Here is a 258,946-nt window from a genome sequence, read left to right as displayed (position 1 = left end):
AATGGTCACATGGCTGGTGGTCCCTCCCCCTGATCTCCAGACAGAGGGGAGTTTAGATTGCCCTCCGCGCTGTGGCTCTATTACCCCAGGCAATTTGGTAAACTGAATCAGATAATCCACACACCATCTACTGGCTTAAAGAACAGAAGGGCTGAAGATATTAGACAACTACAGAAAACTTTTCCAACTTTAGTTTTTAACCACCACAATCCCCGAAAGGGGAAGCATATATTTGCTTGGTCATTTGGCTGAAAAGACCAAAACTTTGAAACCGGGGGGGGGGGGGGGAGAGAAGAGATAAAATAGAATATTGCAGCCGCAGCTTCTTACAATGCAATCCTAAATAGATTTACATCCTTCTAAACCCATTGATTTAAGGGAACTTGGAAGAATGTAATCTTGTTTAGAACTGTGCTGTTAGTTTAAAAAAATATAGAGAACTCACAGAAATAAAAAGAGCAGAATTATTCTAGTTTGGTCTATTTGCTCTTTTAAAGATAAAGGTATGCACTGCTGAAAGCAGCTCACAGTGCCGTGTGCATGCTTTGCACTCTCATTTTAACATGTGTGTGTGCATGCGCAATGAAGCAGCTGCACCTCCTCCTCCTGAGGGTCAACCCACCTGGAAACAGCTGGAAGAAGCAGTAAGGCAAGGGAAATGAGGGTTTCTGAGTGTATCTATAGCTGGTAGGCCAAACATATGCATATGTCTCACGCTGTTTGTCTGAAAGGCAGGTGTGCGGCAGAACTGGCTTTCCCAGGAGTTAGCAGTCTAGCAACCTTGGGTAAAAGTGATTTTTATTTCCTTAAAACAGATATGTTAATAATTTTGTCCAAGCCAAAATTTTAAAGATGGACAGGATGAGTTGTGGGAAATAGATAACAGCAGGTTACTATAGAGAAGCTTAAGAAATTGTGAACCCCTTTCTAAACACAGTTAGGTCCTCATCTTCCATACTCCCAGCTTAGAAATCCCCCCCCAAGGACCACCCCCCTCGAGGACCACCATGCTAGTCAGCTCATGAGTGGGATGGAGTGGTCAGAATGCTGAACCCGGAACCTGGGGACCAGGTTAGAATGCCATAGAAGCTCACGGGAGACCTTGGGCCAGTCATGCTGTCTTAGGGCCAAGCTAGAAGTGATGAATTACACTTGAATGTTCACTTGCCATTCAAGTGTAATTCGTCACTTCTACTTGGCCCTTAGTCTTACACGCTGCACAAGGGTGATCGTCTGAGGAGAAAATGGAGGCGAGAACAATGTTGTAAGTCTTTTGGGCTCTACATCTGGGAGAAAAGCAGATTCTAAATAAAACTTTTAACCCCCAGGCATGATGTACTCAAGGGAGGAATGGCCCCTTTGCTGCCTACTTTATCTTTAGCAAAGAAATAAAAGTCCTTTCTTGTACTTACTCCACTTAAAATAGGAAAGAGAAGAGATAGCATTCTGAGCTATCTAAACTAAGATCGATAGATAGAGATGCAGGAAGCATGTCCTGCCCTCCGGGCTGCAAGATGGAGAAGACAGACAGAGGAGAGGGAAGGTGAAGCCAGAAGGAAGAAACCCCTAAGAATCGCAATAGCATCAGGATAGTAGAAAGGAAGGATGCCCAGGTCCTTGACCTCTCAATCTTGCTGACTCTCTTGCAGCCTTCCTCTGAAATCTGAGATTAGTCGACAGTGCAAAATCCTTCCCTTCCAACAGTTTTAACATCCCAATCCCCCCCTGTGTACCTCCCTGCCCTGTGCATCTCCTTTTAGCATCTACAAAACCTCTTTCCCTCCTCATCTCCAACATGGGGTAACTGTTAGAAATACCTCCTTTTCGGTAGGTCACACACTCATTGACCTTTTTACAGCTCTATTGCCATTAAGGCATGCAATGTTCTCCCTTCCTCCACTTGGTTTCTGGAAGTTTTCCCCATCCCCAATTGACATGTATGGTACCCCATTGTAAGGACCTGTGGGTGGAAGGGTATATTTGAAAGAATATTCCTCATCAGCAACATTCATGTGAAGTCTTCTGTGGTTCCCAGGCTAGTTCAATCTCAGAGCCAAGCTACAAGTGACGCCTTACACAGGTTGGACACTTGTCAGCTTCCCTCAAGTTTTGATGGGAAATGTAGGCATCCTGGTTTTACAGCTTGGCTCTCCATTACAGCCGCAAGACCAGGATGCCTACATTTCCCATCAAAACTTGAGGGAAGCTGACAAGTGTCCAACCTGTGTCAGCCATGACTTGTAGCTTGGCTCTTAAGAAGCAAAACAGGGTCAGCCCTGGTTAGTAATTGGATGGGAGACCACCAAGAAAGGCCAGGGTTGCTATGCACAGGCAATGGCAAACCACTTCTGTTCGTCTCCTGCTTTGAAAACCCTACAGGGTCACCGTAAATTGGCTGCGATTTGACAGCAATTTCCAACACCACCTCTTTGGTTTATTGGGCAATATCTCCATGTCATCCTAAAGCAACTGTAGCCACTGTGCCACCTTAAACAGATTTACACCTTTCTAAGCCCACTGACGCCAACAGATTTATAAGGGGCTACCTCTGCTTAGGTAATGAGGCAGTGTGAGGATCGGCTTGTGGGTTTAACTCAGGACAAAATGTTCATGGCGCAGCTTTGACATCAGATAGAATTTTTGTCTAAAAATCTGAACTGTTGAGTAACAAGCATGGAAGGATGTGGGCTGTAGCAGAGATGTTTCCTCACTCTGGGCACATGCGTGGTTGATGCAACCAAGCCCAGAATGATGCAATCCAGGATGGGCTGATCTAGTTTGAATTAAAAAAAAAAAGAAACAAGTTCAATTAGGAATTTTTGCGAATTCGGTCAAAACTCTCATCTGTGACCTCTAACCTCAACTCCAGTTCCTTTCCCCCTTCCCTTCACCTATTTTCTAGCCTTGCACAAGACGCACAATGCAGTGCAGCGGAGATACAATGGAACAATGCACAAACAGAGGCTCCGAGGGCAGAACGCACCCTTCTCTCCAGCTTATGAGTGCATGTAAACAGGCTCCCAAGTTGAGCTTATTCTCCTCAGACATTCACAGGAAGTGTCCAATTACCCACGATTCCTTGCAGCAGGTAGAGTTTTACCCTATCTACTACTTTCCAAAGGACGAGCTTTCCAGCCAGTCATTATTGTTGTCAACCTGCCAGAAAGATGTATGCTTTTCACAGGAGGGTCTTTCTCTTTTAAGAGGCTATAGAGCTGCCGCCATGTTCAGTCTTCCGGCTGCTGTGTCCATGCCATGTTGACATGGCTGGCAAGAACAACAGGAACCGAAGTAAGCTGTTTTGGCCTCATCTGATTTTACATCTGGCATCAGTCAAAGTGGGATTTTGGGTGTTTTTCTATTTTGGAAGTTTCTTGCTCTTTTTCATGTAAACGGTGACTTTGTTTTTTTATAATAAATCCTTTATGATGCTTAATGCTGTGCCTTCCGTGAATTTCACGCTGTGCTACTCATTGTCTCCTTTTGATCATGCAATCTAGGTTGTTTCTGGTGTAGCGTAGTTGGGCTGTGAGGTATGACTTTGCTGATTCAAATCCCACTCCTGCCATGAGCTCTGCAGGTGGCCTTGGGTAAGCCAGTCCTCTCAGCCAAACTGTTGTTATTATTCTCCATTAATATGGGTTTCCTTTGCTCTTCCTTGTCCAAGAAGATTATAATAGGTATTTTGGTCAAGAGAAGAACTGGATATTCAGCTCTTCACGTTTGGGTTCCTGGGAATGTCTTTGAGAAGTAAGACTCTAGGCTACAAAGAACTATGCATATTCACAAAAGGACATTCTCCATAGTGCTAACGACCAGGGCTTTTTTTCTGGGAAAAGAGGTGGTGGAACTCAGGACCGCACAATGACATCACTTTGGGTCAGCTGGAACAAGGGGGGAATTTTTTAAAGTTTAAATTGCCCTCAGCAAAAATGGTCACATGGCTGGTGGCCCCACCCCCGATCTCCAGACAGAGGGCAATCTAAACTCCTCTCTGTCTGGAGATCAGGGGGCAGGGTCACCGGCCATGTGACCATTTTCAAGAGGTGCTGGAACTCCGTTCCACCGTGTTCCAGCTGAAAAAAAGCTGGTAACAACAACAAAATTTTGTATTTTCAAATGTCGAACTGGGGGAGGGGAAGCACCCATTTTGATGGAATGAGGCTGGGGACAGAAATGATTTCTAGCTCTGTTGCAGTGTGGGGTAAATTGAAATGAAGTGTTCGGGTTTCCCCCCAAAGCAATCGACAGTACCCTAGTATAGAAAATGCTCAACAAGGAGTTGCACAATTTCCAGCGTCATTAAAATGTTTCCTCTTTTGACATTTCCTCCTCTCAGAAGAAGAAGAAAAAAAAGAATATGACAATGCTAGAATTGCACTCAGGATGGACTTATCAGATTCATTTAGGACGCTGGTCCTGTAGGAAAGGATTGGACTTCACCAGGTCCTTCTTTGTGGCCTGTGCAGCAATGGGCCATGTTTGTGTGTTTATGCGTGCGTGCGTGTGACCTACGATTCTTCTGGGTATCTCAAGCATCTCACAGTTACATCCATTCGTTTTGGTGTTCATGGCAGACCATTAAAGCATTTAAAAAAAAATTCTTGTATTCCTTCTGCAATTCAGAAGACAAGTATTTTTATTTTAATTCATCTACTTCATTCATAGCCCACCTTTCTCACAGAGACTCAAGATGAATAGCAGAACTAGAAAACAATGCAATCAAAGCAAGTATAATACATCCAAATACATATATTGGGGGGGGGATGTGTGTGTAATATATATATGTAATAGGTCCAGTGATACAGGCAGAGGCCGAAAGCTTCCAGTATTTGCCTAATTTCTACTAACATCTTTCCGTGATGGTTGTTATGTATTCGAAAGGTGGAAAAGAGAAAATTATCTGGGAGATTTATTTGTTGCTGTGGGATTAGACACAGATTCGAAAGCAGAGGTGTTTTTCTTGGAAAGAAGGCAAAAATGAGAAAGGGATAAATAATAGAGAATTTCACTCACACATAGACATAACAGGAGTGCATGCTAGCTCCCTTTCACGTCAAGATTCCAGTATCACTTTAAAGACCAAAGAGATTTTCAGGGTATATGATTTTCCTTTGTCACATACAAGTAGGAACGGAGATTCCTGAGCTTTTATATCCCAGTCAGAAGAATCTGGCTGTTCTACTGCAGACTTATACGGCTACCCACCTGAAACCCCTTTCAGTTCATTTAACAAAAGTGTGACTGTGGCATCAAAGCATGATTTCAACACTTAAACGTTCAAAAGTTCTGGAAGACTGTTGGTTGTAGCAGCGGTGTTTCCCCACAGGGGACACAGAAATGTTAAGGTCAGCAGAGCTGAGGAAGGCATCTGAAATAAGAAGCCCTAGTTTGCGAAAGACAAAGAGAAGACCACGGAAAAGAGGAATTTAAGGCTTTTACAAAATGTTCCTGAAGCTCAACCACTCAATCCATGTATGAGCTGTGCCTCCGCCCCAGTCATTTCCTCTGGGTTCCAGAGGTCTATTTATGCTGAGGATCCGTTGTTTACTTGCAAAAGCTGAGCCCCGCGTGAGAAGAGACATGGCCCTCTACAATACCACAGAACTGTATGGGAACAGTACATTGACTGGAGAGCCACAAGAGTCAATCTCTGTGTTCCCAAGTCTGTTCCTCTTTGCTTGTTTCCTGATTGGCATCCCTGGAAATGGCTTTGTGGTCTGGACTATCCTCACCAAGTTTTCCCAGCGCTCTTTGACCCTGCTCCTCATTCTGAACTTGGCCTTCACGGACTTAATCGTCATGAGCACCGTACCATTCTGGATGTACTCTTTTCTCTACGGCTGGGTCTTTGGAGATATCTTCTGCAGGCTTCTCAAGTACCTCGTTTACTTGACTGTTTATGCCAGCATCTTCTTAATCACGCTGATGAGCCTCCACCGATTTGCCGTCGTGATCTTTCCGTTTGCTTCTCAAAAGTTGTGGAGGCCACGCGTGGTGCACTGTACATTGCTGGTGTTGTGGTTAGCTGCCTGTTCCTTTGGAAGTCCGATTCTGATTGTATCATCAAAACCCAAGAAGGAAGGTGTGTGCACAGATGAAATGTATTACACCGACCTGCAGCGAGTTACTGTTAACTTCGTGGAGACCTTGTTTGGCTTTGTGATCCCTTTTACTGTGATGGCTGTCTGTTACTCCTGTGTACTGAGGCGGCTTCGGATGCTGAAAAGCCATAAGAAAATGAAGACCGGGAAGCTGATTGCAGCTGTGGTCGTGGCTTTCTTTGTGTGTTGGCTTCCTTATCATTTCTTCAACATCCTCATAAACGTAGCACTGCTGCTGAAAGAGGGAAACCCGGAAACAGCAGACACCTTGCTAGCAGTGACTCAAGTTGCGACAAACATTCACGGGGCGATAGCATTTATCAGCAGCTGCCTGAACCCCATCCTGTATGCCTTTGCTGCACGGAGCTTCCGTGGCGGGCTACGGGAGACCAATTTCGCCAAGTTATTTGCCAAAATTCATGAAGACTCAATAGACAAATCTGCCGGAGAGAAATCTACAGGGGACAGTGGTCTTTCAATGGAGAACGTCTAGAATAAAAGTTTTCTTCTTTCTTGAGCGCAAGCCATCTATATGTAATATATACATATTACACCCAAGAGGGAACAAAAAGTATATTGCCTTATGGATGAAGTTCACACGATGCATAGAAAGAGATTTGTGTGGTGTCCCCTGGAAATGGACCGCACAAGTTCTTGTTGTAGTTCTGTTGAAGTGGGAAAGATTATCATTTTCAGATGTATTTTCAAAAGTGGGACCGGGGGGCGGGGTGAGTTTTGTTTCCTTTGGGAGGGAGTATTAGAAGCAGACGTGGTTTCTGTCAGTGTTAGTACTTGGGAGTTAATACATTGAAAAGAAACATTTTCCTTGGTGTTACCTAGAAAATTCTGAACCAAGCCACTGTGCCATGTCTAGTGCCATCAGAATATTTGGTTTATTAACATTTCCTCCCCTTAGGGAGGAAACTATGAATGGGCCACGTGGAATGTGATGGAAATTCTTCACCTGCCCCTTCAGGACAGCTGGTCTAGGGAAAAGGCTGTACTTTACAAGACTCCAAAAGAGCAACCAAGGGTGTTATGTGTGTGTTTTAATTCACATGAACTGATTCACTGCTTTAATTGGTATGATATGTTTTTATTTTTATTTTCTGCATATTTTTATGTTTTTGTTATGAGCTGACTCGAGCAGGTCTGGAGGGGCATACAAGTTTTCTAAATAAATTAATACTGGTGAGGGGGGGCACTGTGAGGAAAAAGCTGTGGGTTGTTCTTGTTAAAATGGCTGCTGGATTTGTAACAGTCCGGGCATCTAAGCCCAAGTTGTATCATATGTAAATAAACCTGCTGAGTTCCTTCACAAGTGACTGAGATCCATTTTTAGGAGACCCTGGGCAATCTTTCTAATCCTTATTATAACACCTCCAACACTATTTCATGATCACAAGTACCCATCTTGTGTTGTTGTAAAAGCCAGAGGGGGGCAGGGGAAAGACAAAAATTCTCTTTTCCTTATTGGAGTTTAAAGAAACCTGGTTTGGGGGTGATGAAGTTGTTTTCGATTGGGAAAACTTTCCCAGAGGAAATGTTCCCTACTGCCAAGAATCCCCATAGTTGATCTTTGCAGCTTATTTATTTACTTCCTTTATAGTCTGCCTTTCTCACTAGGGTTGCCAGCCCTTAGCTGGCAATCCCCAGGGACTTGTGGGGGGGCGGGAATCGTGGGTGTTTGGCAATGTGATGATGTCATTTCCATCTACATAACTGAAAATGATGTCATTGCATCCTCAGACAGTCTAGCATTCCAATATTTACTCAGGTGAATGCTAGAGTGTTTGGCGATGCGGTGACGTCATTTCAGGTTATGCAACCAGAACTCTCCCTCATTTGCTGGAAACAGGGTGGGCAACGGGAGAGGAAAATGGCGATCCTATTCTCACCCATGGCAGATTGTTTTAGGTGGCAAGCCATGTCGATCTGCAGTAGAACAGCAGGATTTGATTCCAGTAGCACCTTAGAGACCAACAAGATTTTCAGGGTGTAAGCTTTTGAAAGTCAAAAGTCCTTTTTTCAGATACAAGTACCATAAAAAGGTGCTACCAATCCAGTAACAGAGACTAACAATATTTTAAGAGTATGAGCTTTCGAGAGTGCGAGCTCCCTTCTTCTGTGTCTGAAGAAGGGAACTCTGACTCTTAAAAACTTACACCCTGAAAAACTTATGGTCTCTAAGGTGCTACTATTCTCAAATCCTGTTTCAAGGCAGATGGCGGTTTCTGTTTTGTAATAGGACATTGTGAAATATCCAATAAACAATGCAATAGATTACAGAAATAGGAAACAATGCAACCAAAACAACATAATGCAGAAAGTATATTACAAAGGGAGAAGAAAACACAGTAAAAGCAAGATGATATATACTCAGCCCACACTGCGACAGACTAAAATCCTGTTCCCTTTATGAAAGCAACCTCCTCAACCATTCCATTATTCTACAACCCTATTCCCTTTATAAAAATGCCTTCCTGAAGGAAGGGGGCTTTCCTGATCTCTTCTTCAGTCTGCTTCTCTAGCAGTGATACTGGGCTCAGTAAGAGTGATCACATTGTTTTTGCACTCCAAAATGTTGATTGTAACTTTTAAAGCTCTAAACAGTGTATACCCAATAGCTAAAGGTGTACCTCTGTGGTGTAAGAGTACCCCCTGGGTTTTAAGATCCACCAAAGAGGGCATGTTCCAAGTTCCATCTTATGTTCTATGCAGTTGCTACCCCTTTGCCACTACAGCCCTGCACGATGGAACGCCCTCCTTTAAAAAGCAGGTTTTCTTCTTTCTTAGCCTCTCTTCCAAAAGAGGTTTGAGGAATAACTTATTCCACTGGACATTTGGAATTAAAGGTAGTTTTGTCACGAGCATGTATGCAAATGTTACTTATTTTTATTAGCTTTATGCTTGTGGCATTACTGAAATTGACTTTATTTTGTCTTTTTAAAAAATCACTATTTTGCATTGGGAACTTGTATAGAAAAGTGTTTTCTAAATCCTGTAAGTAAATAAGTGCAACCCAAGCACACTTTCCTGGGAGTAAGCTCCACTGAATAGTTCTGAGCAGGACAGCCTGCTTACGAGTCCTCTCTAGCGGTGGCCATGTCTGCTGGAGTCTGCAGCGCTTCCCTCTTAGGCTGCTTCTTTTCAGTCCGGCACCCATGTGTGTGCCACAGACAATGGCCTGATATTACATACATGCAAGGACCGAGGCATTTATTCTATAGCTTGGTCCAGAGCTACTGAAATATCCGGTGTTTAATGCATCCAGATCCAGGGTCACAGGGAAGAGGTGGGTCCCGAGAAGCTCATCTGTTTATTTATATCCCACATTTCACTGCAGTAGGGACCGAAAGTAGTTTACAACATCATTCTCTCCTCTCCACTGACTTTTCACAAAAGCTCTGTATGGTAGGGTAGGCTGAGAGTGAGTGGGCCAAGGGCACCTGGTGAGCTTCCATGGCAGAATGGAGATTCGAACTCAGATCTTCCCCAGATCCTAGTTTGATACTCTAACCACTTATCCATACTGCCTCTCCTTCAAAGAGGGACAACAACTGAGTAACACATAAAGGTTCTAGTCCCATTATTTAGCTTATTTTAGAAGATTTATATCCTACTTCTATGTTCAACGAGTGCTCGAGGAAGTTTACAGGTAGCAAACTAAAATACAGTTTTGTTACAGCGGTATCCAAACTTCAGAACTCACACAGCAGTCTTAGAGCCAAGCTACAAGTGACGAATTACACTTGCTTGGCAAGTGAACAGATCAAGTGGAGGGCAAGTGAATGGCAAGTGAACAGAGAGGAATACACGTGAGTCTCTTCACTTGCCAGGCACGTGTAATTCATCACTTGTAGCTTGGCTCTTAGAATCAAGTCAGCTGTCACCCTATCCTGTTGAAAGCAACATTGTACTTACATTTGGTGGCAGTGGGAGTTAAGTCAGAACTGACCGCTAGGAATGTGGAACTTTGGTCAAGTACTACATTTATTAACGGCACATCTACATCACAGACAAACTGGTTCAGCATTCCTTCCTTCCTTTCAGGGAACCCTGGGAACTTGTAGTTTGGCAAGAGGAAAGACTAGAGGATTCAATCACTTCTCAGTACCCTCACCCAAGTAAAATTCCCAGGATACTTTGAGGGAGGGTGGGTTTGTATGTTTGTAGTGTAGATATCCCTAAATTCAAGCTGTTGAGCTATAACTATGTTACATGAGCAACTAAACATGACCGTGACTCTTCCGCTACAACTGCCGTTCTGTTATCCGATATAAACGATAACAATGAGTGATTCCGCACACGTTGGATAATGCACTTCCAATCCTCTTTATAGATCATTTGGAATGGATTTTTTTGTGGGCGGAACAAAAAATCCACCTCAAACGATTGATAAAGTGCATTGAAAGTGCATTATCCAACGTGTGCGGAAATTGTTAGTGCAAAAAGAGTCATAACAACTTGGCATTCAAAATAACATGACCATCAAAGCATATCCAACTGATGCCAGGACAACATACAACTGAGACTTGCAAAGCAAGCTTGGCTGGGGAAGATGGGAGTATGCATCTTCAAAACAACCAAACCATTCTTCTCCCACGCACAAATGCCAGTTTTTTTTAAAAAAAGTATTAAGCATTCTGCCCCTCATCCCTCCACCATGCATGAAACAGTACAGTGTGTTTGAATCCCTGAATACGGTTAAGCCAAGGAAGGAAGGAAGAGTTTTGCCTTCAGTGCTTTCCAGACAACCACTGGCAGGCCCAGCCCTGCTCAATCTTCATCCCCCTTCCACATCCAGTTTGGCTGGAGATATGCATCTACAGCCATGACCAGGTCGGCATTTTGCAAGCAGTGTCAGAGCCATCAGGCACATTTGGGCTTGCCAAGGCAGAAGGGCAGCTCTGGAGCAGGAACCAGAATGTTACTAAAGATAGGCTGGAAGTTCTCTGGCAGGACTTGAGGATTCTGTGCCATTATCTCCAACACCAGGTTGCGAATTTCTTTGGAGACATCGCCGCGCACTTCCAGGAGCATGGAAACATGGTCATCGCTGCAGTGGGGAATAAGACAGAAGACATGTTACCTCTCCTTAGCTCTCCTGCTAACAATCTCTCCCTAAGAATCTGCAAAATATCTGCTTCTCCTTGCTTCATTGGCCGCCCTTCAGTTACACAAACGTTCAGAGCCACTGCAGGCTAGTTCTGCTTCCAGATCGAGAAACTTCCTTCCAGATGTGGGCATGAAAACACTCCCCTGCCATAGTGGTGGCAGCAGCAAACAGTGTGGGAACTGATCCATGAGCCTTGTTCCCATGCTGTTGTGCTGTCCCCTCTGTCGTCCCTCCTCGCCACACCTGTGCAACCCCCCTGCCCACAAATAAAAGGCTTTTTTGTTCTTTTCCCCAAACACCCTGTTGTGCTATAGTATGGCTGGGTAAAGTAATGGGGGCGGGGGGAAGCCCATTTACAGTGAAATCCTAAGCAGAGTAACTCTGCTTAGGATTTCTCTGTTAAACACTTAAAGAGGGAGGAAGAACGCAGAGCTTAGCTCTGCCCTTTCGAAGGTGAAACTTAGTTCCTTCCTGCATCTCCATGGTGGCTACAACAAGAGCGTTTAGACGGTTGTTCCTGCCACAACCACCCCACAGATTTCCTTAACTCAGAAAGAAATTAACTTTATATTTTGATAATAACTGTGCTTACGGGAGAAAAGGGAAGCAGGCAAGTCATGCCCCCATTAGGCACAGCATGATCTGGATGTTTCCCTTTACTGCAGGGGCTTCCTGCTGTCTATGAAGGGAAGCATCCGTATGTGGAAGTAGAAGTCCAGACCAAGTACATTTCCAGGGTGCCCTGACCTGGATAGCCCAGGAGATCCTGATCTCATCAGATCTCAGTAGCTAAGCAGGGTCAGCCTTGGTTAGTAATTGGATGGGAGACCTCCAGCGAAGACCAGGGTTGCAGAGGCAGGCAATGGCAAACCACTTCTGTTAGTCTCTTGCTATGAAGTCCCCACCAGGGGTTGCCATAAGTCAGCTATGACTTGAGGGCACTCTCCACCACCAAATGTCCAGGGAATGAGCTTTCAAGAGTCATAAGCTCATACTCTGGAAATCTAGTTGGTCTTTAAGGTGAATCTTGCTCTTCTACTGCAAACCAACACTGGCTACTCACACTGAAACTATCTCCATGTGGACATAGGTAGATGATAATCAGAGTGGTATTCCCTTTGGCAGACACTAGGTGGTGCTACAGATAACTTCCTAACATTTGGAATTTAGGTGTTCTACCTGATGTCGGGGTATTTTGTCACAAATCGCGGCACTATCAGGCTAAGCATGGTGGGATCTTTGAGGATGATCAGCTCCTGGAGATCAGCTATCACTTTGAGGGTTTGATCACTCTCCTCCAAGCCCTAGGAAAAGAAGCAAACTCCATGGAAATCAGTGGCATGGATCCTACCCCTATCCTCCCACTAAGCAAATGTTATTTATTTATTAAACTATTTATACCCTACCTTTTCTTCTGGCTCAAGATTGAAGCCTTAATCCAATCTAAGGAGCCTTCCTCCAACTTCTGTGGCTCTTCCATTGGCGGAAGAGCCACTGAAGTTGGAAGAAGCCTCCTTGGAGGATGATCCAATGCCCCCCAATGCAGCCAATGTTCATTCATGTGGCTCCCTCTTTGTAACTTTGCACAGGTCTGGCTAGCCAGGTCAGCCCACCTTTCAAGAGCAATTCCTGGTCCCTGCCAACCCCTTCCCTGGTAAAACAAGGCAGCTGGTCCCCTATCTCACCAGGGTGCAGAACAGCTCTGTCAGCTGAGAGGCATCTTGCAGCATCCGCCTGCCCATCTGGTTCCTCTCCTCTGCATTCCGGCACACCATCTTCTTCTGCAGCAGCGCCTTCACGTACTGGCTCATGACCAAGTGCTCAGAATCCGACAGGAGATGCTAGACGCCAGGGGGGAAAAACCTTGACTCAGACATTCTGTCTACTCTTAGTGGGACCTGCATTAAAGTGAGGGCAGAAGTGCTATGTGTGTCCCACCACAAACAGAGCCACGCTGCCTGGACCTAAAGGCCGGAGCCCTCCCAGTAAAATATACAATGCACGAATGCATAGGAACGATATAACCAGTTCCTTCCTGACACTGCGTCTGGCCATAGACTACTTTGCTCATTTGGACACATTGAAATTTTTTTAGCACACACCTAAAAATAGCACATATGAATGTACAAATACGTGTGTCATTCATGTATACATCGGAGAGCCAGGACAGACTACTGGTTGAGTATATATTGCCTATGGGGCTGCATAAATACGGCAATAATGTGTCCTGTACCTTATATCTGCTGCTAATGCATTTGCAGTGCCAACAGATCCCCCACATTTTAGAAATCATTAGACTTTCCTTGCCCCAGCCCACCCACGGCCTCCCTTTCCTCCCCTCATGCAACACGAGAGAGTTGGGGGGGGGCTTTAAAAATCTCTACTTGATAAATCATAAGTTAATTAATATAGGTGACTGAATATAACTATAGCTCAATGCAGTAACAACATGGTGATTTATTTTTTAAAAGCCTGGGGGGGAAAAGTCAATGGTGGAGTGGGGGGGGAATAGTAGCCATGGAACGCTGGGTCAAGGCAATTGGTGCTAATGTGCATGGGATCTGGAAAAATGCACACCTTTCCATCCACACACCACACAAAGACGCTTTGATTGCAATCCTCCAAAAGATCTTACCAAGCTAGGTTTGGGAAGGATGGCAGCAAAGTGAGGGGAAACAAAGAAATAGGACAATTAGGGGATGACGTCATACGGATGCTCCAAAAAGACCCACTCCGGTTTAGACATGAAACTGGAGCAAAATGTCTATGCGGAAGCAGCCTGTGCACATGCTATCCATGCTTAAGAATCCAGGTCTTCCTTTCTCTATGAGTATAAATCATCTTTCTGTTGCAGCTCTCCAGCTCTGAAAATAGCCAGAGAATGGAAGCTCATGATACAGCAACCTTGTTGAAGCTAAGGAAGTTAGAGCCTGGAGAGAAGCTCTCCAGCACAGACCGTGCCTTTTGCCTTGATCTTGGGGAAGTATTAGCTGAGCAGCTTCAGTCTGCATGCATCGTCCCAAGTTCAGTTCCTGGTATCTCTAGGTTATAAGGTTTCAGTTTGCAAGGCTGAGAATGTCTGAGACTTGGAAAGCTTCTGCTAGTTTGTCCTGGGTTGATTTGGTATAAATCATCTTAATGTGTTCAACTTATTTGGACCATAATTTACAGACTGCAAGCAATAAGAGTCCAAATTCAATCCCTAGCAGTTCTAGTTTAGAAGGATGTCAGGGTTTGTGAAAGATTTTCTCCCGAGATCTTGGAGGACTAATGCCAGACTAAGTGCTAGGCTACCTGTTCTGGTCTGATGTTGTTCAAGGTAGTTCCATATGTTCCACAGAATGTAGAATGGGTTTGGACATACAGTTGGAGTTAAGGACATGTTGCAGAGGGAAGCCGTCTTCAAAGACCAGAAGCTGGCCAGCTGGCAGCTGGAATTCTTCCCACCACCACTATCACACACACACACCCCAGGATGAAAGATCTTACTGTGCTGAAAGGTTTGCGAGCCCTGAAGAAGCCTTTCACGTGGGTGTCAATCACTTCACATACGTTATGCATCATTTGAGAGTCAGACAGCCATTGGCGGGAGAGCAGCGGTGCAAACAGAGGCTGTAGCAGAAAGGTATATTGACATGGTCAGGGCTTTTTTCTGGGAAAAGAGGGGGTGGAACTCAGTGATGGAACTCAGGACCACACCATGATGCCACTTTGGGTCAGCTGGAACAAGGGGGGAGTTTTTAAAAGTTTAAATTGCCCTTGGCGAAAATGGTCACATGGCCAATGGCCCTGCCCCCTGATCTCCAGACAGAGGGGAGTTTAGATTGCCCTCCGTGCCACTGCATGGAAGGCAATCTAAACTCCCCTCTGTCTGGAGATCAGGGGGCGTGGCACTGGCCATGTGACCATTTTCAAGCGGTGCTGGAACTCCATTCCACCGTGTTCCTGCTGAAAAAAAGCCCTGGACATGGTGGTTATAGAGCGTGCCGTTAAGTCATAGCTGACTTATGGAGACCCCAGTGGAGTTTTCAATGCAAGAGACTAACAGAAATGGTTTGCTATTGCTTGCCTCTGCAACCCTGGTCTTCATTGGAAGACTCCCATCCAATTGCTAACCAAGGCTGACCTTGCTTAGCTTCCCAGATCTGACAAGATCAGGCTTGCCTTGGCTATCCAGGTCAGCGCATATTGGCATACATTTTAATTTGCTTCTTTGGAGACTTTGAATTCTAATGGCCCCCCTTCATGGTAATTCCAGAGGGATAGCTGCTGTGTTTGTTAATTGTAGTGAAACAAAGCAGCTTCAAGATTAACATTTATTCCAGTATGAGCTTTCGTGAGGCAGAACTCAGTTCTTTTTCAGGGTATGAAGATGTGATCTCTGTCTCATGAAAGCTCAATAAATGTTAGAGTCTCTCCACATGAGGGATCTTACACGGGAACGCTCAAGTGTAGGGAGATGCAATATTAGCAGAGGAGCATAGTTTAAAAAGATAGAGCCAAAGGCTCTGTCAATTTCACCTCTCTACACAAAGGTAGTTTTAAAAGACAGAGCTGGTGGAGACTGCTTCTCTGAGGGTTTGTTAATTTCATGTTTGCCTCCAGGAGGCAAATATGAAACTAACAGACCCTCTGAGGAGCAATCTCCTCCGGCTTTGTCTTTTTAAACTACACTTCCCAGCTAACATTGAGTCTCCCTACACTTGAACATCCCTGTGTAAGATGTCTCATGCAGAGTGACTCTTAGTCTTTAAAACTGGGTTAGGAAATTCCTGGAGATTTGGAGATGGAGCTTGGGGAGGGCAAGGTTTGGAGAGGGGAGAGACCTCAGCAGGGTATAATGCCATAGAGTCCACCCTCCAAAGCAGTCATTTTCTCCAGGGGAACTAATTTCTATAGCCTGGAGATCAATTGCAATTCTAGGAGCTCTCCAGCCACCACCAGGCGGTTGGCAACTCTGCTTTAAGGTGCCCGTGGCCCTCTGTTTTGTTTTCCTCCCCTGGTCTGAAGGCACACGACACTAAGTAGGTCTGGTTCTGCCTGGAGGGAGACCACCCATGAACCGCATGTATTCTGCCTTCGATCAGAAAGGTGTACCTGAAGATCTTCTAGCATGTCATCCAGTAACAGCCGGCATGCCTTCTTTTGAGCCTTCTCCAAGGCCACATTCAGTGAGGACGGCGTCTTGCTGGGCTCTGAGAGGGATACCCCTTCTGTACAGAGGTTTGAGATAGAAGTGCTGCCCGTGGAGAGAAGAGGAAGAGTTGGAAAGTGGGCTTGTGGCAGACTGCCGGCTAGAGGGTTCTAGGGACAGGATGGCAGCCATGGAGGGAAGAAATGCCAATCACCTGAGAGCCAGACAGTTGTTGATGGTTGACAGCAGGTAAGGGGCATAGCACTTGGATGCAGTGGGCTCTTGTTGATGTTCTCTGTCAAATTCTGTCAGGGCCTCCGTCAAGCTGCAGAGAAGCACAGAAGTTAGAGCCTGGACATCTTGTTCCCCTAGTGAGACCTCTGGCTTTCTCCAAGCCCACCAAAGGAGAAAGGCCTTTTTTCCTAAGGTATGGCAGCATCCAGGGGAGGACAAGAAAGAAACGAACCTCTGCGACTCACGGGAAGAGGGAAAAGGATCCTCAGCAAAAGCAGTAGCCAATTCGAGTAGGAACCAGCCAGCTGGTTGTGGTGTGTCCTTTAAGAGCTGCACTTGGAGGGCCCTTTCCCTGTACGACTAATGCTGTGGCCAACCACCCTCTTCTGGTTTTGGTCCCTCACTAAAGAGGCAGTGCGGGGGGGGGGGGGGGGTGACTGACCTGCCCAGAAAGGACTCCAGCTCCGCCAGAGCCATGCTGTGCACCTTCTTCAGAAGCTCGTCAGAGACGAGGGATGCCACTCGGATGTTCTCATCCAGCATCTGACGTGCGAGGGGAGGGGGGGAAGATAATGTGATGAATGGGGATCGAGACCCCTAGCCTTCCTTCTGCAGCAGAAGATGCAGCCAGGCCTTCTCCTCCTCGCCCCCTAATGGGGCCCTCTCCTGTTCCACTCCTTCTCACCTTCATAGCAATGATGGGCAGAGTGGTCTGGAAGCAGCCTTCGTAGTCTGATTCTGGCTCCATTTCGCTGAACCATTCTTTAAACTCCATCTCCAGCGTCTTCTGCATCCATTCACCAAGGTTGGCCTAGAGGAGCCAATGGGAGACCTGCTGAAGCCAAGTCTAGCAATCTGCCGCAATGCACCTAGCAGGGGTTGCTCGACGCATCCCAGCTGTGGCCTACTTCCTTTTGCCTGTAAATTTATACAGTCTCCTTAGAGCCCATGGCTGCAAGACATATTCTCCTGCTCTAGCCATAGTTCTTTCCTGTAATTGCCATTGCCCATCCCTGATCATATCCCTCCCTACTGCGTGAAGAATCAGTCAGAGCCAGGGCTTTTTTTCAGCAGGAACGCGGTGGAACGGAGTTCCGGCACCTCTTGAAAATGGTCACATGGCCGGTGGCCCCGCCCCCTGATCTCCAGACAGAGGGGAGTTTAGATCGCCCTCCGTGCCGCTGAGCGGCACGGAGGGCAATCTCAACTCCCCTCTGTCTGGAGATCAGGGGGCGGGGCCACCGGCCATGTGACCATTTTCTCCGAGGGCAACCCACTGAGTTCCACCACCTCTTTCCCCAGAAAAAAAGCCCTGGTAAGAACAGCAAAATGGAATGCTGTGAAATGCCCAGACTGGAAAGAATGGAAGAATAAACTAAATAAATATGCGACAATGGCAAAGTTAACAACATTTTATACATTACAGACTGATTTCAGAATTTCAAAAAGGTTTTTTAAAAAAATGATGTGGCTGAAAATCAAGAACAAAATGAAATGAACACAGAGAATGATAAAAGGAATGAGTTAGGTAATGCATGTTTATAATAAAATGTTATTTGTTAATAAAATGTTATTGGGCATGAAGATCGGTGGAAAAGATAGAATCAAGGTATTTAAATAGAAGTGAAATATTAAAATTTAAGTATGTTCTATATATATGTCTGATACTGAATATGAATGATTATAGTTTATATTTTATGTTTGTAAATTGAAATAAAATACATATTAAAAAAATAAGAGCAGCAACACGCTACTGTTCCAGAGGCATTAAGACAGGGTTCTCAATCTCAGTTAACTGTGAGCGCACTTTTAGATGTGGAGAACAGGTAGTGGGTGCCACCACAGAATGGTGGCTATGGGGCCAGTCACAGAGGCCATTTCCACATGGGCCGTCGTCACACGGGCTTTTATTTAGCGCTAAAATGGCGCTATTTCCCAGCAAACACCCACCTTATTCCAACACTGTAGCGATTTTCTCTCTTCTGCTTTGTGCTTGATAGTCGCGCTATTTTGTGCCTCAGTGTGAATGCCTCACATCGATGTATTTCGCCTCACAACGCCCTATGCCCTCTCTTCAATCCCAGAATCCATTTCTTCCTGCGACTCCCCTTTTTTAATTTTATTATGTCCTTATAACGCCATAACGACATAACACAATGCAAACTTTCTGCTGAAGTAAAAATGACTCAATCGCCATGGCAGAGTCTTCAGCGATGGGGATCACGTCAGACAGGGAGTTTTCTGCGGGCAAAGGGCTATTTATATAATTTCAAAGTTGGAAAAACAAAAGGGTGGTAATGTTTTGCTCTAACGGAATGTTTATATGCTGCTATTCCGTTATAGCAGAATTAAACGCCAGAATAATTAAAAAAAGGGGGGGAAGAGCTGCTTCTGCGCGGTTAGAGGAGAGAACAGAACAGAGTGCTTCGGTGTGGACAGCTGGTGGCGCGAAGAGCCATTAGGTGACCCAAAGAAACGTTACTGTGCCGATAACAGGTAGGACGCTATATGCTGTAAATTTAACAGAAGAGATGCCCGTGTGACGACGGCCATGGTTTACCTTCCCTCAGAACAACCCGGAACATCGCGCAAAAAACACGGAAGATCGTGTTTTCTTGCGCAATGTTCCGGGTCGTTCCGAGGGAAGGGAAGCCATGTGGAAACGGCCCAAATGTTGGAAGGTGCCAAGCCTCCTCCTGTGATGGAGGCAGCTGTTTCCAAATGGGTGGTCTCTGAAAAAATAAAGGGGATGCCACCTGAGCTCTTCTCAACACCCTTTTTTTTGGCAAGGGGGAGGAAGGCAAAGATTGGCTCTTTGCTTTGCAGAGGAAGGAAGCAGGTTCCAGCAAGCACATTGGTAGACACCATGGCGCCCATGGGCATTGCCTTGTGGGGGGGTCACTGTATTAAGTGGTAAAACTCCTCATGTGTGAACAGATATCGCTGTTTTGTCTGAGGAAAATCAGTTTTTTGAGCAGAGAAATAGTGGCTTACAGAGGGTGTGTGTTTAACCTCTTTCTCACCAGACGTTATTCCACTCCAAATCCTCCCCAACTGAATTTCCCCCATGGGGCTCCCAATTATGTACGTAATGTTTGGAACTCCTTGTAGGTAGCGTAGTTGGAATGGGAGTAACATGGAGTGAAAAAGATGGACAACAGGGAAAAACATTAAATGCTCCCTCCAATCCCACCTGCCCTCTTTCACTCAAGATGGATCCCTCCTGAAATGGATTTTCTTCAGAATAAGTAGCCACTGGGATGCTGTGCATACATTTTCATGCAATGTCTATGGTGGTTCTAATCCCAATGATGCTTTAGAAGAATTTGTACTAATTTAGCAGTCTTTTATTTTTGTCAGAAAGGGAAGGCTTTAATGAAAAGAGGCCCTCGTGTTTCAAGCCAACCAATGAGTTTGACAAGAGAGCATTTACAGGCTCCCAGAGACAAGATTTCCAGTGTATAAGATTTCAAGAGTCAGAGCTCCCTTCTTCAGATACAAGTATAAAAGGAGATTCCTGAGCCCTTATATCCCAGTCAGAAGGTGGGAGGAGTGTTGCAAAGAGGGGAGTCAGAATGCAAAGCTACAATGCAAAATCCCCCAAGCATTTCTTCCCTGCTCAAATCAAATTGCATCGTACCTTTGTATCCTGGCTCCCTTCTTTGTAACACCTCTTCCACCTTCTGAATGTGAGCTCAGAGATCTCCATTCCTACTTGTATCTGATGAAGGGAGCTTGATTCTCGAAAGCTTATACCCTGGAAATCTTGCTGATCTTTAAGGTGCTACTGGACTTGAATCTTTCTCATCTACTGTAGATCAACATGGCTACCCCCCTGAATCCCCATGATGTGTGCAGAGCTGGAACTGAAGAATGTTCCTCTGGTTAGGCTTGTGCTGTGAGAGAAAATCCCTTGGATCTGAGTGCCCAACTTGCTTGGCCAGGCAAGTAGTGGCCACCAGGATGGTTTTGATCTCCAAGGTCCTGCCGTTGGCTTTTCCTCACCTGCACTTTGGTGACGTATGTCTCTTCCAGGTAATCTACCGTCTCAGCAGCAAGCAACGGGCCCAAGACTGAGACATCTACTTCAGGGAGAAGGCTTGGGTGTGCCATCATTTCTGCACTGCAGAACAACAAGAGAGGTCAGGAGCAGCCATTTTTCAGTGCCGCTTTTACAGCATGTTCTTCCGTGCAGAGGTATATGGCCGTGTGCTCACGCTTCTTGCATTCCAGCATAAACAGCATAAGCAGCCCAGGGCGACTAAAGTGTGGGGCCTTAGCCAGGCTCTCATCTTTGTGCTCAGCTGCTGTTCCTCATATACATACACAATGGCTAAACTCAGCTTTAGAGACAAGTTCTTGGAGCTCCTTGACTTGGGAATTCCTTGCCTAAAAAGATCTGCCTGGTGTCTTCATTGTCAAAAGTGCCAAGCAAAACCTTTTCTGCATTAGTTAAACAGAGACTGATATTGAACAACAGGAAGATTTTACTAGAGCCCCAAATTTCTTGATTCTAGAGAATTTCAGATTTATTGTAGCTCCAGCCCCTTATCTCGTTGGAGATTCCAGACCAGCGGCAGGCTTTTTCTCTGGCAAGATGGAGGGCTCTCCCATCCGCAGTGCTAGAGGGGAGATACAACAAAATTCCCACGCGGGAGAGATTCTGCCCCTGTGGAGCTGGCAAGGCGGAATCAACTCAACATGTCTTGCTTTACTGTTGTTTTTACCACAAAATAAGAGGCTCCCTGGCCGTTTGGATCATGATATTTTTAGATTGTTTCTGGAAGGTGCTAATCCCCAGCTTACTGTTTTCTGTGCAAAATGCGGCAGCCTGTAAAATTTACAATGAAATTATGCACTTGGAACCTGAATTTTAGAATTGTAGCCAATTTCTTTTTCAAAGTTATATATTTGTACAATGGAATTCTGCTTGACATTTTCTGGCCATTTCCACACACATTGAATAATGCACTTTCAATGCACTTTCGCAATCCTTTTGAAGTGGATTTTTTGTTCCACACATGGAAAATCAGTTTCAAATGTTCACTAAAGAGTATTGAAAGTGGATTATCTAACGGGTGTGGAAGCAGCCTCTGTATTCTGTATTGCTCAGATTTGTGCTGGTCTTTGACTGAATTGATTGATTGATTGATTGATTGATTGATTGATTGATTGATTGATTGATTGACTGCTTTCACATGCTTTTGATTAATCATTCAAGTTGGTTATTTGTTCTGGGTTTTTTTTCAGTAGGGGGGAGGCTGATTAGTTTGTGTCTCAGCTGTATTTTGAAAAATTATTTATTGATCATTGAGACATTGAAAGGCAACTAATCCCATAACATTTCCTACAGTTTACAATTGACAACATATTAAAAAACATGTGGAGGCATCCCATCTGGAAATTTAGAATTCCAATATGTTATTCTACAAATTTATCTGCAACATTGTTTGGTTTAGCCGCAGTTTGAACATAACAGGTTCATTTACGGTGCCATCTGAAAGAGAGTTACACCCTCCAAAAAGTCTACTGGAGTCAATGGGTTTAGAAGAGTACAACTCTGCTTATGATGGCACTGCTAGGAAACAATCCTAAGTACGTCTATTCAGAAATAAATCCTAGTTTATGCAATGGAGCTTTCTCTCAGGAAAGGGTTTTTTTTTTTAAGGATCGCAGGCATAATAATCAAAATTATTTTCTAAATTTTATTAACTCACTCTCCCATTGCTCATGATTCCTTATTTTTCCAGTTTGCTGCTGTACATAAATGTGCAGCTGTCAATAAATTTAAGATTGTCTCAAGGTCTTCACAGGCTTGACCCCCCCAAATCTCCAGGAATTTCCCAACTTAGAGTTGGAAACCCTACCAGCCAGCTTGAGCTCCCTCTTCTACATTTAAAAATGAACAACCACTGCTGGCTTTTCCTGCTACGACCACAGCATCCCTGATAGGGTTGCCAGCTCCATCTTGGGAGATTTTGGGGGTGGAGCCTGGAGAGGATGAGGTTTGGGGGAGGGGAGAGGCCTCAACGGGTTATACAGCCATAGAGTTCACCCTCCAAAGCAGCCATTTTCTCCTGAGGAATTGATCTCTGTGGTCTGGAAGTCAGTGGTAATTCTGGGAGATCTCTAGCCATCACCTGGAGGTCAGCAGCCCTAATCCCTGAACGTTGGTACTGACCTAGGGTAGACGTGGAGCGCCCAGTGGAGGACGGCGAAGATCTCCTGCTTATCGAGGTCCTGTGAGAGGATTTGATGGAGGTGTCTGGTGAGGCCCTGGTGATACAGGGCGACGAAGGTGTTGATGATGTTGTAGTGGGGCGGACAGCATTGGACCATGAGGTCTTTCACAATACACAGTTCGGCCAGAATTCGGCTCTGCAAGGAAGCCAGGTACTTGGGCAGGGGCTGGCCCTGGGCCTCACTAGGCACAGTCTGGAAATGGGCTACCACTACTGTGTCCTGGAGGACCTGGAAGAACTTCTGCCTCCAGCCCTTTGGGCGTCCCGGTGGGAGGAAACCAGGCGCCTGGGGTCTCTGCAGCAGGGCAGAATCGACGCCCTCCTCTCGCTCAATGATGCGCAGAGCAGAAACAAAAAGGGACGGGTCCTCAAACATCAGCCTCATGCCATTGGCCACGGTGCGCCACAGCTGCTGGGCTAGGGCCTCGCTCAGTTCCTGGAGGCCCCCGAAGTAGGACTCTACGCTGGCCTGGTACGAAGGGCTGAGCAGGTTGTGCTTGTGCAGCCGGGACAGGATGTCGTCCCGCAAGCTCTCCAGGTCCATGAGCCCTGCGTGGGCTTCTAGAAGTTGTTGACGTTGCAAGAGATCAAAGCTCTCGGAGAGGAGTTCATGAACTGGGCGAGGAAGAAGAGAAGGAAAAAGGAGGAAAAAGTTCAAAGTCTCAAGACTGTACACTGGGGAATGAAGGAAATTTCGATGTGGGCCAGCCACCCTGAACTACTTGTGGGAATAAAAATGTCAGAGAGAGAGAGAGAGAGAGAGAGACAGACAGACAGAAATGGCCCACATCTAGAAAATAAGAACAGTTCCATCAGTTTTGCTCTCTATAAGAATGTTTATTTATTTACTTCATTTATACCTTGCCTTTCTTCCCAACAGCGACCCCAAATGGCTCACATCGTTCTCTCCACCATTCTATCCTCACAGCCACCCCGTGAGGTACATTAAGGCTGAGAATGTGTGACTAGTCTGTAGACACCCAAATACGGCGGAGTAGGGAATTGAACCTGGGCCTCCTACGTCCTCATCCAACCACTAATCCACACAATTAATCAATTAGATGAATCCAGCAGCCGTTTTCTCCTTGGGAGGTCACTTTTATTGCAGTAGAAAAGAGCAAGAGTCCAGTAGCACCTATAAAACTAACAACATTTGTGGCAGAGTATGATCTTTTGTGAGTCACACAGCTCACTTCATGACTCACGCAAGCTCATACTCTACCACAAATGTTGTTAGTCTTATAGGTGCTACTGGACTCTTGCTCTTTTCTACTGCTACAGACAGACTAAGGGCCAAGCTAGAAGTGACGAATTATACTTGAATGGAAAGTGAACAGAGTGGAGTGCAAGTGGAGCACAAGTGAACAGGGAGGAATACACAGAAACGAGTCTGTTCACTTGCCATTCAAGTGTAATTTGTCACTTCTAGCTTGGCCCTAACACAGCTACCTATCTTGAGCTACTTTTATTGCAGTCACTCCATGGCCGTTTCCACAGCGTGATCTCATGTGAAATCGCGTGATAACAGTGTCTTCCTGGCGCAATTTTGCATGCGAAGATGCTGTATCCCGACAAAAAGTAAGCCGTGTGGAAACGGCCCTGGCTGGATAACTGCTCACTAAAAAAAACTAGTATTATAAACATGTTAAAGATATGTTTACAAGAATTTCCATCATTGTTCACATCTTTGTAGAATACTGAATCAATCATTCAAATAATACTAAGATTCCTGCCTATTTTTGGTAGCCCATGAGTGGGGGATGTATTTTGCTCCCTTTTATTTGTATTTTTCTTGATGTGCAATTGTGTTTGTTTTTTTAATTTGATACAAGCTGCTTTGAATCCTGTTGATCAGGGGGAAAAAGTGGGATACAAATATTTCAATGAATAAATAAATGAAATGCATGTCTATTAGAGAAATTATTACTGTTCATTTCAGCCACTTATTTTACAGCCTTCCAGCTGCCCTCAATCTGAAGCTGTGCTAAAGTTTTGCAAGGTGAGGGATACAAAATGGGTGTCTGCTATTCAGTGACTGCAAAGTTGTTTTGCAGTCGTGAAAAAAAAAGCTGAATCCAACCTTGGAACAGCAAGCCTGAGAGATCTTGCCAAGAACGCCTCACCTGAGAAAAGCCGTGGCAGCGCACGGACAACCGAACCGAGCTGAGCATGTTCCAGTGCAACTTCCCGTAGTGGCTGCAGTCTCTGGAAGGCGTCTGTGCTGGACACTAGCTCCTGCTGCACACTTTCCAGGGCTTGCCTTACGTGATGGACGTCTGCCATGGCTGAATGGAGCTGCTCCAAGCCCATGCTCATTCCCTCCAGATAGGACTGTACTGTAGACTAGAGACGGAGCAGTGTGTTACAGTGGCAAAGCAGTCATTCACATGCAGTATTAGAAGGGTTATTAAATATTAGGGGAGGGGTTGTGGCTCAGTGGTAGCGCCTCTGCTGTGCATGCAGACGGTCCCAAGTTCAGTCCCTGGGCACCTCCAGGGAAAAGTAGATCAGGGAGCAGGTGACATGCAATTCCTCCACCTAAGACTCTGAAGAGCTGCTGCCAGCCAAAGCTGGCAAAAATGACTTTGATAGACAAAAGGTCTGGCAGCTTTGGGTGTTTGGGAAAGGGCCCATAACCAGAAACGCTTCTTATCTTAGATTTAAGACTTGGGAGACGCCTGTCCCGTGCCCTCAGATCGGGGATATTCCAAACGCTTGTGATATTTTCAGTTTGCATTTGTGGGAAAGTCCCTGACGCAGTTCTAGTCACAGGCCTCTTGTTGCATGTAAAAACTAGCGTGACCACAGATGCATGAAAAGCTGCACCCATCCTCTTTCATGGGGCCTACCTGGGCCGTTTCCACACGGCTCCCCGCTGCTCGTAACAACACAGAATATCATGAAAAAAAACGCGGAAGATCGCGCAAATCTCGTGCGGGAAAACGCAATCTTCCGCGATTTTTTCGCAATATTCTGTGTTGTTATGAACAGCGGGAAGCCGTGTGGAAATGGCCCTGGATAAACACTGCAATGCAGAGATAGAAAAGTGCCTTCAAATTGATGTGTATTGGTTACAGATGGAGAAGGCTGCCTCTGTGCATGGATTTCCTAGGAGAATGGGCCCTTTTCCTCATGCTTTTTTATCCTAAAAAAATCTTGCTCCAGAATAACCCCTGTCGAAATCTATGAGGCTTATGTCAAAGTCCATATGTTTAAGACGAGAGCATATGGATAAGTGGAGATAAAACAAACGAATGTTTGGATTTTTAAAACCAGGCTGACCCAGAGGCTTAGAGAGATGTTTCTCTGACTTGTGGCCACCCACCTTTATGCGGGACTGGATGGAACTGTTGCGCTGTAGCTCGCGGATCCGATAAAGCCCCAGGCCTTCCAGCTGGTCTGGTCGGTAAAACACCCCAGATGCCCATTTTAAAGCGGCGCCTCTTGCTAACTTTTCAGCTTTTTCCACTTCTGGCCATTCCTCCTCTGAGACAGAAAAACAGACCCAAGGAGTGAGCCCTAAACAGGAAAGTCTCTTCCACCCGATCTGCTTCCCTGCATGCGGAAAGGAAACAGGATGCGACTGTCTGGGAATGAATAGACCTGGGGCAGAAAGGGGTAGAAGGGGAGGAGAAGATTCTGCTGCTTCTCCGTTGTGAATTGCCCTTCCCTCAAGCAGCTTGTTCTGCTCATGGGATCCACAAACCGTCTCTCCTCTGGGATGAGTAAAACGATCAAGAGATTCAAGGCATTATTCTCTCAGGATGGCAGATGAAGTAAAGAGCCTGATGCTCATCTGTCCCCCAGGACCACGTTAGATATGACAGGAGAGACTCATTTGTCCTGTTAACCGATCAAATGAGAGTGTCTCTACACGAGACATCTGACACCTGAAGAACATGTGTCGGGAGATGCGATGTTAGTTGGGAAAGGTAGTTTTAAAAGACAGAGCTGGCAGCAGGGCTTTGCTAGACACTGGAGCTGAGTGAAGGGGCTGTGAAATGCCAGAAGGGAAAGTTCTCCCCATTATAACCTCTCCAGGTCCAAGCCTGGCTCTAGAAGGCAGCTCCTGCCCATTTCCATTCCTCGCTGCCCTCTGGTTGTGATCCCACACAGTGTTAGACTGGAGAGGTGAAACTGACAGAGTCTTCCGGGAGGCAAAGATGAAATTAACAAACTCTCGGAGGCACAATCTCCACCAGTTCTATCTTTTAAAACTATGCTTCCCAGCTAGCATTGCATATCCCTACACTTCACGAACACATACTGAGGTGAGTCATGTGGAGAGAGACTCTGTGTGTGGGGAGAGGGGAGAGGGGAGAGGGGAGACGGAAGGGCCATGGCTCCTGCTTTGCATGCAAAAGGTCCCAGGTTCAGTCCCCAGCTTCTCCAGTTAAAAGGATCAAGTTGTGATGGCGGGAGGGGTGGTGTCTGTGGATGCTCCAAAAAAAATATCCAGCCCACTGGAGCAAAACCTTAGCATAGAAGGAACTTTGATTTTTTTTTATTTGCAAGGATTTGAAATAGACAAACATGGGGGAGGGTCCCAAAATAAGACTTTCCATCCACCGTCGGAAACAGAGTCCATTTTCCCACCTCATTGCCACTTCATTCTCCAGCATTACGAACCGGGCCTAAGTTTTTAAGCAGTTCCTGCTGGGCAACCAGTAAATCTTCCAAGTTCAGTTACACAAAAACCAACCCTCTATTACTCAGCAGAAATCTCCATCCATTCTGTTGTGTGCTCCCCACCAGAAGGCACCGATAATAAACAGCCAGAGGAATTTTAAAAGAGACTTTTTCCATAAATGCTGTAGGGGCCTACTGGCTCTGTGACCCTGAATATTCACTCAGGCTAGAGTGGACAATTTCACTATTTCCGAATCACACACACAAAATTGGCTCCTTGTTTTCTTAAATAGTGCCCATCTCATGTGTTGGCTTGCCACACCCTCACCCCAAAGCTTTCTGACATGGGGAATTGCAGCCGTGAGGGGAGGCTGAGGCAAGGAAAGTGCCGGACAAACCACATTGTGGGTGCTTTTTTGCCGCTGTGACTCTCTCTGCTGTGTGGAAGCAGCTCAGGTCTTACATTACAGTTTGTTTATCTCTAGAAATCGCTGTCCTTACTGCGACAGGCAGGCCCCCGCTGGGGTTCTCCCCTCCATTCCACTCCAGAGAGTGGAATTATATCTCGAACACTCTCAGTATTGTGAACTCAGCTCTTTCATCGACCAGGGAAGTGCCAGAGAAGGGCAGGGAGCAAACTCTCTCTCCTAAGAGACCAGAGATGGAGAGAGCCACAGAGCCAGGAGACAAGGTTCACCCGCTGCCCACCCCACCCAAAGACTGCGTATTCCTGACATCCCACCAGACACCACGGCCTCTGTCTGCGCCTCCCGTTACCTTTGGGGCTGGTGGCATCTTCCTCCTCTGCAGACATGCCCATATCTTTAGCTGCAGTGTACAGCTTTGGAGTCTAGGGCTGGGCTCAGCAAAGGAAGCCGAGCCAGTAATAGCCGTTTCCTTCAGTGATACCACTCACAGCTCCTCGGGGACTTGTTCTGTAACACTGCAGATATACTCAGGATGTAGGAACAGGAGGGCGGGGGAAACTGCAAATGCACTGGGACACTTTCATTCTCGGGGAAGGCAGCGTCTGCAGCCCGCAGCAACCTTGGGGCCTGGATCCAAGCTGTGCACACCGGTGTGAATTGTGGTTGCCGGACTCTGTGCTGTGCTGTGCTGTCTCTCTGTCTTCTACTGTGCACATTGTGTACTTGAAGGTGGATGCTGGGTAGATGTGTCACCGGAGAATGACAGTGCCTTTTATTACGTTCTCTTTTTTTACAAAGGTTTCTGTGGCAAATAAATTAAGGAGAATCACAGCGGATGCTCTGGGTGTACCAAATTACTTCTGCTTTTCAGAGCTGAACACAACCAGTTCCCAAACTCACCTTCTCTTCTCTGTGCATAATTAAGGGGGAAAAAATCCTATGCATTCCATGTGGCCGAATAAAGTGATGTGCTCCTTCCTTTAGAGGAAATGGCCACTTACTTAACCAATGCAAATTGTTCCCATTCATCACTGTGCCCTACCCTGCATTCTTGGAGCTCCAAGGGGAAAAGAAAACCGCTCCCTGTTTGAACAATTTTAGCCTGGCCAGTGAATATTTGGCCGTGACCTGAATGGCCCAGGTATCCTGTATCTTATCAGATCTTGGGAGCTAAGCAGGGTCAGTCCTGGTCAATATTTGGATGGGAGACAGACCACCAAGGAAGACAAAGGCTGCATTACAGAGGCAGGCAATGGCAAACCACCTCTGAATGTGGTCTCTTGTCTTGAAAACCTATCGGGTCGCCGTAAGTCAGTTGCGATTTGAGGGCACGCACACACACAACACCCCCTCACCTGAAATATACCACTTCGTTACCATTGTCTATGACGTGAAGTGTGCATGATACGCTGGCATAGCTACTGTGAGGACGAGCATGGCTTTGTGGCCGAGAGTCTGAGACACCCAGGTTTGGGATCCCACTGTGCCATGGAAGCTTGCTGGGTGATCTTGAGCCAATCACACATTCTCAGCCTAACCTATTTTAAGGAGTTGTTTGTGGTAAGGATAACATGGAGGGGGGAGAATGGAGGTGGAGAGTTTTCTTCCACTGGGGAAAAAAGTATAGTATAGATGTCTAAAATAAATACATATGTACATACATGGTTTAATCACATTGTAGAAATCCACTTTCCCACCTGTCATTGCAACATGCAAAAATGGGCCTAGTGGCTTCCTACAAGGAGTTCATCTGAGACCTTCAGGGTAGGGAGCTGCTACTGTTTAGTAAGATAACTAGTTTCCAACCAGTGACAATTCTATAGGTGCTTTTATCGGCAGGAAGAGGTTTATGCCTGGGGGGATAGAGATAACTGGATCTCAAGGTGAAGAGAGAAAGCGGAAAACATAAAGACATAAAGTGAGCCAGGGATACATATGCAAGTAGGCAGTGTAATTTGTGACGGCTTCCAAAGCACCATTAACTAGGTTGCCTTCTGGATATGGGAGAAAGGTCATTGTTAGAAATCTCTTTGACAAAATGATTTATTTATATAGAAAATGTGTATGCTGCCTAAGGTGGCCAATTTCAAGTTGGGAAATTACTGGAGATTTTGGAGAGGAATCTGGAGAGGGTGGGGGTTGGGGAAGGGAGGGATCTCTGTTGGGTGTAATGGCAGAGTCCACCCTCCAATGCAGCCATTTTCTCCAGGGGAAATGGTCTCCATCACCTGGAGATTAGTTGTAATTCCGCCAGGACGGCAACCCTAATGCTGCCTCTTCAGAATTTGCTCATGGCAGTGCACAACTCAGACTATATCAACAAGTCAAGAAAAGCAAGTCCATCCAACAAATGAACTCTCAGAAATACTCGAGGTTTGGGTTGCCTGCATCGAGCATTGCTTATTTATTTGTTTAACGTATACCCCGCTGTTCTTCGCCCAAGTGGCACACAACATTCTTCCCTTTTACTATTCTATACTCTCGACAACACTGTGCGGCAGGTTACACACTTAGCTTTCTTTTACTGAAGCTCACGCAACCCTATTGACATTCCAAGGTTGCCAACCTCCAGGTGATGGCTGGAGATGTTTCACAGTTACAACTGATCTCCAGGTGGCAGAGATCAGTCCCCCTGAAGAAAATGGCTGCTTTGGAGGATGGACTCTGCCATTATACCCAGCAGAGATCCCTTCCCTCCCCAACCCCCACCCTCTCCAGATTCCACTCCAAAATCTCCAAGGCATTATTCCCCACCGATGTTCCTCCGTTTCCCAAACCTTGGGTTGCCAGCTCCAGGTTGGGATATTCCTCGAGATTTTGAGGCTGGAGCCTGGTAAGAATGAGGTTTGGGGAGGGGAGGGACCTCAGCAGGTTATAGTGCCATAGAGTCCCCCCTCCAAAGCAGCCATTTTCCCCCGGGAAACTGGTCTCGTGGTAATTGTAGGAGAGGTCCAGTCGCCACCTGAAGGTTGGCAACGGCACGAATCAACCTGATTGGCATTGACTGCTCCCACGAAGGGACCTCCCACTGCCTCCTATTGACCTTCTCGGTGTATTCCCCCCATTGGCCAGCAGAGGCCGCTGCCGAGCTGGACTGCCTGTCGAAGGAGAAGCCGGCGCAGGGGGCGTGGCCTTATTTAAAAAGCGGGGCTGGGCGACAAGGCAAGCGTGGCCGAGCCCCGCCCCCTTTCCCCCCAAGATGGCTCCCTCCTTCCTCCTCCCGTCGTGCCCCGCGGCGGCCGGAAGCGGCGGAGGGGTCAGCGCGCGGGGGCCGCACCGGAGAGCCGGGCGCGGAGGCTGAGGCGAGCGGGCGGATGGCGGAGGCCGGGCCGCAGCCGCCGGGGGGCGGCCCCAGCCGGCACGAGAAGAGCCTGGGGCTGCTCACCACCAAGTTCGTCTCGCTGCTGCAGGAGGCCAAGGACGGCGTGCTCGACCTCAAGCTGGTGAGGAGGAGGAAGGAGCGCGCCGGTGGATCGGGTCCCGGGCCGGTGGGGAGGGCAGGAGGTCGAGGCAGTGACAGGACGGAGCTCTGCTCTCTCCCCTCCCCATTGGCGCCTATGGAGGAGCCAACATGTGGCTGGCCTTGGAGGAACACCGTCACCCCACCCCGGGGTTGCCAACCTCCAGGGGGGCTTGAGATCTCCCGGAATTACAGCTTATCTCCAGCCCGCAGAGATTGGCTCCCCTGGAGGAACGGGTGGACTTTATGGCTCCCGCTCTCCCCCCCCCCCAAGCCAGCCCTCCCCAGGCACTGCCCTCAAATCTCCAGGAATTTTACAACCTGGAGTTGGCAACCTCTTCCTAGGCATATGCATGGGCGGGGGGAACATCCAGCTGGATCGTGGGTTCAGTGTAGGGCCAGGGTGATTTCTCTGCCCCTTCCCCAGCATGGAGGAGGAGGAGGAAGATGAAGCTTAGCATGCAGAATGTGTCTCGTGAGGGTTTAAGGAGCAGGGTCCAGTGCAATGCTGTTCCACCCCAACCTTCCTTGGTAGTTCAGGGTATATGGAGCCTTAGTGCACTTGGCCGGATCAAGTTCATTCCTTTCTGCCCTCCAATTTGTGCGTGTGCCTGGATTAGGTTTACTAGGCAGAGCCTGCCTCGCCTCACCGAGGTTTAAGGGATCAGTCTTAGAACCCTCCGTCTTTTATGGAGTGAAAGGGTCTGGTTGAATCGTGCTTTCGGAACAGGATGAGACTCGCAGCTCTCCCCCTCCCCCAGCTGTGCCCACTGGTGTAAATGGAGCTGTCATGCTTGTGTCAGGCAGGCTCAGACCCCCAATAAGCCACCCCGAGCTCCTCGTTTTGCATTCACCAGGAAAACAGCGCTTGGTGACCTAGGTATCGGTCTTCTGTTTTTTCCCCTGACATACGTGCAGGTTTATAACTGGGGGGGCAGCCCCATTTTATAGGCCCCACCTTTGCCCTGGGGTGCTGCCCTCACCCCTGCAAAACACTCCCCTTGCCGTTTATCAACGAAGCATTCTGGTGAGGAAAGCATGCTTGCTATGGCATAGCACCTGCTGAACAGGGAGAGAGGCTGATTTGCATGGCTGGTGTGCAGGAGTGCATGAAGGGGTCACTGAGTGTGCAGTGCAGGTTGGCTGGCTGTTGGTGATTGTAAGCCCAGGTGTGACAGATGAATGGCCCAGAAACAGAACTTAAGCAGTGCCAGGGGCTTCTAGTTTACCGCAGCAGCAAGAGGCTGCAGGTGTACTCTGCTCTTCCTGGAGAGCTTAACTTGAGTTGAAATCTTCATTGGCTCTGCTGCTGTGTGAATGTGTGTGTGTGTATGTGTTGCGGGGGGAACCCCATCAACAGTCTTGCAGTTAAAACTGTTCAGAGCAGTACAGCGCGCTGCATTTTTCTCAGGACCACATGCGGCTGATGAAGAGAAGGAAGGAGCTTCTGATGCTGTCAACCACAGGCTTGTTTCAGCAAAGTGATGTTCTAATTTGCGCTTGATGACTTGTGTGTTACCCTTGGAGGGCTGTGTCCCGTTGTGATGGGGAGGCTGCCTTGAAAATTCTTGCTGGATCCCTCTTCAAAGGTGCCTGTTGTTGGACTGCTAGTTTCAACTGGCAGCTCTTTCAGTGGAGCCACTTCCAGAGGGGCATTTATTTATTTTATTTACTTTATACCCTGCCTTTCTTCCCAGCAGGGACCCAGGGTGGCATATATAATTCTCCATTTTATCCCCACAACAACCCAGTATATTATGCTGACAGTGTGTGATTGGTCCAAGGTTACCAAGCAGGCTTCCATGACAGAGTGGGGTTCGAACTTGGTTTCTCCCAGATCCTAGTTCAACACTAGAGTCACCGCCCCATGCTGGCTGTCATGGTGCAGAGATGATTATCATTTGCTCTGAGATAGGACAGTCCTATGGTCCCTTTAAAGGCTAACAAAATGCAATCCTATGCTTAGTGACTCCAGTCTAACCTACCTCACAGGGTGGTTGTGGAAATAAAATGGAGGAGAGGAAAATGACATAAGCCACTTTGGGCCCCTGTTGTGGAGAAAGGCAGAGCATACATTCATGTAAGTAAATGAACAGATAATTTGTGTGCTTATAAAGTGCATCTAAAAGGCAGATCAAGAGATTAGCCATGAGTGTCTTGGTACCAAGCAGAACACAAATGAATACAGGAGTTGATGAATACAGGGGCCAAAAAGTAGGGTTATGAGCTGGGGTGTAAGTAAGCTGGTACAGGCCAGTACCGAGTATCTGTAAAGAAGCAGTTCCTCACATCTGCTACCAGAGTCCCCCAAGAAAGAACGTATCAGTAAGAAACTTAAGATACTTTCACCCTTGGTTATTACCCCCCTTGACCACTGCAGGTCAAGAGGGACAATTTGTGAGCTGGCTATTCCTGGGTTTGCAGGGCCAAATCAGTTCCCAGTCAGAAGCTTCTGGCTGGAACTTCCCCCTTGAAACGTGGTTTTTAAGGGAATGTAATTACTTTAAACTCTGCTACATGACGTCTTGGGAGACAGAGCCAGACATGTCTTGCCAAGCTAGTTGCCTCCCGTACGTGGGGAATAATTTGCAAGCGGAGCCTAGTAATTATACCTGCCACTGGTTTGAACCCCAGCTGTTGCTACTTGAGCCATCTTTGAAAATGGAGGCGTCATGCTTGGGGTTACTGAGGCTAGTAAACTCTGGCACAGCCCTTGTGCAGTTGTCCATGTAGGCCCTCTGTGCTTTGTGCCCTTGCAGCATCTTGTGGCTGTGAGTTCCACTGGATGCTTTGCAGGCTAGGCGAAGTAGGCCTCTTTTAAAACAGCTCCTTATCAGTTTCAGTTAATGGTCTCAGCCTTTTGCATTTTGAGACAGAGTGAATCATTTTTTCCAATGAATGCCCCGTATCACTCATAACTTAACAGCTTCTATCTTGCTTGTCGTGCAAAGAGGTCGCTTTTGGAAGGCTTCAGAAACATTTTGAGAGTTAGAAAATGGACTTGAGTGCATGTGGCAGTGTAGGCCTAGGTGCTCCTGTCCATTGCTGCCCTATAAAATCTTTTCATAATTGATTTGCTGACCTACAAATAGAGAAAATGGCAGTATTCAGTTGGATTCCCAGTAATTTTATGGTCATCTAAATCAGGAGCCATCCGGGAGCAATGTAAGTTCCCACATAGTACGCATTAATTTTCGCTCCTCATTCCTCACAACTGCCCTATCAGGTTAGGCCAGGCCCAGGGAAGGCCACTCAATAAGCTTCCAGGGCAGGGTGGAGATTTGAACCAAGGTCTCCCAGATCCTTGTCTGGTACCTGAACTGCTACCCCATGCATTCAAGACAGGAGTCTTGTGGCACTGAAAAATTAACCATTTTAAATTGCAACATAAGCTTTTGTAGACAACATCAGCAGGTGTGACATTGATTGCCACCAGATTTCCACACCCTCTTTCTTGTCCTTTTCAATCCACTTTCTGGTTATGGATACTGTAGCTTCGGCTGCAGATCCTTGGAAGTCTACATCTGCAAAAGATGCAATTCATTGTTCGCCTGTCCAGTAGCAATACTCTTCAGATAGATAACTGTGGGAGATTGGTTCTTGCATCCCCGATCTGACCAATGATACCCCATGGCACTGAGCATCTCATGAATACACGAAGCTGCCTTATGCATCAAGGTCAGCATTATCTGTTCAGACTGGCAGCGTCTCTCCAGGGTCTCAGGCAGAGGTCTTTGACATCACCTGCCGCCTGGTCTTTTTAATTGGAGATGCTGGGATTGAACTTGGGACCTTCTGCGTGCAAAGCAGGTGCTCTACCACTGGGCCATGGCTCCTCCTCAAATAGTACGTCAATACAGTAACTCTGACAGAGTAGATTGAAAGCTTTCTACTAACTCGCAGGGGCTATCTTGTTTATTAGAGCAGGAAAAGCAACATATCTATTTTCCTCTTATCACCTGCAAAGCGGGACCGCTCCAGCTCACCAGCTGTGATTTCAAGTCGTCCTGGGGATCCTCTGGAACCCCAGGGGTAATGTATGTATTGTCATTTTTCATGGTAATCTTGTCATGTACAAACCACTGCACAGAATAGAGCATTTAGAGGCGAACAGGTCTGACTTAATCCTTATCCTGAGCTGGTGGGGGAGAAAAGAGACCATTCTTGGATGCAATTGACAAAGCGGTACTTGGCTGGAGGTGGCTTTTCAATATTATATTTGGATATTTTGATATCCGAATACCCTCGGGCATAACGATGCATTTGCAGCAAAGTGATTGGTTTTCTGCTTCCTCCGCAGGCGGCAGATACCCTGGCAGTGCGGCAGAAGAGGCGCATCTATGACATCACAAACGTCCTGGAGGGCATTGGGCTGATTGAGAAGAAGTCCAAGAACAGTATTCAGTGGAAGTGAGTGATGGATAGATCTGCTGTGATGGGAGATCCTGAAAGCAGGCTTCTGTTCACAGGAGCACACTGGTGGTGATTGCTCCATTGCTGCCGGTAGGGCTTGCCTTCATGGGCAGCATAGACAGCACTTGGCGGAGCACTGCGTGTAAGCCAGCTTCACCGCGGCCTTGCTGTGCTGTTCATTAGCCTGGTGTTTTATTTGCAGGATTCCATGGGAATCTTGAAACAAATAAAGCATGATCTGTCTGAGTCTGTAGCAGGCGGGTTAAAAAGATGTTTCCTTTAAATCCACTGTACGGTTTCAGAGCAATATGTTCGGAGGCCTCTCAGTAAACAGGGAAAGAAAAGAGCTGCCTCTTTAGTGCCCTCTTCCTATTTCTCCGTCTCCAGAGGCGTAGGCCCCGGCTGCAACACCCGCGAGATCGCCCACAAGTTGATTGAGCTGAAGGCGGAGATCGAGGACCTGGAGCAGCGGGAGCGAGAGTTGGAGCAACAGAAAATGTGGGTGCAGCAGAGCATCCGAAACGTTTCCGACGACGTCCAAAACAACCGATATCCTTTGCCTGTCTGCTTTCCCTCCCTGCTTTTGCCCTCTGACACTCCTGCTAGGATGGGCTTGAGGAAAACGATGGGTCCCAGCTTCTGAAGGAATTCTGAAATCAAAAGCTGGGACAGCAGCGTCCCCCCCCAATCAACACAGCATCATCTGCGAACGTCAAGAATTGTCTTTTTGAATCAGGTCTCCGACAGTAGCCAGCTAGAAGTCTGGGGTGGAGATAGTGATAGCTGCTGCCTGTGGGTTGGGCTCTGCAGCTGGTAATCAGAAGAGCTGCGTTACGTCGCAGAGAATGACATGGGTTCATTATGCGGTGTGAGCGATAGTCTTCTTTTGTAGCCTTTTAACATCTAGGTGGTCAATTTTATGGTCCTGTAGGCTAAGTATTTTTTGAGAGAGAGAATAATAATCTATCTATTTATAATGGATCTATCCCTCCTATATATGCACGTACTTAACCAAAAAGTGGGGATATTTTGACCCATAATTAGGAAAGTTTGTTTATAATAATCTACAATTCCATACGTGTTGAATTCCCCACCTTTAATGAGGACAGTTGTCCACTGTTGTCCATGCCATCCGACTTACACATTTTTGTAAATTGTAGTAAGGTCTGACCACTTTTATCCCAGTTGCATTGAAAGTAAAGCTGAAATTAGCATTTTGGGTGAAACTGACAATGTTATTTTCTCCCTGGTGTCTTTTGCTGCTGTTCTGTTCCTTTACTGCTAAAGAATATCACTTAATTTTTTTCTTAGCAGGCTCAGGGCAATCCTCAAAGTTTATTTTATTTTTGTGAATGATTTTAGGGGGTCTGTTTGATTCCCCCAGTGGATTAGAAAAGAATGTCTTTTAATTAAGCAAGAGTCGATTTCTTTGATGTCCCTTCTCCTTAAATTGTCATCTCCCTTCCTTGGCTTTCTTGTTTCACTACTACTAAATTAAAAACAAAAAAACCATCTGTATCGGAAGACGTGTCAGTTCTAAAACTTCACACCGTTACTTTTATTTGACACAGGTGTGCTGTGTCAGAGGAGATGGGGTGGGTATGGATATCCGTACGAATATTCTGCATATTCTGCAGAGAAGGTTGATGCAGAGAATGGGTTTCATGCAGCTTCCACAGCTCTGTAGATCTTTTGTAGATCTTGGGATGATCTCTTTGCTTCTGGATGCAGCGGACTTTTTCCTTAACTCCAGGAACATTAGCGTATGTGACTGATGAGGACCTTTGCAAATGTTTTGCAGGTGAGGCTGTGGTCCCATTTCTTAGCTAGGCTTCCTCTCCCCCTCCTCCTCACTTCTCTAGCACAACTGATTTCTCCATGGTGGTCAGGAAAAGAAACAGATCGGGTTCTTTTCTATGAGTTCATATGTTCCGTGCAATCCGTGCTGTTCTCAGGCTAGCTCAGCCTCGTCATGGCTGTCTTCACTCTCTTGTTTCAGGCGACACGCTGCTAGCCATTCGAGCCCCATCGGGTACTCAGCTAGAAGTTCCTGTTCCTGAGGTGAGTTGTGCATGTGGGTAGAACAGATAGGTACTTGGTTGAAAAGATGCAATGCTGGGAGTCTTTTGCTGAAGCTTCTTACTGAGGCCAGGCTTGGCCTTCTTTTACGATCTTGATACCATTACTTCAAAATCTTGATGATGATGATATTAATAATTATTATTTAGAAAGTTATTCATATCTTGTCCTTCTCTCCAGGGGAGGTTGGTCACAGCGGTATCACAAGAAAAAAATATACATTGGCCAGTAAGGGAGCCCCCCCCACCAGTCCCAGTTTCTCCTTTTATTGCTCTAATGCTAAAGCTTTATCAAGAACACAGGGTAGTATCCATAACTAATTAAAGCATAGCCAACCAAAGCTGTGTTAAAAAGGTTTGTCTGGAGCATACATACCTACAAAGGCAGAGCGCCATGGGCTGCTTTGAAGAAATAGTGCTGATTTGGGGTTAGCGGAAGAATTGGGCCAGTTGTCCTTGAGCCGAGCATGCTTAAAATGGTATTTTATTGTTGGCCGCTCCAAGAACGTCTGTATGCGAGCTCCAGTATTGTGTATGTTGCCTTGGGGGATGTCTTGGATCTTCTTGGCAGCTTTGTGTCAATGGCAGGGAGTGATCTGAGTGCGATGCAGGCCTTGATGTCATTCCAAAGGTGACACCCATTCCTTTTTCCCTAGGGCTTGAACGGGCAGAAGAAATACCAAATCCACCTGAAAAGTACGAGTGGCCCAATTGAAGTCCTGCTAGTAAATAAGGATGTCTGGAGCTCCCCTCCGGTTGTACTCCCAGTCCCTCCCCCGGAAGACCTTATTCAGTGTCAGCCAGTCACTCCTTCCAAGCCCCATTCCCAAGAGGGTTCCATTCCCAGTGTTGCCCACCCTTCCACCCCCGGGCCCAACAGCATTACGGATCAGAACCCTGCTGCCCAGAAAACAGCCAGCACCACAGGTGAGCCGAACATGGGTCGTAGAATGGTTTTGTGGGAGCAGGAAGGGACATTCAAGCTTTGCAATAGCCTGTTGCCCTGCAGTTGTATGCAAGCCTTCATAGGAGGGGGTAGTAAGAACCTTGGTTGAACTATGTGGGTCCAGAAATCTTAGCCATTAAGTGCTAAGCTCATGCCTGATCTAGAACAGTTCAGACTGCTGAAGGAGGCGTGGAGGGGTTTCCTCACATTGTGCAGTATTCCTCATATATGCCAGGGAGCCTCTTTCTGATGTGCTCGTCTTCTATGAACTGGGAGGTTTTTTGTATTTTTTTTCTTTTTGCATGGAAGAAACTTCTGTCACTGTAGCCTTGTCTCTGTAGTTGGGAGTTCTGCAGCAGTGCATGGGTTTACCACTCTGAGAATAATAATAACAATAATAACATTTTATTTGTATACCGACCTTCAGGACAAATGCCCACTCCAAGTGGTTTACAAAGTGTGTTGTTGTTATCCTCACAACAATCGCCCTGTGAGGTGGGTGGGGCTGAGAGATCTTGGAGAAGCTGTGACAGACCCAAGGTCACCCAGCTGGCTTCAAGCGGAGGCGTGGGGAATCAAACCCAGTTCTCCAGATTAGAGTCCTGCCGCTCTTAACCACTACACCAAACTGACCTGGGCAGTGAGGAATTCACTGCTTGAGCTTCCATTATCTTTTGGTTAGGAAAAAAAATCAAGTCCTGCTCTCATGTTTCTCTCCACTGCCTTTCTTGTGTTCTGCTTCACTGCACCTCTTTTCTCCTCTTACTTGCTAGCGCCCTATTTCAGTGGTATCTATGGTGCTGAGCAGTGGGGCCCATCGCCCCACACTCAGCTCTGGAGGCCAGAGTTGGCAAATCGGATTCCGGGAACCTGTTGCAGGCCTCTTCCGGTCTTGTGCCGCAGCGTCCTAGTGGATGTAGCCAGTTATCTCAGTGAATGTGAACAAAGGGCAGCATTCGATATCTGCAGACCAAGTCAACTGTCTGTCCGCCTTGACTTTCTGAATGGTTGCTTTTACCTGCTCTTTGAGGAAGTCTTTGCTTTCCCAACCCAGCAGGAAAGTGGCAGGCTTGCCCAGGGCAAATATTTGTTTTTGCATCGTATACCTTCTGCGTTCTCTTGAGGATTAAAATGCAGTCTCCCACTCCTTGCTCTTGGAATGTGTTAAGCAATTCCACTGCCCGCCTTTGTCTTAAATCCTAACATCAAATCCGATATTGAGCCTCTCTGATAACTGACTTTTGTCCTGGTATTCTGCACCTTCGGAAACACTGTAATTTAAGAAAATCACTAATAATTATATGCAAACATACAACTTGTGGAGTGTGTGTGTTTGTGTGTGTGTGTGCTGAGAGGAGTCACAGCAGGAGTGGGAATAAACTGTGTGGAAATTCCCTCCTCACACACATGGATCCCCCCCCTCTAATATTCTACAAGAGGGCTTGAGCGGGCCAGTTCCCCCCCCCCTCCACTGCTGTCTATATTCTGTGCCGGATGGAGCATACTTGATCCTCATTGAGACTTTTAACAAATTTCTTTGGTTAATTTATAAATCTGTATTTTTCTGCGTATCTGGGGAGTCCTGAATATGTAGAAACTTCTATTTTAGCTGGGGATCACCTAGTTTTTCTGTTTTCACAATCGTAACAGGAGTATGGCCGCTTTCCCTTAGATCCGTGAATAATTATGTGATATACACAGGTCCTTAATTCTGGTTTGGGTGGTAAACCTGCGTTTGGGCTGCACTCCTTCCAAAGACTGCAGTTTGGAGGCTCCCATGATGCAGCACTTCAGGGAGGTGGGTCGGCTTTTTCACCCAGCCTTCTCCGTAATGCAGGCGTTTTCAGTCAGGGTGCCTATAGTTGATGCAGTGCGGAAGCTATGACATACGGCAGAACTCTCTCTGTCTGACCACTTGCAGATAGTGGCATCTCGACAGCAGAATCCAGAAGCAGTGCGGAGCTGGATTCACTCACCCCATCGACCGCACCGGGCAGCCCTCCTGCTGGGCTTGATACGCAGCCCCTCCAGTCCTCCGCCTTGTTGGACAGCAGCTCCGTCCTGCCCAGTCCGTCGCCCTCCTTTGAGCCAATCAAACCAGACCCCACAGAAAGTGAGTTGTCTCTTGTTGGGGTTTTCCTTTTTGTGGTAGAGGCAGAGTTGCCATCCTCTAGACCTGGAGTTGTCCAGAAATTGTAAGACTACAGAGATCCGTTCCCCTTTGGGGACTGGTCTTTATGGTATTGTGTCACCACTGAGCTCTCCAAACTGTGGCCTCCCAGGTCCTGTCCCCAGATTTCCTGGAATTTGCCAAGCCAGACTTGGCAGCTCTAGATGGGGGTGGGGTGGGGGCATGCACAATAGCTCGGGTGTCCCAAGAGTGTCACCAGACAGGGCTGAGCCCCTCTTGCAGCTGCCTCCTTGCTCTGACCCCTTTGATGGAGCATTTCCGGGAGAAGCTTGGCTGCGTCACTTCCTGCTGAAAACTGCAGGTTTACTGGGGCAGAAAAGATCTGGATTTCGGTTTGGGAGCTGCAGGTAGCAAATTCTACCTCTCTCTTATTTCTTCACTTTCCAAAAGCAGCAGCAGGAGTTTGGGACTCTCTTCAGAATACTAATCTGTACTTAATATGATATATCTGTACTACAAACTTAAAGTTGGTTAAAAAGAAATAAACTCCCCAATTATCCTAGGAATTTGGCTTAGAGAGGGTGTGGACAGTTCTCTGTTGGGAATCTCTGATCCTCCTAAAAACGACAGTCCTTGGGTTACCAGGGGGGAAGGAACAGCTGTTGTTTGTTTCTTTGAAAGATTCGTATACTGTTTTCCTGGCAGCAGTCAACGCGGAACAGAAAGTACTCGACAGTCTGTAGTGTAGACGTGCCCTTAATGTCATAAACATCTGGGGCCAAATTGGTCTAGTCTGCCATTGGAGCAAAGTGTTCTTGGGTCAGAAATGTGGAGTTGTCCAGTCAGGGTTGAACAAACCATTGCATCGCTGTGGTGGTTTTCTTGGGACTGCGTGAAAGCCCAAGCCATCTCTTCTGTCTTTCAGTCCTGGAGTTTCCCAAAGAGCTTTCAGAGATGTTCGACCCGACGAGAGGTACGTTGCCTGAGATCTTGTTAGCAGAACCATATTTTGCGTTGCTTTTCCTGGACAGCATGAAAGGCCCTGTGCCTGCTTGTACGCTCTGTGCTCTCCATCCAGGGAGGAAAATGTCACGTGCGTAGAGGCCAGCCTAGAGGGCTTGCTGTTCAAACAGAAGCTGTTAACAAGGTGGCGCGTTGGGGAAAACCTTGCAGCAGGGCGGCCCCTGCTGGATACTTGTGGATGAACAGCCAAGTCAGTCGTTGCCAATGCCTGTAGGTTCACATGGGTAGCCATGTTGGTGTGCAGTAAAGGCGCAAAGAGTCAGGTCCAGTAGCACCTTAAAAGGCCAGCAAGATTTCCAGGGTATGAGCTTCATGTCTAACAAAGGGGGCTTTGACCCTTGGAAGCTCATATTCTGGAAATCTAGTTGGTCTTTACTAATGGTTTTACATACAGTGTAAAACGAAGTCAACGATCCCTATTCAATATTGCAACAACTATGGTTTAATAAACCATAGTTATTGCTATATGTTTAATATTGAAGTAACTATTAATTGATAAAAGAACTGCTGGAAGGGGATTGTTTGCATTTTTGAATGGCTCACCTGGAATGAACTTGCCATCACTGAAAATAAAACTTTGGCAGGGCCGGAGGCCCATTTGAACAATTTTGTTCACCTTTTACGCACTTGCACCTATTGGAGCTTAGCAGTGTCAGGGAAGGAAGTAGCTACTGAAGGTGAGTCTGCAGCTGTCTGGGGTGGCTGTGCCTGATGCCACCTGCACATGGCCCTTGCCTTGCAAAGCCTCTCCAAATGCTTGGTGGCAGATAGCGCATGCTTAGGTGAAGATGGGAAAAGCCTTAGGACATGGGGCAGGATCAAGGGGAACTAAAAACACAAGCACCCAGGCTTGTAAGCCGGTGGCAGAGAACGTAAGTGTAACATGTCTCATTCTTCCAAACAGAATGCATGAATTCTGAGCTGCTTGAAGAGCTGATGTCCTCCGAAGGTAAGGCTGAAATCAGGGATCCCCAACCATGTTGAACCTGTGGACGCTTTCAGAATTTTGAGAGTAGGCACCACTGCAACAGGACTGGGTCCAGTGGCTGAATCTGGGGAGGTTCCTAGTCAAGATGCCTCTAATGATGGAGGTAGCCATTTCTGAATGGGTACTTCCTGCAGAACCAAAGCAGGCTTCCTGGGCTCACATTTCAATGAAGTGGAGGAGAGCCAGGACTGAAGAAGTGAGTGGGCACCACGAAATACACTGGCAGGCCCTATGAGTGCCACATTGGGGAATCACAGCTTTAGGGATGCAATAGCTTTATATGTTCTGGCTTCCCTGGCGCTCGTCATCCTAACTCTGCTTTCTGTTTGGCCAGTGTTTGCCCCCTTGCTGCGTCTTTCCCCGCCTCCTGGAGACCATGATTATATCTACAACCTGGATGAGAGCGAAGGGGTGTGCGACCTTTTCGACGTGCCTATCCTCAACCTCTGACTCAAGCTACCTGGACAGACTTTGGGATGCGCTGATACATATATATTTTTTATATATATAAAAAAACTTGTCTGTAGGGGGGAAAACCCTCCGTTGTTTTGGGATTCCTTTTCTGCTAGTGCTTGAGTGACTGACTTGAGCTGCTGTGGTCTGGACTCGAGACCAAGAGGGTGGACTTCCAGACTTGGCAGTCTCCTCGTTCAGGGCTTCTTCCTTTCCCATGTTGCACAGGCAGAGTCTCCGATTTTATCTTGCTCTATTTTTGCTGACATTTCCTCGGATCCCGAGCCTCCATCCCAGGTGGACTTGTGATTGAGCCTTCCTGACCAGCTGAAGAGCTTCCTCAGTTCCGCACACCTGCATTTGGCTTTCCTGCACCATGGCGACACTTTGTATTGGGGACCTGAGGGCTGACTCACAGCCGGGTTCATTTGGGAGAGCAAAGGATTAGCCTGTCTTGTACCCTTGTAACTAAGATGATTGTGCTTTCTTTGACGACTGTACTTTTTGTCGCAGAGGTAAGGGGTGGGAGGTTAAAGCCGCAAGGATGACAACCTGACTTTGCACGAGTCTTACCGTAGGACAAGTGCTTAAAAGCAGCGTTACGGGGTTTCAACCCCTCCTTTTGAGGCACAGAGATCTTGCTCAGAAGGCTGTGACCCGCAGGAGTCTCCTTTAGCTGGATAGGTAGACAAGAAACGGTGCCAGCTTTGCACAGTCACTTTCCTCCAAAGAAATGTAACAGAAACGGATTGCTACAAGCTGCAGCTGTGGCATATTTGGCATGGAAAAGCCTCTTGGTAACTTAGCGCAAAAAACTGCAAGCTGCGCCCTAAAGCAGAGGCTGCTGGTGCTGGTATTCTATAACAGCCCTGGTCAACCCCAGGAACTGTTTAAATGTGGGAGGCGGGGTGCCGTGGGATTTAGGCCTGCAAAACGGCTGTATAGATGTGCTGCATATTCCCTCGCCATGCTCCAGGCTGCAACGGACTGTAATGCTAGCATACCTGTAAATTTCTTAGGTTTGTCCTCCACCTTCTAACAGATGTTAGTTGGGTTTTTCTTTTTTTTTCTGGTGGATCATCTGAAGAGAGGGTGAGAAATCTCCTTTTTGCACTTCTGGCAGTTTCGTCCCTTGCCTCTGCTCTGCACTTTTAACCTGAAACCAATACTTAACTCTCACGCCCTAGCCCTTAGAGGTTTACACGCTTCCCGGCAGCAGCAGGAGGAGTTGCAAGAGCTAAACGTCTCCTCCGAACCTTGCTGCATGGAATGGAGTTTTATTTCAGTGGGACTTGGATGATCCATAAGTATGGCAGATGAGTTCCAGTCTAAGCCATCCTCATAACCAGGGAGTGCTTTTCTGTCAGATGGAAGTGCTGGTCCTTTGTTGCAGAACTACCGAGCAATCCTTTGCAGAGTTTCTCTGGTCTTAAATGCATTGCACCCAGTCGGCTTAGACTGGAGCAACTCTGCAGAGGATTGCACTGCTAATGTTACTTGTAGAGAGTTGTGAAACTGGCCTACATGCCTCTGTCTTTCATAGTGGAGGCATACTGCTTGCTGCTCGCACCCCTCCAGAATAGAAGCTCACGACTGTTTCCAGAGGCGTAGACTCCCCCTGTGAAACACCAGTTTAGGAACCTGCAGGAATAATTTTTCTGGTTTGAGTGTCCCAGATTTCTGAGTGTGTGTCTCTTTCCCCCTCCCCCCTCCTATGCCTCTAGGAAGCTAGCTAGCCTTGCCCGTTTGCTTGTCTGCACGGGTTCCTTGACCTTTGTCGGGGCTGGAGTGCTCTGATAGCAGCCCCCCCCCCATCTGTGCTGTCCATCTCTGTTAGATGAAGTCTGGAAAAAGAACATACCTTAGAGAAGATGTACAATGGAAAAAAGAAGAATTTTGATTCATATATAAAGATTATTTTTATACTTTTTTGCAGCAAAAAAGAAACTTGCCTGTAATATTTGTACAGTGGGTTTTTTTTGGAATGAATAAACAGATACCTTCCAAGGGTGCCTTGTTTCAGGATGACCCATTACCCAGCTTTGCCCTGATGCTTACGCACAGTCAGCTACCAGTGCTGATTGGAGAGAGACAACCGCAAACAAGCTCCCTGCATAGGGGGTGCCTGTAAAAGGAGCTTGGTTTGGGACCTGAACCCCCAGCGGGTTGGCTCTAGCAGTGGATTTCTGATAATGAATTTTGCCAATTCCCCTTCTGTGCTGCAGACCCCCAGTTCATCCTTCTGTTGCTCCTTGGGATCTGTCACCCTGGGCGGCACTTTGGGGAACATTTCTAGTTGCATCGGTAAGAGTCCAGTTCCTTCGACAAAAATCCCACCACAAGGAATTACTGCAGGACCCAACCTATCAGTTATCAACGGACTCTTCTTCCTCTAGGCTAAATGTTTGCAGAGATCAGCCCTCTTACATTTTAAAAACCGATCACTGAAATTTCTGAAAGAATCTGTAACAAAGGTAGCCGATTGGAGGGGGAGGGAAATGAGCAAAGGTGCACCTAAGCATGTTGTTTCAATACGAGTAGGTTTTACTCCAGTGGTCAAGGCAGGAAAGGGGAAAAGTCTGCCCTGTCTTTGCCTGTGCTAGAACTCTATCCCAACCATGTGACAGCTTTACCCTGCCTGCAGTAGGAATGGTCTGGGAAGTGAAAATGGCCCTCCATAGTGCTGCCGCTCAGTGCCAACAGCGGGCATTAGACCACCCATTGCTTCCTCCTTGTCCTCGGGTTTGTACCTAGTTGCTCCAAGGGTGGTGTCAGAGTTGCTGGGCCTTAGTTGTTTGGTGCTGAGCACCAGTGGTCCTTCAGGGCAGTAGCTGTTAAAGGGCCAACCTCCCCTGCCCTGATCTGTACTTCTCTCTTCCTGTATGCAGCAGCACACAGGACAACAGATTTACGCTCCTCTTGTGCAGTGAGAGGCAGCCTTCCTTTCTGCCCTCCAAAGCAGGGAGACGTATTCAAATAGCTGCTTCTATTTAATTATATTTTACTTCATTTAAAATAAGAAGACTCTTGCTGGTCTTGTGATCTATCTAGTACAGTATCCTGTCTTATAGAAGCCAACCATTTATGCTGGAGGGCCAACGAAGAGGGCGTAGAGGTTGAGGTCTGCCATTGCTGTTGCCTCTTAGCATTGGTGTTCAGAGGTTTTCTGTCTCCAAACTTGGAAGCTCCCTTTAGTCACCATGGCTAGTAGCTACTGATGCAACTATCCGTGGATTTATCTATTCCCTTTTAGCACCATCATGCTCATTTCTATCTGATTTTTCTCCCCAGTAGGAACTCGCAGATTGCAACATTTTCACCTTCTCCATTTTATCCTCGGCCACCACCACCTTGTGAGGTAGGTTAGACTGAGAGCAGGTGACTGGCCCAAGGTCACCCAGAGAGCCTCCATGGCAGAGTTGGTATTCGAACCTGGGTCTCAAAGATCCTTGCTAACACTTTAATCCCTGTACCGTGCTGGCTTTTGCAAGCTGATAACTTGCCTGGACTTTGCTTGGATTTGGAACTCTCAGATGGAGGAACTAAACGGGAGTTCTGCAGAGGTTTGGCGAAGTGGCAGGGTTTATTTACCCCGATCTGCTATTTCCCCCTTCGAAGTAGAGTTGCTTAACACCCCCAGGGTCAATCTGCAGTTTCTGTTTACCAAGATGTGATGTCCAGCAGGCTGGTAGTGACCGTAAAGGAAGAACTGTAACCTACCCCCGTTCTTCATAGGCTGGGTGTTTACATCTACCAATTCCTACCCCAGCTTCATCTGAATGAGTATGACAACATCTTTCCTATGAGGCTTTGCTGTTTCCTATACTGGTTAATCTGGGATAAAGTAATAAACTGGCTTGGTTTACACACTGGCAATAGGTTCAGAACTGGCGACTAACTGCTTCATAAAACAAAAAAGTCATTTCTAGAACTTGTAGGAAAGAGAAGGGCTAGTAGCACAGGTGACTGTGAAAAACTAATCTGACCCACTGGCTGCTATTTGTGACAAGTTGGGTGGGATCATGATGCAGAGAAGAGCTTGCCTTTGAGTGGCAGCTGACTCAGGGCGATCCCATCCACGGGGCATTCCCGGCAAGAGATGAGCAGAGTTGGTTTGCCATTGCCTTCTTCTGCATGGGGAAGGAGATAATCTCTCTTGTAGAATGTGGTCTGAAGCTAGAGGACTGCTGTTCTGGTTGGTTTCTCCTTTCCTCTGTAGCTAGGGGAAGGAAGAGATCACCCGTATAGATTACGGTGGCTGTAATGTAGTTTCTTGACAGAGCTGGCTTTTGTTGTTGCAGGCTTAAGTGCAAACACTGGTCTCCTCCCTCCACAATCCCAACCGATGCTCAGCTTCTGTAAGCATTTTGTGGTGTCTGGAGGTCAGCAAGGATTTTGTTCTCCTTGGCCTGTTTTGAGCTTTCTTTGTACATTTCATTTTTCTGTACAGCTGGGGGAATCCTTTAAGTATAAAGGAAAAATAAAAAATCACCTCAGATGGGGCAGAGGGGAGGCTGTTTTGCCAGGCATGGGCCCATTTGTATGTTTTGGAGCAACTTGGCCCAGCAACTGTTCCTAGCTTCATATGTAGAAATATACCAAGCTAGCACATTTTAACCCCCTCCTGTTCAGCCAAGGAGCTCCGGGAGATTTTTTTTCCTTCTGCATTTTATCCTTACAAACAAGCAGGAGGTGGAGAGTGACTGGCCCAAAATCATCCAGTGAGGGTGGGGATTTGTTCCCCTGTCTGTGAGACCCTAGCTCTACCCTTTAACCATTGTCCCACGCTGCACCTCTGAAGCATCGGTGGGAAACCCCAAAAATTGTTCACAGCTTCCCCCCTCCCGAATTTCTGAGTGGCTGGGCTGCAAGCAGGGTTGCCAACCTCCAGGTGGGGTCTGGTGCTCTCTCGAAATTACAATTGATCTCCAGATGATAAAGATGAGTTTCCCCTACGGAAAATGGCTGCTTTGGAAGGTGGAGTATACGGCATTATAGTCTGCTGAGGTCCTTCCCCAGGTTCCACCTCCAAATCTCCAGGAATTTCCCAACCTGGTGTTGGAAAGCGAGGCCAGACTCCCAAGGGCGCCTCTCTTCCCAGCGGCGTGTGAACACTGTGCGAGCTCAAGGCTCGTCTGATCCTTTTCTCTGAGAATTCCTAGCCGGGTTTATTTATTTATTTATTTATTTATTTATTCAATTTATATACCGCCCATCCCAGGGGCTCTGGGCGGTGAACAGTTAAAATTGATAAAAACAAAACTAAAATCAATATACAAATAATAAAACAAATTAACAAGGTGCAGTGGTGGGTTCCGGGAAGGATCCCCGTCTCGCTAGGCCGGACGCTGCAAGCCAAATTCCTCGGGAGTAAGGATTAAGCTGGGACTGCGGGTCCCCCCCCCGCCTGTTCCTGGGCTCGTCCCAGAAGCGAAGCTTTGGCTGGCACGAGGAGGGGGGGGAGGAATGGGTGGGAAAGCACAATTAGGCTTGCCAACCTCCAGGTGGTGGCTGGCGATCTCCCAGAATTACAACTGCTCTCCAAGCCACAGAAATCAGCTCCCCCGGAGAAAACGTCCGCGTTGGAGGGGGAACTCTGTACCTCACCGAGCGCCCTGCTCTCCCCAAACCGCTCCCTCCCCAAGCTCCAAGCCCCAAATCTCCAGGAATTTCCCAGCCTGGAGCTGGCAACAGGAGGCCCAGCCCCACCGGTTGGATTGTTTTTTGGCTGCCGGGCGAGGGTCGCAGCCTGCGGGAGGCGGAGCGTCCTCCGGCCCTCCACCCCGTAGCTCCGAGGATAGGCTGCGCGCCCGGAAGCCTGGCCGGCCCGGGCCCCGGACCTCGTCCTCCGCAGCCCGCCGAGCCCTCCCCGGGGCGGGGACGGACGGCCTCCCGCGCGCCCTTCTGGGCAGCCCAGCCACCGCCCCGGAACTCCCGCGCGCCCGGCAGCAGCGCCCGCGATCGGAAGACGGCCCGGCCCGGTCAGCCCGTCTCGGCGCGCCCTCTGCGCCCGGCCAGCGCTCAAGCGGCGCGGTCCTGGCTGCTGCGCGGCGCTCCGGGCCCCGCTTGGGCTCTCCGGCGCGGCAGCGGTGGGTATGCCCCTTCCCCGCTCTCCCCTCGAAGCTGCCGGGCGCAGCAGGGCTCCTCCTTGGAGTGGCTCCGGGGAACGGAGGGAGAGGAGCGGGGTGGAGTTTGCAGCAGCCCGGGCGACTTTCCTGCCCCGTTTCCGGGCGGGCGGCTTTGGAAGTGCGTCTCGTTTGGGGCCGTGGCGCTTGCTCCTCGGGAAGCGTTTGGCGGATCGGGACCTCAGCGGCAGGCTCTTGCCAGAAGAGAACCCAGGATTGTCCCAGAGTTGGAGAAAGAAGAGTTTCTTTCCCTCCTGAAAGGGGCTCCTTGTGTGCTGTGGGTCTGCGTGCTAGCCTGTTGTCTGGGATAATGGAGACAGCGGAGAGCTGCTTCCACTCTCAAACATTTCCCTTGTTTAAAACAAAACCCTCTTGCCAGTTTCAGCGCTGTCGTTCTCTCCACTCCGTTTTTCTCCGTAGAAGGGTGCCAAGTGGAGAAAAATGCATTAAAAATGAGATTTCGAAATCCAACTCCTCCAGGATTTTGCATGCTGGTGGAAGGGAGTGCTTTACTTCTCAAATTCCGCCCTGTGTGAGAACCGCTCCTAGGATCAGAATTAATCGCATGCTTAGGAGAACTGAGGGTCTTGGGAGAGATGGCTTGAGTTGGAGGGAGGATGCCCTAAAATTTGGCAGGATCTTAGGCCTGGAATCAAGCCCGGATGCTTTATTTCAGCCCTTAGAACGTCTGCAGTAAGGCTAAGAGGAGTGCCTTGAGCATGCACCGAGAATGCCTTTGCAAGGGTGTGTGTAGCTGCGGCAGAGTCTGGAATTCGGGACCAAGCTTACTTGGGAGGGGATCAAATACCTGGCAAGATTTAGCATAATTTTTCTGAGCCTTTTATGCTAGACGTGAATTAATTTACTTTATTAATAGCCCACCTTTCTTGCTGAGACTCAGTAATAACAGCAGTGCATTTAGATGCTGCTCTTCTAGGTAGATTAGTGTCCCATGCAGAGCAGTGAACAAAATCAGTGTTGTTATTATCCCCACAGAAAAGCTGGGGAGTTGGGGCTGAGAGGACTGGCTTACTGCCGCCTGCTGATCTCATGGCAGTGGAGGGATTCAAACCAGTAGACTGCTGATTCACAATCACAGCCCAACCACTTGACCACTATACCAAAGCGGGCCTTGTCAAGGCATTTGCTTGGTTCTGTTTTCTGTCCCGATATAATGATCACAGTGCTGTCAAAACGCACAATGCTATAGAGCAGTGGTCCTCAGTGAGTGGTGTGTATATACCACACGGGGGAAAGGATGCGGAAGTACACTAGGTGGTTTTGCAGGGTTTTCATAACGACTATTACGATATCACTCTCCCTCAATCCCTGTTTCCAGGCAAACATGATTTGCTGTCTTCTGTTGACCCTTCCTGCCATGCTTTATTCTGCTGTAACTTTTGGCATGCTTGTAGTAATCTTGGGCGCTGGATGTTTCTCCTAATCCTTTCTCTCCTGGTCACAAGCGTCTTTGATGTGCTGCTTCCTGCCGATCCTACCTCCCAAGGATTGTCCATTTTTGTTTCTGTAATTTTTATAGTAAAGAGTCCAGTAGCCTTTTTAAGACTAACCAACCTTATTTTAGCATAAGCTTTCAAGAACTACAGCTCTTTTTGTCAGGTGCAAGAGAGCTGTGGTTCTTGAAAGCTTATGCTACAATAAAGTTGGTTAGTCTTAAAGGTGCTACTGAACTCTTTACTATTTTGCAACTACAGGCTAACATGTTTAATTCCTCTGTAATTTTTATGTCCTTAAAACTTAATGTAGTTGATAAATATAATTACAGAATGCCTTTAAACATAGAAATGTCCTTGGAAAAACAAAACTTATCGTAGTTGATAAATATAATTACAGAATGCCTGTAAACGTAGAAATGTCCTTGGAAAAACTGGGTTTTAATTTCTGTCTGTATATAAATACAGTAAAAGAATGTAAAATACAACTTAAAACCATATAAAACTGTATGAAATAGTTCAACATGGACCTCCAGGATGTGGCGAAACCAGTAAATTCCAACACACATCACTGTGTGTGTGTGTTATGTGCTGTGAAGTTGCCGCTGACCTATGGTGATCCTATGAATGAAAGTCCTCCAAAACGTCCTATCATTAACAGACTTGCTCAGATCCTGCAAACTGGAGGACGTGGCTTCTTTTATTGAGTCAAGCCATCTCCTTTTAGGTCTTTCTCTTTTCCTACTGCCTTCTACTTTTCCTAGCATTATTGACTTTTCCAGAGGATCTTGTCTTCTCATGTCACTGTGGGTAGGCACGGCAGATCTAATTAACTGTTGAAAGTGGAGCAGATCAGGCAAGTGACCAGCAGGTTGTTGGGACACGGATGGGCAGACTGGATGTGCTTTGCCATCAAGCTGTTATGACCAAGTGGTAAACAAACCTCAATTCTGTTGTCTGCAGGGGATTCCTCTCTCTGGTTCTTCTCGGTGGTGTGTGGATCCCTCAGTGCCAAATCTGACGGCACGGCGTCCATGCATCGGACCCGTGGATTCCGTCATGTCTAGTTTGGCCCTCGGCTGCTCCCTGGGGAGTTTTCTTGACACCTTGTTCTCTTTCAGGAGCTGCTTTGAGGAGGAAACAAGACCGGCGGGACCATGCCGCCCTCCAAAGATGTTGTGAAAATTGCAGTTCAGATGATGGGAGCAATCCCTCAACTCATAGAACTCAACCAGGTAGTTACTTTCCTTCCTTGCCGTTTTATACCTTGTGTGCTCAGCCAAGCTTTTTACGCAGATAGGAGGGCTGTATTGTAGGGAGAAGGTTTCAGATGCTTCGCTAATGAGTTAGAGCCCATATACTTCACCACTGTGTTGCCTTACATACTATCTGTTGCCTTAAGTATGTGCTCCTATGTGCTACCTGTGCTTCAAGTATGACCGTACTGGGTAGTTACATGTTGTCTAATGTCAGTCCTAGAATTGATTATGTTCTGTTTCAGCATTTCTTCAGCTCTGTGTTGGATTCTTGCTAATGCTGTTTCTTTGTAAACTTGTATTTATTTACCCTATGGCATTGTTTATGGAAATGTCCTTGATATTGACTGTATTAACTTGTACTGTGTAATCCGCCTTGAGTCTCAGTGAGAAAGGTGGACTACAAACAAACAAACAAACAAACAAACAAACAAACAAACAAACAAACAAACAAACAAACAAACAAACAAACAAACAAACAAACAAACAAACAAACAAAACCTGTTCTGTAGAGTACCATCCCAGCTTGCAATCCTTTCAGTGGTTCAATATATCTGGAGTGTAAATGAGCAGTTTTGTTGCCTATGCTAGATCTGGGGGTCAATTGATGCTGAAGTCTCTCTGCGTCATTTGTTAATTTCAGACCAAGCCCTTGTCGGCGGTTGTGAAAGAGGTTTGCGATGCGTGAGTAATTTTTGATTATCTGTTTCACCTTACGGTACAGCAACTCAACCCGAAAGCAACACAAAACGTTGGCTGCTTGTATACATTTTCCAAATAAAAAACAATGCCCTGTAAATATCGGCCAATTTGTGGAAGACTATGGAAAACCGGGGTGAGTGCTCCATGTAAAGGGCTAAATCATACAAGTTTTGGTCGGTTAATCAATGTATTTAACTACCTAGGAGTATTTAGTTGCCTAGGAGTACAATTGCATATTTCTGAAGCAAATTTTTTTTGCTTCTGTTGCACGATTGGCAAAACTGGGACAAATGATACAGAATGGTATAAAATCATGTGTGGCTTGAATTCTTTATGCAAGCTATATAATTCAGCTTTCTTGGCAAAGATTTTAAACAGGATTAGCCAAGAGCATCAGAGTTCTGGATAGTTCTTTTTAAAAAATTCAAATAGAGATAGCTTTCTAAAAGCACGTTAAGTCAGTTGCTCCCTTGCAGAACAGTATGGGAATTATACTAAACGCTGCAAGCAAGGGACTCCTTGAGCATATTATCACCTCTCCTGGGATGAGGGAATGGCTTCTGTTGGCACAGGGTACCCAGGGAGTTGTAGAGTTGACATAACCTTGCCATGGCAATGATACTTGGAAATCTGCAGTGAAATCCTAAGCAGAGTTACTCCAGTCCAAGTCCATTGATTTAAATGGTCTTAGACTGGAGTAACTCGGTTTAAGATTTCACTATTGGTTTGCTAAATGCAGCAAAATGAACTGCATTCTCCAAAATGCTGATACTTAGTCCAGTTTTTTTTAATGTTTCCCTTGGGTTTTAAAAAAATGCAAACAGTGCAATCTCTCTGCAAGTAGAAAACCAACATATATGGAAACAGTTTGCGATTGAACCTTATTCCCTGAAGTGCCCATTTTTCAACCCTGGAGGGTTTAAATGTCGGAGAGGAATCAAAAATGGTGTCCTCACCTGTCTCTGTTTTTCTGTGTGCGTAGCCCAAGCCCTTTTGGTGGTCTCTGTTATAGGTGGAACTTGAATAATTCAGAGCGGTACGCCCTGCAGTATGTGGATGGCCTGCAGGCCTACATCACGGAGTCGGTGAGTGCATTTGGGGTAACGTCTTAGACCCTCAACCAGTCATTGGCTGTTGTAGGCTGCTCTGCCAAATGCAGGACTTCAGTTCTCTAACCATTTCCCTTTCTTTTCTTGCTAGAACCGTGGAGAGATTAAGAACGGGAGCATCTTGCAGCTGAACACCGCGCCGGTGGGTTCTTTCATAAAACCGTAACTGCATCTCGTTGTTGAGACCATCTCAGCTAAGGAACAAGATTCTTTACGTTTTCCCCATACAGTTCCAATCTGGATCGTTCCCAAATTGAGGGATAGTGATATGTAGTGGTTAGACTAGGAATCTAAAAGAACTGGCTTCAAATCCCATCTCTTTATCTGGACTTTCCTTCTCTTATTACAGCCAAATTTTACATCTACTGTCCTTCCTGTCCATGATCTAGAGGGCTTTGAGAGCAGGGTGTTGTAATAATACAGATTAAAGCACATTATACAAATCAATACTAAGATAATACATAGTAATGGCTTGTATTCTGGGTGAACTTTTAAACTTTTCATGAACTGTCTATGCATTTTTGTAGAGTGTTAGGAAACTAAAACAGGTGCACTTTGATCTTTTGCCAGCTAATTAAAAATAGTGGACTCCATCTAGATTGATATTTCTTTATCAGAGACTGGACCAATAGTGATCTAGCATCTTAACTCTTCCTGTCATTTCTCACGGATTTATGGCTTTGTTTTGCAAGTTAGCTATAACGTCATTTTTGGCTAATTAGAAGGTCATACAATAGAAATTACGAATATTCAACGAAGCATTAAACCAGTCATAGTTTGTTTATGCTATTATGTGAAAAGATCTTAGATATTTGCATATGATAACCTATAAAACATGCTAATCTAGAGAATCTAGATAATCTAGAGTTCTGATTGGAAGAGATCTCATGAAGATTAGGTGAGATTCTTATCTTTGCAATGTAGGCTATGAAAATCTTAATGCATTTCATAAGAACTTTGATTATTTTTAAACTTAAGAGTTAGGAAATGTTAGCAAATTTAATTCTGATTGCCTTTCTGTGTTCTATTTTTGTAGGACTTATATTAATAATCATATATTTTTTAACTGCTTGCTTCATTAAAAAAAATAGTGTGTTTTCAATAAAAGAAATAAGCTCTAACAGGTGCCTGAGTACTTTGATTAGAAGCGGCAAAGCAATAAAGAACCATTTTACAAATAAATATAAAGATAAGCAAACGGTTCAAATAACAATTTTGCTTGACAGGTCTTGAACTAATTGCTGAACACTATCCAAAAGAAAAGATAAATCTTTCCTTTGGAGTAGTGGAAGCTTAGTTAAGACACAGGAGAGCCTGTTACAAAGGAAAGCAGTTGCATTGTTTTTTTGTACGCTGTTGTGTGTTTTCCATAGGAAGTGTTTACAAACATGTCGTGCTGCTAGCAGGAGGAGAAGAATTGGCCCATTTGGCTTGCCATACTTAACTGTTGCATATATTACATCATTGGGCTGCTGGCCTCTTCAGCAGGACATTCATGCATGTCTGATTATCTCCCTGGCAGGATCATGAGGCAGCGAAGCTACATAGCGGGATCCAGAGCAACCACATGAATGTAAAGACTGACTCTCTAAAGAAGCTGGCCAGCCTTTCCCGAGATGTCGCTTTTGCTCAGGAATTCATTAGCAGGAATGGCCTGAACCAGCTCTTCGTCATTGTAGAAGAGGAGAGCAAGTGAGTGCTGGACTGGAACTGGTGGTTGTAGATGCTTCCAGCCTGTCTGTATCCTTTGTCGAGCCTGCTTCTTCTTTCTTATCCTGCAGTGTGCCTTCCTAACGCACAAGCTGGCATATCTCAGGAGGACCTTTCCAGTGGTAAAGCAGAGGGGAACTATTGTTCAGACCCATCGTTCTCTCACTGATAAGCACCTTAGAGCACCCAGAGCATGTCCTTCAAGACCAACAAAAGTCCGACCACCTAGTCCAGTGACCCCCAGCGTGGTGCCTATGGGCACCCGGGCACCCACCAATGTGTCTCTTAGTCCCACTTCCTTCTTTGCCAAAGCGAAGTGCCAGTCTTGGCTTTCCTCATTGGAGCTGGAATTGCTGGAGAAGAAACACAAGGGGTATCAACTTTACTCCACAAGGAAAACCCACCCAGAAACAGATGCCTCAGTCATAGTTGGATGCTCGGCTTGGAACGTCCCAACATCTGGAGAATGCCCCTAGTCTCCATTTTGTGGCTAGCTACACTCTTCCTCCTCTTAACTTCAGCAGCCATTTTACTACCTTTTCTCAAAATCCATAAGCGCCCCACAGGCTCAAAGAGGTTGTGGACCTCTGATCTCATTGACCATTCTCTTTCCGGCAGAGGCCAACCAGCTATCCCAGAAAGTTCTCCAGCAGAGCATGATTTCAACTGCTTTCTGCCAATGTTGTCCTCTAAGCAGTCACAAGCCATGGTTTGCAAAGGGTTGGCAAAGTTTGGTTTGTGCTAACTCTGGTTTGGTATGACCTCTGTCAATGCCGATCGTAGACAGAGTTGTCACTCTGCTTCTGCTGGCTGCAGCAGCAAAAAACAGGTGTAGTGGACCAAAGAAAGCTGTTGAGCTGCTCTAAACCACAGGTTTTTTAAAAAAATGGTTTGGCAGCTCAAGCCATGGTTTGGGTTCTAAACTACGGTGTGTCCAAACCATGTTTTGATGGGTTGGCAGTGATTGTGACTTTATCATCATCTCTGAGGATATGGAGATACGGATATGGGGAGAAAGTTCTTCAATGTAACCAGTAATTAAAGTGTAGAACTCATTACCAGTAGATGTAGTGATAGGCTATGAGTGTACATAGATGGCATTATAAGGGGTTTAGACATGTTCATGGAGGAGAGGTCCACCAATGGCTACTAGCTATAGTGAATAAAGGGAATATCCACATCCGGGAGCAGTAAACCAGTGCCAGGAGGCAACATGAGGGAAGGTCTTGGCTTGTGTTCCCTATCTGGCCCTCCAGGGTAACTCGTTGGCCTCTGTGTGAAAGCAATATGGACCATGATCCAGCTGGGCTCTTCTGTTGTTAAATAACCACAATAAGAGACTGAAAAGCAACATGCTGCCAGTGCTAATCAGGATAATGTACGTGCATTTTTGTCTGTCAAGTGGCAGAAGTTGAGGTGTTCGGAAGAGAAGTCTACGTTTTCTGTCTTTGCTTCCTGCTTTCTGGAACCTTCCTTTTTCTGGGTATGTTTACACAGAAACTTGCTCCTCTTCATTGTTTTCCTTCCTTCCTTCTTTCCTTCCTTCCTTCTCTTTTTCTAGGTCTCTCTAATGCACCACCCCTGTGGTCTCTGGGTGTGTCTCTCCCTACTGCCCTGGCCCCTCACGGGTGGCGCTTCTGGGGCCCTCTCACCCTATTTGCTGTCTGTTGCTCCAGTGCAGGGGAAGCTTTACAGTACACGCTGATTGCCTTTGTGGAGCTGATGGAACATGATTTTGTTTCTTGGGAGACCCTCAGTCCGACCTTCATTAAAAAGGTAAGTCTTACCTCAGAAACGGTCTCTAAAAACCTAGTTGGGAGGCACTCTAGCTGGGAAACCTTTGTGTATTCTAGAAGGGGAGCAGCTGGCCATTCAAACTTGAGCTTGTTTGTACATTCTAGGCACGCAGAAAGTCCCTGATTGAATCCTCGGTATCTCCAATTGAAAGCATCAGGTTGTAGGTGATGTTAAAGACATTGACCTGAGCCCCTGGAGAGGTGCTGTCAGTTGGAGTACACAATACTGACCTTGATGGACCAAGGGTCTGCTTCAGTATAAAGCAGCCTCGTGCGACCCACTTTTTGTTGGTGCAAGAGGAGGGTGCAAGAGATTTACTCAGCAACCTTCCATGGTCATAGATCCAGAGGAGTTAGCTGTGATAGTCTGTAGTTGCAAAATAGTAAAGATTCCAGTAGCACCTTTAAGACTAACCAACTTTATTGTAGCATAAGCTTTTGAGAACCACAGCTCTTTGTCAGATGCATGCATCTGTTGAAGAGAGCTGTGGTTCTCAAAAGCTTATGTTACTCAGCAACCTGTGTTCTGTCATATAGCCAGAGCATGTCTGTGCAAACAACCACACAGAATTTATATTCCCAAGAATTTAAATGCTTTATCTTTTAAAGCAAGTAAGCTTCTAGTCCCTATGAGTTGCTGAGAAATTCTGAAAAGTCCTGATTTATTGGTGCGCGGATGGAGATGGCTGTAGTCACAAAGTAGAATATTTCTACTATTCTGTAGCTCTGGTTCTTTGGATGTCTTATCTTCAAATGTAAACTCTGTAACATAAATGTATCAGGTTCAAATTGAGATACATAATTTTGTAAGGCAGCTGAGGATTTCTTGCCAAAGACTTGATTTTCTGAGTTCTTATTCTGTTCCTTGGTTGCAGATTGTGAGCTATGTCAATGTCTCCTTGATGGATCCCTGCATTCGACAGATTTCGCTGGCCATCTTGGAGAACATGGTGCCCACCAGCCGCGCGCTTTTTGATCTGGTCAAGCAAGAAGTGACCCTGGACCGCCTCATTGCTCTTTTGCAAGAGTAAGCCTAGAACAAGCCCATGGCTGCCTCCTTGTGGGGGAGGGGGCTGCCTTGTCCCTTTTTATTTCTAACCACCTTGAGTTTTCTTGCTGGTGTGGAGGAGTAAACATCAAAGTCCCTACTCTCTGCTATCCGAGCTTGTCTCATTTAGTTAAGTCCACCGTTTGCCACATGACAGAGGCAGTCATGGTAGCTGCCGTCCACCCCCCCCCCCCCGCCCCACTGGAAGGCAGTGATCAGTAACTGACATATTGTTAAGCTACAGCGATGCAGAGAGAATCTCTGTTTTCTATCTCGCCTTCTCCCCACTGGCTGCTTTTTGGCTGCTCAGCTTTACATCTGAGATTCAAAACTCCAGTGCCCCTCACGTTGCTTGAGGTTTGGCCAGAGCCCTTGGGAGCTGCGGGGCAAACCTGGCCCTTCTGGCACCTGCACAATGCTCAGGTTTTTTTTCTTTGCTCCCCTTTTCCTTTCAGGATGATTCAGCCACTGCAGCTGAAAGCTATGGCCCTGCTAATTGCTCTGCTCCTCAATGCCAGCGAGTCGGAGAGGAGGGTAAGGTGGAATTGCTTGTCCCTGTACTGCTGGCTGCACCTGGGGATGGCAGCAGGGGCTGGAACCTTTAGCCAGGAGTGTTGGTGCTGGGTAGAGGGGTTGACTGTCAAGCCTCTGTCCTTTGCAGTGGCAAAATATTTTTATTTTATGTGGTGGGGGAGAGAACTTTGTTATCCCTGCTAACCCCATGCTCTCCCAAACCAACCTGTTGTTAGCATGCTTTCTTTGACTTCTTACACTTCTATCTTACCTTCCTCCAAGGGAGCCCACAACAGCATAAATGGGTGCGGATGATTCCTTGTTTTCTAAAAAACCCGATGGGGAAGGTTTAAGCTAAAAGGGCATGACAGGACCCGAGGTCACCCAGTGAGTTTTGTGGTTCTCATGGGGAGTTGGATCCCCGTTTCCCTAGTTACATCCAGCCCTCTTAACCATTACACCACAATGGCTGATTGTACGCTAGCTTAGCCCTGCTGCAAGTAATAGAGCATATATCAAATCCTGGCTGGGAGGAAGTGGGCAAACCGTGTGAGACCCGGGCAGCTTTTTTAGGGACTGTGGCCAGCTGTACAGCATGTGGTCAGCCCTTCAATGGAACACCTGCATTTGGCAAGTGCCAAAAGTTGCATTGTCTCTGCCCGCTATGATTATTCGTGGATTCTTGGTCCCCATTTACAGAGGGGGAATTGAGTGACTTGACCCTTTGAATTCACAACTGAGCAAGGACTTGAAGTCTTTCTCAATTGCAGTGCCAACATTGGACTCCCAGGTCCTTGGAATTGTTAATTAACAGACCCTGTTCAGAAGAAAGGTCTTTTTGTCAAGAGAGTGGATAGCAATGGGAACCCGGCTCTCTCCGTTTAGAAACTGACCAGCTGGGGGTTGTTGTTTCTGCTTGTGAATTCCACAATTAATTTTAAGACTGTGATGGGTTTCTTTTTTGATGAGGTGGGGAATCTTGTGTTAAAATGACTCTTGTGTTGGAAAAATGTTGCATGGTCTATAGATTTCAAGGACAAAATGAGTAAGTAATTTCTGCTCGATATCACAATCTACAAATGGAATGCTTACACAGGGGGTCACGCAGGTCCGTTTCATGTAGTTCTCTGTTTCTCCTCTGCCTTTCCACTTAAAAACCTTAGGAGTGTGAAGGTGGACCAATGTGCTCAGTATTATCTACTAGGACTGGCAGCAACTATCCAGGGCCTGAGGCAGATATAAAGTCTTTCCTAACACCTGCTATGTGGAGAGTCTTTAACTGGAAGATGGCAGGAATCGAACACGGCACCTTCTGCACATAAATCTTGTGCTCTACCACTAAGCCAAGGCCCTCCTTTTTTTAAAAAAAATTCATTTTATACCTTGCTTCTTTCCCCAACGGGGACTTAAAGCAAATTTAAAGCATCACTCTCTTGTCCTCTGTTTTTTCCTCACAACAAACCCCGTGAGGTAGATTAGGCTAAGAGTTTGTGACTGGCCGAAGGACACCCAGTGGGCTTCCCTGGCAGAGCAGGGAATGGACTCTTTTCTTTTCCACTTAGGGAATCCTCTCTCCAGAGATACTCAAACGGTGCTGCAGAGATTGCAACTTTCTAAGGCAGTAGCAACAAAATCAATAACATAACGAAATTTAAAAAGAGAGCAATAAACAGCGTTAAAAAGTATCAAAAGCTTGAGAGAAATCTATGCAGCCGCAAAAAGAAAGCTCTCTTGGCACCACTTGAATCTCTCTGGGGAGGGGATTCTGGAAGTGGAGTGTGACCCCAGAAAAGGCTGTGGCCTCGGTCAACACCTGCTTCATTTCAGAAGGTGAAGTTACCTTTGGTAAGAACTTGCTTGCTGTTCTTCCTCAAGGGCAGGTGGCCCTGTAAGGCTGGGATCATCTGCTTTGCCCTTTTTCTGTTTCTAGGACATGATGGACTATCTGGGGGAGAAGAACCTTCGGCAATTTATTCACAAGGTGAGCATCCTGTTGGGAATTTGGGACTCTCTGGCGTCCATGTTCTTCTCATGAACTTCTTGCCTCTGGGTTCCTGCTTTTAGCATTGGAGGGACCCACCCAGCTTTTCCTGTCTCTCCAGCCAGCTCTGGATGTTCATTGCCAGGCTGCTTCCTTCTGTGCAAAATTGCCTGCCCCTCTCTGACCTTGGCGGGTCAGGTACCCTGTCCCCTGGATGGGGAAGTTGGGAAATCTCCATCGTGGGGGCAAAGGGCAGGACAGTGTGGCGGCTGGCTGTGGAGACCAGCTCTGTGGTACCTTTCCTCTAGAACATCGTCCATGCCTCGGAGCCCATTGCTGACGAGATGGCCCACTACCTCTACGTGCTGCAGTCTCTCACGCTGAACCTGCTGGAGCGCCGGATGAGGACTCCCATGGATCCTTATTCGCAGGTCTGCCTCTTTCGCTCCTCCTTCCTGTTCTGTCACAGTTTGCCCACCCTGCTCTTCACCTGTCCTGTGTGTGTCACCATTGGGATCCATTCCCTTTGTCTACTCTCTCTTCTGTTCTCCAATGGAAATCTGTCTGTAGCTTGTTTCTCCCATGAGTGTCATCTCCCAGTTTGATACAAGCCCTGAGGATTAAGAGGTGAGGCAAAGTGAAGTGAGGCCATTTGGGGAAGATGGGAAAAGGTTTTTAATAAGGATCACCTCTTCCTGTATTGTCCAGCCTGTCAGTTAAGTCCTACTCTCTGTGCCCCCACCTGAAGAGGTGAGACAGATGTGACCAGAGGCAGGGCATTTTTTGTGGTGGCACCTTGCCTTTGGAACAACCAGGTTTGCCTGGTACCTACCTTACTTTCCTTTAGGCACCAGGCCAAAATATTTCTCTTTACCCAGGCTTTTGATTAAGGGGATCCATCTTCTTAAGCTGAGGTCTGTTTTCTCAGTGTTATTTTAGACTGTTCTGTTTATTGTATGCTTTTTTTATATTCTGGCAATGTTTTTAATGACATGGTTTTATTGACTTGGCTTTTTACTGTTTTGTTTGCTTGTTAGTATTGGTCTGTTATGAGCCGTCTCCAGCATTCTGGAGAGGCAACATACAAAATTTCTAAATAATAAAGGGGGGGGGGAAAGCAAAATCATGGTCTTGCTAATTTCACTGTGTTTAAGCTGCCTTTTCTAGTGGTAGTTTTCATCTCCAGAGAAAAGGACCTTGGGTTAGCAGAACCAGGAAAGGTTTCTGGCTGATTCTTTAGGGAGCTCTGGGTAGATTGTACTGGGCTGGTTGGACCGAGATGCCCCTACTGGGTATAAGGCACCTTTGTGTGTTGACCTGAGGACATAACCACAGTTATACCTACACAGGAACAGAGGGAATTGTTACAGTCGCTGCGCCATGCTGCCTTTGAGTCAGAGAATGAATCTTCTGCTGGGAGCTTCAACACAGAACGCCGGCGCTCCCTCTGCGCCAAGGAATTCCGCAAGTTAGGCTTTGTGGTGAGCTCTTGCTGGGTTATCATTCTAGAGGGAGAGAGCAGTGAACACTCCAAGGACCTCCAGGGCAAGTTTTGTTTGAGGGTAGTACCAGTAGGGAAGGCCTCCTTATTCTAAGCAGATTTTTAAAAAACCCTCTAAAGTCTGACACCAAGAAAACTTCTCTTTCAGGCCGAACGTGCCACCTAAATTATTCTAGATTTCCATGGTATGAGCTTTTGAGAGTCAAAGCTCCTTTCTTTAGATACCTGTATCTGATGAGGAGAGTTTTGACTCTCAAAAGCTCATACTCTGTACCTTTTCCAATTGCATGTGTCTTTGAACAATGCTTAGATCCAGAAAAACAAGGAAGGTTAAGAGAACCTGCAGTGTCACTGAGAATACTACAAAAAGATAATGGGCTTAGCATTAGGCTGTAAAAATGAGAGTTACATGCAGCGTGGCTTTCCTTTCGAGCAGGTGATTTAAATAAATTCAGTATGTGGAAAAATCTGTAGGTTATGCACAAGTGTTTTCAGTTTGCATACTGTCTGACCTAGTTTAAAATGTGGATTCCGCTCCCTACAGGGTTTTTTTTGTTGGATTTTTTTTTCCCCTTAAAAGAGCTCGGTAGAGATATAGGCTGATTCCGCACACATTGGATAATGCACTTTCAATGCACTTTATTAATAGTTTGAGGTGGATTTTTTGTTCTGCACACAAAAAAATCCGTTCCAAATGATCTATAAAGAGGATTGGAAGTGCATTATCCAGGGTGTGCGGAATCACTCATAGACATCTATTGGGAAATGAATGGAGGCAAACACTTGCTGGGGTACAAAAGAACTTCCCACTCCCTGAGCTCTGGAGCCTTTTACAGATGCAGCCGACATGCTTGCAAGTGACTATCAATATCCTAAGAATCAGGAATTCCCTTTAAAAAGTCGGAGCGTGGGGGGGGGGGTGCGATCTGCAGTTTCTGTCCCCCTTGTCAACTTTTGTGAAGTGCAGCATGCCTGAATGTGCCACAAACTTACGAGCTCTGCATTTGAATTCTGTTTTGCTTGTACAAGAAATCTGACGTCTGCGTTATCTCTTTCTTTTTCAGAACAACAGTAACCCTGCAATGGATTTGCACCGTATCCCACCTGGGCTGCTTGCCCTGGACAGCATGGTGTACTTCTCCAGACACTTTCCAAGTGCCTACAGCAGGGTAACTTAAGAACTTTATTTTCTTTTGTGATGCTGTTTCTCTACGCCCTGCTCCTTTTTTACTGCTCTCTGTGTTTAAGGTTAGGGAGGGGCTGTTGCTCTGTGGTAGAGCACCTGCTTCAGTCAAAAGATGTCAGTAGCAAGTGTCGGGAAAGACCCTCTTGCCAGTCAGAACAGATGATATTGAGAAGAAGCCAGCCAGTATTAAAAAGGCTGTATATTTAGGTTTATCCGGTACTGATTTAATTGGTAACCTGATTTTATATGGAATTCTGTTAATGAGTGATTCTGCACACGTTGGATAATGCACTTCCAATCCTCTTTATAGATCATTTGGAATAGATTTTGTTGTGTGCGGAACAAAAAATCCACCTCAAACGACTGATAAAGTGCATTGAAAGTGCATTATCCAACGTGTGCAGAATCAGCCAATGTTATTCGGTATACCCAGATAATGCCAAATCAACAATTTATTTGGTATACTAAATTGCACACCCTACTTTGCTACGGAAGCTTGCTGGGTGGACCTTTGGCTATTCACTCTCTTTCAGCCTAACCGAACGTACCCAGTTGTTGTGAGGATAAAATGGAGGAGAGAGCTACTTTGGGTCCCTATTAGGGAGAAAGGAAGGGTATAAATGAAGTAAAAAAAATTATTTGACTTCTTTCCCTAAATAGTAATTGAATCCCCAACCCTTTTTGAACCCTATAATTTTCTTAGGCAGTAATTTGGTCATCCTTTTTTGCCTTGGAATCTCCAGTTGGCTTCACACATGGCCTTGCAATGGCATTTACTGAAGTTCTACCAGGCACACTTGCATGCTCTGGATTACCCTTTCTTCTTTTAAAAAAAGGACACAGACTTTAAAAAAGAAGGTAGCAAAATACGGTTCCCTTCTGGAGTCTGCTGCTGGGAGCAACTCCTTCATGGCACAGCCAACATTGATTACCTCTCCAACGAGCCCCCGACTCACTTCACCCCATTGAACCATGCCACTTCTGAAATCCAGCTGTGTTGATGCTGTCACTCCTGGGAGAGCTCCCTTTCTGAGTGGTGAACCAGCGTGGTGGTTTGAGAGCCAGCGTGGTGTGGTGGTTCGAGTGTCAGACTAAGATCTGAGAGACTTGGGTTCAGTTCCCTACTCTGCTACGGAAGATTGCTGGTTGGCCTTGGGCCAGTTGCTCTCTCTCAGCCACTTCACAGGATTGTTGTGAGAATAAAATGGAGAACGTTGTAAACCACTTTGGGTCCCTGCTGGGGAGAAAGGAAGGGTGCAAATGAAGTAAAACAAATAAAAATAAAATAAAATTACCCTTAACCCTAAAGGCAATGCTGCTTCCCTTGCTTTGCTCCTGTGTTTTTTATGAGGCTGCTGAGGTTTTGCTGGCTGTCTCTTTCAGTTTGTCCTCGAGAACAGCAGCCGAGAAGACAAACACGAGTGTCCATTTGCCCGGAGCAGCATCCAACTTGCCTTCATGCTCTGTGAGATCCTTCATGTGGGGGAGCCTTGTGAGTACTTAATGTCCTCTCTGTGACCCATAATTCTCTCCATCACCCATAATGCTGTCTGTGACCCCCATAGTGTTGTGGTCCAGCAACTTTCACTGTTGAAGGATAGGATAATGCCTTCTGTTTCTAATAATCCAGCACCCTTGGAGGCCAGAGTAGCTGTATCCCTTGAGGCCTTCAAATCAGAAGGCATAGAGCTCTGATGCGTAAACTCCTCCTGGTTGAGATGGTGAAGAACAGGTGGCTTAGTTGGAGAGAATGAATTTGGGCATTATTCATTTTTGTGCCTCAGGAAGTTGAACACTCTCCCTCTCTCTCTCTCCCTCTCTCTCTCTCTCTCTCTCTCTCTCACACACACACACACACACACACACACACACACAGCTGCCATTTTGTTTCACAAGACTTGCTTCTCTCAGCTCCTAAGCTTCAAATAAGATGGGATGGAGGATATTGGAGAATGGGTTTCACTGGGCTTCTTGTGTGTTTTCTCCTTTGGAGTTTTAGAAGTGAAAAAAAGAGCGGGAAAAACCCAGAGACTGTGTTGCTCTGTCAGTACAGGTTCTGAGACAGCCCAGGCTTTTTACCCCATGTTCTTTGGCCAAGAACACTTTTTTGAGGAACTCTTCTGTACCTGTATCCAGCTGTTAAACAAGACCTGGAAGGAGATGCGGGCGACACAGGAAGATTTTGACAAGGTGAGGTCTTGCTGTGTTCCTTGTGAGCTCAGTGCAGGAAAACCAAAGAGGCTGATTTTGAGCATGCGGTGATGGGGGCTCAGTGGAGTAGCCGTCTGACTGGTGTTTTACCCGCTTGCCTGGTTCTTCAACACCTGGATTGGTAGCCAACCCAGGGAATTAAAAGCCAAAAAACCTGAGTGGAGATGAGAGACTGCAGGTATGATAGAACGAAAGATATGTGAGCATTTTAAAAGGGAAAAGCTTGTAATGGTCAGGCCAAGAAATAAACTAAAATTTGTTATTATTTGGGGTAGTATCAGAATTCTGAATAAATAAGATTGAATTCAGAGACCATTTTCTACTGATGGAACACTTCAATCCATGGAACTGAACTTCCTTCCCTCTCCTCTAGTGTTGTAGCCCCCTGAGCTTCCTGAAATGCTGCTCCTGGGGACCTAGGGAGCTCAGGAATGAGGGCTGAACTGGGGGTCTGCAGCAAGGGGGGAAATTGGCAAAAACTGCCCACTCCTACTGGTGGAAAATGAGCTTTAGCTCCAGCCCATTAAGCATATTTTTTGTTCTGCAAAATGTGCTGCATACTATAAACTGCATAAGCTTTTAGATTTGAACGTTACATGCATGTGCAAAGCCTCTGGACAGAGGGAGAGTTCAAAGGTGTCATTGAATTATTGGCGGTTGACGGGAAGTGCTATATTAAAAGGAAATGGCTCTTTTTGAAACCTGCTCTTTGTTGTGTGAGACAATTTAGAGGAGAGAGGTCTGCAGAGGGCTTGGTGAATCAGTTTGTCTATCTCACCGGAATGACCTTGTCTGGCTTCTGCAGGTAATGCAAGTGGTTCGGGAGCAGATTACGAGAACCTTGACCCTGAGGCCCACGTCCCTGGAACTCTTCAAGAGCCGAGTGAACTCCCTGAACTACAGTGAGATCCTGCGTCTCCGGCAGACCGAAAGAATGCACCAGGAGGAAATTTTAGCTGCACCGGTTCTGTGAGTGTAATGTCTTTGGAGCTTTGTGCATTTGTGTCTGTATGACGGACAAAAATCAGTATTTCTGTTATGTTCACCCCTGTCCGATAGCTTCTGGATACCTACCAATTTACTGTCGCTAATGGATTCGTATATATACTATTGGTGAACCTTCACACCTGTTCACATCGTGGGTGGAAACGCTGTTTTAGGTTTTATTGAGGAGGCGGATGAATTCAGCTGAGATTTGCGACAGGGCCTTCTCAGTAGCTGCCCCTTTGTTACAGAATTTGCTCTCCAAAGAAGCACACCGAAGCCCATCTCAGTTTATTTTATAGGAAGCAGTGTAAAGCCTGTCCCCTTCTACAGGTGGAAGCTCAGCTGGCTGGAGGAGGAGATGGGGGCGACTTTGCCCGATTCCCCCTCCTTGCTGCAGTCCTTCATGTTCCACTGTGTTTTGTCCACAACACTTCCCTGGCTCCTGTGGCATTGTCTTTTCAGGGGGGTGCTGGGGGGAAACAGAAAAAGTTGCATTTATAGGAAAACTCCCCCCCCCCAGGGTTATGTTCTGCCAGCAAGGATGGTGCTTTCTGTGTGCATGGATGCTAACTGAAGGGATTTACAGGCCTGAGCGGAAAGTCTTATTCCTTTTTCCTCCGTAATTTGGTCCCAGGGAACTGAGAGAGCAGCTCAAGCCTGAACTTCTCAAGCTGATCAAGCAACAGAGACTCCTGCATCTCTGTGAGGGAACCCTCTTCCGCAAGATAAGCAGCCGACGCAGGCAGGGTAAGTATCAAAGCAGAGGGACCCACAGAGATAAAGGAGGGGGACAGAGAGTAATGCACTTGGATATAGCGGCAGAGGAAGCTACTTAGGAAGCTGAGCTGTGTACAGGAGGGGGTCTATGATGGCATGGGGCTTCCATTTCCAAGAACTTTTGGTCTTTGTGGGTGTAAGAGACAGAAAACCTCCGTTCCTGCCCTTGGGTGCTGACCCATAGCCACACCAAGACCCCCTAGGAGGCAGAAAGGGCCCTGTTCTCCTTTTCTTCTCTGGGTTCGGTTTGAGGATTGTGCTCACGTATAACAAGTAGCTCTTGACACAGGCTAAATAAAATACGTTGAATTTATTGAGTACAAATACAGAGAATGTTTGCAGAACAGGAAGCACTCTTAAGTCAGACAATAGGCAAGCAAAACAAGTAACACTTTCTATTGCTAGCTAAACTGTTTGTCTAAAATACTTAAAAGCTGGCTAACTTGCTTCTCTGACATGGCTTCTTGGCTGGAAAGTTCTTACCGATAGCCTTAGTAAAGGAATCCGCTTCCATACCCTGCAGCTGTAGGGGTCTTGGTGGTAGAAGACGTGGAAGCAGTCTTTCCTCTCACATGATGGTCAGGTATAGTGAACAGAGATTTTTCAATACATCAGGCAGCCATCTTTTCTTGGCCTGCCTATGTCAGCCCATAACTTCAGAACCAATCAGGGCTTATTTAGTTAATTGGCATTGAGAAATTAAGGGGTACTGAGAACGCCTGGGACTCAAGGCCGAATCCCTTGAGAATGGCAGAGACCGGCAGGTGGAGTAATTAGCAAGCCAGCACATTTTCCCAAGCTAGGCCGGAACTGGGCTTGCAAACACTTAAAAGCCTGAACCAAAGTTCTACAATCTTATAGATTTAAAGACTAGTGGGGAAACCTGGAAGTCAGATTCATGAACCATTCAACGCCAGATGACTGAGGAGTTGGAACATGAAAGCTTTGGGAAGAGGTGGGGAAAGATGACCTGTGGCTCCGTGAAGGAACGCCAGCTTTGCATATGGAAGATCTCGAGTTCAGCCTTTAGAGTCTCCAGTTAAAGGTTGCATGTGTCAAGAAGGATCCTTGCCCTCATAGAGAGCAGCTGCCAATCAGAGCAGACAATACTGAACTAGACAGACCTAACTCTGATTTGGCATGTGTCTTTTACACTGCTCAGAGCTTGCTGTTTGGCACTGGAATGAAAACTGCTGGGGGGAAAAACGTAAGTCTTCCATCATTGCAAGTTAGAGCAAGACCCTCTATGTTAGTTCTGTTGCTGCATAAACTTCTGTGCTTGTAATCTTACGCTGAGAGTGACTCCTAACTCCCCTTTTCTTTCCTTGACAGATAAGCTCTGGTACTGCCGCCTTTCTCCCAACCACAAATTCCTGCACTATGGAGATGTTGAAGAAGGTATAGAAAGCCCACCCATTGAAAGCCTGCAGGACAAAGGTAAGTGACTCCATCCCATGTACTTAAAAGATGGTGCATCTGGCTATAGAAGGACTTCTCGAGGGTGGTTGTAGCATGTCAGCTAGACTGCAAATGTGTGCGTGCATAGACTTTGGTAGGGTGAGCTCTCCTGCTGAGAAATGGGCTGTCAGGAATATATATATATTTTTGTTGTTGGAGGCACTCAAGCCAGAGAGGAATTAATTCAGATTTTAGTTTTTACCCCTTACAAAGTATGCCTTGGCTGTTCTGTGGCCCCACATTTATTTTGCTCCTTTGGTCTTAGTTCCTTTTTTGCATGTGTTTCCTGTATGTCTGTTCAGGCATTAATGGAGACCAGAGACGCAGCAAATGAAACAACAAAATGTTATTTCTTTTTACTGGTTAAGATCGTAGAACTTCTCAGATCACTGCTTCCCCCAAGACATGCTTTAGAAAAGGTGAACTGCTGATGGTTGGTTCAAATACTGTGAAGCACTGTTCTGTGACCCGTCTGCAAACTTGTAGTTTACTCGAGAATGCAAGGGGATTTGATAATAGTTTTTTTCACAAAGATGACTTCCTAGGAACTGTAAATCCTCAAAGTGCTATGTTTTTTCCCTAAATGGTGCTTTCTGATTGTTGGAGCATGAACCCCCCCCCCCCCCACACACACACACTGTGCAGCTGCATATGCCACTGCTACCCTCTCCCCATTCTTCTCTTAGCTCCATCATGCCTGCACAAAAGCACTGATGCTTCAGCAGCTTTCATACCCACTCCCGACAGCCCAGAATTCTCAACTTTCCCAGTCTAGCTGTGCTATAATGCTACAAGGAATAAATAGAGGAACAAAACCCTTCAAAGGGCTAAAAGAGGATGGGGATATGTGCAGCTTAACTCTGCCCCTTCCTTATAGTGGCTGCATGTGTAGATGCTTCTACCACAGCTGTCCTACTGTTTTCCCATTGAGCTGGAGGAAGAGAGGATTTTATTTTCTCTGGGTCAGGGGGGTGGGTTGAAAGGGGAACAGGAACCAGATTAGTTGTGCCCAAATTGGGCACGATATTGTCTACGGCTTTGGGCTGTCCATACAGGGTGAATCCCCAAGTAGAAACAGCCTCTGTTTAAAACAGATGACATCCAGAGGAGGTGTGCCTAGGAAACGATACTTCCTTAGGTGAGGAAGGGCCTTTATTGCAACTGGACCTAGCAAAATAGGCTAGATCCAGTTACTTGCTTCTACTTAGTGAGGAGTTACCTTCAGAGGAAAGGTAATTCGATTAGAGGAAGACTGTCTCCCAGTGAACGGGGAAATTGTTGTATTCAGGGCTTTTTTTCAGCAGGAACGCGGTGGAACAGAGTTCCGGCACCTCATAAAAATGGTCACATGGCCAGTGGCCCCACCCCCTGATCTCCAGACAGAGGGGAATTTAGATTGCCCTCCACGTTGACGTGGCATGGAGGGCAATCTAAACTCCCCTCTGTCTGGAGATTGGGGAGTGGGGCCACCGGCCATGTGACCATTTTTGCAGAGGGCAATTTAAACTTTAAAAAACTGCCCCCCTTGTTCCAGTTGACCCAAAGTGACATCATTTGTGGTCTCGAGTTCCACCACCTCTTTTCCCAGAAAAAAAGCCCTGGTTGTATTCAGTACTCTCTGTCTTGGGCATATCTTGATGGCAGATGAATTAGGAGAGAGAAGAGTTGACGTTTCTGTCCATCCAACCGAAATACTGTTGAGGATGTTGTTTGGTTTGTTCTTCATCTCTCATAGTATGAGACCCCTAGAGAATGTTTCATTGTTGGGCTTGCTGTTATACTGACAAATCATCCCCTGCAAAGGTGGCTTTGCTGTCACAGCTGAGAAAATTAACAATAGCCATCTGAATTTAATAATGAGTGGTCATTTAATAAAAGTGCCATAGAGGCTGTTGGTCAGCTTTTCAAACCTCCTGGATTTTTGTAGCCATACCTGTTGTTTATAGTGATATCGATGGTTGTAGTCCATCCCAAGGGCAATTTCTTGGGGTTGCTTTCTATAGCCTCTTGCTAAGAGGGCCATCCAGGAGCAAATCGGCTCTTTCCTCACATGTAGTGATGTATTTGTTACATTGAAGGCTGCCATATTTGCTCCAGTAGCTAAGTGCAGGACTCTTTAATGCTGTGCCTTGTTTCTTGGATATCTAATACCTTGTCAGTGGTATACATTTTTTTATGTTGTGCTTTTTAAAAAAATTGACAACAGGAATATTGTGTGCTATATTTTATGGATTATGATGGATTTTAGCTCGGAGAAATAAAATTTATACTTTCTTTTTTTGCATTTTTATATTCCTTGGAGTTGTATTTTTATAGAGCTTGTTCATTGTTTTATGATAATCTTGAACTGCAAGCGAATTAACACTAGTATGGTGTAGTAATTGGAAGGTCTGGGAGATTCAGGTTTGAATCCCCCCTCTACCATGGGAACTTGTTAGTCACTCTCTCTCAGCCTAACCTACCTCACAAGGTTGTTGTGAGGATGAATTAAAGGAAAAGATAACTTGCTTTTGGTCCCTTCTGGGCAGAAAAGTGGGGTACAAATATCTAAATAAATAAATTTGATGGACTGATACTGACCAGTCAGCGTTAGCCCAGTATTGTAAGATCTCCCTGGTAAGAATTCTGTTTTACCTTCCCATATAGTGTTATTATTTCCCTTCAAATGTTAATTTTACTTTCTGTGCAGGTGGGGTAGCCCAGAAATTGTCACACTTCCTCTTAGGTTGAACACACTTCACTATGATATTGTCTCACTCCCTGTTCTTATTTCCTGGATCTATCTCTATCAAGGTGTATATATGTGCAGCTCAGAGGAGCATTAACCTATGCATGTATTTGTCCACAGTTCCAGTGGCAGATATGAAAGCACTCTTTGTGGGCCGGGAATGCCCACATACGAAGGAAAAGAGCTCTGGCAAGCAGAACAAGGTTAGCTTGAGCCTATCCTTCTCTTTGTCTCATCCTCGCACCTTCCCCTGCCCACCCCAGCCCCAGTTCCTTGTAACCAAGAGCATCTGTGTGCCCTTCTTTGGTGTTAAGTTACCCACAGGGGACCTCCCCTCTCTTGAGTGTTTCACCAACTTCAAAAATTGGAGACAAAGCCTGGCCCGAAATACTGTGTCTGCCGTAGCACACAACTGATGGGTCCATCCAGGAAGGCTTGGCAGCTTGTGATTTGCAAGAAGCTCTTCCGCTTGTTTGTGGACAGGAAAGCAAGGTGCTTGCTGATAGGCAAAGTAGCTCTTGCTAATGAAATCTGACGAGGGCAGATAAGGGACCAAAGCTAGGCAACACAGAGACAGTGAGCCCGCTCTTGGAGGTAGCCACGTGTTCCCGTTTCCTGAGAACCACGCACAGAAGCAAAGCGGCAGGGCCTGGACAACACCGCGAGTGCCCTTCTGACCCTCTTCTGGGCCTGCCGCTATGAGATCCTTATTGGTGGTGTCTCCCGCCCAGCACCTGAAGTCCTTCCTGTATTCCTCTTCCCTCCAGGATCTCCTAGACCTTGCTTTTTCTGTAAGCTACGATGTTGGGGAGTATCTGAATTTCATTGCCCCGACACGGTATGAGGTGAGTTGCTGCCAAGGAGCATTTTTGCTTGAAGAAAATAGGGCAGAGGGAAGAATTTGTCTAGAATGTGGACAGTCACTAGCGCAGGTCTCGGTGGTCTAGACATGGACTTGTTGCATGGTGGGGAGAAAGCAGCTGGTAGGATAGGGTTTGGCAGGGTGGATAGTGGCAAGCAATCTTTCGTATTTGATTGCAGACTCACTCCTCACTTTGCTGTGCTGTAGCAATTCAACAAAGGCTCAGACCCCTAGATCTGCATCCACCACTAAATGGGCCTCATTCCAGCCACCAGTGGGTTGTGCAAGCTGCCCCTTTGATGCAGGGTTCCAGGCTGGAGCAGGAGTTGAGCCAAGCCAATGCCCCTTCCTTTTCCTTTTTCAGTTCTGCCTGTGGACAGATGGGTTGAACGTGCTTCTGGGCCGAGAAATGGTGAGCGAACGCACCCAGACTGACCTGGATATCTTGCTGTCGATGGAGCTCAAGCTGCGGCTGCTGGACCTGGAGAACATTCCCATCCCGGATGCCCCCCCAGTTGTCCCAAAGCCCCCCAGTAACTTAAACTTCTGCTATGATTTCACCCATATAGAACAGTGAAGGCCGCTGTCTCTTCCAAGTATATGCTGCCTTTTGCAAGCGGCTGTCCCACTGCTTCTCAGATTCTCTGGTTTGGTTTGGCCCATCTTCCACATCCTGGGTTTAGAAGGACAGGAGTGTTCCATGGGTTTGTGCACTCCCTCTTCCTCCTCACCTTTCTCACATGTGGATTGGTTCATCCATTTCTGCTAGCAGAATCGGACAAGTAATGGCTTTGCACCAGTCTCCAAACTGTGATTTGCAAGTCCACTCAAACCACGGTTGTAGGTTAGTGCTGATAATTGTTTGGCTAATGCAGCCATCAAAGCCACTTAGCACAATCTGGGGAAGGGAAGGGAGGAGTATATGAGCTCTATGCAAGTTCCCAATCACCTGAAGCCCTGCTCACAAGTGCCAAGAAATGCACATACAGTCTGTGCAGAGTATGCTTGATTTTTCTTTATACCTGCGTTGATTAATTCTCATGTAACATTCAGTGCAGGTACAGTTGAACATGTGATTTATCTAGGTACTAGTCCCTGGTTTAGTTGCAAAGTGTGTTGGTTGTTTTTTTTTAACAAAAATATGCACATACATGTGAACAGGGCTTTTATGAAACCTGTACATGCATGTGTTCTACAACGACTGACTGGAAAATCCAGTTTCAGTGAATGGAAACAGCTTGGTCTTTCTCAGTCACCCACACTTCCTAGGGCTTGACATGCTGTGATTTTTCCTAGTTGATTTTACACTATCTTTTTTTCTCTTGCAAATATAAATGCTAGGATTACTTGATCACGGAGAATGGCATGGAGAGATAGAAAGAGGGAAACCTTTAACCCTTTTCTCCCCTGCTGTTTTCTCACCAGAAAAAGCCGCCCTTGGGCTGCCTTTATTGGATTTCCCCCCCTCTAGTGGGGATAAGACCACCCCAGGGGTGCTTTTTCAAACCACGTTGCATTAAAATAAACAGGAGGAGAAATCATAAAGTGGCCAAGTTCAGTACAGTCCAATTCTGCAGTGACCTTTCATACATCATGTGACTGACCTATATTGTATAAATTAAGGGAGTTGAGGAAACTTGGAAGGATTCTGTCGTTGTGGGATTGAGATGGCCGTCAGAAAAACAGTGTCCTGCTTACTGGTTCAAGCCAGCGATTAATTCCAAGCTCTCACTGCTTGTGACGATAACAGAAAATAAGAACAGACAAGGAGCCATTCTGGATCAAAGAGGGGCTTGGTTCAGTCCAGCTTCCTTTTCTCAGCAGTGGCCAACTAGGTGCCTCCGTTCACTTGCTAGAAAGGCATGAATCTTCCCAGCCATCTCCCATTTTCATGACGAATTCTGGGATTACTGTTGACGGTACAATCCACAAGACCCCCGAGTGAGTCATCTCCTTGGTATTCAGTAGACAGAATCCGTCCCCCCCCCACTTTGCTTTTTCCAAGCAAGCCAGTGTGGCGTGAATGGATCTCCCACCTTGGCCGCTTCATTCCCCTGCACCCAGATCCCGTGTCACACAAACATTTTCACGTTTTGCTTTGCTTAGATGCTGAAGGTACTTGATCTGCCCTTGCTACTCTTTGTCGAGGCAGAAATTAGCACTTTACAAAACGGTCTTGTCCGGTTGGATGGGAACAGTGGGTAAGGTACGTTGCGGGTCTGCCTAAGTATCAGGAGAGAGCTAGCATGGTGAGGGGAGGTACGCTATCAGAACTGTAGGTCCATTCAGGGCTTTTCCCCTAAAATATGATGGCTGCAAGTTGGGTGTGGTAGAGAGAGGCTCCCACATTCAATAGCTTCTCTCTTATTTGTCTATTCAGAAACACTCTCAAAATATACCCCAATGTTCCTTTCCCATGGTACAAGACTTGGTAAGTCTAGCCAGAGCTGTGTGCATCGGAAGCTTTAAAAAGGAAACCAAAAAAACACCAGTTCCGCATTGGTGGAAACAGAATGATGTTGTTGGTGTAAATCTGTGCACGTTGTAGAAGTTCCTTCTTTAACATAATTCTGCATTGTGCTTTGCAGTTTTGCATAATTTGTTCCGTTTCTGCTGGTCACAGAGAATGTCAAGGTTTATAGCATGCTTATTCAGTTGCATTTTTTGTCTTCTGAGATGTTACCAGGCATCACCGAGGTATGGGCATACATGTTTTTTCATAGATGGGGGCTAGGAAGCTGCTTTTCAGTTGTTTTTAAAAAAGCAAAAGATGAGATTCTCAGGAAGTTAATTTCTGCACCTGCTGCCACCTTTTGCTTTTGATTTCCTGCTGCACAAAACTTGTGGTTATGCACACCTCTGTTTTTGTAGCCTTTTTAACAAGCTAACTTTGAATATCCTAAAAAGATCCTCGGGGGATGTCAAATTGAGGTTGACAACTGTGAGGATTCCAGTTCCCTTCCCTGTTACAGGGCCATCGGGTAGTACTTAGGGGCTGAAGCTACCCTTCATGCCATTCGGATGCCTTTGGGGGCACTTTGGTCTCAGCACTATGCTCTGCCTGGCAGCCGCTGTCTGGTTTCTTGGGCAGAGGCAGGACTTTCTTGAGACCCTTTTAGCTGGAGATGGCAGCCTTGAGCTTAGGACCTTCTGCGTGTAAAGCCAGGCGCTCTGCTGCTGAGCCATGTGCCCTCCCCAGCAGAGATTCTGTACTCGGTCAAAAAGAAAGCTCGGCTCAATCTCCCATTGGAAGACCCTTCCTTCCGGTAGCTGTTTTGAAGAGGAATATGTGACTGTTTTTGTGTAAACTTTGTAAATGTAACACAGGTGTCCTCCCCGCTTTGCCTCCAACACCGCAAGGTACTGTCTTTAGAAACACGATGAGTCTGCTGCACTGGAACTTCCGTTTCTTCGCATCTTTTGTATTAGGGACTATTGCAGCCCTGTAGCTCTGCATCCCCTCATAGAACCCTTCCCCCCGCCCTCCAAAGCAAGACCCAGAAAGGGACTCTGTGTTTTCCTCCTGCTCAGGTGCATCTACTGTAACGTGTTCATTGTGGCACTGCCCCTGGGACCGTAACCATTAAAAGGGAATGATATTGATAAGAGCTTTGGTATTGCTGTGTGGATGTGTGTCTTGAGTTTTGCAAGGTATCGCAGTGAATAGATTTTGCTGCTCACCATTACTTAAAGATGCTGCCCCTCCTGCTGTGACATGGGAAATGCCACGGCAGTTGGTAATTCCAGTGGGCTAGCCGTGATTCGCTTGTCGTGGCAAAATAACCACTATGCTGCAGACTCCTGTGTTAAGTGGCTGGGTTGTGAATCAGCACTCTGCTAGTTCGACTCCCACTACTGCCGTGAACTCTGCAGGTGGCCTTGGGTAAGCCACTTTTCTCAGCTCCAGCTCCCCGGCTGTATTGTGGAGATAATAACAACACTGACTTTGTTCACCACTCTGGAGTGTGGCACTAATCTGTCCAGAAGGGCGGTATTTAAGCACACTGTCATTGTTGAGCCTGGTGGCACTTTAAAGACTGACAAAAAGCTGATTCCAGCACCAGCTTTTGCGAGTCAGACCTTGTTCCACTTGATTTCACTATGCCTCTGAGGAAGTGAGGTTTGATCCATAAAACCGAAGCTTGAATGAACTTTGTTAGTCTTTAAAGTGCCCCTGGACTCCTCAATTTTATTCTGAAGAGGTCATATACTGGGGGGAGGGCGGATTTCGACCTATTAAAAGACTGCCCAGGAGCCCCTCCTCTCTGGTGTCATATCACAAGTTGCTTTTGAGATGTGCCTGAATTTCAGAAGTGGCTGGCTGTGACACCTGCAGGTTGGGGTGGTGGGTGGGACTTCTGTTTGAGAAGCGGAGCGATGTGGGGACCCACTGGTACACTAGGCAGGGCAGTGTTTCATAGGGTAGTTTGGGCCTTAAAAGCCAAGTGGAAACAACAGGCATGCCGGAGCCCTTTATTTCATGTGAAAGCTTAGGGAGGGCAGACCCCACCCCTCCAGTGCATGAGCATGGCACAGGCTTTGAAAAAGAGTAGTAGAGGCTTGTATGCATGCCTGTTTCTTCCCTGTGCCTAGTTTGCAAGAAGGAACCAACTGAACCCGATGCAAGGCATCCGCTTTTTGTTGCTGCCTGAACCTGCCAAAAATTCCTTTGGCAGTGGAGGGAGAGGGCAAAGCAGCCTTCTGCTGCTGAAGTGGCTGCTGCGGTTACTTTTCAAAGGGGCAGCAGAGTGTGTGGGAGGGGGGACACTGAAAGAGGAAAGCCTCCCCGGATGCAGGTTGAGGACTCAGAATTTTTATTCCACTGGCAGTAGAGACATCACAGGAGCTCAAAGGACTGCTGCTTCTCAGCGGCTGTGTCAGCGGTTACATTAACATTAGCTGTTATGCTGCTGGGCTCCATTTCCATTAAATGCAGGATTTATCCCGCTGCAGGTATTTACCGGGGCCAACCAGGCCCTCAGCTTGTGCAGGATGGTAGCCCTGCTCATCAGGGAGAGGCGGGTGGTGGTGGTGAGGAAGACTGTTGTACACCCCCACACACCTGCCACCAGCAGTGGTGCAGCTGTGCTTAATGGCAGCAACTTGGCTTACTTTGGCTACCCCATTCCTCCCGCAGCCATTATCACAGGGCAGGCCCTGGAGCGTTAAGATGACTGGGCAGGAGCTGTTTTTCGAGGCAACCTGCCCCAGCCAAGGGTGGAGCCAGTTCGTTCATCTAAGACTCTCTTTCAGAGAGTGACAGAAAGATCTGCTCCACCCACGAATCGAGAGTGGATACTCATCTGCAGCGGCAGGTGTGACTGGAATAGTTCAACGTCAGAGATGCTGATCCCGCTGCACATGGAGATGTCCAAACACTTCAGCTGCCGGCACTCCCGTCCGACGGCCTTCAGGGTCCTGGCAAAGGAAGACTCTGTCACTGACTGATCTTCCCCTCCCCACGGGGAAATCTTGATCACACCCTTCTCTTTCCACCTGCTGGCTGCACCCCTGCCCTTTGGACCGTGTGATACTTACAGTGCAGAGAGCTGGTTGCAGCCCGGAAGAATGAGGTGCTGAAGCCTGCGCAGGTTGCTGGCGGTCTCCACAAACCCTCTGTCAGTCAAGTTCACGCAGTGGCTTAGCGAGAGGTGCTCCAGGGAGCGGCAGTTGCGAGCGATGGAGATGAGGCTTGTGTCTGTGATGTTGGGCACGAGGCTGAGGGACAAGCGGCGGAGCTCAGGGAAGCTGATGACCTGGAGAAGGGTCACAAAATAAGGAGGGGGCAGGAGAAAAGGAGGCTTAGAGCAGCTGTCCCATTTCCAGCTTACAACTGAACTAAATTCTGAGTGCTTTCCTGTGTGACTGGCCTTGCAGGCTGTACTGCTAGAAACTGCAGGCTTCCTGCTGGTGTGCTGTAGCACAGTGGGTAAGTGGTTGGGCTGTGAATTTAGCATGCTGCTGGTTCCAATCCCACTACAACCATGAGCTCAGTAGATGGCCTTGGGTAAGCCACTCCTCTCAGCCCAGCTCCCCAGCTGTATTGTGGGGATAACAGCAACACTGATCTTGTTCACTGTTCTGAATGGGGCACTAAGCTGTCTAGAACAGCGGTATATAAGCACTATTATTATTATTATTATCATTATTATTAAAAGCTAATTATATCAGGGAGAAGTCCCGCTTAGAATCTTTCTCCCTAACATGCAAAATTTTAAGGGGCACGGTTGCTCTTCCCCACACAGCCTGCCCTCCAAAGCAGTGCCTCTGAGAAGGGCCATACGGTGTTGTCTGAAAATCTAATTAGGTGCTCCCCGCATGAAATACCCGATTCGATAACACTGCTGTGACCCCTTTGGTCTTCCTCTTGAGGCCACATATTAATTCCCCACTGAGCTTTCCCATAATTGTTCAGGACTAGAAGCTTGGAGCTGAAAGCTTTGTCCATCTCGTTGCCCCACTTTAGAGAGAGAGCTGTGAGTTTGCCTGCCCCCTTAGGTCTCCTCTTGTGCAGAGATGAACGTTTCCGCTCATTGCATCAAACCACTTCCCCTTCCTCCGTGACCCATTTTCTCAACCAAAACCCTTTTCTGAACCATACTATTCTCGCCTTACTCTTCTGCTGTTGTGCCCCAGATAACTGGATGCTAAACTCTGATCTCTCCCCCACCCCAACATATCCTCCCTAATGCAAATCTTGGCAGCACCCCATCCCTTCTGAATCCTCCATGGTTGATGCTTTATAAATGTTTCAGTAGAAGCCTGGTGGATGGTTGCAATTGAGCTGCCATTCCTCTTGCCAGCAGAACGCCCTTGGCTGAAGCCGACTGCAGCCCGCAAGCACCGTGCCCAAACCTTGGCTATGCTCGTGTCCGTCAGCTTCCCACAGGCAGTCAGGTCAAGCTCTTGCAGGCGGGTCAGGGTGTTCAAAGAGGCCCGCTGCTTCTGCTGGCCCTCCTGTTTTGTGAGGTCAATGGAGATCGGAGTGTCCTGCGCCAGATCCTGTGGAGGTGGCAGGAAGAATCCCATGTTCCCAAAATTCCTGCTGAACTTCGGACCAGCATCCTTCTATCAAGGTAACAGAATGGAGGAATTAACGGAGATTGGGAACACTTGGCCTTCCTTTCCCCTGGTTCCACTTGGTGGTTGATATTGTGGCATGAGACAGGTTGGGAGGGAGAGGAGCTCTGCCTCCAGGGCAAAAGAGCAAAAGATACTCATGTAACCCGCACTGGCTCTACCTAAGTGAGGTCAAGACTGTGATACACCCAAATGCTTCCTTAAACATCTCCGGAAAACGGAAAACAAAACGAACATTCTTCGAGACGAAAAGATTCTTGATGGAAGAAATGTTCTTCTCCCTGAGAAATCTTTTATCTCTCTCTCCAAAATAAGAAAACATGAGGTATCTATGAATACCCTGCCAGAGTGGATGGTGCAAGTCTAGGGCAGACTCTCGCCCCACCTAAATCACTATTCACAGTGGTATTGTAATCATCTCCAACCCAGAAGGGTCTGAGAGGAGCTGCTGATTCATCTAAACCCATCCTTGTGAGCTCCAGTGCTCCTAAAAGAGCATGGGAAGAGCATGGCTTGCTGGATCCAACCAACAATATGTTTAGTTCCCCTGCCATTCTGTTCACAAAAGTGGCTAAGCAGATGCTCCCATTCAAGGCAGGAAGGAGATGGTCATCCTTTTGTCCCTAGGATTTGGAGTTCAGAGATACTTTGAATGTGGAGGTCTGGGGAGGGCTACTTGGGAGTTATCCTTGGGGGCCCACATGCTCAGTTTGAACGCAGAGACCCTAGGCGGTAATCTGGTTGCTGCAGGGGGAAAGTTTTGTTTCTGCTTTGAAGACTTTCAGCTGCTGATGTTATATCCTGTTATGTCACAGTATGGGGAGTGTTCCCTCTTTGTCCAAGAACAGATGCCTGCACAGTGTTTCCTGCTGGCCTTTATCAGCCTGAGAATCTAAGTCCCTCCCATGCCTTTGAAAACAGAATCCTGGAGACGGGGTCAGGGCCAGGCCAACGGCCTCTAGAGAGGGAACAAATCAGAATAATGGCTTCTGCCTTTCTCCCAGCTAATAGGGCAATTGCATTTCCGGACCAGATGCTGATTACTGGGATATGCATGAAGCTGCCTTATCCTTGGTCTGCCAAGCTCAGTCTTGTCCACTCTGGCTGGCAGAAACTCCCCAGAGTCTCAGGCCAGAGGCCTTCCAAATCACCTCCTACCCTGTCTCTTTAACGAGATGCTAGGGATTCAGGCTGTGATCTGCGTGTGAAAGCATGAGCCACAGTTTTCAAAAAACAGTAAGGTTAAAACATGGTTCTTTCCCACAGGCTCCACATACCTGGGCGTTTGGGGTGGGTGGGGGGAATTCTCTCACCTCCCTGGAGCGATCACGTGCCTCTTTGGGCTGCTCAACCCCCAGAAGGCCCCAGTCCGTTAGTTCCTTGCACCACGCCAAACGCAAGACGGTTAGGTTCAAGAGGTGGGTAGAGATGGCTTGGATGCTTCTGTCGGTGAGGGACACACAGGAAGAGAGATCCAATACTTGTAGGCTTCTGCTTAGAGCACTGGCCAGTGATATAACAGAGCTGTCCTGTGAAAGGAAGGAGGAAAACACTATGTACCTCTTTCAAGCTGCCAATGCAACTTATCCTGAATTTTTAAATTTTTTTCCTTTCTTTTACCATCATCCTTTCTTGTCGAGGCTCAAGGTGGATGACAAATCTATAAAAACAAGGCAATGAAGACTAGCATTCTACGTCCGATAAACAACACAACAAGATGGGATGGACCATTAGAGAACAACAAAACAAAACAAAAAAAGGAACCAATAAGCTGAAGTGCACAGAAATGGTAGCGGTGAGGGAAAGGAATGAATTGCTTCACATCCTAGAATTCTGGCCGGAGCTCACAAGCCAAGATCAAAGCCCTGCCTAATTTGCCAAACTATCCTTATTTCCATGACAGTATTTTTATCCTGCCTCCGCCCCACAAGGCTTGTGGGACTGTATTTAAGATAAGCAGCAGCCTTTTAACCAGTTCAAACAATTGATTTTACGTCATTCACACCATTGCTCTATACAACCCGTGAGTGTCTCTTGGCTGGCAGCGGCTCTTCGTGGTCACAGATCCAGATCTTCCTCAGATCACTAAGGCACTCAGCCCCCTCCATCTTTTGCAATGGCCCCTGTAATGTTTTGCTGATTTTGATAACCTTTTAAAACCTTTTTAAGCCTTTGCCTTTAGATTTTTAATCCACCTCCTCCTTACTTTACCTTAAACTTATACCTCATGAGTGCTCTGGTCACAGCCAACACCCTTTTTCATTCCACTTACACACAGCTTATGTACTTTACCCAAACTTTTACCTCAGAAAGGCCTTCTATTTTGAGTTTGTGTGACATGTATATTGCTGCCTCCCTGACTCCCTCAAAATGTTTTCACTGCCCCTCAACGCTTTCACCTCAGATCACCTACTGGTGTAGCCCAGCAGCCAACAGTGCAGTCATAAATAGTTACATCCTTGTAAGCCTACTGACTTCAATGGGCTTTGAAAGATATGTCCACTTAGGACTGCACTGCCAGAGACTGAGTAGTGCTCCAGGCTCACCTCTCATCTCAGTGATGCCACCAATAGGTAGTCTGAGGGGACCTGGGTTACAAGAGGGAGTGGCTTGACTATCTCCAGTACAGGAATAATAAGGCTGGCGTACCTTCTAGGGCTGTTCTAAGCACAACTGAGATCATGTACGCTAAGGACTTTAAATGCTGAAAGCTCCTATACAAATGTTAAGAATTATTCTTGATTTGTGCCATTTCAGATGGCCAGGATGGGGTGGTGGTATTCACAATAAAGTTTAGATGTCTGCTGTTCAAATGTGTATACACTTAACACTGAAACACAAACAAAACCCTGTTGTATTTTAAGAGCATTTGTTGTCATCAACCAGGAGGAAGACTGCCCCCCTAACTTTCCTGTCCTAGGTTGAATTATGGATTGTATTAATACAAACATAGAAGAATAACCTTAGAGACCAGACTTACTTTCAGCAAAGTGCAGAAGGCAACGTTCAGTGAGACCAGTTTCGGCAGCCCCTCAATTGCACCGAGAGCTTTCACCAGCTCACTGGAACTCACGAGGCTGCATTCGGACACATTGAGCCTTTGGAGGCGCCTCAGATGCGAGACTCCCTGGAAGCCAGCATCAGTTACCCGAGGGAGTTTCCCCAGCCTCAGGCACTGAAGGGCTGGGAGTTGGGAGCAGAGGGTCAGAATTGCCCGGTCGGTCAGTTCGGAGCAGCCACTCAGGTCCAGTGTGGCCAAGCGAGGCTGGTGCTGACACAAGGTGCCGATGGCCTCGTTGGAGAGGTCCCGGCATCCCTGGAGCACCATCTCCTGCAAGCACAGGTTCTCCACTTGGACAAGGGACTTCATGGCTTGGATGGAGATGCTGGTGCCGCTCAGGTCCAGTGCTTTCATGCTGCTGGCCCTCTCCGTCAAGAAACGCAGGAGGTTGCGAAAGGACAGGAGGGCCGAGGAGTTGTAGTTCCTGGAGCCGTGGTAAGAGTCAAACTCGAAGGTTATGTGGCAGCGGGCAAGGGCCAGACTGGCTAGCTTTGGTGTGCAGCCGGTCAATCGGTTAAAGGTGAGGTCGGACAGGTAGCGCACACCGGAAAGATTAAGGTCTTGCAGGTTAGCTAGGACCTTTTGAGCTTGGAGGAAGGTCTCTTTTTTCGAAAGCAGAGTCCCTGGCATGAAGAGGCTGTTGCAGCCACTCAGATCCAAGGCAGTCAAGCAAGGGCAGGCGAGGAGGAGCTCCTCAAAAGAGGCCTCTGTGATGCTACTCCCCTGCAAGCACAAGAGACGCAGGTGGGGCCCCAGGTAACTGGCCACATACTTGATGACCTCTCGGGAAATGGAGGAGCTGTCCAGGTTTGTTATCTGGATGCTGCAAACCTGTCTCTGGGACAGGCTTTTGATGGTCCCGAGTGAAGCAGAGGTAGCGGGGATGTTGTAGAAAATGCTCTCCTCCTGGAAGCAAACAAGAGCACCATTAGACGGCAAAGAGAGACTGAGCGAGAGAGACACATGCACAGCAATGGTAGCTACAGTGCTCGCTACCAATCTTGTCAGGGCAATAAGGCTCCCCTGATCTCCTAGTGATCTAGGAAACAGGTTCAAATCCCCGCTCTGCCATGGGAGCTTGCTGGGCGACTTTGGGCCAGTCACTCTCTTAGCCTAACCTACTTCACAGGGGGGTTGTTGTGAGGGATAAAATGTAGAAAGGGATAATGATGTAGGCTGCCTTGACTCCCCAATGAGAAGAAAAGCAGGATATAAATAGCTAATGACTAAAAGTCACTTTTTGGGTTTAAAGTACCACACAGGATTATTATGAAGTTAGTAGAAATATTTCCCCTCACCACTGCCCCAAGCTTGTTAGAGTAAGGACAGGATATATGAGAGCATTCAGTAGCCACAGAAAGAAGGAGCTTATTGATTGGGACTCTGTAACTGGTAGATGTGACAGTATCCTTGTGGCCACCATGAGGACAGCACTTCCATTTTGAAGTCATTTAAAATGAGGGCCAGATCATAACTGGGCCTGTAGCATGGTGCTCCCATTCTCCCCTGCATACTTCATCAAGTGCTGAAATGGTTGTAAGGAGTTAAAATGGCACAGGCAACGAGGAGACTATCACATCAAGCTGAGCACTTAGAGAGAGGGGCAACAGGTGGGTGGGCTTACAAGAACTAGAGGAGCGGTCCTTCAGATTTAATCTACTACTGCTCACCAAGTATGCAACATTATTTATTTACTTACTTTCAATTTTTATTCCGCCCTCCCCACACAAGCAGGCTCAGGGCGGATTACACAAGTAAAACATTTATAATAAAACTTTACATTATAAAGCAGTTTAAAACCAATGGCCCAGTATAAATATTTAAAAAGTACAAAATTAGCAGCAATCAGTTTATCGGAAGCAGTCACTCTGCCACTTAAACTGCCACTCAGGAACTAAATGGCAGAGATCTCTAATTCCTCTTGAGTAACCACCAGGCTGCTACTTTAACTACCACTTTAAAAAGTGGATGGTGGATGCTTCTAATAGGGAGGGACCTGGTCTACCCTTCTCTTCCACTATTTAGGTTGGTGGGGGCCTAGCCCAGCCTCAACCATATGCTTGGCAGAGCCCCTCTGTCTTACAGGCCCCATGGAAGGATAATAAATCCTGTCGGGCCCTGGTCTCGTTAGAGAGTTCTACCAGGTTGTCAAATGCTCTCCCAAACCATAGGTGAAAAAAATCAGTACATAAAAACGGCACTTCATACAAGGCTACCTCATTAATTTTTATGATATATATGGATCTTAGGTTTATGTTCTCTGACAGCCCTTCATGTAGGTTTGATTCCTGTTTGATGTGTGCCATTTTTTCAGGAAGAGATCTGGGATTTTATCCTCTGGGCAGGGTAAATGGTGTAAACCAACTTTCCTCTACCACCAGTCAGAAGCCACAGCAGGTGTGGAGAAGGCCATACCAAAATGTTCTGGATACCTCCCCAAGATTTGCGGGTTGCCCCATTTTGTGTGTGTGTGTATAAAGGGGGACAGCATGGCCCTGGTTTAAGGAATCACTGACGGTTGAGATGGCTACCTGCCGCAAGGAGTCCCAGGCTGCGAAGTACCAGCTGCGGCTCACCAGAGAGGCCTCTTTCCTGTCAGGGATGGGCAGGAAGTTTAGGATGTGAGTGATCACCTGTCAAGAAAAAGAGACGGTCAGGATGGAGGCCCTACCAAAGCGGGGTGGCCTTCTTTCTCCAGAGCAGAGAGGCTTGATTTAAATCACTCAATCCTCCCCACACAAATTGATTCAACTCATGTTTCCTCTTCTGGAGTTCTTCCTTTTCTGGAAACTGCAAGCATGTTGCCTCTAAACAGAGAACTTGTGTTGTCTGTCAGCACCAGGTATAACTGCTGCTCTTTCTGCCCATGGCTTCCGCACTACAAAATCATATCTGCTCAGAGATGGGGGCAGGTGAAGGTTTCAGCTCTGAAGTGAACGGTTTGCAGTTGCTGGGTGGAATAGTATTCCATAAAACACAAGGCAAATTTTCATGCAACTTGGTAGACAGAATCATATATACTGATGATAAGCCCTCATATGAAAGACAATTACATGGCCTATTTTATCATATTTAGAATTCTTGATCTCAGATATTTTCCTTCTCCCATTTAAAACACAAACTGATTTGATGTGCTTGATAGGAGATAATGGGTTCAGTTTGAAGCGAATGGAAATGTAGTTGCGATCATTTGCATTAAACTTAGATTGCATTTTAAACGAGGTGAGCTCCGACTCACGAAAACTTTTACTGGAATGAATGGTTCCACTGGACTTCTGTTTTGTCTGTTTAAAAAGGCATTTTGTGTAACTGTAGCATAACTTTTAAAAAACCCCATTTAATTTAAATCCATTTTTTAAAAAGTATTGATTTCTAACCACCCTACTCTCTCAGCAACTTGATCAGAGTATTGAGGAGACAGAAACGAGAAAAATTGAATGATTTCTGTTTTCCTAAGTGAGTGCTACGCTGGAACCTAGAATCTGCTTGGTATGTGCCTTGTAGCAGGAGCCTGTGTACAAGCCAACTGTGTACAAGGACAGGTGTACTGAGAAGAGCTCCGTTTATATTCTGTACACCCATTGTCAGTTTGTATAAACTAGAACTTCGTATAAACTCTAGAACTAGAGTATTCTGTAGTCCAACACTAAAGCAAATGTATTTGCTTTTGCACTTTTCTCCCACCCTTTGTTCCGTCACAGCAGGGTGACTTGTTCCCCTGTCAACAGCCATACAAAGTAGACTGGGCTGAGTGAAAGAGGGCGACCATTCTACAATAACCCTATAAACTGTATGGCTGAGTGGGGAGTTGAGCCTGGGTCCAGTGCTCTAACCACTGCAGCACATGACACACTGGCTCAGCATGAGCAGCGTATTTATTACACCAAAGTCAGGCGTACCAACTTGGGACTGGTATCACCAGTTTGGTAAAATGGAAGTAGATCAGGGATTAGGAGGTTGATGTGTGAGGACTGTGTGTCCAAAACAACTTAAAAACCCAGCCATTGCTGATAGTCAAAATGGGGGTGTGATATAAGAACATTATAGGTTGATGAATAACCAGGAGTTTGTGATAAGAAACATCTTTGAACTCTATTGCTTCCCTTCCTCACCAGCAGGTGTGAATACACAAAGAAGCAAATTCAGGGTTAATTTTATGACATTTTCCCCCGCCTCCCCCACCCCTGACCAACTTCTTTTTTATATATTTTAGTTGTATGTCACTCAGGAGTTGGCAGAGCCTGAACATCAAAGTGGTTTATCTCAAAGTCTTTGGTATCTGGGCACTTCATAAGGACAAAAAGGGGAGAAAAATAACCCTGAAAACCAAGGTGGTTGGAACAACAGAAACAAAAAATTGTTAAAAATTACTAAAAATATGGATTAAAAACTCTGGTATAAAGTTTAATTAGAAATACATAAAATTAGATTAAAAACATCATGTGGTTCTACATATACGTACTAAAACCTTGTATATAAATAAAATCACTAATATGCAGGTACAGTACAACTCATCGCTATGTGCACAGAACCAATAAAACCATGTGCGTTTTGGTCCAAAGGCCTTCCTCGGTGGTATAAAAGTATCAGAGATAGCACCCCATCAATAAAATACAGAAATTAAACATATATGACCTAGCACACAAAGAATGCCGGGATGAAATTGAAAATAACAGAGAGGGAATTCCTTAGAATTCTGCCTCACAACAGCATGAAATAAAAGTCAGGGCAATGTATCATATTAGGAGTTGTAATTCCTTTGCCCATATATAGCCATGTTGAGAATATAAAATTTAAGATAGGGTGCTGGATACTGACCAAAGATGAAACAGAAATGTTTGTTTCATCTGTGCAGTTTGAGCTGGTAGGGCAATGTTAGCGGAGACGCAGGAGTTCCTGGACCCAACAGGGAGCTGTGGATGGGTTTCTTAGGGCTGCACTGCCACACCCAACAGCCAGACTGCCTTACTAACTGGGATCCCACTGGAGGATCAGCCACAGGCTGCCAGTGGGATGGATGGTGCAGCTATCAGCTGTTTGGGTTTATTTAAGAGATTCAGTCCTGTCTTAATAACATTCGATTTATATACCGCCCTTCAGGACAACTTAATGCCCGCTCAGAGCGGTTTACAAAGTATGCCATTATTATCCCCACAACAGCCAAAAACAGTTTTCAAGGGATTGCGTATAGAAGGGACTGTGTACATAAATTACTTGGTTTATCTTAACATTTCCCCACACAACTCCATATATCTGTAGGACAAGGAATGGGGCAGACAGAGTATACGGTTGCTTGACCCAGGAAAAGCCAACATCACCCTGATGTTACATTGGACTCTTCCTACAGGTTACTTTCCTAACAGCAGATGTATAATTACCATGGGGCAGCTCAAAACTTAACTTGTGGGGGGGGGGGTACAGAATTATGCAATCTCCGGTTCATAACAAAAACTACTTTTGGTGCCTCCAGCCCCCAGTAATTAGTTTTTTAACTGACAGTTTTAGTTTTTAGAATTGTCAGCTGCCTTGAGTACTAGCAGAAGGCAAGTAGAAATGTTTAAAATGAAATGAATAGTTGAAATAAAATGAAGCCAGCTGTGGAAAGGCGCATTCCCCATTTTGGTCAGATGTGCAACCTTCTCTTAAGCATCTAAAACTCATTGTTTCTGTCAGCAGCTGACCATCCAAAACTTATTCTCATGACAGCAGCAAGTGCCTGAGCGTAGTGGATGAATGACCTGTCACCACCACGATACTTCCATAGCTCTGCCTGTTAGGCACCACAGGAGGGAAAGCAGTGCACATGGACTCCATTGGTGTGGATGCTCTCCAACACAAGTTTTTTTAAAAAAATTTAAAAGGTAATTTAAATGTGTGCATCTGTGTAGATATATATGCACAAATGTTTGACTCATTTGCAGTGCAGCCCTAAGTGTGGTTATTCAGAAGTAACTCCTACCAAAGCCAACGGATCCTACTCTGAATTTAAGAGCGCACAGACTTGCAGCCGCAATCGGATACACTCGCAAGGGCCCTTGACCGAGCAGGAGGAGAGGGAAGGGAAGGGTTAGGCGGAGGCGTGGAGTGGCGCGAGGGGGAAAAAGGAAACGAGCGTTAGAAATCAGAGCCAAGCCGCGTTGGACAAAGGAAAGCACCTTGAGGTCACCTCCAGGGAACGTTTAATTCAAATATTTATATCTTTCTGCCTCAACCCTCCCAACCAAAATAAAACCCACACGACCCGTGTTTGCAGGCACGTCTGTACACGTGAACACGTGTCAACCCAAGAGCTGCGTCCTCCTCGTGCGCTGTCCGCTCTGGCAACCCCCTGGAAGACTCTCCAACTGGCTCTCCTCCCCTCCCTCCTCTCCCCACTCCTACCTCCACGGGCAGCTCCCGCGGCTCCATCACCACTCCCAGCGCAGCTCCTCTGAAGCGCGACCCTGCGGTTTGGCCACGCCCCTCCCCGGCTTGGCTCCTCCCTCTCAGCCTCTCTGGTCGCTATGACAGCGGTGTGGTGCATTGTGGGAATTGTGGTTTTCCACGACGCGCGCTAGCGCTACCTGATGACGTATATTCGTCCGCGCCGGAAGTCATACTGTATGCTGAGCTGGTGAGGTTTTGCTTGCTTAGGACTGGCCGTGGAGCTGTCATGGCGGTGAGCGAGGCCGTGGCGCTGGGGGTCTGGGGTAGGCCTGGAAGGGGGATTGGGGTCACTTTTCCCCCCTATGTCCTTAATAAATACCCCAATGAAGCTTCGTATGAATAGATTGGACTGGTTCTGCCCTCGTTGGGAAAACTGGCACTTAGTTTTAATGTTGGATTTGGTTTGGGTTGCCAAGCTCCGGAGGGGCCCTGGAGATCTCCCAGAATTACATCTGATTCCCAGACTACAGAGATAAATTCCCCTGGAGAAAATGGCTGCTTTGGGGTGTGTGATCTTGTGGGGTTGCCGCTGCAGGTAGGGACATTTCTGGAGATTTTTGGGGTGGAGTCTGGGGAGGACGGGGACTTGGGTGGGGGGAGGGATCACAGCTGGGTATGCTGCCTTAAAGTCCACCTTCCAAGGCAGCCATTTTCTTCAGGGGAACTGATCTCTGTAGTCTGGAGATCAATTGTAATTCTAGAAGCTCTTCAGCCACTGCCTGGAGGTTGGCAACTATAGCCCCTATGGCATTATATCCTGCTGAGGTCCCTCCCCTTCCTAAACCCTGCCATCCCCTGGATCCACCCCTTCCCAAATCCCCAGGAATTTCCCCACCTGCAGCTGCAGTTCAGCAACTGTGGCGCATGCATAAGATCCCAGTTCCTTGGCATCTCCAGTTAAAAACTACAACACCAAGTTAAAAGGCAGTATGTGGTATGCAAGACTTCCATCTGAGATCCTGGAGAGCTGCTGCTAGTCAGGGTAGGCAATACTGATCTTGATGGACTCATGGTCTGACTCTTGTGGTAAACTGATATATTCTGTGTGTAGAAGTAGTAAGTCTTTGAATATCAGAGCAGATAATTGAGTTATGTCATTTATACCTTTCTTTTCTCCCAACGGAGACCCAAAATTTACATCATTCTCATCTACTCCATTTTGTCCTCACAACAACCCTGTGAGGTAGGTAAGGCCGATAGTGTGTGACTGGCCCAAGGTCACTCAGCGAGCTTCCATGGCAGAGTGGGGACTTGAACCCAAGTTCAATTCCCTGCCAACCATGCTGGCTCTGTGTCATACTATGTCATTCTCCAGTATACCATTTTATTCTTGCAGCAATCCTGTGAGGTTGATTAGGCTGTGTGTGTGTGACTGGTTCAGGGTCGTCCAGCAAGCTTCCATGGAAGATATTGGATCACTTCAGGCTACTCTCCCAGGATGAGGTGGATAAGGTCCTGTGTACTGTGAAGGCTACCATGTGCCCACTGGACCCATGCCCATCATGGCAGGTTGGCAATGCCAGGATCCGGGCCCCTTTAGCTGACATCATCAACCTGGCCATGAGTTCCGTGGTTTTCCCGGACTCAGGGGATTTAAACCTGGATCTCCCAGATCTTAATCTGACACTTAATCACAGCACCATGCCGGCTCAGTTGTTTTGTTTCATGATTCCCCCTTAAACAAAAATGAAGTTCTGTCTACTGGTGATGAAGTATGAGTGTATGCAGTTAAATCAAAGGATGGGTGTGTTGATTGCTCCTCTCTGTTTTTTCCAGCCAAAGGGAAAGGTGGGAACCAAAGGTAAAAAGCAGATATTCGAAGAAAACAAGGACACTCTGAAGTTCTATCTCCGGATTATTTTGGGAGCTAATGTAAGTGTGTAACACCTTGTATGAGTTCTGTAAAACTGAAGGGTCCTGCTAGGAATTTTTGGATAGCAAACGCCTGCTATCTAAATTACCTTTTTTTTGGAGTAAATATGACCTTAGTTCACCCCAAATTTTAAAACAAATCAGAACATCTCCTGCATTGAAAATCCCTAACTAAAAGTTTGATTGAATGCATAAATGTATATGTCCACAAATATACTGCAAAATCTATATTGTATATAATGTTAGAAAGCAGTTGCAAAAAATAAATTAAAAAATGATATAAAATTAAAAATGATAGGGAAATAGGTAAGTTATAGCAACATACAGTCTACAAATATCAGACTGTTGCATAGATCAGTAGGCTAATTGACCAGTCTCCTGTTACATAATGACTTAATTATGAAAAGAACATGATATTTGAACATGTGCTGCCAGTACTGGACAACTGCACTATCAGAGCTATTGCCAAGGCCTCTGGCTCATCCCAGGTTAGAAATGGTGCATTGTTTAATGCTTCTGGCAAGCAGGGTACAGCATCTGATGCAATAAATGCCTACTCAGAGTGATCCCATACCTCAGAAGTCCTGCATTGTTGCACAATATTCCAGGATATCTTTTCTTACATTGCCAGAAAGACTAACTAGATTTCCAAGGTACAAGTTTTGACTCTCGAAAGGTCATACTCTGGAAATCTTATTGGTCTTTAAGGTGTTACTGGACCTGAATGTTGTATTTTTTACTTTGTTTTGCTTAATTTTAGGCTGTTTATGGAATTGTGTGTATTTGTTTTGCATATATTCATTATCTTAATATCTGTTATTACACAATATCTATTGAGTACTTATCATTTTGTAATTGCTTGCCTTTTGTTTAGAAGTCCTTATTTGTTTCTCCCTGCCTCAATTTTAGGCCATTTACGGAATAGCAAACTTCGTCATCTTCTACTCAGCGGCCACTCTCTGGACCTGGGTGAGTGAGTGTTGTATGGCTCCAGAGTTTAAATGCCTTGGTGCCGGGTCTAATAGGCTTTAGTTATACTGTTAAATGGTGACTATGTTAACGAGTAAATAACTGTTTCCTGAGAGAAAGGATGTCCAGGTCAAAACCAGGTTGTTTCATTGCCACTTCTCATCCTGCTTAAAGGAATTTTTATCTCACCACTGTTCCTCTTTGGGTTGCTACGTAATTAGCCTCACTCTAGGTCTGCTTGTATCTGAAGCAGGAGTGATATGACTTGTTTTTTGACTGCAAACATGGACACGTGTAGCTGCCTTATACAGGCTCAAACCACCTGTCTGGTTCAGTAATGTGAACTCTGATTAGCAGCAGTTCTTCATTGTCTCAGGTAGAGTTCTTTCATATCACTTGCTACCTGATCCTTTGAACTGGAAGTACCGGGGATTGAACCTGGGACCTTCTGCATGCAACGCGGGTGCTCTGTCACTAAGCTGCAGTCCCTCCCTCCTATGCCTTCATATTGTGCAAAGGGGAGGGGGCAGACCTGTCTGTTAATTGCTGCTAGTCTCTGGCATTCTGAGGCTATTTCCCTTTGTTTGCGTTGCATTGAGAATCAAAGCAGGGTGTAGGGGGTGTTTCCCATTACTTCCCTGGCTGATCCTTCCACGTTCTTACTCTAGGTTGCGTTTGTGTTCAGCGTGATGGTCTATGGGGCCAGTTACCGCTCCATGAGCTCCATGGCAAAGGCCACTTTTGCGGACGACGGCAGCCTTGCTGATGGTGGGATCGACTTGAATATGGAGCAAGGGATGGCAGAGTGAGTGTCTACATCACACAAATCCAGGTGAGCAGCACCTGCTGCCTGAGTGCACGCGCAGATCCGTGCTCCAGTTATAGAAGGAAAATTAAGGGGTCCCTAAATTAATCCTGGCTAAATCAAGCTCTCTGCTAACAGCTTCTAAAGACAGTGGCTGAGGGAACCATCACAAAAGAAAGGGTGGTTGCTCACCCGCAGTTTGCATACTGACTCAGATCTTCGGAGCCCTGCAGGGCATCATGTAAAAATACTAAGGGTTTTGGGGAGCCAGCAGTTACTTCCCAAAGCTTCTCTCTCCACTTTGTCTTTCCAACTTGTATGCTCCTAGAGGGGGGCTGTAACCCATTTCTGTTGATCAGGAAATAGGGCTGCAGCCCTTGCTTGACCCTTTCTACCCAACCCTCCATTGCCCATTTTCATCCTTTGCCATCCTGGTTGATTCAAGACAAATCCCAGCTAACTTTGGAAATTTGAATCGTTGCAGAAATTATAAATGATGCAGGGGGAGAATGTAGGAAAGCATAGACCAGTGTCACATTAAATGTCGGGCTTATGGAATTTGAATTTCTTTGGGTTCTAAGATTTTTGTGTGTGTTTGTTATGGAATTCAAGGTGTAGACTGAGGATCCTAGGAAGGCATATGATACAACAACATTGTTGAATCGGACCAGTCACCAACCAGGCTCAGACCCGCTTCGTTTTGGCAGGCTAGTTTTTTATTTCATAGCCTGTCTTCATGCAATATTGGCATCGCTAGACTGGGAAGACGGTGAAGCAGAGTGGAGCATTTTGCCGTGCCCCAGGAAAGACAAGGCAGCAAAGTGGCTTCCCTTGAGCCCAAGATCTTGTGGCTTTATGCTTTGTAAGAAGTTGATGCTGTTAATTTTGCAGTGAAAGTCAGGGAACCTGGCCTGCATCTCCCTACCACACTTTTTGACCTTGTTTCTTGCACTGGATCAAACTAAAGACGTTCAACTGGTTTTCCCATTCAGATGCTCTTGGGAAACCTGCAAGCCAGAGTACAGGCCAAAGACTTCCGTGGCTTGTCTGCTGCCAGCAGCTGGCATTCCGATGTGCCTGGCCTCTGACCATGGGCTCTTGTTCAGGCGGCAGCTGAAACAGCCGCTTCTCGAGCCCCTCTCTGAGACACAGCTTCCCACACCCACAAACTCTAAAGGCAGGGTGGGTCTCCTGTAGCTCTTCAGCCACTTTTTAAACTTCTCTGAATGAAAAAGATTGGACAGCTCGGGTCAGGTAAGACATTCTGCTGAGTCCTGCGCTGATAAATCCAACCTTTTCCTTGGTCTTCAGGCACCTGAAGGATGTGATCTTGCTAACAGCCATAGTCCAGGTTCTCAGCTGTCTTTCTTCTTATGTGTGGTACTTCTGGCTCTTGGTAAGTCTTGATGTCATGCTTCCCATTCCTCCTTAGCCCTCTGCTTCCTTTTTTTCCTGAAAGCTGCTGTAGCATAGTGGTTAAGTACTTTGGCTGCGAATCAGCACTCTACTGGTTCGAATCCCACTACTGCCGTGAGCTCAGCAGGTGCCCTTGGGCAAGCTGCTCCTCTCAGCCCAGCTCCCCAGCTGTATTGTGGGGATAATAATAACACTAACTTGTTCACCGCTCTGGGTGAGGCACTAATCTGTCTAGAAGAGCAGTATATAAGCGCAATTATGATGATGATGTCTCTATCGCTTATTGTCTTTGCCATTTGAGGAATATAATAGTTCTGTACAATCACAGCCAACATTCAATTATTCTGTTCGTACAAGAGAAAAAGGGTGATGTGTGTTTGTGCGTATGGGGTGGTGGTGGTGGTCTTGGGCAGTTTCCCATCTAGTCCTGCTGGCCTTAAAGTTCCACAGGTAAAGAAGAGAATAGCCTATGGAATCTCATCCTTTATAAATGGGAAAAAAACAAGCCTTAAAATTGCAATTGGGTTTTAAAAAATATTATTTCATAAAGGCCAAGAATGGAATAAGATCATTGTTTGCGCTCCAGATCTTTGCAGGGATAGCGGGGATGTTGAATTCCTCCCCAGCTCCAATGCTGAGTTGGATCCAGTGCAAGGACTTTGCTTTCCCCTTCCCCCTGCAGCCATTTCTGGCCCTGGAAAATTTTATTCTTGGGGTTGCAAGACTAACACTGTGTAATAGCTCTGATCCTAGAAGAGGCATGAGAACTGTGTTGGAAATGGCTGCTGGGGGAAGCTGGAAATATCAGCAATCATCTAAGTCTTCCATTGACGAATCACTGTATCCAACCCACTGTCATTTGGGGACGAAGAATTAATAAGTTTCCCAAATAAGTAGCAACGTTGGGTTTGGAAGCTGAATTCTCCATTAAAAAACAACAATTTTGCCATGAGACCTTCAAAATTTGAGATTGGAATAAAATACAAAATAGTGGGCTAATCTCAACAAGCTGTTTTGTTTGGCTTTTTGCTAGTGCTTAAGTGTGCCTTTTGGTCCTGTGTTGCCAAATCCCCGGCTGATCAGTGATACTTCCACTTTTTGCAGGCTCCCGGACGGGCACTTTACCTTCTCTGGGTTAACATCCTAGGGCCTTGGCTCTCCACAGACTCCTCAGCTGCCAACCCGGAGCCCAACGAGAAGAAACAGCGCCGGCAAGAACGGCGGCAGATGAAGCGTTTCTAGCAGCGCTCATGGGAGTGGCTAGGATGCCGCTTGCTGTCTCCAAGTGGCTGTTCATCAGGGATGCGAATTTTTTTCAAACAATCAGAAAACATCAGGGGCTGCTTCACTCTCTCATTCCCCCTCCCACCCTTTGGCGATGGCACTTCATTTTAAGGCTGAAAAAAATGGATCTTAATGACTTTAGGAGTATCACCGGGCAGATATTTTGGCCTTGACCTGGCTTATGGCACGGGGCGGGAACCTTTTGTGGAAGTGGAAGGGTGTAAATAATCTTTTAAAGTGATGCCGAAATAGGAATCTGAGGATGGAAGCGTTGCGAAACGGTATATTAAAAGAAGCTTTCAGTCTGTATGATAACTCATGTGGCTGGGGTTTTTTTTTGTTGAACTTTTTATTTTCTGATTTTCTGGAATACATAACAATTTAAACAAAAATTTACACATAACATTAAAAAAACATAACCAGTGAACCTTGGAACAGTCAATAAGAAATCTGCTATCACTGAAAAGTACATTATTGTTAGAGAAGGTACAATACTAGAGAAGACTCATAATATTGCCAAAAACCTGAAAGTGTTCATATCTGCATTCGACAGTTGATTGGTAGCATGAAGATGGTTCAAAAAAGGTATCCATTGTGTAAAGAACGTTGAATGATGCTGTGGAGTATCAGTAGAGTGAAGATAATCCGCTATTTTCTCCATGGTGAAGATATCCCACGCTTTCTGGTACCACTGCTGCAATTTTGGAAGTCTGTCTTGTTTCCAGTATAACGCAAGAAGCATTTTCGCTGCAGCTAATAACAAGAGTATTAAGTTTCTCCTGATCGTTGGTACTGTTGGGTCTTCCCAGAGACCCAGCAAGATTGTCTCAGGATTTTTAGGTACATCATAGCCTGTGATCTCTGTAACAGACCTCAAGATTAAGTCCCAGAATGACTGGATTTTAGGGCACGTCCACCAGAGATGAATATAATCTCCAATTTGGCCGCATTGCTTCCAACAAAGCGGGGGTATAGTAGGATTAAGCTGATGGAGGGAACTAGGTGTTGCGTACCATCTCGACATTATTTTAAAAGATGACATTTTAATATTGATTGCTTTAGTTTTTTAGGTGTCTGCTTATTGTGATAGTGTAACCAAACCATTCTGGGTGGGGTCTGTTACTCCAAAACAAAAAACTCAAAACAGTGGAAACAATCATTAAAGGCAGAGGTCGTTAAAGAACAAAGCACTTAAATGACAAAGATGGAGGCGGCTGCAGAGACAGTAAGTGGCTTTTCTTTTTAACCCAGGTTTTTCATTAAACGACAAACTCGTAAAATAAAAATAGTATGGGTTGGCTCCTGCCAACTTTACCACTGGCAAAAACTGGAGAGGTCCCTTTTGAATAGGCTGTGCTGGAGATCATGGGAGTGACGTGGACAAAGGCCATGTGAGATGGGGACTACAGTGTGGAGGGGAATGGAAAAGAGGGTTGGATACAATCCGATAAAGTGTCATAACTATATAAAACCCCATCATCTGTTGACTGAAAAAAGCAACATAGTAATCAAAAGCCAATAATAAAAGATCAATGCAATAATAAAAGCCATTAATTAAATTAGCAGGTAAATCAATAATTGATCATAGTGTACAGATCATTAGCACAGCCGTAACTATCTAGCTGCACAACATCTTTTTGATGCAGTTGTGATGGATCAAGATGCTGGCCAAAAGCCGACTGAAACAAAAAATTTCATCTGCCGCTGAAATAAAAATGTTTCCAGCACTGAAACGTCAGGAGAAATAATGCTAGATGAAGCTTCTGGTCCTCCTCTCCTTTGAAGTGCCTGTCAATTGCCATATGTTGCATCGTAAACGGTTTTCTTGATCTCTAGTGAAATCCTAAGCAGAGTTACTCCAGTCTAAGCCCATTGATTTCAAGGGGCTTAGACTCGAGTAGCTCTGCTTAGGATTTCGCAGTAAGGTTGGAAGAAGGAACTTTACTGGTACTTCAGTGCTCTTGATCCAGAGAATAAATGCCACTATTGTAACTATTTCTCCTAAACTTACTTTCTTGGAAGTAGTGTGCCCCTCAGTGCTCCTTCCAGCAGCAGGGTACGAGATGAAGGAAAAGACAGATGGGTGAAGGAGTAGGTTTATTTAGGAGAATGTAGTCACACTGATTTGGCTGGAACGAAAAATGAAATGGACCGGGAATGGCTCTGCAGGTCACAAAAGCTGCCCTGCATTGTTGAGTAACTACTGCAGCACTGACTTTCACTCTTGAAATGGGCAAGTGAGAATTCTCAGCATGCCTGCTTGAAGCAGTCATTGTGCCATAGTTACATGTATTGGGTACAACTTTGAGAGAGTGGTTTCACTGAGGGAGAAGCTGAAGAAACAGAAATGGTCTCTCAGCCATGATCCAGTGGTGAGTGAAGGCTCATAAAGGCTCATGAAGTCATTAAAGGGAGTGGAGAGCTGATATTTTGACATACTTCCCCGTTAGGTTTAGCTACATGACTAGGAGGCACCGAGGAGCAGTGGAAGATGGAAAAAAGTTCCAAGCATCTGTTTCTTTAAAATGCTTCTTGTCCATCCCACTAGCTATTCTTCAAGATCTGCCAGCATCTAAATTCCTTTCCTCTGATAACTTTCTCTTTTCCCAAGAAAAAAAAAAAACCCTTTTAAGTTTCAACTTGTGCATGGGGGTGTTATGGTGGTTTGCTAGGGCGTGGTCTCAGATTCCCAGTTGTGGACAGCCAGAAAAGGAGGGACGTCCTACTGTTTTTAAATATTTTGTACATTAGAATTCTCTCAGTCCTTTGGATTTCCTCCAGCTGTCCTATTTAGAGATTTGTTAATGTTTGCCGGATAGCCAGTTTCCACCAGAGCTTCACATGTTCTGGGAGGTACGTAACCGCAGCTGGTTTGTTCCTTAAGAGCTTGGAATAAAGCTGTTAGAGAAAAGGCAAGAAGGCTTTCCTCATTTGCACCTTTTGCTGGCAAAGGTATGCAGACTTCCAAGTTTCACAGAGCTGGTCTTCGGGCTGAAATGGCAAGGCTGTGTACATAATTTTCTCAAAAACCAGACCTGGGAACAGAAGCTTCTGAGAAAATGTAAGTACAACTTTCAGAAAAAATAGCAGGGTTTGAAAAGCCTGAGAAAATGGATCTCTATTCCTTTTTAAAAAAATGCCAGATGCTTAAACGTTTTAGTTTCTGGACTTACTTGATGAATGTTCCATAATAAACTCAGTATCTGAGACTCTGAGACTTAGTGGCTGTTGTGCTAGAAGGATTTATTTGTTAGTGGCGGGTGGATATTCTATTGCTACAGTGATTATATACTCTGTTAGTGATGCAGGGATTGTTTTCTAGGAACAGCAGCGCTCCGGTCTCAGCCTGCCCATCTAAATTAAATTTAATCAGGCTGGCTGTAATAAAATAACAGACTATGCATAAGTTTGGTGTGTCTGCATCTTCACATGGTTGGATGTTGCACTATAGCAATAATTTGCAACTGGATTGCCTGGTATGGACAAGCCAAACTAATCGATTATGATTGCCAATTCCAGTTTGGGGAATTCCTGGAGATTTGGGGGCAATATCTGGGGAGGTTAGAATTTGGGGGAAAGAGTTCAGAGGAAATATGATGCTGTAGAGACAACCCTCTGAACTGCCATTTTCTGGCACAATTCTGAGTAATTTTCATTGGTCCTAAGAAAAGGTACAACATGGCTTCCTGTCTTGAGTATTTGTTTTGGGCTTAGGCAGATTTCTGCATCTTGGATTTCTAAAGGTCTCTGGATTTGAGTCCAGTGGCACATCTGTCCGTCTGTTGGTCTATTTAAGACTTATACAGCCTCTCCCTCAAATGAGGCCCAAAGTGGTTTACATTAAAAACAATAAATGTTATATATTAAAACTAAAAAAAAAATTAGAGACCAACAAGATTTTTAGGGAGCTTCCAAGAGTCAAACCTCCCTTCGATACATAAATAGATTCATAAATGTATAAAATAAATACAGATAAATATATGTAAAATATGCATAAATAAAGATGGGTAGCTGTGTTCGTCTGTCTGTAGCAGTAGAAAAGAGCAAGATACATATAAGGATAGATGGACATACATTCTAGCTGTATCTGAAGTGAGATGTGACTTAAGAAAGCTCATACCCTCCCTACCACAAATGTTGTTAGTCTTACAGATGCTACTGGACTCTTGCTCTTCTCGATGCATAAATATGTCTAGGATCTCTAAATGTACCTCCCACTGCAAAAGTTGGATTATGAAGGGGAGGCAATTTATTTTGAACATTGTGGTATTCTGAGGAGAATTCCTATCTTGTGGGGCCCAGTACCTCTGCCTGCCATCAGGGGGCGGGCTGGCAGGAGAGTCGCTGAGGAGCTAGGAGGAGGCGGAGCTTGCCAGGAATGTGGGCGGAGCCTTCGCGCTGCTCGGCCTGTCGCCATGGAGACGGGCCCCGCGGCCTGCGCTGCCTGGAGCCTTCGGTCCAGCCGGGCCCATCGTGAAGCGCGGGGCCCTCCGCCGCCCTCCCGTTCCCGGGCATGAGGCGGGTGCGTGGCCGCTCGGAACTGCCGCTGAGCTGGGGGGATGGTGAGGAGAGGGGCCGGGGGCTCCATGCAGTGGTGGTGGGGGGCTTCCTTTGGCTGGTTAGGGGATTGTGGGGCGCCCTATAGGTCTCCGTGGAGGTGTATGAGGGCGAGGCCGGCTCCTGTGGATTTGTGCCTTCGGGCTGAGAGGAGGCAGGAATGGGGGGAGTAATTTAAGCCAAATAAGGAAATATAGGGAGGAAAGGGTTATAATACAGGTGATTTCTAGAGTTCTTGAGTTATGGATGTGCCTGTTTTTCCTTGACCCAAGGAACAGTGTCTGCACAAATATAACTTGCAGTCGTTTTGTAAGATGAAAGGGGGGGGTATGCCTAACAGTGCAATTCTAAGAAGAGTTACTCCCCTCCAAGCCCTTTGATTTGAGTGGCCTTAGACTTCTTAGGATTTTACTGTAAATCAACTGATATAAAATGTTTTCTTTATTTACAGCTCACCTTTCCCGACAAGACGTAAGGTGGAGTTCAGCATTTAAAACAGTGCAATAGAAACAGTTTAAGAGATAGACATAGTGTGATGATGTTGGTTTACAGAGGTTAAAACAATTGCAATAAAAACAGTGTAAGGTGGGACTTGGGGGGGGGGAGAATGCAAAAACTGAATTGTAGAAATTAGAAAGCAGTGTGGTAAATAAATAGTAAATAAAATAATATAAACGTAATCAGTGAGCAGTCCTCTTTAAAACCAATACATCAACTTTAAAATCAATAATAATGCAGGAAATAATAGAAAAAACTAGTTGCCTGTCTTGTGCAACTTGGCTAACACAGGAGTTCTTTTTGTGTGCTTTCAAATGCTATAATAGGGCCTCTTTATTCATGTGACTTGCTTGGATAGTTATTCTGCTGTGATCGAAACTAGTAATATTTTTATCAGCCATTTTTCTAAGAATACTGAGTATTTCTCACCATCTCATAAATCCATGCAACGACCTCACAGGTAGGCTAGTACTATTATCTTTATATATTACAATTGGAATTTGCTTAAGGCTGCTTTACTGAGTTTATGATTGCAGTGAGATTTGAACTCAAGAAATCCAGCCAAGGATTTTACAGTAACAAAACACAAGAGGCTATCCCCAGTAATGACAGTCCCAATACACAAAATATACATGGGGAAAAAAATCAATTGCCTGAAAATATTATATGTACAAATACAAAATCTTTTATATAAGTGTTTTCACATCAATATAGATGAATAAATACAAATAAGATGGTCACCATCCTGATGTGCGCTGAATGAGAATGCATGAGAGATTGTTTTTGGTGATTCTTTGAAAAGTGTTTCTTTGGTGGAGTAACATCTGGCCCCTGAGGAAGTGGATAGAACACGAAACAAGCTGATTTTGCTGGCCGCTTGTAGGGCGGGGGGGGGGACCCCTTCGGGGGACCCATGACATCTTCGTGGTTCCACCAGTCTGCAAAAGAAGAGAAAATATAATTTAATAAGGACTATTTCAGGGTCACTACTGAATATACTTACCTTTGACTGTTGGTTCCATCTGGTCAGTGGAGGACAGTTCTTGACAAATTGTTTCCATTCCTGGATATAGAGGATCAATTTCGGAGGTGGCTATTTGTCAATATCTTCAGCATCTAAGTGAAACTGACACAGAACTTAGAGACTCTACTTTGTAGGACGTTGTAGACTGAGCGTTCGTTTCTTGTATAAGGTGTATTGAGCACTTATCTTGTTTGTATTTATTCATCTATATTGATGTGAAAACACTTATATAAAAGATTTTGTATTTGTACATATAATATTTTCAGGCGAAGGATTTTACAGTGTATTTCAAAGCAGAGTAACACCCTTCTAAGCTAGTTGATCTCAGTGTACTTAGAAGAGTGTAACTCCGTTTAGGATGCCACTGCTAACCACTACGCTGCCCAAACTGACAATCACTGTCCAAGGCTATTGTAATCCACAACTAGAAATTTTTGGCATGTTTTGTGAACTGTACAACATGCAGATGTGCACATGTTACAAAACTCCAATCTAATGCTCATAATGGCTGCATTCTGACATCTTACACATCCCTGTTTATGGCAGCACAAACATACATCTTTGTCATACTCATGTATTTTCTTCATATCCCTTCCCTCCTTCCTTTGTATATGGAAACTGATTTCAAAGTTTCTTGGTTTGGTAACCCTTCCAGATTTGGACTTTGTTTTCTCCCCCACCAACTGTTATTGTAAACCTTGGTTTGTTTCTGGTTTAGAATCCTAATTTGTGCAGAGGAAACGAAGTCCCAATTGCCCAGGTTGTCTATATTTGAAAGTCATAGCAAAGGTCTTGCCTGCAACAAACTATTCTATCATACCTGCCTTCAGTGGATAGGGACAAAACAGGTTAAAGAGGCTGGCTAAAAGTATGTTTTTTCTTTAAAAAAAATACCAGATTTAAATCTCAAGGTAGATCTCCTTTGTATTTCGAAGGTTGTGGCATTTAAGCTTGTAATGCCTTTAAAAAAACCCAGTGTTATTTTTACCATAATTGAATCCTTCTAATGTACTTTGACTTCATTTTACTTGCAGAGAAAAGGGCTGTGGGTCTAATGAGAACGTTTTAAGAGCTGCATGGTTGTCCTAAGGAGGCCTGCACTGTGAAACTGAGAAAATCACCTTGAGGCTGGGGTAAGGGGAAGCCGCCTTGAATTTCAGTGGAACTTTTCTATTTGTCAAACAGCCTCTCAAGCTATCAGGCAACTAGCCAGTATTTCCTGGAGAGAAACTAACAGATGTAGGTTGGGAATTGTGTTCAGAGATGTGATGTGCTAAGATTTTCTATTGATTATTTAAATTATTGGGGGTTTTTTTGTGATCTCGGTTAGATGGAGAACTCAGACAGATGAGACTAAGATCAGGCACCTTGTTAAAAAGCACATTACAGACATATACAGTCTCAGTTTGCATCAATGGCATTCCCTATGTGGGGAAGAAGGAGGGTGTTTTGCTATTTGTATCTGGGCTCCCTGCTTTGTTAGCATTTTTAAGGGGGGGGAAACGGTTTTTAATAACATATCTCATATCTTCTTTCAAATGCTGGTAGCAGAGTGGAGAACTTCAGTTAGAGAAATTGAGTGCACATTGAAGGATTAAACCACCTCTTTCTTCCCCATATGACTTCAAGATAAAATGAGACTGCCTGTGACTGAAATGTACATTTGAGGGACAGAACAAGACCTGTAATCTTCATCTAATCTGCTAGCACCCTGAGACAGTGACTTTTTTAAGGTCACCCGTAAACTCTATGGCAGAATGGAGATTCAAATGTAGGTATCATCAATCTTAGCCCAGCATTCAAAGCACTACACCGTATTGAAAGGCTTTTATTTTCTGTGGGGGGGAAATGAGCACTAAAGCTCTAGCTGCTGCTATTAAATCTTGTCTTTCAGGGGCTCTTTCATGCCAATCATCTTCACAGCTACTCTCCTTTTCAGGCAAGGGCTGTTTTCTTTTTCGGCTTGCTGTAGATGAACATCTGCAATAAACCGCCTAATAAGACAGCTCCAGAGAAGACGAGTGATGAAGCAGCTCCTGCGGTCCAATCCCAGCATGCCCGGAGAAACGGCTGGAGCTGGCCTCCTCATCCATTCCAGTTTATTGCCTGGCTGCTCTACCTCTTCTTTGCCCTGGTTAGCTTTGGCATCCTTGTGCCGCTCCTGCCTGTTCATTGGGTTCCTGCTGGGTATATTGTATCCTTTTGGGCTGCTGATGCAATTGTCATGAGTTAATGGTGAGATTCTTGCCATAATTTAGGAACTGATAGGAAACTCTGGCCAAAGTCAGTGATTGTTCCTGTTGTTTCGTTATGATCTTTGCTCTTCTCCAGTTGGTTGGATTGTTGCATTTGAGAAATACTTTTAAGCCTTTGTCCTTTGGTACTCATTAGAAAGAGTAAAAAGATTTACCATGCCTTGTGCATCTGATGCAATGAGGGCTGATTCATGAAAGCTTATACTGAAATGAACTTAGTCTTTAGGTTGCCTCTGGACTCATGTTTTATTTCATTACATTTTGAATGCTTCTGGCCTCTTGTGAAAATGCTCTTTATTGATAGTTCTATCTACATCCACTGTTAAGTTTTGAATCCTTTTAAGGCCCAGTTAGTGGCAAACAGGAATGACACTTTTTCTAAATAGAAGATTTTTAAAGTGGAGCCTTGGAAGCAAAGGATTAAATATATATGATTGTGGTGGTGGAATTATGGTGACCCATGGTGGGGTTTTCATGGCAAGAGCCTAACAGAGGTGGTTTGCCATTGCCTGCCTTTGCAACCCTGGTCTTTGTTGGAGGTTTCCCATCCAATTACTAACCAAGGCCGACCCTGCTTAGCTTCTGAGACGATCCTTAACCATGCCCATTTCAGTGTCCAGGAGTATTTTTTCTCTGCCATGTAATAGTTCACCTTACAGCAGTTTCCATCGATCCAGCTGATGACAGCGTGCGTGAAAAGAATTACCAGGGGCCCCTTGCCACCTTCAATCGTAGCCAGCATGCGCATGTCATTGAGAACCGCCACTGTCACATCTGTGATGTGAATGTGTAAGTACAAGTCAGCCTTGCTCTTCCTTGCTAGTATGTTGAGTTCATTACATTGAATTCTCTTGTGGACAGTGGCCAAGGCTTGGAACATCAGATGGAGCATATGAAAGCTATTCTAGTTGTGAGATGATACTTCCCCTTCCCTTGCTCTCACTTTAAGCAGATTTTATTTATTTATTTAAAATATTTATAATCCTGCCTTATTAGTTGCACCCAAGGCAACTAATAAAGCAACAACTAGTTGCAAATACAGACACACACAAAGCCATAATACTCCATTGACAAGAGGAAAAACGATACATTGGATAAAAATAGACACGACAAAAACAACACACAGGATAAAAGCCAGATCTACAAAAACTGTTTGCCCTCCATCAAATGCCCTATGGAATAAAACCATCTTATGTTCCTTCCTAAAGGCAGTGAATGAAGGTGCCCTCCACCCTTGCTCTGTTAAGCCATTCCACAGAACTGGACTTGCTGCAGGAAAAGGCCATAAGCTAACTGTTACCAGAAAGGCAATCCTAAGAGAGGTGTTTTATCTTTATTAATATCCTACATTTTCTCCAGGAAATACAAGGTGCCCTGCAGAGGGACTCCCAGGAGATCTCCCAGGCAGAAACCGATCAGCCCCAGGCCTGCTTAGCTTCAGCAAGGGAACTGTGTGATTTGCCTTCAGGCTGCGCCCTGGGTCATAAGCCTGAGTCCTGTGATCATTTCCACTATTAGCCATTAATGCTGTCATTCTTAACGGCTCTTACCATCTCTTCAAATTTGTCATTGATTTTTCAAGTGTTAGTTGTGGGTCATCCTGCCTCTCCATTTTACTGCATGTCCATGATAACTGCCCGGTGTGTCACCACTGCATTGTGTTTGGTGGTAGGAAGTGGTTGTGCATGTATTGTGGGCTGCTATATGACTTGCGCCAGTACTTGCACTGAAAGTGGTTCCTTAGGACTTCCTGTATAGCCAGTGAACCACTTTGTGTCATTGCTTGCGACAGCCTGGGAGACATAGACCAGAATGATAGAAGGAGGTGTGCTGGCATGAAGCCTGGCAGTTAGCAGTAAGTAAGAGCCAGTTCATGGACTTGGGCCGCTCCAGTTCATTTCAGAGGAATTTAGGTTATGGTCAAATATATAGATTGGTTTAATTGGGTTTGTAGTCCCTTGTAGAAAGAGAGAGTGGTGTTGATCCAGCCATCTTCTCAGGATCCTTCTTCCAACTGTGAAGTGATTCTTCCAACAAAGAGCCATTTCAGTTGAAGGAATGCTCCTTACGCTGGAGGAAAGCTTCAAAATTTGCTCAGTGGAGTGGGGGAATAGGGGTACAACCAGTCTGGAGTACAACTGGGTGTGTTAATTCCCCACCCCCTCCTGTATTTTTTCATCTGGTGGTGCATCCTCCGTAGGGATCGGTTCCAGATGGTTTGCTCTGCCTTGCCATGTCTAACTCTCTGCATCTTTCCTTTCTTATTGTTAGGAGCTCCAAATCAAAGCATTGCGGGACCTGCAACAAGTGTGTGTGCGGATTCGATCACCACTGCATGTGGCTCAACAACTGCGTGGGAGAGAGGAACTACTGGTATGGGTCTGGCAGCATTGATCTCTTTCAGTGAAACTAGTGGAGAGCAGCTCAGTCGTCTCCCTCCAGAATTTAAATACTTATCTGTCCCCCCTTTCAAACTGTAAGCTACAGATCAGACTGGGTTCTGAAGATGGTTGGGGAAATTAGGTACATGCCTTTTAATGTAGCCATTAGAGGACCACAGCTTAGAACTTTTGGAGTTCTTGGGGGCTTCTGGTTCAGATGCTTACCTGGACCCATGGCTCCAGGGAATGAGTCATCCCATTGTCCATCTTGCTCGCTTCCCTCTGGCTAATGAGCACGCATTTTTGCATCAGCATTGGGATAAGTTAATGCCTTTTGGGGGCGGGGGGCAAGGATGTTGCATGTTGAATCCAAAGTGTACAATCCTAGCTATGTGCTGCAAAACCTGTGTTTTGGGGGTGGTTTTTCTTCTAATCTGATAGGCCTGGTCAGTCGTGTGATTCTGGAGAAGTCAGGCCAGGAGTCTAGTGCTGTGTCCTGTCCCTTGTTGGCCTTTTGCTAAAGATTTTTCTGCTTCCTTGGCAGGCTATTTCTGAACAGTGTGATATCGGCCATCCTGGGCCTTCTCCTCATCCTGATTATCGCTTTCTACATCTTTGTGGAGTTTTTCCTTAACCCCATGAGGTTGCGCACTGACCAGCACTTTGAAGGTATCACCCTACACTCTGCACATGGACTGTCTCATCATAGCAGGGATTCTCCTTTGGGCCCACTTAGAGAACAGTTCCATATACAAGTATTCTAACAGTTGTTCAGAGGACTGCCGTGGCACCTTAGAGATGAACAGAATTTATTCCAGTTGCTTAGTTAAAGCTGATGTGCATTGGATTTGGAACAGTATTGGCAAAGGCATTTGTGGAGTCCGGAAAGAGAAGGGAGGCGAAGTAGAATAACTTGGGATACCTAAAGCCTGTGTTGCTCCGAGTCAGAACTTATGCTAGAACAAATTGATGTTAGTCTCAAAAATGCCATAAGATCCCTGTTTTATTTTTCTGCCTCCAATTAACACTGCTATCCTATTTAGAATTTTTAACACTTGTACACTATCCTTATTAAGCCCAAGAGGGGCTTGATGTAAGCATTTCTCACTGTTTACCTTTGAAACAGACATGCCCAGTCTTCCTGGAAGTGACACCTTCTGACGCGGAAGCTGCCTGTTTTTACTCACTGCATATGCCCAGAATCGTCAAAATGTGTTACTTCAAATATTTTATATCTGAGTCCTGACTGAGACTTGGTTCTAATCCTCCCGTTTCCACTGTTTTTCTTTTCCCGAGGTTTAAAGAACCAGACGGACGTGTGGTTTGTGTTCCTTCCTGCTGCTCCCATCGAGACCCAAGGTCCTGCCATTTTGGCACTGTCTGGGATTCTGATCGTGCTGGGGCTGCTGACCCTGTTCTTATTGGGCCACCTTCTGATCTTCCACATTTACCTCAGTAGGTGTTGCATTCTTGTTTGTACTGTGAGAGCTGTTGTAGCACAGGGGTTAAATGGTTCAGCTGTGAATCAGCACTCTACTGGTTCAAATCCCACTACTGCCATGAGCTCAGCAGGTGGCCTTGGGTCAGCTGCTCCTCTCAGCTGTATTGTGGGGCTAATAATAACACTAACTTGTTAACCGCTGTGGGTGAGGCAGTAATCAGTCTAGAAAAGTGATATATAAGTGCAGTTGTTGTTGTTGTTGTTGTTACTACTACTTTTGCCCTCCTCTTGTCTCTCACGCACACACAGATGCACGCTGTGCAGAAGCAACTTCAAATTGTTTCTTCTCTTTGGAAATGCCTGGTTGCATCATCTTTCGCGCCTGTTTCCACCCCCCAGGATAATCTATGTGCCTTTAATTTATTTGACCCAGATTGCCATCTAGACATGGGAAGGGAAGAGCAAAGTCGAACAAAAGACCTGCAATTATTGGATTGGGTGCCTGGCTGTTATTTTTGCTGTCTAGTTAAAGTTGATGTGCAGTGGTTTGAGAACAAAGGCGAGCAAAGCATTTGTGGAGTCTGAAAAGAGAAGGGAGGTGGAGTTGAATAACTTGGGATTCCTAAAGCCTGTGTTGCGCTATAATTCTGTGAAAGGGAGCAGAAAGGGGCAGCAACCAGGACTATGAGACACCCTCCATGTTGACTAGTTGGTTTGTGTGGCAGGAGTGGAGGAAAGAGACATCAGACAGGGCGCAGGCTGAGACAGCGGGGTGAGGTAGTGGGGTGGCTAGAGCTCTGTGATCTTCAGCTCCCTGTTAGAACACAGTGGAATCCACTGAACAGGAACCACAGAGAATACACAGGAATCAGGAGACCTCCGGGGTAGTGCTGCTGTGCCTACCTGCCCGTTTTGCATGGACCCATCTTTCCTTTGAATCAAGAGTTAGATGAGGTTGGTTGAAGGGAAAAATGGTTCTGGAGTTCCAGTTCTGGATTTCTTGAATTGGTGGTGTTCCTGTTGCCCCTCTCCAAAAGTCATCAATGGGTATTGCTTCTGAGTGGGAGGATTTGCGTGCAGCATTTTCTTGAGCATGTTTGCCGTATGATTTAACAATGCAAACAGAATAGTATGAGAATCGGTGTTGTTAGCAATTTTGAGTTCTTCCACCAAGCAAGCTGTATTCTCTTGATGTCTGATCAGGCAGATTTCCCTTCCTTCCGATTCAATGCTCTCTCTTCCCTACTTCCCTAGTTTGGCACCGAATGACTACCTATGAATACATTGTGCAGCAGCGCCCACCACAGGAGATGAAGGAGCCTGAAAAGCAGCTGGAATCCTGCCCTCCCCAAGTGAGGCGTATTCAGGTGAAGTTTGCAGTTTTGTCTTCCGTCCCCTATAAATAGACTGGTACTTGTTCAGCATTTCCACTGGCTCACAGGAACTAGAGTACTTACATTCGAACCTTTTATTCATTTTGTGCTGTAATGCATTTCATCTGTTCTTGAGAATTGGGAATAATGTGGTCTGGCCACACCATAAAGCCCTTGAGCGCTCTAATTCTGTACAGCTTGACTGTACAGATAATGAAATATGTCATCTAGCGCAAAATGGATTGCTTCTGGAAAATCAGGTTCTCAGTGGCAGAGGCCCCTAAAAGTGAGCAGAGATAGAGCTCTTTCTTCTTGTTGTGTTTCCTCTTTACTTTACTTCCAACCTTACTTTGAAATGTGTTGAGAATATCCATCTGAGAAACAAAATCACTTACAAAATTTAAGAAAATAATCCCAGTTCAGCACGTTGCCTTCCTGACATCCTGAAAACTTCTTTATATGGTTTAGGAAATGCAGTTTTATGCAGGAAGTCTTGGATATACCAACCCTGAGATTCAGAGGGAAGATTCGGGATTAACCTCAGGGAAAGAGTGAGTATAGCAAATCAAATGGTATTTGTATAATTAGTTTTTGCAGTGAGTTGTTGTCATGAATGTAAAAGCACCTATCTGCATGAAGGTACTCTCGAAGTTATAGCGCTCGATGTACTTCTGCCTTCTAAATGTAACTCTTGGGTGCATCTGCTGAAATGGGTCACAAAAACTGATGTGATGATACATTTGCTAAGCTTTAAGGTGCTGCATGTCTCTTTGTTTACCCTTCACACTGACATTCTCTTGACTGACATTTTTTTCATCCAAAGAAATTGAGGCAGTTCTTCCAAACTAGAACTTCAGTAACAAGAGCTTGATTGACTTTAAAACATCCCCCTTTTTAAAAAATACTAATGATAGTTAATATTTAGTGCACATTTGCTTGGTTCTCTAAAAAATTGATATTGTGCCTGAGTAATCTTTACAACAACCTTCCGAAGCGGGCCAATATTATCATAATAGTTGTTAAAGAGAAGGTATCTGAAGCTGAGAGTGAGTGGTTTGCTGAAGGCAGTTTGTAATTGGGTTGTGAGTCAGAGGGGTAAAGCGCCAGTTGTATGTTCTTGCCTTTCTTTATAATCTGTTACTGGACTCTTTGAGAACAGGCTTAAGATAACATTCTGCTGTGTTATGATGACTTGATTGGTACGAGATAACAAACTATATTTTTCTTGCCTATCCATTTTCTTGCATGACAGCCTCTGGTGAAGGTGCGTGCAAGAAATGTTCCAAGGAAAACAAAAGCAAGAATGCTCGAAGTTTGTTGTAGGCCAACATTCATTTCGACAGGTGAAAGGGGAGAAGGTGATTGTTAGAAGGGAAAAAATGGTGAAGATTAATGAGTCTGGACTGACAGGCTTTAGTGTCTGAGCACAGCACCGATTATTTCTTTTTTCCCCTTATGCCAAGCCATAAAATAGATCAGGGTTACACTTCCTTGTTAATGGAAATTATTTCTTTGCAGAGAACAGGGTAAGGCCTCTTGTAGTGGGAACCCCACAACATCAGTCTTAATCCAGATAAATAAGACTAATAGTGATAAGATAAATATTTGTTCCACTTTTCCATGTATTGTCTTTTGTTTGAGCATTCTAACTCCACCTGTAAGGGGATGTTCCATAAGGTGATTGTCGGCTACTGACAGCAGCCACGGAACGCACCAGAACATGTGCTAGCAATATCCTGTTGGCAAAGGGATCCTGGCCATGCAGTTCATTGTGGCACAGGGGTCCAGAAGTATGTGAGAAAACCAACAGTGACAATTTTGTTTCCAGCCTATCAAAGTTTTGCACGCGCAACGACGGCTCAGACTCCAAGCTCATCCTATCCCCCGAACTTTCAGAGGTGCCGGTTGGAATCCCACCACAGGTGAGTGAGAGCATAGCTGTGAATTCTCTCCTAGGGTGTCAGCACACTGTGCTGCTGCTCATAAGCACCAGGCATAAGTTTCTTTATTTACTTCGTTTATAGCCCGCCATTTCTCGCTGAGACTCGAGGTGTATTTTTAAAACATTAAAAAAAAAATTGCACCAAAACAATGAACAATGCAATAGGATTACAAAATTAGAAGATAGCGCAGATGGAAAAGGCACATTAACGCATGACACACTATAAACAGTGCAGAGAATGGAATTCCAAGAGTAGAAGACAATGTAGTCAGAGCAGGATAATATATACAGTAAACAGAGCAATAGACGACAACCCTGTCCCCTTTATATAAGTGTCCTGCTCAGCCACCGCGCAGCCTTGTCCGAAGTGCTCACAGGAAGCTGTGCGCATCCTACGGAGATGATAATAAGAGGCAGAAGGCCCCCTTGGGCTGCCATCCTGGGTGCTTCCAGCCAAGAATTGCTGCTGTCTACCATAGCAGGCAGTGTCATAAAACTCGGGGGTTCCACCCTCCTCATCCCTCCAGAGAGTTGGTTGGCTTCCATTCCAGCCAGATGGTGAGACATCACTTCCACAGGCCCCCAGAGTACCCTTGGAGACCCTCCTGGGCCTGCAGACCTCGGTTTGAGATTGCTGCCCTAAGGAGATTTCAACCACAGCCACGTGGCCCTGGCTGCACCATTTGATAGAAACCCATAAGGAAGCAATGCATGACCGTCATTACATTAACTAACGTGGTGCTGCTTTCCCTGGCTGTGTGATTTCAGAAGAAGAAGAAGAAGAAGCGGAAGAAGCACAAGGGTTCCTCTTCTCTGGCAGAGGAAAGGTCCAAGGAGATGGTTGCCCCCTGGTCTTCTCTTCCAGTTTTGCAGCAAGGTAAGGCTGGTGGGAAGCGTTCTGTAGAGTCCCTTTCCAGGCCAGAGCGGTGCGGGGGAGCCTCTTCCTTTCCCTTGCTTGCAGGATTGTGCAGTCTCTGATGTGGGCCACGCCGAAAGGATACAATCCTTGTGGGCAGGTGCGACCATCAGATGACCAAAGGGCATCTTGTAGATTTAAGCTGAAAAGCTTTGCTGGCTACTTTCTCTCGCTCACTTCTTTCTGTAAGCCAGACCATTTCTAGTAATTTCACATTTAAAATGCTTCGGCGCATGCTCCATTTTGCCTGCTCTTCTGTAAGAGGAGGGAAATAAAAAACCCTGATGGCTCCTCCCTCCTTTTTCACTTGCAGAACTGTCAGTCACAGCTGCTGCCTCCTCCTCCTCCTCCTCCTCCAGCCTTCGCCTCCCCATTCCGGCTTTCCCTCCCCAAATAGTCACACCCACCGGTGGCAGCGGTCCAGTCCAGGCTGCAGGCCCTCCAGCTGATTACCATTCCGAGTCGGCCGAGTCCATGGATGAGATCCCTGTGGCCCAGACACGCTTGGGAAGCAGTGCCCTGAACGGCGCTTCTAAGAACCACCCGAGCAGTGCCAGGCAACTCCCGTTCCCCTCAGCTCCCTCCCAAGAGGGAGGAGAGAAGCTTCAGAACACGGGGCGCAAAGCCAAAAGGAAGAACGGTCAGCTGGCTGCGCAGCCACCGGAGGAAGAGCTGGAACTGTCTCTTAAGGTCCCGGCGGTGTTTGTGAGCACAAGCAGTGGGGAGCCACCCATCCCCAACGCCTCCCAGCCCAGCAAACCCTCTGAACCCCCTCACAGAAAATGCTCCAGCAAACAGCACGTGGATGATCAGGACTTCCACATCTGGGACACAAGCACCAGCACAACTGCCGCGTAGGCACCCCGTATCATCCAAGGGAAAGGCAAGGGGGTATGAGGTGCTCACGCTCCCAAATAGATTTGTGTTCCAAAGATTTAGAAATGAGTGATCTATCTTGCTTACTCCAGCTTGCAGGTCTTGGCTTTATGGGGGTGGGTGGGTGTTCTGTCGCCTTTGTGGCTTCTGCAGCAACGTCATGAATGCTTTTGGAGGGCTGCTAAATGGTAAACTGCTGCTCCAGGGCAGCTGTCTTCCCTCAGTGTGTGTATCAGAGAGTTGGACAAATAAGGGTTGAATCTTGGTGCTTTAACTGTTATCACTGGCCCTCTGCTGGACCTTTTCAGAAGCAAAGCGACACCTTTTGCTTAACCTAGTAATTCCAACAAGGTGTCAGAAATGGCTGCATCACATCCCTTGTCGGGGGAAGAATGGGTTGGAAAGGGTGCCAGTTCTCCAGTTGAAGTGCATCCATTTCACCCTGTTCTAGAAACTGTTCTCAATTTGTCTGTCTCCCTGCTTATTTACAAGGGAAGGTACAAAGTGCATCGTGTCTCATGTAAGCATTCCCTCCTCTACGACGGCTTGCAATGCAGCTTTATTGTTAAAAGCTGGCCTGACAGAAGAACTCCCATCTCAGTTCTCAAAAGTCAAGGCCAGTAGCTTTCTTTGCACATGGTAGCCTGAGGCTCCTTGTGTACTTTACAGATTGGTGCTAAAGAAGGGCCCAAGAAGAGACACCTTGTGCTGACTCTGGATTTAGGTTGCAAATAAAGAGCGCTGCCTTCCGGTGTCTGCAGTGTGAGAAAGGTTAGTGAACCTTCCTCAATGCTTTCCCATTCTCCATGCAACAATATTCTAAACCTTGACTTGCACAGGTCTTCTGAACAGCTCTGGGCACAATAAAAAGTTTTTCTATCCTCTTTGCTAAATCTTTTCCCCCTTCTTTTTCTGCCCCTGCCTCTCACGAGGATAAAAAGTGATTTTTCCCTTTCTGGATGCTCAGCTTATCTTGGGGAAGATCCTATTACAGCTTTAGCAGAACACCTTTTTGCAGCTGGCAGGTTGTGTTTTGCAATCAGTGTTCAAATCCAGCTCCAAACTACCGCAACTTTTCACGAGTTAAATCTTCTATCGGTAACAGTTGCCATGATAGTTGCCAGTGGGTAGCCATGTTGGTCTGTGTTAGAAGAGCAATATTTGTGCCTAATAGCATATTCAAGACCAAATAGATTTCCAAGGTATGAGCTTTTGAGAGTCAGAGCTCCCCACATCGGATATCTGACTGCTCATACTCTAGTCTTTAAGGTGCTGCTGGACCCAAATCTTGAAGTTCCAAGATGTTACTGACGTTGGTATAATCGCACTTGGGTTTTTGAAGAGCTATGGAACCATAGCTTAAATGGTGGAGTTTCGTGAAGGTCCCTGGTTCACCTGGCAATTCTAATTAAAGGGATCTCTAGGGGCAGAGCTGGGCAAGTCCTTTGCTTGATATCCCAAAGACCCAAAGTCTTTGTCTGAGTAGAAGATGCTGACTTGACAGACACAACGGTGTGAACCCATACAAGGTGGTTTCTTCCACTCAGTGTGTCCGAGATGACCAAGATTAATTTTGTAATGTTTTGTCACCATCTTATTTCTAGGCCTTTCGTGGGTTCAAGTCTGCCAAAGATCTAGAAAGAACAAAGTGTGGAATTCTCTCGTGGCTGCCTTGTCCCAACGCATCCAGTACTAGTTATATTCTGAAGTGAGAGATTGCTTATCTAGACCAGTTGGGTTTATCCACCCTGAGAGCTCAGCCTGGTCTTGTGTAAGTTTTGGGATCTTCTAGGCACTGTTGGCTGTCATGTGGATGTAAATTTTGTATCTCACAAATCTTCTGATGGCCTCTAGAGGGCAGAATCTGAATAGCTATGAGGCAGAGCCCTCGCTCTTGGGTCCAGTTGCCTTCACCAGTTTTATTCCTGCACTCAACAGCCGCAGTGCTTCCTGATTGTTTTTGTGTTTGTGTGTGTTATCAGGTGTGATAGATTTCAGGTGGAGGCAAGTGGTCCCTTCTGAGCCTGGAGTAAAATACCCTCTGTTGTTGTTGTTGTCCTGCCTGATGGCAGCCTGTTTCTGCACCGTCTGCAGGTTGCTGCACTGGGGTTTCCCCAGCAATTCCACGATGGAGTTTCCCATCAACCTTCCGGGATATGATGATTCCTTGCTCTGCTCCATCCCAAGCTTCTGCTGTTTGCCTTTGTAGGCAGCAGCCCTGGGCACTGTGCCCTTTCTCTTGTCACATCCTGTTAGGCCTTTTCCCACTCCTGGAAGCAGCAGTGCCCACATTGCTTTAGGGAATACGGGGAGCAGACTTAGTCCTGCAGAACAAAGAGGAGGGTCTAGGCTCGTCTGCCCAGGAGACTCCGTAAGGGGAGAGGAGGTTCCACCAGGCATTGATGTAAACAAAAGTTGGCTTGAATCCCGTAAAAGGAGCTGTGCCGGGGAAGGCCAGGTCCCGCTTGGAAACCTGGGGCTGTGCACCTAGCCAGGCCTTCCTCAACTTGCAGCCCCCCGCTGTGTGTTCCTTTCTTGAGCCGAGCCTGCAGTTGCTCTCAGCAGCCAACAAGTGTCTCATTTCCTTCCCCTGCTGTGCTCAGCTGCCAAGAGGAATCCTGCAGCTGCCCCACAGGCCTGTGGGATGCCGGCTGCGCAGCTTGGCTCAGCTCATTTCTTCAGAAACTCCTTTGGTGTCCCTCATCATGTCCGTGACCCTCTCGGTCCTCTTTGTCAGATGTGAATATTGCAGAAGACCCAGATTGGCAGTTAGTCCCTGTCAGTTTTTGCTGGCAGTCTGGATATTGGTCTGTAGGTCTTTCAGTACCAATGCCAACTATTTGCATACTTACAGGTAATGGAGGGATGATGGGGAATCAGGACTAAACAATGAATAGATCCTGACGTGGAGGCAGTTCTACACATTTGACTGTCTTTGAGCGAAGGACATGCATTTGTGAACTAGTCGTTTGACAGGTATGGCCGCTTGTAAGGGCTAAAGGAGAAGTAGACGCACTATGGAAACAGGTGATGCCTGAAAAGTGATCTCTCTCCTGTCAAGTGATTTGAACCTCCTATAGCTCCAAAGCCTAGTCCGAATCTGCTCAGAAGCTATAGTGTGTGTGGCATTCCAAATAGCCCTCAGTCCAGATGTCTGAGTGGCACAAGGTGGTGCCAATTGATGGTTTTGTTTGCACCGTTGGCCTGATCTCTCAGTCCAGCCCTGTTTAATAGCAGTTCAGGTTCTGTATGAAGTTGCAGGGAATTCTGACAATGAAGTTCTTTCCTGGTTAGTATTGTCAACTCCGGAATGTCGATTACCAGCGCAGGGGGATCATACAAGGAGCTGCCTTGTACCAAATAGGACCATTGGTCCATCCACCTCAAGTGTTGCCTTGTCTGACTGGCTGCGGCTCTCTAGCAGAGAAAGGTCTTTCCCAGTACTTGATATCCAAGATCCTTTTAACTGGAGATGCCGGAAATTGAACCGAAGCCCTTCTGCATGCAAAGCAGGTGTTCCGTAACTGAGTTGTGGCCCCTTCCCTGAAGATTATGCTTCAATTGATGTAAGGTTGGCAATGATAGTAAATAACTCTTTTGGGTCAGACAGGAGTCTACTCTAGTGATTCAAACCTGAATTCTTTTAATGGTCCTATAAGATGATTTTCTACTCTGCCACAGGGCTATAGGAGTGGCACACGTCATTCCTGCAGAGGAAAAGTGAGAAGCTATAGCAACTCTTCCTGCCTGGCAGAAAACAGCCAGTTCTGCATGAATGGAAGGAAATTTGAGCTGATCTGCAGGGACTCTTCTAGAAAAACGTCTTTGCCTGTACTCCCTCATGGTAGTGACCTCAGCGTTAAACAAACTGGGTTTAGTTGAACTAAATTATGACCTGGTGGGGACTGTAGCTCTTCCCAGGTATACCTGCATTTCTTTATTATTTACTTCATTTATAGTCCACCTTTCTCACCGAGACTCTGGGTGGATTTCATGGTATAAAACAGTGCAAAGAGCATGACAGATCAAACAAGCAATGCAATAGGTTACAAAAAGTAGAAATGGCGCAAAAAAAAAGGATACAAGATATGACAAGGATACAAGATATGACAAGCAGAAAACAGAATCACAAAATTAGAAAACAAGGTGGTAAGCAAGACAATACTACAAAGAGGGACTGAGGAGGGGACCCACAAAGAGTTGTGGGGGGACATCATTTCCCCTCCCCACTATTTCCCTCCTTGGCAGCCCCTCAAAACGAACCCTTTCCTGCGTCCTTTTCTTCCCACATACCTGCCAACCTACCTTTATCTGCCCTGGCCCTGTGTTCAGCTGTCCCTGCTTCCCTCCCCCTGACGGCCCATTTGTGTGGTGCCAATTGCTTAAGCCTGCAAGGACTCGTGAGGGCACTTCATCTCCCGCTGTTCTGCCTTCCCACTATTTCCTAATCTCCCTCCCCACAGCACCCATATCCTTTCTCTTCTCATTCTCCTTCCCTCCAACCCACCCACCTTTTATCTGCTCCCATCTTAAGCTATATTTATTTCATTTAAATCCCAGCCTTTCTCCACAATGGTGACACAAAACAACTTGCATCATTCACTCCTCCATTTTATCCTCAGAACACCCCAGTGAGGTAAGTTAGTTTGAGAATGTGTAACTGGCCCAGGGTCACCCAGTCAGCTTCTATAGCAGAGTGAGGATTCAAACCCAAGTCCCCCAAATTCTCGTCTGAAACTCTTCACACTGGTGTTTATATGCTGGCTGCTGTTGAATAGTAGCGAGCAGCTGGACTTGGGTGAGTCATGCAAATTGGGTAGTAGCAATAGTTGCTGCCAGCCCAATAGTTGCTGCCAGGCCTGGCCCCAATAAGTCTTCCCTCAAAGGCCAAAACAGCTCTGGAAAAGGCCCTGCCTTCTCCCATTGCCTTTTACTGACAAACTAAGGCTTGAAGGCTGGAAAAACTGTTGTGGTTGCCTAGCAATGGTCACAGAGCATTCATTTCTTAAAGCTACAAGCTACAGGCACTGCTGCTATTTTGGGTTTTTAAAAAATTCCCTGTGTATGTGTGTGTGTAATTTCGTTTTCAGGTTTTTCGGCAAACCTAGGGGATTTCCCTCAGTTTTTTAAAAAAATCTTGACTTGTCTGTTCCTGGCTTTAGTCTCTAAATTTAAGTATCCCTAGATTTTGCCACACTGAGAATTAGATACATTGATATAACATACACAGATTTTGCCACACTGAGAATTAGATACACCATACACTGTGGCATAGACCACAGTCCTGTTCCCTTCAGAAAAGCACCTTCCTGAGCCATGTGTCTTGCAGTATTTAGTGTTGCTGCGGTTACTAGGTGTATATATATTGCATAAGCCCCCTCTAGGCAGCACAGTGTACTTTGCAGGAACAGGTATTACAGAAGGTGTGTTACATGATCCTCGCCTCCCGCAGCATGGTTGTGTACTAACCCCCCCCCCCTTCTTTCTGATCAGTGCAAGGTTGTCATACATTGCGTTGCAAGCAAACCAGAATCATCCGGCACTTCTGCTGAACCCATTTTAAGACTCCAGAGTGCTTCTGAACATATGCGGAGCACCCTTCCCTTACCATCAAATAATTAAAAACAGTCCTCGTGCGTGTTTACGTTGAAGCAAAAGGGCTTCCAGGTGTTGGTGGGAAAATTAAACCATCACAATTGTGACACAATCATGGTGGTCCTGCGTTAAAACGGGTTGCGTTGGGGAATGAACAGACAGGCAGAGTTCTGGGATCCAGTCCTAGCCATCAGGCCCCACCCCAGCCTGGGTGAGATTTACTTCTGAGCCGCTGGGGTGGTGGTAATTGGGGCATACCGTGTCTGGTCCCAGAGAATAGGCTGCAGATGTGCACATGCATGCCCACAGAGGATGAGATCATCAGCATTCTGCTCTGGAGCTGAGGACGGCATCCGCCCGCCTCCAGCCTGCTTTTCCAATTGATGCATTGATCAAAATGGTGCAGGCTGGCTCCAAGCCCAGGACGCTGATGGGAAACCCAATTAGCTGAGTGATTTGCAGGGCAGTGAAAACCAGCAAGCTCCGCTTTAAAGGCTGTAGGTCAGCCAAGGGCAGGTGTAGCAGCTTTCTTCCTGAAAGGGGCCTTGGCTTTGCTGCCCAACTGGTGGCAGCCAGTAGACTGTGGGAGGGGGGCAGACCCAGGTTCAAATCCCTGCTCGGCCATGAATTTTCCTGGGTGACCATTGCCGGTCGCTTCTCCCTCTTGGCCCAACCTACCTTGCAGGGTTGTTTTGAGGATAAAGTGGAAGAACAATAAATTAGGGCTTCTTGATGGAAAAGCCAGAGAGAAACTGGATGGGTGAACGAATGAATGAAGTGAATGCAAAATTGAGATAGAGGGCTTTTGCCCATCACTGAGTACATGTCCAGTTTGGAAGCATCTTTTGGCAGAGGGTGGTGGTGTATTACAGGCCTCTTGATTATAGAGCCAATGTAGTTAGGGTGTTCCCGAGGATAGTCCCTAAATGTTCCCTAAATGTGTATTTGTAAGCAACCATCTTCCCTAACTGGCTCGGTTAAGGCCTGCTAAGGAGAAAAAAAGATTGCTTTCAGTAGCTATGGCAGGAGAGTTGACTTCAATTTAAATTTACAGCTTGCTAGCATGTACCACATGAACCTCTGCTGTGGTCCTGAACTGCAAGAGCCAAAGCTAAAAATGAAGTTGCTTTGTTCTTTCAGCCCCAGTGAGCATCCATCGCATCCAGTGCCCCGATGTGTCTGCCATCCAAGGCTGGAACGATGACCATTGCTTTGATGTTCCGCCTTTTTGTGGATTTGTCAGGCAAGTGTATAGAGGTCAAACCTTGAGGACTGGACATTCCCAGTCCTTGTGTGTTCAAAAGTGAGCCCTCTTCATATACACCGTCGGAAAACGGCTTGTTGTGGACTCAGAAACTAGACTTGATTTGAGCAGTTCAAAGAAGTAGGACTTTAATGCCTTGCTTTCCTGTGGCTAAAGTTCCCCCTCTGGCTCCACTGACCTCAGTCTCTGGGCATTGGCCCCCTTCTTCTTTGCACCAGGATTCCAGTTTGCAAGACTCAGTGCATAGCAAAATATATGCAATTCTAGTTTTGTTTGCGGTTCCGGTCAAAGACACAGGGCTTCTTTATTTTCTTGTTGATTTACTTTATTTATACTCCTCCTTTCTCCCCAATGAGGATCCAAAGCAGCTTACTTCATTTTCCTTTCCTCCATTTATCTTTACAACATCCCTGCGAAGTAGGTTAGGTTGATAGAGGGTGAATGCCCCAAGGTCACCCAGCAAGTTTCCTTGGCTGAGAATTCAAAGCCAGGTCTCTCAAATCCTAGTCTCACATCCTAGTCTAACCACTATCCCTGCTGTCTCTCTCACTGCTTTCTCACTCCCAGGAGCCTCCCAGGATATCTATAGCCTCAGCCAATTGGAAAACTTATAGCTGTGCAGAACAGATCTGCATAGGCAAGTTCATCCGAGGGTCAGAGAGCCAAGCTGAGAAGAGAGTTGATACCCGAGGGAGCCTTTTGCTCCAGGAATGCCCCTTGGCTGGCCTGCCTTCCGGGTGAGGCTTCTAGGTGATGCCTCTGAGACTGAGGGATGCTGCTGCTGGTGCCGGGCTATGGGAGGGTTGGCTCGGTCCTGCCCTGGTTGCTAACTGCACAGGGCCCGGCTGCCGTGGAGACGGTTTTGCTTTCACTACAGCCGAAAACATTTCTCTCCTTGCTCTGTTGTGCAGCCTGTTTGTTCTGTTCTTGGCATCCTCTCCATTCCGAGGGAAACAATACAGCATGTGGAAGGCAGTGACGGGTTGTACCGTCCGATGACCTTCCTCCCCCCTCCCTTTCCCACCCCCTGCTTAGTGCCTGCTCCCCACCCCTCCAAACAGGGTGGCTGAGGCAGCAGCAGCAATAATGCTTTGATCTAGTCTGTCGCCCGACACCATGGTGATGGCTTAGGTGGAGGCCAAACACACATTCTCAGCCCACCATTCTTTCAGTCTCCAGTATGATCCTCCGGATTCCTGACGGTGCGTGTCATGAGTGACCTGCTGTGCTCCCATACCGGCTTTGAGACCTGGCGGGAAGCAAGGGTGCTGTGCTGCCCAGGCTGCTCGTTCGGGGTGGCCTGGCTTTAACAGGCAACGGAAGATGTCGAGCTAACATGAAGAGCAGAACGTTTCAGTCCAGTAGCACCTTAGAGAGCAACAAAACTGCACAGACTTTGTGAGTCGAAGCTTGCTGTGTCAGATTTTTGTTCTGCAACTGCAGATTCGCTCAGTTACCCACCTGAAACTGTGGTGCAGGGCAGCGTGTGGGGCAGAGGAAGGATTCCCCCCCCCACGCCTCCCCAGCCAAGATGCTTTTATGGTAGGCTCCTATCCTCAAAGCTCAGATTAACCTCAAGAGTAGCAGTGAGGTTGCAGGCCTGTGCATTCCAGATGAAGGAAGAGCTTCCGTCCGAGCGTGGGAACAAAAAGCATGAAATCACGCAGACTGCTTTTCCTCGCAAGGAGAGAAACTGTCAGTCAGCAGTAAGGAGACGCTGAAGGCAGACTTCTGGGTCTGGGCGCAGATCTGGGAGGGAACAGAGCTACAAAATGTCTCGCCACCTCTCTTTCTCTCTCGAGTTCGCCAGTGACCACCGCAGGGCTTATTTTCATTTATTTATTTTTTGCTTAACAGCACAGTCCCATCCTTAAAATGGTTCAAAAATGGATGCCCAAAGCATGAAAATGAAATCCTGCCCTCGACCCATGGCTGACTTATGGCAACCTCTGGTGGGGTTTTCATGGCAAGAGGCTAAAAGAGATGGCTTGTCATTGCCTGCCCTGGTCTTCGTTGGAGGTCTCCCATTGAATTACTAACCAAAACTGACCCTGCTTAGCTTCTGAGATCTGACGAGATCAGGCTCCCTTGACTATCCAGGTATGGACTGTTACAAATTTAACTGTGGGATGCTAATCCCCAGGACGGGACCCATGAAAATGAGTGTGTGGTTTTGAAAATCCATCCAGATTGGATGTTTGGTCTAACAGCTGCCTTTAAGGAGAAGAGTAAGGCATCTGTATTCTACATGTTCAAATTCTGAGGGGAAACATGGGCAGAAGAGTCCAATGTCCCACAGATGCTTATCAAAGGTCCCCCAACAAAAGTCTGTAATTTCATGAAACTGAGTGGAAGACTTACACCTTGTGTAGCTGAAGTACTCCGTTCACTGTTGGCAATGGTAAGCCTCTTAGCAAGTAGAACTGCCAGTAAAGCTGGACCACTTAGGCCTGCAAGGGGGGCAACTGCATGACGGAATGTTCCCTGCACCTAAGAAGCTAAAGGTTGGGGAGAAAGGCGTCATTCTAGCGACACTGTACTAGTCCTCAGTATTCATGCCCCCTTTGCAATGGGAGAGGATTCACACAGTCTTCCACCTGGAACATAAACAACCTTGCAACGGAACAAATTGTCTGTCTCCTGCCTGGTCTACAGCCCCAACTAAATAAGAGAGTAATCAGGTATCAAGAGTCCTGCGGTGGCAGAACAAAGCATCGCTATGAATTGTGCAAGTGGAGGGATCACATACCTGTGGGAAAAAAGCCTCTCTCAGACTTGAACCTCTAGCCTATTCTGTTCCCTGCTGTGCTGAATAGCTCCCTCTCTCTGTGGTCTATTAGTTAGGTTTCTTCATTGGAAGGTTTTATATGGGCAAGTCTCCAAAAAGAAGTGGGGGGGGGAGAATTCCACACTAATAGTTCAAACTGGTATCATCTACTGTACCCTATGAGGATTCAAGCAAAGCATTTTGCAGTAGATAAATACAGGAAACTGCCTTCTACCACATCAGACCCTCAGTCTATCAAGGTCAGTATTGTCTACTCTAATTAGTAGCTGCTGTCCAGGGTCTCCAGTAAAGATCTTTCACATCACTTATTACTTTATTCTTTAAACTAGAGATGGCAGGGACTGAACCAAGGACCTACTTGCTCTACCACTGAGCTACGGCTTCTCTGTGAATAAGACCTAACAACAGGAGAATGCATTGTTACATTGGATGGTACTGCTTTGGATCAGAGTGGGTTAATTCCAGCTTTGAACGCTCCTTCACATGAAAAGCTCCCTGCAAATAATGAGCCCTGCCCTGAGAGAGATTTTGCCTCCTCTCTTTCCTTGCTGAGCTGCCTTTCTAGTTGCAGGGAGTTTTTCAGAATAGCAGAGGATTCCTGTACAGGGCCCTCCAGCAGCGGTCTAAAACAACCACCTCAGCCTCCTGCACACATAAGTGTCCCTGAGCATGTGGTCCAGAATCTTTTGTAGCACCATTCAGATTCTTGGGGAGGCCACGGAGAGTGGAGAGAAGAAACTGGAACAACGTTCTTCCCCAGGTTGAATTCCGCCTATAGTGAATGCCTGTGAAGGCAGACATCCCAGGATTCCACAGAACCAAATGGAACATGCCGTTGCATTTAGCTCCTTTCTCCCCAACCGTTCTGTAGTTCCTGTGGCTCTGTGCTATAATAATGCATAATCTGTTGCCCGGATGACATTTAAAGACTGACATTTTCACTATGGTCACAACCACCACCCGTAGTTCAGAATTAGGAAGTCCGTAAATTACTAGACATCCTCTGCTAGTTTCCTATTGACTTAACGAGTTTCTAGCCCAATAGAGCATGAAGGCTAGCTTCTTAAATGGAACCATAGTTATTCCTCTGGGCGTTTGGAGCTGAATGGGAGCTTGGTCCTACAATAGGTGCAGAAAGCTGCTGCACCACTGTGGTTAAGTGGTTCGGCTGCGAATCAGGACCCTACTGGTTCGAATCCCACTACTGCCATGAGCTCAGTAGGTGGCCTTGGGTAAGCCACTCCTCTCAGCCCCAGCTCCCCAGCTGTATTGTGGGGCTAATAATACTACTTAAGTAGTTAACCGCTGTGGGCGAGGCACTAATCAGTCTAGAACAGCAGTAGACAAGGGCTGCTGCTGCTATTATTATTACTATTATTTTTATTTTCCATTTTTTAAATATAACATTAAAACATATAACAAATAGCAAATTACTATTACTATTAAGTGCTAGTTAACTCTGAAGGCACATACACCTATCAGTTGTGGAGGTTTCACTAGGCGTGGTGTGCATGTTTCAAAGCTATATTTGAACTTGTATGGACAAGAAGCTATTTTTTAAAAAAGAAAGTATATTGAATTCTGGATCTAATACCTGTGGATTACAAACATCTTGAAGCTATCATTTTAAAAAAATTATTTGAACTGGCATCAACCACACATTTAAAACCTGATGTTCAAACTGTCCATCAATGTGTCCTGATTATTTTATGTCCTTTCTCTGTAATTTAATAGTCCAACTTTTGTGATGCTTGCTGGGCTCTGTTGCCAACTGTAATGCTATGTTTATTAGCAATGCAAGAGCATGTTTGCATGGGAGCCAAAAGACAGACATCCCCAATGGATGGGGGAACCTCCTATCTTAAAGTGCTTTTGAGTGAGTATGTGTGAATCTATACAGCCCTGGCCAGATCCTAGAAGAATCCAGCAAGTCATATGGAAGACAATAAAGTAAGAGATACCATCCATTTCGCTCATTTGCCACAGTAGTGTCTCAGATGGAGCTGTGGCTCAGTGGTAGAACACCTGCTTTGCACGCAGAAGGTTGCTGGTTCAGTTCTTTGGCGTCACCATTGAAAGCGCGTTTCAGGTGGGTAGCCATGTCAGTTTGCAATTGAAGAGCAAGATCCAGGTCCAGTAGCTCTTTAAAGACCAACTAGATTCCCAGGGTCTGAGCTTTTGAGAGTCAAGGCTCCCTTTGTCTGACAAAGAGAGCTTTGATGCTCGAAAGCAAATACCTTGGAAATTTAAGGTGCTTTTGGACCTGGACCTTCCATTTAAAGGGTCTCAAGAAACAGGTGTGGGCAGGGAAAGACCTTCCAATGCCTGAGATCTTGGAGAAGTGCTGCTGTGCCAAATGTGCAATAGATGGACCCAATGATATAAGGTAGCTTCATATATTTATGGAATAAATAGCTGCAGGTAGAGATTGGTACTAGAGCAGGTGGGGGTTAGGGAGACACCCAAGCTACAGAGAGGTGGAGAGAGGAGGCAGCAGAGGTAGAAATGACATTTATTGGTGGGTGAGAATTTGTCTTTGCCCTCTTCATGTTGCCTTCTAGAGTCTATGCTGCTAAGGCTGGCCTTTAGCTTCAGGGGGGGAGAAATGGCTCAGGGTCCCGGTCAGTCCTTCGCATCGCTAGCTAAAAGGATCAGGTAGCAGGTGAGGGGGAAAATTGCCACCTGAGCGAGCTGCGGACAGACCAGACAATACGAACCTCGATAAATCAATGGGCTGATTTTAGAATGAGGTGGCTTTAATGGTTAACATGCCATATGTAACCAACCACTTCTCATTTCTAACCTTAAAAATGTCCAAACTGAACAGAAGTCCACCAGCTCCCTGCACATTATACAGTCCACATTTGGAAGTCCTCCAAAATCCTTGATCTGTTGGAGGGGAGGGTTTGTGGAGGCAGCGCATTCTGCAGGTGCTCATCGACAGCCTAGCCTAACCCACAGGGTTGTTGTGGGGCTACAATTGAGGAGAGGATATTTACATAAGTCACATTGGGTCCTAATTGGGGGGAAAGGTATAAGTAAAATAAATATCCACTCCCGGCAGGGTGCAAAGCTTTTGAATTTTTCTGGATTGGAGAAGAAAAAAATCTTTGAGAATGCAGGACTATCATCAGATCTAAAAAAAAATCCCCTTGATGGGGAATAGTTTCAGGTGAGTGGCCGTGTTGGTCTGCAGCAGAAGAGCGATTTTTAGGTTCAGTAGCACCTTAGAGACCAACTGGATCTCTAGGCTATGGGCTCCGAGTCCAAGCCAAGGGTGTCGGGTACAATAACCCTGTGCCACCGTACAGTGCAACTGGATCGGAAGCTTGCTATTGCTGGGAGCCTCCGCGCGCTTCCAAAGCGGAGGAAGGCATTACGCGCAGACAGCCGGAGCGTCCACGCCCTGCGATCCGGGCCTGGGGAGCGCGGAGGGGCGTCGGGGAGGGCCAGGCGCCCCCTCCTCTCCCCGCGATGCCATCCATCTCGCCCCGCTGCTATTCCGTCCCTGCGCTAATGGCCCATTTGGCTGCAAGCCCGGCAGGGCGCTCGCTGTCCTTTTGCAACGGTTGTGGGGGGGCCTCTCCGGCGCCTGCGTCCAGCCCAGGGAGGGGGAGGGGCCTTGGCTCTCCCCTCCCCCCGTCCCTCCCCCTCCCCCCCGCTGTGTCACTGCGGTCTCTATGGAGACGCGAATCAACAGCCCGGCCGCGCCCCGACCTCAGCGCAGCGCCTCTCCAGCCCTCGCTCTTTTGCACGGCGCGCCGCGGAGGCAGCGAACAGGGTAAGGAGCGCCAAGGGGAGCCGCGCTGGGGTCGCGCCGGCGTGCAGTGCGGGGCCGGAGGGCCTGCGCGCTCCCTTCCCGTTCGCGCAGCGTGCAACCTGCCCAGGCGTCTTTGCGCGCCGGTCCTGCTCCCGCCTTGGAAAGCTACTGAAGGATGCCGCAGCGCTAGGAAGGGGGAAGGAGAGGGAGCGATGCAGTTCTTGGGCAATGCAAGCATTTTTTTGCTCTGGATTAACTAATGCGGATTAACGATTTCCGCCCGGTTCCACACGCGTAGTTATGAATTAGAATCGGCGTAGAGCGGGGCGATCGTTGCTCCCTTCAGCGCCCTTTAGGGTGCAGTCGTGTGAATGCAAGGGTGCGGCTGGGTCTGCCCCGGCTTTGCGTTGACTCCCTAGCTCGCCACGGCTGACAGATCCCCACCGTCGAGCATGTCTCTGCTTCTGGTCATGTCATATTGAAAGCAAGCGAGATTTTTTAAAATACTGAGTGCGCACGTTGTTAATTGCATATCTGGAAGATGCAAAAAAAAAGAGGGGCTTTTTGAACATGTTTCATTTGATGCATTTTTGTGTGCGTGCATTGTCCGTGTCTGTAGCTGAATCCGATGCCTGCCTTGACTGCTGTAGGGGCGGCGGACATCAGCCTGGAGGGCCTTTTCGTTGTTTACTAGAATGCCTCCTGCCTCCCCCCCCCCAACCCACGGCTGCGTTTTGAAATTTGCGAAGCGGCGCTCTTGTTCGAGATTGGCTCGGATCCGACTGTGGTCTGCTGAGTCCAGCAATCTTTGCAAGAATCCCAACACCAGTCTGTTGTAGAGGGCCGGATTGGGAGCCCTGGGTTCGAATCTGCTACCTTGGAGTCTTCCTGGGTGATCTTGGGCCAGTCTCTTAGCTGAACTTACTTCGCAGGGTTGTGAGGGTAAAATGTAGGGGAGGGCAGAGTTCTCAGCTGCTTTCATCCCTCCCTATTAGGGAGCAAAGTGGGATATGGATAAATAAATACATAAAATCAGCTGGGCTGGTAGTCCATCAGAAAATGGCCAGTGGTCGGCTATGGTGGGCAAAGTGGGATTCAGATAAATAAACCAGCAGAGCTGGTAGTCCATCAGAAATTGACCAGTGGCCCACTAAGATGGGCATCTTGTAGGGGGCTGCCTCTCAGTGGTGGTGGTATATGATTTGGGGGTACAGAAGTATAGAAACCTTTGTTCTTTCTTTATACTGCTGTGGATAAGGAATCCAGTCTGCCTTGGATGCCCACTTGGTACTAAAACACTGGCTCTCTTCCATTTTTTAGACCTATTTTTAAGTCTGCCGATATTTATAGATTGCTATACTCTCTAAAGCAACTTACAACGTTGTTCTTCCCGCCTCTGTTCCATATGTGCGACAACAACCCTGTGAGGTAGGTTGTGCTGAGAGCGAATGGCTCAGGTCTCCCAACAAGCTTCCGTGGCAGTGTGTGAACTCAGACCCAGCTCTCCTAGATCCTAGTCTGACATTCTAACCACTATGCCCTCATCTGTTAACAGTGCGCCATGTACGCCAATAAAGAGCGTGATAGAAATGCAAGGAGATTCATGTGCCTAAACAACCTTTTCCTGTGCCACACTGTTGTGCTTGCCTGCATTTGCAGGCTGGCAGAAGCAAGGTTGGCAAGAGGGTCTCCTTTGCGTCCCGCTGACCTTCTTCTGGGCTAGAGGACACCCTCTTATAATTAAGCGGAAGGGCTGTGGAGGTTCGGGGCTGTGGCTCGATGGAAGCGCATCTGTTCTGCATGCAAAAAGTTATATCCGTGGCACCTCTGGTTAAAAAAGAATGGAGCACGAGGTGATGTGAAAGACCCCCACCTGAGACCCTGGAAAGCTGCTGCCAGTCTGTGTAGACAATACTGACTTTGATGGGCTGATGGTCTGATTTGGCATAAGGCAGAACATTGGGCAAACTGTAAGAGATCTGGAGAGATCTGAGAGCCAGTATGGTGCAGAGGTTAGAATCATAGAATCATAGGGTTGGAAGCAGGGCTTTTGGGGGTGGGGGGAAGAGGTGGTGGAACTCAGTGGGTCGCCAGCACAGGGGGCAACTCCTGGCGGGAGATGGTGCCCCTGGTACCACATGCGCACGCGCAAAGTGCATGCACGTTCCCAGGACTGCGCAATGACATCACTTTGGGTCAGCTGGAACAAGGGGGGAGTTTTTTTTAAAGTTTATCACCCTCAGCGAAAATGGTCACATGGCTGGTGGCTCGCCAGCAGCATGGAGGGCGATCTAATCTCCCCTCTGTCTGGAGATCAGGGAGCAGGGACACCAGCCATGTGACCATTTTCAAGAGGTGCCGGAACTTCGTTCCACCACGTTCCGGCTAAAAAAAAAACCCTGGTTGGAAGGGACCTCTAGGGTCATCTAGTCCAACCTCCAAACAAAGACACGACACAGACACACAAAGCTGCCTTATACTGAATCACACCCTTGGTCCATCTAGGTCAGTATTGTCTACTTAGACTGGAAGCTGCTCTGCAGGGTCTCAGGCACAGTTCTACCACATCCCCTAACTGCCTGGGTCCTTTTAACTGGAGATGCTGGGGACTGAACTTGGGACCTTCTGCATACAAGGTAGATTCTCTGCCGGTGAGCCACAGATCCGACTAGGATCTGAGAGACCCAGGTTCGAATCCCCGCTCTGCCAGGGAAGCTTGCTGGGTGACCTTGAACCCGTCGCTTTCTCTCAGCCCACTCTGTCTCACAAAGTTGTTGTTGTGAGGATATGAGAACGATGTCGTAAGTTGCTATGAACAGATAAAATCATGGCAGACCTTCACAAATCCACCAAGATCTTGAGGGTGAGAGGTTGTCTGGAAAACCTCCACCTTGTCCTTCACACAAGAAGTTCTCAAAACACCTTCCAAACAAAGTTAAAAACACAATAAATAAATAGAAGAATTTAAAGACATTGTTAATAGCAGCTTTTTTGGAGTGGCAGAATGAAAACCACAGCAACACATTAAGAAACCCAGTGTCATCAAACAAACAGGCAGGCCATATGAAAAGACATCCCCCCCCCCCAAACCATTCAGCAGGTGACTTCAAAAAGAGGAGAGGGGAAAAGAAATTGGCAAAAGCATACAGTTGGTGAATCTTGGGAGCACAAATATGTTTTCATTTGATGCTGAAAACTCAAGAGACTCAGTGCTATGTGAACAGCTGAGAACATTCATCACTGAGGGGCCACGGCAGAGAAGGCAGCATGCTTTACCCAGGAGGGTACAGCAGGGCCTCTGAATATTATATGAACTGCTGGGTATATGTACAAGAGTGGAGGGTCCTTTATGTACCCTGATCCCAAGCCATTTAGGGCTTGAAAGGAAATAAAGCATGTCAGAGGCTGTTTAGGGTAATAATACAGTCTGAAGCCGTTTAAAGCTTTAAAAGTAATAGGTAAACACTTTGAATTGGAAGCAGAATGTCCTTCTGTTGTCTTGGGTGTGGTGAAACATGTTCTTCCTAACTGGTGCGGGTCAGCAGTCTGTTCCATTTTGTGCCCATTGATGCTTTCTATCTGTCTCTAAGGGCAGCACCACGTACCACACCATTACGGTAATCTAACCCACATGTGATAAGAGTATGGCTTCTTTTGGCTAAGGGCCAAGCTACAAGTGACGAATGACACAGGTTGGACACTTGCCAGCTTCCCTCAAGTTTTGATGGGAAATGTAGGCAGCTTGGCGGAATGTTGGACAAGTGACAGTTGAAAAGTCCATTGGACAGCAGTCGGAGAGCCAAGCTGCAAGACCAGGATGCCTACATTTCCCATCAAAACTTGAGGGAAGCTGAGAAGTGTCCAGCCTGTGTCATTCATCACTTGTAGCTTGGCCCTAGTCTTGCTCTTTGAGGAGAGGCTGCAGCTGGCACCCTGGCTGCTGCTGTAAAGGAGATGGGGTGGAGCTGTGGCTCAGCAATAGAGCATCTGCTTTGCCTACAGAAGGCCCCGGGTTCAATCTCATATGGAAAACTGACACAAAAGCTGGTAGAATGAAATACAACTTCGGATGCCTTCAGTGACAAGAGAAAATACTTTGCTCCTTAATTCCAATGGGACTGCAAACACAATAGCACCCCCCTTCTGTTGCTGGCTTTAGGATTCAGTCTAGCAGGTGCAAACTGGTATTAATATTTCTGTGTATCCCACCCTTTGCAGGTGTTAATTATTCCAGCTAGACCTCTGCAACATTCTGTTCTGTTGGCTGATCTCATTCCATCCCACACTGTTTTACACTGGTGTAAACTTTTTTCCCAACCTTTTTTCCATAGAGGAACCTCTAAAATAATTTTTCAAATCCTGAGGAACCCCTACCTATGAAAACATTTACAGGCTAGAAAAAGTTGATGGCAAGGAGCACGCAATTCGATTACTGCTAAATTGTTGTCATTTGTATTGTTGATCCTCTGTAATAATACCAAAGGAACACAGACACAATACAGTTACAATAGAATTACATATAACCTTAGTAATTGTGATATTTTAAAGGATACTTGGAATTTTTCATGGTATTTCAAACATTTTTTAAAATTATTCCATGATTTCTCATGAGACCTCTAACTGTGTACTGTAGAACCCTGGTTGGGAAACACCCTTTTACACTTTGCCTCTCCAACAGTGGCTGACTGTTTCACACCTATGCAGTGTGAACTTCTCTTCGGACTGGATCTTGTTTTGACCTGCCCCCTCTTTGTAACACCCCTCCCCCCTTTCTGTTGTGTACATAAATCAGTATGGATGGATTTATACTCTATTGCATCTGCTGAAGTGAACTCTGCTTGAGATGGAACAAATGTGATTATTCTTTAAGGTGCCACTTGACTCTCACAACCAAGCAGTCTAGTTTAGCAAGCAGGTGCCAGAACCAGGTGGTTCTGCAGCATCCTTCGGGTTGGGCTGAGGCTGAAATGGAGCAGTCCGGGGCAGCTATCCAGCGTTCTCTACAATTCAAATGGTTTTGTGTTCACACCGGCATGAGACTATCTCCTGGAGGTAATTGCAAGGATAACAGAATGGCTGTTATCCAGCACAGAATGAAGTGCACTTTAAGCCTATTGATTTTGGCAAAGCTTAAGTGTGCTTTACGCTCGGCTGGACTGTAGCCAGAGTGTGCACACAAGCCCACTGTTGCTTTTGAAGTGCTGATCGGGCATCTTTGTGTAGAGCCTTCTGAGTTCTGAAGCCGCCTTCTTGATGCAGAATCCAGCACTTCCATCTCGAGCGGCTACAGACAGCGCTCCAGAGTGGGAAGAATGCTGCCTGATGTGACTCAGCTGTGAGAGAGATCAGGTTTTATCAGTCCCAAATATCTGTTGCTGACGTTCAAGATCGTGGGGCCAGATGGAAAGGGATCTCCTTGGGTTGGTTGGTTCACGTTTTAAAATGCAGGGCACACTGGTTTGGATGGAGCTGGGGACAGAGGGGATGCCAACCCATCCTTTCCCTCTCCCACACTCTTTCCCCAATGCAAACCCACACCCGGAGCAGCTAGCTGCACCCTGGATACAAATATCATGGTGGAGAGTGCCCTCAAGTCACAGCTGACTTATGGCAACCCCTGGCAGGGTTTTCATGGCAAAAGTCTAGCAGAGGTGGTTTGCCATGGCCTGCCTCTGCAACCCTGGTCTTCATTGGAGGTCTCCCATCTGATTACTAACCAAGGCCAACCCTGCTTAGTTTCTGAGATCTGACGAGATCAGGCTCACTTGGGCTATCCAGGTCAGGACACAGATACCATACAGGTACTTATATGGTTTCCCTTGCATGGCAAATGTCTGCTCCGGAGTGACGGTTAAGATAACTACCTTTTTATCCTGCCCTTCCAAGGAGCTCATAGTGGTGTTCCTTGGTCTCCCCTCTTCCATTTTACCCCACACAAGATCCCTGTAAGGTAGGTTAGGATGTGAGAGTGTGACTGTTCCAAGGTCACACAGCATGCTTCACACCACAGAAGGGATTGAACCAGGAGCCAGTTTGGTGTAGTGGTTAAGAGCGGCAGGACTCTAATCTGGAGAGCCAGGTTTGATTCTCCACTCCTCTGCTTGAAGCCAGCTGGGTGACCTTGGGTCAGTCACAGCTCTCTCAGAGCTCTCTCAGCCCCACCCACCTCACGGGATAATAACACTGACTTTGTAAACTGCTCTGAGTGGGTGTTAAGTTGTCCGGAAGGGCAATATATAAATCGAATGTTGTTGTTATATTCCATAGTCTTGGGAGGGTGGGGGAGAAATCACTGAAAGATTTTTTGGGGAAAAAATCTTTTTAAAAGATCTCCCAGCTTTATATTCCATAGTCTTGGGAGGGGGGCGGGAATCCCTGAAAGATTTTTTGGGGGAAAAATCTTTTTAAAAGATCTCCCAGCTTCATACCATGTTTTTCTCCCAGACCTCAAAAGACCACAAACCAGGTCAAATGCAGTTTGATCCTCATTCCATTCTGTTCTTTCTTCATCTTCTGAATGGAGTGGTCATTAAGATCCTTTCACCATAGGTGTGGACCCAGATAGTTTGCCTTGGCCTGAAATAACATTTGAGACCACACCTCTGGAAGACGCATGGTTTGAAACACAATGAAAGACCTGTTTGGACGTGCCTTGGTGTCTTTAATTTCCTCCCCGGTCCAATCCTAAGCAAGTTACATGCAAGGGAGAAGTCTAGTTTGGAGCTATTATCCTTGCCATCTAATTTTCCGTGTGACGGAATTGTGTACGGAGAGGAATGCTCAGTCATGAACGGCTGCCACCACTCTAAATGAACTCAATGGGCTTAGACTGGAGTAACTCTTCTTAGGATTGCACTGAGAGAATTGTGGGGTAGTCAGAAACCTGACAGAAGCAGAGAAGCTGTAAAGCTACAAACGTAGAATTTCTGTGGGTCACTGGTGTTCTTAAAAGCACAGAAGCCGTAGCACAAGAAAAGAGGTTTCTACCCTAACCCCACCTGCTAGTTTGCAAGAATCACATCTGCACATTATGAGTTTCTATGTATGTTCCAATCTCCTTGCAGTGCCTATATTTAATCTTATGCTGGTTTCTGATATTTGCATGGTGGAAGGGAGAGAATCTGTTAAGTCTTGGGTATTTTGGGGCTACCCTTGTTTCTGCTCCACAACCTGTCCTTTCTCTCTGTCTCTCTCCACAAATATATCCCTGTCAGTACATTAGCAAGATTCTGGTCCAGTATCATCTTAAAGACCGAGTCGATTTCTAGGATTTGAGCTTTCCAGAGTCAAAACTCCCTTTGTCAGATATCTGACTCTTGAAAGTTCATACTCTGGAAATCTCGTTGGTCTTTAAGGTGCTACTGGACCCAAATCTCGCTTTTCAACTACAGACCAACACAGCTGCCCACTTGAAATGAGCAGTACACTGTGATACACAAACAAAGGTCAGGAAACTGTATTTTCATATCGAAATAGTTTTTCTGCAGATTGAAATGTGCAGCTTATTATCGCAATGCTATTAAAATCTAATGGCAAACATTGATTCCATATGTACCAGTATCCTATTTCCAAACATCACCCCTTAAAAGCCACAATTATACAAATGTGGAACATAAAACTGGGTGTGCTTATAAAATATACATACATGCTTCCAAATTAAAATTAAATTTGCCGAATACATTAAGGTCTCTTCAGCTGATCTGTCTATTTCAATAGCTGTTCCATAACTGCAGGATGTAAAATCTGCTTTCAAAGTGGTTGCATTGATGCAGGCCGCAATAGATAAGGCCAGTCCATTCTGCAGTTATGGAACTGCTTTTAAAGTAGGCGCAACAGAACTGCTTAGGGCGGTTGAGTTGAAACGTGTCCTGCAAAATTTAATTTTAATTTGGATCTTGCTTTCTTTTCCATCAGTTTTTTTTTCTGTGTATAGTAAATGTGATGCTGTATTTTTGTATGATGTCGCTTCTGTTGAAAGGCTCCTGCCTTGAGAGGCCATAATTGCATTTGGATTTTATGGGTGAAGAACCCAAGGTTTTCATTGGATTTTAGCACCATTGTAATTAATCAGGGGTCGTTTCCTAGAAAAAGAGCTGGAGGAACTCATTAGCATAATTCATTAGCGTATGCCATGCCCCTTGCCATCACCGGACGTGTGTCATTGGCATAACTGATTTGCATATGCCACACCCCCTGACATCACCTATCCTGGCTGTTTTTCACCCAATCCTTGCCATTCAGGGCCAAAATTGGGCCCAAAATGGTCAGGATTGGACTGCTGCTGAGTGGGAGAGTGATCCACCACCCGTCAGAGACCCGATCCGGGCTGTTTCGGCCCCAATCCAGGCTGAAATGGGCCCAAAATGACCGAGAGTCAGGTGGGTGGGGCCACCTGACATGTGACCTCTTTGGGGAACTGCCGGAACTGCGTTCCTGCGCATTCCCCCTCGAAATGAGCCCTGTAATTAATACATTAATACATTTCACGAATGCACTTTCCTTCTGCTAAACAAAGAGTCTTTCATTGGAGGAAGGTGCCTTTCTTCAACCAAATATCCCTCACTTAGGGGAAGAAAACATTGAATGCTTCGTGATCAAATCATGTGAATTTTGTATCTGAGTTCTCTGGAGAGAGTGCAACAAGCCAGCCATGCACAACAACTGACCTATTTTGGTGATGTGAAAGAATCTGGAATCTCTGAAGGCTGCTCTTCTCTAACAGGCTATTTCACAATTTCTGTGACAGTTGTGCTTGCTTGTGTTTACGGTGGCGTTTCCCAGTACGAAATGCCTAAAAATATGAAGGCAGTCATGTGTCCATAAGTGTGCAGTAGACCAATGCCATGGGTTGCCAACAGTCCTGGAGAAAAATACTTTGTCTCTTTAATAGATGCTTAATATATGGAAAAATGTAGTTGAAGTTTTCATGGCATGGGGGTAATAACATCATCTGGTAAATAATATCTCATTAAGCCTCTGCCATGACCTGAGGGCACTCTCTGCCACCTCCAAGTCTCTACTAGCCCTGCCTTGGATAGCCCAGGCAAGCCTCGTCAGATCCAGGAAGCTAAGCAGGGTTGACCTTGGTTAATATTTGGATGGGAGACTTCCAGTGAAGACGAGGGTTGCAGAGGCAGGCAAAGACAAACTGCCTCAGTCAGTCTTTTGCTTTGAAAACCCCAGCAGGGGGTCGCCATAAGCCAACGATGACTTCACAGCACTCTGCACTGCCACCCAAAACCATAGAGAGCAGCGGGAAGCAGCCTAGAATGCCACCTGGAAATGACACCACATCCTCCCCACCCCATCCCCTCCCAGGAACCACCTCGCAAATATTTTGATATTTGCTGAGGGAGTGTTGGGAACTCTAGTCCTCCTGAGTGTTAAGGGTTATCTTATGTGCCTTATACACTTGGGGTGTGTGTGTGTGTGTGTGAATACACAGTTTTGCTAGTTGATCTGAAAGGCTGTTACTTCTTGGGCAAACCTCTCTGCTTTACACATTGATTTGGTTCAGTGATTGTACAAAACCCTGGTTTCATTCAACTAAGTATGGTTACTGGGATTGTCTGAACACTGGCCATTCCATTAATTGTGGTTAGTTGGGGGGTCTGTGAAGTCAGGATCTGAAGTTGATTTCTTAACCACATTTAGTCATAACTTAAGTTTTTCATGTGAATGCCCTTTTCCCTAGGCAGTAGGCAATTTACCTCTGCTGCACCCAATTGCCTGCTGCCAACCAGTTTGTTGCTGGGAAGCAAAAAGGAGGGCGACTGGCTTTGCTGACATCATATCATTTTGGGGCAAAACCCAGAAGGGATGTTTACAGGCTACTGAAATACTCTAGGAATTCTACTGATCTCTATGGTCGTTACTATAGAGATTTGTGGGATTCCTAGGATATTTGTGGAGTGGGTCTGATGTCACTTCCGGATTTTTGCCTGGAAATGACATCACATCATTGATTATGCCATTTCCCAGGCTCCACCGCTGGAAATCTAAGGGTAGCCAGTGACAGACTGGTAACCCTATTCAGAGGTTCCTTGCCTTTCTTAAACATGTGGGCACTTTTGGAATTTGATAGAAGCATAGAAATTGGGGGGATGCTTAGAGCGCCACACAATATGGTGACATTTCTGTTTTTTTCTGCCAGAAATAATATGGTGGTATCACAGTTTGCTGTTCTTGCATAGATCTGCCCCTTGATCCTCCTGTTGGTTGCCAACCAAGGGAGATAAATGAGAGATAGAACAAGGGCTGGCAACCCTAATAAGGGGAGGGGGCTTTTTCTGAATGGGTGCTCCTTGTAGACCTGAAGGAGATGGGATCTTCTGAGGCACTTCCTGCTCCTCTTGAAGTAAAGGAAACCAGCATGGACTCCTACACTGAAATACGTTGGTGCTACCATGGTACCCACGGGGACCACAATGGAATCACTGGCACAGGCTATGTGCCAACATTAGACTGAACATGCATTGGTGAGGAGGGGTCAGTCGGTATGACCCCTCTCTCCCTCCCTGTGTGTTGCCTGTAAAGAATTTTGCCATATATACAGGGCTAATGTTGGGCTTGGATGTGGAAAACTGAGACCCCAGTTCCTTCTTAGCAGCGAGGCTTGTCTAGTAATTTTAGGAAAGTCTCGATTTCCAGTTTAGCCTCCTTCATAGATCTGTTTTAAAGATAATGACCCTTCCACTCCCTGAATGGGATCAATTAGGGACACATTAGTGCGTCACCATTTTCCCCCTTATAATCTTGAAAATACGTCTTTGTCCTTGCATTCATGAACGGCCACTCCATGTAGGTCACTGCATGTTACAGCCTGAGCCGTCTCCAACGTGAGAGCACACAGCAATGCCGGATTCATTTATTTATTTATTAGCAAATGCGCGACGCCTTTGCATTTCAATAGCCACATTCTCCGAGCGAGTTACAACAATATAATAAAATAATAAAATCAATAGTATGGCTTAAATGGGATCTAAAACAAATCTTTAGGCAGCAAATCATAACTGCCAGCCGCTATGTCTTAGATATCAAAGGCCTGGGTGAATAAACAAGTCTTCGAGGCCCTCTGAAGAATGATAAGCTCTTGAATCTCATGAAATCCCAGTCGGTGCGTTGACCTAAAAATCTCAGCCAAGTCTGGAGTATCTGCCTCTGGATAAGTTCATACTTGTGCATTCGTATGCATGCACCCATTGGTTTACTAGTGTGCACGACATGGTTTAATTGGTAAGATGCAATCTAGGAAACCAGTTTGTAATGGCAAAATAGAGCCCTAGAAAACACAGATAAATAAGAGGATGCTTCTGAACAAGCATATAGTGCCTTTGGCTGATCAGGCAATCGCCACCATTCACTCTCACTCAAATGGAATTAGAGGCAGGCTTCCAAGTGCGTGGGTGCGGGGCAACAGGTAGCCTTAAGCCCATACATGTCTCTTCCTTGAAATTAATCTCTGGACCGGTGCACACAGAGTGCACATTTGTGTCTGCCTAAATACGAATAGCATTGCAGATCAATTTATCTTTGTATGTGTTCACATCTGGCCGATTCCCTGTTTTCTACCTAGCATGGATTAATAATGGAGATTTATGTATTCCTTGCCCTGACCTGGATGGCCCAACTCACCTGATCTCACCAGAATTTGGAAGCTAAGCTAGGTCGGTCTTGGTTAGTATTTGGACTGGAGACCACCCAGAACGTCCACAATCTTAATGCAGAGGCAAGGAATGGCAGACTATCTCTGTTTGTCACTTGCCTTGAAAACCCTACAGGGTCACCGTAAGTTAGCTGCAACTTGATGACACTTTCCACCACCGCTGCACGTTCCTAGGCCATGCCAGTGAGGCATTGTATTTGAGTTTTGAATTTGTGGGTTTGTGTTACCTGCCTGTGTTTGCAGTTTTTCATCCACGCGCCTGCTTTGTGCATTTCTGCCTATGCCTCCGTACATATGTATATGGTGGAATGCCTAACATCCACTCTTTTCATCGTCACTGTCTCCCGCTCCGTGGCGTCTCTGCGCCTCTTGCTCCCTCCCAGAAGCCACCTTGATCCAAGAGTGCAGAAGAGAAAAAAGTTGTCCCACGTGTGTGTATGTGCATGTTTGTGTGGTGTTAAGTGCATATGCTAATCCACACCAGCCTTCCCACAGCAACAGCGTCCAAGTAGCACGACCCACCCATAGCGACCGTCACCAGGCAACACAAACTGTGGCCGCCCCAACAGCCAAGCCCATGAGTCTGTTTATGTTTAATGTCAGGCTGTAACTAAGGTCCGGGGCCTGGCAAACCCCCAGCTTGGCTTGGGCCCTAACAGTCTGCCCTGGGCATGGGTGGATCCTGGCAGAGGCCCAGAGTGAGGGGCAGCTAAGGGCATCTGTGCCTGAGAAATGGACAAAAATTCCCCATTGGACCAGTCTTGCCGGGAAACAGATGCCTCGGATAGGAACTCTCCAGACGGTGTTGTGACAAATGTCTTGGGGCTCTGTGAGAACATCTGTCCGTTGCCCGGGTTGGTCCTAATGTAATGCCTGAGCAGATTTATGTGGGGAGGGAGACGTCAAGAGATGTCCACCCCACAGGATCATCTTTCTAGAATCTTCTTTGAAAGTTACAGACCTTTAACATCCTAACTCCTTTTCTCCCCTCCCAAGACCCAACTAGGTATGTTATTTACAGTTTTGTTTGTTTCAAGTAGTGTCTTACATGCACAAAATGAGGTGGAAGGGTCTAATTTTTAGAGTAAAAGGGACATGCGGGTGAGTGAAAGTGAACCCTCCCCGTGTCTGACAAATTTCCCCCTCCCCTGCCCTTTCCCTGTATTGTTCTTTCAATCAGCTTAGCAAAGCTCATTTCCAGGTTCACAGCTTCAGTGAGAACTGGGCTTGTGGAAGCAGATGGCACAGCAGGCGAGGGGGACGGGTAAATTGTGGAGCTCAGCAGTGGGTAGAGCACTGTCCTCGGCCCCAGTTTCCTACCCTTGAGAAACTGAGAAGCAGAAAAAATAATGGGTGGAAAATAGCCTACGTAGTAACGCTCTAGGAATTTCCCCATGTTTCTCTGGTCTTTTGCACAGCGATTAGAGGAAATTCCTAGAGCATCACTCAGAAGGGGTGCCACATCTTCCACAAACTCTGTCCACCAAGGTATTGCCTTCAAAAATCTAATACATGAACAAGAGAGGCTCCCCTGATGAAACGCTACGCAAATCGAGTGGTGGGACCACAGCCAGGAGAAAGGAATTAACTGCAAGCTCAAAACTATATGAAATGTTAGCTTGATAACATATATTTTCTATTTATTTATTTATTTATTAGATTAGATTTTTAGTCCGCCCTCCCTGCCAGGCGGGCTCAGGGCGGAATACAACATTTCAGTTTACATAAATACAGTTAAAAACAGATAGTATACAAATAATATTAAAACAACTTTATACAAGTGGCTTTTTAAAGTGACTAAGTGCAAATAAGACCCCGGAGCTTCTACCCTAGCATTTCTATAATTTATTTATTTGTCTGTTTGTTTTCAATTTTTATTCTGCTTTCCCCGCACAGGCAAGGAATATAAGCGAAACAGAAAGACTATGTGGTCTATGGTATTATTAAGCTAGGGTGTTGTTTAATTGTATGCGCCCGTCTTTATAAATATTTATTGTCACATATGCAACTATTTATTGTATTACCAGGTTTTTATGATATTTATGATATTTATTGACTATCATTGCTGTTTAAAAACCTTCTGGCATTTGCCAAGGCAGTGCTGGGAATCTTAGCTGTTCCACAACGTTAATATGACTACTAAAGTTTTTGCATTTAGAGCATGCAGTGTGCTTCATATGCCTTAGCAAGGATTGCCAACTGACCAGTTTTCCACTGGTGTTTTTTCCCCTTCTGGCTTGTTGCCAGATGGATTTTTTTCATATAGTGGAGGGAATAGGAAAGAACTGGGATTGCAGCTAATTTTAACTCATTTTCCATCCCAGGTTTTTCTGTGCCTCAAAAGCAGCACTACTACACCCTGCAGACTGCTTTTTCTGGTTCCTTTTCCCTCCTGAGATTTCCTTAGTCAGAGAGAAAGCGTACTATGCACCTTAGATAAATTAGCATTTCTTATCGGCTCTACTTCTTGATCACAACGCTCTACCCTTTGACCCCTCAGCTCTTTCCCTGGGAAAATGGCTTTTCATCCTTTGTCCTCATTTATCCTTCCTCTTGGTAGGAACCCCACCCCCCATCCCCCCTGCCAGATTTGTGCCTTCTGGGAGTTGGCCTCTCTGTGCAATAGTGCATTGGAACTGCTTAATGTGTGGCCGATCTTTGAGAAGCTTCTGGGTGGGTTGGCCTGCTTTAAAGTCAGGTTTGATGGTCCATCAGTTCTCGGGGCTGATCAGGACACGATGCAGCCCCCAGCAGAAACACTTGCAGGTGGTCTTCCTGTGCAGGTGCTGTAATGCGCAACACCGCCTACCTCTCAAGTCTTCTACATTATATGGGAAGTCTCCACACCTGTGCCATAGATGCTTCTGGTAGCAGTTAATGGGAAGTTTCTCCCTTAGATACTAGGAGGGCAACGCAGGAAGAAGCACTGCAGCCATTGTGGAACGTAGCCACTGTGTGAACCGCTGAGGGTGGTTCGGGGTGTCATGTGTTGATGGGCCTTAGAACGCAATGTCCAAGGTGACTCCTGAACTTCTGAACATGTCCTCAGATCAACATGGCAGAGAGCACAGACATGGCGGCGCTGGAGGAGAGCTTCCGGAAGTTTGCAGTCTATGGTGATACCAAAGCGACGGGGCAAGAGATGAATGGGAAGAACTGGGCCAAGCTGTGCAAGGACTGCAAAGTGATCGATGGGAAAGGGGTCACCAGCACAGACGTGGACATTGTCTTCAGCAAGGTGAAGTAAGTGTCTCTTCCTGTCCCCTTTGTTTCCTGGCCTACTTTGGTGGCTGTTTTGTTATCTGTCCTGAATTTCTGGGAAAGGGAAGTGGAACGCACTTGTTCAAGGAAACAAAGTTGAACAAAAGTTTCCAAGTGGTCCCAATGCACAGCCTCTAGCGCCGATCTTTAAGAAAGTTTGACACAGTCCGCTTTCCCCCAGAACAACTAGAAAAACATCAAGCTTCCAAAGAAGTCCCAGTCACAGCGGGCCTTGGATGTAGGGAAGGGCTGTAGCTCAGTGGCAGAGCGCGTGATTGGCATGTAGAAGGTCCCAGGTGCAGTCCCTAGCATCTCCAGTGGACAGAATCAGGTAGCAGGTGATGCAAAGACCTCTACCTGAGACTTTGGAGATTGGCTGTCCATCAGAGTAGACAATACTAACCTTGATAGACCAACCAATATGCAAGGCAGTTTCATGTGCTCCTCCCGGCATGACTTTTCATTCTTTCCTCTGTACTCTTGCTTTATTCTTTCCTATGTACTCTTGTTTACTTCTGCTGTATTTTTTCCCCTCTCAGAAACTGTTCTCCGGTCCAACCATGGTTTCCTCCCCAAAGTCCACCGAGGTTCCAAATGGAGTTTCCCTCCCCCTCATTCAGCAGTTTGTATCTGTCAAATCGGACATCCCTTTTCAGTGCTCCGGTCTCTGCCCGAATTGCCTCTGATTAGATTTTATTTTTCTTTCTGTGCACAGTCCTCTCCCTTCCCTTTTCAGTTCCCAGTGGGGCCAGCTTCACTTATCTCTTAATGCGATGCTCAGAAAAAAAGACATGCACACTCCTGATCTTCTGACATTTTGCCCGTTTCCCCTTTGTCTGTCAAATCTTTAGGTGATGTTATCAAACAGCAGCTAGACTTGCAGGGACTCTGTTTTCGGAGCTGGCTGAATTGAATGTTGGCTTTGCTCATGGGGGGTGGGCTTGTATATAGGGAAAAATCAATGGATGTGGGAAGCTCTCCGTTCCTTGATTATCCCCTGAAATTCTCTGTAAAAAACAGCTGGGGAGGGCATTTGCTGGGGAGAATCGGTGGGGAAAGGAAGGGTTATGCACTCTGGGAACTGCAAATTTCCGTCCCTGCAAATGTCCCTTCCCATTCAGGTTAAACTGGGCTGCTTCTACACCAGGGTGGGTGGTCAGGTTACAAATGCAACTGAGTATGAAATCCCCCTTGCGATTGAGAACAGCAGAGAACAATCTGGGTTTTTTTCTCTGTTGTTAGCTGGTGTTAGCTTTCCCACCCGATGTACATTGAAGCCTCCCTACTGCAGTCTCCCATGACCCTCAGCATTCACCCACCCACCCAGATTTAATTTTTTATTTTGAGAAGCGATCCCCTTCTCTCCCCCATGACCAAAAGGCAGGTTTAATTGTGGGGGGTTCTCTTCTTTTTAAAAATAAAAACAACCACGATCATGCCGAATGCTGCATAGGAATAACGCTGCACTTTCTTTAAACTAACCCCCCCCCCCCCCCCGCTTATTTAGAGAGGCACCTTTGGACATTCCCTTCCCCCTTTTTAAAGGGGAAAGCTATTCCCTTCTGTTATGCTAATTGTTGCAAGAGAGTAGCCCTTAATTGATGGGTAATGGACTAGCTCTTCGCTGAAGTCTTGCAATTACAGTTTCCCCTTCAGGTCCAAGAAACTGCTTCTGCTGATAGTGTCCTGCCCAGGAAACGAAACACTGGGGTTTTTGTACAGGTTTAAAATAAAACAGATTTGTGTGTGTGAGAGAGAGAGAGGAAAGAGCTGTAGATGGTATGTGCATAGAGGACAGTGTCATGTGGGAACATGAAAAAACTCACCACCAGTTCGGTGGCTGGTGTGACAGCTGCCCAACACTCATGTATTTGGAAATACAAGAGGGCTGGTGTATCATTCCATCCTATGTCTTGAGAACTAAGTAAGTTTCAGGTATTATGCCCGTACATTTCCTGTTTTTCTCTCCTTTATTTCTTCTTCTTCCTTAGCCCCAAAGTGGTCAAGTGGCCGAGGGGTGAAGGTAAGTGCCATCTCCCCAGAGGGGGCCATGTTCCCCCAAACTGGCTCTGAATCCCTTGTGCCCATTCCATTCCAGAGGGAAGACTTCCCGGTCCATAAACATGGAGGAATTTAAGAAGGCCTTGGAGGAGCTTGGCCCAAAGAAGTTTAAGGACAAGAGCAAGGAGGAAGCATTTGAGGCCATCTGTCAACTGGTGGCTGGCAAAGAACCAGCCAACCTGGGCGTTACTGTGAGTAACTGCTGGTGGAAGGAAACAGGGCATTGTGGGAAAGAGGCTACATGGACGCTAAAGGAGGCTAATTTTAGTCCATCAGCACCGAGCCTTCCACTGGTCTCCCTCTATGAGGCGTTATGGAGGGTCCACTGCTGGCTGCTCCGAAAAAGGGTACAGTAATCAATCCGTCCCCTTTTTGTACGCTGACGGGCAAGAGTGCAGGAGTGCCCGTCTTGGAATGGTTTTATTGATTGCTGTTTTTATGCTGTGTTTATTGTTTTTATGTTGTATTTTAATCAATGTGGTACCTCGCCCTGAGCCCGCTTGTGGGGAGGGCGGGTTAAAAATATAATAAACAAACAAGCAAACAAACAAAGAGAATTGATTGGCCGCGATGCAGGGCAAACAGTAGATCTGATACAGGGAAGAACGGAGGGGGCAGCTCACATGCAGGGCTGCCACCATTGGCCCCTGCTTACATTCAGAACAGCACACGAGATGATTGATTAGAACAGAGATGCTGCTACTCTCCTCCAGCAGCTCCATGCAGGATCCCAGCCCACAAACTTTTGTGCCCCTCATTTCCTCCTCTCTCTAGCCTGGAAAGTATCTCCGAGCTTTCGGGCGAAGGACTGTGGCTCAGTGGTAGAGCATCTGCCTGGCATGCAGTAGGTCCCAGGTTTGATCCCTGGTAGCTCTTAGATCAGGTAGTAGGTGACGTGAAGGATCTCCGCCTGAGACTGTGGGGAGATGCTGCTAGTCAGAGTAGACAAGACTGGCCTGGATAGACCGACGGTCTGGTTCAGGAGAACGTACCTTCATGTACGTTCAGGTCCAGCCTCTCAGTAAAAGTATCTCAGGTAAGACTTGTGCCTGAGCACTTGGGCGGCTGCTGCCCTTCAAAGGGCTAGATAGATCAATGATCTGACTTGGTATAATGCGGTTTCTCGTATCGGGCAGTAGCATAGGAGGCGGTGGCGGAAACGGCATTTCAAGGGAGGGTGTTTTAAGAGGGGAGAACAAATGCTCCAAGTCCTCTCTCTGTTTTGTGATTGGCAGAAAGCCAAGGCGGTGGGAGCAGTAGAGAGACTCACCGACACGTCTAAGTACACCGGCTCCCACAAGGAACGCTTCGACGAGACCGGCAAGGGCAAAGGCAAGAGCGGCCGGGAGAACCTCGTGGACAACAGCGGTTACGTGGCGGCCTACAAGAACGCAGGCACTTACGATGCCAAAGTGAAGAAATAGGAGTGGCAAGCCCTTGTGGCCGCTCCTCCCAGACCCTACTGACATGCCCCCCCCTCTCCGTGGGGTTCAGCTTTGCTGGGCCCGTCCCGAGCCTCAGAGCTGCTGCTGGAAGGGGTGCCTGTTTCCCAAGCGGCCCATGCCGTTGCTGCGTTAAAGTTTCCAACATCCTCCTCGGAGGGCCTCATCTCAGCCTGCTTCCTCTCTCACTGTGGCCCATGCTCCCCCTCAGATCACCTCTGCTTCTCCTCAGATCGTTGCCAAAGATGCCCGTGACGCAACCTGTGCTTTGCTCGCTAGTGCTAATAATTAGGAGGTGTTTCTGTCCCTAAGGGGGAAAAAAACTGCACTTGCTGAATTTACCTGTTGATGACACAGAGTTTATGTCTGATAAACAAGATGGTGGCCTCTACTCCGCTCCTAGGCTTCTGACAGCACCCCCACTTTCTAGGCTCCCCTCCCCAGCCCCTCTCACCAACAATAAAGTCTGCTTATTCCATGACTGGCCTCCCAGCCTTCCCCATAGCACCCTTTCACTGCTTTGAATTGTATAAGAAAAACTGTATATAAATAAAGTTCTACTACTATGGCTGTGACTGATTTTGCTGCTGAACCTATTCGGTGGCTGTTCCCCTTTAAGCAGGTTATTTTCTTAACAACACAGGCTGCCTTCAGTGGTCCAGGACAGCCAAATCTGGTTTCCTTCCATGCAGAAGTTTTGCTCTATTTGACGTCCCAAACTGAAGCACTTTTTTGAGAGCGTGTACATGATGTAGTGCTCTTTCATCTCATCAATGCGCTGTTTCCTAGGCCTGCTTAGCTGTGATCTTTTTGGGAAGAGCACAGTTCAAGACATTATCATGCAATCTGGATGGGAAGGTGTGCATTTTCCAGGGTTCCACCCATATCAGCGCCGTTTTCCTTCTGTCTGCCCTTTGGGAATGTCCGCCATTTCCCCCACCTTCCCACTGGCTGGTTTGGGGGGACTTTAAAAAAATTCAATAATCGCTATAGTGCTACAACACTATAGCATTATGGTGCTACAGCAATTGCTGATTTAAAAAAAAACACCTTAAAAACCTTCTGGTAGCCCAGCTAGGAAGAATGCAGGAAAAATGGCAGCCGATGGGGAAAAGCATGCAATAAAGTCCTGTGTGGAAGCTCAGTTGCTAACACAAATATGTCTGCATTTGTACAGCCGATGAGAATAACATGAAGGATCCTCACCATATGGATGCAACCTCATTTTGGTTATGGTGAAGATTCTGCCTTGGAGCTTCTTGGCTTATAAGGGCACCAGGAAGTTGGCTTCCATATTGGAACACAATTCCATGTGAAGTCCTGTGATGTCATGCAGCCTGCAATAAACCATTCTTCTGATGGCATATCTTGTGGTTCAAAGAAAGAAGGAGCTGTGTTCCTCATGAATGAACCTACATGGTTCTCAGTTTACATCCATGGAGCACTGCAGGATCCGACCAAAAGTCCTAGTCTAGCATCCTGTTTCATACAGTGACCAACCAGAAGCTTCCAAGAAGACCACAAGCTAGGCACAAAGCCATCCTCTGTTCCCCCCTGGTAGCTATTGTTCAGTGGCATACTGCCTCTGAACATGGAGGTTCTCTTCACTGTCATGGCTAAGAGCCACGGATGGGCCCATGGATTTGTCTATCCTCTTTTTAAAGCTACCTGAGGGCCAAACGAGATGTGACAGTGGCTCCATGTCAGTCATGGATTTGCTGCCACCATTTAAAACCGATTTTTAAAGGCTGTGATTAGGCCCACCGTGCGGAAGGATGAAGTGGTCATTTCTCCCCCTGCACCTTTTTCAAGCGCTGAAATGCCCCCTCCCCATGTTTTTGCATTTGAAGATGTGGTCGGTGGGGGAGGGGGACAAGGGCACCTTGTCCTGCAATGCTGCAGGCCCAATCAGGGCAGGGTCCTTAAGGCCTTTTAAAATTGCTTTAAAATGGTGGTGGCATCTATGGGTTAGAATCAGGGACACCATTAAGAGTCTCTCTACACTAAACATTTGACACATGAAGAACGCACGTTGGGAGATGCAATGTTAGCCAGGAAGGGCAGCTTCAAAAGACAGAGCCAGTGGCAGGGTAAAGGCTTTGTTATAAACTGGAACTGTGTGAAGGGCCTGTGAAATGCCGGAAGAGAAACTTCAACCCTTTAGAACCTCTCCAGGTCCAAGCCCGGCTCTGGAAGGCAGCTCCAGCCCATTTCCATTCCTTGCTGCCCACTAGTTGTGATCCCACACAGTTTTAAACTGGAAAGGTAAAATTGACAGAGCCTTTGGGGAGGAGAAAATGAAATTAACAAACCCTTTGAGGAGTGATCTCTGCCAAATCTGTCTTTTTAAACTACACTTCCCGGCTAACATTGCATCTCCCTACACTTGACAAACACGAGCCAAGGCATCTCATGTAGAGAGACTTTAAGTCTAGTTTTGTCCTAGGTCAGTTGCCATCACCAGATCATGAGGTGTGGAATTCTATAAATATATTGTTGGAAGATGTGCTCTCTTCTCAGCTGATGTGCGCCAGGCTAGGTAAATGGTATCAGTGTCAAAATCTCGCAGTGTTCACTGGAAGAATGGTAGGCAGGCATTACCTGATTCCCTTTCAAGTGACTTAGTCATCCCTGGTGGAAAAGTGTGATGCAACATTCAAAGAGATGAGGCTTAAATGTGCGTCCTTTGGTACGGCTCGCAGTTAGCGTTACCAACTTCAAGGTGGGGCCAGAAGTTCTCCCAGAGTTACAAGTGATCTCCTGACTGCAGAGATCAGTCCCCCTGGAGGAATGGCAGTTTCAGAGGGGGGCAGACGATACGGCATCCCACCGCTGTTGAGCTCCCTCCCCAAACTCTCTGTTCTCTAGGTGCCATACCTAAATCTCCAGGAATTTCCCCAGCCAGAGTTGGCAACCTCACTGGCACCTTGAACACACCTGGCTCCAGTAGCATTCTGTCTGCTCGGAAAGACCTCCTGGCACCCATTCTGATGACCAGATATTTCTGTGGCAGGAAGAGACGCGCAAGCTGAGGAGAGAGGTTTTCACAGCCTGCATAGAATTCCCTGCCTGTGATGGGATGTGGGGTGGGTGGAGAGATGGCTGTGTGCCAGACCTCTTGGAGTCCATGTGGCCCAGTATTTCCACCAGTAATTTTTATGGCCTTGCTGCTATTTTCTCTCGCACATTTGTCTCTGTTATCAGTTTTCCCAGCACACTATCCACCCTCCCTCCCTCCCCGAGGCCTTCTCTCGGTTTGTACTCTGGGAATGTAGTGAGGGAGCCTTCTCTCACAAAGCAGAGCCTTTGGGGCTGCTCAATGGCTGACGCAGCCCAGGCCTCCTTCTCCTGTTGTCTCTGGTGGGGAGGGCTTTAGGCCATGTTTACTGGTGCCCACTCACTGGAATGGGCTCTTAATACAGAACTGGGAAGACATTTTGTCTGAGGCAGGCATTTCTTTAAAATCTGCCCATTTGAATGATAATAACTGTGCTTATATACTGTTCTTCAGGGCTTTTTTCTGGGAAAAGAGGTTGGTGGAACTCAGAGCGGAAATACAAGTGACAAAAGGCACAGGTTGGACACTTGTCAGCTTCCCTCAAGTTTTGATGGGAAATGTAGGCATCCTGGTCTTGCAGCTTGGCTCTCCAGCTGCTGTCGAATGGACTTTTCAACTGTCACTTGTCCAACATTCCGCCAAGCTGCCTACATTTCCTATCAAGATTTGAGGGAAGCTGACAAGTGTCCAACCTGTGCCTTTTGTCACTTGTAGTTCCGCTCTCAGTGGTGGAACTCAAGACCGCACAATGACGTCACTTTGGGTCAGCTGGAACAAGGGGGGAGTTTTTTAAAGTTTAAATTGCCCTCAGCAAAAATAGTCACATGGCTGGTGGCCCTGCCCCTTGATCTCCAGACAGAGGGGAGTTTAGATTGCCCTCCATGCCTTAGATTGCCCTCAAAGGCCATTGCTGACCTCCTATACAAGAGGAATTGCAATTTGTCCTGTCTGTAGGTTTCATACGAAAGGTCTTACAAGAGCTACTAGCCATCCTGATATGATAGGAATCACCTTGTTTGCTTTGTGTAAACTCTCTCCAGCACGTGCTTATTCTGTTCTAGAGCAAAGTGGCTGAAAAATAAGAATATACCTTTTATCCTTTGAAAAATGGCTATGCCAGGAGGAGTGAAGAACGTTGCAAATGGAATGGGCAACATCGCCATCTGCTGGAAGAAAGGTCACATTTTGACTCCAGGTGCAATTTTTAGTTTGAGGAACAAAATCTTCCTGCTCAAGTGAAGCAAAAACCATTTGAGCTTCTCTCCAGCATTAACCGAAGCAGAGAGGCTGCCTGGATGAAGAGGGCCACATTAATTCTGGACCCAAGGGATGGTAGCTCAATGGCAAAAAGAGATTGTGGAAGAGCTGTGTAGTGGTTAGAGTATCAGACTGAGCAACCCGGGTTCGCATCTGCACTCTGCCAAGGAAGCTTGCTAAGTGACCTTGGGCCAGTTATTCTCTCTTTGCTTGTTCTACCTCACAGGGTGCTTGTGAGAATTAAATGGAGGAGAAGCGAATGATGTAAGACGCTTTGGGTGAATGATGTAAGACGCTGGGGAGAAAGGCAGGGTATAAATGAAGTAAATAAATAAATAAAATAGAGGAAGGGGAATGAGATTCTAAGCTGATTTGTGTCCCCACCAGGGCCCAAAGTGGGGTAGAACTAATTAACTAAAGAAATAAAGTCCTCCCTGCCCGCCCCCCCTTTGGGCAGTGGAGCCCAAGACATTTTGTGGGTCAAGGGCTACACCACATAATCAGAATTTACGGTGAAGGATGCTATGAGTGTTCTAAGTTATAGACCCAGAGGATGGGCTGCACCCGTCAGATCCCCTACTGCTTCAGTGGTGCCTATAGACATCCAGGCATCACAATAAACCTTACTTTGTGGTTTGATCAAACTCAAGTTAGTTGCGGCATCTGAATGCAAACAGCCTAGCAAACAGGGATTAATTGGCTGGCACCAAGTCTCATCACATCTGGTTTGGTTGACAGAAGCACAGCAGTTGCTTGTAGCCTGCGAGGCACCTTCATAACATGATCCCCTGTCTTACAATCTGAAGTTATGCAATCCATTCTGTTACCTTATTCCCAACTCGTTTTGCTGCACAAGTAGACCAGGAGTTTGGCAGCTGCAACTCCGGCTGCATTAGCAGTGCCTCACTCCTCGATTAGTGTAAAAGGCCATAGTTTCCCTTCCACCACAGCTTTCTCTGTTCTCGTCTTCCTCTCCGCTCGCTCACAAAAAACCTCCAGCCTTTCCCACTGTTGGCAAATCCCACCATCTGCAGATAAACTAAAATGGAATGCAGAGAGCATGAAGCCCCCTTCCCAACTCTGTTGCTATCACCTGGTTAGGAAATCTGTCCAAGCATCCCTCGGGGCTTGGAAGAGGTGATATACCCCAGCTAAAGGAAGGGACTAACATGTGAACAGAAGGAGCATTTTAAATGTTGAAACATACAGTGCAATTCTGAGCATGTATGCTCAGAAGTAAAATCCTACTGAGTTTAATGGAATTTGGTGATAGTGGTTGAGAGTGCTCTCAAGTCATAGCTGATGTAAGGCGATCCCCTATAAATGTGTATTACCCTGACCTGGATAGCCTCAGAAGTTAAGCAGGGTCAGCCTTGGTCAGTAATTGCATGGGAGACCTCCAACAAAGACCAAAGTTGCAGAGGCAGGCAATGGCAAACCACCTCTGTTATTCTCTTGCCATGAAAACCCCACCAAGGGTCACCATAAGTCAGCTATGACTCGAAGGCATTCTCCACCATCACCAAATGTGTATTTGGGATTGTCAAAGAAGGCTTTTCAGGCAAAGAATGTTGGAACACTCCGTTTATTTAAGGGTACACTGAGAGTAGCAGTGAGAAGTTAGTTCTACTTAGAGAGGAGAACCATAAATCTTTATAGAGGGAACTTTACAGGCAGCTTATCTAAACATTGTTGCAATGAAGGCACGCATAGTTCATATTCCTTTGGCCACATTCAGTAAGAACTCTTTCCACATCCTAGTCAGCAAGTATATTTTCCCATTTACTGTCCTCAATCAAGAAGCCCAGATAGCACAATTTCTCTTTTATAGAAAATGGCTGCTGTTGGGTTATACTTTCTCAGAGTGCAGCCCCCAAAAAGGAGCAGATGAATATTGCTGTGAGTTGGCTGGATCATCTGGGAGGTGCAGGATCTCTCTCTCTCTCTCTCTCTTGGGATCTGATGTGGGACGGGGAGATCTACTGCCCTATAGGAGTGCCTTGGTCTATCCGCCTATGCGCCACCTGTATATTTTGTAAATAAAGCAAATTCTACTAAGATAGCATAAGCCTTCAGTGTTCTCTCTCCTCCAAGGGAAACTTACCCAGGTAAAGTCTTGCTCTGCAACTTGTCACCGCTTGGGGAAGAGGCGAGCATGTAGCAATATTATTAACAAAATAGGCTAATAAAGAAAATAGCCTTGCTTGCTCCACAGTGCTGTATTATTCTTTCCCACCACCAGATGGGGCAGGAGACCAACCTGGAACAAAATTCACTGTATTAATTTCCGAACGCAAGGAAACGATAGGAGAAAGAAACAGGGAAAGAAACATTCCTTTTTGAAGAGACATTTGTGGTTTTGCCATTTTATTTGTGATTAGAGGATTTTTAAGTCTGCTGTTTTAATCTGTATTGCACCCCTCCACACAGACTTAGAAGGAAACTTTGAAAAAGAAATGATTCCTTCTTGCTTACAGGGGAAGCAGAAGAGAACATAGTAAGAAGAGACCCGAAAAGTTCTTTCATCTCGTGCTGAATAAGAGATCATTAAAAGGGATGGCTGCAAGTTGGATTCCATGGATCCATTCTTACAGTGGCGGTTTCCTCCGGTGCAAGGAGTCTTCCGCCGACATGAGAGGCAAATGTCTCGTGCGTCACTGGAAATCTCCTTGAGTTGGAGAAAAGTTCCGCTCTTAGTTTAACAGGTCTGCCGGATCCAAGCCTTTATTTTTTTTCAATAGCCATGCTCTTACAAAGGGCAGAAGCAATTCAGTTGCGTCAAAGCATGATCGATTCAAATGGCATTGTCTGGAAAAGTTATGCAGTATTTCCTGGTTGCCTAGAGACTTACCACCATCGCTTCAGAAAGACTGGGGTGGTAGGAGCAGATGAAATATTACTTTGATGAATTCAGCAAGCAGTCTCTCCTCCAGTGAACTTTATTCATAACTTTGCCCAGCAGGAGCCAATATGCAAAATGTGAACCAATGACACGGCAGGCACTAATCAATGCTTATTTCATGTGCCATTAGACAGGGATGACTAAGGCCACCCCCGTGTGCCCCCAAATCCTGAAATTGCAAGCAATGACATTACTTTAAATGTCTTTCTGATCCAGCCAAAGTGAAGCATCTTCAGTGGGGCAGTTAAATAACATGCTTAAATCTTGCCTACCGAAACCAGTGCTTAAATTGGGTTGGGCCTTGCTCTTACTCTTTGTGGACTCGCAAAGTTCAGCCTCTGAGAAAGAGCACAGACCAAGGCCACCTGAATCCCATAGAAGGATCTCTTATGGATCACAGTAGCTCTGGGATCCAGGAGAACATCCCTACAGGACTCCAGTGGCAGCATAAAGACGAACGTTGTAAGCTTTCTTGAATCAAAGCTCACTTTATCTTTAAGGCATCGCTGGTCTCCTGATTCATGACCTTCTGGAATTGCCTCCTGACTCTGAGAATCCCCTTTCTGTGACTCTGCATCAGTGGGTTCTGCTCAGACCTCACTGCCTCATGCCAAGTTTCCCTCCCCAACTCAGGACCCTCACATCCCCACCCCCTACAGTCATCCCTTATCCCCTAAGTACAGGCCATGCACTTCTGCTGAAGTCCATTCCAGAAAGCTGAGTGGTTTCTGGGCTGTGCAAGGCCGCCATCCCCACCGTTCTTTTCATGAAGAATGATCAGCTCCGTCAATGCTCTAGGAAGAGGTGCATCCATGCTGCAGGGCTATCAGTGCTTGAAAGGCATCCTCAGTTCCGTGCCTGGACAGCTCCTCTGCTTCCTGGGCAGCCTTGACTTGAACCCTCTACTTATTCTGGCTGGACAGCTCCCTCAAGGGCCCTGCCTTGGATGCTTCTGCTGCCCCAATGGGAAGGTGGCGAATCCGAGCCGCCTGGCTTCATCGTTGGTGGCAAGGAGACATCCTCGTTCGGCTGGCTGTGCTGGCTCTGCCCCAGGTAAAGATGGAGGTACCGGCCAGAGGCTATTTTCTGCAAATTTTATTGCCTAATGTCGCTTTTCAGTTTCAGGAAAAGATGCAAAAGCCAAAAGGCACTAAATGGTTGGGTGATCGCTTTGGTTTGAATCTCCATTTTGCTTTTGTGCTGTGTCCTGATTCTGTTGACTTTTTTATACTTTAGATGGATATTACTTCATTGCCAAATCAGAGAAGTGGTATAGAAATGGACTTTAAAAATAAAGCAATACAATTACGCTTTGATGACTTATAATGCTGTTGTATACAGAGTCAAGCCATTGGTCTCTCAAGGTCAGTTTTGTCTACTTTGATTGGCAGCAGGATTTGAGTCCAGTGGCACCTTAGAGGCCAATAAGATTTTCAGACGGTAAGCTTTTGTGAGTCAGAGCTCCCTTCTTCAGACACCTTGACTGGCAGTGGCTCTCTTGGGTCTCAGATAGCGGTCACCTACTACATGATCTTTTTAAGTAGAGGTGCTGAGGCCTGAACATGGGGACTTCTGTGTGCCAAGCGGATGGTTTGTCACTGAGAGCCAAACTACAAGTGACTTTTTTCATGTGGAGAACACTTGATTGTTCTTGCAAGTTTTCCTGGGAACTGAAGTCCAAGTGTCTTTCCCCTCTCTGTTAGAATTGCTGCCTGAAGAGTCAAAGAAAGTCAGTGGTGGCAGCAGCTTTTGCAAATTGTTCCTTCAGTCACAATCTTGCTGGACAAGAGGGTTCCCAACAATTGTTTGGGGGCAGGCAGCTGTTACTTTCTCCCTGGGCATCCTGCTCCTGGAGAGCAGCTCTGGAGAAAGCCGCTGTGTCAGTGAAGTTCCAGCCACAGTGACAGTGGAAGAATCTGCTGCTGCTCTAACATGCCCTCATTCCAGTTTTTCTCCAGGAGCTCAGGAGCACGGGAAGGGCATGTTAGAGCAGCAGCAGATTCTTCTGCAGTTGCTGCGGCTGGAGCTTCACCAACGTGGCGGCTTTCTCCAGAGAAGCTCCCCTGGAGCAGAATGCCAAGGGAGAAAGTAGCAGCTGCCCGCCCCCAAAGATCGTTGAGAGCCCTCTTGTCCAGCAGGCTTGTGACTGGAGGAACGATTTGCAAAAGCTGCTGCCACCGCTGGCTTTCTCTGGCTCTTCAGGCAGTGATTCTAACAGAGAGGGGAAGGACACTTGGACTTCAGTTCCCAGGAAAACCTGTGAAAACAATCAAGTGTTCTCCATGTGGAAAAAGTCACTTGTAGCTTGGCCCTGAGTCAAATTCTTCTGTCAAGTCTATTTTGTGACAACTAGAGCCAGCATCTTCTCAGCAGTGACTTCTGTTCTGTGGCAAGGACTGACAGAGGGCATATATAAGGCATCCTCTCTACTAATCTTCCCTAAGGCCTATACAGTGTTTTGGGGAACTTCTTTTTAAGTTGTTAAATGAGACTCACATATAAAATGTTATTTCGTTGGTCTTTTGCGACTTTTGCTGACTTGGATTGTTTCCCCAGAATTTTATGTCTGTATTATATGTGATATTGACTGTTTTTAATATTCATAAATTATAGGGAGCAATATTGATTCACAGAGAAATTCCATTTAAAAAAAAAACGGGGTTGTACCAAGTATCTCACAGAAGGGAGCAAACTGTCAAATTCCCCAGAACTCTTCACCAAAACCAGATGTTCTGTGACACCTCCCCACCCTAAAAAACTTTTAGGCTCCTGAGGAGTTCTGGGAAACTTGAACTCTTGCCTACTGTTGTGTGATATTTTGTTAGATCCTATTTAAAGAATTTTAGGATAATTTTTAGGAATCCAAGATGTCTTGGGGGTGGGAAGGTGGGATGGTGTAGCCTGATCTCATCAGATCTCAGAAGCTAAGCTGGGTCGGTACTTGGGTGGGTGACCACCAAGGAAGACTCTGCAGAGGAAGGCCATGGCAAACCCCCTCTGCTTCTACTTGCCTTAAAAGCCCCTTGCTGGGGTCGCTATAAGTCAGTTGTGACTTGGTGGCATGCACAGACACACACGACGTCTTGAACAGTAGAAAAATATAAATGTTAAACGTAGGTCCCTGGCCCGAGAAGAATGCAGTCTGAATTTTGATCCTGGGCCAGTCCCCATCTCTTAGCCTAACCTACCTCACAGGGCTGTTGTTTTGAGGATAAAAAGGAGTAGGGGAGAATGATGATGAAGCTGCTTTGGGAAGAAAAGTGAGGTATAAATATTGAGATAAATAAATACTCATGTCAAGAAAAGTTAGTTTCAAGTTGTCCCCCTACAGCAGCCTTGGTGCGAGCCATAAGCTGCTAAATTTCTAAAACCATGCCAAAATAGCCAAGTACTTAGAGAGTGCTATATTTTAAAAATGGTAACACCAACTGGAAAGCCCCTAATTGAGTCTGACAAATGGAGACAGCCCACGAGAATGCTGAACAAGAATTTCCTGGAGCACCCACCTGACAATGGGTATTAAAAACCCCCCATGGGAAAAATTCCATTGGATTAAGAGGGGATGAATCAGGAATCTAGGGAGCATTTTTGACTGACAGCACAGAAGGCTGACAGCAAAACAGAATCGGTTCTGGCCTGACCCACCACAAGGACCAGCTTAGAACCAAATGGTTTCTGAATGCTGATATAAGTTGCAAGACCCCAAAAGGAACTTTTTCACAGTTTTGGGAACTCAAGTTTTGATTCTGCTTGTTTTAGAAAGAGAGAAATTCACTTGCTGAGAAATGGGATTTGGGATTACAACTAGTAACTGTCTGAAAAGGAAATAACTGTATCTTCAAATAGATGAACCTCAAACTCATATATATTTACTTTTTATTTATTTAGAAATGAGTATCCACCACTCTTAACCCAAACGGCTTCCCATGACAGCTTCCAACATAGCACTAAAAAAAAAGTTCAAACAGTGACAGTATAATAAAAAGCCCATAAAATCAAATGAAGTCATATAAAGCTGGTCGTAAAATCTAATAAAACCAGCTATAAAATCCAATAAATCAGCATTTACAAACAGCACCAGCAAAGAGAGGCCAACCGGCTATCATATACAGGAGTTGTAGAAACAATAAATGAGAAGGGAAGGGAAAGAAAAGGGAGCTCAAAAATCTGAGCAATGTTTTCACCTGGTGTCTAAAACCAAACAGCTGAAGTGCTAGATGAATCTTGGTAGGAGGGAGTCCAGTAGCACCTTTAAGACTAACCAACTTTATTGTAGCATAAGCTTTCGAGAACCACAGCTCTCTTTGTCAGATGCATGTCTTCGTGAGGTTAATGGATTTCCTCTCCATTCGGCTGAATGTGGTACTTTGCATGGTCATAGATCCAGAGGAGTTAGCCATGTTAGTCTGTAGTTGCAAAATAGTAAAGAGTCCAGTAGCACCTTTAAGACTAACCAACTTTATTGTAGCATAAGAGAGCTGTGATTCTCAAAAGCTTATGCTACAATAAAGTTGGTTAGTCTTAAAGGTGCTGCTGGACTCTTTACTAGTTTGCAACTACAGACTAACATGGCTAACTCCTCTGGATGTAGGAGGCAGTGTCATCATGGGGTTGGGCCACCATAGAGAAGACCCTCTACTTGGTGGTCCCCCGTTGACCTTCAGAAAAAGGTCAGGCAAACAAAGAGCCATCACCAAACAGTATGAACTGTTGGGCAGACATATTTGTACATTGGCAGTACAATCTAATGAAGATTTATGCTTCAGTGGATTTAAAAGGGTGTCACACCTCTTGCTGAGCAACTGGCTTTAGCAGCCACGGGGTTTGCACTATCCAAAAAATAATGAATGGGATCCAAAGAACCGGTTTGTCCAGCGGGACCTCCCTCCCACATGCTATATCACAAATGATTTTCTTAGGCTCCTTCAGATTCAAAATGTGGTTTGCTTCAAGGTACGGGGGCCACTTGAGAAACACAATCCCAAAATCCTTTTTGGGTGTGTAGAACCGATCATGGGTTTCTCTCAGTCTCTGACCCTGAATTAGGCAAGCAGGTCAGAGACATTCTGTTCTACTTTGTCACCTGCAAAGTCTCCAGCTATGATTCAGCACTGAGTTAGGGCTTAAACGCTATTGGTGTCCATGTGCATGGCTGCATTGGATGGTGGCTTTTCGATACATGGTGATAGCAGATTACAGAGCAGTGCTACCAATCCTGCACCAGTATGGTGCTGTGGTTAACATGTTGGGCTAGAAAAGTCGAGACCTGAGTTCAAATCCCTACTTTGGTCTTCCCCCATATGTTTCTTGTGTAGCACAGTGGGTTCACTTCTTCTGCATGACTAGTCCAGCACAATTGAGTGATTTACGACAGGTATATCTCTGCTACAACGCCTCCTCTCCATACACCCCCCCTTTCTTTGATTTTGGTTCTAAAAATATCTTTAAAAGATTTTCCACGCCACACACATCTGATGAAGTAAGCTCTGACTCATAAAAGCTTCTGTTTGGTTAGTCTTAAAGGCGCCCCTTGGTCTGTTATATTTTGCGACAACGGATGAATGCAGCTACCCTTTGGAAACTCTTAACGTAATGAGTGAAAACAACTTGGTTCAAAGTCCAAGATCTGCAGCAGAGGATTTTGCATTATTGAGTGATGCCCAAGAAGTAATTTTCATTACCGTTCAGCATAATTCAGAATGCAGTTCTTGAATTACTGGAACAAATATTTACTTTCCTAGACATACTTAAATGTAGTCATACTTTTGCACTGAAATGGTATATAGGAAAATAAAGGGGGCAGGGTTGTGAGGGGACCCAAGCCTGAGCTCATGCTCTGAATTTAATCCAAACTTGAAATTCAATAGGGGCAGAAGGATGATCACATCCCGTATGCTCTCATGATTCAGCTGCCCAAATTCCAGGGCACCAAGAGGCTTCCCAAAGTGTGACACCATGGCACATCATCTCAATCAACGGGCCAGAAAAGAAACGGAGAAATGAAAACCAACGACTAAAAATAGCAGAAGTCTGAAATTAGTCTGTGACACAGAAGCTTTTAAAAAATCTTTTGCAGCTGTGAAAGAGCAGCAATTACCTCTGTCTCTGCCCAATGTGCTGTCGGATTTTTGTCTTCGAATGCAATTGAGCATGCTCACTTTAAACGGCGCATGCTCCGTAGCATGCAACTAAAACCTTTGTGTTACCCACAACTGGCATCTAAAAAAAGGTCATGAAAATGAGAAAGCCTTATCTACCCACAAACAAATTGTTCAAAAGTGTAGTCTTTAAACAAACTAAAGTATTAATTTTTTCTGGTCTTACTCAGCTTTTAATATATGTCCCCAAAGAGGCTGGATGAAGTTTGAGCACAGCTAAACTTGGGTCTAGTTGTCAAAGTGGCTTCAGAAGCAGGGACCAAGTATCATTTCTATGGACCTGGCACAAAACTGTGATACAACCTAGGGTTGCCAGCTCCATGTTGGGAAATACCTGGAGATTTGGGGGGTGGGGTGGAGCTTGGAGAGGGTGTGGTTTGGGGGAGGGACCTCAGCAGGGTATAATGCCATAGAGTTCACCCTCCAAAGCAGTCGTTTTCTCCAGGGGAACTGATCCTGGAGATAAGTTGTAATTCCGGGAGATCGCCAGTCATCACTTGGAGGTTGGCAAACCTACAAAACACACACATCCAAACATTTTATTTATTTACAAATTTGCTAAAATACTTCTACCTCTCCGCAAAGCAGCCTACCTAAACATAGAGGACTTCATCTAAGGAGCGATAAGGGTACTGCACACAGTTAAGATCCAATAACTTGGAAGTCAGGGAAGGCGTTCGCATAAGAACAGCCGTCAAATTAAATATTAAAGTGAGCTGAGCTAAGACAAATCAAAAACTTGGTGAATGAAGCAAATTTTGTCTGCTTTACTTCAAAAGGCTATCAAAGGCTATCATGGAGGGCGGGTCTTCCATATTTTGGTGCCAGCTCTCAAAAGACCCATCAAATGTTGCCCTTTGCCAAACTACTGATGGCTAAGCAGGTTCTCTCCAAATGGCTTCTGCATTCATTAGGTTCTTGATGGGAAAGTGGTTGCGAAGACATTCTGGTCCCATATCATCTAGGACTTTGGTAGTGAAGAGTGCCCTCAAGTCATAGTTGATTTATGGCGACCCATGGTGAGGTTCTTACAGAGGTGGTTTGCCATTGACTGCCTCTGCAACCTTTGTCTTCGTTGGAGGTCTCCCATCCAATTACTAACCAAGGTTGACCCTGCTTAGCTTCTGAGATCTGATTTGATCAGGCTCAGGGGATTTAGGACTTTAAAGGACAAAAAAAAATCACTTTGAAGGATTGCACCTGAAAGCAAACTGGTAGCCAACACAACTGGTATAATGTCCAGGGGACATTTCATAGAAAAAGAGCTGCAGGAACTCATTGGCATAACTCATTAGCATATGCCATACCCTTTGACACTGCCGGAAGTGTGTCATTAGCATAAGTGATTTGCATATGCCACACCCCTGACATCACCTATCTTGGCTGTTTTGGACCCAATCCTGGCCATTCAGGGCCGAAATTGGGTCCAAAATGGCAAAAGGGCTGAAAATGGCCAAAAAGGGGCCCAAAATGGTTAGGATCAGGCTGCTGCTGAGCGGGAGAGTGATCCACCTCCTGTCAGAGGCCCAATCTGGGCTGTTTCGGCCCCGATCCTGGCTGTTTCAGCCCCAATCCAGGCTGAAACAGGCCCAAAATGGCCAAAAATCAGGTGGGCGGGGCCACCTGACATGTGACCTATTTGGAGAACTACCGGAACTGCGTTCCTGCACGTTCCCCCTCAAAATGAGCTCTGGTCCTGGTGATTATCCCCAGATGGTAACCAGATGACCTGACTTTTGGATGAGCTGATCCCATTCCAAACACAAACTCATGATTCACGAAAGAAACCTTTCTACATTATTTGTGCAATGACGTAATGGGACCTCTGTGTCTGTTGCTGGCCCTCTGTGGCAACTGGTTGGGCATTGTGTGAAATGGGATGCTGAACCAGATGGACCCAGTTGAGCTTTTATGTCCTTATGGTAATGGGTTCATAGCTAAGGTTTGAGCCTTATAGCCCCAGTAAAAGACACACATCCCGCTCCTTACTTGGATCGGGCCAATCCTCCTCAATGGAGGCCCATTGTCTGACTGAACTAGAAATTAATTGGACTGATGCCATCCTCTGGATAAAAGATACACAATCCCTGTATGGAAATGGAAGGTTTATGCGAGTCCTAGTTTCCACGGTAATGTGTGCCCATTCTCTGTGTTATATCTGACAAAGACATTGGTACACAAATAAGCTTTTAATAAAGAAAGTCTTTTGAATTATGGCTGAAAAAAGAGAAATGTTAAATTTGATCCTCTCAAAAGATTGTGTGTGTGTTCCGGTGTCTCTGTGTATGTGCTTGTCTAGTAAATGTATGGTTGCTTCCCCTAATGCATGGAATCTTCGCTTCTGTTCTCTATTTAGTACATCCCATGCAAAGGATTGCATCTTCTAGGCAATCAAATAATGTTAATTTGTCCCAAGGGAAACTCCTCCCCCTTTTAGTACAGTTAGTGATTCCTGAGGCATAGCCAAGAACTTAGGCTGCCATCCAAAGCACACTTCCTCAGGAGTGAGCCCCATCAGATTTATGCTGCATCCAGATGTATGCAATTTAAACATTGACTAGATTGTGGAAATGCACTCATCTTATTTTGTTCAGATATACCACATTTCTCTCATCTTGTGCTCAGGGGAAAACCAGTTCTGCATGTTTGATGGCAAAAGTAAGCGGTGCTTAGATGTGCACAGTACTAATTGGTTGGAATCTGTGACATCACCCACTCCCACAATAGCTCAAAACAGCGTTTCAAGATTTTAAAATGTCAGAGAGATAAATTAATCGGATTAATATTATGTGACATGTTTTTAGAAAAGAGATCGGATGCCCTTTTTTTAAGCATGAAGGGATGGGTACAACAGACCTCATTTACTGTGCAGGCCATTGGATATGAATTATTTTGATTTCAGAAAGGGCTTCATAAATACTATTATTACTGTCTTTTGTTCTTTGCCATGGATACAAGAGAGATTATTGAGGATTATTTTTTTTGTAAAATTATATCCCTCGTTTGTTCCCAAGAAGGAATTAAAATAGGTTACATAATTTTTTAAATACATAAAAGCAATAATCTAAAATAATCAGCATAAAGCAAAATTTAACCGATATGAAACAAGAGGGCAATTAACAGCACAAAACACTGAAAATAATGACTCATATACTTCTTAGAATCAGATATTATATTTTACTCTTTCCAATATTCCAATTGTCAGGTCCAGTATATATCTTGACTATACTGACTCCATTTTCTAATGCTTTTAGTGTTTAAGTGTTTTCTCCTCAGGTGCACCAGTTCCCAGGCAGCATTCCCACCAGAGGACTGTTTTGTCTAACACCGTTCCACCAGGCATTGGCCTTGAAGGAGAGCAGCTTCCCAGGACTGCAAGATGTTGTTTTGAGAACTGTGGGGGGAGGCTGTTCCAGATGGGTATTGTTACTCTGTATCCTATGCTTGCTCTTCATTGGTAACAATGATCATGTACCATCCTGAGTCTCCTATTCAGGACAGTGGACTATAATGGACCTTTTCTGCAATAAAACTTCCTTTGCTAGACATTGGACTTATTCTTGCTTCTAAGGGGAATCTTGCAGAGAGTACCTTATCTAGCCACAGTCTGACATTTTGTTACCAATCATGTCTGCGTCGGGCCCAGCGGAATCCAAGGTTGTCCCGGACAGGGATCCTTTGTTTGATCCGTATGCGTCTCCCGACAATCAACCGGTGCAAACCCAAGACTCCCAGGAGCTGGGAGCAACCGGGAACGGAACCGGCGCTTCCACCTCTACCCTGCCTCTCATCGACTTCAGTACTCGAGACGAGACCGAAAGCAATCTCGGGGCAAGGCCGAAAGCAACCGCTCTCCCCTTGATCTCGGTGCCCACCCCGTCGGAGTGGGGAGCCAGACCCCGAGAAACCAGAGAGCGCCGGGCAGGTGGACTCCATCCACGAGTCTCGATGGACGGGCGCCGAAGCCTAGAAACCGTCCCGGAACTAGATAGCAGCCAACCATGGCGATATTGGAACAGGACGTTTGAGCAGATGGAGGGGGACACGTCTCGCCGAGGCGCCCTGAGTTGGGATTATTCCGAACTTGCCCCGTGGAAGGAGCCAACGGAAGTCCCTGAACCAAGTTGGGAGCAGATACGAGGTCGCACCTATGCGGTAGATACCAGCATCTCGGCCGTGACGGGTATGGCCAAGGGAATTCTAGCCGCGAGGTCGCGAATAGTTCAAGGGGACCCTCCTCCGTGGGGCCCTTTCTCCCCGGTGAGTACAGCGAATGAAGGTTCCCTGAGCGAACAACCAGGGCCAAGTCGTATACAACAATTAGAAGCTAAGCTGATGGATATGGAAGAAAGCTTGGCTCACGCCATTCATTTAATTTCCTCAATGGGGGCAGGGGAAAGACTGTCTCCTGAAGAGATGGCGATACAGATAGCTACCCTTCAAAGTGTCATCTCCTATCCGATGGAGGAAGTTCAGCAGCGGTCGTCGCCTACCGGCGGGGGGGGCACCTATCCGGGCGAATCGGGAGAACAACCCAAGGAACTTCCCCCTCAGCGGGAAACTCCACCGAGAAGGGACCACCCGGTTGTGCCATCCGGTGAGACTCCCATTGAACCTCCTATCACGGGAGGGGATGTGCCGCCAGACGAGACCCCCGTTGAGAGGCCTACGGGAGGGGAGGAAAAGCCAAGTGATACACCGGTGATACCCCCCCATACTTCCCCGAAAACGGTCCGGCCGGACCAAGCGGAAGCACCCGTGGCTCCATCGGGGGGGGGAGCCCCTGGTCAACCGCGCGAAACTGTTCCCGTCGGGCAACCTCCGGGAGATGGTCCACCAGCGCCAAAAGGCCAGCCGACGCTTCCCAGAACAACAACGCCCGGAGGGGCAAGCCCGCGCGGCCTTCCACCCATTCGGCCTTCGCCGCTGCGGCCCCTTCCGCTTCGACCACAACTAACCCCGCCGCTGCAGCCGATACGTTTGCCACTGGAACAACCCGTAAGACCGCCTCCGACCCAACCGATGGGACCTACACCACTGAGACCCCACCAACCCACCCCTCAGCGGCCGATTACTACTTCGCCACATCAACCTCAACCGCCAGCACCTCAACCGCTACGGCCAGCACCTCCGGCCTTGCCACCAGCCCTGCCGAGAGCACCGCCACCAGCCCTGCCGAGAGCACCACCGCCAGCCCAGCCGAGACCGGCACCCCCGGCTCAACCGGTGAGGCCACCGCCAGCACAACCGGGTCCCCTCATACCTCAAGTGCCATTGAGGCTTCCGGCGGACTTCTACCCAGCCCCGGCTCCGAGGCAAGACCTCCCAATGGGTTGGGTGAAACTAGACGCCACTTTTGACGGGGATCCCTCCAAACTGGGCTTTTTTCTAGTGCAAGTCGTGCAATTCTTCAACCGGTGGGGACACCTCTTCGGCAGCGAGGCCAGCCAAATTGAACACCTCGGCTCCCGTTTACAAGGGAAAGCAGCGGACTGGTACGTAGGACTATATAATATCGGGGCCCCAGAACTCGATACTCTCCAGGGGTTGGTGGATGCTATTAGAGCACAATATGAAGATCCCTTAGAGGAAACCAGGGCCCGAACAGAATTGCAGGCCATTAAGCAGGGCAGCATGGCAGCGAGAGACTATATCACGAAATTCCGACAATTGGCTGCCAAGTGCCCCAGGTGTGAGGAGTCCACAAAAATTATTCTGTTCAAACAAGGACTTAATCCGAGACTTTTGGACAGAGCCCTCATGCAAGACAATCCCCCTACGCTGTTAGGTTGGATTCAACTTGTTTGCGAAGTGGAAAATCGCATTTTAGAAGTCCGTTTGGTTGAGCAACAACAACAAACGGGACAAAGAAAACCATTGACCTTACAAAAGGGAGCTCGGGGAGCTGGTTACGCCACCCGTGGAGCGAGAGATGCTAGATGGCAACAAGGGCTGTGTTTGCAATGCGGACAGGCTGGTCACTTTGCAGCACAATGCCCCTACCGGCCTGTGCAAAGACCTCCGCTCCAATTACGGCGTCCAACCCTTGCTCCGTTCCCTGCGCTCCAACGCCCGACTCCAGCTCCACGAGCAAACAGAGGCCGCGGCGCTTCCCAAAGGCCAGCCTCAGAAAGAGGGCTGGAAGCGGAAGAAGTTATGGAATACGATCCCGCTTCCCCATCTGCAGAAGTCAATCCAGAAAGTCCCCAGTCGGGAAACGAGATGGATCTGTCGTAAAAGGGCCCAAACGACAGATCCGCCCCAAGCCCGTCCCTGCACGGAACCGGCCACCTGGGTCCATTTTATTCATGCCAGTGACTTTAATCAACCCAGAGAGAAAAATGCACATTCGGGTGCAAGCTCTTATTGACTCGGGTTGCTCAAGAGACATCATAGCCCCAGCTCTAGTCAATGGACTGGTCTTACCAACTCGGGATTTACAAAATCCAGTAATTTTTGAACAAATGGATGGTACCAACATGAATCCGGTCACGACTGAAACCATCCCAGTGATCACAGGCATGGGACAACATTGGGAAAAGAGGTCCTTTGTCATCAGCTCTACTGCCAAGTACCCGTTAATTCTAGGCAGCAAATGGCTATGTGATCACAATCCCTACATAGACTGGGCTCAAGGATGTATTACCTTCAATCATGCCAACTGTAAAAATCACCGTTGGAATCAAAACTGGGGCGAAGACCCAACTTATAAAGAAAAGGCCCTCCTCACCCAAGAAGAAGTCAACCAAATACCTGAACCGTACTGGCCTTTTCTGAATGCTTTCTCGGAGGAGGAAGCTGATACTCTACCCCCGCACCGACGAACGGACTGTGCGGTGGAAATTTTACCCGGAGCCTCCTTGCCTAAAGGACGACTCTATCCCATGAGTCTCCATGAACGTGAAGAGCTCCGGAAATTCATCGACACCAACCTCCAACGGGGGTTCATCCGCCCAGCCTCTAGCTCCCACGCCGCTCCAGTTCTCTTCGTGAAAAAGAAGGATGGGGGGCTCAGACTGTGCACGGACTTCCGAGGACTAAATGCAGTGTCCACCAACAACGCCTATCCTATACCGCTCATCCGAGACCTTCTCAACGTCGTGGCCCAAGGTAAGATCTTTACGAAATTAGATTTAAAAGATGCTTACTTCCACGTTCGTATCAAGGCAGGGGATGAGTGGAAAACCGCGTTTAATACGCCCCTCGGACAATATGAATACTTAGTTATGCCTTTTGGATTGACGGGAGCCCCGTCTGTATTCATGTCCATGATAAACGAAGTTCTACATGAATTTCTATACAAAGGGGTGGTAGTGTACCTTGATGATGTTTTAATTTATTCCGACACCGAGGAAGAACATGTTCAAATGGTACAAAAGGTCCTGGCCACCTTGATGAAGAATAAACTGCCCATCAAATTGTCCAAATGTGAATTCCATAAAACCGAACTCACTTACCTTGGGTATTGCATCTCACAAGAGGGGTTGAAAATGGATCCAGCCAAAATACAGGCGATCCAGACTTGGCAAACACCCACCACCCGCAAAGAACTGCAATCCTTCCTGGGTTTTGCCAACTTCTATAGAGACTTCATAGCAAATTTTGCCCAAATCACACTCCCCTTAACAGAGTTGCTGAAAACCAAAGAGAAAGGGGACCAAGCCAAAAAACCCTCTGCTAAACTACAATGGACCCCCGATTGCCAAACGGCCTTCGAATGCCTTAAAAAGCAATTTGTAACGGAACCCATCCTCTCCCACCCCAACGAACAGTCCCCCTTCATAGTACAGGTCGACGCCAGCGATACGGCGATAGGGGGGGTTTTGCTACAGAAGGGGGAGGATGGGAAATTGCGGCCTTGTGCATTCCTGTCTAGAAAGTTCTCAGAGGCAGAAAGGAATTGGAATGTGTGGGAGAAGGAGGCCTTTGCAGTGAAAGCAGCTCTCACTAACTGGAGGCATTGGCTGGAGGGAGCGAGATACCCTTTCGAGGTCTGGACAGATCATAAAAATTTGGAGGCCCTCCGAAGCCCCCGCAGACTGAATGCCAAGCAATTGCGGTGGGCAGAATTCTTTTCCAAATTCAACTTCACCCTCAATTATCTCCCGGGCAAAACTAACTTTTTGGCGGACGCCCTGTCGCGCATGCCCCAACATAAGAGCAAGCGGGCGGAGACTGTCGACACGGTCTTCTCGCCTAAGCAACTTGGGGGCGTGGTGACTACTCGCAGCCGCGCTAAGCTGCCCCTCCCGGCCGACCAAGAATGGAAATCGAAACTTAAAACTGAAGTGGAGAAGGAGGGGAATAAAGCTCCGCGAAACAAACTAACCCAATCCCCACAGGGGGATTGGCTAGCTGGGAGCAAGTTTTATGTCCCGGACAGCCTTAAGTTGGAAATCTTGCAGCGCTGTCATGATGCTCCCACTGCTGGACATTATGGGTATCTGAAAACTTTACACCTAGTTCAAAGACAATTCTGGTGGCCGGGCATGCGCAAAGACATTTCCCAATACGTTAGTTCCTGCCCTGTTTGCCTCAGCGCTAAAACCAGAAAAGGGAAACCTCCGGGTCTCCTGCAACCATTGGAAACACCGAACAGGCCCTGGGAAGTAATCTCCATGGACTTTATCACTGATCTGCCTCTTTCAAAAGGACATAATTGTATTTTAGTTGTGGTAGATCTGTTCTCCAAACAAGCCCATTTTATCCCCTGTACTACTATACCCTCCGCTCGAAAACTAGCGGATCTGTTTCTAAAACACATCGTAAAATTACATTCTTTTCCGTCCAAGGTGATTTCGGATCGCGGCGGACAGTTCGTTGCCAACTTCTGGCGGGAGCTTTTGAAAATGTTGAATATTGAACAAGGTATCAGTTCAAGCCACCACCCACAAACCGACGGGCAATCCGAAAAAACAAACCAGATATTAGAACAGTTCCTTCGTTGCTACATCAATTTTCAACAAGATAACTGGGTGGACCTTCTCCCTCTAGCTGAATTCTCCTATAACAACAGTGTACACGCTTCAACGGGAGAAGCCCCCTTCAAAATTGTATATGGGACTCACTTCAATCCCTTCCCTTTGGACGCACCCCCTCTCCATTCCTCTAAATTGCCAGATGTATCCTCATGGTGGGGGGAGGCGGTGCAGCAATGGACTATCATTAAGAGACACCTTGAAAAAGCCAAACTGGATTACAAAAAGTACGCAGATCGCCATCGTGTGGCCGAATGGGAATTACAACCAGGAGATCATGTGTATATTTCCACAAAGAACCTAAAGCTAGCTCAGACAAGCCGCAAACTCGCTTTGAAATTCTTAGGACCTTTTCCTGTGCGCAAGGTAATAAATAAAGTGACTGTCGCTGTAACATTGCCCAAGAACCTTCGCCATGTGCATGATACGTTCCATGTCAGCCTTTTGAAGAAAGCTCCCACCGACAACAAATGGCATATAAAGCTCCACCCATTCCAACTTTAATTGACGACCAAATACACTATGAGGTACAACAAATTTTGGACTCTAAAATCAAGAGAAATCAGCTTTTTTACCTCATTAGGTGGAAGGACTTTGATTCTGGTTACGATGAATGGGTGAACTCTGCACATGTTCATGCTCCTAGATTGACCAAAGCTTTTCATACTCGCTACCCATATAAACCAGGGGGGGATCTATTTTAAGGGGGGCAGAAATGTCAGGTCCAGTATATATCTTGACTATACTGACTCCATTTTCTAATGCTTTTAGTGTTTAAGTGTTTTCTCCTCAGGTGCACCAGTTCCCAGGCAGCATTCCCACCAGAGGACTGTTTTGTCTAACACCGTTCCACCAGGCATTGGCCTTGAAGGAGAGCAGCTTCCCAGGACTGCAAGATGTTGTTTTGAGAACTGTGGGGGGAGGCTGTTCCAGATGGGTATTGTTACTCTGTATCCTATGCTTGCTCTTCATTGGTAACAATGATCATGTACCATCCTGAGTCTCCTATTCAGGACAGTGGACTATAATGGACCTTTTCTGCAATAAAACTTCCTTTGCTAGACATTGGACTTATTCTTGCTTCTAAGGGGAATCTTGCAGAGAGTACCTTATCTAGCCACAGTCTGACACCAATCACTGACAAAATATCATAGATGCTAGCCAATCAGTTTTCCTGAAACTCATTCCATCACAATAAATTTGACCACATTTTTCAAAATACCCATGAACCAAGTTTGCTCAGTTTCATGAAGGAGGGCATTCCACAGACACAGAACAATAACAGAAAAAGTCCTACACGTCAAGGCAGGTTTTACCACCATTGTTCTGATATCTTTATTCTTGAGTGCCTCTGAGAGACCATAGTCTTCCTCCCCAGGTGGGGCAGCAACATTTTCAGTGAAGGTGAGACCCTGGCCATTTCCACCCTACTCACCTTCATCCGGAACGCTGTGGAATGGCGCAAAAAACCCGCGGAAGATAGCATCTTCTCGTGCGAGTTTTGCGTGATGTTGCACAAAAGTCACACAAGAAGACGCTATCTTCCGTGTTTTTTTCGCAATGTTTCGCAGCGTTTCGGATGAAGGTGAGTAGCGTAGAAATGGCCCGTGTGTGTGTGTGTGTGTGTGTAAATGGCTACACACATACCTTGAGGAAAGTTGTAAAGACTACCGTGTTGCTGTACCAAGAGGGAATGGTCTTCAGTTCAATAACATCAAAGAAAAGGAGAACCCACTCCAAGAAAACCATATAAGATAATTTATATCAACCAATGTACAGTCCGAGAATCTTTCTCAACGATTAAATTGCAGCACTAGAAAAGGCTTGAGAATGACAGTGCAATCCTAAACACAATTACTCCAGTCTAAGCCCATTGAAATGAATGGTCTTAGACTGGAATAACTGTGTTTAGGATTGCCCTGTGAATGTCATCCACATACAATGGAGAGCAACAATTAAACTGTTTACTTTTTGACAGTGCCAGATTCAGGGATAAAATTTCTGTGGACTGAACCTATCGATGATTCAAATCCTTCCCTAACCTATATTGAGGTCCACGCTTCCACCATTTTGTGAGTCTTTCATTCTGTATTGTTATTTATCCACCAGGCTCCTTAGCTGCTATCATATCACTCACATGGGAAGATGATGAATCGCTCAGCATGGCCTGGTGGGATCCCCTCTGTCCTGTTTATCCTCCTGATTGCCACGAGGAGTGTTAATGTGACAAGGAAAGGTCACAGGCTGCTCTCGGCAAGAGTTCTTAGCCTATCTCTCAACAAAGAAATAGTTCTGTCAGTCAGCATTAGCCGAGAGCCACTGGAAAAGTAGGTGAAGACTGCCCTTACAGCAACACAGACGTCACCCTGCCAAGCTCTCCGCTTTAACAGGCAGGGGGACAGTTTGGCTTGAGAAAGGACCTTGCTGGGGCTCACACGTCTGTCCTGTTACCACCACTATAGGGTCATATTGCGGCATATCTGGCTGCCAGTTGAGAGTCCCAGCATCCATCAAAGCCATAATTTATGTATCTTAAAGAATTCCTGCGGCTGTTTGACCAGATCTATTACGGCCCTTCAAGGATATACTAGTGAAAGAATGACCCATGTTCATTCCCTATTACTTTGTAGTTTTTTTGCATGCATGTCTAAATACAGAACTTACTCATGTGCAAGGAACAGATCCCCTAAGCAACTTCTAGGAACTTTTCTTTTTGTGGTAGCTCCGCAATTCACCTTAACTGCAAATTTTTTCCCTGGTACTATAGAGTTTGTATTTTGTGAGCACTGCTTCTCTCTCTCTTTCACTCTCTCTCTCTCTCTGACCCAGTTGTTTGGGACCAAATAAAGCTGACCCCTCTTTGTCACCAAGTCTGATGAAGCAGGATGGAGAGCTATCCTGGCTGATCTTGGGGTTTTCTTGCCTTAATGCATTCTCCAATCAAGTGCCCAAGTATGAATCAATCAATCTTGGCAGGAGCAGCTGATGGATGGTGTTATTTTGAGTTAACTTCCAAGGGAATTGGGAAGGTCATTGTGGAAGTTCTTTAGTGATCAAGTTGGTTCTCCTTCCTGTATCTGCCATAGGTCAGTGATTGGGTTTGTATACAAGAAGTCATTTCTTGCCTCTTCAGTCAGGGAGAAGGGCCTGAGTAGGAGCAGGGAGTTGAGAAGACATTACCAAGATAGATGAGGCAACAGTCTGACTCAGTGGGGGTGAGATTGAGGAGCAGGCAAGATGCCTGCCTTGCGGGTCTTGGGGGCACCAGGCTGAGGGTGCATCCGTCGGGAGCAATATTCAGAAGTTGAACAAATAAAAAAGGGGTACCAAGGATTCTTCTCACCTGGGAGCAGGGCTCATTTCGAGGGGGAACGTGCAGGAATGCAGTTCCGGCAGTTCCCCAAAGAGGTCACGTCAGGTGGCCCTGACCACCTGACTCTCGGCCATTTTGGGCCTGTTTCAGTCTGGATTGGGGCTGAAACGGCCTGGATTGGGCCTCTGATGGGTGGTAGATCACTCTCTGTCACTCAGTAGCGGCCCGATCCTGACCATTTTGGGCCCCTTTTCTGCCATTTTTAGCCCTTTTCGCCATTTTGGGCCCAATTTCGGCCCTGAATAGCCAGGATTGGGTCCAAAACAGCCAGGATAGGTGGTGTCAAGGGGTGTGGCATATGCAAATCAGTTATGCCAATGATACACTTCCAGTGATGTCAAGGGGCATGGCATATGCTAATGAGTTGTGCTAATGAATTATGCTAATAAGTTCCTCCAGCTCTTTTTCTACGAAATGACCCCTGCCTGGGAGGAGCATCTTGTTTAGATCTCTTCAGATGTTCATCATGACTAAAGATCCAGAGGAGTTAGCCGTGTTAGTCTGTAGCTGCAAACTAGTAAAGAGTCTAGTAGCACCTTTAAGGCTAATCAACTTTAATGTAGCATAAGCTTTCGAGAATCATAGCTCTCTTCGTCAAATGCATCTGATGAAGAGAGCTGCGGTTCTCGAAAGCTTATGCTACAATAAAGTTGGTTAGTCTTAAAGGTGCTACGGGACTCTTTACTATCATGACAAAATGTGCTCATGCCAAGGATTTTGTACTTAAATGACCCCAAAACTCTGTTTTGGTCCTGAGTGCTGCAATCTTTATTCATCATCTCAGATTAAACAACCTTTCCACAATCTTCCTTTCTCCCTCCCTCGTAGAGGAGTAGAGGGAAAATCTAGGCAGAAAGCTATACCCTCCCCCATATGGGTTATGAAATTTTAGTGTAACGGTCACTTTTAAGTACCTTCTAGTCTAAAACGAGATGGTTTGACTCAATAAAAGAAGCCTCCAGTTTGCAGGATCTGAGCAAGTCTGTTAATGATAGGATGTTTTGGAGGTCTTTCCTTCATAGAGTCACCATAGGTCGGAGGTGATTTGATGGCACATAACACACACACACATTTATTTACTCTATGGCATTGTTTGTGGAAATGTGCCAATGTGTATTGACTGTGCTAATCTCACACTACATAATCAGCCTTGAGTCTCAATAAGAAAAGTGGACTAAAAATGACATAAACAAGCAAGCAAGCAAACAGTGAACCCTCCCCATGAGATTCTCAGGAAGCTGAATTCTGTACCCAATGTCCACTGTTTTGTGTATTCCTGAAGAATCAGAGCTTGTATACGGCACTGCTTTTAGACTCTGTGATTAAGTATAAGGGTCTGTGAGCTTAACCGCTCAGTTCCAATTGATGCAAAACCCTGAAAACTCTTTGGGGATTCTGTTGGGTGCCTTAAGAGACAGCATTCCTTAACACCCCCAACACAACTGCTGACCACACAGCTTTTTTGACCAGCTGTGAGCAGCACAGTCATTTTGTGATGCTCACCAGAACTTGTTTCCTTTCATTTATTTACACGTTTCCAGGGATGAATACCCCAGCGATGAGAGCGATTGTAGAGGCATACCGCAAAGCAAATTCCGGGAGGACAGACTTGGAGCACAACTGCACACTTATATTTAGCGCATTGCATTAGCAAAGGTATTACCATTAAGAGACCAACATGAGCAAGAAGGGTCAAACATAAATTGTTTTATGACCAGAACAGACATCCGAAGTCCAATTTAAAAAGGAGATGCTGAGCCAGAAGGGATTTTTTTGTTGCTCTGCTGGTTCCGAAGAATGGGTACATGGTAGATTGTTTTGGAAATCACCTACTTTGGCAAAACAACTTTGTAGGCTTTTGAGTTACACAAGGGTTTTTTTTTTATAGACAGCTGCTCAGGTGCAGACATCAGGTGCAGACTGGCCCTTTAACAAAAGCTCCTGAAGGGCCAAGAGAAAACTCTCCCATTTTCATTATGGCTGTAGCCTGCCTGGGTCTCATAAAGGCGGCCCCTGAAGTACCCTGAAATACTGTGGCCACTGGGATCACTTGCTCCAGGGCAGGTTTAATGTCCTAGTCCACTCCGGATAAACATTCCACAAAGAAAAAGAAAAAAACGGGGGCGGGGGGAGAAAAAGGATAGAGAAAGCTTAACTCTTTTATTTATTAATTGAATTATTTATACCCCACCATTCCTCTTGGCTAAAGAGCCCCGTGGCGCAGAGTGGTAAGCTGCAGTACTGCAGCCCAAGCTCCGCTCACGACCTGAGTTTGATTCTGGCGAAAGCCAGGATCAAGTAGCTGGCTTAAGGTTCACTCAGCCTCCCATCCTTCCGAGGTCGGTAAAATGAGTACCCAGTTTCCTGGGGGTAAAGCATAGATGACTGGGGAAGGCAATGGCAAACCACCCCATAACAAAAAGTCTGCCAAGAAAATGCCGTGATGTGACAGCTCCCCATGGGTCAGTAATGACTCGGTGCTTGCACAGGGGACTACCTTTACCTACCTTTATCCCTCTTGGCTGAATGTGGCAAGACCATAAGAGCCAGCATTATACATTGGATGGTGAGCTGAGAACTGCTAGCCCTGGTCCTAGCCTCTGCCACAGACTCACTTGCACGGCTCCTGGTTTCAGCCTCAGCTGAGCCATAAGCAGTGACAGCAACCCACCAGATACAGCAACCCACCAGCCAGCGTGCTGTAGTGGTTTGAGTGTCATACTAGGACCTGGGAATCCTGGGTTCGAATCTCCATTCCACCATGGAGGCTTGTTGGGTGACCTTGGGCCAGTCACGCAGTCTCAGCCTTAACCTACCATACAGGGTGGTTGTTATGAGGATCGAGGGGAGGAGGGGAGGATGACGTCATTTGCTTTGGGCTCCCAATAGTGAGAAATGTGGGGTATAAATAAACAAACACGCTTAAAGGACTAGATGGTGATGAATAACTGGCAGTGATCCATGTGCTGGGATGAGTCAGTTGCAAGGAAAAGTCATTCTGTATGTGGTCAGAGACACTCTCGTCCTGATGATAAGCTGCACTAGCGAAGGCTGCAACCCTATACTGGCCAGGGTTTTCATTATACTTAAAATGCTACCCTTCCCCATCTTCATTCATTCAAGGACATTTACTGTGCAGTGCAGAATTACGCTAGAAACCAGCGTGCCTAGACTGGAATAACTTTACACAGGATTTTGAATTGCATTATAAATATGAAATGATAAGGGAAATGATGCGATGGGAACAGCCTCTTCTAAAAATTTGCTGCAGAGCCTCAGGAAAGTTATCCAATGAAACTCTGTATTAGCAGAGGGAGCTGTGTATGTGTGATTTTACATTAGTATCTCGCTTTTGTGAAGTTTCAAGGTAGGAAGGAAACCTATTGTTTGTCTCTCTCTCTCTCTCACACACACACACACCGCTCAACCACGAATCATTTCCAAAGTCTTCAGAGGTATCCTTCCACAAGGGTTCCGACCAGATGAAATCTGATTCGAGCCGGAGACTGCCCTATGTACATACTTGGCCAAAGCGCCGCCTTCCCGCTGCGACTGCGGGAACTCCATTTGTTCCTTTCCGCGGCCAAGCAACCGCTACCTGTGCAATCCGAAAGCCTGCGCCTCCTTTTGGACTGACGAGAATTCACGCTGCCGCGCTCTTTTCCTCCAACGTGATTCTTTCCCTGGGCTTTTAAAAATAGCAGGGAAGCTCCCGGGCCGGCGGGTTTTCCGCAGAAAGGGTTCTGACTAATCCATCTCCCGTCTGCCACCTCTCCTTCCTACCCCCGCCCCCAACCCGTTTCTTCCAGGCGGGGGCTGGGGCGGGGGGGGGGGCGAGAGGAGGGCTGCGCCGGAATTCTAATTCAGAACCTGGTTGGACTGTGCTTCATTCTGACGTCACAATGCGAGGAGGAGCCGGGCGGGCAGACACGGGATAAATACGGATGAGAGACCCGACGGAGGCAGCAGACGAGTTCGGGAGCTTTTTGGGCTTGGCGGATCGCTGGACTGGGAGCAAAGTTACTTCTTCCCTCGGGCGAGTTTTTGGGCGCTCGGCTTCTTCTGTCTCCAGCGCCTCTGAGCAACGTCCCCAAGGTAAGTTTGCTCTGGGATGCGTGGAGGGTCGACGCGGGGAAGTTCCAGGCAGGGGACCTGGGGAAACGGGGAGACGCGTGCTGCCATTAGCCCAGCAGAAGTTGGACAAGAAGGGAGAGCGAATCGGTTGTATTCTGGCAATCGGGGGCGTGAAGAGTCGGGTGGTGTGACGGGATCCAATCTCTGCCCCGATTGCCTTTCTTTAGGGCTGCGCGCTCAGTCCGGAGGCATCTGCAAGATGCTTGAAAGAGAATTAAGGAGCACACTTAAAAAAAAAAAAAACACTTGGCGAGTCTTGAAAGGGTGCGCTTCCTCCCGGTTGGATTATTGCGCTTTCGCCCCGCATTTTAAAATGAACCGAATGAAACGATTATCGCACGTTTGGAGCTAACCCATATTCCTAATGGAACAGTCATGGGTGCTTACTCCAGGATTTATTTGCACCAAAAGGGCCTGATCCTGCCATGCATGCACTGGCCGTGTTTGTAAATTCCCAGTCAGGGAAATGATCCATTGCCTTTGTTTTCTCAATGGATTTTTGGCTCCAAAGCCCTTGAGTAGTTAGTTAATTGTGCGCTGGCTGCTTCTGGGCCACCAAAGGGTGTCCTGCTGCTTCACACAGCCCCTGTACTGGGAACGCCAACTGAGTTCCACAGAGCCACTGAGGTCCTCTTATACCCAGAGTAGGGACGCAAGGGAGGTTGTGGATCAGGCAGTGAAAGAATGGTGCTCCGTTTGGAGTAATGAGTCCCTGCTGGTGTGAACGTCGTAGGCTAACTCTCCTTTGTCTGCCAGGTAGCCCAATGACCCTGAACCGAGGCGACAAGCTGAGATACCTGGACAAGAGGCGTGGCAGCATGCCTTTCGCCGTGCACCAGGCCCACCTGCACCGGCGGAGCATGCCCGTGGACGAGCGGGAGTTGCACGCCTCCCTGCCTCAAGCCCAGCTTTCGCAGCTGGTGCGCTGCACCTCCTACAATCCCTCTGAGGAAGCGCAACACCAGCAAGACTGGGCTTCGGACTCCTCCGACTCCGTCATCTCCTCCGGCAGTGACTCCGACAATAACCTCTACAAAGTCATCCTCTTGGGCGAACACGGGGTGGGCAAGACCAGCCTGGCCAGGATCTTTGGGGGAGTGGAAGATTGCCCGGATGCCGAAGAGGCTGGTGAGGATGAAGGGGAGGTGATCTCCATGTGTGCACACTAAAAGCACACATTGCACATGGGGAAACTGTATCTTTTAAAAATTTCATTTATGCCTTGTTTTTCTCCCCAGTGGGGATTTAAGTGGCTTTCATCGTTCTATTCTCCTCATTTTTATCCTCACAACAACCCTGTGAAGTAGGTTAGGGGGTGAGTATGCAATTGGCCCAAGGTTGCTTAAGGAGCTTCCAGGCAGAGTGGGTATTCCAACCTGGGTCTCCCAGATTCTAGTCCATTGCTCAGATCATTACCAAACTGTTCAGCTTAGATGGTGGTGCAAGACTCAGCTGGCCTGGGGCAGAAATTTAGAAGACGGCACCAATGAAACAAGGTGCAGTTTGGGAGGCGTGCCCCAAATTCCCTTGCGGAGTTGCAGGGAGATGCTTGAAGGCATGTTGCTTTCTTGTCATTGCCCTGGAAAAAGTTGCCCCCCCCCCGTTAACCTTTGAGTTGTCCCAAGGAACAACACGTCTAGTGTGGTGCAGCACACATGGTGGTGCAGGTGTCACACGTTTCAAATTCGTTCAGCCCTCAAGAGGTTAGATTTCTAATATAAAAACAACATGTTTCAATGGAAACCATAACCATGGGGTGTTACTTGGAGGCAAGAGGTCATATTCAGGTTATTTCGAGTATCAGCACAGGAAAAATACTTTGCTTGTATGAAAACCCAGATTCTGCTGGAGACCTGGAGAAAAGGGTCATGTACTCTGATTAGCAGCAATAGTCAGACTGTGGTAGAAAGTGATTCTTGATCTCCTAAGGAGAAGAACATTTCAGCTTTTGAACATGCCAAGGGGTTCCTAATCGGAATATATGAAGGATAAAACTCATTGTAGACAGCAGCTCTTAAGGACCAATAGAGAATGTGGGCTTGCCCAAGGTCAACGTCTCTCAGCCATGGCTCAGTGGCAGAGGATGTGCTCAGCATGTAGCAAGTCCCCGATTCGATCCTTTGTATCTCTAGTTAAAGGATTCCAAGTAGAAGGTGTTGGGGAAAGACCTTCCAGCAATTAAGACCTTGGAAAGCAGCTGCCAGTCAGCATCGCTGATATTGAGCTAGATCGACCAAAGGTCTGACTCGGTGGAATTCAGCTTTAGATGTTCAATACTCCTCACAATGGCCTGTGAAGTGAGAATGAAGTGACCTTGAAGTTTTTTGGAGAGGAGAGGAATGCAAGTGTGAGGGAACAGGCCAGTAAAGATGCATATGGCAACATCGGGGTTGACATTTGCTGCCTTCTGGAATAAGATACTTTTGTTAATTAGGATGCTATGCCAGGCCTGACCTGGATAGCCCAGGCAAGCTGGATCTCACCAGATTTCAGAAGCTGAGCGAGGTTGGCCTCGGTTAGTAATTGGATGGGAGACCTCCAGCAAAGACCAGGGTTGCAGAGGCAGGCAATGGCAAACCACCTTCATCTGTCTCTTGCCTTGAAAACTCCAGCAGTGGTTGCCAATAAGTCAGCTGTGACTCAATGGCACACTCTACCACCACACCATAAACTCAAAACTTGTAATCTCTTCATGGAAATAATATTGTTAAAAAAATCATATAAATAAATATTGTTGTCCCTGCCTACAACTTCTAAACTATAAGTGAGTCACTGTGCAGTTCTATGCAGAATTACTCCAGTCTAAGCCTGTGGAAGTCAACAGACTTAGACCTGAGTAACTCTGGAAAGGATTGCATGGTTTCCCCCAGGAATTACTGAAAACATCTTGTCCCTTTGATTTTTTGCAGCTTAAAATGGTCCGAAATGTGAGTTTAAAACTTTGAAGAGTCTTTTGATAATCTGATAAAAACCAGCTGGAACATTCTGTGCTAAAATTCACCCTGGTAGAATCACACCTCATGAATTTAGCAAATGCGATCTATGTTTCACTTGAAAAAATGGAGTGAGGGGGTTATTTTATTTACCACGTTAGAGTACAAGAAGCTAGCCAGGGATATTTTTGCATCTCTCCTGCTGTTTTTGGCCTGGGCAGTAGAACATTCTTTTAAAAATCACTTTTAATGAAAACAAACGTTTTAAAAACCGTAGCTTACAGTGCCTTCCTCACTGCTCCTCTTTCTATCAGCCACTGTACTACAACAGAATTTTGGAAGGGAGCATAATTGGAAGCACGTTATGATGTATTAGATTAGGGAATTGTAATCCCTTTTTTGTTCGATGTATTTAGTTTAACAAGCAAGGGTATGCTCTAGAAAACACATTTGCTCTGAAGTGAGTTCTGTGGGTAGTTTTTCTGAAATGGGATTCGCAACTGAAGTAGAGGGAGGTGTGCCTTTGCCTTAAGACAAAGAGCAGAACCACAAGTGACAAAAGGCACAGATTGGACACTTGTCAGCTTCCCTCAAGTTTTGATGGGAAATGTAGGCATCCTGGTCTCGCAGCTTCGCTTTCTGACTGCTGTCCAATGGACTTTTCAACTGTCACTTGTCCAACATTCCGCCAAGCTGCCTACATTTCCCATCAAAACTTGAGGGAAGCTGACAAGTGTCCAGCCTGTGCCTTTTGTCACTTGTGGTTCTGCTCAAAGATAGCCAGTTTGGTGTAGTGGTTAAGAGCGGCAGGACACTAATCTGGAGAACTAGGTTTGATCCCCCATTCCTCTGCTTGAAGCCAGCAAGGTGACTTTGGGTCAGTCACAGCTTCTAGGAGCTCTCTAAGCCCTACCCTTCACAGGATGATTGTCGTAAGGATAATAATAACACACTTTGTAAACTGCTCTGAGTGTGGCATTAAGTTGTCCTGAAGGGTGGTATATAAATCAAATTTGTTGTTGTTATTATTAATGGATATGGAGTGCCTAAGTGTGGGGAGTGAAGCCCTGCCTCCTCTAGCACTTTATCTCATTGTACCTTGTAGCTTTTAGCATTTTTTGCTCAGCCTGATTCACTTCTGATGTTGGAACTTGGCTGGAAGAACCCCTCCTGAAAGCCACAGAGTGGAAAGAGAGAAGGCAGTAAAGAGTTGCTTCTCTCCTCCACTTTGTCCTCACAACAACCCTTTGAGGAAGGTTAGAGCGAGAAGCAATTGTCCACCTGTGAGCTTCATGGCTACATGGAGACTTGAACCTGCGATCCACCTCATCATAGCCCGGTGCTCTAACAATTACGCCACATTGGCTGACATAGCTGAGCAGTTCATACATATGACTCGCTTCAGATTACTAATTCTTTTTATATATAAGTAATCACAGTAGAATCAGGGTTTTTCCCCCTAATGTCTTTTTTAAAATTTCCTTTTCAGGCAATACGTATGACAGAGCTATTGTGGTGGATGGCGAGGAAGCTTCTCTGGTGGTGTTTGACATATGGGAACAGGTAACTATCTTGGCTCCTTTGACTATTGTTATTTATATTCTCTCGCTTCCTGCCACCCCCACCCCGCACAAACCCTTCCATTCACTGGCATCAGGGCTTTACAATTTCATCCTAAACAGAACTACACCCTTCTAGGATCATAGCTAGGTTATCACACTTGCTGAGGTAAGTCCCTATTGGGGAGAAAAGTAAAGTATAAATGACCCGAGATCAGTGTCATCACTTCCTGTTAAATTTAGTAATATGTAACAATCAGTTTTGTAGAACGGTTAAACGAAACAAGGGCCGTTTCCACACGGCTTACCTTTTGCCGGAACACAGCGTGTTCTCGCGTGATAACAGCGTCTTCCTGACGCGATTTCGCGCATGAAGACGCTGTGTTCCGGCAAAAGGTAAGCTGTGTGGAAACGGCCTATGTGGATGTAAGGAGATTTATTCCCTGTTTGAGTCAGTTGCTATCTACGCAGCCTTGGTGTAGCACTGTGATTTGCAACCTGCAGAGATGGTCAGTACACCTCATCACTTTTAGCTAGTATGAATCTTCAGAATGAAGAGATAAGGCAATACCCAATGATGTGTGGGATACAGCCTGTCATTGGAGTGGAGAGTGCTCTCAAGTCATAGCTTATGGCGACTCCTGGTGGGGTTTTCATGGCAAGAGACTTACAGAGGTGGTTTGCCATTGCCTGCCTCTGCAACCCTGGTCTTCGTTGGAGGTCTTTCATCCAATTACTAACCAAGGCCGATCCTGCTTCGCTTCTGAGATCTGATGAGATCAGGCTCACCTGGGCTACCCAGGTCAGGGCGCAGCCTGTCTATAAAGATTGTTTGCCACCGGATTGACTTGTCCACATAGGAACATCCGGTTGCCAACGATTTCTCTAGCTCAATCTTTAGTGATGTGTGGGTGCTGTCTAAATCTGCTCAGCATTGGCGAATTAGTAGATCATTGCCTGCCTGGCAGACTTCCAAGTTAGGTTATCAGAACACTGTTTGTGTAAGCTTTTCCAGACCTTAAGCAGAGTGAGGCAATACAGCCATTAAATTTGTGAGTGTATTAGTTCATATGTGGTGCTCAGAAGAAAACTGGGCTGTTGTGTCAGATGCTTGTTCATTAGATAGAGGACAACATTTATAATAAGTTGTAGCTTGGGACAAACCATGAAAGCAAGAGCAATACTCAGTCTCATACAGTTACGCGGCTTCTGCTTCTTCTCCTTGGCTTGCCCCTTTCCTTAAAACCAGGCATCCAGTCTCACTTGCAAACTGGTCCACTGTGGAACCCTGGTTTATTTTAACCATGGTTACTTTGTGAAACCAGGGTTCGGCTTGCAGACAATTGCAAAAATCCTCGTTTGCCTCAAACACTGCTGGTTGCATTTCTTTTCCCCCCTGTTGCCTGAAAGAGTGTTACCAGAGGACAGGTCAGGATGGAACCCAGATACCTGCAAAATAATAAGGCTGCTTTCACACATGCTGAATAATGCAATTTTCAATTCACTTTGCAACTGGATTTTACGTCAGCAAATGATTGCTGAAGTGGTAAAGCCAACTTCAGATCCTGGTTTGATGGACTGAAGCTAGCTACGGTTAGCATAGTGGTCTGTGTTCAATCACCCTAACCGTAGCTAGTTTAATTTAACCATGGTTTCATGCAATGTCTGAACTGAGCCTGTAGCTCTCACACGCACTTTGGCTAGTGTCTGTAGCTCCTTTGTGCAGATACATACCAAACAAGTTTTTAATTTTTTTTTAGAACATTGTTTAGGGTGTATCAAATGCATTGTTCCAGTCATAAGGTCTAGAGGCTTACTTTGAGAAATTGGGTCCGTTATGGGACGACCAGCAGAGACTATCATATCCCTGCCTAGGACAGAACTTCTAAAGTAGTCAAGAATGCTTAACCTAGAGGGTTACGTGCTTTACTATAAATGTCTATATTTCTATTTTTAACTTTAGGATGATAGCCAGTGGCTTCAGAACCAGTGTATGAAAATGGGAGATGCATACATCATTGTATACTCCGTGACGGATAAAGTCAGCTTTGAGAAGGCGTCGGAACTGAGGATTCAGCTGCGAAGAGCAAGACAGACAGAAGACATTCCTATCATTCTTGTTGGAAACAAAAGTGACCTGGTCCGATCGCGGGAAGTCTCTGTGGATGGTAAGAAACTTTATCCTAATATTTTTTCAGGTGTTCAGCAGATGAGAATCCATTCGAGATCTGTTGCGAACAGCTTTGAGGATAAGCTCCTAAGCCATTGAACTGCCTAAAATGCAAGAACCTATGAAAAAGAAGATTTTCAGAGTGCAAACACTGCATGCTTAGGACGGGTCCAGATATGCAGGTTGATGAACTGACTCCCATAGGAGGCTGCGACTCAGCGGCAGAGCGCATGGTTTGCATGTGTTACGGTTTCAGGTTCAGTCCCATCCAGATCTAGAGATCTTGGGGTAAGAGATCCTAGAGAGGATCTTTCTCTGCCTAAGATTCCAGCCAATGCATTATCTGAAAAACTTTGGGGGGAGTTGTGGTCAAGAAAGCATTGACTCTGTATTGGCCTTTCCCTTTTTCTGCTGCTGTAGAACTCATTAGCAGCCCAGAGTTAGCTGGAGTCGCTCAGAAAATGCTCTGAGGAGGAGCTTAAAGGAAGAAAAACGTCTTCTTTCCCTAAAGAGGGGGACAAAATGCAAGGTGCAGAAAATGGCCTCTGGAAATGGGCCAAACCTACTGGACAGAGTGAACAACACTGTAAAGAGAGTCATAGAGCGTGAGGATTTGGCCTTCGGCAACCTTTTCACTAACTGGTAACAGCTTTTTAGGGTTTCAGGCAGCGAGAATTTATTTTTGTCCTCGCACGATAGTAAGACCTTTTCGGTGTCCTTGAGTAGTAGATTCTGGACAGACTAAAGGAAGTACTGTTCATTCAAAGAGCAAAAGGCTTGTAGGTTTCACTGTCCACAGGGTGTGGTGGGTACCTCCAGTTTAGCCCTGGCAACTGAATGGAACCTCAGTGTTAGAGGCAGTAACCACTCTCTGAATACCAGTGCTTTGAGGCTTGTATCTTCATGCTCTGTTTTAGACCCTCTAAGGGCTCCAGGTGGGGCCTGGAGATCTCCTGGAATTACAGCTGATCTTCAGTCTACAGAGATTAGTTCCCCTGGAGAAAATGGCTGCTTTGGAGTGTGGACTCCACGGCATTATACCCTGCTGAGGCCCCTCCCCTCCTCAAACCCCGCCTTCCCCAGGCTCCACCCCCCCCCCAATCTCCATGAATTTCCCAACTGGGAGTTCGCAGCCCTAGCTTCTGGTCGGGTACTATGTGAAACAGGATGCTGGACTAAATGGGCTGTTGGTCTCATCCTGCACAGTCACTTTTATTTTAGGTTAAAAGTGGTCCTTAGCAACGTTTAAGATCGGTTTAACTGGAGATGCCACGAATTAAACTTGAAACCTTCCTCATGCAAAGTTCACTCATTCTCTAGCGCTGTCAAATGTTCTCTGTCACTGAACTACAGCCCTTCCTATTAAACAGTTGCCCTATCCCTGCAGATATATTTCTCCTAATATATTGGAAAGTAAAAGGGAGACATGGTTGACAGTAACTGGAGCACACTCATTCTGTTGTTACCTCTCGCAACATTTCAAAAGTCTGCTCAGCTTGATAAGAAAACAATGTGTTTATACCAGGGCTTTTTTTTCAGCTGGAACGCGGTGGAATGGAGTTCTGGCACCTCTTGAAAATGGTCACATGGCCGGTGGTCCCATCCCCTGATCTCCAGAGAGAGGGGAGTTTAGATTGCCCTCTGCGCCAGTGGTGCGAAGGGCAATCTAAACTCCCCTCTGTCTGGAGATCAGGGGGAGGGGCCACCAGCCATGTGACCATTTTAGCCGAGGGTGATTTAAACTTTAAAAAACTCCCCCCCCCTTGTTCCAGCTGAACCAAAGTGACGACATTGTGTGGTCCTGAGTTCCACCACTGAGTTCTACCACCTCTTTTCCCAGAAAAAAAGCCCTGGTTTATACCAAATGAATAGTTGATTGGATTGGGCCAACCTTTCCACTGATGAAAGAGAGAGGAGAGGCCCCTTTTGATGGCTGAAAAAATTATGCTAGGCATGATGGGACCCACCTGGACAAAAGCTCCCACTGCAGTAGAGAGAATTGTGCAACGTTGCTGGAAAAATGGTGCGATCCCATTTGCTGCCTCTCGTAGTATCTCCAACTTTTAGAGTATAGTTTCTATCCATGAGTGGCCGCTGCATTTTCTACAACACCTCTGTTGTTGTTGTACCTTAAGTAATCCTATGTCTTTCCTCCCACTTTCCAGAAGGACGAGCTTGCGCTGTGGTGTTTGATTGCAAGTTCATCGAGACCTCTGCCGCTCTGCATCATAACGTGAAAGACCTGTTTGAGGGGATTGTCCGGCAAATTCGACTACGCAAAGACAGCAAGGAAGACAATGCCAGGAGAATGGCCAACACCAAAAGGAGAGAGAGCATCAGCAAGAAGGCCAAGAGGTTCCTCGGCCGGATCGTGGCCAAGAACAACAAGAAGATGGCGTTTAAAGCCAAGTCCAAATCTTGCCATGACTTATCAGTGCTTTAAACGGCACTTTGGAAGACCAGATGCTGTGTTTGTGTGTGTGTGTGTATGCGCGCATGTGGGATTGTGAACATATCTTTGATTGTAAAGAGTGAAACAGGATTATGGACATAAGCCACACGGTGGGAGAGAAAAGTCCTCCTTCATGCCTTAAGGCTCCTACGCAAGACTTGGAAAGAAGATGGCCGCGTCTTCATCGGCAAATGGTTTTTTAGCTTCTCTCTGTGTGAGGAACTGGACTGACCTTTCCAATTCTGCGGCTTTGTATGCCTGCGTCTTCACTGTGTACACTTTCTAGCTGTGATGTGGATGTCAGGGATATAAAGATCAGAATGAACGGTGAATGATCAGGGTTATCACTTGTTTCCTTTGCAGAGCAAGACTTGAATAAACGTACGCGGGATCGTACACTCTTGTTCTTCAGTATATACTAGAAAGCAGTAATATTTTTTTTAAAGTAAATGTTGGCTGGTCTAAGTGCATTTGGACAGGAAAAAGCAATCAAGAGAAAGCAAAATACAGACAAAAATATAATTTTTTGGAAATTAATTTGCACTTTCATGGTTTAATTTGTAATTTGTTTACATGAAGATTTTATAATAAAGTATTTCTGGTTACAATAGGTTGTTTTCTTTCCCTTCCATACAGGACACACAACATTTTCCAAAGTGCCCTGTGTGATTAGCAGACACAATGAGCTAAATAGATTAAGTTTTTATCTAGCCTGAGAGGAAAACCAGAGTTCTATTTGTTAGAAATAAGTGTCGTGGTAAGAATCAACAGATTTTTTTTAAAAAAAATGAAAAGCAGCCACAGGAGGCTGCAACTGTTGAGCAGAAGAGCAGCTTGGATGGGAGGTCATCTTTCCACTTAACATCTCTGCTAGCACTTTTTCTCCGGTGAGGTTCTAGATATATTATATTGTGTGTTCATAGGAATCAATAGGAACCCTCTTGTGTAAAGGGGAAGCAGCTAAGGTGGTGGTTTGAGCATAAAAACAGCAGTAATGGAAAGAGTTTAGTATTCTTCCATTCTTGTAGCCTCTTAAGGCTGCTTTTCATTAAACTATTCACACTTCAGCACATGTATGTAACATCTGCCCCAGGGTCTCTGCTGTCTGTCTGTCTGTCTGTCTCTCAATTGTATCTATCTATCTGTTCAATCTCTCGTGCTCTCTATCTAACCAGGCATCCCTGGTTTACTCTGAAACCACTAAGGACGTGCTCTTTCTTGCTTTCACTTTCATCCTCTTCAGAATTCTTAGGGACATCTGAGCTTGCTTGCAAGATACGGGAGCTAAGGGTGCCCCTTGCTTGAACAACTGCTGTGCAAATTTAATTAGAATAAATAGAAGGTCAAAAGAGCAGCTCCTATTCAGTTAGCAGAGGACTGAACAGAAGCTGTTCTTGGGAAATGAGTTTCTTCTTACGCTGCTGTCAGATATTCACTCCTAGGTGACTTGATGCGAAATCTCAAAAATCTATTGTGGGTTGGGAAGAGTAGTAAACAGCTGCTCCACTGTCACCCGGGCTTTGGCTCTTAAACTCCTTGTAAGATTTCAGAGCAAACTTTGCAAGATAGACCAAGGAGAGCGATCATTTTTTTTCCTTCTTGGAGCTTTAAGCTGCTTCCTCCTCCACTAGCCTCAAACATTAAGCTCAAATGCCTTTTTAAAAATAACCACAATACATACACTGTAAAGGCGCTATTTAAAGCCCCAGTCTTCTCAGCGCACAATCTATTATGATGCATCCATCACAATGCAGCCGCGCTAACGGGACCATGAAAACCTGCCCAAGGACGCCACAAATGGTTGTGCTCAGTCAGGAATCCATTGCACTGTAAAACAGACTTAAACTTGGGAGAGAATAAGATCCTTCAATGACTCTTGAGCTGAAAGTATGCAGCAGGGAGAGGCAGTCTGATCAGCATAGAATGCAACAGGCACTCTTGATATAGATATAACAGGTTTCAAGGATTTCTACACACACTTCTCATCTGTTTTTGCCGTATTGCAGAGCTCCAGATACTATTGTGAGGTCTCCCATCTAGGTACCGCCAAGGCTCTGGTCAGTTTTGCTTTGCTGAGATTGTTGGGTCATACGGCTTTGATATGTACCCTTGGTAGTGCCCTCAAGTCATAGCTGACTTATAGCAACCTCTGGTGGGGTTTTCATGGCAAGAGACTATCAGAGGTGGTTTGCCATTGCCTGCCTTGGCAACCTTGGTCTTTGTTGGAGGTCTCCCATTCAATTACTAACCAAGGCCGACCCTGTTTCGCTCCTTAGACGAGATCAGGTTCACCTGGGCTATCCAGGTACCCTTGGATCAGATATTATCATACAAGGAGCATGTACTACTTGCAATGTGGTTGCCATTTTGTGTGAAATGGGCCCCATGTGTATTTTCTGCTTCGGTACCCTTGTCCATTTCAGATGAAATGGCGACCATGGATGTTGGAAGGTTAGTGGGCAGCATGAATTCCTGGTATGTGTGGTTGGATACCCTCTAATGTAACATCTGGAATGGACTTATGTTAAATATCTTTATACCGTCCATATAAATTAAGTTGGTATAGTTATCCCTATTTCTCAGATGGAAGTTGAGAGAACTACGGGTTGCTTGTGAGTTTCCCGAGGGGATGTCCAATGTGACTTTCCCACATCATATTAACTATACAGCTCTATGTCCCATAATGTATTATTATGTGGTCCTACTTCCTTGCTGGTAAAGAAGTCACAGGGGCAGAGTTACCTGGGTTGATGGCATTTGTGTAATATTTAATAAAAGAATCCTTTTTAAAAGCCAAGTGGTAAGAACGTACAGCATGGCCTCGCAAACATCTGCGCTCAGCTGGGCTCCCCCCCGCCCGCCTTGGAAAAATATGCTGGTTAAGAATCAGTTCCCAGCATTCTACTGGAGAAACACAACTCTCAGGAGATTTTAGTGAGTCATAGGTCAAAATGAAGGCCATGAGCAAAGTCCTTTAAAGAAATTAAGATCTGTCTGGAGTTTCCTTCCTGGCAATGAAATTGGAAGTCTTTGAAAGGAATTGGAAATGGACTGTCACCATTATTTAAAAGTGACCCCTTTCTCCCTTTTTCTCATTGCTTGTTTGTAACACAACTCCAAAGTGTAATAGCAGAAATAAAAAAAAATTATTGGGTCTTTTAAAGACCTTTTTGTACAAACACAACCCGAATTTTATTTCTGATGTATTCAAAAACTGCTGGAGTCACTGTTACATTTAACACACATTTAAAATAGGAAGGCTGTGATATCCATCAGATCGGAAGGCAGATTTGGGGTGGCAGGGAGGCCTTGAGCCCCATTACTACAACAACAACAACAACAACAACAACAACAACAACAACAACAACAACAATGTATATACTACCCTTCAAAACAATTTTAATGACCACTCAGAGCAGTTTACAAAGTGTGTTATGATTATCCTCACAACAATCACCCTGTGAGGTGGGTGGGGCTGAGAGAGCTCTGAGAGAGCTGTGACTGACCCAAGGTCATCCAGCTGGCTTCAAGTGAAGGAATGGGGGATCAAACCTAGTTCTCCAGATTAGAGTCCAACCACTCTTAATCGCTACACCAACTGCCTCTCTATACCACTATACCAAACTGCAAATGCATGCTGGTAAGCTGCAGTACTGCAGTCCAAGCTCTGCTCACGACCTGAGTTCGATCCCAGAGGAAGCCGGGTTCAGGTAGCCAGCTCAAGGTTGACTCAGCCTTCCATCCTTCCGAGGTCGGTAAAATGAGTACCCAGTTTCCTGGGATAAAGTGTAGAGGACTGGGGAAGGCGATGGCAAACCACCCCATAAAAAGTCTGCCAAGAAAATGTCGTGATGCGACATCCCCAAATGGGTCAGTAATGACTCAGTGCTTGCACAGGGGACTACCTTGACCTTGACCTACTCTATTAAACACATTGCTGGAAAGGAACCCACAGGCCTCTTTTGCAGCGATGCACTGATGAACCAGAAATGTGCTGGAGGATGTGTTAGGATGAAGAGAGGGATACATAACTGGAGCAGCGAATCTGCAGTTAGTCTGTGCTCGCCCCCTTTTTGGGTAGATGCACAAACTTTCAACCAGTTCTTCCAGTTTTTTGAAGCAGTTGGCTGTTCAGAATGCACACAGGCTGGTATTTGAGAGCATCGCGCCAACTTTCCTTCTCCTGGCCCAGAGGATAGGGAGACTCAATGTTTCCAGGTGGTTCTTCCCTCTTCTTGCTTCTCACATCTGCATCTAGGCTGGTTTGCTGTCCTATTCCAGCTGCTCGTAATCTGTTGAGCCCTTAGAACCATAGAGAGAAAGACTTGGCAAGAAGCCTGAACTTCTGGGAAAAATCGAAAGCTACTTTGGGCCATGATTATCTGTGGGTGTCAAGTAGCATCACTCTAAGCCTTGTTATCTCTAGGGCAAAAATTCTGTATAGTTTGCCTTGAAATGGAAAACCAATGTTAGGCCAGAAATGACAAGAAGGAACTTTGTTTTCTCTCTATGTTTCTATCAGGGAAAGAGCAACATTAGCCATGTAGTATCCTCTGAGATGTGGTGGGCAAGAGAAAGTTTACTTCTCAGATCCTCCTTCAGTCCTGCCCAATACTCAGCACACAGGAGATTCTGGTCTCTTTATTGCTTCTAACTGGAAGAGAACACTCACATATGGAGAATACCAAGACACACACTGGAAGACCACAAACAACACACGCACACAAGAAGACCCATCCCATACAGAACAATGGATCCCACATGGTTGAATCAGAACATCGCATTTTTCTCACATCACAGATGCTAATTTTCTGCACTTCACACCCATGCTCTACTAAGCTAACTCCAACATGTATTATAGCTAGCTTCCTGACGCTCTAATTTACAATACCTCTCCCATCCTCTGCCTGGATTGTAAGGACCTCTTCCTTTTCCCACTCCTGACAAAGGGATCTCTGAGTCTGAAAAGCTCATACCCTGGAAATCTAGTTGGTCTTTAAGGTGCTACTGGACTCAAATCTTGTTCTACTCCAGACCAGCACGGCTGCCCACCTGAAACTCTTGAAGGATCACTTCAAGGTATACACACATATAAACATCCCAGGAAGTAGCTTCCTGACTGGGGCTATACGCATACTTTGTTTGATATTGTGCTGTTGATACACTATAGCAATCATTCACAACTAAGGTTAGGGTTTCCAGAGACTGGAAACCAATAGGCATGATGGGCATCTCAAGTCTCCAGTAATGTTTTGACTTTGCTGGTAAAATGATAACATAATTTCCAGTGTGACCCAAAAGGGTTGTCATCATGTAAGGGTGATGCTCTAGCATTCGCCCAAAAATTTGTGGAACCATAGAGTTCAGGGTGAACGTTAGAGGTTGCCCCTATATGATGACATCAGTTATGGGTCATGTCATAAAGGGTGTCACTCACCACATCATTGTCACTGTTAATTTCCTCCCTTTCATTTTCCTTCTGCTGGCTCACTGAGTGGCTGTGAGAGAAGAGGGCTATTTCCAGGAGATCTCCTGCCAGTCTAGGGGCAAATCCACACTCACTCATCTTCCACTTATCTTGCGCTGTCGTGGCAATCGCCTTTATTCCGCTACCAGGCTGTGCATCCTCACATCCAACCTTCTGGTGCGTCTTCATGGCGCAATCAGTTCTCCACACGCCACCAAGTACAGCGTTACCGTGGGCGGTTCCATCCTCTGCCATCAGAATTGATGGCGCACGTCACTTCCCTTTTTTTTAAAAAAAAGGGGTCAATTATCTGATATACCGATATCTTGAATTTGTTTCCCGCACCTGCCGTTCACTGGAGATGACCGTTGTTGGAAATACAGGATTGCTCGCACTCTTGAAAACTGGGGAACTCAATAGGAAAACGGTCCCCGTGCGACATGCGCATGCTCCAGTGACCGTTTCTTTTCCCGGGCAAACCGCTGCTCACTAAGGTTGGTTTACCAGTATACCAACCATTATGCACTGTTAAAAAAAAGGGAAGAAAACGGATTTCCGCGAATTTCACGTGGTTTGGAGGGAAGGCGCAATAGTGGCGCAGTGATGGCGGGGCACACGCGGAACGGGAAAGCGTGTGAGTATCTGCGCAAATAGTGCGCCGCTTGCGAAAAAACCACGGAATCAAATAGGTAGTGTGGGTTTGCCCTAGGAGACCTGGCAGCCCTAACTAGGGTTATCAACTCCAGCTTGGGAAAATCACGGCAATATTGGAGTGGTAGCTCAGCAGAGCCAGGGCTTTTTTTCAGCAGGAACACGGTGCAACAGAGTTCCAGCACCTGTTGAAAATGGTCACATGACCGGTGACCCCGCCCCCTGATCTCCAGACAGTCTGGAGATCAGGGGGTGGGGCCACTGGCCATGTGACCATTTTCACTGAGGGCAATTTAAACTTTAAAAGACTCCCCCTTGTTCCAGCTGACCCAAAGTGACATCATTGTGCGGTCTTGAGTTCCACTACCTCTTTTCCCAGAAAAAAAGCCCTGAGCAGAGCTATGATGTTACTCTAGGACTTCTGTTTCTCATAAACTCAATGCTACATCATAGAGTCCACCCTCCAAAGTTGCCATTTCCTCCAGGGGAGCTGATCTCTGTAGTCTGGAGTCCAATTGTAATTCTGGGAGAATTCCAGGCCCACCTTGAAGGTAGTAACCCTATTCATAACTGGATTTCCATGTGCAGAGAAGACATTCCCATTGAGAACCATTGCCATAGTACATTGTGACGTGTGTGGCTGCAGTCAGAGTTACCGACTCCTTCTGGGCTGCTACAGTCTCTTCTGATGCTGAAACCTGACCCTGACAAGATACTGAGCATCCCGCCCCTCCCCAAAAAAGGATACTCTGTGATCCGCACGTCTGAACCTGGCCTTATGTAACACATGAAAAATAAAACAACCAATTAACAAAGGGCAGCATGAAAACACCACCAGGAGGGGGGAAGCAAGTGGATAACCCAGTAGGCGGTTATTAATTACCAGTTTATGAAGTGTAAGGGGGGGATCTCTCTTACACATACACCCACACAGGAACACTCAAACACTCTCACAAAAGATCAACCCACATGCACTGACACATGCGGGCTCAGAGGTGCTACCACAATCACACTCCCGGCTCCCCAGGAGGGGCGCATTCATTAACTTGCGGCTCTAGCAATAAACAGAAAAGAAGGCCATTGACTCGCCTGAAGGTGTTTGCTCACATCTTATGATTAAAGCCTGTTTTAATGAAAAAGCATTGTGAGCAATGGCAGATGGCTATAAGGAGCAGTCTTTGCTTCTCCTTATTTGAACTGAAAGGAGGAATTTACATCGCACTTCGTTTCTTATGCTTTGCAGCATTTTCGATCCACAAATTTCTTTAACGACTTGCTTTCCTGTCCACCGGCAGTCGCCTTGTGACAGAGGTCCACGTGGCTTGGGCACAGCAATATCCACCCTTCCTTGCGCTGTGATTCCAGGTGGGAAGAAAATGAGTTATATTCTTAGATCCAAGCAGAAATGTCTATGCCTAGCCCACGTGTCTGTGTGTATTTTAGTGTCCGTGCACCGCAGCTGCCAGAAACTTAAAAGTTGAACATAAATCTCAAGTTCAAAATTGTTTCTCTGCCTCTTATTAACATCTTTCTTCAATAAACAAAATCCTCTCTGACCCCTCTTTAAGAATTCTGCCATGTGAGCAGCGAAGTGATTGAAGTGCCAGATTTGTTCAAATTTCTACTCTGACCTGACATTTGCTGGGTCATCTGGGGATATCTGCCTTCCCCTAGTGTAGTCTATCTCATAAAGTTGTTCTAAAGATAACGTGGAAGTGGGGAAAATTTATATCTTTCTTTAGAAAATTTCTAATGCTGCTTCGCCAGAGGACCTACTGGAGACTGCTTACAAAATAAAAAGGATCACAATCATAAAACAGCATAAAAATAATTAAAAGTGATCAAACTATGAAAAGCTGCCACAGTTCTATGATGGATAGAGGGCCCAACACCAACCAGAGATGTTTGGCTCGTCTGTTTCTTCCTAGGAAAGGGAGCTTCACTCCTAATACTCTTCCAACAGGAAATTGGAGATTGCCCCAGAAATATGGTAATCTCTTACTTCCAAGGAAGCATTGCAGCATGATTTTTTCATGCTCTATCTGATCTGATAGGGCTGAAAAGAATCCAGAACAGTCACTCTCTATTGACCTTCTCCAGGTGTAGAAAGTGTAAGGAGTGAAATGAGTGATGTTTTGAAGTTCTCTAGTCTCAGCCAGCCCTGATGGGTCTTGAACGGAGCATGAAAGACTTGGTGTCCGCCACTTCCCCCCCTAGAATGGTGTGCTTGCATGCATGCACAAGCAGGGCCCGTAGGAGAAAGCCACTGCTGGTCACAGGAGAACAAGAGCCCAACTTTGGATCAAGCACTTCTATATGCAGATTTATGCAAATGTAATTAATCTTTTTGTAGTACAATCCTATCTGGAGTTACTCCAAGGGCCTCAGACTGGAGTAACTGCAGACAGGATTAAACTGTAAATCTCCCAACCAAAAAAACCCACCAGCTTTTAAAATTTATTTTCACTTTTTTATGCTTTGGATCTCCAGCATTTGCCATTCTTTTGTCTACAGTAACCACATATGCCACATAGGTTGTCCCCACTTGTATTATGGGCCATCCAGTTGCCGCTGACCTATGGTGACCCTATGAATGAAATACCTCCAAAATGTCCTATCATTAACAGACTTGCTCAGATCCTTCAAACTGATGGACATGGCTTCTTTTATTGAGTCAAGCCATCTCATTTTAGGTCTTCCTCTTTTCCTACTGCCTTCTATTTTTCCCAGCATTATTGACTTCTCCAGAGAATCTTGTCTTCTCATGATGTGACCAAAGTACAATAGCCTCAATAGCCTCAGTTTTATTATCTTAGCTTCTAGGAAGAATTCAGGCTTGATTTGATCTAGTGCCCACTTATTTGTCATTTTGGCTGTCAATGGTATCCACAAAACTCTCCTCCAGCACCACATTTTAAATAAATCAATTTTCTTCCTGTCAGCTTTCTTCACCATCCAACTTTCACATACATACATAGTAATGGGGAATACCATAGTTCGGATTATCTTGATCTTGGTTCCCAGAGAGAAATCTTTATCTTTAAGCATCTTTTCTAGTTCCCTCACTGTCACTCTTCCAAGTCTCAGCCTTCTGATTTCTTCATTGCAGTCTCCATTTTGGTTGATGATTGAGCCAAGGAATAGAAAATCTTGAACAATTTCAATTTCCTCATTTGTCCCCACTTATTTCTTCGCTTTCAGCCAAGGCAGACTTTCTGAATGGGTAAAATGGAGTGATGAGACATACTTTAGAAAGAAAGTAAATCTTGCTGGGTACAACTCCAAGAAGCTGTTAATGAAAACGCCAATGAATCAGTACTGGAAGTAACCAGAACTTCCAGTACTGGAAATAACCAGAATCAGAAAAAGGCTTGTTTTAGCTTTACCAGCCATCTGTATTGACAATTTTTTAAAGTCCTGTTAAGTAGAGGAAAAAGTGAATGGCAGCAATAAAATGGCCGTGTTCTAAGGAGATGTTAGAAACAACTAATGAGTCACAGAAAATGCTTATTAAATGACAGATGGTGAACACAACTGCCGGGAGGGGTGTGTGCATTTGCTATTTCACAGAAAATGACAACATTGATGTGACTAGGAATTGAATACATTTTTTAAAAAACACAGTATTGAGGAGTGCAGCTTATGCAATATGCTCTTTTAGCAGTTGGAATAGGTGCATGATTTTTTTTTAAAAAAACTGCTTTATTTTATTTCTAGTCTGCCTTTCTTACTGAGACTCAAGGCAGGTTACAAAATACATACAACAAAAACTGGATTACAATGGATTATAATTCCAATACGAAGATGATAAATGATGCACTTAAAAAAACTGCCTGTGGATTTTCCAAAGCCGTTTAAAATTATAGCCCTGTTTCCTTTATTTAAAAAAAGCCTCTTCCTGATCTCCTTAATCAGGTCATTCCACCAGGTGGGAACCACAACAGAGAATGCTTGGAGTAAAAGAAAAGTTCTCTTACAGGCATCTCCTAACATTGCAACTTTTCTTTGAAGACGGAGAGTTTCTCTCTATGTTACTAAGTACCTAGGGATGTTCAAGTGTAGGATTGTATAGACCTCAGTTCATGTGCTGGCTGTTCTTGCTTGGTACATGTGAACACTGCTTTCACGGGAGCTCCCTTTGTGTGACTGCATCTGCAAATGATTCCAGAAGGCAAAGCCCCAATTCAGCTCTGTTTTCGCTGTGAGAACAAGTACTGTAGGCTCCTTTGACTTGCCAATTTGCATTTCTTTAAGGTGTGAGAAAGTGTCAAGATCTGCATTTCAATGAATGGATGTGGGGGAAACTAGGATACTTTTAGCAGTTGAAGAGGAATTGATATAGAATGTGTGTGAATGTATTCACGTGGAGCAAATTGAAGTGGGACTGTGCAAGCGAGTGCATGGAAAGCTGGAAGAGGGACACGTGAAATGAGGTTCACTTGAGCATCCCTAGGTACTTTATAATGTGTAGAGAGACTGTCAGAAGACTGTTGACATATGCAGCTCTGCAATCAGGAACCTTCTACCTTTGGCTTTCTTGCCAGCTCCACAGGCAACATTCTTGTGTGTAGAAAGCTGTGCTCTGAGCAGGACTGCATGCTCCCAGTGCCAGATACAGGGGAAGGGCTAACATAGAATTGCTCTTAAAATCACTTAATAGAGTCCCATGGCTTTCAAGGAACTTTTCATCTTGCTTTTCTGCTACAGAGCTCCAGCACTGCTCTTCCATGGGATCGCAGAACATTATAGAAGATTCTGGGATATATTTTAGGATGCCTAGTTAGCAAGATTGGCTCCATGTTTTTAGGGGGAGTAGACACCTGGGCAAGACACATGACCCTGGAGATCTGTGATTAGATTCTCTGATGTGTAGTTTATCCTTAAAAACAGCCATGTGGAGCGGGTGGGATGCAGGAATGTAGATCAGGAATGTTGCACCGAGGTTTCCTCCCAAAAACCTTTCCACTTGTTCTGTTTCCTCCATCAAACTGCCCTCCCAAGCCTGCTTTCATCCCCATAGGGGAAAAAGACGGATATATTGTGCCTGTTTTTTTTCATATTAGGGATGGAAGAAGCCTGCCAGCATTGGGACTATGCATCAAAACAGCATATCCATCCAGCCACCCTGATACAAAGATCTTGTTGACCTTAGAGTTTGAACGAAAACATTCTCAGGTTTGATACATAGATCCAGAGTAATTAGCCGTGTTAGTCCGTTAACACCATCTTCTTCTCAAGCCCCCAGAGAATGAGTTTGGTTCTTACAATTTTCTTGTATCCAGTCTGAATTTTTTCATGCCCAAGATGAAGTGAGCTTTCTCTCACGAAACGAGTTAATGACAATTGCCTGCACATCCCCGTTGGCGTTGTTGGACAAATCTTGAATTTTGGGACTGGGAATGTTAGAACATCTTCCACGATTCTCTCCATGGGCTTCCGTATAAAATTTTTTGCATGTTGCACTTTAAATGAAAGCAAGGAATTATACGGACTGTAAAGACTTGGTTGAATGATATATGTGCTGTATATAATTGTACTGTGTATTCCTGTATTGTATATTTGAACACATCGCACTTTGCACTTTGCACTTTTATATGTGGATAGGAATATATTTACATTTGCTACAGTGGTTTCCTGGTATTGTGTGGTCTCTGTGTTAGTCTACAGTAGCAAAATAGCAAAGAGTCCAGTAGCACCTTTAAGACTAACCAACTTTATTGTAGCATAAGCTTTCGAGAATCACAGTTCTCTTCGTCAGATGCATCTGATGAAGAGAACTGTGCTTCTCAAAAGCTTATGCGACATTAAAGTTGTTTAGTCTTAAAGGTTTGATACAACGATCTTTTTAGGGACATGGTTTTCAATATAAGCAGCACAGAGTCTGCGTTAAAACAACAAGCTAGAGATAATCTTTTGTCTAAGGAAAAAGCAGCAGCAGACAGAGAGGAGTTGGAAAAGCAGAGCAAATAGGGGCAAGCACACAATGGCGCCCAGTGCTTATTCCCCTGCCCCCCTGTGCAGAGATAAGCAGGCGGGGTATGTGTGGATGTGAGAAGGTGAGTGCCTTGCTCTCTGGGATTAGCACCCCGCCTTTTTCTTTGCTCTTGGACAGACCCTATGCAGTAAACAAGAGGGAAAATATAGAAACCATGTGATGGATTGTTCCATAGCCTTGCGTTGCTGTGGAGGTTGGTTCCCTGGTTCTGGCTTTACAGATGCTTGGTGGCGAAATGTCAGAGAGGAGATAAGCAAGCTAAAAGAAGCCTCTCTCTCAAGCTGCTATGTTCCATCCTTAGTTTGACAGATAAGCTTCGCAGTATATTTTTAAGCATCCACAGTGTTTTTTTTTAAAATAAGGCTAGATATTTTCAGGGCTTATGTACGCAGAGATCAAAAGCTACATTTGGTTAACTGAGACATTAAGCTTAGTCGTGAGTCTGACAAACTCTTGTACTAACATAGGTCTTGCTTCCTGCATTGGCGGCTTTGCTTATTTCAGTCGTTTAGGCTTTCCCTTCCCCTATGGAAATTAGAAATTGGAGCAACTTAGGGCCAAGCTACACATGACAAATGACCCCTGAACAGCAAGTGTATTTCTCCCTGTTCACTTGCCCTCCACTCAATCCACTTGCTGTTCAAGTGTCATTCGTCATGTGTAGCTTGGCCCTTAGAGACTGCTTTCACACACGTTGAATAATGCACTTTCAATGCACGCTAGTGGATTTTCCTGTTTCACATTGGAAAAACCACTTGCAAATGATTGCTAAAGTGCATTAAAAGTGAATCATCTAAGGTGTATGAAAGCAACCTGTGTAGTTAATCAATTGCGCAACAAGCATTGTTTCGCTCTTTGCAGGGGGGGGGGAAAGAAACCAAGTAAATATCAGAGATCTTAATGGAGAACTTACATTATGGGTCTTCCCCAGTGATTTCAGTAAATGCATTTCTGGTTTTCTGTAGTCTTTTTTTCCGTCTGCATAGCTATGTTACAGAACCTATGTTCCTTCTAGATTTATTTTGTAATAACGTCTCTTCTTCTGTTTGCAGAGAGCCATCATAGGACCCAGACAATTCTTCTTCTTAACTCCTCATCCCCCTGCCCTGAAACATTAGTAACCGATTCCTACGTCTGCCCAGCTTGGATGTTACTGGGAAGCAGGCCCCCTGCCTCGCTTTCCCACTGCATGGTGGTTTCCCTTGACTTTTCTGTGCTCTTTCCCAAACCTGCTACGCTGCAATGTTTTGAGAATAATGTTGCTAATTTTGGGATGGGTAATTTTGGAGATTTAGAGTTGAGCCTGGGGAAGGCAGAGTTTAAGGAGGCGTTGGATCTCAGTGGGGTATAATACCATAGAGTCTACCCTCCAAACCAGCCATTTTCTCTAGGGGAACTTATCTATGTAGTCTGGAGACCATTTGTAAATAATTCTGGAAGATCTCCAGGCCACACCTGGAAGTTGGGAAAGACCACAGACAAGTTAGGTTGGCTACCACATGGGGAGGAAAGTCAGGATTTTCCGGGCGCCACCCACAAGGTGGCCATTTTTCCTGCCCAGTCCCCATGACAGCCATTGTCCCCCCTCTCTATGTGCCTCAGGGACTGATATAATGTTATATCAGTATGTTCATTACTGGTTTTTTAAAACTCAGAAAAAGCACCTCCTCTAGTAGTGTGGAGAGGGAGACATCTGCCATGGGGACTAGGGCAGGGGAGATGTTAGGGATGCTAGCCTCCAGGTGGTAGCTGGAGATCTCCTGGAGTTACACTTGATCTCCAGGCAACAGAGACCAGTTCCCCTGGAGAAAATGGCTGCTCTGAAGGGTGAACTGTATGGCATTATACCCCACTGAGTTCCACCATTGAGTTCTACCACCTCTTTTCCCAGAAAAAAAAGCCCTGTTGAATGCTATTTGATTTCTGCTAGAATGAAGGCTGGTGGGTTCATTGTTTGAAAAGGTCCTTCTGCGTGGCAATCTCTATTGCTGTTCCTTCACCATAACAGTTGCTTTTCATGATCCTGCCCAACTGCTTGCAACGCTTTCCAGCCTCCATCCATCACAAGACAGTTAGGCTGTCCAATTTACAGACCGCTCCTGGCGCTGGTTTCTGTTTACTTGAACTCTCAAGGGGTTCCCTTAGGAATGACAAGACGGAGCAGGAGAAAGGGAGCCAGGGCTTAAAATAAACACCTTGTTCTAAACGTTACTCTGAGGGCAGCTTTCCCTTCGTGTCCTGCTCAAATAGAGAGACAAACTTCACTGGAGGGAATAGGAGTCCATCAACGTAATTTGGGAATATACAGCCACCCAGTTAAAAGGCCGTACGTTTCAATACCTCAAACTTGAGCAAGATCTACTAACGTTTGTATAAATTAGAGCAGGGCCTCCGTTTCTGCTGTTATTTTGAATGCATATAGACAAGTCCTGTCCCCAACGGTGGCTACTCTAGTGTCAAAAGTGAAAAGATGTATTTCTGTATATTTAAGTGTATTCCAGCATATTTTTACCCCACCCCTCCTCCAAGGAGCTCAGACCAGGATACATGATTCTCAGTTCCCCGTTTTATCTTCCCAACAATCACGTTAGACAGAAATGATAGAGAGTGTGGTTAGCCCAAAGTCACATAATAATCTTCATGGCACAGTGGGGATTTGAACCCATGTCTCATAGATCAGGAGTCCCCAATAGGTTATCCAGGTCCAGGTTAGGGGATTCCTGAGAGATTTGGGTGTGCGAACACTAAAAAGAAGATAGTACTATCACTTCACAGCTGAGGAAAGGGACCATAAGGTTTGCATAGCAGAGCTTGATTAGATGAAGGAAGGAAAAAGGAAATCTGTTAAATGAAAATTGGGAAAAGTTTATAAGGTATATACATTTAATTTATTATAATGTCTTGGGTTAAGCTATACTTTAATACAATTTATTTTGTGACTTCCTTTTTAAAAAATAAGCACACCAAGAGCAATTTTGTATCTATGTTTCTATGACAACAGCCATAGCACCCCTATTGGTTTCTTCTCTGCAAGGCTGGGAAATTACTGGAGAGTAGGGGGAAGGATTTGGAGAGGGCAGGGTTGGGAGGGAGGGGCCTCAGCGGGGTATAATGTCACAGAGGCTGCCATTTCCTCCAGGGGAACTCATCTCTACAGTCTGGATATCAATTGCAATTCTTGGAGAGCTCTAGTCCTCGCCTGGAGGTTGGCAATACCGCTTCTGGGCTGAGTTCCCCATCCTTCATGCCATCTAACCACTCGCAGTCTCTCTTTTTTCACACTGCTTATATTTTTAGCTTGATGTGATTCCATTTGGGATTTAAATCCATCTGCTGAAATGATTTGGCTTTTAGCCTGCTCAATGGATGCCAAGCAAACACTCTCCCTGATTTGATTTCACTTTGCCCGCGTGGGCACAAAGAAGATGTCATGAGACCCCCCAGAAGAAACCTGCTTCCGAGTTCTGAGTAGGAATAAAAGTCAGCTGGTGCATTCCAGTATGGAGTACTGGTAAGGAGGCAGCTGAAAAGGTTTCTCTTGTTTTGTGCTTTGTGCCCCTGTAACACTAAGAAATGTAAGTTTCTTTCACTCCTGGTTTTGAATGAATTCCAATTACTCTTTGCATTAAGGCACAACTTCTTGGAAGAACTGTTGGACACAATCCTGCCAACATGAAACACATCACGGTCCCATGCAGGCCCTGGGCCTGGCAACCGCTGCGTCCAAGGGACATTGAAGTGGCCAAGAAGATGAAGGCAAGGAAGAGGCAAAATATGTTTTGCAGACCAGGGTCAAATCCACATCCACCCATTACCTGCATGTTTATCGGATATCTTCCATTTGCCTCCAATCCGCGATTTTTTCCTCTTCGTTCACATTCCTGCTTCCAATCCGTCTTTCTCGCGCGTCCCTCCGGTCACACGGCCGCTCGAAAACCGCTTTTTTGGGGTGGGACCTTTTTTTCCTGCCCATTTTTATTATTTTTTTGAGCGCACTTTTCCGTTATTTCGATCTTGCCTTATAAAGAAACATCATTGAAGATAATGATGACTCTCTTTCCCCCACTGACAGCACTGATGGCTCTCTCCCGTTTCTTTTTTGGAAATTTGGAAGCATGTGGGAAGCTTTTGTGGGCATTTCCTATGCAGGACAGTTCAGTGCCTGAATTTTACTGAAGTTTCACTTCCTTGGAGTGTCATTATTTCAGTATTTTGTAATTTCGATATTACAGTAATATAAAATAAAAAAAATAAAAAACAGTTAAAAAGGAAGTTTCGTGAGTCCGTTCTGAGGATGGATTCACACCAAAATGATTTTTCAAACTACCAGATTTGATTCAGAAACAGCATAATCAATAAATCCAATGCTATGAAGTCAAAAACAGTCTTTTGCAGACTACGGAGCACTTGCAAGTTGAATCAGCCAATAGGAACTCTCGGAACGGCCGGAGAGACAGGAAGGGGGGTGGTTTTTAAAAAAACCATGTAAATTGCGCATTGGCCCGTTCACGGCCACCGTGAAACTCCCATTGAAAACCTGTGACCACATATTCGGGAGAAATGCGAATGAAATGCGTCTGTTTAATGAGGTAATGTGACCGGCACTCGGGATTGCGTGGGGAATGCGGGGAACATGCGACTTAGAATGAGTAATGTGGATTTGACCCAGCTAACGGGCCTCTCCTTTCCAAAAACGAAACTGTCCGAGTAGAAAAACAGAAACGGGACTTATTAGGTGGTTGGCACAAGGCCAGTGCGTTCTGCCAGATAAACACAACAGATCTTCTTTGAAAATGGACTGGCACACAGAGCAAATGTGAAGCATAGCAGCAACCCAAAAGCAAAGGACGGGGATTTAATGTACAGGCTCCGTTAGACATCTTCAGGGGTCCTATCGGGTCACCTTGTTAGGTCAGACCAGTGGTCCATCTGGCATCCCATTCTGTCTCCAAGAGCAGCTGGCCGTATGCCTCTGGAAAGTGCAAGCTGAGCGCTGTTTTCCCCCTGGCAGCTGGTAGTCCCAGATACATGACTTCTGAGCATGGAGGTTCTATTAAGCCGTACATGGCTTTTTTGGCCCTATGTTTGGCTTGGTGGGATCTGTCGTACAGACCAGTTTCCTTTAGTTACGCTGATGAGTGCTGGCCTGCCAAATCTTGGGCTTGAAAGTAGAATGCACTTACCCAGTACCAGGGCTTTTTTTCAGCTGGAATGCGGTGGAATGGAGTTCCGGAACCTCTTGAAAATGGTCACATGGCTGGTGGCCCCGCCCCCTGATCTCCAGACAGAGGGGAGTGGCACGGAGGGCAATCTCAACTCCCCTCTGTCTGGATATCAGGGGGCGGGGCCACCAGCTATGTGACCATTTTCTCCGAGGGCAACCCACTGAGTTCCACCACCTCTTTTCCCAGAAAAAAAGCCCTGCCCAGTACATTCAGTATTGTTCACGCAACCAGGGTTTTCAGCGTTCTGCTGTGAATAACTGCTTCCCTCCTCCTGATTAACTGAAGCGCCGCATTAAGTACAAACAAACATTTGTGATGCCTCCAATGACAGCCTGACTCATTGTATCTCTCGGCTAAGCGACCCATCTGCCCTCAAGACAATCATCTTTCAAGCCACGTGAGATCTGTCATCTTTCAAGACTTCCTCTTCAGGGGTGGCAGAAGTGGCTTTAGACAATCCAAAAGCTAAACCTTTCATCCCGCCCCACGCTGCCTCGCCAATGACTGAGGTTTGGTATGACACAGACAATTACGGTAAATTGCCTGCCTTTTGCAATGTTTCTATTGACAGTGACAATAGTAAATTCTGTGTCTTGTGGCAGGCACAGGTGTGAATCAGACAGAGGCTGAAAGGGAAATGTTCTTGTCTGAATTAGCCAGAGCGCATTCGAGAGTGACGTCACCGGGGGTGGGGGGGGATGAATCACTGGAGTGTTTATAGGAATAAATGGCTGAGATCTAACCTGCAAACGGGCTGGATGCAGAGATGCTCTGCTCTGTGGAAATAGCTGATCTCTTGGAGATGAGGTCATGTCCCACCCATATAACAAAGGATTTGGTTAGGACAAGGGTCTGTGGCTTTCAGGTTAGCAGAAGAGGGGCCAAGACAAATGCTTAGGAAAAAACACAGGTTGCTTCTGACAGTGGCCAGCCAGGCCCTCCCAGGAAGTAGGGCACAAAGGCAGCAAATCTGCCTTGGAATGGTTAAATTAGGCAAGAATCATAAAAGAATATTGTTAAAATTGTATTATATCAGATGCGAAAGCTGCTTTAACAGAATAGAATATGTTTAAGTTGCCTTTTGAAGACCTTGCATTTTCATAATGACATCAGACTAACCTGCATGCCTGTTCGCACATGAACAGTTTCATTCCTTTAGGCCCAAGATACGCGTATGTTCAGTGACGCCTCAGCTGTTGGAAATACGATCAGTGTTGTTGTGTGACAGGTAGAGTTGCCACCTCTGGATTGGGAAATTCCTGGGGATTTGCGGGGTGGGGGGGAGCCTGGGAAGGGCAGGGTTTGGGGAGAAGAGGGACACCCTCCAAAGCAGCCATTTTCTCCAGGCAAAGTGTCCTTATGGCCTGGAGATCAGTTGTAATTCTGGGAGATCTTCAGCCACCACCTGGAGGTTGGCAACCTTAGGTCCATTATGCCCACCAGGCATTTTCCTGGTGGTCCAATCAGTCTCCCCTCTAACCTGGATGGGGCTGGCCCAGAGGCAGAATGGCAATGAGGGGGAGACCACACCATGCCTATCTAAGCCTTGTGCCTCTCCTTTTCTCACCTGCCCTCTCTCCCTTCTTTGGATGGCGAGGCTGGGTAGGGTTGCCAGCTGCAGGTTGGCAAATTCCTGGAGATTTGGAGGGTGGAGCCTAGAGAAGGCAGGGTTTGGGAAGGGAAGGGGGCTCAGCAGGGAATATTGCCATATGATTCACCCTCCAAAGCAGCCATTTTTTCCAGGGGAACTGATCTCTGTGGCCTGGAGATCAGCTGTAATTCCAGGAGATCTCCAGCCATCAGCTGGAGGCCGGCAACCCTATGGGGAAGTACAGGCATGCAGCCTCTTCCTCCTCCCTTTGGGGTAGGGGTGGGGTAAGACCTTTTCCCAGCTCTGTTTCCCCCTCCCAGTCTACCCCTTTTGTGCAGTGTTTCATTCAAATTTCTTAGCTGCAATTCAATGAAATGTAATCCTCGTATCATCTGTATTAAGTATTTCTTCTTTTTTGCATGAAATGAATTTAATGTAGCATGGTAGTTATGAGACTGCTATAAATCAGAGTCCCCACTTCAAATCTTGCTCATTTCCCAAACTCACTAGATAGCCTTTCTCTCAACCTCAGCCATGCCCCATGCAACATGGAGTTAATAATGCTGGCCTACCATACAGGGTTCTTGTAAGGGTTAGAAGGCAATGTATGTGAAATACATTGAATGCTTGAACGTAATGTGCAAATGTGAAGCATCAGTGCATAAATTCTTGCAAACCTGTCCTGCGTCTATCAGGAAAAAAATGCTGAATCCACCTCTGTGAGAATCTGGGGATGCAAATCAATGCAAAATAATAAGACAAGAAGTCCTCTGACTGTATGAAAAGCGCCAGTATCTTGATGCTGAGCAATTACCATGATACCTAGTGGTTGCAGCAAAGGGAATAATTTCCAGCCAAGATGGAGCTTGGAAATTGCATTAATTAGAAATGAAGCACCGGTCTGCCACTGCCCACACAAACAATACAATAGAGCTCCATTTATTGAGGATGTTTCTATTTCTGCTCTCTTCTAGCCCATAGTAAAACGCCTGCAAAGCCAATGATGGTTTGCTGTTGTGCTTATTATGGTTATTATTAACTTCCACAAGAGGCATAATTGATCTTTGTTTTCCATGTTTGTTTCCAACATTCACTTACAAAAGTGATAAATGTAAAATAGAATGAGGTCTGGCTTGTGTGTTGTTCTGATACAAAATTGAGAAGTGCTAAAAATATCTGGCTGCTTTCTTCCTCCTCTGTTTATTTCCACCCTGAGGTTGCCTTCTGCTCCCTCTGTCTGTGCATCTGGCCCTCCTGGAAGGTAAATGAAAGGCAAGGAAAGCAAAAATCTCCAGCACGAGGTCTTTGAAGCCCTCTGCGTGAGTGGAGCACCAGCTGCTTGGGAAGAGAAAGGGTGGCCAACCACTTCTCTGAACATTCAAGGTATGGCTCATGCTTTGCAGAGGGGCAGGCAGAAGGGAAGAAATAAGGTGCCTCCATTGACCCAATGCCTTGCACAACTTGTGGCCCACCAGGCACATGCTGATCACGAGTCAAGTATTGCGGTCTGCCGGGGGGGCTCCATAAAATTCTTGCTCTTGTACTCCCAAGCAGATGAGTGAAACATGAAGTTCACTGCACCACAAGAAATGGCTGGTGGACCCCTTCAGCTCGGCTGGCCACATTTTACACACAAAGAAGTTTCTGTCAGCTGTGCTGGTCCAAAAGAAAATCTCTTTTGTGATTTTCCTTGTCTCAGATTTAAAGTTGTAAGCTGTCTGGGGCAGAGGCCTGTCTTCTGACAAAGTGCCATGAACTTTGGTGGCACTATATAAATAAGCAATAAAGAGATTGTAGACAGTGACGCCTGCCATTAATGTTTTAAGGGTTTTTTTTTTAAGGAGTGATGCCCTGCTTTGTTCTTGCGAATTTTCACAAAAGGACATTTGCTTCTGTCCATCACAAGGGTTGGAATGTCATTCCTATGAAGCAAGGGGAATCACAACACAGGCTTTTAAAATTACACTTAGAGGGGAGAAATAGAAAACTTTTTCTCCCTCTCCCAACTTACAGCACGCTGAACGACCTTGACTTACAGAAAAATCATAACAGTAAAAAAAAAAAGTTCTTCACACAATGTACAACTAACGTGGAATTCACTGCCGCTGGATATCATCTTGGCCAGATAGTGTAAGGGAATTAGACAAATTAGACACATTTGTGTAGGATGGGCCCATTGTTAGCCACAGTGAAGCCTCCATATTCTGAGGCAGGATGTCTTTAAATACCAAGACGATGGAGAGTCAACAACAGAGGGAGGCTTTACCTTCCAAGCTAGTTAGAGGTATCGAGCTGGCCACTGGGGGAAGCAGCATACTCAATTAGACGGACCATTGGTTGAATCCAGCATTTAAAAAAATTCTTATGAGAGTCTGGCTCCATTTTTGTAAGAAGCAAAGCCAAAAACAATTTTGAGATATGATTTTACTGAAGAAGATCCTCAGATGGGACAAAAACCTTGCAGGAATGGAATTTGCTTCTTTTCTTCTCAAACGACAGCTTTCTCATTAAACCCTGGGTGAAGAAGAGTCATAGATCCAGAGGAGTTAGCCATGTTAGTCTGTAGTCACAAAATAGTAAAGAGTCCAGTAACACCTTTAAGACTAACCAACTTTATTGAAGCATAAGCTTTCGAGAACCACAGTTCTCTTCATCAGATGCATGGAGGGTATGAAGAAACTGACCAGAGATATATAGGTGGTGAGTACCTTCATCCTCCAGAAGAAGGAGATTTTGCTTCTCCATCTCTTTGGTTTCATAATTTATTTGTTGGACTTCTTTCCGTTTATTACAGAATTATAGATTTCTGGGAAGCAAAGCTATTTCTCTGCATCCTGGGGAATTTGCACATGGCATTTCAATAGTCAACCAGGGCTCAGAAATCTTGTAATTATATACATCATATAGAATGAACAGAGTGTATTAAATGCTGTTGATTATAGTACCTTTTGTTTTCTGTGGTCTGCTTACAGAAACCTGCACGTTCACCCACCACCAGCTTCTGGTCTTAAGTGTTTTGGTAAAAAGGTTTTAGCCCCAGAGTCTAAAATACAGTGTTAACCCTTGACTTTATATGTATGTTCATGCCATCAAATAACAACTGACTTACGGTGACCCCATAAAGAGGTTTTCAAGACACGTGAGGAGTAGGAGGTGGTTTGCCATTGCCTTCCTCTGTAGTGTAACTTCAGTCTTCATTGGTAGTCTCCTATTCTAGCACCAGAGCTGCTTAGCTCCCAAAATCTGATGAGATCAAGCCTCTTACCAATATTTAACTTTAGAGCTCAATAAAATGAATGCAGACAGCTGCTCCCAGCACTGCCTCCCCCAAATCCCCAACATCTCCAGGAATTTCTCAACGAGGAGCTGGAAACCCAAGGGCAACAGATCTGCTACCCTGCATCAGATCCGTAGACAGAGATGTTGCTCCCCAAGGCACTTTAGTCCACTCCCAGCTGTCTCGGCAGCTTCTAGCTGTCACACTCACCTGCTCAGCTGTATATATCATGCATCTGCAAATCATAACTCACTCTAGACCCATTTTATGTTAATCCTCCTTTGCCTATCTGTCCGCACTTGGGAGTGGACAGATTACTCTTTTGATTGAATGTTGTTTTAAATGGGTCTCTCTAACCTCCACCCACCCACCCACATATCTTTCTGCTGTCTGGAGCTTTAACATAGAAATACTTCTGCTGAACAGGTGAACACTCTGTGCCTCTGATGATGCATGAAAGTTTAAACTGGGATGAATTTTGTTAGGCTGCTGCTATATTTTGGTGTTACAGACCTAACACCCATCTGGAACAACAAATGCCAGCCCCAGGTTGGGAAATTCTTGGGAGATTTTGGGTTAGCATCTGGGGAGGGCAGGGACTGGGGTGGAGAGGGACCTCCAAAGGGTATAATACCAAAGAATCTGACTTCCAAATAAGCCATTTTCTCCAGAGGAACTGATATCTGGAGTCTGGAGATAATTTCTGGGAGATCTCCAGGCACCACCTGGAGACTAGCAACCCTATCTGGAACTATCACTTCACCTGTATAGTGATGATGGGAGGGTCATGTTCTCCAAGCTGTGTGTGGGTATTTGGTGAGAGCCATTTCCTAACAATTAGGGCCTGTCCACAGTCCTTAAGAAACATCTGCATTCTTCTGTTCTAGGCTCTTCTTCCCGCCAGGCCTGTGCTACTTTAAGCCAAACCCATTCACAGGGATGAGGCAGCCATCTCGCAGTTTCTGTTTTCTGTTTTTTCTTTCAAAGGGACCAGCACCGTTTTCTACTAATAGCATATGAGACGTCCAAGAGGGATACAAGGGCTCTGTAAATGTCAAGCTGTGGCTCATTAAACAAGGCGATATGCGTGGCTTGAGCCACTGTAACAACAAGGCTATGGCCCTCATTTATGCCTCCTTCCTTGGACCAGTATGCCTGACAGCTGTGTCATGTGTGACATCGGTGGCTGGACTCGTGAGCACAATGATCCCAAATGAGTGGCAGATGGCATCTTTGCGTGATTCTCCAATTCAAAGACCCCAGGGGCTGCGGCCCACGTCAGTCCCTGCCTGCTCCTGTAGTGGATGGGGTTGACCGCAAGGCCAATGAGGCCTGGTGTGGTGGTGGCCTTCCAGAAACAGCTTCCTGATTCCTGGAATTGTCCGTTCACCAAAATGCTAAACTGGGAGTGTGCTCAGCTGCTGTATGAATATTATTTGTTTAGACACGTATGTTCCCTGCTTTTTTTAGGGGAGGGATAAGCTGCTTACAACCTCTTTCTCCTCTAGTTATCCTTCCCCAAACAACCCTGTCAGGCAAGTTAGGCTGATGGCATTCTCAGGACCACCACAAGGATGCCCGTACCATTGTAAAGTCATTCAAAAATGCCACAAAGGCTTGGCTTGTAGTGCGGTGGGCTGAGGCCCTTTGTTCCCCTCCCCCTGTGCTGTATCAAGTGCCAAAATGGCCACACACAACCCCCACAGCTGTTATGGCTTTTGAAAAGCCAGTTTGGTGTACTGGTTTTGAGAGCATGTTTGGTGTAGTGGTTAAGAGTGTCGGGACTCTAATCTGGAGAAGCGGGTTTGATTCCCCACTCCTCCGCTTGAAGCCAGCTGGGTGATCTTGGGTGAGGGTTGCCAAGTCCCTTGAGTCCCCCGGAGGGAGCCTGGGAGCCTGGGACTTACCCTGTGGAGCATGCTGTATCTTCTCTCAAGCTTCCGGGAAGTGACACCAACACGCGGGTCAAAGAGCAGCCTGGGAGCGCTCCTGTGCTTGCCAAAGGGCTGAATTGCCCCCCAATGGGCCACCCCACTGGCCAGGTAAGTGGGGGCGGAAGGAGGAGGTGGGAGCAGGGGATCCCCCACCCTGGGCATGGAATGGCAAGCCTACCTTGGGTCAGTCACAGCTCTCTCGGAGCTCTCTCAGCCCCACCCACCTTGCAGGGTGATTGTTGGGAGGATAATCATAACACACTTTGTAAACTGCTCTGAGTGGGTGTTAAGTTGCCCTGAAGGGTGGTATATAAATTGAATGTTGTTGTTGTTGTTGTTATTGTTACTATTATTAAAAGCTATGGGGGGAGGGGAAGAAAAGCACCACGATATGAGTCCAATCTTGATAGGCTTTTCAAATGGAGCTTTTCCCTTGCCTCATGACATTTTTTAACGACTTTAAAAGAGCATCCTCCTCCTTGTGGACACCATCATATCTAGTTTGGCACTGAGGGCCAAGCTACACACGACGAATGACACTTGAACGGCAAGTGGATTGAGTGGAGGGCAAGTGAACAGTGTCATTCGTCATGTGTAGCTTGGCCCTGAGAGAGAATGACCGGCCCAAGGCCACCTAGCAAACATCCACATACGGTTGCCAGGTCCCTTCCTATACCCTCCTGGTGGGTGGGGGGTCTTGGCACTTACCAGGAGGTGATTCTTTGCACACGCACAAAGCGAGCACGCTCTCCCAGCAAGGCATGATGATGTCACTTGATGATGATGTCATTGCGCCAGCAGTGGGCGTGCCCCCATGCTTTGCACAGGAGCAATTCAGCTCACTGGGGGCAAAAACTGGCCCCTGCAAAGTGTAGCAGTGTGCCTGCTGCTGGTACGATGATGTCACTTAAAGAAGTGACGTCGCGCCTCACCGGAAGCGCACCCGCTGCACACTTTCCCAGGTTGCCTGCCAGTGGCAGGCGATTGCCAGGCGGTTTGCCACCTCCCACCAATCACCAGTAATTGGCCAGCAACAGGGCAACCGCCCAGGAGATTGCCAACCATCAGAGGGCAATTGGGAACCCTATTTCCACTGCACAGTGGGATTGGGACCTGGCTCTTCCAGCTCCTAATCTTAACACACTAACAACTATAAGCACTAGTTCTCACATGAGCCTCGTGTTTCCTCTGGAAACCTGAGTCCTTAAATCCATCTGATTTTGGCTTTCAGCATTTAGGACAAGAAATCCTAAACATAAATAGGGACCTAAGGTCAAACTACATATGATTTTGGGGGTCCCTGAGTGGATCTCTCCCAGCATATAGCCTCTCAAAAAAGCAGCAAAAGGGTGTTTGGCGGGCTGATTCTGATCAAAACTGCAGTACTGGGGCAGGAAGGGATAACTCTCCCTCCCTGCCCTTTTCAGCTCCCCTCAATAACGTAAAGATGCCCTTCCTCAGAAAACTGTTACTGGGATTTTAATCAAAGTTGTACAGCATGCAAAATATACACAAATCAGCTCATTGACAGTTATAAAATGCTAGGATTGTGAACAGGCTAAAATATGTATCCATTTGGTTAGTGGCACTCGATCTGAGTGCGTTTAATGCCTAGATGGGTCGCCTTCTGGTAGTCCTCGCGTCAGCCATTGTGATGGAAAAGTGGCAGGACGTATATGCACTGGAATGAGTCAGAAGCAGAAACTCTGCACGAATGAAAAACAAAATCACGCAGGAAGCTTTGCAAGGATCTGGGCTTGAGAGTGGTGGTGGTGGTGGGGCAGCTGTAAATATCTCATTCTGAGCTGTTTTGTTAGTTGGGCTCTCTATTCAGCCAGAAATGTGCACGTCTGATTAGCAGCAAATGTCATTTTCTAGCCTAATTGCTGTTGCATTTAATTGCTACAGCCTGCACACGCACGAGATCGTGTTCAAGGCCATTCACCTATCCTAAACCTTCATTCCCGTCTCTTCCTTTCTAAGAAGCCCCCAAACAACCATTGGTCACCGCACAGGGATGTGACCAATCCTCACATGTGATTTGTAAGTTGCTCTTAAAAAATAACAAAAGAAAACAGGGAATGTAAGACTTACTTAGCAGCAAAGCACCACTGGAACAAAAGGTAGGAAGGCTAGGCAGCTCTTGTTGAATGGCGGCTGATTTCAGAGACGGTAACTTGAAAAATTATTCAGCTTGACCATTTCAATGCTAATTGTCCCTATTTTTAGCATAGGAATTTTCTTTGTTTAATGAAAACAGGGAGGCGGAACATAGTTGATGTATTGCAGTCAACACAGAAAAGCAATTAAAATTGTCAGGATACTGCAAAAGGCGTTGTTCATGTTCTGTTTTCAGACCAAATCCTAAATAGAAGTTCCCCCAGTGGATCTTAGGGTGTGCACAAATCCATCACTTGAGGAATGGGGTAATATTATGGAGTGGGGCTGTAGCTCAGTGGTGGAATGTTTTTGTGGCATGCAGAGGGCCCCAGGTTCAATCCCTTCCATTTCTGGTTCAGAAGATCAGGTAGCAGATCACGTGGAAGATCTCTCTTGGGATGTTGGAGGGCTGCTGCCAGTCAGAGTAGACAATATGGACCATGATAGATCAAGGGGCTGACTCAGGGCCAAAATAGATGTGATCAGGGCTTTTTTCCAGCTGGAACACGGTGGAATGGAGTTCCGGAACCTCTTGAAAATGGTCACATGGCTGGTTGCCACTGGGGGGGGGGCAGCCAGATGTCTGGTATTTGGGGGATGTTTTCCTCGGACAGTCCCCCAAAATACCTGATGGTCTGGGTCAAAACAGGACATTTTGCAACCCTACACCCACTAGTTGGACCTGTGGACGTCATCACATCCAATTTGGCCCTCATAAGGCAGTTTCATGTGTTTAAGAGTGTTCAACAGCTCTGTGAGCCAATTCATACTTTCCATTTTAAATTGGGTACAAAAATCACCTCTCTTTTTTCTTTTTGCTATATATATTTCTGATTTGATGCCCTGTTAAGGCAGGATCTGACTCGAAAATGCTTTCCATCCATTTGGCCTTAGAACAAAACAAAACAGCAATTAGTAGTTAAACAAATGAACCTGAGATAACAAGAACAGCCCTTAAAGAGAAGAAATGTAAGCATGACATGTATTTTTAAATGTTTTTCCATCCTCAGAATGACTGTAACACCTTAAATAAGACAAATATTTGGTCTAGACTCCCCCCCAGCATGGAAAAGTTTAAGCTGGATGATTTATGAACAAGGTTGGGTTTTTTCCCCTCTGCCCGCCGCATAGAGCTTTGACAAAGTAATAGCTTTTTGCTTAGAGTGTCACTCCTAAACTACTTAAGGAAAAGTGGTTGGGCTTCACACAAGAACCTTCTATTCTGGTCATAGGCCTTTTTTCTAGAGCCGATGTCACAGAATCATGCCTTTATTGGCAGGATTTTGAGGTTGATCCACTAATGAACCTGCTCCATATTTCTAAGGCCAATGAAAATGTAAGTTTTAGCTTTTCCTATTTGCTGACATGTGAAGGTGGAATTTGTTTTGTGTCCGTGTAACCTACAGCAGAATCTTTTAACTAGTTTGTTTAAAACATTTATTAGCCCCCTTCTAGCTTGCAGGAATTCAAGGCAGATTACAATATAAATGAAATCATCCCTTTTATGCTTTTTACTTCCTTATTGTTTTGTATGCTACCTTTTAGCCAAAAAAGACCCTTGAGGCAGCTAACAATAACAGCCCAAATGTGCAATAATATGTTAACATTAAAACAAAAATCTTGTAAAAATATTTAACTTTAAAAACATTAGGTACACTAACAGCACCTCAACCCCAATCAGGTCTGCTTGGAAGTAAGTTTCACTGTGTAGAGAGAATGGCAGAGCTAAACTCCACTTTCAAAATGATGTGGTGGAGCTTTTATTTATTTTATTTATTAGATTTATATCCCACCCTCCCCGCAAGCCTTTTAAGAAACGCCTTTTCCCCATTTCTCTTCCAGACTACTGTTGCAGCTAGCCTCAGCAGAACAAGAGAAAGTGATGGCAAAAGGGAGGTTATTTAGGATTGCCAGGTGCAGGTTGGGAAATTCCAGGAGATTTGGGGGGTGGAGCCTGGAAAGGGTGAGGTTTGGGGAGGGGAGGGGCCTCAGTGGGGTATAATGCCATAGAGTTCACCCTTCAGAGCAGCCATTTTCTCCAGAGGAACTGATCTCTGTTGCCTGGAGATCAGTTGTAATTCCAGGAGATCTCCAGCTAGCACCTGGAGGCTGGGAGCCACACAGAGGGTGGTGCAAACACCATCACATCTAGGGTTGCCAGCTCCAAGTTGGGAAATTCCTGGAGATCTGGAGGGTGAAACCTGGAGAAAGTGGGGTTTGGGGAGGAAAAAGACCTTGACATGACATAATTCTATAGAGTCCACCCCCCAAAGTAGCCATTTTCTCCAGGTGAATTGATCTCTGTGGCCTGGAGACCAGTTGTAATTCCGGGAGATCTCCAGCCACTACCTGGAGCCTGGTAACCCTAATAACATCACATGACAGAGAAAGAAGAGGAACGGGGTAGTGGTGGCAGCAGCACCAAGCAGCATGGGAATAAATGTGTGTGGACAACTTTCCTGCCTATTTCTGCACCACCAAAAAAGCAACAGGAGCAACCCTCAAGGGAGTACCAAAACAAGCAATATATATGAGGGCAACACAGTGAAAAAATGGTATAAAGTGTTATTGAAAAAGTAACAGCAAATGTATAGTCAATTAAAGTGCAACATACTACAGTACCGTAGTAATACTATCAGAACAGGCAGCGGCGACCAATACAACCAACCAAGGTAATGGAGTACAAGGTGAGTGCTACATATAAAGTCATAGAATTGTTTTCTTATTAAAGGCACTTATGTTCCTTTGTACAGGTGTCAGGAAGAAAGCCTGGGGGCACAAGACCCCAGCGACTCTACAAGGAGCCAGGCGAAGAACTTGTTTCAAAACCTCTTCCTCAGGAGTCGCAACACAGATAACACAGATAACACCTGAAAATAATAAATCACCACCATGAAGCTCTTTGGTGGAAAAGCAAGCACCTCCAAAGGTGTGGCTGCTGGCAGAGGAACCATCGGCTGCTGCTGTGTATGGTGTGTGTGCAGGGCCGGTGCGCCCATGGAGGCCAGGTAGGCGGTGGCCTCGGGTGCGCGGGCATTGGAGGGGCGCCGGAGAGGGTTATGGGGGTGGAGGCGCGCACAGTGAAGCTGGCATGACTGGGCTGCAGCTACTGCTGCAGCCAGCCAGCCAGCTCCGTGCTGCTGCCGCCACTGCCACACACCCCAGCCGGGCGCAGCCTCCGGGCGCTGCCCCAGCAGCGGCTCGTGGCTTGTGCTCCCAGCTGGGGTGCGTGGCGGTGGCGGCACGGAGCTGGCTGGCTGGCTGCAGCAGTAGCTGCAGCCCAGTCATGCCAGCTTCGCTGCACGCGCCTCTGCCCCAGCCGGTCGCAGAAGCCATGAGCTGTTTCTGGGGTGGCGCACGGAGCAGCCTCCATGCGCCGCCCCAGCAGTGGCTCGCAGCTTCTGCGCTTGGCTGGGGCATGTGGCGGTGGCGGCACGGGGCTGGCTGGCTGGCTGTAGCTGCTGCTGCAGCCAGCCACGCCAGCTCCGCTACACGCTCCTCTGCCCCAGCCGGGTGCAGAAGCCGTGAGCTGTTGCTGGGGCGGCGCACGGAGCAGCATCTGCGCGCCGCCCCAGCAGCAGCTTGAAGCTTCTGTGCTCGGGGCTCCGCGAGCTGCCCAGCCCCCCTGCGGCGTGTGATGACATCTGTGATGATGTCATCACGTAGTCCGTAGCATGCACGCGCGCGTACAGAGCGCGCACACGCTGCCTCAGGCGCCAGAACCTCTGGCACCGGCCCTGTGTGTGTGTGTGCGTGTGTGCATTTTTGCACCCTTGTCCAGAAGCAGTCCTGGTCTCTTTGTAAAAACCCGGAATCTGGAACGAAAGCCAAAAGCAGGTTTCTGAAAGACACTTTTTGGCATTCAGGAAGTATCCGAAGGATAGGTGCTGCCCAGACGAAGGTGCTGCTTTTGCTAATGTTCACTTATCTGCATGGAGACAGACCAGTGTGAAAGAGACATATTACTGACTTCACAAAAGCAACCTTTCTAATAGCTGCCCAGTTGGCATGCTTCCGGCAATTCCCATTGTGTGCAGAAGCATTAGAGGCATATTGAAATGCAGCAATATCCTTCCATGTAATGAAATAAGGAGCGAGGGGGGAAACGGAGAATGTCCAGGCCTGTGTAATTGTTTCACCTGTTAAGAAGCCAGTGCTTCGTTAGTACTCTTTTATTATGAACTAACCCAAATATTGAAAAAACAGGTGAGCCACAAGGGGCTTAAATGAGGTCAACAGATTCATGTGATGCGCTCGGCTTCACAGAGCAAGTCAGGGCCGAAGTTGGATTTAAACTGTTTGCTTTCCTTTGAGAGAATCGATTGGTCGTCATTCCCTTGTCCCGAACAAAAACCGAGGGGAGGTCCCCAAATACCCAAATACAAACCAAAGACTGCAGTCCTGGGAGACCCAACAAAATTAAGTTAACAATAATGCAGTTTTCAATTTGTACTCTAATTATATTTTTTTTGATTTTTTTTTTTACTATAAAGTGCAAGGTGCAAAGGTGCAATTTTATCTACATACAAGCTCTTATATAATAGTACCCCAAATCACACATTTTCAATCCACCGACGTGTCCGAAATCAAGTAAATATCACAGTTCATATCCACAAAAGTCCTTTTCCTTACTAATGCAGCTTCTGTTCTCCACCGACGGTCTTCTGCCTACAAAAAGGATTAGGAAAAGAAATGATTAAGGAAAAGGACTTTTGTGGATATGAACTGTAATATTTACTTGATTTTGGACACATCGGTGGATTGAAAATGTGTGATTTGTGGTACTGTTATATAAGAACTTTTATGTAGATAAAATTGCACCTTTGAACCTTGCACTTTATTTTATATATAATTAGAGCGTAAATTGAAAACTGCATTATTATTAACTTAATTTTGTTGGGTCTTTGGTTTGTATTTCATCATTCCCTTCTGCCTTGACTGGGTGGTCTTTTTACAGAAAGGAGCCTTCAGAAAAACCCTTGTAGGCCTCACGACTCACAGCTGGTATTTGGGAAGCACAACACAGTTAATAAGTCCAGGAATGAGAGCTTGACAAATGAACCTGAACGGTAATTGGAAAGGAGAAATGCCTACGTGAATGTCTTGGCACAGAACTAGGTAAGCATTTCGGACAATGAGTCAGGCATCTAGAGCATGACAGCATGTTAAAAGACTGCGAAGGAACTGGTCTTTCACTAATCCATCCACCAAAATGGTGGTTTGTCAGTTCAACTGTATTTAGGTTAGGAAATGATGATTATTAATAATAATAGATGAGGATGACTGGCCCAAGGTTATCCAACAAGCTTCCATGGCAGAGTAGAGATTTGAACTTGGGTCTCCCAGATCCTAGTATGACACTTTAACCATTACACCCCTCCACCAATGAAGTTTGCTGGGTGACCTTGGATCAGTCACTCTCAGTGATCCTCAGCCACCCTCACAGGGTTGTTGTGTGGATAAAATTGAGAAGAGAGAAAGATGTTTATTGATCTGGAGGAAGGGTGGAATAACAAATGCAGTTGATAGAGTTTCACTATGGCCATTTTCACATGCCCTCGTAATACTCCGGAATATTGCGCAAAACTCATGGCATGAAGCATCTTCCTAGTACAATGACGTCAGAAATCGTGCCATTAAACAGGATCATGATGGGAAATCGCACTAGGAAGACGCTTCATGCCATGAGTTTTGTGCGATTATCCGGAGGTTATGGGTGTGTGAAAATGCCTCATGTGTGAACCTAGAAGGCTGCCTAAAGGGGCAGGGTTTGGGGGATCATTTAAGGCAGCAATTGCCAACCTCTTCAGCCTAGGGTGGCACATTCCACTGCCCCCCTCAAAGCAAATGGGCTTGTTATGGATTCGGAGACAACTGGAAATGTTGGAGACCCAAGCTACAGCCGTGCTCATACCCATCAACCCTTCTAATAGTTTTGGACTTGAATTGGGTTTGAGGCGCAACTGTGGGTTTCGTCTTGGATCCAATTTTTTTTGTGATTCAGTAAATCTGGCTTGGAGGTAGCCATTAAAGTATTTTTAACAAAACTCAGCTCTGTTCTAGCGTTTCCTATCTTTTGCATACAGCTATAAATTACTGTCTAATCTATGCAACTCATCTCTAAAATGATCGCCACTAACACCCTGCAAAAATCCCACAGCTATTCTTAAAGGGAGGGGAAATTTGACAGGATACTTAAAGTTTTATCAGATAAGAGTTTTTAAAGCAGGCACTCAATATATTAAAACGGATTGTCTAATGTCTGGATGTCATACAGTCTGAAGCCTTGGGGCCAGGAAGAATTACATTTTATCGTGATGATTATTCTTTGTAAAAATCCTCACTTCAGCATATCGGGGGTGGGAGAGATCAGCCTGCTGCCTCTAAGGAAACAAATTTGATAAGGAAATACTTGTTCTTAGTGTAAGCCTAGCCGCAAAGCAATGTACCAGCCCTTTAATGAATTACACATCTATAGAACCATGTAATTTTTGGACAAAATGTTCAAGGAAGAAGCGCTTATACAGTAGCGTTTCTTATGACCATTTGGAAGACCCCACTGATGTTGCACAGAGAACAATGGCACCATATTTCCTTGCTTCTTTTTGATTGCATGCTAAAGAAGGGGAAGGCTGGTGACGTGGTGAAGAAGACCCTTGACTCATTTATCATTGCAGGATACCTCCTGGTGCTTGGTTTGTGTGTTCTATCCCCAGCTCTCTCAGTCTGTTGCCCATGGCCTTTAACACAGCTGAGGTCATAGTTCTGGGACCTTGTCTTCCTGCCCCATGGCTCTGATGTCATACGACTGAGATGTCACATGACTTCCTATCAGATTCTTGCAGCTCAGTGTGTCTCATGCAGGGTGGTTCTTGAGTCTGGAAAGGATGGAGACTTCTGCCCTAGCCTGTAGAAACACACCTCTAGAAATGGCCAGTGAGGTCCACTTGAACTATGTACGCTCTCTTCCCCATAAACACTCTTGATAAACTAGCAAGATTTGAGTTCAGTGGCACCTTAGAGACCAATGAGATTTTCAGAGTATAAGCTTTCCGGAGCCAAAGTTCTGAAGAAGGAATCTTTGACTCTTGAAAGCTTATACCCTGAAAATCTTGTAGGTCTCTAAGATGCCACTGGACTCAGATCTTGCTGTTCAACTGAAGACCAACTGGGCTACCTCCCTGAAACTATCTTCCAGATAAACTTGCACCCCTTACCCTCTGATGCTGAAACCCTCTTAAAAGTTGAAATCAAGGCCAAACTTCATGAAATATTGGGGATGTTTGATCAGATCTCCCAACATCTAATTCAGCTCAAAAAGCAGTCATATGGTTGGGAACCTGGATATGGATTGCAGGCTGCCATGGCACTGGGGGAGAGGTTAATTCTCTCCCATCTGCTTCATTTTCCTAACCAAAATGTCCTGCAAGCTTCTTTAAGCACGGGCAAGAAATAAAGACACACAATATGGATTGGCCTTTTTTCTTTACTAGGTCTTAAAGAAGCTTAGTATTTTCAGTAAAGAAATGACATGGGAGAAAAAGGGCCAAGCTAGAAGTGATGAATTACACTTGAATGGCAAGTGAACAGACTCACGTGTATTCCTCCCTGTTCACTTGCGCTCCACTTGCACTCCACTCGATCACTAAAGTTAACCCTTCCTTCCCCACAACTACAGCCCTGTTTCATACTGACCTCCCCGCACCAGCTACTGCTGTTTTGCAACTAATTTACACAGCAGGGATTCAGATCACTAACCCCTAATATTCTATGTAGTCTGGCCCTGAGAGGCACAACTCATTTTTACAAATAAAACAGATTAGCTTCAAAATAGTCTAAGAAATTTCTTCCCTCAGAGGAGCATTTTGTACCTCTGTGTGAGTCACTGTTACTGAGTGTGCATTCCGATTAGAAGGCGCAATATATAACACAAAGAGCAGCAAAAGGCAGCCTCCTCTGTGAGTGGACACTTAGGGCTGAGATTGAGCTTTATTTTTGGTTACATACCATGTTAATTTCTCACTGGAGGCCAGCATTTCTTCCATGGCCTAGTACAGAGATTGGGAACGACTGATATAAGGAAATATTTAGTGTTCGATAGGAACTGTGGTGGTGGAGAGTACCCTCAAGTCAAAGGTGACTTATGGTGACCCCTGGTGGGGTTTTCCTGGCAAGAGAGTAACAGAGGTGGTTTGCCATTGCCTGCCTCTGCAACCCTGGTCTTCGTTGGAGATCTCCCATCCAATTACTAACCAAGGCCGACCTGGCTTAGCTTCTGAGATCTGACAAGATCAGGCTCACCTGAGCTATCCAGGTTAGGGCTATAGGAACTGTAACACTTAAAAAATATATTGGTATCCTGTTACGGTAGAAATACAGGTTATGAATTACCTAGAGATGCTCAAGTGCACCTGATTTCACATGTTTCCCCCCAACTTCCCATGCACTCACTTGCACAGTCGCACTGCTTTTTGCTCCATGTGAATACATTCACGCATTCAATATCAGTTCCTCCTCTCAACTGCTAAAAGTATCCCAGTCTCCCTTCCTGTTTTTTTTTAAAATTTATTGTGAGGTGTCTGTGTTTTCCACTTTTCCCTTCTGATAGCAACGTGGTTTGAAATTGATACAAACTGTTGCATTACGTTTCTATAACGAAAAAGCTCTTTCTTTGTTACCTCTATAGTTAATCTTTGACAAGGACATTCTCTGTTTACAACTGCCAAATCCCCCACCTCCCCCATCCATTCATTTAAATGCAGATCTTGATACTTTCTCACACCTTAAAGAAATGCAAATTGGCAATTCAAAGGAGCCTACTGTAGGTTGTTGTGGGTTTTCCGGGCTGTATTGCCGTGGTCTTGGCATTGTAGTTCCTGACGTTTCGCCAGCAGCTGTGGCTGGCATCTTCAGAGGTGTAGCACCAAAAGACAGAGATCTCTCAGTCTTTTGGTGCTACACCTCTGAAGATGCCAGCCACAGCTGCTGGCGAAACGTCAGGAACTACAATGCCAAGACCACGGCAATACAGCCCAGAAAACCCACAACAACCATCGTTCTCCGGCCGTGAAAGCCTTCGACAATACATCGAGCCTACTGCACTTGTTCTACAGTGTTCATCCCTGAGAGTTCTCGCTGCAAAGACAGAGCTGAATTGGCGCTCTGCCCTCCTGACTTGGTGGTTGAGTTCGTACTCACTTACAGATGAAATCACACAAAGAGAGCTCCCGTGAAAGCGACATGCACGTGCATTGAGCAAGAGACAGCCTGCACGTGAATTGAGGACCACATATAAAATCCTGCTCTTGAGTAGAGATGGGCACGAACCGCATTACAAACTTCAAAAACCCACGAAATTGGTGATCGCGATCCGGCGGTTTGTGATTGTTCTCGTCCAACAAACCAGCATTCAGAAGAAGCCTGGTTCGGTGCATTCGGCCGCGGTTCGGGAAGCCAGATAGTCAGGTGCCAGCAATCAATTCCCCTGGCAACGGAGCCGGGGGAATGCCTGAACTCTGTCTGCGCTCCTTCTGTCACCCTGGAAACCCAAATGGAAGCCCAGCTTACCTTGATCGGCAGGTCTTCCTTCCAACCACAAGCTGCAAAGCGGTTACAAGTTGGTAAAAGACACCCAGGGGAGGGAGGAGGAAGGGGGTGTTCTGTAGCCATGAGCACTCCAATCTCATCCCTGCAAACCCTGATAGGTAGCTCTGACAGCCAAACACAGACCTCCTGTGTTGCTCAACGGGACCTGTGCTTATAAATAGCCGCGGGCTCCCAGGCTGGGTTTCACTTTCAGCGAGCAGTGGAGTGTGACAGAGCTGTTGCTTGCTTCTTGCTAGCCTTTGGGGAAAGAGACAGAGAGTTTAATTGGAGCTTGGATCCCTATTGCAATCTTGACCAAACTTGGGTAATGGCTGGAGGAGAGCTTGTTAAACACTCCCTGGGGCTCTCTAATTCCAGCGGGGGCCATTCTGACGCCCACAAACCATGAACCTCGAACCTGTTCAGCAATGGGAAATGTTTGTTGTGGTTTGCGACCTCAGAATCATTGTCGGCACCGAACCACGAACTGCAGAGTTGTTAAATTTTTTTGGTTCATGCCCATGTCTACTCTTGAGCATCCCCAGGTACTTCGTACCATGTATTTCTACACTTAGTGAAGGTTCCTGGTGCTCTCCCATCTAGATTGCTGACCAAATCTACACCTTAACAGTACTACAGAATCCAGATGTCTTGACTATTCACTGAGCATTTTGAGCTGTAGCACCTAACCCTGCTGATCATGTGGCTCTGCAAATTTAGTTCTGCTTTTATTTTTATTTTATTGTCCGCTTTGAGCTACTGAGACTGGCCATGTCTACAAAGGAAGATAGATGACCGTTCTTCCAGTTGTTCCATTCTTCTTGAGACAAGAAGTCTGCTTCAAAAAGGCAAGAGCACCTGGACATGTCCAAGCAGATCATAGCAGGAAGTACAATGTAGACTGTATACGGCTCCTCCCAGTATACGGTTGCTCAGGGGGACAAATGTAGACAAAAATTGCATCCACACAGCGAAGGTTACCTATTCACTACCCCCAAATCAAAAGCAGTTACACTGGCAATGGAGCATTCATGCGGGAGTTTTGTGTACACTTTCCTTTCCCTTCCTCCCCCTTCCCTCACTGTGCCACAAGAAGGCAATTGGGGAAAAAAATCTATAGTTGGTATTACACTTTAGTCTGATGATGTTATATTGGTTTGTTGCTTTGATCTGTTATTTCCTCTGAATTCCCAGTTTTCTTTCTCTCCAAAGTAAGAGCTAAGCTACAAGTGACAAATGACACTTGCCTGGCAAGTGAACAGACTCACATGTATTCCTCCCTGTTCACTTGCCATTCACTTGCTCTCCAGTGGAGCGCAACCTTGGCTCTCCGGGCCAAGCTACAAGTGATTAATGACACAGGTTGGACACTTGTCAGCTTCCCTCAAGTTTTGACGGGAAATGTAGGCATCCTGGTCTTGCAGCTTGGCTCTCTGACTGCTGTCCAATGGACTTTTCAACTTTCACTTGTCCAGCATTCCGCCAAGCTGCCTACGAGCCAAAACACACGTTAAGAAAAACCTAGGTTCAGCACGTGTTCTCTTACCTCAAGGTTTGCTGGGATCTGTAGGCGTCCTGGAAGCTTAAAGTTTAGCATTTACAGAGCAGCAAAAAGGAAAAGGGAAATACAGGCGCCTGTATTTTAAGCTTTAAGCTTCCAGGACGCCTTTAAGCTTCCAGGACGCTTACAGATCCTTTAAGCTTCCAGGACTTTAAGCTTCCAGGACCCCTACAGATCTTTAAGCTTCCAGGACGCCTACTTTAAGCTTCCAGGACTCCTACAGATCCCGGCAAACCTTGAGGTAAGAGAACACGTGCTGAACCTAGGTTTTTCTTAACGTGTGTTTTGGCTCTACATTTCCCAGCAACACTTGATGGAAGCTGACAAGTGTCCAACCTGTGTCATTCGTCACTTGTAGTTTGGCCCTCAGTCTCTAGCCCTTTTTGTTTAGAGATTGGCAACAGCTTTATAGGGCTGTTGTGAGGATAAAATGGGATAGTTCTGTGTTTAGTATCATGAAATGTTTGGAAGAGGAACAAGATACTAGTGTGATTAAGTTTGGCTCCCAGCCCCGAATTTTAAACCAGTTTCCTTTGGATCACCAGATACAGTTTTTGCTTGGGGAGGAATGAAACAGTACAAGCTTAAACAATAAAGAGCTGCAGAAAGAGAGGGGAGGGGATTGTTTGTTTCAGTATTGCCTGAAATGTTCTTTGCATCTTGACTCAGTAAAGACTTAAAAGGTTATATCGATCTCCTGTATGCAGGGAGCTTTCTTTTTCTCTTTTTGAAGAGACGATGAGTTTGAATCATCCAAAATGCTGCCGTGCAATTTAACTGGCTATTGTGCCGCTACTAGAACGAAGTGTACTTTTGCGATATTATGCCGTGGTTTCCTCCACAATGGTAATGGGTTGTTACCAAGGGAACTAGGCAGAGTGGCAATCAAGCAGATTTGCAGGGGCAAGCCCAGGAATTAATCATCAATAAAGGACCGAGTTTTATCAATGCAACCTCAGCTCAGAGGAAACATGCCATCAGCCCTGGAACTAGCTGGGATGGAGCTGTGTGGGATCTCCCCCACCCCAAGAGAAATCAACCAAGGCGTGGATGAGTCGAACAAGCCCTAGCAGAGGATCTTCACTGATTCAAATCTGGATAGCTGCCCCATTCACCTGATCCTCTTTTTAGAGAACTGTAGTTTATTCTAACAGCAATTCTCTTTGTGTGATTCAAAGAGGCTTATTCCAGTCTTCGTGTTAATTTTGGATCCCAAGGCACAGGGGTTTTGCATGCACACAACAGGCACAAGCAAGGATCTCTGCACGCTCGTCTGCAGAGCAGATTGTTGCCACTGAGTTGGCGTCTCCTAGAAGGTAGAAATAAACAGAGAAGGGCAGGTCATGAGCAAAAAATTACCTTTAACAAACTCTGATAAAAAAGTAGAGTTTAGTAGAGAGTCTGGGGTAGGAGACACTAGTTTTCAGCTTCTATTGGTTTCCCTGCTCTCCAAAATGCTGTAAAGTTTTTCTTTTATAAATAGCATTTTATATTGAACTACACTTTCCACACAGTCCGAAATTTTGTACCATACCTGCACTTACAGAATCACCAATCTGATTTAACAAGATAGGTTATAGTCTAAAGACGTATGAGATGTCATGATTTACAGTGCAATCCTAAGCAGAGTTACTTCAGTCTAAGCCTATTGATGTCAATGAGCTTAGACTGGAGTAACTCTGCTTAGGATTGCACTGTTAGCCTTGTATAATTGAGGAGGTAGTCAATAACAGATTATAGCAAATGAAGTGGTGGCAAAATGCTATAAGGGTCTAGTTGGATCTATAGCTGTTATTGGATCTTGCTCTGTTGTAATTTCTTATTGGAAAATCCAGTTGGTGAATACTTAAAATAGCACTATATCCAACGATATGTGGGTCCAATGACAAAAGCAGACAACTTGTGTATCATAGAAGGCTGAAGAGCAAGATCTGGACCCTATAGCACCTTAAAGACCAACTAGATTTCCAAGGTATGAGCTTTTGAGAGTCAGAACTCCCTTTTGTCAGATACGAGAGGGAAAATGTAGGGGTCTTTAAAATCCAGATAGATGGTAAGACAGAGGGAGCTTTGATTCTTGAAAGCTCATACCTTGGAAATCTAGTTGATTTTTAAGGTGCTATTGGGCCCGGATCTTGCTCTTCGATTGCAGACCAACATGGTTTCCCACCTGAAACTATCTTCGTAAACAGCTGAAGAATGTGAACAGAGCCATCAGGTCCAATAGAACTGTACAGAGCTATTGAGTCATAGCCTAATAGATTTCCCACTTACCATCTTGGTTGAATCCTTTCCACATCACAGCTCAGGTCCCATATGGCTATCCCCCATGCAGATCCCACAATCCCCAGCATAGCGTTTTTGGTGGTCAACTGCGGCCCCTCCTCCTTCTTTCACCAACAGGAAGGCTGGTAATAAACAGACTAGAGATGGGCACAGACCGGGAAAATTCTGAACCATGTGGTTCGTCACATTTCACAAACCGTGAACCACGAACTTGCCCCGGTTCATGAACCAGTTTGTTCAGTTCATGAAAACATCACTTCCAGGTCAGCATAAGGACTACAGAGAGCCCATCCTCCCCATTGCCTAGGAAACTGATTGATCAGTGCTAGGCTGTCTGCGGTGATGAACTGAAATACGAACCAAATGAACCGGGCTAAAATTCATCATGGTTCGTGAGAAATGAGCTCCCATTAACTGCTGGTTTGTGAACCATGAACCGGCTCAGTTCATGACAAACTTCGGTTCGTATTTCGGTTTGTGCCCGCCTCTAAAACAGACTTTTCTGTGCAATGAAAAAGAGAAAATTATCCAAGGCTACTTCTAAATATGTATATACTGCCAATGAGATGTTAACAAAGTTGGGCAAAAAATATCCCCAAAGAACAGCTGTCAGGCAACCCTGAAGTGCTTCCTTCTCTGCACCCTAACCTGCCAAAGAAGCCAGTTGGCTGGGAATAAGCTTGGCATCCGGTCACATGGTATCTAACTTGACTCATGTATCTATTATACTCCAGTTTTCTCCCCAATGGAGAACCAAAGTGGCTTGCAAAGTTGTTCTCAGCTCCTCCATTTTATTCTCACAACGGCTCCACTGTTGGGTAAGTGAGACCAAGAAAGAGTGACTGGCCCAAGGTCACCTAGGGTGGGGACTCGAACTCAAGTCTCCCAGATCTTAGTCTGAACAAGGAGAGACGCACCGTAAGTGCAAAAAACATGCAATTGTAAGCATTACAAGGCTGGTATTTTCTGACAGAGTCCTGTTAACTATCTGTCTTTTATGAACTTGCAATGCATCTCTTATTTTGGAGCTCTTCAGGTGGCAACTCGTTTCACACATTTGTTTGTGCATGTTCTGGACTCATTACCGTAGGTGTGAAGGGATCCCATTTTTAGCTATCTACTGTAAAGTTAGCATTGTTACTATTCCTGCTCAGAACTAGCACCATGTGTCATATATTCCCACACTAGGCTAATATTTAATAAGGTCACAGGGTTGGCTAGCTCTTATCTAACACATTCCCTGGAAACTTGGCAGGGCTATGTTTTGAAAAGATTTCTGATATGTAGGGTTGGTTACTGTTGTTAGGGTCTCCCGCCACCTCCTTCTTTTCTGTGCAGTTTCTGGTAAATGCATCAAAGGTGTTTAAAAGAAGGTCTTCGACAGAAGGGTAGTCAAGACTGGTATGTAAACTCACCCACATCTTTTTTGGCCCTTGCTCCTGTGCATTTGGCAACAGTGTGGCACATAGACAGCACTGTTCACCTGCTACGTTTCTGCTTGTAACCTGCAATTCTCCAACTCAGAGTTGGCAACCCTAAGTGGTTATCCCTACTCTGGCAGGGAAGTTTGCTGCATGAGCTTGGACAAGTCAATCTCTATCAGTTCAACTGACCTCAAAAGGTGGTTGTTGTGACAGTATGGTGGCGGTCATGATGATGTGTCTTTAGCGGGAGATGGAGGAGTGGGGACATGGGATGTGCTCTGGCATTATGTGTGCAGTGTGACATCACTTCTGGGGAAAACTGGAAGTGATGTCACATCACTCTTGGTTTTACCATAGAGTTTCCAGTGATTCCTTGAGTGATGCGACTGGTTTTCCCCAGAAGTGATGTCACCCAGTGTGTGACATCAGCAATTAATTTTTTTTCTGTCACCCAAGGAAGCAGCAGCGCAAACAGAGAGTTGCTGGTGAGAGGGCCTGGTAACCCTGTGAGGATACAATTGAGGAAGGGTTAATGATGGTATAGGTTGCTTTGGGTCACCTTTGGAAAGAAAAGTGGGGAATAATTGTCTAAAACTAAGTAAATAAATTTAGATCCCACATAGTCAAATGCTAAGTTTATTCCCAGTCAATTCGCTATTTTGCTGGTTGAGGTGCAGAGAAGGAAGCACTTTGGGGTTGCCTAGCAACTGTAGCCAGGCGTCCATTTTGTCCTTTCCAGATCCAAGTGAGCAGGGAATGTTCTTAGCAGTTGACTAACATCCTCAAGATTCATTTCAAACCTTTTCTGCACATCTCTCTACTTATGCCAGCCAGGTAAATAAACGTACATGGATGTGTGCCAGTATAAAAAAGGATTGACCCACCTGCATTTGGTTTGTAAGCCAGTTAATTTGAGGAAGAGCTGTGACCGCTAAAGCAAGTCACGTGGGAGTCACAGTGTCCTTTGTACTGTGTTATCTTTGGTGTCCACGGACCGCTGATTGCCTTTCTATCTGGCTGAATTTGAAGTGCTGGTGTCAACACTCCCAACCAAAATAAACTTCCCTGCCCAACAAACTCGTTGAGATACTTTTTGGACTTAGGGAGAGAGCTTTTAATAGAAGCCCTTTGATTTTAGATATACAAACTGATTGCTATTTTCGGCGTAGGGACTTTTGTGATCCTTGGCCTACGGACCGTTTTCACACACATCAGCTCTGTCACAGTTACTTCAGTCAAGAATGTGTTTACTGTAGCTTGGTAACCATCAATCTTTCCAGACCAAGAGGGCACCGCTTCTGTAGGAGGGGTTTTAATAGGCAAGGCAAAGCTCTGCGCTTGGATATATTCAAGGTTACTTGGGGGAAAAGACCACTATTTTAAGAGAATCTGTTGTGATTTTTTTTGCATTTTTTGGAAGCAAAGGCGTTTATGTTTTTGTTGTGCGTGCCTCCTCCTATTTAAACCTATTTAGTTGTGTAAATAACAATAGTAATTCCACAGCCCCCAACCAGAGGAAGCTAGGCCTACACTGGACACATCACCCACATATATTTATATATGTGTCCTCTTGTTCATACCTAAAGTAGAGGGCCAGAATGGTTTCTTTTCAAATAAAAATAGAACATGTGGATGAGAGGAGCTAAAGCCAGTCCCTTCTCCCTGCTTACCTCTGCTGGGTGTTACTTTTATATATTCTTGTTGTGTGTGTGTGTGTGATGATGGCAGTCTTGTGTTGTGTCCGTTAGTGTTCTTCACATGACCTGCCCAATGGCTTTTCGATAGCTGGCGTCCTTACCCGACCCCTGCTGCCTAGTTGGTGGGCTGGTCAAGGTTCTCCATCTTCAAATGTTCTGTCCAATCCGGAAGCAATGGTGAAATGAGTAATCGAAGCTCCCAGAGACTCTCCGGTGTGCTAACTACAAAACAGGACTGAAGTCGGGTTGCCAATAGGTCTGGAGAAAAAAGAATGTTTTGCCCATTTCTTCTTCTTCGCTGTCAAGTTACAGTCAAATTGTGGGGACCCCATAGGGTTTTTGTCTCTGTGTAGAAACCCTGGACTTCCTTGATGGTCCCCCATCCAAACGCTAACCAGGACTGACCCAGCTTTGCTTCTGAGACCCAAGGGGATCGGGCTAGCCTGGGCCATCCAGATCAGGGCTCAATACAGGCTTAATGATGTGATTTGCTTCCAGGGCACAAAAAGCTTCAACTGCCCATCTCTACACATTTCATCCTTATTAAAGGGACAGGTCAGTTTTCACCAGCCCTTTGGCAGCCTTATGCTGTGGGGTGCTCTGAATCAGGTTCAATAAACTCACCCCTACCCACACCAAGCCTCCGAGGATGCCAACAGAGGAACTTAGGGGGGCACCTGCCTGGACAGGCTTTAGGATGCGCTGTTCAGGAAGACCTCTGTGGGGGGCTGAAATGCCTGCCCTCTTGTTATTTTGCAAGGAGGTAGGAGGGATAAGAACCACGGGCTGTGGGCTGTTGTTTTATTAGTTCTTAGTGTTTCCTATGCTGTGCCTGTTGTGGTATATGCTGTTTGGGGAAATGCTTTGTGCTTCCACAACTGCAGGGCAATGTGGAGTATTCATGCTTTAACCAACAGGGCATGCAGACCTTTAACAAGTGTCGAAGAAGGAACTTCAGGCATGGTGTTTCTCCATCAGTCTTAACACATCGTTCCTGGCAAAATTCTCTCTTTCCAGCACTGTTCCTGAGAGAGGGAGGCCTGCCCTTCTTTTGTTCCGGTCACTGTACTTTTTTCGCGTTTGAAGGGTGTAGGCATCACAACGTATCACAAGAGCCATTTGGCAAGCAAGGGGCAGATCTGTGACCAGCCCTGGCAGGCGTTTTGGTTCAAACTGAGAAGTTTGCAGTCATCATTATCATAATATGTGCACCTGTTAGCTGTCACAGAGTGTGCTGGAACATCTCTAGCTAGCAAGGTCACATGGCTTCCCCCTCATTCGTTGCACACAGAATCCCCAGCCTTATCCGAGAACCAGCATAAATAGATTTCTGAACCAAATGCTTACTACCAGGAAATTTTGTCCGGGATATATGTTGCTTTCCATCAGTACTGCTTGGGAAATTGTCCTCTGTATCATTATCTGCTAGTGTAAGCGTGGTTCTAAGTGAGCTATCACCCATGAAATGCCGATGCCAGAATCAACACTTTTTAATTCTTCAAGTTGCCGTAAGTCTCCTGTTTGCTTTCGGTTCATTTACAAGCACTTTACAATTATCACATTTTCTCCTCAAGCTTGAGAGGTGGGTCAGCCAGACGGGAAAGAAGAAATTTTCCTGAGCATTGGGGAGGATGAAATTGGTCATAGTCACTGGTGCCAAGGGAAAAAAGGGAAGCAATGTATTATGGGCTTCGGGAACATAATGAGGCAATCTCTGCCCAGAAGTCCTCATCTCACTTTTACGTCCTCACTACAATCATCTAAAAAGTGACCAGCAAGAAGACGAGGTGTGAATGCGAATTTATTGTATGTGGCCGTAGGCCTTCTCAATCCAAAACCGTACATTAAAAAACAAAAAAATACAAGAATACAGATATAATTACATGCATATAAATAAAATTACTATAAAATGCATTTTACCTAAAATGTAAACATTAAACAACATTAAAACTGAATGGTTTCTTATTGCTACTGAACTTAAATATGGAAGATGTTCCTATGCAATATAGAACACTATTATTTTATATGACAACAGCGGCAAGAATATTATATGCGCAGAAATGCAAGAAATACCATGTATTGAAGATTGGATACAAAAATTGCTGTACATGGCAGAAATTGATAAAATGACAAGACGGCTGAGAGATCAGAATTTAGAAGAATTTTTTAATGAATGGGAGAGGTTAAAACAATATTTAGAGAAGAAGTGGGACGTAAAGGGAAAACTGTGGCAATTTGAAAGTTATTAAATTTGGAGATCAGGAGATATGGATCTTTATCTGATAAAGTGAAGTTTTAACTATTGTTAGGTTAAGATTAGAATAGACTTGAAATTAATGGATATTATTTAGTATAGTAAAATGCTATAATGATATATAGAAAGAATAGAAAAGTAAGTAATAGATTTTGATATTGGGTTGGAAAGCTGTTGGAAGTCTTAGAAAAAGGGGGGGAGGGAAAGGGTGGGGGAATATAGATATTAAGGTTTTAGTAGATAAACGCTATTTGTAAATCATGCTCACCTAATAATTTTTTTTTAAAAAAAAACCTGAATGGTTTCTAGCAGCTTATAAGACAACAATCTATATCAGGTGTTTACTCTCCTGGTTACCACATTTACCCTTATTTTCCTAGCAGCCAGGGCGTAGCGGGCCATCCTATCTGAAATAAAAGGATCCGTATCTGAAAGTATAACATTTAGTTTATCAGACAGAAGATGGAGACCAGATAAAATATTCACGAGAAATTTTCCCCTTTGTTCCTGGTATAAGGGACAGTTTAAAACATAGCGTGGTAAGTTCTCAGTTGAGGTTCACAGATTCATATCCGCTGATCGAAGGGTTTTTTTTGGAATCACCCGAGTAGCATCTCAGTTGGCACAGACTGGAAGAGTAATGACGTAAGTGCTACCCTAAGCGTATAGACTGTGATGTCAGTCAGATAATGTGCTCTAGTATGGTCTAAGAAGATGAGGTAGAATACCGTAAAATATAATTATGCCTTGGTTTTGGTATAACTACAGTGGAATGGTAGTAGTTAGTTAGAATATTGGGTTAGGATCTGGAAGGCCCAGGTTTGAATCTTCACTCTGTTCAACGATTTATGTATTTGTAGGACTCTTTGTTCTAAATGCCTACGGCCAAATTCAGATGGCTTAGAGACTCAGGTTTCCAAAGGAGCCACAGGGCTCTTTAATGTTGTATAGTGGTTACAGCACCAGACTAGGATCTGGGAGACCCAGGTTCGAATCTCCGCTCTACCATGGAGGCTCGCTGGGTGGTCTTGGGCCAGGCATTCTCTCTCAAGCTAACCTATCTGACAGGTCTATTGTAGTGAGGATAAAACGGAGGAGGGGAGAAGTATGTTGAAAGTCATTTTGGGGAGAAAAGTGGTTTAAATAACTTGGCCAAGAATAATGGGTACTAATTAATAGGTGATCCAGGCAGCTGGTCGCCTCAGGTCACACACCTGCTTTCAGAGGAGGCAAGATTCAAATTGTTTTGAGAGATGATATAGGGAAGCAGTCAAGAGAATGAATTTCAATTCACAAAACCTCTGATACAAAATGGCCACAAATTCGTCGCGCATCCTCAAGCAAGCCACCAAGCTACATGAGACATGCGAAGTCCCGCAAAAGCAGCCCTAGGAGGGCCGGTTTCAGATTGGGCCATGCTTCTGGAGGGGAGGGGGTTAAGCTTTCCCCATGTGCCATTTTCCCTGTGCAACCCATATTGGCCCAGCTCGCAACCTGAAATGTGAGATTGAAAATGAAATCTGCCCTCAAGTCATAGTTGACTTATGGCGACCCCTGGTGGAGTTTTCATGGCAAGAGACTAACAGAGGCAGTTCACCCTTGCCTGCCTCTGCAACTCTGGTTCTCGTTGGAAGTCTCCCATCCAATTACTAACCAAGGCTGCCCCTGCTTAGCTTCTGAGATCTGATGAGATCAGTCTCTTCTGGGCTATTTGGGTCAGGGACACAGCAACAAGAACATCAAGAAGATGACAAGGAAGATGAAGAACACCATGACAAACAGAAAACGCAGAAGCAGCAGCAGGAGGGAGAGGAGGAGGAGAAGGTACTGCCTGTGAAGTTCTTTAAACATTTGCAACTGCTGTGTTAGGCATAATTGTTGTTGCCCAGTCTGAAAACCCATTTCTCCACACACACACACCAAAAAAACCCTGAGTCATGGACCTAATGAATGTGAAACATCATACTTGTATAATTTGAAAAAAAGAAAAGAAAGTTGTCAAGGCATGAGTCAATTCTCCTTCTCATCTGAGGAGCCCTCAAGGAACATTCACAGGATGGCGTGATTAGTCCATTTCACCCAACATGCAGATGGTGGAATGAAGGGGAATGAATGACTGCAGAGAAACATCACGGCACATCGTCCCTTTCTGTTCCATCCATACCACACGTAGTGGCAGGCACTAAGCCATGCAGTGTGCAAGATAGCAAGCGTGCTGTAATGGAGAAAAGCAAATGCTGAATTTTCAGAATGTTATCAGGCAGCTTAACTTGCATGCTGTTTTGTGTGAAATCTGTCCCAAACTATTTTCGTACAAAAATAAATTTCCTCCATGGAAACCACTCAAGATAGCCAATGTGGTACAATGGAACCTGTCTTAATGCTCAGCCTTCAATAATGTGCACTGATAATAAAAAGGAGCATTTCTGAACATATTTTTTTCATAACAGCAGCACATCTGGTAAGGCCTTGAGATCAACTAGATTTCCAAGGTATGAGCTTTCGACAGTTGAAGCTCCCTTCATCAGGTACAGGTATCTAACAAAGGGAGCTGTGACTCTCAAAAGCTCATACCCTGGAAATCTAGTTGGTCGTTAAAGTGCTACTGGACCCAAATCTTGCTCTTCTACTACAGACCAACATGGCTACCCACCTGAAAACATAATCTGCAAGTTACCCACAGGGGCAAGTGACCAGGCAGACTAACCCTTAAAAACAAAAGGCACATTGGGAAAAAACAAATAGAACCCCCTTCTATAAAAGATTGGTTTAATCCTATTTGAAAGAGAGCCTCATTAACTACATTAATATATGACTAAAGGATACAAAGCAATAACTGACAATGTATAGATAAGTACAATCAACTGGCTAATTTTTATTAGGTACCGAAATGAAAGTCAGAGATAAAAGAACTTGTTTTGCTTTCTACAAAGTGTTGTAAACACCCTTCTCTTTTATCTCTTCTTTGTATTAGGCTATGATGTAGTGTGTTGTGAATAATAACAATAATGTGGCTGATAATGATGAATACAAAAGGCTACTTCTGGAAGATTAGCACTTTTGGCAGGAGACCAACTCATATCAAGGCCGTTTCCACATATCCTTCAAGGGACATCCCACTCACCGAATGCTGGTGGCTTTCCCTCCAGACGTCTCTGTTTTCAAAAGACTGTTCGGTTTCCGTTTTTTTGGTGTCTTTTCTAGGACTGCAGTTGCTCACAGTCCCAGAAATGGTGCCGAAAAACAGTAGCCAGACAGCCTGCAACCGTTTTGAAAACAGAGACATCTGGAGTCAAGGGGGAAAGCTGCCAGCATTCTGGGAGTGGGCCGTCCTTTTAAGGTCTTGTGGAAATGGCCCAAGTTGGGGTTGGCTGCAAGAACAGTCTGGTGCTGCCTCCAAGCTAGAGAAATGCACAGAAATTCTAGAATTGGGATCTCAGAACTGGTAAGTTGGGCCAGGATTGTAAAGAAGGATAGAGGATAAGATGAGCAGACTCAAGATCAAATGCATCACCTCCCTTCTGTGTTAGGCAGGGTTTTTTTTCTGGGAAAAGAGGTGGTGGAACTCAGTGGGTTGCCAGCACAGGGGACAATTCTTGGGGGGAGGTGGTGCTCTTGGTACCACCTGTGCGCATGCAAAATACACACATGCTCCCAGGGCCAATGAGATCACTTTAAGTCAGCTGGAACAAAGGGGAGTTTTTAAAAGTTTAAATCACCCTCGGCAAAAATGGTCACATGGCTGGTGGCCCCACCCCCTAATCTCTAGACAGAGAGGAGTTTAGATTGCCCTCTGTGCTGCTCCAGCGGCTCGGAGGGCAATCTAAACTCCCCTCTATCTGGAGACCAACCATGTGACCATTTTCAAGAGGTCGTGTTAGGATATATGTTGAGCCTTGCTCTGGATCCTTTTGCAATTTAAGGTGAGACTGTTAGTAGGGAGGAAAACAATGTTCTCTGTGACTGGTGCTATCAGATGAAATTCACTTGCTGGGGTGGATTCCCATCATGTCTCATCCAATTATTTAATATTTTGAGTTTTGAATGGGCTGCTGATTCCCAACACGTAATTTCAGGTTCTCCTGCACCGGTCCATCATGTACCTTTGTATATCAAATAATGCTGTGCTCTTAACGGATCCTAATGAGCTGGAATTTCTTTGTCAGATGGTGCGTCAATTCTATATATAGGCACTCCCCGCTCCTTCCCCAGCAATGAATTCATCTGGTCAGAAAACAAGGTCTTACAGTGCTCAGAAATAAATTATAATTCGTCCTGTCAGCAAATACAACATGATGGTAGCGCCGAAAGAGGGCAATGGATATTTCTGCCTCATTTATGATTGATGACCAAAGAGTTAAAGGGAAATGGCCTATATGAAAAGGGGATGGAAATAACCCTTCCTCTGACTTTCCAGCCAAACAGAAACTTAAGCTTTGCTTGCATCAATAATGTATCCAATTACTGTTTAAATGGAAAGTCCGGAAATACAGCTTGCTTAGCCACAAAACGGGAAATAGGCACAGGAATAATAGAAACTGGGCTGGCACAATGCAGATTGGCACATGCCAGCTTCATGCCGGCATAGCGCTAGCCTGGTCCCTGATGCAATCTTGGCAGCATGATAACTGGATAAATGTAATGAGGAGAGAGGAGAAATTCTGCTACATGGGGAGGGGTCATAACACCAACAGACCAGGAAGAAAGAGCCCTTGCGACGCTTCCCTTTCAGGTCCTTCTCTAGCTAAAAATTATCCTTCCGCAATTGCTTTCGCTCCTGAGATGGGGGCTGAGTAGCATCTTCCCAGACATTTTTTCTTCTGCTTAGACACACCTTATCCACGAGGCTTTGAGCCCATGTGGAAGTGAAGTGTCATAGAATTCTGTGTAAGACTGAGTATCTGGACTGATTTCCACCGATAGCAAAATGAGGAGAAGAAGAGGTGCTTCAGGGGGCTCATATTTTAAAATGCTCCCCCCCATGAAAAATTCTCTGCAGGTAGAAAATAAGCACAACAGGGAATAACCTAAGCTAAAATCTTTCGTTGCCGTGTGCTAAGCAGTCTTTTATATGAAGGTTTCCCTGCCATTTGGGAGCTAAATTGCAGCAATTTTTCTCTGAGCTTCTTTACAACATCCTGGCCCTTTTGTTACCTTTCTGTAGTTTCTTTGATGTGGACAAGTGGATGTCACAAGGAAGGTAAGGGGGGAAATGCTGAAGTTTGGCACCCAAACCGTAGGAAAACCTCATATGCCCAGTCCTGAACATTTCCACTCATTGCCCCAGTGCTCTGGAACCACGGAGCCTGGGATGGTGCTCTCTTCTGTTGACGTGATGGTGTACGACAATCTTTTCCTGGGAAGGATCTTTTGTTAAACGGTTTGAATGCATATCTTTCTCTTTGCTCATAGATCCAGAGAAGTTATCTGTGGTAGTCTGCAGTTGCAAAATAGTAAAGAATCCAGTAACACCATTAAGACTAACCAACTGTATTGTAGCATAAGCTTTTGGGAACCACAGCTCTCTTTGTCAGATGCATCTGACAAAGAGAGATGCAGTTCTCGAAAGCTTATGCTACAATACAGTTGGTTAGTCTTAATGGTGTTACTGGATTCTTTACTATTTTTCTCTCTGCTGTTTTTGATAGATTAATTTGGATTATTCTTATTGCTTGTATTCTGAGGAGACCACTGTGTACCCCCTTTGAAGAAGAAGGGTAGGATATAAATCGTTGAAAAAAGTACTATTCTACTCTAGCAGTTGAAAAGGCATATATTAAAGGCACAGATTCTCTCCCTTTCCTTTGGCATTTCTAATTCTCTCTTGGCTCCTTTATATAACACTCTAGCGCCCTTTTTGCCATTTAAGTAGCTGAAAATGGTTAGACCAGATGGAAACGAAAGCCATTAATTTTGGAGGTGTGTTATTTCTGACCTCTCTTTCAAACATGATTTTCCCTCTGTTTTTTTCCCCTTCCATCAGCAGAATGAATAAAAGATGAGAAAGCCGGCTGCAGACGTCTGAAGTATTTATTACGCGCAGGGGATGAAAACGGCAAGGGAATGTTTATAAAAGCCTCTGGTGGCGAAACCACTTAAAAATTTATTGTATTAACTAACCTGTCTAAAAAAAGGGAAATGAAGGTAAGCCGTCCTTCCGGCCTAGCCTGGAACATGATGACACTTGGGCGATAGATATTACGGTCGTTTGGAGACAGGACCTTCCCTCATATGTGGCGGCGGGAGAACAAAGCCACCACCTGTTGAGACCTGGCCTACACACAACTTGTGATCTGCCAGTTGTGTACGGTGGGCGGTTAAGTGCCTGAGAAACCCCTTCCCCCTTCATGTCTGCAATCCCACAGAAACAGCAAGAACAGGAGGCTTACAGCCCAATCCTAAGCATATTTACGCAGAAGTACGTCCTAATGTATTCAATGGGATTACGTAAGACTGCAGCTTTAGACACCGTCTGTACATGACTTTAGTAACACTTGTCATCTTCCCTTAACCTAAAGCAGCCGCCCAGGATGTAGTCTTCTAGGGGAGACCAACACGGAAAATAAGAGCATCTTTTCTTTCACTGCTGGTTCGCCACCTCTGAACTTGCCCCCCCCCCACTGTTTTTGCCCTCATGTGGGAAAAATACCTGTTCTATACTCCCATTCGGCCAAAACAGCTGAAGGGTTGTTTGGAGGTGACAAACCTTGCGGGCACACATAGGTGGAGATGGTACCTAAAATCTTCAGGAATTTCCCAACCCAGAGCTTTTCCATGAAAACCTTGGCCGCAAATGAGGGAAGGGAACTTCACAAGGCAGCTGCGCCCACTGAGGCGCACGGATGCAAATCTTATTGGTTTCAGTGGGGTTAAGCAGGTGAATGCGGTGCAGGATGGCAACTTTCCATTCGCCTCCTTTGCAAACTATGGAGCCCGCCCACCCAATTCTGCAGCCCGTTTTTCCAGCTCCCTTGAGTTTAAGCCGCCTCTTGGAATGTGGCACGTGGTGGCTGCCGTTCAGAAATAAACAGTACAAAGCTGCTTTTTGCATTGGCTTAAAACACACAGATATAAAATCTTGAAACAAAATCTGGAGGCTGGAGCAAAATATTTTTAAACAGGAAGTACAGAGAATGTTGTGTTCCTTAGGCAGGCCTTATGTTGCCTCTCTGCTGGAGAATACTCCGCCTAATGACTGTTCCAGATAGGGGTACCAGGTGCCCTGTTTTCACCCAGACAGTACGGTATTTGGGGGGACTGTCCAGGGAAAACATCCCCCAAAACCGGACACCTGGCTGGTCCCTCCCCGCAGTGGCAGCTATGTCACCCAGCAGTGCCAGCGGGAGTGGCCTGCTAGCCTGAGCGCCTGGCTGGCCTCCTGAGGCTGCGCTGCGCTGTGCAGGAGTGGCCAGCCAGCCTTGGTGCCCAGCTGGCCTACTGTGGCTGTGCAACACCAGTGGGAGTAGTTTTCCAGCCCAGGAGCCTGGCCAGCCTCCTGCGGCTGCTTTGCTCCACCCAGGAATGGCCAGCCAGCCCATGCGCTTGGCTGGCCTCCTGCAGCTGTGCAGTACCAGTGGGAGCGGCCAGTCAACCCAGGCACCTAGACGTCATATTGGCATGATGATGTCACGGCACTGATGTCTTCATGCTGGAGCAGGAGTGCGCATGCACTGTGCTTGTGCGTGTGAATGTTAAAAAAAGGTGAGTGCTGCCCTCCCTCCCCAGGGTCCAGTATTACTCCAGACCCCATCTGGCAACCCTAATTCCAGCCCTGGGAGAGGTCTAAAAACCCACACGCAGCATTAGAGTTTCACCCAGCTGCCAGTCCCTGTGTTTCTTTGGAAGTTCTCCCCTTGAAGCTTACCTGGCACCTATTTTCCTGTCCTTTAGGTATCAGACCAAAATGTTTCTTTTTAGCCAGAGTTTTGACCTAAGGGTTCCATCCTGTAAAGCTGCTTTTATGGCTTGCTTCTAACCTGCCCAAGGACTGTTTTATCAATGTCATTTTAGGCTGCTAGGTGTTGTCTGATGCTGTTTTTATGATCCTCTCTTCTTCTAACACAATTTTTTTGTGTGTGTGTGTGTTATGATTTTATTATGCCATTTTTACTGTCTGAGCTCTCTCAAAAGGGGTTCTGGATCAAGGGTTCTCGGCTTTCAGGCATGCTCACGTATGTTTTATTCTGCTGCTCTTTGACCTTAAAATAAAATAAATCTAAAAACCTACAGATGGGGCCTGGAAATCTCCCCGAATTACAATTGATCTCCATGAGGATAGTTTTAGATAGGTAGCCATGTTGATCTGCAGTAGAACAGCAGGATTTGAATCCAGTGGCATCTTAGAGACAAACAAAATTTTCAGGGTGCAAGCTTTCGAGAGTCAGGGCCCCCTTTTTCAGGCGTCTGAAGAACATAGTCCTGACTCTCAAAAGCTTACTCCCTGAAATCTTGTGGGTCTCAAATGTGCCACTATCCTACAATTGATCTCCAGATTACAAAGATTAGCTGGCTGCTTTGGAAGGTGAACTTTATGGCATTGTACTCCACCTGAGGTCCCCCCCTAAAATCAACCCCCCCCCAAACTCCAGGAATTTTCCAAACTGCAGTTGGCAACCCTAATGAATGCATATGCATTCTCTATACTAATAAATAATGGCCAAGTTTAATTAGCATGAATCAGCCCCTTTTGACATCTCACACAGCCTGATTCATCCTTGTGTGTGAAACGTTCCTTCTAGGAAAAGAATGAAACACTGACATCTTGTGGCTAATTTATGCAATGCAGCCTTTAGCCTTGGCGCAGAAAGCTAATTCTTTACAGGGTTGAATTCTCTTGAACACTTTGGCAAGTTTTCGCAGCCACTCCCTAGAGCAGACAAGCACAGACACCTATCTGCTCATCAGAGTACCTACTAGAGAGGCAATGTTGCATAGTGGTCAGACTAAAACAAGAGAAGGCCGGGTTCAAATTCCGAATGAAGCTCAGTGGATGACTTTGGACCAGGGAGTGACTCTCGCAGTCTAACTTCCTTCACAGGGCTTCTGTGGGGATAAAATGGAGGGATGAACCACGTATGCCTGAGCTTCTAAGAATAAGGACAGGATAAAAATATGTCACTGAGAGATTAATGTAGGGGGACAAGCAAGCAAAATGCTGGGAGTTCTGGGCTCCTAAGTTTTTTGTTTTCTTTTTTAAAAAGGCACATGGGGCCTCAGTTTGGATAGGGACGATGGCGTGCTAGGGGAGGGAGGCTCTTCCAAACTCTGATGAAAACAGAGTTGTTCTGCATACTCCCGATGCCCCAGAGGCACCAAGTTCCAAAGGCACAAAGTTTCCAGAGTCACACAAAGATATTGGAAAGGGAGTCAGCTTCTATTGGATGAAAGGGATGAAGACTTTTGATGGTTTTGCAGGGCCTGCTTGATTTCCAAGTAGCCAGAGCAGCTGGGAAACAAGTATCCAGACAAACGACTTTTGATGGTTTTGCAGGGCCTGCTTGATTTCCAAGTAGCCAGAGCAGCTGGGAAACAAGTATCCAGACAAACGTTATTTGAATTGCCCCCCCCCGAACAACAATACATCATTGCAGCCCTCCCTCCCTCCCTCCCCAAGACTGCTTCTTGCCCGCCAGCTCTGAAAATAGAAATCTCTCTTGCTCTTGTCAGACTACACAAAGTATTCCTTTCAGCTTTCATTCTGCAGGTAGGTGTGGTTGCAGGGACATTTTTTAAAAGCATAAAAGACTATAATGATGCGTTATTAAGGTGCATGAAGGAAACACTCACTGTTCACTATTGACTAGCTAGTTATGCAAGAACCGAGGAATCGTATTGTGCTGGCACAATAGAATGGCCCTTAGTCATATTGTCAGGGTCAGGAGGAGGACACTGGAACATGCCCTGTTCATTGAAATATATTTGCAGCAGCAAGATATGCTCTCCATCACTCACATTCCCAAATAAGCTTATAAATGTATGAAACTGCCATACGCCGAGCCATAGATCCATCTATGGTAGCATCTTTCTAGGATCTCAGACAGTGAAAGATTTTTCACAGACACAGGAGATGCCAAGGAATAAAACTGGGACTTTCCACACTCGAGCATATCCTCCATCCCTGAGCCGTAATCCCATCCTAAAGGAAGTTTGCTCCAAGCAAGCCTAAGTTAATGCTAGGGACGGAGTCTCTTTTCGATATCAGAGCCAAGGCCTGGAACATGTGAACGATAATAAAATCCCCACCTGTACATGTGCGGAGTGCCTTTTCTTTTCACCGCCGTGATCCTTGTATAGCTAGGTTCAAAAAGCTGGTCTTGAGCCCTAGAGTTGAGATGAAGAATGACTCTGGGAGGGGCAAGGTCAGCAGAAGGCTAGCAAAGAGAGCAGATCGAATAAGAGAACATCTTTCAGTCAAGCACCACCTTTTAAAAAAAAACACTGGGCTGGTTGCTGCAGATGTTTTGCTACTATTGATACTTTCTTCCAGTGCAAGTAAATGTCTGCTTACACAAGAGGATCTTTCACTAGCAGAAAGGATCCACAGAATCCAACCCAGTATTTCTCCCCAGAGACCATGTTTTACTGCATTCAGTGTAGTTTTAAACAGGGGTCATTTCATGGAAAAAGAGCTGGAGGAACTCATTAGTGTAACTTATTAGCATATGCCACACCCCTTGACATCACCAGAAGTGTGCCATTAGCTTGACTGATTTGCATATGCCACACCCCCTTGCATCACCTATCCTGGCTGTTTTGGACCCAATCCTGGCCATTCAGGGCCAAAATTGGGCCCCAAATGGCAAAAAGGGGCTGAAAATGGCCGAAAAGGGGCCCCAAATGGTCAGGATCAGGCCACTGCTGAGTGGGAGAGTGATCCACCACCTGTCAGAGGCCCAATCTGGGCCGTTTCAGCCCCAATCCAGGCTGAAACGGGCCCAAAATGGCCGAGTCAGGTGGGCGGGGTTAGATGACATGTGACCTTTTTGGGGAACTGCCAGAACTGTGTTCCTGCACGTTCCCCCTCAAAATGAGCCATGGTTTTAAACATGGCTGGCATTGATTATGCATTTGAATTGTATATTATCTTGTTCTATGGCTCTTTAAGACCTGACTTGGATAGCCCAGGCGAGCCCGATCTTGTCAGATCTTGGAAGCTAAGCAGGGTCGGTCTTGGTTAATAATTGGATGGGAGACCTCCAACGAAGACCGGGGTTGCAGGCAATGGCAAACCACCTCTGTTAGTCTCTTGCCTTGAAAACCCCAGCAGGGGTTGCCATAAGTCAGCTATAACTTGACGGCACTCTCCACTGCCGCAGTGGTTCTTTAAGTGGTGTTAAGCTTTGAAGCAAGACACGGACAGAAGGATGAGAAAAGGAGCCTTAGAGGTTGCCAATTCTGGGTTGAGAAATTTCTGGAGATTTGGGGGGTGTTACCACTAGAGTCTGTGGTGTATCTCCAAAGCTGCAATTGCAAGAAGAATTGATTTCATTCTGGGAGAACTCCAAGAAGTTGGTAACTCTTTTAGGATCAGATCACAGGCCATTCTGAAAATAACTGACTTATACAACTCAAGCCTCTGATGTAACCTTAAAACAATTCCTATTGTTACTCTCCTCCAAGGGAACCATAAACGAGGCAGCATAAAACAGAAAAACTCTTGTGTACACTTGCTACGAGGAAGTTACCCTTGACGGCTACATTATTAGGAGGATTCCATGCCAAATCCTGTTGTCTGGGATTCTGACCAGCAACTAGAACACAACCAGACCAGAAGTGCAGCAGGATTTGAGTCCTGTGGCAGCTCAGAGGCCAACAAGACTTTCCAAGTATAAGCTTTCAAGAGTCAATGCTCCCTTCTTCAGATACCTGAAAATCTTGTTGGTCTCCAAAGTGCCACTGGACTCAGATCTTCTGTTTTACGGCAGAGTCAGACTAATATAGCTACCTCCCCGAAACCAGAAGTGATGAATCACCTCCATGTGCTCCATCCTGGGGCTTTCCTATTACCAATCGGCTTGATCCACAGAGCTGTCATTACATTAGATACTTACAACGCAGAGTGAAGTCCTCAGCAGAGTTACTCCATTCTAATGGGCTTAGACTGAAATAACTCTGCTTAAGCTTTCACTGTCAGCTGGGTAGGGGAAAGGAGGGAGCCTGTTGTCTAGATTGAATAGCATTCAAAATGACCACTGGCTTTAACTTCAGGTCATTGGGTGATTCGAAACCCAAATGCTAGGGATTACAAACAAATCTTCCAGGATTGCTGAACTGCTCTCTCTTGGTATTTCAAGATTTTTCAGAACAATAAGCATGCAGGCTGGGATCTGAAGAATTGCACAATTAGTTCCACAAACTACAGGCTTGCCACATGGCCAACCACACTGGAAGCAGAGGGGACTTTTGAAAGCTGACTGTAGTAGGACAAAGGCAGCAGCTGTTCATACAGAAGGGCCTTAGTTCAGTGGGAGCCATCAGCAAGGGCTTGCAGAATATCCCAAATTCAATCCTTGGCATCTCCAATTAAATTATCTCAGACAGCAGGTAATGGGGAAAGACGCCTTTCTACCTGTGACCCTGTAAAGCTACTGCCAGAGGCAATAATAAGCTAGAAGGACCAGTGGGTAGGCGTGGTGGAGAGAACCCTCTCTATACAAACTGAAGTCCTTGGGCACACCTAATTTAGCTAACTTTCTCTAAAGCGTCATTTGTTCTTAAGGTGGTTGGCTTGATCTGGCATTTCCTAGGCATCTATTCTTGCACTACCGTAAGTTAGAACATTATACTGATTTCAATTTCATCAAGGAAGGCACAAAAATGTTGAACAAAGCAGTAAAACAGACTTCATAACACACTTTGCATGTCCCATTTTAGGGCTTTTATTTCCAAATAGATGTTATTTACAAAGAAGTTAAAAAAAGAACAAAATATCTTTAATAATATGTTCTCTTCGTCCCACTAAGCAAGAATGCCACACCACTAACAGTGTTCAATAATCTCACTCCAAAATATACCCAGAAGATTTCTAAATGGCAATGAAATCACACACAAGTAAAGATATTTCCCCCTAAAAGCAGATATAATTTTATTCAAATAGGCACATTAACAATATTGCTAAATAAGTTCAATATGTTAAAATAACAGGGATTTCTGTACTTTAACTGCAGTTCTTTATTATACAGTATTGTCACTATGAGACAATCCCCACCCCATGCCAAAAATTCATTTTCAGCAACCAAACAGAGCCCGGGCACTGGAAATTGCTCTTGAAATTAACCACATTGAAGATTTCAGCAGATTTTGCCGGTTCAACACTGGGCATGTTATTTGGGAGAGGGGGAAACAGAACACAAGAATAGCACACAAGACGAGCATGTAGGTGAGAAGCAGTGAATGAGGGACATGTAGAAGTCCCATCAAGAAGCAGTGTTGTTTCTGTCTTACATTTCAACAGCTGCTGGCTAGAAAGAGCGGGATGTACAGCCAACAGGATTATTTGAATATCAGTTAAACACTCAGTGCTGACCTTTGAAGTTCCCACCTTCTCAAGAACAATACTGATTACCAGGGCTTTTTTCAGCTGGAACGCGGTGGAACGGAGTTCTAGCACCTCTTGCAAATGGTCATATGGCCGGTGGCCCCGCCCCCTGATCTCCAGACAGAGGGGAGTTTAGATAGCCCTCTGCATGGCTAGAGTGGTGCAGAGGGCAATCTAAATGCCCCTCTGTCTGGAGATCAGGGGACGGGGCCACCGCCCACCGGCCATGTGATCATTTTTGCAGAGGGCGATTTAACCTTTAAAAAACTCTCCTGTTCCACCTGACCCGAAGTGATGTCATTGTGCGGTCCTGAGTTCCACCACCTCTTTTCCCAGCTAATTACCACACTCCCTATTCAATTAGAAGCACAGCAGCAGGAAAGTAAGTGCTGGGTTTATTTTTTATTTTTTTTTTACAGAGAAGAACACAAATGCAAATCTTTAAAATAGTGATTACCAATTTAACATGTACAGTGTAATGATCATTAACGTTTAAGATGTCATGTGCGCTTTCGAGACACTGTGTGTCATTTATCCTGAAGACACAAAAAACGTTGCACTCACACTACCACAATATCAAATGACAGCAGATCAGGAGCCCTCTTTAAGCAGGTGTTAGAATCCTGTGTTTGATATTAACTCGAATTGGTTACTCCAGTTAAGCTGATAACTGATTCCAGTTAATAACGAGAATCAGTTATCAGCTTTATGGTTGTTTGGAACAACACTTAGGGCTCCAAATAATAATTTTAAAATCCCATCACCTAGACACACATTCGTACCCAACAATATTTTCAGTTTAATTGATGTACAGATCCATGTTGTATAGGGTTCTTTTTAAAGTGCTGGTGGAAAGACAAGCTTTCCAGTGAAGTATTTTTAGAAGTTGATTACCAATATAAAGTGTTTACAGACCTTACAGGTCTTAATAGTTGTTGTGAGGCTGGCCTTTTGCTTCCTTTCCCATCTCAGCCTTCTACTTAACCTCTTTCTTCCCTTAATGTAACTGAGCCTACATTGTACTCTGGAGGAGTGGAAGTTTACAAAGCAGATTTCCTATCAGCACCAAACTAATCAGTCATTGCATCTTCATACCTTCCTCTTTTTGCAAACCACAGTATGAATGGTTTTAACCCCACATCTCTCCCCGGGTTTTTTTTCCTGCAACTACATTATCAGAGGTGGCCTTCAAACCTGTTCCAAACTTTGACCGATAGAATGGAAAATTCCAAATGCTCGACTGGACATTTTCCATTATAGGGTAGCTGTAGTTTTTTCTGTAGCAGTCAAATGTTGCCACAAGTGTCTTTATGTTTTAAGTGCTGGCTTTGAAGTAAGGCTGCAACTTTATCTGGACAGAACACTTACTCGAAATGAAGTGCGCTATTAAGTACTCAGCGAAGGAGCCAAGTTATTAGCAACAGTTATTACAAAGCGCTAATAATTTAGGGAGCATTCAGTCACAAAATAGCGCTGCCTGCAAATTCAAGGCTGCATTTCTATAGCCCACAAATATTCATTCATCAAAAAATCACAAGCACACACGTGCACACGCACGCACGCACGCACACACACACACACACACACAGACCCCCATGAATAGCATTGGCATAGGTCCAATATCCACACATGTTAAAATTCATTAGGGTAGGCTATTTTCTGTAACGCGGAAGAAAACTGCCAAAGTTTCTTGCAAGAATAACTTGGCTAAGCAAAGTTATTAGGATTTTTTTTAAAATGGTAAATTTCAATAGACTTGAGAACTTTTGAGGCCCTGGTACCACACTGGGTACTATTATGGCACAACAGCAATTGATACAACTAGCACACTTAAATCCCTGCTGCGCTGCATGAATGTGTTCAAGCAGCAATTAGTCCAGTGCACAAACAGTTTCACAGTCAGAACAAGAAGAAAGCTACCTAGTTTTCAAGCTTTAAATCGGCTACAGCAGAAAGCTTAGTAGAAAAGCCAATCACATTTTTCTTTTAAATGGTTGAAGTGTTGATATAAGAAAGCTTCCCTGCAAGAATAAACAGAGGAACAGATTCAGGGAATACAGTGTGCTCATCAGATGTGCTACTGAAATGTCACGTTCTGGGGCACAGAAACCCTCTCCAACTCAATCCCCTTTTGTGTAACACCCGCTCTCATCAACGTAACCGTTGCCAGTGCAGTCTGGTACTTGGTAGAATTTTCCTCACTGGCTGAGACTCCACATGCAATCTTTCAATCAACAGCTACTTTTGAGCCTGGGCTTCAAAGTTTCACCCACTGTTTTGGACAAGCCTGTGCTAATCTCATTCAACAGCAAGCTGCCTTTGTACATGCCGAGGGCACTGGTTGCCGATTTCAATGGTGATGAGATTGAGCCGTCTGCATGTAGGTCTTGCTTTTACTTGTTCTATAAACAGCTACCTACATCTTTGTCTCTCAGTCTTTTCAGCACACAACTGCCCTTCTCCTTCCCCCATCCCAGACGTCTTAGAATTTTGTTCTAATACATAAATAAAAGTTTTAACACCAATATTAGAACAGCAGGATTAGACCACTGAAGAGACAGCTAGGGGACTTCAACACAGTGGCATTTCTAGGCATTTCATGTATAGCAAAAAGACAGTCCACAGAATTAGCACAAGTAAGATTCAGTAGCTAACCAGGCCCCTTATTTATTTTCTTGGTAGTAACTGTCTACTGTCTCAGAATTAAAATGCACCACAGTAACCGTAATGTCATCCCTATACATGCGTGCCAGGTCATCGGGAAGAGTCAACATTGCCACAAGCCTCTCTTGATCCACCTCTCCGTATTCGTTGTTCCCAACTGCGTGTCGGATGAGGTGGGTAGCTACATTTCCATCATAAGAGTGAACACGCTTGGCTTTCCTCTGTAGCAGCAGGTTCTGCATGTAACCCCGCTTGGCTGTTTTTTTAAAAGCAAGCCGCATTTTCTGCATTTTTGTTTCAAGCAGGTGTTCCGCAACGAGCTTGACCACCTCTTCATTGCTCAGCATGTCCCACAGACCATCGGAAGCTATCACTAAAAATTTATCCTGACGCCTTATTTTGTGGTAGGTGACTTCTGGCTCCGCAGTTAAATAAGGAGGGGTGTGGTAGTTGGGCGGTACGTACTCGTAAATGTTTAATGCTTTGGTTTCGTCCCTGTTTCCTAGCACGTTGTGCTGCAGCTCCTGACTCCATTTGAATTGGACGTCTCCAAATGCCCGAGAAGGCATAAGGACGCCCAGCAGTCTGTCGTTCACCAAGAGAGTGTCCTCTTCAGACTTTGGGTGCTCCCGTCTTAACCTCAAGACTTCTGATTTATTGGAGGCGTTGTGGTCTCGTGTTAGAGGGAGGGCAGACCATGATCCGTCTTCATTTTGAACGCCGAGGACAGCTCTGCAGTCTCCAGCATTGGCCACATGCAAATGAATGTTGTTGACGTGAGCCACGCACGCTGTTGAGCCTGAAAAAGCCACCTGAAGGGCTATGTTCCTCATCAGTTCATTTTCTATGGGAGCCTGAACCTCCAATGACAGGTCTGAGTCCAATCTTTTGAACGCATAGACCAAGGCTTCCTCTGTTGTAAAGCCCGAGTCCATGTCCAGTAAGGCCTGCCAATAAACCCTGAGTTGTTCCAAATATAAAGAGGCTACTTCTTGAAAGAACCTGTCGTTTGGATGCTTGTACCATTGCAAAATTGGCAGAACAGGCTTCAGAGACTCCATGGCAAATTCGATTTCCTCTAGTTGTTGCCGAGGCAGGAGAGAAATGGCTATATAAAAAAACAACCTCTCACTGACCGTCTGGGCGCAGGCATAACCCGCGTGACCGTCGAAGATCCCAAACATCATCCCTCTGGTCTGCAAAAATGCAGCTGCGCTTCGACGGTCTTCGCTCGGGCTGTTGGCAGCCAAGTGGCTACTCTCAAATTTCAGCACCGAGCTAGGGTTCTTCCCATCAAACTCGGGTATTGTATAGGAGAACTCACTTGCTCTTAATATGTCATCTATTTGTGACGGTGTCAGATGGAAGGAGAAGTCTTCTTCTTCTGTTGAGGTATGTCTGAAAGCCTTACTCAAGGTGAGAACACCATCCTTGCTTCCACTGGTGTTTGCCCCTGCAGAGGAAAAAAGACTTTTGGAAAGCAACCTCCTCTGGTTTACTTTCTTCTCATTTGAAATGTACCTGGAATTCAAATGTCCTTTTCCATGAAAAGCACAGATGCTGCTTCTTGCAGAGTTTATAAGCCGGGAGGACAAAGTACTGGACATCATAAGAAGACTTCTGCTTTGAACCAGGATGTTTTGGAAAACCTAGAGATAAAAAAAGTTGTTGAATTAGAAGACAAGCAACAACGCTTCATGAAATCCCTACAACAAAGTATTGATATCAATCATTTAATCGTACTGTTGCACTATTGTGAAAAGGGCGTATTAGAGATACTTTTCAGTGACATTTAACATTAGAGAATACTCTAACCAAAATGCTGACACAGGTCACCAAAGTTACTATTGGGCTCCCCTTGGGCACCTTGATGTCCAATCACATGTGCCGCCTGACCCTATGCATATTTACTCAGAAATTCACAGAATTCAGTGGCATTTCTAACTAAGAGCACAGAGAATTGCAGCCTTATCTAGAAATAAGCCCCATTGTTTTCACCAGCATCAGTCAGATAACAGCATATTCAAGCCTGTCATGTTCGTTCTTGCAAAATAAATTACTTCCCAAAGAAGGCTGCAACGTCCAACTTTCTGCAGTTATTTTCTTTTAAAAATGCTCTCACCTGATCTTCTAATACTAATACTAGTATCAATTACTATGAATGAACTGCAGTAAATTCAAATGAAGCGGTAATGTGCCTCCTGAGACAAGAGAGGTATGTGGCAACATCTCACAAAGTCATTCCGGGAAAGATCAGAGTTCTGTTTGATCCTAGTTACTGACACAAAATGGCAAAATAAACAGGTGATATAAAGCACAAGTTCCTTTGGTTCACAGGCTGCATTTCTATCCACGATTTCTTGCGAGTAAGTCAATTCCCACTGAAACCAGAGAGATCTGTAAACATGTGGAGAACTGTGCAGTTATTATCAGAGAGTATAAAAGGTCCGGCAACACACCTGCATTGACAGAAATTTGACCCATAAAAGCTATCGCCTTATTATTGTGCATCCCTGAGATCGACAGGGAAACAGTTCCAGACTCATTCTTTCTCTCGTACAGTTTCATGCTGAACTTTTAATTCAGAAGAACTGAACTGATTTTATAAGCCTTAAGAGCAACATGTGTTTTCAGATCTCACCCATGAATTTGGGTTTAGTTCACTCTTCAGCCGTTTCTGGGGGATATAAAGATTCACGCTGGCTTTCTTTAAGAATGACTTTTGAATGACTTAGTAGATGAGGCGGCTCTTATCTTAACTGGCACTCTGACATTCTGTGTAGCTCCTTTTATTAACATATTACTGGCATCATCTTTTTTTTTAATAAAATTTTATTGGTGAGTGGAAAAACAAAAGAAAATTTCCAAATTTAAGACATATAATCCCATTTTTTCCCCTTACTCTGTCCCCCACTCTTTTCCTCCCCCCTCCCTATTGACTTCCAACAGCTTTCCAACCCTTAACCCTTCTTATTACTTAAATCTATTTCATTTATATTTTCCTACCAACTTTGAATCATAATATCTCTTACTCTAAGCACATTCTTATTCTTTTACATAAACTCTATCAAACATACTATCAATATAGTATATCTCATATCAATATAACATAACAATATAATATAATATATAGCAGGGATCGCAGTCTCTCTTACTTTAAACTTATTCTATTTCTTTTCTTTTAGGCATATACTCCATACTCAAATACGCTATCAATATAGTATATATTATAGTAATATATTATATATTGTATGCTATGCCACCAATGTAGCACAGCACACAACACCATATAGCATAACCACATAATATGTTATAATGTAAAGTCTGATCCACTAACCTGTTATTTTATGTTATATATTACTGGCATCATCAAAGCTTTCACACTTTGCAACATTTCCAAACTTCTTTTTTAAAGAAAGAGAAGAAACGTAAACTTCCCTTTCTAGATAAACTCAGACTGCTTAGAATGTCTGCCATGTTGCGACTGTTCAAATGCTTCCTTTTAAAAATATTTTGATGGAAAGAATTTTTGGCTTATGTGGACACATCTAACTGTATGCACACCTAAAATTTCAAATTCTGGAGACTGATGTTATTTTTGTTGTCTGTGGTGATTTTTCATTTGTGTTCACAAAAAAACCTTAACATCAAAATAATTCATGTTTTTATTGCCATTTCCATCTCAATAATTCCATGCTGGTCTACACAGTCTGGGATTCTGCAAACCGAATACAGTGCGCCAAACTCAGGGAAGCAATGAGGCACCCCACAGTCTCCCAGTCCATTCATTCCTCTTCCTCCAGGTCCCACCAATGAGGCCATTAGAAGAAGGGCAAGGCTCCAGCTGGCTCAGCTGAGACAGTGCAATCCTAAGAAGAGTTACTCCAATCTAAGTGCATTGATTTCAATGGGCTTAGACTGGAGTAACTCTTCTTGGGATCGCAGTGTAAATGTTGTTAGTCTTTAAGGTGCTATTGGACTTGTTTAAAATTCAACTTCTTTTTTTATTCAACTGAGAATACTATTCCCCCAAAATGTTTTGCACTGAGTTTTAATTTCCATTTGCATTGAGCTTTGATCTGCTTCTGGAACAAATGTTTTTGGTTGAAAAGAAGAATGAGAACAATATAATAAATTAAGGACCGCTGCTGGGCTTGACAACTCCTTTTTGTAGTTGCAGCGACGGCACAAAAAAAAAAAAAAGGTTTCACCAAGCTCCTGGAAGAGCCTGGTAAACACAATCAGTGGGTTGTATTTGGTTCAGTGCATCATAAGATACACAAGTTTTACTTAAACTATTGGTTCAAATCCTTTTTACAAGTTATCAGATTTACAGTGCAATCCTAAGTCAATTTACGCCAGTCTAAGCCCATTGATTTCACTGGGCTTAGACTGGAGTAACTCACCTTAGAATTTCACTGTTAAAGTCGGTTAACATGCCTATTTTCATTCTTTTCTTGTGCTACACTTTAAACACAGCAGCCGTCTTCCCACTAAAATTGATGGGACAACTCCAGATATAAGCTCCAGCCTTAAACACGCTTGCAGGCATTACCCACTGATTACCATGTTTATGGAAGGCAATCTCCATACAGAAATGCTTTTATGGGTATGATAAAGAACTGTTTTTCCAAATGTACACTTACGTTCTAGTTACTGGAAACTTCTTGCTGACAGCCGTGCATTTTCCAAAAATGGACTAGTCCTTAAATCTGTGAAATCATGAAAAGAAAATAAAGCTTCCAGCTAAATGAGTGTTTGACCATTGTATCCCACACTCCATTCACTAAGCAAGATTCTCCGAGAAATTTGCACACCAAGCACATCAAGTTGTGCAATGCAACTATTCTTTTATTTCTTCTTTGTGTTAAAATCTATATCCCACAAGTTCAAAGTGGCTCATGAGGCACCAACACATTCAAATGAAGCGTCAATAGAAATACAGTTAAACAGCATCTCTCGAGAATAAATCATACCATTTCATTGGCCAGTTTTCATGAATAAAATAAATACTTTACTGATGTAGCACGGCATGTAAATATAGCCCATTCTGAATGCACAAGTCAAGTTCTTTTTTCTATGCCTTGAAGTAACTGGAGACAAAAGTAGGACTTTCAGCGAATGACTTACTTACTGCTGTTTTCTCCACTGCACCTTTCTTCCGTGATACTCTCTTCTGGTTTTCTCCACTGTGCAGGATCACATACTGAGATGGTCCCTCACCTACCATGCAGGGCATGAACACAGAAGAATGAAATGCTGCAGCACTGGTTTAAGAGAGGCGGCGTTAAATCAATAGACGGTGTTTCTGAGTCAGGGACAAGGTCTTCGTAAGCCCTGGAGCAGAGCCAACATCCTTTATCTCCTTTCGAGATTTACAGTGCAGTCCCAAGAAGAGTTACACCTGGATAAGTCCATTGATTCCAGTGGACTTAACTCTGTTTAGGATGGCAATGTTAGCCCAAAATTATGGCTTTGCGTACAAGCGTAACTGATGATATTTAATAATTTGTAAGAAGGCAGGCGTTACAAACAATGCTTTTCACAAAAGACAGTAACCTTTCTCCATTTTCCTTTTGTGATTCCTCCAACTGTTTGTTTTATTTGTATTAAGAAAGGCCATTGCATTTCATGTGTTCTCTGAACAACTGAATTTTTTTACTCTTTCCTTTCCCCACATTTTTCACTACCCTGCTTTGCGATCGCCCTCTTCTATCCTCTCTTCTTTCCACCTACAGTCAAGAAGATGGTTTCTTTCTGGCTGCAGAAACCAATAGAATCAAGTAATAACAGTGATTTTCATGTAAATACTTCTAGCTCAATTTTATCTCAAGTTAGGAAATGATTTTATTTTGTGAGCCACCTCGAGCAGGTCTCTGGAGAAGCGGCACATACATTTTCTAAACAAACAAACAACTATTTTAATCACCTTGTTAATGATCCATGCCTGCACTTTACTTTGGTATTCAACCTGTGCAGATATCCTTCTTGTAAACCTAAGGCAAAACAAAATAAATAGTTTTTTAAAGGAAGTTAAACCATAGCTTTTACAAATGTAGTTAGAACGGAAGCTGTCCTTTCCTCTAGTTGGACAACAGACCTAGGCAGCCCACAGACAAGGTAAGGGTTTCCGCATACCAAGTTTGCAGAAAAATATCACTCTTTTTAAAAAAAACCAAAGAAACAATAGAACAAGCAAAGAAAATCCCAGCAAGGGCTGCATGGGTACAAAGCCATCCCTTAGGAACAGAATTTTAGAAAGAGTTGAAAACTCCAATAGAGAGGAAAGAAAGCACCTACAGCCGCCCCCCCCCCCCACACACCCTGTTTTCAGACAAACCGAAAAAGAACTCCCTCGGGCAACGCAGGGAAGAGGAGGGAATAGGAGAAACACCTGGCTGTATTTTCAACTTGGCTGGACTTACTGCGCAGCAGTCTGCAGAACAGCCAGCCCCAAAGTCTGCAATACAGCATTAGCACTTAGATTGGAGGGCGGCTGCCCTTTCCTGAAGCAGGATCAGATTCTGGCTCAGAGTAGGGGACACACAGTGCAATCCTAAGCAGAGACACCCCAGTGTAAACCCAGTGATTTCAACAGGCTCAGACTGGAGTAATTCTGGTTAGGATTGCAATGACAGTCTAGAGAGTGGGATTTAACGCCCTCTGCTGTACCATTAAGGTTGGAGGCCACCCCACTAGTCTCCCCCCCCCACAACTCTGATTCTCTTTCCCGAACAATTGCTTTGATCCCCCAGTCAACACATTTTTGTGGGTCCCCAATTTGTTGTCAATCTAAAACTCTACTGAAAATGAGTAAGTAACCTTTAACGTTTCTTCAATGTCAGACAAATTTATACGAGACTGCATTTGCCAAAGCCCTCCTTCGTCAACCTCCATACAGTAAGTTTTGTTTTATTTGCTTGGCAGGTCAGTCAAGGTAACGTTATTTTAGATCTTGATACAGAGCAACTGCCTTGTCGACTGAAGCTAGGCTCCGAATGAGTCTGTTTGTTTACTTTTTCTCATGACACGGCTGCTAAAGAGGTGCTGGCAAGTATGACAAAGTCAAAAAATGCCAGCAACAGTTTGCAAAAGGAAATGGGCGAGGGTAGGGGAACGATGAAGAATCCAGCATTTACAGCAGGAATACACTGACATCACCTCAGCTGGTGCCAAATTATAAAATACAAATACATATTTGTACGCCCACATAGACAAATGAAGCATGGAAATTGACCTTATATTAACATTACAGCTTGCAAGCGGAATAATCAGCAACAAACATGGAACAAATTAGATTGTCAACCTTTTCTTTAATGACAGCTGCTTCTGAATAATGAAAAATACTCTAAGCTACTCCCCGCACCCTGCATGTTGCCAATTTTTGTCCTGTTTCCGAAAGAGAACACCAGTTAGGAAAAATGCCAGAAATGAAGTTATCAGCTAAGCAGGAGAGAGAAAAAATCTATGAAATAAAAGCTTTTTTGGGGTGGGGGTGGTGGAGGGAGCCGAGTACAGGTATTTTTGTAATCTTTTCCTGGGTCTTCTACAGGATGCATGAGTTATTGGTTGCTCATGAGCTACCTTTTGGAGACCCCTGGTTTAGATCTATTTGCTTTGAGTTTCCAAATATTGGCAGAGTGCCTAGAACACTTTAAATGTCTTCTATGAACATTGGTATTTAATTTTGTTTAACACATTTCTTGCCTGTCCTTCCTCCAAATGTGTTCTCACCCACCCACACCTATTTTAATTTGAGGTTCGTTTTAGAGGCAGAGGCTGTCTCTCAGTTAGTTTCATGGCACGGCAGGGAAATGAATCCAAGTCCTCCTGGTCCTCGTTTACTCTAACCAGTATTGCACACTGTATCTTCCCTCTCCCTGCTAGGGCTTACATTGGAGCCATGCTTCACAGGGTTGCACTGACAATCTGGGACTGGCCCCCATGATCTAGTTCTGGAATCTACAAACTGAAAATCATTTTGAAGTGGGCTTTTGAATAATTATATTGCTACTATCAATTTGATCTGCAGCAATCTACCGGTGATAATATTTAGTGCCAATGAAAACCCGGCTTTGTAGATCAAAAATCAACCCAGTTTTATAGCCCTGTTTGCAGAGGCGATCCTTTTTCTCCTGTTGCATGTTGGACACTAGAAACAGATTCCAGAGTAGTAGACCCCATGCTAGCCTGCTGCAGTAAAACCACAAGGAGTCTTTTTGTACCTCAAAGACTGACTTTGGTATAAGATTTTGTGAACTAGAGCTCTGCTATCAAATGTACCAAATATATATTCAACTGGCAAATATAAATTTAGATACCCCCCACCCTCCAAAAAGTGGTAAATGGTGAGATCAAAAAGCAATGAAATGCAATATATTAGAGTTGTTAAAAGATCAACAGCAAAACAATAATCACAAGAAATGAGACTTAAGAGTGGTTGAAAATGGTTTACAGAGTCCACAGCTGTCTGAGCTATGCCAGTGTGGAGGCGTAACCTCTCTCTTGTTATAATTTATTGTTGTGTCCTGTGATCCATCTCCTGAAATTAGTATATCTGATCTTTCATTCTTCATTTTCTACTTCTGAATTCTTATAATAATAATCACAACTGCACTTAAAATCTTTATGTTGTATAAGATCATCTGCTGTTTAAGTTATATTCATTTACTTTCAGTGGAATCCTAAAAACACTTTCCTGGGAGTAAGTTCCCATCGATAGAATACACCTGATCTCTTTGTTTTATTAACTACTATTGGTATTGGCTGGCTAATCTAATATTTGAATGAGCTCTTGTTACTGCAAGGCTTAAAAGAGTTGATAGTTTGTTTTATTGTGCCTGATTCCAATGTAAAAACAGAGGGTTTTTTTTTAAGGCAATAACATTTAAACGCTGCAGTCGGGGTTGCCAGTTCTCGGTCTGGAAATTCCTGGAGATTTGGGGGGATGGAGCCTGAAGAGGGCAGGGTTTGAGTAGTGAAAGAACTACAGTGGGGTATAATGCCATAGAGTACACCCTTCACACTAGCCATTTCTTCCAGGGGAACGTTGGATATAAACTGGAATTTCAGTTCTCCAGCCACCACCTGGTGGTTGGCAACCCTAGTAAACCTAGAGTCTCATTTCACCACACAACAAAATCCACCCCACCGAAAAATCAAAGCGGCCGTTGGGAGTGGACCAAGGGCTCAGGCCCGCCCGCAGAACGCAACGCCATTGGCTGCAGCCAGGGGCGTGAGGAGGACGTCACGGCACGAGTGGGCGGAGCCACAGACACTCGCCATCACGCTGCCTGAGAAGGGGGCCGACTTCAGTCGAAGGCGGGCTTGGGCCCCGACACCTGTTCTGGAGCGCAATCCTGAGAAGAGTTATGCCAGTCTAAGACCACTGAAAGCAATGGGCTTAGACTGGAGTAACTCTTCTCAGGATTGCACTGTGAGCCACGCCTGTGGCAGGCTGACAACCAAATCAACCCCGCCGTCTCCACATGGGGATTTCCTCCGGAGGAAGCGAGCGGTGGCTTTCTGCAAAGACCGCAGTCACCACAGCCCACAAATAATAGGGAACTGGTGGCCACTTTGGGGGCCTTCCACGCTCCTCTCTGAGAGGCAAATCCTCTCAGCTGCGCCCCTTCCTGGCCTCCCCGTTTTCGCCCTCCTTCCTTGCTGCAACGCCTGAGCGCCCCTTACCCGCTTGGTCTGTGAGGCGGCGGCGGCGGCGGCGTCTTCCTGTCCGTTTCTGACAGAGTGCGACTCCCCTGGCCGAGCCGCTCTTCACCACTCCGCCCTTTCTGTCGGCCGCCTTCGCTGTCCTGGCCTCAAGTCTCCGCCTCAGTCTCCGCCTCTGGGGCCGGCGCTTGCTCGCCCGCCCGCCCCCTCTCCCGGTGTTGCGTGAGGCGACGGGTGGCGCGGCTCTGGGGATGGCGGTTTTTTCCCGGTCCCCGAGTGAGAAAAACGGCTTTCCCTTCCTTCCCCCGAGCCTTGACAGCTAAGCTGGGCTTGAGAAGAGGCTAGAGGGCTTTTTTCGCCCTTCTCTCTGGCTGCGTTGCTAGATACTGTGGTGGCATTTAATTTTATTTATAGCCTGCCTTTGTCGCTGACTCACTAAATGAATAAAAACATCATCATCAATGTCATTTATAGTCTGACTTTCTCACTGAGACTCAAGGCGGATTACACAGCGTGAAATTAGTACAGTCAATATCAAGGGCATTTCCATAAACAATGCCATAAGCACAAGTTTACAAAGGCATAGCATAATACATACAATAATATATACAGAAATAAAATATAATGTTACATATACACAATAATATATTATAAAATATAATGTTATACACACACACAAAAGGTCCTCCAACGAACGGTACATTCATTGCACTATAGCAAAACCCTAGGTAAAATTATTTAGATATTTATAACCCAGCTTTTCTCCCCAGTGGGGACCTAAAGCAGCTTACTAGATCATTCTCCCCAATGCTTCTATTTTTATTTTCACAACAAGCAGGTTAAGCTGAGAGTGATTGACCTAAGGTTACCGAGCAAGTTTCTGCAGCAGAGGGGATTTGAACCCAGTTTTCCAAGAACCTAGTCCAACATTATAATTGCTACACCATGCTGGTGCTCATTTGTCCACACCGGAAAACCAAACTGCAAATGAGTGCTACAGAGTAACAATGCAATAATCATACCAGGTGTGAATGCACAAAAACTTATGTCAATAAAATTCTGTTAGCTTTGACAGTACCACTGGGCTCTGATTTTATTTTGCTGCTACTCTCTCTGGTGTTATTCTTCTGTGAATGTCTGAATGGGTGCCGAAGGCTGGCGCTACCAAGGTTAACCGTGAGGTTGTAGCATACAGGCTTTGCCAGTAAATAAGTCTCATTTTTGCAAAGTACTGCTTTACATGCATTTTTTTTTTAAAAAATGGACAGGCTGTAAAAGCCATTTCCTGAATCAGTTATTAAATGGTGACATGAGGTAAAAATAACTTACCCTAAACTGCAGTAAACAATATACATAGTTATTTTACCTGGAGAAAGAGGTCATATAGCAAGATGTTCATTATCTCCCATTAATGGTTATAGGCTTCTTTTAGATATTTGCTGTGGTATATACTAGTGACCCTCCACTGTGGAGGCAGTATCATACAAGGCCACAGTACAGGATCAAGCCAATGTTGCCAATTAAACTTTATGCAGTGTCATAATCACACACGTACCTTTTTATTATAGAAGTAAACTGTTTTAAAAAAGAAGATGCAATATTTTGTGATTGCACAGGTTATCTTTGCAGATGGGTGGATCATAAATGTGCTTGTCCAGGATGAGGTCATGGAGGAAGAAGCTGAATATTGAACTGCTCTCACTAATAAAATTATATGTATAACACTATTACTTGTTAACTAAGTGGTGTTTTATGTTTTTGCTTCTAATTACTTACAATATAACTATCACACAGAGGCCTTGGCCGTGTTGGTTTGAGCACCACCGTCAAAGGAAATATTTCGTCAATCAAAAAGAAGATGCAATATTTTGTGATTGCACAGGTTATCTTTGCAGATGGGTGGATCATAAATGGGTTTGTCCAGGATGAGGTCATGGAGGAAGAAGCTGAATATTGAAATGCTCTCCCCAATAAAATTATATGTATAACACTATTACTTGTTAACTAAGCGGTGTTTTATGTCTTTGCTTCTAATTACTTCTATCACACAGAGACCTTGGCTGTGTTGGTTTGAGCACCACCGTCAAAGGAAATATTCCGTCAATCAAAGAGGGATTGGCATGTGACATTTACTGCTATGGGATGTGGCAATTAGTTGGCTTTCCAAAGGGATTAGATAGATTTATGAAGAGCAAGTCCATCAGTGTCTATTAGCCGTGGTGATTACATAGAATCTCCATGTTCAGACATAGTACACTAATGCTTGGGGAAGGAGTAAGAACAGGAGGATTAGGCCTCATTGTAGGGTTTCTGAGAACATTTGGCTGACTACTTTGTGAAACGGGATGCTGGACTTGATAGACCAGGAGTTCTCAATTATGTTGAGCCTATGGGAATTTTTGAAATTTTGAGAAGAGGTAGAGGATGCCACCACAAAATGGCTGCCAAGGAGGCTGGAAGCCAGTCACAAAATGTTGGGAGGTTCCAAACCAAAGATTTTCCCTATGTCTGAAGCAGCTGTTTCTGAGTGGACGCCCCCAGCAGACACAAAGATGTCAAATAGACATCTGAAACAATGTCTTCTCCACTGAAGTGAAGAAAAGCCACTTCTGCTTTGGGGAGGAAACAAGTGGCTGTCCTGAAATGCTTCAGCAGGTGCCATGTTGGGATCATCAAGATAGGCTGTTGGTCTGATCCAGTCTAGTCACTCATGTTCTTACGGTATTTCCTGGAAACTGACTGCTGTATTGAAGTGCCTAAACTGACAATCCTGTGCTGAGGTGGGCGGAGAATCAAGTTCAAGAAAGCTGCCATGTGGAAGCAGCCATTGTAGCAAAAATCCATACGTTAATATCAGTAGGATGACAGGAAATAGTAGATTAATTAAGTTTTATTATGTCTTTCTTTCTTGTAGGAAATGGAGTGGGCGTTTCTGTAAATATTCTGCTGTTTTTCTACATTTTTCATAATCACATTGTTTCTGGTTTATGTAATCCCAGCAATTTCCTTGTTTGTTTACTAGATAGTAAAACTATTTCCTGTTTAATTCTTGGCTTTTCTTCTCTGGGAAATAGCACTTTTAGCTCTTAAAGCGCCAGCATAAATCTGGTACCTTGGTATACATCTCTGACAATAAAGATCCTGGTGACAAAGTTATTTGAGTTTGCATCTCTACATACTCTAATACTGATCATTTTACTTGGATCTTACAGATCTCTAATTATCTCCAGTCGTTTTGAATAAAGTACAATGCATCAGAGATGACAATTCCAACCCTTATGAAGGTAGAAAGATTCCACAGCTACCCCTCCCTTTACAGGGTGATTGCTAGAAGTCTTCCAGTGAGCATTAATCAACTTTTACCTGTCTGTTGGCAAATGTTTTCATTCACAATGTTTTAGTTCCAAAGGTTATAACAGCACAGTTCACATAGCTGCCTGTCTGGTTCAGTGACGTTACTCCTGTTTCATACAGTGAACTTCTATGGCAGAGCAGGGATTCGAACCTGAGTCTCCCAGATCCTAGTCTGACACTATGAGCCAAGCCACAAGTGACGAATGACACTTGCCTGGCAAGTGAACAGACTCACGTGTATTCCTCCCTGTTCACTTGCCCTCCACTTGATCACGTAGTGACACTTGCCTGGCAAGTGAACAGGGAGGAATACACGTGAGCCTGTTCACTTGCCAGGCAAGTGTCATTCGTCACTTGTGGCTTGGCTCTATAACTACCATACAACACTGTTTTTTAAACCTCTGTCATGCCCTCCAATCTTTTTTTTAACCTGAAACTGTTTGTCCCCCTTTATCATCAGTTTTGCACTTACCTGGATAAACAAGCGTTTACTGCCAATGTCATCTGTTCTTGGATCTCTTGGATGGTCCATGCATTAATCCTACAGCAACCCTGCAAGGCAGGCCGGCATGATTACCACTATATTGGAAATGTAGGGCAGGGGGAAGCCTGAAGCTGAGACAAAATGCCTTGCTCGAGGTTATGAAGTAATTTCACATGGGTTAAGTAAAAGTTGAACCAAGAACTTCTCAAATTACATAACTATGGGCCAAGCTACACATGACGAATGACACTTGAACAGCAAGTGGATTGAGTGGAGGGCAAGTGAACAGGGAGAAATACACTTGCCATTCAAGTGTCATTTGTCATGTGTAGCTTGGCCCTAAGACACATTACCTTTCT

At 45.7% G+C, this 258,946-nt stretch overlaps 10 protein-coding genes across 23 annotated transcripts; 7 read left to right on the top strand and 3 right to left on the bottom strand.

Moving 5' to 3' along the window:
* Positions 1-5,583: 5,583 nt before the first annotated feature.
* LOC129343876 (leukotriene B4 receptor 1-like) lies at positions 5,584-6,597 on the top strand. Its single transcript, XM_055000259.1, has one exon. The coding sequence runs from the start codon at positions 5,584-5,586 to the stop codon at positions 6,595-6,597; it is 1,014 nt and encodes a 337-aa protein (XP_054856234.1).
* A 3,997-nt stretch (positions 6,598-10,594) lies between these two features.
* On the bottom strand, positions 10,595-28,283 carry EXOC3L1 (exocyst complex component 3 like 1). Its single transcript, XM_055000755.1, has 13 exons — positions 28,240-28,283; positions 26,159-26,319; positions 24,957-25,176; positions 22,773-23,448; positions 20,597-20,714; positions 17,277-17,402; positions 17,034-17,134; positions 16,572-16,682; positions 16,321-16,462; positions 14,713-14,835; positions 12,909-13,064; positions 12,403-12,527; positions 10,595-11,163 (listed from the first exon to the last, which is right to left on the bottom strand). Exons 1-13 carry the CDS (start codon positions 28,280-28,282, stop codon positions 10,977-10,979), a joined length of 2,289 nt encoding a protein of 762 aa, XP_054856730.1. The 5' UTR covers position 28,283; the 3' UTR covers positions 10,595-10,976.
* A 2,852-nt stretch (positions 28,284-31,135) lies between these two features.
* E2F4 (E2F transcription factor 4) lies at positions 31,136-45,392 on the top strand. Its single transcript, XM_055000878.1, has 10 exons — positions 31,136-31,333; positions 35,651-35,760; positions 36,151-36,314; positions 37,523-37,564; positions 37,763-37,824; positions 38,498-38,768; positions 40,709-40,900; positions 41,844-41,891; positions 42,846-42,890; positions 43,264-45,392. The coding sequence occupies exons 1-10, from the start codon at positions 31,205-31,207 to the stop codon at positions 43,377-43,379; spliced, it is 1,179 nt and encodes a 392-aa protein (XP_054856853.1). The 5' UTR covers positions 31,136-31,204; the 3' UTR covers positions 43,380-45,392.
* Positions 45,393-49,322: 3,930 nt separating this feature from the next.
* ELMO3 (engulfment and cell motility 3) lies at positions 49,323-76,394 on the top strand. Of its 2 annotated transcripts, XM_055000413.1 has the most exons (21): positions 49,323-49,471; positions 52,083-52,196; positions 52,861-52,901; positions 53,932-54,004; positions 54,120-54,170; positions 55,551-55,720; positions 57,415-57,514; positions 58,410-58,561; positions 59,038-59,116; positions 61,026-61,076; positions 61,385-61,507; positions 62,426-62,557; positions 63,642-63,746; positions 65,147-65,255; positions 65,817-65,953; positions 66,780-66,943; positions 67,596-67,708; positions 69,071-69,175; positions 72,045-72,127; positions 72,692-72,769; positions 73,151-76,394. In XM_055000413.1, exons 2-21 carry the CDS (start codon positions 52,119-52,121, stop codon positions 73,361-73,363), a joined length of 2,157 nt encoding a protein of 718 aa, XP_054856388.1. In that variant the 5' UTR covers positions 49,323-49,471; positions 52,083-52,118; the 3' UTR covers positions 73,364-76,394. The 2 variants fall into 2 exon arrangements, with proteins under 2 accessions (XP_054856388.1, XP_054856389.1); XM_055000414.1 differs by lacking the exons at positions 49,323-49,471; positions 52,083-52,196; positions 52,861-52,901; ... (8 more) ...; positions 62,426-62,557; positions 63,642-63,746 and having other exon boundaries at positions 65,218-65,255; positions 65,812-65,953.
* Positions 76,395-77,602: 1,208 nt separating this feature from the next.
* On the bottom strand, positions 77,603-89,362 carry LOC129344159 (F-box/LRR-repeat protein 2-like). Of its 2 annotated transcripts, none has more exons than XM_055000675.1 (7): positions 89,309-89,362; positions 85,459-85,560; positions 82,847-83,833; positions 81,144-81,395; positions 79,642-79,854; positions 78,325-78,542; positions 77,603-78,204 (listed from the first exon to the last, which is right to left on the bottom strand). In XM_055000675.1, exons 1-7 carry the CDS (start codon positions 89,333-89,335, stop codon positions 78,036-78,038), a joined length of 1,968 nt encoding a protein of 655 aa, XP_054856650.1. In that variant the 5' UTR covers positions 89,336-89,362; the 3' UTR covers positions 77,603-78,035. The 2 variants fall into 2 exon arrangements, with proteins under 2 accessions (XP_054856650.1, XP_054856651.1); XM_055000676.1 differs by having other exon boundaries at positions 81,180-81,395.
* Positions 89,363-89,513: 151 nt separating this feature from the next.
* On the top strand, positions 89,514-96,014 carry TMEM208 (transmembrane protein 208). Of its 2 annotated transcripts, none has more exons than XM_055000590.1 (6): positions 89,514-89,585; positions 91,130-91,225; positions 92,135-92,194; positions 92,863-92,999; positions 94,311-94,395; positions 95,520-96,014. In XM_055000590.1, the coding sequence occupies exons 1-6, from the start codon at positions 89,580-89,582 to the stop codon at positions 95,655-95,657; spliced, it is 522 nt and encodes a 173-aa protein (XP_054856565.1). In that variant the 5' UTR covers positions 89,514-89,579; the 3' UTR covers positions 95,658-96,014. The 2 variants fall into 2 exon arrangements, with proteins under 2 accessions (XP_054856565.1, XP_054856564.1); XM_055000589.1 differs by lacking the exon at positions 89,514-89,585 and adding an exon at positions 90,795-90,862.
* A 2,571-nt stretch (positions 96,015-98,585) lies between these two features.
* On the top strand, positions 98,586-113,847 carry ZDHHC1 (zinc finger DHHC-type containing 1). 6 transcript variants are annotated; one of them, XM_055000942.1, is made up of 12 exons: positions 98,586-98,760; positions 102,813-102,911; positions 103,718-103,972; positions 104,647-104,822; positions 106,305-106,406; positions 106,959-107,083; positions 107,711-107,869; positions 109,110-109,222; positions 109,697-109,779; positions 111,057-111,150; positions 111,939-112,047; positions 112,400-113,847. In XM_055000942.1, exons 3-12 carry the CDS (start codon positions 103,751-103,753, stop codon positions 112,942-112,944), a joined length of 1,728 nt encoding a protein of 575 aa, XP_054856917.1. In that variant the 5' UTR covers positions 98,586-98,760; positions 102,813-102,911; positions 103,718-103,750; the 3' UTR covers positions 112,945-113,847. The 6 variants fall into 6 exon arrangements, with proteins under 6 accessions (XP_054856917.1, XP_054856918.1, XP_054856916.1 ...); XM_055000943.1 differs by lacking the exon at positions 98,586-98,760 and adding an exon at positions 100,115-100,221; XM_055000941.1 differs by lacking the exon at positions 98,586-98,760 and adding an exon at positions 100,115-100,261 and having other exon boundaries at positions 103,751-103,972.
* Positions 113,848-126,315: 12,468 nt separating this feature from the next.
* TPPP3 (tubulin polymerization promoting protein family member 3) lies at positions 126,316-145,366 on the top strand. Of its 2 annotated transcripts, none has more exons than XM_055000179.1 (4): positions 126,316-126,390; positions 141,084-141,277; positions 143,394-143,547; positions 144,592-145,366. In XM_055000179.1, the coding sequence occupies exons 2-4, from the start codon at positions 141,090-141,092 to the stop codon at positions 144,778-144,780; spliced, it is 531 nt and encodes a 176-aa protein (XP_054856154.1). In that variant the 5' UTR covers positions 126,316-126,390; positions 141,084-141,089; the 3' UTR covers positions 144,781-145,366. The 2 variants fall into 2 exon arrangements, with proteins under 2 accessions (XP_054856154.1, XP_054856153.1); XM_055000178.1 differs by lacking the exon at positions 126,316-126,390 and adding an exon at positions 138,947-139,040.
* Positions 145,367-174,506: 29,140 nt separating this feature from the next.
* RRAD (RRAD, Ras related glycolysis inhibitor and calcium channel regulator) lies at positions 174,507-184,380 on the top strand. The gene is made up of 5 exons (XM_055000597.1): positions 174,507-174,619; positions 175,415-175,786; positions 179,081-179,154; positions 181,114-181,318; positions 183,486-184,380. Exons 2-5 carry the CDS (start codon positions 175,423-175,425, stop codon positions 183,761-183,763), a joined length of 921 nt encoding a protein of 306 aa, XP_054856572.1. The 5' UTR covers positions 174,507-174,619; positions 175,415-175,422; the 3' UTR covers positions 183,764-184,380.
* A 57,350-nt stretch (positions 184,381-241,730) lies between these two features.
* On the bottom strand, positions 241,731-254,868 carry PDP2 (pyruvate dehydrogenase phosphatase catalytic subunit 2). 5 transcript variants are annotated; one of them, XM_055000721.1, is made up of 6 exons: positions 254,771-254,868; positions 251,010-251,076; positions 250,211-250,303; positions 249,727-249,792; positions 246,405-246,729; positions 241,731-246,188 (listed from the first exon to the last, which is right to left on the bottom strand). In XM_055000721.1, exons 5-6 carry the CDS (start codon positions 246,688-246,690, stop codon positions 245,080-245,082), a joined length of 1,395 nt encoding a protein of 464 aa, XP_054856696.1. In that variant the 5' UTR covers positions 246,691-246,729; positions 249,727-249,792; positions 250,211-250,303; positions 251,010-251,076; positions 254,771-254,868; the 3' UTR covers positions 241,731-245,079. The 5 variants fall into 5 exon arrangements, with proteins under 5 accessions (XP_054856696.1, XP_054856697.1, XP_054856692.1 ...); XM_055000722.1 differs by having other exon boundaries at positions 241,731-246,158; XM_055000717.1 differs by having other exon boundaries at positions 241,731-246,729.
* Positions 254,869-258,946: the final 4,078 nt, after the last annotated feature.

Source organism: Eublepharis macularius, chromosome 16, assembly GCF_028583425.1.
Source record: "Eublepharis macularius isolate TG4126 chromosome 16, MPM_Emac_v1.0, whole genome shotgun sequence".
NCBI classification, from domain to species: domain Eukaryota; kingdom Metazoa; phylum Chordata; class Lepidosauria; order Squamata; family Eublepharidae; genus Eublepharis; species Eublepharis macularius.
Note: the sequence above shows the minus strand (reverse complement) of the source record. Positions and strands in the feature narration are given on the sequence as shown.

Coding starts and splice junctions, on each gene's coding strand:
- PDP2 (XM_055000717.1), bottom strand. CDS start 246,690: ATGATGTCCAGTACTTTGTCCTCCCGGCTTATAAACTCTGCAAGAAGC.
- TMEM208 (XM_055000589.1), top strand. CDS start 90,830: ATGTGCCCACTGGACCCATGCCCATCATGGCAG. Junction 92,195..92,862: donor CGGCCACTCTCTGGACCTGG/GTGAGTGAGTGT, acceptor TTCTTACTCTAG/GTTGCGTTTGTGTTCAGCGT. Junction 93,000..94,310: donor ATGGAGCAAGGGATGGCAGA/GTGAGTGTCTAC, acceptor CTTGGTCTTCAG/GCACCTGAAGGATGTGATCT.
- E2F4 (XM_055000878.1), top strand. CDS start 31,205: ATGGCGGAGGCCGGGCCGCAGCCGCCGGGGGGCGGCCCCAGCCGGCAC. Junction 37,565..37,762: donor CCTTTGCAAATGTTTTGCAG/GTGAGGCTGTGG, acceptor CTCTTGTTTCAG/GCGACACGCTGCTAGCCATT. Junction 42,891..43,263: donor AGAGCTGATGTCCTCCGAAG/GTAAGGCTGAAA, acceptor CTGTTTGGCCAG/TGTTTGCCCCCTTGCTGCGT.
- LOC129343876 (XM_055000259.1), top strand. CDS start 5,584: ATGGCCCTCTACAATACCACAGAACTGTATGGGAACAGTACATTGACT.
- TPPP3 (XM_055000179.1), top strand. CDS start 141,090: ATGGCAGAGAGCACAGACATGGCGGCGCTGGAGGAGAGCTTCCGGAAG. Junction 141,278..143,393: donor ATTGTCTTCAGCAAGGTGAA/GTAAGTGTCTCT, acceptor ATTCCATTCCAG/AGGGAAGACTTCCCGGTCCA. Junction 143,548..144,591: donor CAGCCAACCTGGGCGTTACT/GTGAGTAACTGC, acceptor TGTGATTGGCAG/AAAGCCAAGGCGGTGGGAGC.
- RRAD (XM_055000597.1), top strand. CDS start 175,423: ATGACCCTGAACCGAGGCGACAAGCTGAGATACCTGGACAAGAGGCGT. Junction 175,787..179,080: donor CCCGGATGCCGAAGAGGCTG/GTGAGGATGAAG, acceptor TTTCCTTTTCAG/GCAATACGTATGACAGAGCT. Junction 181,319..183,485: donor GCGGGAAGTCTCTGTGGATG/GTAAGAAACTTT, acceptor CCCACTTTCCAG/AAGGACGAGCTTGCGCTGTG.
- LOC129344159 (XM_055000675.1), bottom strand. CDS start 89,335: ATGGAGCCGCGGGAGCTGCCCGTGGAG. Junction 83,834..85,458: donor CCTGGGACTCCTTGCGGCAG/GTAGCCATCTCA, acceptor GTTTGCTTCCAG/GAGGAGAGCATTTTCTACAA. Junction 78,205..78,324: donor TGCAACCAGCTCTCTGCACT/GTAAGTATCACA, acceptor TTCCTTTGCCAG/GACCCTGAAGGCCGTCGGAC.
- EXOC3L1 (XM_055000755.1), bottom strand. CDS start 28,282: ATGGGCATGTCTGCAGAGGAGGAAGATGCCACCAGCCCCAAAG. Junction 17,135..17,276: donor TGCCCATCATTGCTATGAAG/GTGAGAAGGAGT, acceptor CTCGCACGTCAG/ATGCTGGATGAGAACATCCG. Junction 13,065..14,712: donor CTCGCAAACCTTTCAGCACA/GTAAGATCTTTC, acceptor CCTGGCGTCTAG/CATCTCCTGTCGGATTCTGA.
- ELMO3 (XM_055000413.1), top strand. CDS start 52,119: ATGCCGCCCTCCAAAGATGTTGTGAAAATTGCAGTTCAGATGATGGGA. Junction 52,197..52,860: donor AACTCATAGAACTCAACCAG/GTAGTTACTTTC, acceptor TGTTAATTTCAG/ACCAAGCCCTTGTCGGCGGT. Junction 61,077..61,384: donor TTCGGCAATTTATTCACAAG/GTGAGCATCCTG, acceptor CCTTTCCTCTAG/AACATCGTCCATGCCTCGGA.
- ZDHHC1 (XM_055000942.1), top strand. CDS start 103,751: ATGAACATCTGCAATAAACCGCCTAATAAGACAGCTCCAGAGAAGACG. Junction 106,407..106,958: donor GTGGGAGAGAGGAACTACTG/GTATGGGTCTGG, acceptor CTTCCTTGGCAG/GCTATTTCTGAACAGTGTGA. Junction 109,780..111,056: donor GGATTAACCTCAGGGAAAGA/GTGAGTATAGCA, acceptor TTTTGTTTCCAG/CCTATCAAAGTTTTGCACGC.